Genomic DNA, 276,400 nt, shown 5'->3' with positions numbered 1-276,400 from the left:
AATGATCAAGAAAACCCAGGAAGTCCTGAGCACCTGACCTGAAAACTCGGGGTAGAGCCGGAAGAAGACTGGTGGACCACAGAGGGGCTGGAGATGTGCTTCCTCTGAGTCGTTTGTGTCTGACCTCTGAGGCATCGTGGAGCGGAATGTCTTTGTGTGACGCGTCTTTCTGGATTTGTTATGATATTCCACAGTTAAAACATGTTTTAAATTTAAAAAAGGAAAGAAAAGCAAACTTTGCAGAAGGTTCCCAGGGAGCACAGAGATGGGAGAGGGACAAGGGAGGACTGGATACGAAACAGCGTGGTGTCCCAAAGGGACTGGGCCGCATGGGGATAACCCCCAAAGCCTTGCTGTCCCTGACCGCATCTCTAGACAGGGTGTCCAACCCGAGACCTGCAGGCCGCAGGCAGCCCAGGATGACTATGGATGAGGCCCCAAACAAAATGAAACCTCTTTTTTCTCATCAGTTTTCGTTAGTGTTTGTGTATTTCACGTGTGACCTGAGGTGTTGATTCTTTCAGTGGGGCACAGAGACGCCGAAATGTTGGATGCCCCTGCAGAGGGAGGGGGTTGGGGTGCCAGGAGAACCTAGAGGGAGTCCTGGTTCCCTCCCACATTTAACTGCAGCCTTGGAGAAAGCTGGCGACCACAAGTGAGGCGGGAAGAAAACCAGAACCGGATGTTCCTGGGAAGGGGGGGGGTCCTTGAAGCCGGGGGAGGAGTTCACCATGAATTTGGCTGAGAGTCCAGTGAGCCAGAGGGTATCCTGGCTCTACCTGTGGAAGTCACTGGGACGGCTGTGGTGAGACTGGGAGATGAGGAGGCAACTGCAGGCCAGACTCAAGGCTTTTGGCCATGACGGGAGAACAAGGGGCTCCAGGAGGATGTGGGGAGCCGGAGGAGCTTGGAGTTTCTGGCCCATTGCTTCTATTTTCTCCCTAAAGACCAGGTGAGGGAGGCCATTGTTGAGGGGCACAGGGCTGCAAGGGGTTAGAGGACAGGGCAAGGGCCATGCAGCAAGCCCTGCCAGGGGCCTGAAAATGGAGGGACGTACTGAGTGGAGAGCCAGTGTCGGGGATGTAGGTAACCTGGCCCCAGGCAGAAGTGGGCCCCAGCAAGAGTGGGCATCCCAAGGTGGAGCAAGCAAGAATTGGACCAGGAGGTGGAGGCCCCGGTCATGTCTGTGAGCAGCTGCTGCCCCCTTGTTGCACCTTGTTTCCCCCAGGTGTAGAGCTGGGGGGAGGGGCTGGTGGGGGAGAAGGGTGGGGGCAGGGGGGAGTACAATTGTCTGGATCTGCATCTCTCCCCCTGTATCGCCTCCCCTGCCTGTTCCTTAAATAGAGCTGGCCGTTCTTGCTCAACCCCACCCTCTCTGGCCTGGAGTTCCCCCAGTGCACCCAGTGCCCTGTCCAACGGTTGGACGTGCAGATCCGAATAGAGAACAAGATGTTCCGACCAGGATAGGGGCGGCCCGGATGCCGCCGCAACTCCCGCCATCCACGCCCACAAGGAGGGCTGACTACAAATCATTCCTAAGATTTTTTTTTCTTCCAGAACAAAAGGCAGGAAAATCACCAAGAAAAGGATCCTTAAGTTAGGGCCAGGGTGGAGGCGGTTCAAAGCACACCCTGTTCCTGGCTCTGTCTAGCAGCGAAGAGCTCCAGGGGCACTCTGGGAAGGGAAATCCCCGTGGTGCCCCCTGGCCTCAGGACTCTTCATGTACCTGTGTCTGCACGCGGGAAACCAGGCCCTGGACCTGGGGCCTTGCCCCTGGCTTATAAAACCAGCTCTGCCCACTTTTCAGGAATGAGGGTAACCTACCCCGGTTCTCAGTTGTGAGGCCTTCTCTCTATCTGGGAGTGAGGCTGCTTTTGTTGTGAGCCAGAGATGCCCAGCCTGAAGCCAGCACGAGGGAGACCACACCAGCCACTGGATCTGAGCCCCCTACTATATGTAGTTGGGCCTCAGTCCAGCCCAGGCAGGTGAGGGGCTGGGCTGAAATCCCGCTGGGCCCAATGCCAGCAGGCAAAGCCAAGGGTGGGTGGGGGGCGGTGTGGTACCCTACCATAACCCCAGCTCCTTGTTTACAGGGGAGCAAGCAGAAAATAGGCTCTGGACAAGGCTCCAGCTATGGGACTTAGGAAGGAGGCCCTGTCAGTTGGGTGAAACTATCTTGAATTCTGAGGCAAGACAGATGTGGGTGTTTTGTGTGTTCACCCACCATGGTGGTCTGGAGTTTAAGGTAGGGGTGGGGGGTCACATGCTCTCCACCCACCAGCTCCATCCAGGTTGAGGTGACACCCTGGCTTCCAGAGCTGTTCGAGGGAACGACCCCTTGTCTGGGATCCAGGCTGGTTCCCAGGCACATCTGAGCCTCATTTCTTGCCCTGGGCATGATGCCAGCTGCATAGCTGTAGGACAGGATCCCAGGGTCACTGTGGCTCCTGAGCTATTTTGACCTGCCAGGGATTGATGCACATCTGCCCCAAAGGCCTCTTCCGTACTGCCCTGCAGGCCCCACACTCCACTTCAGGTTCCCTGCTCCTCCCTCTTCCCAGACTGGGGTCATGGCAGGCATGGGGGTGTGTGCTGTACATGCTGCATCTTTGTGCTTGGGCCTTTCATTTTCTGAATGAAAATGTCCAGTTTAGAGCCCTGACTAGTGTAGCTCAGTGGATTGAGCACAGGCCTGTGAACCAGAGGATCGAGGTTAGATTCTCAGTCAGGGAACATGCCTGGGTTGCAGGCTGGTTCCCTGCAGGTGAGCCTCCAGCAGGGGATGCATGAAAGGCAACCATACATTGATGTTTCTCTCCCTCTCCTTACCCTCTAAAGATAAATAAATAAAAATCTTAAATATATATATATTTAAAGATTTTATTTATTTATCTATTTATTTATTTATATCTATCTATCTATCTATAAAGGAAATGTCCAGTTTAACTATGCTTGGATGTTATGCTGGAAAGTGCTGGTTTGCTTATCTGGTGGGTCTGGACTTCAGCTTTTCCTTTTTTACCTATTTACTAGGGGGGAAAAAACCAATTGCACACCCCTGCTTCCTCATTCTGGGCATTGGAGGATCTGGCCAGAAAGGAGACTGCTGGATCTTGGCTTCCAGCAGGATACACAGTGACTTTTGACTCTTGGCTCAGTGCAATTCTACAGAGAAGGGGTTGGCCCATGCCCAAGAAGGCCATGGGCATTTTAGCTGGTACTGTTTTGAATGCCCATTCATTTATTTATTTATTTACATCTTCACTCTTGGACTGGATATTGATTTTAGACAGAGAGGAAGGGAGAGACAGAGAAACATCCATTGGTAGCCTCCCATATGTACCCTGACTGGGGATCGAACTCACAACCAAGGTATATGCCCTGACCGGGGATCGAACCTGCAACCTTTTGGTGTACGGGATGACACCCCAACCTAGCCACCTGACCGAACTCATTCTTGTAACCTGTCAGGATGGACTGACTGATGAGGACCAGTCAAGTCCTGCTGGCTTTCCTGGTGTCCCAGCCCCTTTGGCTTCACTCTTTAGCCTGGCCAACCTCCCTTACAGCCCCTGTAGCCCTGAAGTCCACAAATGGGCTGGCCCGGCTTCAGTCTTGTACTTAAAGACAGTCCAGATGGTCTTTTAGAACTGGTTTTGTAGAGCAGAAAGAACTGCCCACAGGATCAATGATTCTGGTTGGAAAGAAGTCAGAGAGGAAGGAGTAGAAATGTCACCTGAAAAAAAGACACTTTAAGACAATTTTGATTCTTTGCACACATCATCAAAGAAGGCAACCTAGTACAGGAAGGCATCTCTGGCCAAACTTCGTCACGATGTTTAGAATGGCTCGCGTGAAGATGACGATTTCTGAGGAGCCCTTACCTGGAGGGGGAGGTTCCTTCAATTCTTAACTCTATCTGAGTCTTTCTGCCACAGCTCTTTGGAGGCTTCTATAACCTGAATTGCGTGATGCCAGCTACAGCAGCGTGGGACACTGCACGCTTGTGTGATCAAGACACTCACTTTAAGCAGCCCCATGCAAAGCATTCGGGCTGGAGAAACATACCCTAGGTCCTGCCAGCTGCAGCCATGACCACAGCAATGGAGTTGGAGGAAGCGGAGAAAGCAGGTGAAAGGGGACATGTAGTTTGCTGCCTTGTTTTGGGTAGGGGTTGCCGGAACGATACACTCCAATTACCAGCAGACTTCAATCTGCCGAAGATTTGGTTGATCGGATGGCAGAATACACAACCTGCATGCTTTTAAAGGCCTGTTATCACCCCAGCTGGTGTGGTTCAGTGGATTGAGTGCCAGCCTACGACCCCTCATGGCGGGGGGGGGGGGGGTCTCCCTGTCTTTCTCTCTCCCTTCCTCCTAAGAATAAATAAAATCTTTTTAAAAAATGGGGCTGTTATCAAAGCTGGAGTAACTCAGGACTGTCAGTGAAGTGCTCATGTCAATCACAAAGGCAAACACTGCTTTTTCAAGCTGGTTGCACTTAATCCTCATGATGGGGACTTCGAGTCTCTACAGGGCAGACATGAACAAAGGGTTCACAGGCCACGCAGCCTCTATCACAAACTGTGTATGAGGCACAACCCCCCAAAACCCAGGAATTTATGTATTAAAGGGTATTTATTCTTACATATTTAAAGTTCAGTCACTGCCAAAGTACTCTCCGTTTGATGCAATACACCTATAGAGACTTCTTTCCACTGCTCAGAAGTTTTTGAGCTCGTCAATTGTGATGCCTTCTAGTGCTTCTGCTGTTTTCTGAGATCAGAACAGGGAGGGTAGGGCACAGGGGTCATGCTGTTTTTGGTCAAAAACTGAACACTCAGTGCGGTGTGGGCAGGTGCACTCGTAAATCACCCGTCATGAAATGGGCAAATGCATTGAAAGAGTCTTAAAAAAAATCCACTGAAGCCAAACGCAGCCTCTCACAGCAATGCCAGCTGGTGCACTGATCCAGACAGCTTCCTAGAACACTCTCCTAGCTGGGCAAGCCTGTACTACAAGGGGCCAGCCCTCTAGAAGATAATTACATTTTTTGGAGGGGTCCCCCCTTGTATAAATAATTGAGTACATGGCTGTGTTTCAATAAACCTTTATAACAACAACAATAAAAGCCAATCACTTTACCAAGAGGCAATGGCAGCCCACATAGAGAAGAGCAGCATGACCAAGGGCAACAGCCATTGCGTGCATGACCATCCTTAAAGTAGCAGGCTGGGGCTGTGGCCTTCATCACTGGGGGCCAGGTTCAGGACAGGCCCAGACGGGCCCAGCGGACCTCAGTACCGCTAGTCCTGCTAATGCCTGGGGTTTGAACACAGCTTTGGGAAAGTCTACAGCCGGTCACCAAGTTTTGTCCACTAGACAAATGAGCTGAGTCAGACCCACTTTCTGACATTCTAATTCAGAACTTGGATAACACTTACCTGAGTTCACAACTGATTACTCGGTATGTTCCTGGTTAACAGTCTAAAATCAGGGGTGTCCAACCTGTGACGTGCAGCCCAACACAAAATTGTTAAGTTTACATTAAACATTGAGATTGATTTATTTTCGTTAATGTTTGTGTATTTAATGTGTAGCCCAGAGATGCCAAAATGTTGGACACCCCTGGTTATCTGCATATCTCAAAATCAGGTAACTACGTATCACTGGCCATCATCTGTGATGGGGAGGGTGGGTAAAGGAAGCAAAATTTATACTTAACATGATGTCTTGTGAAACGACCTCCGTTTCCTTAACCATATTAAAACAGAACTTTTAATTCTGTTCTTATAAAATTGATGCACTAAGACTGCTAAGGATATGGAGGAAACATTCAGGTAGCTTTGACAGGGCAAGTATCTAGCTTCCTGTTACAATGTACACAGAAGCAACGTCCTCGTGTGGCACTCGCTCTTCAGGGATGAGACTGTGGCCAGTATGGTCTTGATGCTGTCCTGGTATTTCTTAACTGTTTATAGCAATACCACCACCAAAACTACAAAGGTTTACTGTATTTAATTTTTTTTAAAGACTATTTCTTTTTAGAGGAGGGAAGGGAGGGAGAAAGAGAGGGAGAGAAACATCAGTGTGTGGTTGCTTCTTACATGCTCCCTACTGGGGACCTGGCCTGCAACCCAGGTATGTGCCCTGACTGGGAACCGAACCGCAATCCTTTGGTTTGCAGGGCAGCACTCAGTCCACTGAGCTACACCAGCCAGAGCCGGTGGAATATTTTTTAAAAATTAAAAAAATTAATTTTTAAATTCTTTTAAAAATATTTTATTTATATATTTTTAGAGAGAGGGGAAGGAAGGGAGATAGAGAGTGGAACATCAATGTGCGGTTGCCGCTCGCATGCCCTCTACTGGGGACCTGGCCTGCAACCCAGGCATGTGCCCTGACTGGGAATCAAACTGGCGACCCTTTGGTTCACAGGCCAGTGCTCAATCCACTGAGGCACTCCAGCCAGGGCTAATTTTTAAATTCTTGAAACAATGCTGATTTGGGTCTGAGGGTTCAATGACCAGTTCCTTGGGCCCCATGTGCCTATTTTGTATGTTCACTCATTACTTGACTGTTTGTAACTGCCAGGGGAAGGCAAGATCAAACTGGAACCCGGTTTTATTGTAGAATGACCTCCCTGTGGTCACTTGAAACTGTAGGTACAGTAGGCTGTCATAGAGTCATTGCTATTTCTGGTGGCCGTGTTACAGAGAAGGAAATGACAAGTGATATTGTCAGAGAGCAGACGATTTCTGTTGGGCTTCATTGGTAAGTGTATCTTTCCTGGCGAGGGATATATTGTATGCCCTTGCACACCATCTCCCAACAACTTAAAGCTGTGGTTAATTTCTTGTTGTTTTTTTTAAAGATTTTATTTATTTATCTTTAGAGGGGAAGGGAAGGAGAGAGGGAAACATCAATGTATGGTTGCCTCTCGTGTGTCCCCTGCTGGGAACTGGCCCACAACCCAGGCATGTGCCCTGACTGGGAATCGAACCATGATCCTTTGGTCTACAGGCCCATGCTCAATCCACTGAGCTACACCAGCCAGGGCTGTGGTTAATTTCATGTGTCAACCTGACTAGGCCATGGGGTACCCAGATATTTGGTCAAGCATTATTTTGGGAGTTTCCGTAAGCCTGATATTAACATTTGAATCAATAGACCTAGGTACAGCAGATTGCCCTCCTAATGCCATCCCATCAGCTGAAGGCCTGAAGAGAACAGAAACCGACTCTCCCCCAGGTAAGAGGGAATTTTCTTGTCTGACTGCCTTGAACTAAGACATCGGCTCTTCCTGGACCTTGAGCCTGCCAGCCTTCGGACAGGAACTGCACTATTGGCTCTTTTGGGTCTTAGGCCTTCAGACCTGGACAAGAATGAAACCATTAGCTCTCCTGGGTCTGCAGACCGCCAAATCACTCAGAAGCCAATTCTTTAGTAAATGTCTTTACACATACTGTACCACCCCCCGCCCTGCGTTGGTTCTGTTCCTTTGGAGAACCCTAACTAATACATATGCTCAGGCCTCCTCTCTGATTTCGAAGAACTCACACCCCAATTCCAACCATGTGTCTGCCAAATGAGTGATACGATGGCCTGGAGTCCTGCCGTGAGAGTAATCACGACACAAGGCTGCACCACAAAGTCCGATGTGATTTGTCAGCCTTTATTAACCAAAAGCGAAGCCAAACCCTAGAGTTTCCTTTTAAAAAACCCAACCTTGTTTATGGCAAACAATGACATCATCATACGTTCAATACTACAGAGCAAGGATTAATCACTTATTCTTCTGAGATTAAAACACAAGTGTAACACAGGTTAAAATAAGATTCTTCCCAGTGACTTAAAAATAACTCCAATTGAAAGACATTTCAAACACTATGTATAGAACTCAGGACCAAAACAAGACCTTAAAACATTTTTACCTTTGAGGTAGCACAATAATGCTGGATTAGATTTTTTATTACAACGAGCTGAAGAAAACAATGAGAAATCTACCTTTTGCTCAAGGTGGGTTAAATGGTTTTCTGCAAATCTCCCATGAGGTTAGTGACAATATTCTTTAAAAAAAATTTTTTTAAGTATAAAGATAGCCCTGCAGTGTGTAAAAGGAAACCCATGGGAAGGCTGCTTCCCATAAAATAGACATTAGAATCACCGAGGAACGTCAGCAGTCAAGACAGGAAGGACAAGAGGTAATTACAGTGAAAATTCGAAATGACTTGTGTCTTGGCAAGATTGGTTTACAGGTGCATGTCAAGAACAAAAATTCCATCATCAGCCAACTGAAAACAAAAGATAAAAGATGACATTCATGGGTCTCTTTTCTTCTTCTCTGTGCAAAAATGCCCTTTTGATTTTTCTAAGTGTGAGAGGGTGGTTTGTACACTTGACACGACGTGGAAATGCTGCGTGCCCGAGGGCACTCAGGGTACTCACTGACTACTCTGTCACTGTGAGCAGAGAGTCTGGGCGGTAAGAGGGCGAGCATGAACTCTCCTGGCTGGAGAACCATTTCTTGGCCACTTTGCTGCCGAGTTCACACATTAAACTGCTAAAAGAAAACCTCCACCTGGATTTCTGAGAGTCTATAACAATTATACATAAGGACTATTGACTAAGAGGTCAGAATATATGAATCCTTCCTTCAGAGAATATAACCCAAAGAGAGTGGATGTGATATACTGGGGTCAGAAGGAAGGGTAACACTGCAACTTGGACCTCACAGCTCTCAGAACATTCTCCACCATCCAAATCAATGAACGAAGAGTCACTTTCCAACACAAGCTCCACCCCGTGAGGCGCAACCATTAGTGCAGGGCTTCCATGGCACAGCACAGACACCACCGCCCCGAGTTGGACGTGGCCGCCACCTGTGACTCCCCACGCTGCACTCCGACTCGGAACACTGTCAGACTCCTGGCACTTCGGAAATGGCTATGTCCTATTTCTCTCACGCTGGTCCCTTTAGAGTCTCCCTCCTCCAAGCCAGACCCCCAAGGGGCCCTGTATGCAGTGAGAGACTAGGCCGATCATCACACATCAACCTGTAACTAGAGCGGGAGAACTTAAATCTGATGAATTCCACTCTGTAAAACACCAACCAGCAGTGAGTTGGGGGTGTCAGAGAGGGCTCTGTGAGGAGGAGGGCTGACCTGGGATGTGTGGGAGGGCAGCCTGCAGGAGTGACTCTGGCATGGAGTCCACAGCCAGCCCCGACTGATGCTGGCGCGACGGGGCACAGGTGCAAAAGGCACCTCTGCTGGGTGTACACAGAGTCCTCACATAGTCAGGGCTGGGCTTCTGTGTCACTCCTGAAGCCCAGTGTGTCCTTGTGATGTTGGCAAGGAAGCGGTGTGGTGGTTGTCAGCTCATGTGCGAGGTCTCCTTCCTTAACTTATCTGATTATAAAACACCACCACAGAAAATAATCATCTTGAATTAGCATGGGAAAAAACCCGCGGACTTTCGCAGGGCCAGAGGCCTGTTTTGGAGAACTGGTTACAACCTTTCCCAACCCCGAGAGCTGCAGTGCAGGCCGCAGAGGGCAGCCAGTCTGAGGAGTCCGTCCGCTTCACTTCACGGACGCAGAAACAAGGGAGGACTGACCGCGGCTTTGGCGAGTCGCTGCTCTGGAAATCTCTGGGCCACAGTGTCTGTGGCAAAACCAGAGGGCCTGGCTTATGTGGACTTCGGAAGGTGACCATGTGGGGTCCCATCATTATCCACCATAGGAACCGCTCAAGCCCCAGCAGGTGGTATTTTAGGGATCTATTACTCCCTAAATTTGAAAGAAATCAAATTGGAAAGGGCCTCTTGATTTAATAAAACAACTACAACATTCAAATTTATCTTTATGCAAATTTCACACTGTTCTTTGCATCACTTGTAACATCTGATTTTAAGTAATTCTGAAGAAACATAGCTAGTTAATTAAAATAATCAAAATTTTACCTGATATAATTAATAGGTTAAAAAAGTGTAAAAAGAGAAGCTAAATTACTTTCTTCTGGGATTAGCAATTGGAACCCCAAATATCCTAACATTTTAATTAGAAAGGTTTTGGTAGTAATTCTATAAAATTGTAAATGCTGCCAATTTTTGAAAACCAACCAAGAGTTAATCATTAGGATAAATGCCTGAGTCAGCTAACAAACTGATATACGTGAATATATCCAAGGGGAGTTCCTAGAGAAATATTTTTTTAATTTCAAAAAATAGCTGCTTCTTTAAAGAGTTTAAAAACTGGTGGTTCATCAGCACGGCTATGCGGTAACTCTAGGGTAGAAGAAAAGGGCCCTTTGTAGTACAGCTCTTGCCAGCGCACTGCCATCAGCCAGCAGAGGCCCTGGACACAAGGGACGGCAGGAATTCCCCGGAAAAGCACTTGGGTCAGATAAAGTGATGACACCCCCAAACCCTGGCTCCCTATAAATGGACAGCAATCCATTCCGGCAACTGCACAGAGATTAAACAAAACAGAATCTACTGAAACAAAACAAAAACCCCAAACCTCCAACCCAGAAAACCTTCCGTCTCTCTGCCACCTGAATGATGCACCAAACCCAAATTTTCTGCTCCCACGTGGGTCCCAACGATCGATCAGTGTGCTCTGGGGGTGCCGACCTGCTGGGCCCTGAGCAGGGCCATCCCTTAAGCATCACTGAGAATTTGGAGATAGCTGTCATGTGTGCTGCTTTCAGCAGACAGTGCAATGCCACAGGACCACAGACCAAGTATTTGCCACTACTTTCCAACGTAAAACTGAAGGCTACAATTGTGAACAAATGTGGACTTTCTCAAAGGACACAATTAGAGGTGATCAAAGGCTATGACGTTTCCTCCCTTGAGAAAGGTTGGGGGAGGGCATCTACAGTTACACAATAGGTTTGTGCAGACCTGTGGTGACTTCCAAAAGCAATAGTAGCAGCAAGAGAGGAAAGGAAGATGTTTACACTTTGGACTTAGTATCAGGCACTTAAATTGTTGGAGAGACATGCCATTTTGAACCAAAGATGTGAGACTGGGTTGGAATAATCATTAGAAGTAGTCTAACAATGGGCTTTCAGAAGCAAAGTGGAGGTGCGGGTTGAACCTCTACCCATCTTTTAGTGCTGACTTTCAAGTTTTCTAAATGCCCATGGCCACAACAATGGCAGCTGCGGTGGCAACGGAAGAAACAGTTCTATCCTATCTGCTTTCTGTGTGTGTTCTGTGGCTGACCGGAAGGTTCTGGTGTCACACTGAGAAGACTCTGAGGTGTGGCGCACCTACAGCCCAGGCTCGATCAGATCCATGCTGGAGCCGAACATCTTCACCAGCTGGTCCTGGTAGTGTGAGATGTTCCTCTTCATGATGTCCATGCAGGGCCCCAGAAGCCTCTCAAAGGCTTGTACATCCATAACTGCATTGTTAAAAAGACATAAGGGAGAGAATGAATTCTATATCAACAATTCAAAGTCATTCCCCTCATGCAAACCTTTTCTTAAATGTACACACTCACATTACAGGACCTTAGACTTCGGGACACTGGGAACTGGGGAAACGGAGGGACGTTTTTATGTGAACACAGCAGGACAACGTCATCTCAGTTTGAGACATTTCTGAGTCAAGCAGCACCTATCTCTCTGTCCCCAGACAACCCTGGACGCTTGCCTCCTCTCTTGACAATGCCAGGGTGCCCGTATGCCCACCTTGTTCACAGGCTAGTCAATACTCAGAAATATTTGTGAAAAGAAAATATTCACCCATTTCTGACTGCTCACACAAACTGCCCAAGCCTAAATGTAAGACTTGGTGAAATAAGCCAAGGCTTGCTGATGAGCAAAAAAATACTGAATGTTAGAAAAAAAAGTATTCAGACATAAAGAACTTTTTAAAAAAAAAGACTTTATCTATTTATTTTTTTAGAGAGAGGGGAAGGAAAAGAGAAAGGGAGGGAGAGAAACATCAATGTGTGGTTGCCTCTCACGCGCCCCCTACTGGGGACCTGGCCTGCAACCCAGGCATGTGCCCTGACTGGGAATTGAACCAGCAATCCCTCGGTTCTCAGGCCAGCACTCAATCCATTGAGCCACACCAGCCAGGGCAAGAATTTTTCTTACCTAAGCATTTGACATCTCCCACGGCATAGGCCGAAGCAGCTCTGGGTTTGTTGGTCACCAGTGCAAGCTCTCCAAAGTACTGCCCCTTATGGCAGCGGGCAATCTCGACCTCCTGGTTCGCACCGTCCTTGTTTGTTTTAGTCTAGAGCAGGGTAAGAAGATGACCCCGGCTGACTCCAGAATCACAGTTGGGCATGTCCAGCTACACACACTTAGATTCCCTTCTTAGTACACTCAACACAGTTACTTACAAAATTTACTTTGGCTAATCTCAGTGACATGGTTTAATCAGAGGAGCTGGCTTCCACTGACACTTCATCTGAGTCCTAACACCTTTCGGATAATAGCTAAATATCAAAAGGTAAGGGGCAGACCATTTTCTTTTGAAGATTATATATATTATAATATCCTTTATAGTAATACATTATAAATAATAACACAATTAACATATAACATATCACTATAAGTATCATACCATACACAACATAGTCATTGATATATAACATAATAGAATGTTATGTAATTAATAATTATTAACATATTATATATTGACATATAATACTACATATACTATATATATATATATGAGTATTCTCAGTTTGTTAGATGCTGACCTCTGTGGCATAGGGGAAATAAACATCTTTTGTTAATTCTTTCTAAATAATGTCAATGCTTTTCTTAGGTAAAGAGTAAAAATCTTGGGCTGCTACTTTCTGATCTGAGACCACGCCTTTCTTGGATAAAACTTTACAGTGGTAAGTTTTCTTTTTAGGTATTGGCTACTTCTTAAGTTAGTGGTCCCCCCACACATTTAAAAAATTTTTTTAAAGATTTTATTTATTTATCTTTAGAGGAGAAGGGAGGGAGAGAAGGAGAGAAATATCAATGTATGGTTGCCTCTCGTGAGTCCCCTGCTGGGAACTGGCCTGCAACCCAGGCATGTGCACCGACTGGGAATCAAACCGCAATTCTTTGGTTTGCAGGCCCGCACTCAATCCAATGAACTACACCAGCCAGGGCCTCCCACATATTTTTTAAAAGAAGAACTAAGTGTCTGTCCATCCCTGAAATTTGGAGGTTTAACTCTGTATTAAGAAATCAAGTAGGGTGTAACTTGTGCTTATCAGATCACTGAAAATGGTGAATAAAGTACTATATTGTATTTAATATCTAGACTTTCCTTTTTTTAAAACCAAATCCCTCTACTAAACTAAGCAGTAACTTAAGTAAAAAGTTATTTAGAGTTTATTAGTAAGAATTAGTCTGAAATCTCTAAGAGGCGCTTTATATTATGCACCTCCACTTTGCTTCTGAAAGCCCATTATCAGACTACTTCTAATGATTATTCCAACCCAGTCTCACATCTTTGGTTCAAAATGGCATGTCTCTCCAACAATTTAAGTGCCTGATACTAAGTCCAAAGTGTAAACATCTTCCTTTCCTCTCTTGCTGCTACTATTGCTTTTGGAAGTCACCACAGGTCTGCACAAACCTATTGTGTAACTGTAGATGCCCTCCCCCAACCTTTCTCAAGGGAGGAAACGTCATAGCCTTTGATCTCCTCATTTGTCCTTTGATAGATTAATTTACTGAAGACTTATTTAGAAAAATAAACAGAAGTGCCACATTAGCTTACGTGGCTTGATTCTTCCTCTGTCCACACTTCCACCCTGGCCTGTTTGCTCTTAAACCAACCTGCCCGGCTCAAGCCGAGGTGCTCGCCTCTCCCCGCAGCGCTCGCCTCTCCCCGCAGCGCTCGCCTCTCCCCGCAGCGCTCGCCTCTCCCCGCAGCGCTCGCCTCTCCCCGCAGCGCTCGCCTCTCCCCGCAGCGCTCTCTGAGACTATGGACATGCCTGTGCCTCCCTAGTCCCTTTGCTAGAACAACACCTACCGCCCTGCCACACCAACACCGAACTCCAGGGCTCCTGTAACAGTGCAAATTCTGGCTCAGCAGGTCTGGGGCAGAGCCCGAGGCTGCATTTCAGACAAACTCACCCACTCCCCCAGCGTCACGGTGCTGCTGTCCTACACACCCAACCCCATGCTGTGTGGAAATGAATACCTAAAAAATGTACAAACACGTATCAATAGTTCAGACACTGTATGTGAAAAGACACAGAAGTCTCAAACTATTGTTTTATGTGAAACAGATCTATTTTTAATTAGAAATCAAGCCGTCTTATAAGCAGTTCCTTTCTTTCCCTATTCTCAACTTTGAACCAAGATATCTTATAGAGGGTTCCGTACCAAGTTAATTTAGTTTTAGGTATAAGTATTTTAACAAATTCTGTGTTCTTTAAAAAGCTGCAGCAGAGAATTCTGGTTATGATGTATTTATGATGCATTTATGTATTTACGGCCCACTCCTGCCTCCTAGAGTCATCCGTTTTCGAGATCTCCCAATCCATCAAATGCTTAGCCACGGCGGACTCTCCCGCAGACCTCCCCTGCCGGTGCTCCACAGAGGAAGCTGCTTTCATATTCAACACCTACATGTATTGTTAATGATGTAATTACCCTATTTTTCTACTAGGGTGTTTATCTTTTTATTGATTTGTAGGCCGATATCTCTCACATCATTAATTACACAACAGAGGCAAATGCAACAGGGACAAACATAAGTGTGCTACAGTAAATCCCTGTCCGTGGACGGGCTTAAACGTGGGTCTCTGTCTCACCTACCGGTGGGGGTTGGGTACACTAAACACACCCACGTTGCTGAAAACAGTGACTTTCTGTGCATACACATGGAATAACTTGCATGATCACACACAAACTCACCTTGCTTCTAATCAAGATCTTCACTTCACCGGACTCTATAATGTAAAAGCTATCAGCTTTTTCGCCCTGAAAAGGGAAAGGAGGTCAGGTACATGTGTATTGAAGACAGACGCAGAAATAGATCATTTTGTCATTGCCTGAGCTCTGATTTGCATTTATTTTCCAACTCTACAGATCAGTCAATGGCTAACAAATTCAGAACAAAATGAGAAGATCCTGATCACAGGGGATGTCAGTCCCATACGGCCGATACATCTCTCTCCTTTCTTAACAGGGAACATCCACATTTTCTTCCATGAATACGCCCAGGCTGTGAACTCCACAGAGCACTGCTCTTCTCGCTGCTCACGTTGGAACACTGCTGAAACCTATGTCAAGGGGCCAGTAGCCAAGGCTGTTACAGACACTATCAAGGTGGCTCCTGGCTACCCCTGGGGAGTGGGGCCCAGGGGTCATCTTGATCATTAAATGCAGCCATCTGGGGGACAGCAGCGGGGTGGGGGAGCCCTGCCTGGTGAGAAAGGTGCTTTGATGTGGGTTGATGTCATCTTATGAGCCTCAGGCTTTTCTTTCGCTTGTTTAGATTTTACACCACTTAGCTGAACTAGTCATTCAGGTAATTCAACAAATAATTAAGTACTTACTCTTTACCAGCACTGTTCTACTCTAGGCACGTGATACAGGCAGTGGACAAAACAAATATCCCTACCCTTGTGAAATCTATAGTCTGGTAGCACGAACAAACTGTAAACAATCAGCATAATAATCAGTAAGTTATTTCTGTGTTGGAAGGCAGTAAGCGCTACAGGAAAAAAAGTGAGCAGACAATGTGAGATGTGGAAGGCTAGGGGAGGAGAGAGTGACAGTACCTGACAGAGAGGTGAGATTTCAGCAGAGGCTGGAAGGAGGTGCAAGTTAGGCAAGCAGAGGAGAAGCAGCTTTCAGGCGTACTTCAGACTCTGAGTCTCGCTTGTAAGCTCTGAAGCAATGACCATCTACACTGCATAATTCAATATTAATCATATGCTCTCATTCCTTCTGGGTCTTATATCTTCCGTGAGAATCTATACTTCTGAGCATTCATAAGGCCTCATACCCTCAACACCATACAGTACTCCAAGTGGGCACCATACACAGCTGAGGTTGACGTTCCTGTTGTCTAGTGCCGGGTCACCACATAATAATGACAGTTCCATGTGAGTGAGAGCCACAGCTTTATAAAGGGGTGTCTGTGGGTTTCGGTGCTGCTATGCTGGGTAGCTACCCTACACTCAGCAGAGCCAAATTACCATGAAGTTCTAGCATTACACAAATAGCTGCATGATAGGAGTTAATGAAAGATGGGGAGCCATGAAAGAAACTAAAAAATCAACACAAACGTAAAAATTTGTATTGAGCCCTGGCTGGTGTAGCTCATTGGATAGAGGACTGTGAACCAAAGGATCATGGTTGGATTCCCAGTCAGGGCATATGCTTGGGTTGTGGGCCAGTTCCCAGAAGGGGATGCATGAGAGGCAACCATACATTGATGTTTCTCTCCCTGTCTCCTTCCCTTCCCCTCTAAAGATAAATAAAATAAAATCTTTAAAAATAAAAATTTTTTAAAAATGTAATAATAAAATACTCTGAAGGGACAGCTGCTGGCCAGGGGCTGCCCAGACAGCATGTGTAGTGTGGAGGACATGCAGAAACAGGCTGAGGCGCATGCTAGGATCCCCCCGCCCCCCCTGCCATAGGCAGTGGCTTCTATTCTTTCTGCTGCATCTGGGCCCCAGCTAGACATCAGTATTATGCAAAGGCACCCGCCCTCAGGCATAATGCACATGTAAAGAACAACGGGGCTGCAGAAACAAGCTCGTGGCATGTTGGTGCTAAAAAGTAACAAGTCAGAGCACAGATGTCCAAGGGGACTTACAGTAGAAATCTCTTAAGTGCTGAGGATCATCATTGATCTTCAGAGACGTAGGGAAATTTCTAGTTTTCAAATGCCCATAATGTAAAAGAAAGGCTGAAAAGTAAAGAGCTAAGCATCTAACTCAAGAGAATAGAAAAAACATTATAAAAAGTAGCAGAGAGGAAATAAGGTAAAGACAGAAAGTAATAAAACAGAAAACAAATATCCAATAGAATTAAAAAGAAGAAGTTGGTTCTTCAAAAAAACCTCAAAGAATCACCCAGACTGGTGTGGCTAAGTGGGTTGGGCATCAGCCCACAAAGCAAAAGGTTAGCGGCTCAATTCCCGGTCAGGGCACATGCCTGGGTTGCAGGCCAGGTCCCTGGCTGGGGGCGTGTGAGAGGCAACCAATCTGTATCTCTCATACATCAATGTTTCTCTCCCTCTCTTTCTCCCCTCTAAAAATAAATAAATAAAATCTCAAATAAAAAATGATAAGACAATAGGAACATCATTCTAGATGCTGTATATATTTAAAAGACATTAATAGGAACACTATGACAAAATTTATGTCAATAACACTGCATGTTAGGAGATGAATAAATCCCTAAAAAAGACATCTTACCAAAACACTCCAAAGATGAAATATATTATAGAATTATATACCTGAAAGCTATATAATTTTATTAACCAACATCACCCTGATATATTCAATTAAAAAATGAAATAAAAAATCTAAATAGTTTAACAATTCAAATAATCTGTAGTCAAAATCTTCCCACAAAGGAAAAACTGGTTCCATTAAATATCCAAAAAAACTCTAAATTTTTAAAAAGATTTTATTTATTTATTTTTTAGAGAGGGGCTGGGAGAAAGAGAGGGAGAGAAACATGAATGTGTGGTTGCCTCTCACACGCCCCCTGCTGGGCACCTGGCCCATAACCCAGGCATGTGCCCTGACTGGCAATCAAACCACTGACCTTGGATCCACTGGCTGGCACTCAATGCATCGTGCCACACCATCCAGGGGGGGAATCTCTGATCTTATACAAACTCTTCAGTTACTAGAAAGAGGAGTGAATTCCAACTTACATGATGAATTAACATTATCTTGATATCAAAATCTGACAAAGCTACTTATAAAATGGAAAAGTATATATAAGCCTCACTTGGGAACATAGATATAAAATCTTTTTTAATAAAGATTTTACTTATTTATTTTTTAGAGAGAGTAAGGGAGAGAGAAAGAAAGGGAAAGAAACATAAATGTGTGTTTGCCTATCATGTAGTCCCCAGTGGGGAACTGGACCACAACCCAGGCGTGTGCCCTGACTGGGAATCGAACTGGTGACTCTTTGATTCACAGGCTGGTACTCAACCACTTAGTCACACCAGTCAGGGCATGTGACTGGTGTGTTTGTTTGTTTTTAAAGAAACCTTTAACTCATAGTGTATACATTTCTGCATTGCTCAAATATTACTTTTTTAGTTTTTAAAAAAGATTTTATTTATTTTTAGAGAGGAGAAGGGACAGAGAAAGAGAGGCAGAGAAACATCAATGTGTGGTTGCTCCTTGTGTGCCCCCTACTGGGGACTTGGCCTGTAACGCAGGCAGGTGCCCTAGACTGGGAATCGAACTGGTGACCCTCTGGTTCACAGACCAGCACTCAATCCACTGAGCCACACCAGCCAGGGGTAGATATAAAATCTTAAACAAAATACTAGCAAACTGAATTTACCAATATATAAAAAGGATACTATATAATAGCCAAGTTGGTTTATCTTATGTCAGCAACAAAAGGTAGTTTTAACATTTGAAAACCAAATCAACGTAATCACTTATGTGTTGCTTGTAATAGCTAAAAACTAGAAATATCCTAAATATCTATCAGCGGTGCAAAGGCAAAGAATTTGTTTATATTCATATACTAGAATACTACATAGCAACACCCGCCCCAATAAACTACAGTTGCATACAATGTGAATGAACATTGAGCAATAAAAGCAAGATGTAAATAAAACATATACTTTCTAATTCCAGTGAAAGAAATTTAAAAAAAGTAAACCTTGGCCATATTGTTTAAGGTTACAAACAAGCGGTAAGAACTATAAAGAGAAGCAAGCGTGTGACTGCCATGCAAGTCGGGGCAGGCCAGCAGGAGGCCTGTGGCTGAGAAGGAACTTGTGAGGGTTGGGCCACTTCTGAGGTGCGAGAGCATTTCTCTGAAAATATCAAGGAAAGAAACTTCTAGATTAAGAATAAATTGAACTTTATAGGCTAAGATTAAATTTCTCTCCAGAGGGGTTCAACTAAGTTATTCTCCTATTAACAGTGAATAAAAGTTCTTGCTGCATCACTTAAAATTGTCAGATTGCAAAAAAAAAACAAACAGGTCATGCCCTGGCTGGTATGACTTGGTGGATTGAGTGCCAGCCTGTGAACCAAAGGGTTGCCAGTTCAATTCCCGGTCAGGGCACATGCCTGGGTTGTGGGCCAGGTCCCCAGTGGGGGATGCTAGAGAGGCAACCACACACTGATGTTTCTCTCCTTCCCTTTTTCCCTCCCTTCTCCTCTCTTTAAAAATAAATAAAATGTGCCCTGGCTGGTGTAGCTCAGTAGATTGAGCGCGGGCCTGTGAACCACACGATCACAGTTCGATTCCCAGTTAGGGCACATGCCTGGGTTGCAGGCCAGTTCCCTGCAGGGGACACATGGGAGGCAACCATACATTGATGTTTCTCTCTCTTTCTCCTTCTCTTCCCCTCTAAAGATAAATAAATAAAATCTTAAAAATTAAAAAAAAATCTTAAAAAAAAAAAAGGTCACATTCCTACTTTTGAACAAAGTAATATGTATGAAAATGGTTCCTAAATGTGGTTTTTAATTTACATTTCCTTTTTTTAAAAAAAGATTTTATTTATTCATTTTTAGAGAGTGGGGAAGAGAAGGAGAGAAATATCAATGTGTAGTCACCCCTCACACACCCTGTACTGGGAATCTGGCCACGACCCAGGCATGTGCCCTGACTGGGGATTGAACTGGCGACCCTTTGATTCGCAGCCCACACTCACTGCATTTCCTTGATTACTCAATGAAGCTGAAGCCAACTTCATTAAAAAATTTTTTTTTAATTTATTTTTAGAGAGAGAGGAAGGTAGAGAGAAAGAGAGGGAAAGAAACATCGATCGGATGCCTCTCATATATATGTGCCCCAATGTGGGACCAAACCTGCGACCCAGGCACATGTCCTGACCAGGAATCCAACAGACAACCTTTAGCTTTGTGGGATGATGCCTAACTCACTAAGCTACACCAGTCAGGGCACCAATTAATTTTTCATTGATGCCAGAACTATGCTTTGGAAATAGAACACTCATGTCATTGTTCCTCTCAAAACCATTTGGAATTGCTTGAGAACCCTGGTCTAGAGATACCATCAAAAGGCATCTATAATAAGTATATTAATTTGTATCCATTTTGTACCACTAGCCAGAACTCCTGTCTTCAAGAGCAGACACACTGGAAAACACTGTGGCTTCTCATACCTCTTTACAAACCTCCTGAAGGCCTGGGGCTTTCAGGATACAGTTGCTTTGGAGACTGAAGATTCTGGTTTGTGTTAGATTAGCCAAGAATCTACCTCTGTGCCAAACACAGAGAGAAGGTAAGAGGCACAACTGTTTGACCTTCCCCAGGTTTAAACAGCCACGAATGAAGCTTGCTCAGGGTCAAAAGAAAATGACACCCAAAAGAACAAGCACTAGGAACCACGGAAAGGGGCATGAAGGCAACAGATCGGCACGTCAGGGAGACGAACATCAGAGAGCTCCAGGAAACCCTGCAGGAAGTGTGTCCTAGTGTCTGCAAACACGAGCTCCTCAGAGTGAGAGGACAAATGACGCATGAGTCCTTCAGGAGGTGACTCCCCACCCCTCACCTGAGTGATTATGCGATCTCCATCCTTATAGATCTTCTCTCCAATTACATCCACAATCTTCATTCGTTCTGACACCTGAAACAATAGACACACTCACAAATGATAAGGAAAACACTGCAACCAGAAGTTACAAATAACATCTATACAACAAAGAACTAGATTAGAATACTCTGATTTGAAAACCTAACAATAGAATTGTTTTTAATTAAAGTTTTTTAAATTTATTGATCATGGGGGGAGAGAGAGACACTGATTTCTTTTTCTACATATTTATACATTCAATGGTTGCTTCTTGTATGTGCCCTGACTGGAGATCGAACCTGTAACCCTGGACTATCAGGATGATGCTCTAACCAACTGAGCTACCAGCCAGGGCAAAAGGATAGTTTTAATAGCTTTCCTACTCTTTTTTTTTAATCCTCACCCAAGGGCATGTTTACTGATTTTAGACAGACAGGAAGAAGAGGGGGGAGAGAGAAATACTGATATGAGAAAGACACATTGATCGGTTGCCTGTGTATGTGCCTCAAACCCGAAACCTAGGTGTATATGCCTGATCGGGGATCAAACCCACAACCTTTGGTGTACGGCACAACACTCCAATGGACTGAGCCACCCTACCAGGGCTTAAGAGCTTTCCTTAAATCTGCGTAAACAGAGTCTTATTTAAATAGACTTTACCTCTAGTGATTTAAGAAGGGGCACAGATTCGATAAATGATTCAAACATCTTCCGCTTTTTTGCATTGTTTTTCACTATGATTCTTCTAAAAGTCACACGGTCCTACAAGAAAGAACATGAAAACCCTGGTAAATGTGTATGTACAAGAATACCTATGGTTTAACTAATTGGACACAGTATTAGAGGGCTATGAAAGGTACTAAGTCAGATATTTCAATCTAAGCCTTCACTTGGAGGAAAGGACTACAGCCTGGGCCAGACAGATGTCTACAAATTGTGGCTTGCTAAGTAGTACTCAATGGGTGCCACTTATGGGCCATAAACAGAATATAAAATGAAAAACTTCCAATTAAACATGTGTGAGCTTACAATCACTGTTCAATGTAAAAAGATGCACCCTCAGAAAAAGAACATAAAACAATTCGATTTTTTTGCCCTCAAGGACATCACAATCTCAATGAGGAGACAATACAAGATATATGGAAATAAAAACATTTCTAATTCAAGGTGGCATCTGCAATGTACTAGATGAACCACAGAGACAGAATAAGTGCCACAAGAATTCCAAGGAGGGAGAGAGATTTCACAGTAGGTTGGAATGACCCAGGCTAAGGTTTTTTTTTTAAAAAACATACAAGATTTAATTTTTTTAGATTTTATTTGTTTTTAGACAGAGGGGAAGGGAGGGAGAAAGAGAGGGAGAGAAACATCCAATATGTGGTTGCCTCTTCCTTGCTCCGGACTGGGGACCTGGCCTGCAACCCAGGCCTGGGCCCTGACTGGGAATCGAACCAGGGACCCTTTGCTTCATAGTCCAGCACTCAAACAGAAAAACATCCACCTGTCTCATAAAAACATCAAACAGAAAATGTAATAAGAGCTGACATGACTGCAGGGTCACAAGACCCAGTTGTCCTGTAACTTAGAATAAACGGTACTGACAAATCATCTTATTTATTTAAAGATTTTACTTATTTATTATTAGAGAGAGGGGAAGACAGAAAGACAGGGAGGGAAACACCAATGTGAGAGATAAACGTCAGTCAGTCGCCTCTCGCACGTCTCCAACCAGGCACCTGGCCCTGCAACCCAGGCAAGTGCCCTGATGGGAATGGATCCGGTGACCTTTCCGTTTGTGGGACGGTGCCCAACCCACTGAGCCACACCAGCCAGGGCCCTCCACCACGTCTTTCAAATAACTGTCTATAAAATAGTGTTAATCAGTAGCCAAAGGACAGAGACTCAGGAGTAAAGGGAATGAATACTGTGCCATGCGAGGGGAACCGTTTCCCCAACTCACCAGTCCCCAGAGGGAGCCTTCCGAAGTGGCAATAATGGTGGCAGCTCTCGGGGTGTTGTACATCAGAGCGAGTTCTCCAAAACTTCCACGGTTGTCGTACTGACCAACAGAGCGAGTCTGATTATCTTTTGTTACTAAAATATCGTAAGTTCCCCTGAAAGTGTAACAATAAACAATTTCATTTATTAATTGCAGCAGTAAAGTTAAGAACTGGCAAGTGGTATATAAATAGAAAGTATACAGGATAGAAAACACTGTTATATGGTATTCCCAACAGATTTATGCATTTGGACTTTGTATTCTGTGACACTGCTACATCCAATTATTAGTTCTAGTAGCTTTTTTTAGCACTGTTAGGATTTTCTAAAGCAGGGGAGTCAAACTCATTTTCACCGGGTGCCACATCAGCCTTGTGGTTGCCTTCAAAGGGCTGAAATAATTTTAGGACTGTATAAATGTAACTACTCTACTTCACTGTTAAGGAGTTGAAATTACATTTGGCCTTTGAAGGCAACCTCGAGGCTGACGTGGCCCTTGGTGAAAATGAGTGTGACACCCCTGCTCTAGAGGGTCATGAGATCTGCAAAGAGAGTTTTACTTCTTACTTTCCGATCTGTATGCCCTCCTGCCCACCTTCCCTTCTTCTTTTCCTTGTCCTTCTTTGCCCTACTGCACTGGCTAGGAACCTACACACAATGTTAAACAGAAGTAGTGAGAGCAGACATCCTTGTCTTATTCCTGATCTTAAAGGGAAAACATTCAATTTTTCACCATAACTATGATGTTAGCTGTAGGTTTTTAAAAATGCCTTTAATTAGTTTGGAGAAAAGTCCCTCTGTCCCTAGTTTGTGGAGAGTTTTTATGAAGAAAAGGTGCTGAATTCTGTCAAATGCTTTTCCTGCAGTTATTTAAATGAGTGTAAAGTTTTGTTGTGTAGTCTGCTGAAAACTAGGATGCAGACTTGATTAAAATAAAAAAGTAACATTTGTACCTACTGATTGATAATGAAATTCAGAACTGACGAGCAGTTGGAGAAACAGGCGCTCTCCATACACCACTTGAGGCAAATGTAAACCCTTCCAAGTTTCTCCAAGATAATTAACATACAGCAAATTCCTTAAAGAGGCCCTCTGACACAGCGATTGCATTTCTAATTGGCATTCTAAAGGAGATAATCAAAGATACTGAAAATGATTTAACTATAAGGATGCTCACCAGGTAATATCTATAATAGCACAGATTACAATTTAACAAGAAGGAATAGGTCAAATGCGTATCTATATCCACATTATACAGTCAACATAAGACAGAAAACGCTGCATCTCATGGCAAACTACTTAAAATGGATTTTGAAATCAGGCCACATAACAATGTATGACACAACGTAAAAAAGTACAGACATGTAAAGGTAATAAGCAGTCAACTCCATTTTTGATGTTTGACTGTAACAGTTTTCCAAGCCACCTTCCTCTTCCATCTCTCATCCAGGAAACCTGATAAGCAAGCCTCTTGCCCCCACGATGGTGCTGATGGGACATTCAGACAACACAAGTACCAGCCCGAATGTACCCCAGTCCCACCTTCTAAACACCGTGAAGTTCCAGGTCAGTCACCCCTCCCTACCGTCATTTACTGGGAGCTTGACTTGCTCTCCCTAAAAAGCCTCATTATGTGAGTACGAAACCTTTTTATTCCCTTAGTGAGTTTGGTATCATCAGTCAAAGCATCTGAACCAAATTTGGGGTAATAGATTTAACCTCAATAGTAAAACATAGGGGGAAAATTGATACACTCTGGTAATGAAATTATGGCCAGATCACTATCTTTCCAGTTTTCTTTTTTAAAAAAGATTTTATTTATTTATTTTTAGAAAGGGGAAGGGAGGGAGAACAGGAGACAAAACATCAATCAGTTGCCTCTCACCGCCCCCCCCCCCCAACTGGGGACCTGGCTTGAAACCCAGGCAGGCGCCCTGAGCAGCAATCAAACTGGTGACCTTTCATTTCACAGGAATCAGCTTGGGCCACTGAGCCGCACCAGCCAGGGCTCCTGTTTTTATTTTAATTCTCTATATTTCCTATTAAGAGCCTCTGCTTGTCTGATAAAATCACTAAGTACGGTATGTTACACAGGAAGCAGTAATTAAAATAAACCTCTAAAGTATCAGGTTATGTTGCACCAACTCTGCTCTTAAAAGAGCTCACCACTCAACAGGAAGCGGACCTGTACTAGACCTGGTAGACAAGGCAAAAGTAATGAGGCCATGACTGAGAAACGGAATTCAGAGTCAGTCCTCCTGGAGACACTAGTTACTGAATTTGGGGAACGACATGAGCCATTTCAGGTCAAAGGTCAGCTGCAAAGCAGTCTTTCTTAACCCCTCCCACTCAAGTCCTCTTCCAAATAACAGGACATATTTTATCATTGTTGTCCCCACCACATCCATTTATAATTAACAATTACAGTTATTGGATTACTTATCCTTAAATGGATAAGTAATAATTATTTATTGAAGGGACTGTCTCTAGAACAGATGAACTTTTTGAGGTCAGGAACCATATCTTTTTACTTAAATGATAGTCTTTCCAATGTGTTAATTACTTTCACAGCGTACAAAAGATAATCCCTCTCACTCACACATGTAACACATCATCCCCTTTGTAGACAGGCATTTCAACCTTTAAGCTACGGATATGTGCAGGTGGACGCTTAGTTCCCAAACTGCAGGCCCACTGGGACTCCTGAGTCAGTGGGCGAGCACATGGCAGAGCAAGGGGGAAAGGCGGCTGCTGGACGTGGGAATGTAGCTTAGAAGATTATTATTTGTACTGTCTTTACTCCTTAAATAAAACATTTCTTCTAGCTGCAACACTGTCACAGATATCAAGAGTCCAAAGGTTATTCAAGGAGTGAGAACATTTTTTGTGCAAGAATCTGAACAAGCAAAGGCCTGACAAGAAAGGGAACCACATGAATCTGTTATAGTTATTTGGCAGAGATTAAAAGAATCTTGAAAATTAGGGAAGCAATTGGAAAAATTTGAATAAGTCTGTAGAGGAGATGACAGTACAGTATAAATGTTAATTTCTGATTTTTAAAATTGTTCTGTGCTTATGTAAAAGAATGTCCTATTTTTAGGAAATATACACTGAAGTATTCGGTAGTAAAAGGGCATTGTAATTGCAACGTACCCTCAAACAATAAAGCAATGCGGTAAAATGCTAACCTGGGGAACTAGGTTTATGAGAATTTTTTTGTGTTATCTGTGTAACATTTCTGTAACTCTGAAATACTTCAAAAGAAAAAGTTTCCTTGATGTAAATGCAAAGCACTTTTTCCTGACTAAACTTGTAGATGTAGATTTAACAATATAATTCAACAATAAAAAGTAATTAACCTCTAAAAAAATAAATAAATATGGAAGTTACTGGGTAAGGCAACATCATACTGATCTTAAACTCTGGTTTGGGTACCCCTTTCAGCAGGGGTCATAGGAGGCCCCCAGATGACACTGACAGCTCCAGATGTTAGGGCACATGGAGGCGAGCAGGTCAAACCCACATATTTCGTATTTTCCCACATGGCTTATTCCTGGAACAGAGGCAGAGGTTGAGGCGGTGTCTTCCCATGTAAAATGAGGCTGGGATTGAAAGATTTGTATGGTAACAGAATCACAGCCATTCTTCAGGAATCAATTCCCCTGAACACTGACAACAGCTTTATAACGCACACCTTGCCTAACTGTAAAGGAGACTTCCCACTGGAGATAGTGGCAACCCAAGCGTGGGGAGTACTGAGGACTCAGGCCCGCAGCAGAAAGGGGCAGGCTGTGGAAGGAGACGGGTAAGCTCTGGGAAGCTCGTTCATCTGCCTATGTCCTCTCGGGACTGAACAAAGCAGAGCGTGGAGCACCTGTCCTACACACGAGTCACAGTTCAGTGTGGCTGCCCACCCGCAGAGCTCCATCTCCTACCGTTCAATGACATAAAAGTTGTCTCCATCATCTCCTTGGTCAATAACATGCTCATCCACTTTGACTGCCCTTTCGAACATGGCATCGAGGACTTGAGAAAGCTGTTCCTGCGGAGTAAACAAAGGAGAAAACATGGCTTTCACATCTGCTGGGAAAAAATGACTATACTTATCTCAGTTTGTGACTATACAGCGGAAGCCCCAAATCAGACCATTCCCCATAACCAAGCAGAGACTTAAGGACTACTGAAACAGTGCTTTCCTGTAACAATTCAGCTTTGCACCTCTACGCACACCACTGGGACGCTGAGTTTTTCTGAGGCAGCACTGTTTTGAAAAAGTGTTCCATAATTTAAGCAAACATAGGTATCTAAATCATGGTGCTCATTCTCTCAACCAACCCATGTGCCTGCCACCAGCCCTGATGCTCCACTGTGTCCCGTCTAAACCATACGATGTCACCTTCCTCTAGGTATTAATTTAACAGGATTATCAGATCTAAGGGGCTGGGATAGTATTGGAGGTTACCTTTTGGAGTATTGCAACTGCTCTAACTAGCCAAGCACATCACTTCACCTCTCTCACTTCTTTTCATATGTATAAAGAGGCTTAATAAATAGTGAGGAAAGTATTACATAACAAGTACTCAGTAAATGAGATCTATTATCAGATAGCTAACACTGCTTCAATCATTTCTATACAAACACGTACAATTGCTTACTCACCATTACCTGCCATAACCAGAAGGTAACTATCAATAAGTATAATGAAAACAAAACAATGCTATTCAATTCTAACAAAACATTGGTCTTAGACCAGGGCCTCTGTCAGGCAGTGACCACAAGAATACCAGCTTCGGCCCTGGCTGGTGTGGCTCAGTGGACTGAGTGCCGCCTGTGAACCAAGGTTACTGGTTTGACTCCCAGTCAGGACCCATGCCTGGGTTGCAGGCAAGGTCCCCAGTAGGAGGCACTCAAGAGGCAACCACAAATTGCTGTTTCCCTCCCTTTCTTTCTCCCTCCCTTCCCCTCTCTAAAAATGAATAAATAAAATCTTAAAAAAAAAAACAGCTTCAACTCAAAGAAAGACTTTTTCTTTGGAGGAATGTGGGTTGTAGACTTGGCCAGGACATAATTTTATTGGTGGATAATTTCATGTGATTTAGTGTTCTGTCAGTGTGACTATGCTACCTAAAATAACCGAGTATCACCAAAAAACATCACTTTCGTTCTACAGTTCCACATATGTTGAATACTATACAGGCTGACAAATATAAAAAGGAAGGCTCACTACTCATGCCATCCACATTCATGTGGAATGTTAGCCCAGTGTTGCCATCTCGTGTTAAAATAAAGTCATGCTGCCCTGGCTGGTGTAGCTCAGTGGATTGAGCGCAAGCCTGTGAACCAGACGATTGCGGTTCGATTCCCAGTCAGGGCACATGCCTGCGTTGCAGGCCAGTTCCCAGGAGGGGACTCATGAGAGGCAACCATACATTGATATCTCTCTCCCTCTCTCCTTTCCTTCCCCTCTAAAGATAAAAAAAATAAAAATCTTTAAAAAAAATAAAAATAAAACATAAAATAAAGTCATGCTCTGCATAACAATGTTTTGGTCAGTGACAGTCTGAATACACGATGGTGGGCCAGTAAGACTATAATGGAGCTAGACAGTGCCTATTGCCTAGTGAGGTTGTAGCCATCTTAACACTGCGGCACAACACCTTACATGTTTATGGGGACGTCTGCGGGGACGGTGTGTAAACAAACCAACTGTCAGTTGTGTCGCACATACAATTTGTACAGGACATAATACTTGATGATGATAAACAACTGTGTAACTCGTTCACATATGTACTATACTACACTTTTTATCATTAGAGTGTGCGCCTTCCATTTATTAAAAAAATGTTTGTTGTGACACAATACGCTGTGTTAGTCAGCAGCAGCCTCGTTTATCTCGTGTTTATGGCACCTCTTGATTGTATCGTTTTTCCCTTGTGCTTGATTTAATCTCCTGTTGTTTAGGTACACAAAATTTACCATTGTTTATAATTGCCTAAAGTATTCAGCATCATAACCCGCTGTATAGGCTGTACTAGGAGCAACAGGCTATATACCACATGCCTTAGGTGTGCAGTGGGCTGTACCACGTCTGTGTAAGTGCGCTCTGATGTTCACATGGTGACAAAATAGCCTAATGATACCATTGTTAGGAGGTATCTCAGGATACCTCCTGAGAACATTTTTTGTGCAAGAATCCGAACAAGCAAAGGCCTGACAAGAAAGGGAACCACTTTCTCAGGAGGCATCCCTGTCGTTAGGCAACGCATGACTTGCACTGGTAACAAATTCAGATTTTCATATACAACAGAGACCAGACACACACACACCTACCCTGGCTGGGTCGGGCCTGGGGGCCGAGCATTGGCAGCCTGTTGTTCTAACTCTCCCTCTACCCTGGACTCTGGAAAACCACCAGTGTCTTGAGATATAGAGTAAGGTGCTGGGGGAGCATTCTAGGTTAGAGGGGACTGAAATGACACCGTGACAACCAAAAGCAACATGGGACTCAGGATTTGAAAAACAAAACCAAAAAGCTGCCGAGAACTTCACTGGGAAAATCTGAATATGGACTGTATGTTAGGTAATATTATCACACCAATATTAAATTTCTTGAGTTTAGTAATAGTGCTGTATTAATGTAGGAAAACATCTTTGTTCTTGGAAAAATACATCTTTAGGAAAAAGCAGTTTATATGTACTTATTACATATATAAGTATATAAGACGTATACATATGCATACGAGAGAAACAGTAAATGTAGAAAATGTTAACTGTCAGTCTAGATAAAAGGCGTAGGTATGGCTGTTCATAGTACTACGCTTTTGACTTTCTGGAAGTTTAAAAATTTAAAAACAGAAACTCTTAAATTTTTAAAAATTGAGATAAATACATTCATCAGAATGGCTAAAATTTATAAAGATAGACAATATTAAATGTTAGTAAGGATAAGGAACAACTACGAATCTCACATATTGTTGGAAGGAATGCAAAATGATACAACTGCTTTCAAAAAGACCTATTTTTATAAAATCAAATACCTATCCTATGATTCAGCAATTTTGCCCTTAGGTAACTTACTGAAGAGAAATGGGGGGAAAAGTTCACAGAAAGACTTGTACAAATTGTCCACAGCATTATTTGTAAGAGCGAAAAAATGAGGAACAGGTGGGCATCCATCAACAGAAAAATGGACGAGCAAACTGGCATTTTATGCAATGGAATGCTACTCGGCAATAAAAAGGAAAGAACTACCATCACCAGCAATGAGACATACTCATTTCACGGACCCCTTAATATGATTCTCTGAGAAGGACACAATATAATTTCTGTGGGAGTCTGGCCAAAAATGTGTAACTGCTTCCCAATCATGAGAAAGTATCAGACTAATTCAAACTGAGGTAGATTCTATGAGATAATTAAGAAGTACTCTTCCGCCCTGGCTGGTGTAGCTCAGTGGATTGAGCGCAGGCCTATGAACCAAAGGATCGCCAGTTCGATTCCCAGGCAGGGCACATGCCTGGGTTGGGGGCCAGTTCCCCGCAGAGGATGCACGAGAGGCAGCCATACATTGATATTTCTCTCCCTCTCTCCTTCCCTTCCCTTCCCTTCTAAAGATAAATAAATAAAATTTTTAAAAAAGTAAGCAGTCTTTCTCAGGGTGGAAAAAAGGGACAATTTATTAAAAAAAAAAAAGAAGTACTCTTCAAAGTGCCAACATCATGAAAGACTTAGAAAGAACTGAGCCCTGTCACAGATTGGTGTAGACTAAGAATAAATAATAACTAAATGCTATGTGAGATTCTGGATTAGATCCTTAACTGGAAAACAGAACAAAACCAAATAAAACAGTGAGAAAAGAAGTGAAATTTGCAGGAGGTACTGAAGGTCTGTAGTTTAAACAGTATTGTAACAACATTAATTTCCTGGTTTTGATCATTGTACTGTGGTATATATAAGATGTTAATATTGGGGGAACTGGTTGAGGAATATATTAGATCTCTGTGCTATTTTTGCAACTTTTTTTTGAGCCTAAAACTGGTCCAAAATACCCCTGGCCAGGTAAGCTCAGTTTGTTAGAGCGTCGGTCCCTACAGAGGGGCAAGAAATGATCATGAAGGTGCATGAGGGAATTTTCTGGAGTAGTGGCAATGTTCCATATCTTTTTTTTTAGATTTATTTTAAATTTTATTTTATTTATTTATTTTTAAATGAGTTCACTTTATTCTATCCAGCATTTTTAAAAATATTTTATTTATTTATCTTTAGAGGGGAAGGGAAGGAGAGAGGAAGGAAACATCAATGTATGGTTGCTTCTCGTGCATTCCCTGCAGGGAACTGGCCCCTGCCGGAAACTGGCCTGCAACCCAGGCATGTGCCCTGACTGGGAATCGAACCGCGATCGTCTGGTTCGCAGGCCCGCGCTCAATCCACTGAGCTACACCAGCCAGGGCTTTTAAATTTTATTTTTTAACAGTTGGCTNACACTGATCAGGGTGACCATATCGTTATAGGGCTTTGGATCACCTAAGTGTATGATTTGGTCGAAGTTCCGTGAATGTATACTTAAAGCATTAAAAAATTATAACCAAGTATTAAGGTCTAGTTCATGACATGCATGCCAAAATATTTAAGGGCAAGAATGAATACCGATGCCTGCAATTACCTGTGAAATGTACTGCCTAAAATAAGATGGGTTAATATAGAAGCTGACAAAGAGCTGCCTATTTTTCTTTTGTTTTTTAAAAAATATATTTTATTAATTATGCCATTACAGTTGTCATATTTCCTCCCCTTCATTCCCCTCCACCCTGCACATCCCTCCCCCACAATCCCCCCCTTTAGTTTATGTCCATGTGTCTAAGTTCTTTAGATTCTATAGTTCCCATAGTATTCTTGCCCTCCCCGTCTATTTTCTACCTACTGTTTATGCTACTTATTCTCTGTTCCTTCTCCCCCCTTCTCCTCCTCCCACTCCCCTGTTGCTAACCCTCCATGTGTTCTTCATTTCTATGGTTCCACTCCTGATCTAGCTGTCCTCTTGGTTTGCTTTTGTTTTAGGTGTAGTTGGTAACAACTGTGAGTTTGCTGTCCTTTCACTGTTCATATTTTTTATCTTCTTTTTCTTAGATAAGTCCCTTTAACATTTCATATAATAAGGGCTTGGTGATGATGAACTCCTTGAACTTGACCTTATATGAGAAGCACTTTATCTGACCTTCCATTCTAAATGAAAGCTTTGCTGGATAAAGCAATCTTGGCTGTAGGTCCTTGCCTTTCATGACTTGGAATACTTCTTTCGAGCCCCTTCTTGCCTGTAAGGTCTCTTTTGAGAAATCCACTGACAGTCTGATGGGAACTCCTTTGTAGGTGACTATCACCTTATCTCTTGCTGCTTCTAGGATTCTCTCCTTCATTGTAATCACGGATAATGTAATTAGGATGTGCCTTGGTGTGTTCCTTCTTGGGTCCAACTTCTTTGGGACCCTCTGAGCTTCCTGGACTTCCTGGAAGTCTATTTCCTTTGCCAGATTGGGGAAGTTCTCCTTTATTATTTGTTCAAATAAGTTTTCCACTCGTGGCTGTTCCTCTTCCCCTTCTGGTACCCCTATAATTTGAATGTTGGAATGTTTAAAGATGTCCTGGAGGTTCCTAAGCCTCTCCTCATTTTTTTTTGAATTCTTGTTTCTTCACTCTTTTCTGTTTGGTTGTTTCTTTCTTCCTTCTGGTCTACTCCCTTAATTTAAGTCTCAGTTTCCTTTCCATCACTATTGGTTTCCTGTGCATTCCCCTTCATTTCAATTAGTTTAGCCTTCATTTGTTCCTCTAATTTGTGACTAAAATCGACCAGTTCTGTGAGCATCCCGATCACCAGTATTTTGAACTGTGCATCTGAGAGGTTGGCTATTTCTTGGTCGCTTAGATTTATTGGCTCTGGGGCTTTGAGTTCTTGAGCCATAATGTTTGGTCTGTTCGCACCTATTATGTATGAGGGGCAGAGCCTTAGGTGTTCACCAGGGCAGGGCAACCCAGTCTCTGGGTTGTGATTCTGTATGTGGGGGCGGGGTCAGAGAGGAAAAAAAATAGCGCTTGCTCCACTCTCTCTCAGATTTCTGTCCCCTCTGCGGCTTCCCACAAGCAAATTGGGCCCCTCTGGTGCTGGTTCCCGGGTGTGTGGGCCCGTGTACTCTCCAGGACCCTGTGGGTCTCTCCAACGAACTCTCTGTGAGCCTGGGAGCCTCTCCCAGCCTCTCGACCCCGAAAGTCTTTCCAGTTGGTGCTTTCAGGCTCTAATTCCTGTCGCTGAGGCCCTAGCCTGAGCTGTCTGTCTCACTGTTCGATCCTTCGCTTGGTTTATCTGCACGTGAATGTGTGACCACAGTCAGCCAGCCACCCCACACCCTTACTGGGTCCGCCGGTTTCCACCCCATGCCTGGGATCCACCAACCGCCTCCACCTTGGCTCCTGGGTGGGTCGGATCTTTCCAGCCCGACCCGCTCCACTGCTGACTCCGCCCCTCTTACCGGTCTGGCTGAGGGGTTCCTTGTTGTTGGACTTCCATACAGTTCAATTTTCACTGTTTTGGCTGCATTTTTGTTACTAAAACTTAGCTGTCTTTAAATTTAGTTGTGGGAGGGGGCACAGTGTTTCCACCTATGCCTCCATCTTGGCCAGAAGTCCAGTTATCATTTTTCAAGCTAAAATGGTATTCTCCAAAACTAACAAGACTCTTACTAAATTGACATAGCGACTTCTCTTAGAACATCTAATGGTATTAAGTTTACAAGAGGTTTTATTCATAGGATACAGAAGCAACTCCCCTTTCCGTTGATACCGATGGGTCGTCTAGAGAAAACAGCTGACAGACCAGTACTTCTCACAACCAGCCTTCCCTTGAGCTCATGGTCCTTGTTTTATTTCATTCAGCCTGAGTCTGATAAAACTCTGGTTAATGTTCTGGGCACTACTAAAACCATAGAGCTAGCAAATAGATTGGTTTACCAGAGATGGTTGGTCCCCTTGACTGTTACATCAGAGATTCATGTATGGCCAGCCAGATTCCCAGGGAGGGCTTGTGGGAATATCATCAGAAGACTTATCTGTAGGAGCTGAGTAGTAGTAGAATTCTAATCCCAGCCTTCCTATCTCTGTACATTTGGAGGTTCCCCAGTAGGTCCAGCATCTCAGCCATTCATGTGGCCCCTCAAAGTAGAGAAGACAGAGGAAGTCTGAAGACTGTCTTCGGGAGGTATGCCCTGCCCTCTGTCTCCGCTGAAGGAGGGAAAACAAGCTTATGCAGAGATCCCTCTGCTGGGCCCTGTATACACAACACTCCATGTGTGCCCCGTGCCTGAGGTTTTCAGTGGGAAGTAATCCCAAGAGGTGCCCCACACCCCCAGGTCTGAGAAGCAGTCACACACTTCCATACGCAGATGAAGAGAACTCCACACTGGCATCTTTGGAGAAATTATTCTGCAGCATGAACTCAGACCCTTCAAACTAATCGAGGGTCACACAAACCTGAGCATTCTCTTTCTAAGTGACCAAAGCGCACGGCCATCACCTGGTACTGTCTGGAGGAAGTGTCAAAGCAGCTCTGCGAAAAGCTTACAGCACAACCCAAACATCTGCAAGTAAGGCGAGTCTCAAGTCTTATGCCGCACAGAGCTGTGGTTAAGACACTAGAATTGTTTAAATGACAAAGGAAAAAAGCTAAAAAATATTTTATTTTTTCAAATTACAAGAGACAATTTAGCTAGAAAATGAAATAGGGAGAAGTGAGCCAGCTGGGCTGGGTAGACTCAGGGAAAAAGTTACAGAAGCAAAACAAAGGGACAAAAATATTTTAAAAATCAGTGTTACCTGATCAAGATTTTTGAAAAGGAGAATATCTTTGCAAGCTTCCTGAAGTCTGCATCTCTGTTCATCAGTTTTAGGATGAATCACCTGGCAATACAAATAAAACCAAGGAAATTTTTAATTCCATTAAAAAATCTTACTTTACATACAAATTGGTATACTTCCCTCTCCCAAAAAGTGGGAAAAATTAAGAGTGTGCTTACTATCATTTCAAATGTGTATAAATTCCAAGCAGTGCCCTGATGGTGAAGGGTAACATCACGGGGATGAAGAGCACCCGCCCTGGGGCCTGAAAGGCACCGACTGTGGCTGCCAGCAGGTCCGCTGCCCTCCCCTGCCCACAGCCTCGGAGTCCCCATTTGTAAAGCAGAAGGCTCTGGATCTGTTCACTCAACAAATCCTAGGTATCTGCTAGGTGCCAGCCACTGTCCTACCTCTGGGGACACAGTAGTGACCATATACACAAACACACCTGTTCTTGTATTCAATAAATACATAAAACTATGTCGAAGAGTTATAAGTCTCAGCAGGAAAATAAGTCAGGGAAGGGCGTCTGTGTGTGTATGTCCAGATGCAGCCTCACTGAGAAGATGACATTTGTGTAAAGACCTCAAGGAAGTGAGGACAACCTGAGGGAGGGAGTCATGTTGGCCATCTCTGTGGGAAGAACACTCTAAGCTAAGGGAACAGCAAGTCAAAACAAGACCTTATGGTAGGTCAACAGCATGTTTGCAAAACAGCCAGGAGACAGATGTGACTAATGCAGAATGAGGGGGAAAACTGGGAAGGGAGCAGGTTGGGGGATTGGGCGTGTGTGATGCCCAAATACAGAGGGCAATTACAGGTCACAGAACTGGAACTTTTCTCCAGTGGCATAGGGGCAACTTAGGGATTGTGACTGAGAAAAGGAAGAGATCTAATGTTTTTAACGGCTCATACTCGCTGCTGAGTAGAGAACAGCCTTGAGAAGAAAGGGTGAAAGCCAGGAAGCGACAGTCACTATCCTATTGCCAAATGGTGAGAGGAACATGGTGGTAGCAACGGAGGTGTTGACAAGTAGTGGAATTTTGACAACAAATCTGCTGAAAAATTAAATATGGGTATGAAAAAAATGAGAGGAACAGAGGGTGACCCTAAAGTTTTGGGCCTGAGCAACTAGAAGAATGGTACTGCCATGAATTGAGCTGGAGAAGACTATGGTGAACAGAATGTTTAAAAGGAGAAATAATCAGGAATTCATGTTAAGTTTGAGTTGTCTGTTGAACTCTAAGCAAACATGGAAAGTAAACAATGGCTACAAAAGCTAGAAATCAAACATCAACAAACAGTAATCATTATTATTAGCAGCAGTAGTAGTAGTGGTGGTATCCATGAAATTAGAAATGCGCCCTAGCTGGTGTGGCTCAGCGGACTGAGCACCAGCCTGCAGACCTAAAGGTCGCTGGTTCAATTCCCAGTCAGGGCACATGCCTGGGTTGTGGACCAGGCCCCCAGCTGGGAGTGCAGAGGCAACCGACTAAGGATGTTTCTCTCCCTCTTTCCCTCTGTCAAAAAATAAATAAATAAAAATCTTTTTTTTAAGGATTCGAAAATAAATAAAATTAGAGTTGTCATAAAGATTAAATAAGTTAATACACGCAGTGTTTAAAACAGTACCTGACATTTAGTAGATGCTCAAAACTATTGCTATTATTATATTCAACAAGCATTTATTGAACTAAAAAATAATTTTCACTAGTACTGCTGTTATTTATAATTGAGAGACCCATCAAGCTCTTTCCTAAGTACTGTCTTCATCCTAAAAATAAAGGTACATCATGTAATCTAACCATAAATAACATATCAAAGGTGTGAAGCATTTTGAATAAAGTTAGTAAAAAAAATCAATTTAACTTTTAAAAGTCATCAGGAATTTTACAATATCCAGAATAAAAATATTTTTAAAAATCTACATGTCTATTATATCCACACAATGGTAGCATTTCATTATTAGAATACTTCAGAAATCTTTAACAGGCTATTCATTTTAAGGAATACTTGAAAGATCATCAAAGTTTCTTTTATAACATCAATCTTTTAAAAATGATGCTTCACATTTGCTTTTATAGAAGTAATTTGTTAACTGTACAAGAATTTTAAAACCTAAGTTTTTTAAAAAGCTCCCAAAAGTCAACCACAGTCTGGCCACAATCACTGTTAACCTCTGAGATACAGCCTTCCAGAAGTAATTGTACAAATAGATCCAACTGTTAAGGAATGAATTCTCCTTCAGGTAACTGCTGAGCCAGCTGTCCTGACTAAGCTTAAGGCTTTGATAGGTATAGCTAGGACTTCTTTTGTAAAATGTTATATATATATATTTTATAAATAAACTTAAAAAAGATTTTATTTATTCATTTTTAGAGAGAGGGGAAGAGAAGGAGAAAGAGAGGGAGAGAAATATCAATGTGTGGTTGCCTCTCATGTGGCCCACAACCCAGGCATGTGCCCTGACTGGGAACTGAACTGGCAACCCTTGGGTTCACAGCTTGCACTCAATCCACTAAGCTACACCAGTCAGGGCTATTTTTATTTTTGTAAAGATTTCATTTATTTATTTTTAGGGCAGGAATGGAGAATAGAGGGAGAGAACCATTGACGTGTAAGAGAAATATTGACTGGTTGCCTCTTGCATGCCCCTTCCCCCACTGGGGACCTGGCCCTCAACCCAGGCATGTACCTGGAGTGGGAATTGAACCAGCGACCCTCTGGTTCACAGGCCAGCACTCAGTCCACTGAGCCACACCAGCCAGGGCTTATTTTTCAATTTCAGTTTACATTCAATATTATTTTGTATTAGTTTCAGGTATATAATTCTTCTTAATATTTGTCAATCTGCTAGATTAAAAAAATGGCATTTTCTTGAGATTTTAATTTGTGTTTAATTATCAGCATGATTTGATTTGGTATGCAGAGGAATAGGGGAGTAAGTGGGTTATAAAACAATTCTACCTAGTACCTTTGCTGTAGTTCTTACCCTTGGATCAGTATCTTCCTCTTCCTCATCAGGGTTATAGGCCTCAGCACAAACTAAATTTGGAGAGAAAAAATAAAGAGAAAAATGAATAAAACAGATGTGTGCTTTTACTAGGAAAATAGGAAGTGAACACAATTTCCTTTTATTCACTCTTTCCTAAAGCTGTAATGATTTTTTAAATCCCTTCTTTCAATTAACAAATATATTAAATACCTACTAATGCCAGGCATTCTGCTGGGTGCTGAGAAGCCAGGTCTCTAGGGATTTGTAGTTCCAAAGAGGAGAGAGACGATAAAATACAGAATGGGTCAAAAGTGGTTTACAGTTATTCGTATGGAAAATAATACAATAATCAATAAATAATAATTTAAGAATAAACTATGTTTCACGTACTGACAACTGTAAATATATATTTTTAAACAGATTTTTATTTATTTTTATTTTTTAGAGAGAGGAGAAGGGAGGGAGAAAGAGAGAGACATCAATGCGTGAGAGATCGTCTTCCACACACTCCCAGGTGGGGACCTAGCCCTTGCGGGACACTTCCCTGCCTGGGAATCAGACTGGTGAATCCCTGGTTCACGGTCTGGGGATCCACCCACAGAGCCAAACCAGCCGAGGAGTGTAAACACACTTCTGACCCATCATGCATGTCATCTACTAACGCCCACTCGAGTGCCAAGGACAAGCAGGGAGGTGCTGTCTCTGCTGAGTCGTGAAGCAGGGGTGGGGAACCGCAAAGGACAGTGCACGCAACCTCTTCACACGGATGTGGAGTACTTATGAACAGAATCAATGAAAATAACTCACCATCATTATGTACATGAATGACTTAAAAATAAGAATGGATTTCAGACAAAATAAATACTTTGCGTCATGCTCTGTTCTAGGTACATTACATAAATCTAAAACCATCTTGATTTGCTTTATAGGTAACCTGTGTTTATGCCAGTTTCCTGTAGGATTTGTCTTTGTCATAATTTAAAAATTTGAAAAATATTCAGTGAGCAATTGTTTATGATAGCAAAAATATTATAAATGATATTAAGTATCCATTTGAACAATACAGCTGAGAAAAAATGAGGAAGATTTCCACAGGCTAACAGACAGTGAGGTCTGAAAACAAAGCCAAGGTGAAAAGCATATGTAATATGCCATCCCTTCAATAAGACAGGACTTCTGTGGGAAAGTAGGAGAGGTAAAAATGGGGGAGGGATGGAATTAACGTAAACATTTCAATATATATACAACTTTTTACCTGTTTATTTTTCCAAAAGAAAAAAAGGGATAAACAATTTTATTACTTTCTGGGTAATAAAATTACTCAGAAACAAAGGGTAGGCAGAAACAAAAAGCAGGTATAGGGAAAGGAATAAAATTTCTCTGAGAAAATTCTTTCATACAGTTTTAACATTTAAGTCATATTGAATATTTTATATATTTAAAAATCAAAATTAAATTGATACAGAAGGAGGAATTCTACAACTGACTACAAAGAGAAACAGTCTGTACAGTTTAAGGGGGACAAATAACATGTACTTGTCTGAGTTTTCAACAGCTGAAGGACTGAATCACTAACAGCCCGAGCAGTATTCACGAACTACCACCAACTGTGCCTCTGGAGATGTCACTATAGTCTCCACCACCCAGATCAGTCCTGCAGATGTCAAGGAATATTACCCATCTTTTACTGGGCAGGTAATGCAGGCAGGGACGAACAGCAAGGGGAGATGATCACTCACCAGTCTTTGCACCAACCTTAGTCTCTACTTCCTCTCTGTAAATAACAGTCTATACATAAGAACACATCCTTCAATCTCCTTGCAACAGACTTTGGTGTACAACGTTACATATGCAAATGACAGAAAGAGTAAATGTGGCAAAATGTTAACTGGTCAGGCTAGGTAAAAGGCTTTCTGAATGATAAGACTTTCCTAAAGAAAAGGACTGAGGGGCAAAAGGGTAAATGTAGGGGTAAGAAACATCCTCAGAACAAGGCGAAATGAAAGAATGTGACACACAGCTTGCATAGCAATCCTGAAACACATGAACAGCCCAACTATATAGAACCAAATTAACTCTAAATGTTATTACAACTTGCTGATAAAGGCTCTTCTTTATAAACAAACGAACAAACTCTGGATGCATCCAAAAGTCAAACATTCTAATTACATGAAAACTTTTAGAAAATACACTCATCTGCTCTATGAAAAAGGAGGACCTCCGCAGCTTAGGGGCAATCTTGAACAAAAAGGAGAGGATGTATATATTCAATAAATATTTGCTGAGTGCCTGATATGCGCCAGGCACCGTATAATAAAGTACTAGTTACATAACGGAAATTTTGAGTAAATAAAAGATAGCAAAATTAAAATAAATAGCACAACCAATATGGAAAACTTTGCATTAAAAATTCAATGGCTAAAAGTAATGACAGAAATTTACTCAAACTTACAAAAATAATCTAGACTATGAGATAAGAGGGTTAAATATTACTAAACTAGCTCCATACAAAAAAATAAAAGAAGACTTCCCATGTTTGGAAAAACACTATTTTTATTAATTATCAATGGAATGCCAAATAAAAACAATCTGAGGTACTATTTTACATGTAAACTAAAGAAGTAGTCCGTAAATATATCAAATCTTTAAAGGAGCAGGCACCATACGTGGCAGTGAGCCGGGTTTTGAAAAGAGGCCTCTGCAGGAGGTCTTTCTCCCTGCAGCCTATTCGATAGACTGTCTCTAGAAAGTAGCCCGCAAAACAGCCAACGCAGTGCTTACTCACTGACTGGGGGAGTATCACTCCCAACGCTGTGGCTGAGGAAGTAACTTAGGTGGCTCAAAAATGTATGCAAGAAGTTAATGGCAGCAAAATCTACAATTTTACAAACCTATTTCTGGTTTTGTAGATTTTGCTGCCATTAACTTCTTGCATACATTTAAAGATTAAATGTAGATTAAATCTTATGCATTGGCAGCATAAGATTAAATGTAGTTTTCTGAAGCCACAATTATAAACATGGAAACATATTAATGACATAATAATTAACTAATCAAGGCAACACAAAACTATATACATATATACTCAGAACTTAATATGAAACAGAATGAAGGAATCAGGTAATTTTAATAATCTGAATGCTAACTTTTTATTAAAAAGATGAGTTTGTTTCTATTTAAGATAATCCTATCTTAAAATAGCATTTTAGCAGCATGTTTTGAAAGAGAACACATACCTGATACTCTCCGGTCAAATCTACTGGGAATTGGAACTGCAAAGGACAGAAGAAACAATATTTAGTAATTATAAAGTCATATGACCCCATTTTTATCCTCCCTTTTTGCAAAGATCTTTGGCAATGGAACTAAGCACCCTAATACCAAAGGATGGGTCATTCTAGCTTGATGGGTATGGGAGAGGTTCCTTTGATCGTTTGAAATACCAATGCTGCCCTGGCTGGTGTAGCTCAGTGGATTGAGCGTGGCCTGCAAACCAAGGGATCGCTGTTCGACTAACAGTCAGGGCACGTGCCTGGGTTGCAGGACAGGTCCCGGCAGGGGATGCACGAGAAGCAACCATACATTGATATTTCTCTCCTTCTCTCCTTCCCTTCCCCTCTGAAGATAAATAAATAAAATCTTAAAAAAAAAAAAGAAATACCAATGCCTGTCATTCTGATAGATATATGAAATGTAAACCAGTTTAAGCCCTCAATGCAGTCAGGTCTCATGGATTTCCATAATTAAAGCCCCGCTAAACATCAGTATACAACCTAAAATTATAAAACACATATTGACACAATTGAGCAAGAGTGATATCAGAGGATATCTCACAGAGTTAGATATCAAGATTATAGAACTATTACAAAATAAGAACACTATATTTATAACAATTAAAGACATAAGAGGAGTCAAATGCATAAAGAAGAATAAGACACAACCAAAACAACCAGGGAGACATGAAATCAACAACGACAACAACTTGAACTTCTAGGGAAAAAAAAAACATAGTCACACATTTAAAAACTATAATGCAAGGTATATTCTCTTGCTATACAATATTTAAAAATGCTGAAAAAATCACTTTAAAACATCACTACCAACAATCACCCACAATGGTATTAATTTAAATGTACAGGTGTAAATCAGAAGGGCAATTAGAAAATAACTTGAGACAAATTAAAACAAAACCACAATATACCAACATTTATGGAATGCCCTGAAAGTAGTGCTAAGAGGGAATTTACAGTTGTAAACGCCTACATTTAAGAAAGATCTCAAATTAATATCCTAATTGTACAACTTAAGGAAGTAGAAAAAAGAGCAACATAAACATAAAATTAGCAAAAGGAAGACGGCTCCTATGGTCGAAGTCCGACTTCTCGGAATATACCTTTTGCCATACATTTGACTTTGTAACCAGATAAATATTTTACAAAAGTGTACAATTAAATTTGAAAAAGCAATCCCCAAAATATAGAGCAAAATTAACTGTATTCAATATATTAAATTGGGAGCAAAAGCACACAAAGAACTAATTCAAGTGACCTGACTGGACATCTTAGTGGGGTATATCCTCAAGATAATCTTAGTTTTCAGAAATCATACTGTTAGGCTTAAGATTCTGAGATTCTGCGAGTGCTATGAGATGAAGAAAGAGAACAACTTTAAAAAAATTATTTATTTTTAGAGAGAGGGGAAGGGAGGAAGACAGAGAGGGAGAGAAACACTGATGTGCAAGAAAAGTCGATCAGTTGCCTCTCACACCCTCCCCAACCAGGGACATCCTCCAACCCAGGCATGTGCCCAGACTGGGAATCAAACTGGCGACCTTTTGCTCTGCAGGATGACGCTCAACCAACTGAGCCATACTGGTCAGGGCAAGAGAGTAATTTTATTGTTAAATACTGAGATTTTCTGGCACTAGAGAAGGGATATACATTAAGTTGAGTAAAAACATTATACTCTTGAATTTAAGTGAAAAATATGACTAACCCCAGTACCAATGAGCATCCCTACCATCTAGGTCGTGGTCTCTACTATTTTTGCCTAAAGAGAAATAGGGCTCCTTGAAGAATTATTAATCCCCAGTAACTAGTCTGGAACTAAAGATGTAACAGTCAGTACTGGAAAATCTACCAGAAATCAAGGATGCACACACACACACACACACACACAAACAAAACCCACAGGTCACGTCTCAAGGGAGTTAGGTGGAAACATGAAGAGGTTCCCACTATACAGATGGGATAACATGAGCATCAAATAAGAGCAATAGATGCCATCAAGTAAAATGGCAATAGATGAAAACATCAGAGCCCTGACTGGTGTAGCTCAGTAGATTAAATGTGGGCTGTGAACCAAAGGATCACCAGTTCAATTCCCAGTCAGGGTACATGCCTGGGTTGCAGGCTAGGTCCCCAATACAGGGTGCATGAGAGGCAACCACTCAGATATTTCTCTCCTTCTCTTTCTCCCTCCCTTACTCTTTCTCTAAAAGTAAATAAATAAAATCTTTTTTTAAAAAAATCAGATAAAGTTAGATCCTTGAGTTTATAAATATTTTTTTTAAAGATTTTATTTATTTATCTTCAGAGAGGAAGGAGAGAGGGAGAGAAATATCAATGTATGGTTGCCTTTCATGTGTCCCCTGCTGGGAGTTGGCCTGCAGGGAACCAGCCTGCAACCCAGGCATGTGCCCTGGCTGGGAATCGAACCGCGATCCTCTGGTTCACAGGCCCGCGCTCAATCCACTGAGCTACACCAGCCAGGAGATCCTTGAGTTTATACTGATATTTTTTCAGACTTCATTGGTCATCTTCAGAGCACGCTAGAGAACCAGCCTATTATTTTGAACCTAGGTTAATTAAAGGAAAAGACTCAAGCATTTACCCTGCTTTTCCTGAACAAACTATACTACAGATAACCTAGGAGTTAATGAGTGGAATTTTTTTACAAAAGTATTCCATTTTATGCATAATAATGCCCATAGTCTAGGCAGTATTGACATGATCATCAGCCTCATAAAGACTGGTCAGCTTCACATGCCTTCTAAGGGAAACACATCAACAGCTACAAAATAGTTGGTGGGGGGAAGAAGAGGAGACAAACCTGAATTTGACTAAGGCTGTATAGCAATGGTTCTCAAACTTTAGGGTGTATCAGAATCATCTGAAGAACTGTATGTTTTAAGAAACATATTGCAGAAAACCATCTTGAGTCTCTGATTCAACAGTCCTATAATGAATCCAAGCAAGAATTTGAATTTCTATCAAATTCCCCAGGTTGATGCTGATGTTTTTGATCCTGGAACCTCTTTTTGAGAATTACTGCTCTAGCACTAATTAGAATTTAGAGGAAAATTACAGGACAGAGGAAATTGATACAAACACCATGGGATGCAATCAGCAAGCTCCAGGTTGTGAAAAAAATCTATAAAAATTTTCTTCCTTAAGTAGATTTCAAAGGAAAAAAAAAGGAGACATACTGAGAAAGATCCTGTAGGCTGAAAGAGACTTAAGAGATACAGCAGCCAAATATAAACTATGGATATTTGAAGATGTATGAAGAAATTTAAACACAGATTGAATATTTGATTAAGGAATTATGGTTAATTATCTTAGATGTAATAAAAAGTTTGTGGGTATATTTTTTAAATGATATTTTATTGGTTTTGCTATTTGTTTTTTTTTATTTTATTTATTAATTTTTAGAGAAAGGGGAAGGGAAGGAGAAAGAGTGGGAAAGAAATATCAATGTGTGCTTGCCTCTCTCATGTCCCCTACTGGTGACCCGGCCTGCAACTCAGGCATGTGCCCTGACTGAGAATTGAACCAGCAACCCTCTGCTTCACAGGCCCACGCTCAATCCACTGAGCTACACCAGCCAGGGCAAATATCAATATGTGGTTGCCTCTCATGTGTCCCCTGCCGGGAACTGGCCTGCAACCCATGGTTTTGCTATTTCAGTTGTCTTGATTCCCCCCCCTTTGCCCCGCTCCCTCACCACTCCCTCAGGTAATCCTCCTACCACTGTTCATGTTCATGGGTCACGAATGTAAGTTCTTTGGCTTCTCCATTTCCCGTACTGTACTTTACATCCCCATGGCTAGTCTGTAACTACCTATTGGTACTTCTTAATTCCCTTAGCTCTCCACCCAGTCACTTATTCACTCATACCCCTCCTATCTGGCAACCATCAAAATGCTCTCCATATCCATGATTCTGTCTCTGTTCTTCTTGTTTGCTTAGTTTGTCTTTTAGATTCGATTGTTGATAGATAAGTATTTGTTGCCATTTTATTGATTATATTTTTGATCTTTTTCTTAAATAAATACCTTTAACATTTCATATAATAATGGTTTGGTGATGATGAACTCCTTTAGTTTTTTTCTTGTATGGGAAGCTCTTTATCATAGGGAACCTATCCGCATGGCATGGCGAATGTAGTCCAGCCCGATTTGGAAAATAAGTGGAGAGTGAGTTGGCACACAGGAACCAAGCCCACGGACCGGTTTCCCCATGGGGAGTCAGACCTGCACTGTACCTAGGCTGCTTTAAGGCTTGCTTTTTGCAAAACTCCCTCACCCTGAATTGAGGCAGCAAATGTTTACTGCATATCTTTGAAGTGACTTCCTAAAATCTGTGCTAAACCTCCCAAGTATGGAGTGTAACTAGTTCAACCACCTTTCCCCTAGCATTTGCAAATACCCTTTTTCTTTGAATTAGCAACATTCTTTCCTTTGTTATCTGTAAAAGATAACCACCTAAAGCAAACCTGTGCATAGTAAATGAGGACCATCCTCAATGTAATGTACCCAGAAAAGCAATAAAAGCTTGTCCAGACAGGAGTTGGGGCCCCCTCTCTCATTCAGAGTGGCCAAGCTGTCCCTTTTCTCCACAGAACTTCTGTAGGCCATGTGAATTTGTTCATAGCAGCCACAACACATGAACCCGGAGGGCCAAAGTCTGCATCAGTTTATCTGCCCTTCAATTCTAAATGATAGCTTTGCTAGGTAGAACAATCTTGGCTGTAGGTTCCTGCTTTTCATGACTTTGAATATTTCTTGTCAATCCCTTCTAGCCTGCAAAGTTTCTTTTGAGAAATCAGCTGAGTCTTATGGGAACTCTCCTGTAGGTAACAAACTTCTTTTATCTTGCTGCTTTTAAGATTCTTTCTTTATCCTTAAACTTTGGCATTCTAATTATGATGTATCTTGGAGTGGGCCTCTTTGCATCCATCTTGTTTGGGGCTCTCTGTGCTTCCTGGACTTGCGTGTTTATTTCCTTCACCAAATTAGGGATGTTTTCTTTCATTATTTTTTTCAAATTGATTTCCAATTCCTTGCTCTTTCTCTTCTCCTTCTGGCACCCCTGTGATGAAAATGTTGGACCTTTGGAAGTTGTCCCAGATGCTACTTATACTATCTTCATTTTTTAATTCTTTTTTCTTGTTGTTCTGATTGGCTGCTTTTTGCTTCCTTATGTTCCAAATCATTGATTTGATGCTCAGCTTCAACCACTGTACTGTTGTTTCCCTCTAAATTTGTTTTTAAAGATTTTATTTATTTATTTTTAGAGAGGGAAAAGAAGGGAGAATGAGAGGGAGAGAAACATCAATGTGTGATTGCCTCTTGTGTACCCCCTACTAGGGACCAGGCCACAACCCAAGCATGTGGTCTGGACTGGAAATTGAACCGGTGACCCTTTGGTTTACAGGCTGGCATTCAATCCACTGTGCCACACCAGACAGGGAAAATTGTTCTTTATTTCAATTAGTGAATCCTTTGTTTCTGACTAGATCTTTTTTATGCTGTTGAGGTCCTCACTAAGTTCACTATAACCAATATTTTGAAGTCTGCATCTGATACATTGCTATCTCCATTTCATTTAGCTCTTTTTCTGGAATTTTGATCTGTTCTTTCATTTGGGCCATGTGTCTTTGTCTCATTTTGTCAGCCTCCCTGTGTTTTTTTCTATGTATTAGGTAGAGCTGCTCTGACTCCGTCCATGTCTGGGTAGTGTGGCCTAATGTAGTAGGTGTCCTAAAGGGTCTGGTGGCAGGCACAACCTCCCCTATCACACAAGCTGGGTACTCGAGGTTCGCCTTCTCTGTGGGCTGAGTACATCCACCTCTTGTAGTTGAGCCTTGGCTGCTGTTGGGCCAGATCAATGGGAAGTATTTACCCAGGCCAGTCAGCGGGAAGCACTGGCCGTGATCACTTCCCACCACCATCCACGCTCCAAGGAGGATCAGCTGTGCAGGGACAGGGACAGACCATGCTCCTACATGGTCTGCTGCTGTCTACTGGGTGCACTGGCCCTGAGTTTTCCTTGGTGGTGCAGGCCAAGGTCAGCCCCCATTTGCATTTTGCCCAGGGCCACCGTGACTGAGCTATAAAGCAATCTGAGATGGCTGCTACGTTGAGCTAGGCGTGGAGACTCGCAGGCAAAGCCAAGCTGTGAATCCAGGCTGGCTGCTGCTGGTGCTGGGCCTGGGGCTCAACGAGGATGGCTATTGCTTGTTCGAGAGGACTCAGGAAGTCATGAAGCCCGAGCCAAGACCAGCCATTCACATGGAAAAGCAGCTTGGGTGGGTCCATACATTGGGTAGAGTCTCTGGGGATCTCCAAGGTGGGTTTAATAGTGTCAGCCAGGTTAATGGAGTCTAAGATATAGCACCAGCTTGCTGGCTCTAGAAAAGGGACAATGGTATCTGCTCACCTTGATGCTACTAGACACTTCGGTTTCTCCCTCTATACCACAAGTGCCTTTCAAGTTGTTACCCTGGTGCTGGAGCTCAGAGGGAATGAGTCTGAGTAGTTGAGTCCACACGTGCGTTCTTTAAGAGGAACTGCTTGGGGCTCCAATAGTTTCTTCCACCAACTCAATCCCCGCTGGTTTTTGCAGCCAGCAGTTATGGGGACTGCTCTTCCTGGCACTGGGACCCTGGGTTGGGGGGCCTGGTGTGGGTCTCCTCACCCCAGAGATATCCCTTCTGAATTTTTACCCACCACACATGGATGAGGAACAGCCCCTTCCACATCTGCACCCCACTACCAGTCTGGATGGATATGGTTTCTTTAATTCCATAGTTGTCAGACTTCCATTCAACTTGATTTCTGAAGGTTCTTAGTGAAGGTTGTTCTATATTTCAGTTGCAATTTCGACGTGGTTGTGCAAAGAGGTGAGCCATGTCTGTCTACATTGCTATCTTTAAATTGGATGTTCCTCTTTCATTATTGTGTATGTTCCAAATTTTCCTCCGAACATGTCAGTATTCCTCCACAATGTTTACTTCTTTGATCCGACAAGCACGGACCCCAGCAGGGGTAAAATAAGAACTGTGGGTATATTTTTAAAAGTAGTCCTTAGAGGTATTATCTTAACTGTTTATGGTAACAATCTGGAAGAAGAGCTTAGTTTGAGTGGGAATGATTGTGAGCTGGGGCCAGCTCCCATGAGATCAGTGAAACTGTTGCGGGTTTGAAATTGGCATGGTAAATGCATGGGTAAATACTCCCCAAGGGAAACTGGCAAACTATAAATTAGAGCCCAATGCCATCCTATCACTGGCCTTAAGTTAATGAAGTTGGGTACTAAGTAGATGGGGTGAATCACACTATTCTCTTACTATTGTCAATAATTAACATTTTCTATCATAAAAAGGTAGAGAAGAGCTCAGTGGGTTGAGCACGGGCCTGCGAACCACACGATCACGGTTCGGTTCCCAGTCAGGGCACATGCCTGGGTTGCAGGCCGGTTCCCTGCAGGCCAACTCCCAGCANAGGGGAACTGGCAAACTATAAATTAGAGCCCAATGCCATCCTATCACTGGCCTTAAGTTAATGAAGTTGGGTACTAAGTAGATGGGGTGAATCACACTATTCTCTTACTATTGTCAATAATTAACATTTTCTATCATAAAAAGGTAGAGAAGAAAACCAGCATTTCTGGGAGAAGAGTGGGGAACGAGTGGAGAGGTGGTTCCTTTACCCACTGTTTGCAAAGTATTGCCCTAACACATACATCCAGCCAGTAAACACAGTCATTTATTCTGAAACAACCATTGCCACCCACACCCCCCTGCCCCTGTGTAACACTTGTAGGTTTGACAGCCCTCTGCTTCTAAAGTACCCGCTGCCTAACAGACCCATCGCCAATCCAGCCCCAACATCCATGACTCAGAGAAGGTAGCTCCATTCCCAAGGCTGAGCACTCCTTTCCTATCAGAGCACACAAATTCCACGCGTCTACTACACAACACTAAAAGCTCTTAAGGAATATGAACGAGGACTTTCCTGCCATTTTTTTAGCACATACCTTGGCACACACAGACACTAAATATAAATGAACTGAGTAAATGATTTCCTATTACTCAGTCTGGAAAGGGACTAAAGGTCATGTCCCCTTTCTGGTGTATATCCTCTTATCAATTCACATCTGGGGCCAATTTAAATCAAAATATAATAGGAATATAAAACTATTATGACACCAACTGATGCTTGTCAATGCAGTTCTGACACTTACCACCCAAAGTAGATATGGTCTCAATAAGACTGACCTCACTTCAGAGTGAGCTGCACTTTGGGGGTTCTCAGGCCACCCACATTTCTAACCAGCTGGCTCCAAATTCAGACGTTCCCACAACTCTTCAGGTTAGATTTGCTGGGACAACTCACAGAACTCTGGAAAGCAGTGTACTTGCACTTACAGTTTTATTCTAAAGGGTACAAAGCAGGACTAGCCAAATGCAGAAGCACATAGGGCGCAGTCTGGAACAGCCTGAACATGCCTTCTCCCCCCGGAGACAGAGTGCGCCACTCTCCCAGCAGATAATAAATGCGTTTGTCGACCCTGATGCTCAAGCTCCACCAAGCTCCAGGGTTCAGTTTTTTTGCTGGGGTTTCATTCCATAGATGTGACTGACTGAATCGTGGGCTGCATGATTAACCTCAAGCTCCAGTCCTGCTCCTTTTTCCGGAGGACTGGCTGCGGTGCCACAGCCCCAACCCGCCACATGGCTGGTCTTCTGGGGACCAGGCCCCATCTTGAATCTTCTCATTAACAAAAGTCAGGTGTGATCCATGAGGCTCCAAAAACACTCCTACACTTGGGAAATTCTAAGAGTTTTAGAAGCTCACTGCCAGGATTCTGGGACACAGGCCAGACACATTCTTTATTGTGCAACAAAAACAAACTGTTAAAACTCCCTAGCCAATTTACAAAAATAAAGAGAAACATTCAAAAAAATACCCAAGACCACTGATGCCCACTCATTTTAGGAGTGCTATATCCCATTCATATTTATTAGCATCTTACTTTATTTTAGAGTTTTATTTATTTATTTTTAGGGAGAGGGGAAGGGAGGGAGAATAAGGGGCAGAGAAATACTGATTGGTCACCTCTCTCACACCTCTGATTACCAGAGACTGAACCCACAACCCAGGCATGTGCCCTGACAGGGTATCGAACCAGCGACCTTTAGCACAGGCCTGGGGCTCAGTCCACCGAGCCACACCAGGGTTATTAGCATTTTAGATACTACTGATATACAAGACTAACAATATTTTAAAAATTTGGTATGCATTAAAATCAACCATAATCTGAGAATTATCCAATGATCCCTAGAAAAAACCCCTGAAGCATCGCCAACCAGATGGGACTTATCTTTTGTGAGTTAAGAAACCAACCCATTCACTGAACATTGGACACTTGGTCTGGTAACAGCAAGACAGATCACCTGCCCTCCTAATGACTGTGGGGCCACCAAACAAAAAACCTCAATAATCTTTCCCCAAAGAGCCATCAAGAACATGACAAAATGATACATCCATGTATAGTAAGAAGAAAATCCTCCCCTAATCATAATTTTACGTTTTAAAAGAAATATTGGGCCCAGGACCTGACTGGTGTGGCTCAGTTGGTTGGGTGCTGAAAGTGAAAGGTCACCAGTTCGATTCCAGGTTAGGCACACACCTGAGATGCAGGTTCAGTCTAGTCAGGGCGCGTGCAGTTTGCAACTGATCGATGTTTCTCTCCTTCTCTCTCTCCCTCCCTTCCCCTCTCTCTGAAAACAAATAAATGAAATCTTTAAAAAAATACTTTGTTTATCCAGTTTTAGAGAGCGGGGGGAGGGAGAAAGAGAAGGAAAGAAACATCAGTGTGTGGTTGTATGTTAAGCAACCCCCACTGGGGACCTGACCCACAACCCAGGCATATGCCCTGATTGGGAACCGAACCAGCAACCCTTTGGTTCACAGGCCAGCACTCAGATCCACTGAGTCATACCAGCCAGGGCTGGGTAAATAAAGTCTTAAAGAAAAATTGGGCCTTGGCCAGTGTGGCTCAGTTGGTTAGAACACTGTTCTGTAACGGAAGGGTTGCAGGTTTGATTCCTGGGCAGTGTGAATGCCTAGGTTGTGGGTTGACCCCTGACCTGGGTGCAGACAATCCTTGGTCTGATCCCCAGTCCAGGCACGTACGGGAGGCAACCAGTTGATGTTTCTCTCTCACATTGATGTTTCTCTTTCTCTCCCTCTCTCTCTAAAAAGCAATAAAAATATGTCCTCAAGTGAGGATGAAAACCTTTTTTAAAATATTGGATGCCTTAAAAAAAGGTGCTTAATTATAACACTGCAAACTGAATAGTAATTCTCCAGCTATTGGTTTATCCAAAAGTCTTTATCCAAATTTCTATGTTATTACTCACTGTCTTCATACATAATATCTTGTGGGTATTATCTTCAAACTGTTGCTGACAAATTCCAGGCAGATATCAAGGCTTAGACTGAGAAAAACTTAAGCCATCTATTTTTAGATTCACTTAAATGGAACCTCAAATGCGAAAGAAATGGTATAAGCTAAAAGTTTTAGTTACCAGTCTCTGAACCCTCCTATTTTCTCTTTTTAATTCCAAAGAGCCATACACTAAAATTTACTCTAAGCAGGAAAAATGACACGAGAAAAACATATTGTGAAAATATACAAAAACAGTCCTAGCAGACCACATGTTTTAAGAGACAAAAAAAGTAGCTGTGCCAACGCCTATTTTCATTTCTGGAGCTACATCATCTAAAATTATAACAAAAGGACTAAATGAGCAAAATATTTTTGCTCAAGTTGCTTTTTATTTGAATAGGAATTCTTGATCCATCATTACTGAGTAAACATTTAATCTTGAAATAATCTCTCATTCTTTCACAGAACTGTAAACTAAGGCTATTCTGAGCCAAAGACAATGAAAACAAGCTCCTCATATAGTTTCCAGAATGGGAAAACATGCCCAACCTGTCTTTGACCAAATATTATGCGCTGACGGCTACAACTGCATTTGGTCTTTCAAATGAGAACATTTCAAAAGCTGCCTTCAGTAACCGTCAGAGGTTACTGAAGATGCATTAGCAAAGCTCAGTTTTTGTTTTAATGCAGAGGGAATCTTTTTTTAAAAATATTTTATTCATTTATCTTTAGAGGGGAAGGGAAGGAGAGAGGGAGAGAAACATCAATGTATGGTTGCCTCTCATGCGTCCCCCACTGGGAACTGGCCTGCAACCCAGGCATGTGCCCTGACTGGGAATCAAACCACAATCCTCTTGTTCGCAGGCCCACGCTCAATTTTTCCCACAGGAAAAATTACAACACAAATCTTTTGTGTTCTGTGAATAAGTGTCCTCTAATTAGTTTTTAATAATCGTATTTCCTTAGGAAGCCCACCTTTTCTCAGGGTTTTGGAAGATCATTTCTTTCCCACAGACCATTCTTACAGCCACTTTCAAAAAGGGCTGTAGGGTTGTAAGTTTTACTGCCACCGAGCAGTAAAAGCTGGAGGGAAAGAATGAGGGAGGAAGGGAGGGAGGAGGGAGGCCATGTAAGATTTTTTAGCTGCATTAAGTGGAGACAAGTATCCCTGAACAGCAGCAGCTCCACCTTCTCACACCCAGGAAGACGACAAGTCCACCCAGGGAAGACAGGCCCCGGGAGCCTCACCGGTCACAGAAATGTTAACTGTGACATGAGAAAAACAGGACTTATGATGATTACCTCTCTCAAAGAGAAAAACGTAGGCAAGGAGAAGCAATGTGTGATTCACAGTACTGCACAACTCACTTTTCTAACTGGAGACTGTCTTGCCCTTTTCTATAATAAAAACAATTTGTGAGCAGATCACGGAGGACGTCACAAAATTGAAAATATTTTGTAAAAATTCCTTTTCACAAAATTGAAAATATTTTATTAACTTATTTTTAGAGAGAGGAGAAGGGAGGGAGAAAGGGAGAGAAACAGCAATGTGTGGTAGCCTCCACATGCTCCCTCCCAGGGACCTGGACCACAACCCAGGCATGTGCCCTGACTGGGAATTGAATTAGTGACCCTTGGGTTCCCAGGCTGGTGCTCAATCCAGTGAGCTCCACCAGCCAGGGCCAAAATGGAAAATATTTTAATAGTAAGTATCAGAAGCAGAACTGAAGAGAAAGTAGGAAATCTGCATTCTCAATGAAGTATCTCCATCAAAGCAACAATCCAAGGATAACCATATCACTTAATTGCTGCTTGTAATTCTCTGGCTATCTCCAGAAACCACAACAAAAGTCAGGGATTATCACAATAGCTTCTGGTGCATTTATCATGATAATGACCTTTTAATTGCTTTCATTTTTTCAAGAAAGTAATAAGAAGTTAATAAGAACAAATGAAAAATTCCAGAAAATAAAATCATCCCAAAATAAGACATCATCTCTCATCAGACACTGAAGAGTTTTGAGACTTGAAATGCCCTTTCCTTCATTCCAGATAAAAGATTTTGTATGGAGTAATTGATATATTTTAAAAAGAATCCCCCCAAAAGGTCTAAATTATAAACCTTTTATAAATGCAATTGCCTTTCTTTCATACATCCATTGCACACAAATGGGCAATAGACAGATAAGCCAGAAAAATCAATAACCAGTAATTTTCCTTTGGCTTAAACATTCACATTTATCAGAATCAAGTAAGTAAAACACAAAACTTTGAATCAAAGGGATAAAAAAGTAAAATCTCAAATGACTCTTTCTCTAAAATAATTTTTTAAAGATTTTATTTAATTTTTTTTAAAGATTTTATTTATTTATCTTAGAGGGGAAGGGAAGGAGAGAGAGAGAGAAATATCAATGTATGGTTGCCTCTCGTTCGTCCCCTGCCAGGAACTGGGAACTGGCCCGCAACCCAGGCATGTGCCCCGACTGGGAATCGAACCGCGATCGTGCGGTTCGCAGGCCTGCACTCAATCCACCAAGCTACACCAGCCAGGGCGATTTTATTTAATTTTTGAGAGAGGAGGTGGGAGGGAGAAAGAGAGGAAGGGAAACATCAGTATGTTAGAGATACACCCATCAGTTGCTTCTTGCGTGCCTCCAACTGGGGATCTGGCCTGCAACCCAGTGCAATCCATGCACTGACTAGGAATTGATCCAGGGACCCTTTGGTTCGCTGGTTGGGACTCAGTCTACCCAGCCATACCAGCCAGGACTCAAATTACCCTTTAAATTAAATAACGCTTTTCCCCTCTGTTCTAATCCACATACCCATTCTAGGACCTTGCTTCATCAGCTGCCCCCTCTCCACTGGCTCCATTACCTAGGCACGTGAACATGCTAAGGGTGAGTCTATCTTTAAAAAAAAACAAAAAATTCCCTAATTTGCGCTTCTCCTTTAAGCTACCACCAAGTGCATTCTTCACGTCCTCAAAATGCGCTCCCCATTCCTTGTCTGAATCTTCTGCAGCCACAAGCCTCTTCTACCACAACCCCAGTGGAGCCTCTATCTCTGAGAATTACCACTGTGTCCAATCACTTCAGCAATGGCCTTACTGGACTTGACCTCTCCATTACTTCCCACACCACTGACCAACCAATCCCTTCCTTAGCTCCCATCTCTGTACTCCCAGGGCACTCTGTGATAGCAGTCTCCCAAATCAGCTCGTTGGTCATTCACTCACCCATTTACTCAATAAGAGATTTTTTAAAAGATTTCATTTATTTATCTTTAGAGGAGAGAAGATATCTTTTATTTTATTATTTTATCTTTAAAAGAAGGAAAGAAATATCATTGTATAGTTGCCTCTCGTGCGTCCCCTGCTGGGAACTGGCCTGCAACCCAGGCACGTGCCCTGACTCGGTATCGAACCACAATCCTTTGGTTCATAGGCCTGCACTCAATCCACTGAGCTACACCAGCCAGGGCCTTTAAAATTTAAAAAAATATTTTATTTATTTATTTTTAGAGGAAAAGGGAAAGAAACATCAAGTGTGGTTGCCCCTAATGTGTCCCCTACTGGGGCCCTGGACTGCAACTCAGGCACGTGCCCTTACTGGGAATTGAACTGGCCACCCTTTGCTTCACAGGCCTGCACTCAATCCACTGAGCTACACCAGCCAGGGCCCTTTTTAAAATTTTTTTTTAAATGTGTTGACTTTAGAAAGAAAAGGGGGATGTGAAAGAGAGAGAGAGAGAGATGGAAACATCTATTTGTTGTTCCACTTATTTATGCATTCATTGGTTGATTCTTGTATGTGCCCTGACTAGGCATCAAACCCACAACCTCCGTATACTGGAGATGACTCTCTAAACAACAAGAGGTTTTTAAGTATCTACTAAGGGTCAGGCTAAATGCTAAGCACTGGAGACAAAACAAAGAACAAAGCAGGGGTCAACTCAATTCTTCAAAAGATATAAAAATAACAAAGAATGAAAACATAACACAAAACTTATAAACTCCATTTTACTCATCTGGGACCGGTTCCTAAAATACTGTCTCACATAAAATAAAAACTGTCATAATTGGTGGTCACCAGATGGGAGAAAAAATCGTGACAGGGATTAAGTATAGATTGCCCATTATAAAATTAGTTATAGAAGAAAAATAGTCATGAGGATGTAAAGTGCAGCACAGGGAATACAGTCAATATTGCAATAACTATGTGTGGTGTCACATCGGTACTAGACTTATCAGGGCGATCACTTTGTAAAACATATAAATGTCTAATCGCTATGTTGTAGCCCTAAAACTAATATAAGATTGCATATCAACTGTAACTGAAAAATAAATTTAGCCCTGGCAGGTGTGGCTCAGTGGACTGAGTACAGGCCTGTGAAGCAAAGAGTCGCTAGTTCAATTCCCAGTCAGGGCACATGCCTGGGTTGGGGGCCAGGTCCCTAGTCGAGGGCACGTAAGAGGCAAGGGGCACACTGATGGGGGGCAGATACGAGGTAAGGGGGAACATTGATGTTTCTCTCCCTCCCTAACAAATAAATAAATAAATATTTTTTTAAAAAGAAAAAAAATTTTTTAAAGAGACCAGAAAAAAAACTGGTTGCAAAGCAGATTACAGCTTTGTGATTTATAGATATGACAGTGACACAAACGTAGGAGTCTATCCTGAAATAAAGCTTTTAAAAACACATTGCTGGGAGATTGTCACCACTCTTACCATTTTAAAGAGAAGTAAATCTGAAATCAAATAGGTTTAACAACTTGTCTTACACCACAAAGTAAATCTGTGGCAGAGATTTTGGGAAATGACAACTGCTGATTTCCAGAGTCAAGGCAAAAACCCATGATTTAATGTGCAATAAGCTAAAAGAAACACAGAAGAGCAATTTCGCTCTTAGCATGAATAAGCTTAGGGAAGCTGTCCAGAACACTGAAGTTTACAACAGCAATGACCAACTAAACTCCTTGCCAGCAGGACTCAATGTGACTAACTCAGAAATAGTATTCTTTTGTGGGTTTTTTTCCCCAGCATTATCTAACAACACTAGGTCTCTAACTTTGCCTCTCAAAGGTTTTCATTGTTGTGTCAAACTCTGACTGTTTAAAAGTAGGATAATGCTATTGTTAAATTGACAAAGTCTATGTTCCAAGTGGTTTTTGACAACCTTACTTAAATCTGATGTAGAATGTTAGCTATCTTCTCTTGCATTCAATGTGCTAAACAAGGCAGTGTTTACCCTCACCAAGTTTGATCCAATCATTTTAACCACATTAAAAGTTGTATATGGTCCTGGCTGGTGTAGCTCAGTGGATTGAGCACAGGCCTGTGAACCAAAGGATCATGGTTCGATTCCCAGTCAGGGCACATGCCTGGGTTGCAGGCCAGTTCCCAGTAGGGGACGAACAAGAGGCAACCATATATTGATGTTTCTCTCCCTCTCTCCTTCCCTTCCCCTCTAAAGATAAATAAATAAAATTTAAAAAACCCCCCCAAAAACTGTATGGCCCTGGCTGGTACAGCTCAGTGGATTGAGCGTCTGCCTATAAACCCAAAGGTTTTGGCGTCAATTCCAAATCAGGGCACAGGTCTGGGTTGCAGGCCAATGTTTCTCTTACTCTCTAAAAATAAATTAAGCCCTGGCTGGTGTGGCCCAGTGGTTTGAGCGCCAGCCTGTGAACCAAAGGGTCTCCAGTTCAATTCCCAGTTAGGGCACATGCCTGGGTTGCAGACCAGGTCTCCAGTGGGGGTGTGGCGTGTGGGGTGTGGGGTGTGGGGGGAGGGGCGGGGCATGCGAGAGGCAACCACATATTGAGGTTTCTCTCCCTCTCTTTCCTCCTTCCCCTCTATCTAAAAATAAATAAATGAAGTTAAAAAGATTATACCAAAATAAGTAAAATCTTTTAAAAATCTGTATCTGTATTCCCAGGCTCCATATTTTAAGAAATGCTTTCTCAAGTATGCAGCTGTGAAATGACCTGACTGGGATTTCCTTTAAAAATGCTTCAGCAGCCCTGGCTGGTGTAGCTCAGTGGATTGAGCTCGGGCCTGCGAACCAGATGATCGAAGTTCAATTCCCAGTCAGGGCACATGCCTGGGTTGCAGGCCAATTCCCGGCAGGGACCAGTTCCCAGCAGGGGATGTATGAGAAGCAACCATACATTGATGTTTCTCTTCCTCTCTCCTTCCCTTCCCCTCTAAAGATAAATAAATAAAAAATATTTTTTAAAAAATGCTTCAGTAAAAGTAAAAGAGTAAAAGAGAAAGAGAGGAAGGAAGTAAAGAAGGAAAGAGGGAAGAGAGGGAGGGAATCATTTTTTTTTGCAAATATCTAAACTGTTGAATGTGAGTGATGGCATCTGGAGGTTTCATCTTTTCTCTCTACTTTGTCTATACTTAAAGTTTTTCCCAGTAACTTTTCACAAAATGATTTCCAAGCTCAGTTACCCTTCTGGTTACTAAACAGGAGTCAAAGGATGTCTATGTTCTTGTCTTGGGAGCGAAACCGGGCGAAGGGTCTCCTCCGGCAGAAGCGAGGGCTCCACCCGCCAGGCGGATGCGGGTTCCGCCCCACCATGCGGGCCGAAAGCGCGCACGTTTCCTTGGAGCCTGAATCTGACAACTCACTCCCTGCGCGCTAGGACTCAGGGCACCACGGAACTCAATTTGGAAGAGGCGCCCGCGGGGCTCCCGCTGGCGGTTCGGGGAGCCCCGACAGACTCCGCTCCAGAGCTCCGAGGTCCTGACCACCCCGGGTCGGCGTGGCCCCCGCAGCCCCTTCTAACCATCTAGAGCCCGCCTGCCCGGCTCCTTCCATCCCCCCACCGCGAACCTCCCTCCAGCCCCGCCGCCTACCGTCCAAGTCCTCGTCCTCATCGGTCTCACTCTCCGGTTTCGCGTCCGCAAGGCCAGGGCCGAGCTCTAGACCCTGGGAGAAGGAAGGAGGGGTGGCGGGCGGGCTGGAGGCTAGGGCGCGAGCCTCGCGCAGGCGGGTAAAGTAGTCTACCGCGAAGTCGACGAGGTCGGCCGGCCGCTGCCGTAGCACCTGCACCGTGTAGCCCTGCAGCAGCTCTGTGAGCCCCGGCGGGATCTGGATGTGGCTCATGCCGGCGGCGGCCGCGAGGGCAGGCGGGTCCTGGCCGCCAGCGGCCACTGCCTCCGCGCTCCCTCACGTGCGACCACGGTCGGGCCTTCCTCGCGGCCTGGTACCACCCTTTGGCCGGTACGCGTTTCTGGGCCGCACGACCCTACCCTGCTTGTACTGCCGGCCTGGTGTGGCAGCTGCTGTCACTGGGCAGCCGCCGCCAGAACCGACCAGCGGGCAGGCGGGACGGGCGGGGCAGGAGCCCGGGTTGTGACGCACGCGACTACCGGCGTGCGCGCCCCCGCCTTCAGTGCGCGTGCGCCGTGGGGCAGCACGCCCTGGCCAGTCCCGTCTTGAGACACTGAACAGTTTTTAGCGCTTTTGACCTAGTCTCAAGACCTCTCTTTTTTTTTTTTTTTTCAGCATGCGCCCAGATCCTCCTGTTTGCCAGCATTTACTAGACGCCAGGGATACAGCCTAGGGGACATGTTACCACATCAATGTGGTTCTGGCTGTGGTGGAGAGTTAGTGGACCCTTTAGGGGGTGACATTCAAGTTGACCTCCAAGCCTGGACAGGATCCAAGTTAGGATCTGTAGGAAGGCCATCTGAGCATAGTGCATAGTGAGAGCAAAGGCCTGGTGGAGTCAGGACCACCCTGGCCAGCAGGTGGAATGGTGGAATGACCACAGGACGCTCAGGCAGGTCCATGAGATGTCAAACAGGGAAGGCTTTGTATATAGTAGGAGTTCCAATGACAAAGTAATTTGGAAGCCACAGGCACACGGCCTGAAAGGCCAAATGTGTACCTTGAAAAACGGGAACAAAGCCATCGCAGGAATGACTTCTGTGCCTCTTTTCCTTGAGTACTCCCACCAAGGACTAAGTCTGCACGTGCCTTTCTCCCCACATTCCACCCTGGGTCCTGTGCTATCAAGCATCATCATCAGATGTTGAGCAGAGGACAAGGCAGTGTTATCCTTTGCCCCTGGGGAAGGGACACAGGCAAACTGGAAGGGCCGGTCTGTTTCCCCAGTTGTCCTCTTTTACCCACACCAGATTGGAAGTGAATAGGGAAAGGTGAAGATCTTCCTGGGATGTCCATGCCACAGCCCAGGCACTGACCAAAGGCCCAGTGGACATAGAATAGAGTTATCCCTCTCTTTGCTGGGTCCACCAGAACGAGACTAGCTGTATGTAGTCTAGGGAACCTGAAAGGCATTTGATTTGGGTTGGTTAAGATCCACCTGGTAATTACCTAGAATCAATTAAAATCCTCACTAGGACCTCTCATGGTCACTGGGCACACAGCCAGAAGCTCAGTGCTGTGGGTGCAGAAGCCACCCAAGCTCTAGGCCAAGCAGGCCTGTGATTACAAAGAGTGGTGTTTCCCTAGCAGTTCCTTGACCCCTTGAAGAAGTCTCGGACCACCAACTCCGTGAGGGGAAGGGCAGTGTCCAACTTGTTGCTTGCTCGGTCCTTACTGTGCACCCTCAGAGAAGGTATACTGGATGAATGAGTGAATGAATGAATAATTTCCACACAGCATGCAGGGCCAATTAAACTGCTCTCCTGACCTCATGGTCTCAGAATTAGGATTCTTTGCTTCAAAGCCATGCTTCTGATCTCAGAATATAAAGACTTCACTAAGGACAGGCAGTGAGGGCTGGAGGGGTATGGTTTCTCAACTCTCCTCTCAACTCTCCAGGGCTCCTGGGTGTGACTCCCATTGCACTGCCACGCCTAAGGACCTGCCCCCACTTCAAACAGTCCTACAACCAACCCTTTGGAAGGGCAAAATCACAACTCCACTCACTCCCTGGTTTGCCTGTTTGTCAGGTTTTATATATTTGAAAGGGGGACAGGCACCTGTACTGTTAGGACTCTGGCCTCAATTACAAGATAGAGTAGAGGGAGGCTAGCTACTCCAAGGCTGATGAGCTGGGTGTGGTGGGTTCTGCCAGTTGCTCTGAGCAACATCCATCAGACTCTCCTAGCAGGCTGCTTTGCCTGGGTTGTTCTCATATGTCCTGCAGCTTGATCAGCCAGCCAGCTAGCAAACGTGGCATTCAGAGGTATCCTTGGACCCAGAGGGAATAAGGCTCCTTACCTGTGTCCACAGACTACCCTCAGAGTAAGAAAAGACAGCCAATTCCCAGGCCCGACTGGAGAGCCACAGGCCTGCATGCTGGCCAGAGCAGAGAGAAAGCAGAAAAGGGAGCCCCATGGGACCACCTGGTCCTGGGGCGTTGCCAGTGGCTATTGGGACTCTGTATGTCACCCCTCGCCTGACTCACAGGCCAGTTGCCTGGGCTTTGACCCAGACTGGCATTTTATAGACAGTCCTCTTGGAGCTTGGGTCAGGTAGCCCCATGTCAGTCTTTGATAGCATCACCCAAGCCCTTCTTCAGGCCTCGGGATACCCAGACATCACTTTTTATAACCACTCTGTTTCCAACTTGCTGATGATCTTGGCAGAGCAGTTTACCCTTTCTGAGCCTTGACTTCCACATCTGAAGGAGGGGGTAAAAATCCCTGGCCATCAAACATTGAGTTACATGGGGATAAGAGATGAAAATGAACCCCTGAAGAGATGAGAAAGGGCATAGGGGGTTCCAGCCTGGAAAGAACTGTGGGTAGACATGGTACGATATTACAGCAGAAATGGTGCTACTGTTGCTTCTAATAGGCAGCTGTCGCAACAACCTGCCCTCTGTCCTTCACATTTCACCCAGTTATACTCTGCGTTGTGCCTGGTGAGGCTAATATCACTGGCTGGACGTTTTAGCAGACACTGTCTGGCTTCTACTTAAGGCTGGCTGTGACAGAGAAATTGCCTCAGAGGGCCCCAATCTCTTCCCCACCCTCACCCCCATCAGGGACAGAGGAGATATTTCAGAACAGGTGGCATTCCAAAGTGCATCATAAAAAGGAAGTGCCAGCTAGGAGGGCGTTTACCGTCCCCTCTGCTCCCTTCATAAACATGCCCCCAGGGGCGTCCCTATTTGACTTAATGTGAGTCTACTGAAGACCCAAAGGAGTAAAAGAATCTACCACCACTAACATCAAGGAACCAAAGACATTCCATTTGAAAATAGAAGCTGTTTCAAAGGGCAAATTATCCAAAAGCACAGACTGTAAAAGTGATCCGGAGCCATGGGAATGGCTGGCATTTCACTGGAATGCAAATGCACTCCCAGGGGCTTCCCAGCCAAGGGCGAGGTCTCAGGAAGGTCTCAAAAACTGGGTCGTGCTGAGAGCAGCTTCAGGAGACAGGTACATGGCCACCTCCAAATCAAAAAGACTAAACAGAGACATCTTGCAGCACGAGGGCAGAGGACACACAACTTTCATCTTAGAATGTTATTTTTTTGACTGGACCATAGTTCCTGTCTGGTCCTCTAGAAATATCTTCCCCAAAATAAAGCCTCCTTCCTTAAACCCCCACATCTTCAGCTTCCCCCCAGGTAGGCCACGCCCACACCCAGATATATGTGGGTCCCTGCCCCACTCATCCATTTACGTGGCGTGGTGGCTGGAAAGCCACAGTTCAAGGGTCTCCCTGCAGCTGCAGCAGCAGGAAGTGTGAGTGCAACAAACTGCGACTGCCAGATGGGGCACTGTCAGAGAAGCTCCGCTCTGGGAGCCTCACCCTCCACCAGGCAAGGACAGACTAGCTTGTGACTCTCTCCTCCAGCTTCCTCACCTCCTCAGGCAGCACCTGGGCATTCTCCTCTGCCTGAGGAGCACAGCCAGGCTGGTGACATCAGTTCGCATAGCCACCCAAAGCTCATGTGCCACCTAAAGCTCACGTGAAAACTCCAGACTGCTTTTGGTCTTCGAGAACAATTGATTCTCCATCTCTTAGCTAAGACATCCATGTGGCTGGGTGCAGGAAGGCTAAGGAATGAGCAGAAAAGCTGAAGGCTGGGTGTGAGGGGCCTCCATGCCAGGTTGCACTGGGGGTTATGAGAACAGTTACCAACTGAGTTGCCCGACCACACCCCACTCCACCTTAAGCAGCTGGGGCTGGAGCAGACAGGGAACTGTGGCCTGCCAAAACTGCCCCTCTTTTCTCCTGATGGAGCCTGAAGCAACCAGGAAAGAATACTGGATCCCTGACAGCCTCTACCAGGGCCACAGGCTGCCTGCTGAAATGATCCAGATTCAAAAGAAAAATTGTACACAATACAAAAATTAAAAACAATACTTATTGTTTCCTGCCAAAACAGGGGGCTCTCATGAGAAAAGAATGTGCAAAGAGAGGCTTCCTACACCTTGGGCTTTCTCATTCATCCCAGCAGGCTGGGTTGCCGATTTAAAACTCTCCTCACTTTGCAGGAGGGAAAGCTCTCCACCTTCTCCCGCGAAACCAGACTACTCTAGATTCAATTTTGATTACTTGCATGCCTTAAAAAAAAACCCCAAAACCCTATGGTTATTAGGCTATCTGCCCCTACACATTTGCTCATCCCACTTGACAGACAGACATGGGCCTCAAGTTCATACCCTGCTGTGCAGGTCAGGATAGGATGATACCATGGACATCCAGCAGGTGTTCCTGCCTAGGCAGGTGTTCCCTGATTTGGGATCAAAGAAGTCCCTGGCTCCGGGTCAGCTGGCCGAACACACGCGTAGCACCTCCAATGAAAGGCTGAGCTTTTCTCTTTTGAGACCAGCATTTGGGGTATACTAGGGCCAGCAGTCAACCAATCCATACACAGTTCTCAGGCCACAGGTGGTATCTGGTCTAGAAGCTACTTACTCCACCTCCAAATCTTCCTGAGATCCCTTAAATGGACAAGAGTGAATTCAAGTTTCAAAATGGCACGCCAGGTTATACCAGGTAGAGGATGTCATTAAGGCAAATGGTCTCAACAAGTCCAGGGACAGAGCTCTGATCTCACCATCCCCCTGCCCTCCCCCTCCAGGAAGGGTAGTCCTGCCCACTGCTCCTCTTTGGTAACAGTTTCCAGCATCCAGAAGCCTTGAGCAGCCTGCAGCCTCAAAAGTTGGGGGCGATCCAATTAAGGAACTTCATGGCAACTTCAAAGCCAAGGAAACAGGCCTGAGGAGGGTTTGGAAGAAGAGAAAAGACAGTAGGAGTTGTCACTACTCAGAGACCCCAGTGCTGCATCTTGCTGGCCCTGTCAGGACCAGAACCCCTCCCTAAACTCACTCCCACCCCACCCAGGCCAGGGAATCGAGCTGTGCTTTCTCATTCCCAAGAGGGAAAGAAAATGCACGTTCCACAGCTGTCCACTTCTGACAGTCAGCTCAGGTCCTCAAAGCCCCTCACCTCAGAGAGTCACAAAGGCAAACCTTCCTGACACCTTCAGGAAAGGGAGCAAATTAGAAGGCTCTGGCTGAGAGTGGGTGTTTTGGGAAAACTGAGCCCTCAATCCAGCCCCAAGAGCAAGCAAAAGTCAGCCCCTGCACCTTGCTCTGAACCCCAAAGGGAAAGCACAGCTCCTGCCAGCCACTCACCGCATTGGCTGGGAAGGCTCGGATCATCACTGCATTGAACCCTTTGTACAAGGATGCGACTCCTTCATTCTGGATCAGCTCCCTCAGTACATCTCTGAAACCATTAGGATATTTTCCAGGAGGTGCTGCGGGCAGAACCCAACTGTTAAGGCTTCGGGAAGCTTGCTGACCTGACCATGGTGACCCACAGGAGAACAATCTTGTAGTCAAAAGTCTTCCTGCAGGGTCACAGCACCAGGGAGAGGACACCTGGCAGGTCATCTGGGACCAGTTCACAGACAACACAGTTCACCTTGCGACAAACAGACACAAATGTCTGGATTACTGGTGCTGAGGGAGTGGAGAAGAGGAATGAACAGTGTAACAGTCCTTCTGCTCATAGCGGGTAAGGAGAATCGATGTGACTTCTTATTTCACTTATTTTGTGTTCAGGTCAACATGAAAACGAGTCTAGGCTTCTAGAACACAATGACTGCAAGGGACAATACTGGTCAGAGAGGTGCTGGGGTGCTCTGGAGAGTGAGTGTCCCTCACAACTTATGAGCTCTGCACCCCAGGGGCAGCCAGTCCCAGGACCCACTACCCCCATCCACCCCACTACCCTCCACTAACCAGTCTGGAAGCGGGACTTCAGCACGTCTGGAGGGATGGCCACGGCCCAGTTGAAGATCCCCGCGATGCCCCCAGCCACCAGGATCCGAGGCACACTGAGCTCACTGACACTGCAGAAGACCAACCACAGTCAGACAAAGGTGTGAGAGTGGCGCTCTGACCATCCCTCCTGCAGCAGACAGTGAGAAGAGAAACCAGCTAGAGCGAGAGGGGCCGAGGCCAGGGCTCCTGTGACATGGCGGCCGCCCCTCCTTGGAGGAAGGATCATGCACTCGTTTCAAATACGTGCCCCCTCGGGTGAGGCACAGGGCAAGAGGTGTTGGCTGGGCCTGGGCAGCAACAAGAGGAAAGAGGACACAGAGCCAGAAGCCAGTCCTGCCTCTGCCTCCAGACCCACTCTCAGGAAAGCGCAACCTACCTGTGGCCAAGCAAAGTGGCTTCTGAGTCCCTCTTTTCTCCTCACCTCTTTCCCTCTGGAGTAAGGCTATTTTTAAGCCATTCATATGTCATGAAATACATCCCACTGGCTGGAACATCTGTTAGTGGCAAGAAAGATGTGCATTAAATGACATAAAATCCTGAACTTAGTAGAGCCAAACTTGGCACTGGACTCCTCAAGGTTTCCTGAGAAGTTCCTCAACAGCACATCCTATTTGCAATAATCACTATGCAGTGACCAGATGCTGCTCTGGGGTGGGTGCTGGTGCAAGTGAGTGTAAACACACGCGGCATCATCTCATCTTCAAATCCCCTTGCACAGTCCCCAGTGACATGCCCACTCCAGGCAGTTATAACCACAGCCAGCATCTGGCCTTCGCCAAGCTGCCGTCTCAGGACCAGGCTGGGCCACCTCGGCCTCTTCTACCTCTACCCCAGCAGAACATGTCTCTTGAAACTAGGGAGAGTCCCACTGTTCTTTCTTCCTATTCATCCCTCTGGCAGTAATTTTTACCCAGGTGCCTTTCCCCTCCAACTGCCATTGTCATGACTTCACCCTTGAGGGCTGGCCTATGAGAAGGATGGAAGATGCCCCCATCTTCATTTGTGTCCGTACCAGCCGGAGGTGAGACTACCGAAAACCAGGACGCTCAGTCTCAGCCTTGTCCAAGCTGTGGCATGTATGGTGCGAAGGCTAAGGTGGTGATCCAGGCCAGACCCTCTGGGGCAAATCCACCTCAGGTGAGCCCCTCCAAGGTGACCCCAGGTCGGGGACTTCCAAGTTTACCTCGCATGAGGGTGAGCACAGTGCCCTTGTAGATGCCTCGGATCCCAGCCTCCTGGTACAGCTTCTTCGCACAGTCCAAGGCACCAGTGTACTTGGTTTCCCCTGAAGAAGCCTGAATCTGCGAGGGAGGGAAGAGTCACTAAGTCAGCAAGAACATCACAGTCAACAGACTCAGCAGGTTACAGATTACAAAGCGAGTAGGGAAGTGGTCGTTATGCATTAGGTCAGAGAAAGATGACTGTCAAAATGGTAGTTATTTGGAATGTACAATACTGGTGCAAGTCACTATGAAATAAAGGTAGGTGAAAATATCACAGAATATGCACACGCTGACTGGAAAAAACAGTCAACAGAGGAGTTGGAAAATAAGTTGAAGAACTCCCCAAAAAGTTAGTCGGGAGGTCTACAAAGGAGGAGACCAATACATCAGTCATTCATTTACTCTATTTTCACAAATATCCACTGAGCACCAACTCCATTCCAAGTCCTAATCAATCATGAAGCGTGGTTAAGAAAAGGAGAACTGGAGCCCTGGCTGGTGTGGCTCAGTGGACTGAGCACCAGCCTGCAAACTGAAAGGTCACCAGTTTGGTTCCCAGTCAGAGCACATGCAGGCCAGGTCCCCTTGGGGGTTTGCGAGAGGCAACGGATGGATGTATTTCACACACTGATAATTCCCTCTCTTCCTTCCTCCCGCTCTCTCTAAAAAAATAAATAAATAAAATCTTTTAAAAAAGAAGGAAAAGAAGAACTAGAAATTAGATTCAGAACTCTGTAAGTATCTGGATAGAGGTCCCATGCAGAGCCAGCGGAGGGCCCAGGAGAGGCCCCCATTTCAGTCTCTGAAATGGGATCCAGGGCCTAAGAGCCAAGAGCCTGAGGACAGGCAGGGATAGCCCCAGCAGTGGCCTGGCAGAAAGAGACCGCCAGGCAGAGTCCACAGGAAACACAGAGCCAAGAGGAATCAGAACACATGGGGCATCAACCAAAGAGTAATTAAAGCTGAGAAGAGAGTTCAGTTTTAACAGTTCCAGGGAGAAACACTTACAAAATAAATAAATAAATAAACCCAATAATTTTTTTTTACAAATATTTTGTTTATTTTAATGAAGCTGGTACAGACAATGTCCATTTAAAACCCATATCCCAGGCCAAAAAGTACAAATTAAAATAAAAAAGAGCAGTGTTCTGTTGTATACACTTCTGCATGAATAACTTTATTAACTGCTAATGAAAATTAGAACTTTTCTGGGATCTTCTGACAAGATTTTTCTTTACTCTTAAAATGCTTTTTCTTCAGGGAAGCCATCTTTGGAGTTAGTCTTTACTTTCGCTTTATCTGTCACCTTGACTCCAACCTGGTATTTCTCTTCTTTTGGTCCAGACCTTCAGATTTTAAAAGTAGCTTCAAGTTAAGGAAAGGTCATTTTCCACAGTTCAGTTCTCCGCAAAACCTCCATCTCCCACTGAAAGTCATAGTCCAGGAGTGAAGCAATCACAAGCTAGAACTTCCCGGCCAATTAGAAATGTCATTATGAACACTTGCATTGGTCGACCTCATTTATCACAAGCCTGAAAATGCACAGTCCTGAAAAAGGTGGCCTCTCTGTGCACACATGTAATATTTAAAAAGGAGAGGGCAGTATGAAGGGGTCTAAGGTTTGATCACCAAAAATCAGCACAATGAAAACAAAACAATAATAAATGGGCACTAGAATTCAAATTACCAGGTGTTTCAAAGACATAGGGGGTAGGGGTCAGTTTTCAATTCAATTCTGAACACCACATTACAAAAGAACTATTTTTAAAAATAAAAAAGGACTGAGGGAAAAGTAAATAAAATAAAAAGAATATCTAAACCGCTGAATGACCCCCTGTTTGTTCCTGATAAACTTCAATCACATCTTCTTCCTCCATTCCCAGTTCTTTTGGAGTGTGATTATCAGCAATTTTCTGACCTTCAAAGAGAAACCTGAGTGAATTCGTTGGAACTCCCTGTCTTTGACAGTATGATTCTTTGAGTTTCTTGAGATGTGTTGTCATTTTCACTTTGAAGTGAATCTCACTGCTATCCTGTCCAATAACTTTGAGTTTAAAGTATTCTCCTTCCTTCTTATTGCCCAAGTCCTCAGTTGAAGGTTTTGCCTCCTGGTCAGACACGGCGATGGTGGCTCACCCGGGGTCTCCGCACAGCAGTGGCCTCGGGAAGGCAGAACCTTGCTCCGGGGTTTACAAATCCGTCTCTCTTCCCCAATAATTTTCTTACATACCAGCACTAACCAGTTGAAAAATAATGGAGCCCTGGCTGGTGTAGCTCAGTGGGTTGAACGCGGGCCTGTGAACCAGACGATCGCAGTTCGATTCCCAGTCAGGGAACATGCCTGGGTTGCAGGCCAGTTCCTGGCGGGGGACCCCCAAGAGGCAACCATACATTGATATTTCTCTCCCTCTCTCCTTCCCTTCCCCTCTAAAGATAAATAAATAAAATCTAGAAAAGAAAAGAAAAATAATGGAAAAGAATCCCATTCAAAAGAGCAATATAATAAAAAATTAAAAAATAAATAAAATATATGTGCACCAAGCAGATTTGCATACATGAAACTTTAAAACAAAACAAAAACCTCTAAAAAATCTCTAAGGGACATAAAAGAAGAGATATATAAAAAGAGTCATAATTCTAGTGACGAAGTTTCTAATCAGAAAGATGTCAAGTTTTCTAAAAATAAAAATTTAAGATAATGTCAATGTAATACCAATGGTGGGTTTTTTTTTGTTTTCTTTTGTTTTGGGTTTAACTTCCCCAAATGATCCAGGCACATGTGAACCTGGTACGTCTGAGGAACAGCAGGGAGGCCCATATGACCAAAGGAAGCTGACTCACAGTGATCTGGAGAACCAAAGAGGACTGGGCATAGAACTAACATACCAACAATCTTCTCACTATTTACAGCACAGAATGGAAGCGGGGAACCAAGTATGGAGGCCCTCACAGTGGTCCTGGCCAGTGATGAAGGTAACCTGGAGCAGTGTAGCTGCAATGGAGATGGTAAGAAGGGATGGGTTTGGGATATGTGGAAAGCCAACTTACCTGTTCAACAGCTGGGATATATCCAGTGAGAGAAAGAGAAAAACCCAGGAGGACTTTTGGGCTGCAGGACTGAACAGCTAAAAGGATGGTGTTGCTACACCTGAGCTGCAGAGGGCGGAAGGTCACGCAGGTTTGGGGGAAGACCAGGTCAGTTTTGCACGAGGTAACTTTGAGGTGTCTATGCGCATCCACAGAAAAAGGTTGGGTAAACTAGTTTGAGGTTCAAGAACAGTCTGATTTGGAAATATAAAGGGAAGACTCTGACTAATTCTTATATATGATGCAAAAATTAACTAATACTGGGGTTACATACTTAGATATAAAATGTAAAATTGTAAATAACACTTTTAGGATTTTATTTATTTATGATTTATTTACTCATTTATTTTAGAGAGGGGGAGGAAGGGAACAGGGAGGGAGAGAAACATCAGTGTGTGAGAGAAAGGAAGGGAGAAAGAGGCAGAGAGAAACACGGATGTGTGAGAGAAGAATAGACTGGTTGCCTCTCACACCCTCCCCCCCCAACTGGGGGACCTGGCCTGGAACCCAAGTAAGTGCCCTGACTGGGATAGGAACTAATGTCGTTTTAGTTCATAGGGCAGCGCTCAATCCACTGAGCCACACCAGCCAGGACTAAACAAAACTTTTAGGAAAAAGTAGAAGAAAATCTTTGGAATGTTGGGCTAGATAAAGGGTTCTTAGACCCAGTACCCTAAATATCCAAAGCCCAATCAATCAAAGAAAAATTAATAAACCGAACTTCATAAAAATTTAAAATGCTCAAAAGATTAAGAGGATGAAAAGAAGCTACATATAGACTGAGAGAAAATATTTGCAAACCACCTATCTAACAAAGCACTAGTATCTAGAATAAAGGACTGTCAAAACGCAACAATTAAAAATTAATCCAATTGGAAAATGAGCAAAAGACATGAACAGACATTTTACCAAGTAAGATACACAGATTGCAAAAAGCACATGAAAACAAGTTCAACACCTTCAGCTATTAGGGAAACACAAATCAAAAGGAGACATCACTACACACCTATCAGAATGGCTAAAATGGAAAACAGTGACACCACCAAACGTTGGTGGGGGCGCAGAGAGACTGGCTCACGCACTCACTGCTGGCGGGAATGCAAACCGGAACAGCCACCCTCAAACCAATTTCTTCGTTTCCTCCAAAACTGAGCATGCAAGGACCATATGATTCAGTAATTATACTCCTGGGCATTTATCCCAGAGAAATGAATACTTATTTTCTCAGAAAAAATCTCTGTACATGACTGTTTATGCATCTTAACTCATAAGAGCCAAAAACTGGAAACAACCCAGATGTCCTTCAATGCGTGGAAAGTCAAACATATTGTGGTTCGTCCATGCCATGTACTCCTTAAAATAAAGTGAGTTATTCAAATATCAACAATATGAATGAATCTCCAGAAAATTATGTCGAGTTTAAAAAGCCAGTATGAAAAGTTTACATACTGTATGATTCCATTTCTATAACATTCTTGAAACTTCAAAACTATAGAAATGAAGTACAGATTAATGGTTGCTGGGGTAGTTCAGGACTGGAGCGGGGAAGGGAAGTGGATGTGGTTATATCAGGGCACTTCAGGGGTCCTTGGTATGCCGGAAGTATCCTGTATTTGAGTGTATCAATGTCAATATCCTGATTGTGATGTTGTACTGCAGCTTTAAGATTGTTACCATTGTGAGAAAACTGGGCAAGGGGGGTACAGGGGATCTCTCTGTACTACTTCTTTCTTTCTTTTTTCTTTGTATTAGTTCTTACAATTGCACATGAATCTATTATATTATCTCAAAATAAAAAGTTTAATTAAAAAATCCACAAAATTGAGTGGCCATGGAAAAAAACACTTGCCACATATGATAAGTAATTAATAACCTTAGTAAGTCCAGATTTTTAAAAATAAATTTAGAAAAAAAAGAAAATGAGCAAAGAACATAAATAGTTACTTCACAAAGGAAAAATAGGAGCAATTAATATTCATTAAAATATCAGGTACATTGTGTAAAATCTTATTTATAGAGATCTTTGCTGCTGGCATATAATTTGTCATACCCCCAGGAAAGAGATTATTGGGTAAATGACAGCCACGTATGTGATGAAATAAGGTGCAAAAAATTATGCTTGAGATAAATAATCACAGAAAAATATTATGGTACATCAAGGGGGAAAAAGTTGGTTATAAAACAATTGTAGTAGGTGATCCTAATTTTATTTCAAAAGACAATATTTCTTTTTTTAAATTTTTTTTTAGATTTTTTATTTATTTATCTTTAGAGGGGAAGGAGAGAGGGAGAGAAACATCAGTGTATGGTTGCCTCTCGTGCATCCCCCACTGGGAACCGGCCCGCAACCCAGGCACGTGCCCTGGCTGGGAATCAAACTGCGATCCTCTGGTTTGCGGGCCTGTGCTCAATCCATTGAGCTACACCAGCCAGGGCAAAAGACAATATTTCTTAATAAATATACATTTTTACCAAAAGACTAGAATTCCCATGCAAGCAGTTGTAACAGTGGTTAGTGGGGTAGTAGCAGGGGTAATAGACACATTTTTTTCTTTGTGCTTCTTTGCATCATTGATATTTTCTAGCCCTGACTGGTGTGGCTCAGTGGGTTGGGCATAGTAATGCTAACCAAAAGGTCACCGGACTGATCCCCAGTCAGGGCACACGCCTGGGGGCATGCGAGAGGCAACCAACTAATCAGTGTTTCTCTCACACATTGATGTTTCTGATGTTTCTCTCCCTCTCTTTCTTCCTTCCTTGCCCTCTCTCTAAAAAAAATAAATAAATAAACACAATCTTTAAAAAATGTTTTTTACAAGAATTGTCTGTTAAATTACTCCAGTCATTCAAAGAAAAAGCATTAACATTTATTTTTTTAAAAGAGTCCTGTGTGCTGAGGCAGACAGCCAGTTCACTGCGCCCGAGAACAAGCCGGGCACGCTGCGGGCACTGGGTCTTAGGGTTATCGGCAGAGACATAAGATGCTGGGCAAGAGCAGCCTCACTCTCTCCTCTGATGAGACATGACTTACCTTTCAGAGTTCCTGAAGTCGGTGCTAATAAGGGGAGATATGTCTGGATTGACACGTCACAGGTGTGGCATGTTGGCTGGTCTGTTACACTGTCCTAGCTCTTGATTCTACTATGAGTGCTTCCATGCTCCTGAAAACCTTGAAATTGTTTTGTACACCTGACCTGAAGCCTTATAAAGGGTGAAAGGACATAAACATCCGCACACAATTGTATACTGAATAGAAGAAGCTAACTACTTCCCCCTACCTCACATTCCCCGACCCAGATCACACCCTTACCTGCAACAGGCATTTGATCCGTTCTCCAGGGGTCATGATTCCAGTGGTGAAGACACCAGATAACATCCCAGCTGCAAACAGCTGGGGGTAGCTGCACCAGAAACAAAACCAGAGGCAAGCACTTGTGAGCATTCAACTGGACAGAGGCAGTCTCAGCCAAAGATGACTTTATAAGAAAAAAAATAAATACTTGGACTGGGCAGAAAGCCCAGCACAAATAAATCAAATTTCACACAAAAGCTGAGTTTCAGATGTATTCTGATGTCAAACTTCCCAGGGCAGGGGCCCCAATGCCAAGAACCACGCAAGACCCACCTATACATGCAGATGGCCTCACCCATGGGAAAGGCTTTACGGTAAGACACGGTTTCAGTCCCTGGGCCTGCCACGCACAATGACAACAAATAAGTTTCAATGACTCTCTGTGCCTTGCTTCCGCATCTATTAAATTCAGGGCTGTTGTTGAAAAAAGCTACTAACCCAGGATCTGGATCTCAGTCGACCCCAGTTCCTCTCCAATGTCATCTCCTCTGGATCACCAAGGGCCTGAGAATATTTGAAGCCAAGATTTAAGCAGGACAGCATCAAGGCCAGGAAGAACAGCTATGGCCACCTCCACAGGCTGAGGGGCAGCCAGGTCAGTCCTAAGGAATGTGCTATAAGATACTGAGAAAGGGGACTTCTAGTCAAGGTGGAGGCATAGCTAAACCTGCTTTGTCTCCTTACACAACCACAGAAAGAATTACAACTAGACCTCAAAACAAGTAACACCCAGAACAGTCAGAAAATCGAGCTGTATGGAAGTCCAACAACCAAGGACTTAAAGAAGCCACATTCATCCTGACAGGTGTCTTTTCTAAAATAAGCCATGCTACTAAGACAGGGAGTCAAAGCACCTTTACATAATATACAGAAACCAACACAGGGTGGCTGCCAAACTGAAGAGACAAGGAAATATGACCCAAACGAAGGAACAAAAGAAAACCCCAGAAAAACAACTAAACGAAACAGAGATTACCAACCTATCAGCTGCAGAGTTCAAAATACTGGTGACCAGGATGCTCAAAGAAGTTACTGAGTATGAAACAGCATAAAAAAGACCCAGGAAGAAATGAAGGTTGCACTTAATGAAAGAAAGAACAATGTATAGGGAACCAACAGTGGAGAGGATGAAGCCAGGATTGAAACCAACAATTTGGAACAAAAAGACTAACTAAGGATTCAACCAAAACAGCAAGTAGAAAAAAAAAGTGAGGACAGTATAGGATGCCTCTGGGACATCTCCAAATGTACCAACATCTGAATCAAAGGTGTGCCAGAAGGAGAACAAGAAGGGCAAGAAATTGAAAACATATTTGAAAAAATAATGAAAGAAAACCTCCCTAATATGGCAGAGGAAATAGACCTATAACTCCAGGAAGCACAGAGTCCCAAACAATTTGGACCCAAAGAGGACCACACCAAGACACATCATAATTAAAGTGCCAAAAGTTAAAGATAAAGAGAGAATCTTAAAAGCAGCGAGTTACCTACGAACGAGTTTCCATAAGACTGTCAGCTGATTTCTCAAAAGAAACTTTGCAGATAAGAAGGGACTGGCAAGAAGTATTCAAAGTGATTAAAAGCAAGGACCTACAACCAAGATTACTCTATACAGCAAAGCTATCATTTAGAATGGAAGGGCAGATAAAGTGCTTCCCAGACAAGGTAAAGCTAACAGAGTTTATCATCACCAAGCCATTACTACATGAAATATTAAAAGGACATTTAAGAAAAAGAAGATCAGACTTCCAGCCAAGATGGAGGCGTAGGTGGAAACACTGTGCCTCCTTACACAACCAAAATTAAGGACAATAAAGATTTAGAAACAAAAACACAACCAGAAGAGACAGAAAATTGAACTGTATGGAAGTCCCACAACCATTCAACCAGACCGGTAAGAGGGGCAGAGTCAGCAGCCAGCGGAGAGGGGTCACAGCAGGAAAAGGCAGTGGCTACCAGACCTGGGAGTGCAGGTGGCACGGGGCTGATCGCAGTCACACATTCACATGTAAGTAAACTAGACAAAAATGGGCAGAAGACAGACCCCACAACCCAGAGCCCCAGCAACAGGAAATAAAGCCTAAGAGTACCGACTGAAAATGTGCTGGCTTGCGGGAAGTCACAGAGGGGACTGAAATGCGGAACAAGTGCCACTGTTCCCTCTCTGACACCACCCCCACATACAGTGTCACAACCTAGGGACTGGGTTGCCCTGCCCTGGTGAACACCTAAGGCTCCTCCACACATGTGCAACAGGTGCGACCTGACTAAAAATGGCTCAAACAGAAGAACAAATCAAAGCCCCAGAGCCAGTACTTTTAAGCGACCAAGAGATAGCCAACCTCTCAGATGCACAGTTCAAAACACTGGTGATCAGGATGCTCACAGAACTGGTTGATTTTGGTCGCAAATTAGATGAAAAAATGAAGGCCACACTAAGTGAAATGAAGGAAAATGCACAGGAAACCAATAGTGATGGAAAGAAAACTGGGACTTAAATCAAGGGAGTGAACCAGAAGGAACAAAGAAACAGTCAAACAGAAAAGAATGAAGAAACAAGAATTCAAAAAATGAGGAGAGGCTTAGGAATCTCCAGGACATCTTTAAACGTTCCAACATCTGAATTATAGGGGTACCAGACGAGGAAGAGGAAGAACAATGAGGGGAAAACTTATTTGAACAAATAATAAAGGAGAACTTCCCCAATCTGGCAAAGGAAATAGACTTCCAGGAAGTCCTGGGAGCTCAGAGGGTCCCAAAGAAGTTGGACCCAAGATGGAACACACCAAAGCACATCATCATTACATTAGTCAACATTAAAATGAAGGAGATAATGCCCCGGCTGGTGTAGCTCAGTGGATTGAGTGCGGGCCTTCGAATCAGACGATCGCGGTTCAATTCCCAGTCAGGGCACATGTCTGGGTTGCAGGCCAGTTCCCTGCAGGCCAACTCCCAGCAGAGAACGCACAAAAGGCAACCATACATTGATGTTTCTCTCCTTCTCTCCTTCCCTTCCCCTCTAAAGATAAATAAATAAATAAAATCTTTTTTAAAAGAAGGAGATAATTCTAGAAGCAGCAAGAGATAAGGGGACAGTCACCTACAAAGGAGTTCCCATCACACATTCCCATTGCCTGTTAGACCTTACAGGCAATAAAGGGCTGGAAAGAAGTATTCCAAGTCATGAAATGCAAGGACCTACATCTAAGATTGCACTGTCCAGCAAAGCTTTCATTTAGAATGGAAGGGCAGATAAAGAGCTTCTCAGAGAAGGTCAAGTTCAAGGAGTTCATCATCACCAAGCCCTTACTGTATGAAATGTTAAAGGGACTTATCTAAGAAAAAGAAGATAAAAAATATGAACAGTGAAAGGACAGCAAACCCACAGTTATTACCAACCACACCTAAAACAAAAGCAAACTAAGTGGACAGCTAAAACAGGAACAGAGCCACAGAAATGGAGATCACATGGAGGGTTAGCAACAGGGGAGTGGGAGGAGGAGAGGTAGGGAGAAGGTACAGAGAATAAGTAGAATAGACGGTGGGGAGAAAATAGGGGGGGGGCAAGAGTAGTATGGGAAATATAGAAGCTAAAGAACTTATGACACATGGACATGAACTAAAGGGGGGGAATGTGGGTGGGAGAGGGTATGCAGGGTGGAGGGAAATGAAGGGGAGGAATGGGATAACTGTAATGGCATAATCAATAAAATACATTAAAAAAGAAAGTAGAAAAAAAGAAAAAGAAGATCAAAACTATGAACATTATAATGGCAACAAATTCATAACTATCAACAACTGAATCTAAAAAAAAACAAACTAAGGAAATAACCAGAACAGCAACAGAATCATAGATATGGAGATCATTTGGAGGGTTATCAGCTGGGAGGGGGAAGGGGAAGAACAGGGGGAAGGTACAGGGATTAAGAAGCATAAGTGGTAGGTACAAAATAGACAGGGGGAGGTTAAGAACAGTATAGAGGCCCTGGGTGGTGTGGCTCAGTGGATTGAACAAGGGCCTGTGAACCGAAAGGTTGCTGATTTGATTCCTGGTCAGGGCATGTGCCTGGGTTGCAGGTCAGGTCCCCAGTTGGGGGTGTGCAAGAGCCAAGCAATTGATGTTTCACTCCCTCTCTTTCTCCTTCCCTTACCCTCTCTCTAAAAATAAATAAATAAAATCTTTTAAAAAGATAAAAGAATAGTATAGGAAATAGAGAAGCCAAAGAACTTATTTGCATGACCCATGGACACGAACTAAGGGGGGAGGATTGCTGGCGGAAATGGGGGTACCAGGCAGACGGTGGCAAAAGCAGGGAAATTGGGACAACTGTGATAGCATAATCAATAAAATGTTAAAAAATACTGAGAAAAGACCAGACCAGGACGGTGCCCAGACAAGCATAATGGGCCCTGGGGCCCTCTGTGCAGGGAATAGTCCCCCAGTGGCCAGATATATGGACCCTCACCCTGACCCCCACAGAATGAGTTACAGTGAGTATTTTGAGGAGTCTGAGGCTCCTAGCATCTCTGGCCACAGCTGTCTGTGCCACCCCTGGCATCTTTTCCTTCTGGGATTAGCAATACCAGGTGGTCTAGAGGCTACGTAGCACAAAGCTACAATTAGTATCTCAACAGATTCCTCACAACTTAGCATATGTTGCTGAAAAACTTCACCTACCTGCCTAAGCCTCAGGCCCCTCCTGACCCCAAACCTCTGACTGCTGAGCCTTCAGGCCAGTTCTACCTAATAAGGAGCCCAAGACCTGAGGAATGGATATCAAGTGGGGTAGAGAAGACATCCACTGAGGGTCCTTCCCTCTAGGCAGGGCACCAGTCTCAATGGCCCTGTTTTGTGCCATGCACTCACTCCAGACAGGGCTCACACATCCACCTCAGACATGCAAGCCTGGCCCAAAGACTGTCTGCTGAACAGTCAAGAGACTTGCTTTCATGCATGGTCTCCATTTACAGTGCTGTTCCCAAGAAGAGACCTCTCAGCAAATAAACTTCCCCTATGAGACCAGCATGCTCCATTCTTCCCAAGATGCCCAGACCCTAGCCAGGCACACCTCCATCTCCTGGAATTGGTGACCCTCCTCTGAACAGGGTTTTTGTGTGTACACAGGGTACCACATAGATACTCTGTCACTGCCTGGCCCATTCTGCCATCCCACTCCCATCCCACCCCAGGGGGGCATGTGTGAGCACTGGCCCTTCCTGAGCGTCCACCCCAAGGCCCTGGTACTGCTCCTTTCCATACTCTTCCCAAACACCACTGCAGGGAGGAGAAAGTGATAGGGCTGACCTTCAGGATTCTGAACATGGCAGGCGTATGGGGGCGGGGCCCCGAGTGTTCCAACTTTTGCTTAAGCAGGAAGAGTGTTTCTCTGATCACATCACATGGGGAACACAACCCACAGGCCAACGTACTGGCAGAGACCCCACTGGGCTTCCAGCGCACGGCCCTGGTATAAGCCGCAGAAGTCTATTCTCATGAACCACTTTGTCATGAGCTATAATTCTGACTCACCTGCCACTTCATACCCAAATCCAACTTTTAAAAGTATGTTAAAAAGAAAAACACTGTCTTATTTCACTTCAACAGAGAAACCAATATCTAAAATGATTATAGTCATGCTATTAAAATGAAGTAAAAGACAGAAGCAGGAGTCTCCCTTTCCCCAGGTGAGCGAAGATGAAGCTGCCACTGTTGTTACTGCTGCACCAGGGACTGCTCAGGGCGCCTGACATACACTTTTATTTTTTTAACCTGACACACATTTTAGTGTGCAGATGTCCCAGCACCCCTCAAGGCTGGTATTACTAACTGCCCCAATAAGCGCGACACTACCCCACAGAAGGAATTACGAAAGCCTGGTGGCGGGATGGAGAAGTAGGTGGGCTTTTTTCTTTTGGTTCATAAGGCCGAGGAAACTCAACTAGCTCCCTCATGCCCCACGTGTGCTCTCAGCAGCCAGTCTCGGGGGCCCAGGAGGACAGCCACTGCCTGTCCGCCAAGGCTCTTTCCTTTAACTCAGGTTACATCACCAGGCAGAACAGCATCAAGAGCTCCAGGCCTGTAGGCACTCACCTGAGCACATCTTCCGGGTGTTTCTGTTGCAGTTTCTTCCCCAAACCAAACCCAAAGAAGCACACGGCGAACATGGGCGTGACGCCGACGAGGGGGGCAGCCATGCCTCGATATAGCCCCGTGATGCCCTGCAAGGAGTCACAGAAGCAGAAGCTGTGTGTAGACACCGCCACCCCTCACACCACTGAAACGGGTGAGGAGTGTGTCTGTCTGCTTATCCGGGGCATCCTCTCTTCACCTCTCCGCGAAGGAGAGCTTTTAAAAGGAAGAACCCCCCCACATTTGTCAGACATAGTTGTCTTCTCATACACTGCTGGAGAAAATGGAAAACAGCTTCCATTCTAGAAAAAATTCTGGCAGAACCTTTCACCAGGAAATCCTTTGTCTAGAGGTGTATTCTGGGGAAATACTCAGAGATGGAAAAAAAGAAAATAACATCAGGCATTTATCAGGTACCGTAACTGTGAATGAATCTAAAAGCTCCCAAATAGGAGATAAATGAGACAAATTATAGGAGTTCCATAAATGGACTATCACACTGTCATAAAATCCCATTGTAACGTGAAGAGACTACTAAGGGAAAACAATGCAGGCTACAAAACAGGGTGTTTTGATCTGACTTCCTTGGGGTGAGATTACAGGTGATTAAGACATTTTTGTATTTTTCAAAACTAAGACATGGGTTTTGTTGTTAAAAACAATAGTAAGTCCTGACCGGAGTGGCTTGTCAGTTGAAAGTTGTCCCACAAAGGGAAAGGTTGCCGGTTTGATTCCCGGCCAGAGTATATGCCTCTGTTGCAGGTTCGGTCCCCTGTCCCCGCTTGGGGCTCATATTAGAGACAACCAGTTGATGTTTCTCCTTCACACTGATGTTTCTCTCCCTCTCTTTCTCCTTCCCTTCCCCTCTCTCTAAAAATAAATAAATAAAACCTTAAAAAATAGTAAGCCCGCATATCAATTTTCACTAGTATAGTCTAGTGAAAATTGTGAAAATTTTCACCAGTATAGTCATAGGGAAAGCAACTATGCAGTAGCAATGAGTGGATGCTAAGACAAGTAGGTATCTCAACCAAACAAGAGTAGTAAAGGGAAAGGAAAGACTGGGACCTGGGAGGGCAAGGTTCAGCCCCAGAGAAGTGAAAGGGACTTCCAGGGTGGCATTGGGCACAGTGGGCCTGGGAAGAAGCCTGTCTACTTGGGAGTACAAGGAGGGAGGACTCCAGGAGGCATGTTTCCAAGAAAAACAAAGCAAAATTACACACACCAAAACAACAGGTTATTGCTGTTCAGGCAGTGTGGAAAGCCAGAGAGGTATGCCACAGGACAGTCAGGGTACACACAGTATGACAGAGACAGCCATGCAAAGAAACACAGTGATTGTAAAACGTTGCCCAATAAATGAAATGTACATCTCAGCATATTACTTAATTAACAGAAAGAAACAGATACATATAGTTGTAATCATAAAAACAGTGAACTGGATTAAATCACAATCTAGGATAAAATTATATGCGCAGGTCAAAAAGAGGGAATACGTAATGTAGGAGTTAAAAGCCTCTACCATAAATAGGGAGATAAAACATAAAAATGTGTGAAATGTAGCAGTAAATGTGTATTATGTAGCTCCAGAGAAACAGCATGAACAACTGCAAGAGCTCAGAGTAGCTGTCCCTGGAGAATGGGGGCGGATGAAGGTGTGCATGTGAGGGGGAGATGGCTGTTTTTGTTACCAGCCTTTCAGCAACAAACTAAGTGCTTGTATCACTTTAACACAAAATAATTTAAAAAAAATAATATTTAAAAACAAATATAAAAACCATAAAAGTTGCTCTTTATGGAGAGTGGCAGGAGTATCAGAGTGGACTGCAGGTGGGAGGGTCCAGACCCAGTGTGGAGAGCCTGCCGGCTGCAGCCCCTGGGCATTCATACCTCGTCCACCTTCCAGCACAGCTGTACCTGTCAGCACACCTCCAGGATCCTGCCAAGGTCAAACACTCCTGCCAGCTGTAAGCTGACTCTCCAGATACAAAGTGCAAAGGCCGTAAACAGAAAGGGGGTGATAAGACAGAGAAGGTTTTCAGGAGGATTTACAAAAGCAGCAGGGGACAAAGTCCTTCCAAAGCCCTTCCCACAGCAGCTCCCCACCTGGCTGAGCAGAATGCTCAGGTCCAGAGGGGCCAAGTCCGGATAGTTCTAGCTTTCCTCCCACCATGCTGGCCCACCCAGATCCATGCAGCACAACCAAGACCTTTGTCTCGCAGAAAGCCACACCTGGCACAACAAACACTAAGGACGCATACCGATATGGTGGGAATAAGGGAGCCTAGTCGACTCTGCAGGGACTTGGGTTCACACAAGCCATTCTCACTGGGCCCCCAGCACCCAGCACGTTGCCCAGCTGCTAAACAAGTGCTCAGCAATGTTTGTTAACCAAAGGGCGTGTAAACCCACCTCTCTTCCATAAGGGCAGAGAGCTCTGAGCAGACCTGAAGCCTAAAGCCTCCATCCTACACTGATCAGACTCTACACAGACAAAAGAAGGAGCACTTTGCCCTGGCTGGGGTGGCTCAGTTGATTGGAGCGCTGTCTCACACACCAGAAGGTTGCAGGTTCCATTCCCAGGCAGGACACACACCTAGGTTGTGAGTTCAGTCCCTGACTGGGGCATGTATGGGAGGCAACCTATTGATGTTTCTCTCATACATTGATGTTTCTTTCTCTCTCCCTCTCCCCTGCTCTGTCTAAAAAACAACAACAAAAAAATCAATAAAAACACATCCTCAGGTGAAGATTTAAAGAGAAGAAAAGATAGCACTAACTCACAAACGTGTGCAAAATCTTCCTCCTATGCCTGGATCCATCAAGGAACCTGGGAACAACTTCTCCCCAAGTCCGAGTCTATTACTTACCAGCAGAATCCCCTCTTTATCTCAGTGACACCTACTTCTCAGTTTCTGTGTATTTAATAAAGACTATGTATTTAATAGGGCATTTATGCATAAGAGTTATATTTTAGGGAGCAAAGGAAGAGAAAAATTCTCAACAAGGTCTTTTTACATATGTGCTAATGAAGCGACTACTAAATATCACTAGTAATTAAAACTTTTTAAAAAATCCCATATTTTGGCCCTGGCCGGGTGGCTCAGTTGGTTGGAGCATCATCCCGAACACCAAAAGGTTACAGGTGTTTGATCCCCAGCCAGGACATATACCTAGGTTTTTGGTTCGATCCTTGGTCGGGGTGTACATGGAAGACAATCGATCAATGTAGTGTCCCTGTCTAGGGCTTTGAAAACTCTGCTGGCCTCTCTTACTGTGCCTCAGACTGATTGACTTTTCCTCCAGACTTTTTGTAAACTTCTGCCACTGATCCTTGTCAAACTGATCGATCCAGATTTGCTTTCTTCTACTTTGAGTCTCCAATGATTCCTCACTAATTTCCTGTGGCCTACATTCTGCCTTCCAAAAAGAGAATCATTTTATTAGCTTTAGTCATTGGCATAAAACTGGAACTGGAACTAGCGGAGACTCCAGAGCGACGACAAATGGAGGGCGCAGGACGGCACGAGGAGAGAGCCATCGCTGTGGGTTAGACCTCCAGCAGAAGTACGCAAGGTCAAGGTCAAGCTAAGCCCCAGGGGGAGTCACACGCCAACCCTGAGAATGTGTTCCTCTGAGTGAAAGGAATGCCCAGCACCGAGGTACAATACCTCTCTAACTAGAGTCTTCTGGAAACAGTCAAACGTCCCAGAATACACGGGAGGCTGTCCAGGCAAACTTGGGGGCTGCGTCTGTAGTCGGACCTGAAATCAGAAGGTAAGATACAGTCATTTCCCAGAATCAGAACTGCCTCACTTAACCATTAGATTCAGGCTTCTCTTTCCTCCAGTTTATTCAAACTCTGCATTCATGAGTCGCATGCTTTTATTTTTTTATATATTTTTAAAGTTTTTATTTATTTATCTTTAGAGGGGAAGGAAAGGAGAGAAGGAGAGAAATATCAATGAATGGTTGCCTCTCATGAGTCCCCTGTTGGGAACTGACCTGCAACCCAGGCATGTGCCCCGACTAGGAATCGAACCGTGATTGTGTGTTTCGCAGGCCTGTGCTCAATCCATTGAGCTACACCAGCCAGGGTACGAGTCGCATGCTTTTAGAGACAGTGACAGTTCCTCTGATTTCCCCATCCACTTACTTTCACCATTCATTTCTCACCTAATGGATCCCACAATGACCCAATGGGATGAACATTCCCAGGTTACAGATGAGGAGACAGGGTTTAGTGAGTTCAGTGACATGCCAGTGACAAGCTGATGCAAAGCTTAGCTCTAGCCACCACCCACTCCGACATGGAACAGCACGCTGGTAGTTAGGTAGGGTGCTCAAATCAACGATGGCATTTTGGAGTGAGGTGGATTTAATGCCGCTTTTCTTGGCCCTTATCCTTCCTGACCTTTTGATGTATCCAATGCTTCAACTGTCTCTCTTAAAACCTCCCTTCTTAGTACTTGCTCCTTTGTCTTCTTTTCTACTCCAGGCATTCTCTGAGGCTCAGCACCATCTGGTCCACTATTCCTTCCAGAAAACTCAGATTCCAGGGCTTCAGCTGCTGCTCAGTGATGACTATCACTGGCCCATCTCCAGACTTGCCCTACCTTTAGGGCTACATTTCCAACTGCTTGGAGAAGCTCTCCCTACTCAAATCACCCCCAGAATCTTACCCTTCTGATAAATAAACCCCTCTGTGGCCTAACTACCTAACTACCCCCTTTCTCAGGATTTGAAACCCTGGCCTCACCTCTGACTACTTCCTGTTGCTCTTCTCGCTCTGTCACACGGGTACCAAGTCTGTAGGGGTAATCCTTCAGGATGCTTCCAGAATCCTCATTTTCCCCCTCTCTGTTTGAGTCTTCCCCCAGGTCAGGTCCTCATCCATCCTTACACAGTGTAGTGGTTTTCAGTTATGTCCACTAATTATCTGACACGTTTCCCCTTCAAAAGGTAAATCCTAGCCCTGGCTGGTGTAGCTCAGTGGACTGAGTGCGGGCCTGCGAACCACACAAGTGCGGTTCGATTCCCAGTCAGGGCACATGCCTAGGTTGCAGGCCAGTTCCCAGCTCCCGGTGGGGGACGCACGAGAGGCAACCATACATTGATATTTCTCTCTCTGTCTCTCTCTCTCTCTCCTTCCCTTCCCCTCTAAGATAAATAAATAAAAATCTTTTTTTAAAAAAAAAGGTAAATCCTAATTCTCTGCCCCTTGAACACAGGCCAGACTCGGTGATTCACTTCCTGAACACAATGTGGTGGTGTTGATGCCACGTGACTTCCAAGGCTAGGCAATCAGAAGGCCAGCTTCCCCCTGTGGCTACCACAGGTTACCTTGCTTGGGAGGAAGGCAGTGACTATGAGGATACTCTTGCAGCCTGGAGAGGCCATGTGCAGAAGAAAGAAGGCCTGCTGGCAACAAGTAGCACCCATTCACCAGCCTATGGGTGAACCACAAGGAAGCCAGTCTTCAGATGAGTGTGGGGCCAGCCAATATCTTTTTTGGGGGGCGTGGAGGGTGAGAGCCGGTATCTTTGGTTCAGTATTATTATTTTCAAACAGCTTTGTTAAGATACAATTCACATATCATAAAATTCACCCATGTAAAGCGTACAATTCAATGATTGTTAGTATATACACAGTTGTGCAACCTTCATTACAATCAATTTGAGAACATTTTCATCGCCCCCAAAAGAAACACCACACTCATTAGTAGTTACTCCCCATTTCACTCTCTTTGTAGGTCCTCACGACCACAAATCTATTTTCTGTCTCTATGGATTTGCCTATTCTGTATATTTCATTTATTTCATATGTGGCCTTTCACACCTGGCTTCTTTTACTTAGTATAATGTTTTGTTTTGTTTAAATTTTTATTTATTTATTTATTTATTTATTTATCTTTAGAGGGGAAGGAGAGAGGGAGAGAGACATCAATGTATGGTTGCCTTTCGCGCGTCCCCTGCTGGGAGTTGGCCTGTGGGGAACTGGCCTGCAACCCAGGCATGTGCCCTGACTGGGAATTGAACCGCGATCCTCTGGTTCGCAGGCCTGTGCTCAATCCACTGAACTATGCCAGCCAGGGCCATGTTTTGTTTTTTTTAAGATTTTATTTATTTATCTTTAGAGGGGAAGGGAAGGAGAGAGGGAGAGAAATATCAATGTATGGTTGCCTCTCATGCATCCCACACTGGGAACTGGCCTGCAACCCAGGCATGTGCCCTGACTGGGAATCAAACCACAATCCTTTGGTTCGCAGGCCCGCGCTCAATCCACTGAGCTACACCAGCCAGGGCTGTAGTATAATGTTTTTAAAGTTCATCTATGTTGTTATATATATGTATATGTGTGTATATATATATATATATATATATATATATATATATCTCCATCCATTCCTTTTTGATGTACTAATATTCCACTTTGATGTAATATTCATTCCACTGTACTAATTTATCTGTTCATTAGATAATGGACATTTGCATTTTTTCATTTTTGGATTATAAGGGGCAAAGGTGCTATAAACATTTGTGCACAGGTTTTTGGTTTTGTATGGATATGTTTTCAATTCGTTAGGTTGTTGTATTGGTCAGGACTCTCCACAGAAATACAACCAACAGGATATGGAGATTCATTTATTTACTAATTCAAAAAAGATACAGGGTGGAGCAAAAGCAGGTTTACAGTTGTGAGTACGTGAAACATACAGCTTAGTCTTATATTATTATTTAGTGATTTTTAAAATATTTTATTTATTTATCTTTTTAGAGGGGAAGGGAAGGAGAGAAATATCAACGTATGGTTCCCTCTCGTGAGTCCCCCGCTGGGAACCGCCCGCAACCCAGGCATGTGCCCTGACTGGGAATCGAACCGCCATTGTATGGTTCGCAGGCCCGCGCTCAACCCACTGAGCTACACCAGCCAGGGCTAGTGATTATTGTATTATTTCCATATGAACAGCTGTAAATCTCCTTTTGCCCCACCCTGTATATGCACCCCAATATTCATTATTTACATGGAGACTTTCGCCTCCATTAAGGCCTGGCTGAAAGTGCTGCAGAGGGAACAGCTGAGGCAGACATGATGTGAGGAAGCTCAGGGAAAAGCCCTGATGCGTTTTCTCCTTCCCAAAGCCTCAGTGTGACCCTGGTTCCTCACCTGGGAGTTGTGAGCATTGGCCTGGCCGGAGACAAAGTTGGTCACAGGCTTCCTTAGCATTATTTACAATGGCCAAGACATAGAAACAACCTAAGTGTCCATGTATGGATGAATGGATAAATAAGATGTCACACACACACACACACACACACACACACATATATATATATATATAATCAGCCAAAAAATGAAATTTTGCCATTTGAAAAAATATGAATGGGCCTTGATGGTATAATGCTAGGTGAAGTAAGTCAGAAACAGACAGTACCATATGACATCACTGACACAGAGAACAGATTGGTGGTTACCAGAGGGAAAGGTGGTTGGGATAGGCAAAAGCAGTAATAGGAGTTAATTGCATGGTGATGGATAGTAACCAGACTTTTGGGGGTGATCACTTTGCAGTGTATACAGAATTCAAATGATGTTGTATACCTGAAAACTAATTTTTAGAAAAACAGGAAGAGGGGCCAGACAATTCTTTTCCTTCCAAAGATTTTATTTACTTATTTATAGAGAGGTGAAGGGAGGAAGAAAGAGACAGAGAGAAACATCAATGTGTGGTTGTCTCTCACACATGGGGACCCAGCCCACAGCCCAGGTATGTGCCCTGACTAGGAATCAAACCAGTGACCCTTTGGTTCATAGGCCTACGCTCAATCTACTAAGCTACATCAGCCAGGGCTCTTTTCTCTTACTAGATAGTGTTGCTTAGAACCATCACTGTCTGGGAAGCAATAAACACACAGAAGTACCATCGGCTAAATGAACATTTGATTTCATGTTTCATTGTCCTAGTCAGGCAGGTTGCTTTAATCCCGGTCTTGCCAAAGAATGGCCCCAGCTCCTCCCCTAGGTAAAAGGTAGCAAATAAGTTGCTGCCCAAATCTCCCAAGAGGACATTTCCTAAAGCTAGTTTCCTGTGTTGGAAATCCAATATAAATTCTAATAAGCCCCCTCCCCAGACCTCCTACTCTATGAGACTCATGTCTGCCCCCCAGCACTCTGGCAGTGATCTGCCAATTTCCTCCCAGTGTGTGTCCAGAAATAAGGTTTAAAAGTAGGATGAAGCCCGAGCTGGTGTAGCTCAGTGGATTGAGTGCGGGCTGTGAACAAAAGGGTCATCAGTTCGATTCTCGGTCAGGGCACATGTCTGGGTTGCAGGCCAGGTCCCCAGTGGGGGCCACATGAGAGACAGCCACATGCTGATGTTTCTCTCTCTCTTTCTCTCTCCCTTCCCCTCTCTCTAAAAGTAAGTAAGTAAATAAATAAGTAGGATGAAGCTTTAAACCCTAGATCATAGTTCATGGACTTTCGCCTCCAATAAGGCCTGGCTGAAAGTGCTGCAGAGGGAACATGATGTGAGGAAGCCCAGGGAAAAGCCCTGATGCGTTTTCTCCTTCCCAAAGCCTCAGTTTGACCCTGGTTCCCCACCTGGGAGTTGTGAGCATTGGCCTGGCCGGAGACAAAGTTGGTCACAGGCTTCCTTAGCAGGGGCTCAGTCCCTGAGGAAATAATCACTTCCCACTGGAGGCCACTTGAGCTAATATGAGGTGACAGGCTGAAGATGGCCAAACCCCATTCTGTAGGGGGGAAGTGGAAGGAGATAGTAATGGGCACTCTGACCCAGGGCAATGCGTCAAAAGACATCTCGAATATCCGTGCCTCTTTCTGAGGTGAGATTTACAAGCGACCTATTTCAGCCCTGCGGATTAGGGTTTGCTGAAGTCAGAGCTCTAGGGGGCGCTTTGTCTTTCCCATCCCCAAAGAAGTGGCGCAAGGTCAGGAGAGGCTACGGGTCGGGGAACTTGAAATCACAGTCCTTGATGGTTGGTTAGAGATTGCTCACTCTGCGCGACCCAGCTCTTTGCGACTCGAGGAACGGCTTCCACGAACCCCTTAGATGGGCGAAAGGGAGATTCCTAGACTTCTCGCGGAAGCTCCCGCAGGCCCCCTTTCTGTCCCGCACCGCGCCTCGCGGGAGACCCTGCTTTCCGCGCCCTGCCAGGGCCTCCGCCCTCTAACCTGAGCCCCAGCCTCCTCGCACCTTAACTGTGTCCAGCGGGTGCCCCACGAACACCAGGCACATGCCTCCAAAGCCGCCGGCCAGGAGATTCTTCAGCGGGCTGATGGGCTTCGCCTGGTCTGTCATGGCCCGTCTGTCAGCTAGCCTTCACGTTCCTTGTCACCTGGCTGCACTGTCCCAGTCACTGCTCTAGCTCCGTCGACCTTTCACCCACTTTCGACTGGGCGGGGCAAGAGCCCGGGGCAGGTTGGGAGGTGGGCCTAGACTGTCCCGCGGAGCTTCCGCCGTGGGGCTACTTCCGGCTTCGGTCCCTCCCTGATGGGCGTGGCCTAGGAAGCTGGGCTGGCCTTGACCAGGTCCGAGCGGTGTTTTGGTGTGCGGTTGGGTACTTTTATCCAGGAAGACTTTCCGTACTTAAATGCGTCCTCCTATGTACTCCCACTCCTTCACTCGCTCGCTCGGCAGAAGTCGATTGCCCTCTGCTGTGTCCCAGGCACCTTTCCAGGTGCTGGAGGCGCAGCTTGTAGTACAGCACACGAGTCGCTGTCTTTGTGGAGTTCACACCATAACAAAGATAAGTGAGTGAAAGACGCAGCATATCAACTGGGGATAACTGCTATGGAGAAAAATAGACCTGGAAAGAGGATTAGGAGCGGGAAAGACAGTAATTTGCAATTTTAATTAGGTAAGATTTCACTAACGTGAATCGATTTAAGACCTGAGAAAGTGAGGAAGTGAGTCCTGTGCATGGGTTTGGAGGTTGAGGGACCTTCCAAGGCAGAGGAAAATAAAATGCAAAAGCCCTGAGATGGTCTGTGTCTGGACTGTTAGAAGTCACAGGGAGACCTTTGTGGCTTCAGCAGAGCGAGGGAGAACAAGAGAAGTAGCTGTTGAAGACATGGAGGTGAAGATAGCATACAAGGCAGACTTTGTCACTGGGAGGACAGCAGCTTGCCTTTTGAAGGAGATGGGAGCCATTCTGGGTTTTTGAGCAAGGAAGTGATATAGTCTGACTTAATAGTTAATAGGACCTGGCTGGCGTAGCTCAGTGGATTGAGCGCGGGCCTGCGAACCAGACGATCGCGGTTCGATTCCCAGTCAGGGCACATGCCTGGGTTGCAGGCCGGTTCCTTGCAGGCTAACTACCAGCAGGGACCCACAAAAGTCAACCATACATTGCTGTTTCTCTCCCTCTCTCCTTCCCCTCTATAGATAAGTAAATAAATAAAATCTTAAAAAAAAAAAGTTAATAGGAGCCCTCTGACTCCTGGGTGAGAATAGACTGTAGGGAGCAAGGAAAAAGCTGGACGTGTTGAGGCTAAAGATCGTGGTCAGAAATCCTGGCTTGGATCAAGGCATAGCAGAGGAGGTGGTGAAGAATATTTGGATTCTGGATATATTCTTAAGGAAGAATCTATTTACAATTGCTTTTATAAATAAAATTGTTTTTATTTTTAATTGATTTTTAGAGATAAATAAAAAAGGTAAGGAGAGCCCTGGCTGGTGTAGCTCAGTGGATTGAGCATGGGCCTGAGAACCACACGATCGCGGTTCGATTCCCAGTCAGGGCACATGCCTGGGTTGTGGGCCAGTTCCCAGCAGGGGACTCAGGAGAGGCAATCCCACATTGATATTTCTCTCCTTCTCTCCTTTCTTTCCCCTCTAAAGATAAATAAATAAAAAATCTTTAAAAAAATGACATGACTCCAACATGACAACATAAAATTTTTAAAAAAAGTAAAGAGAGAAAAACATTAATTTGTCATTCCACCGAAATATGCACTCATTGGTGGCTTTTTTTTAAAAAAGATTTTATTTATTTATTTTTAGAGAGAGGGGACGAGAAAGAGAGGGAGAGAAATATCAATGTGTGGTTGCCTCTTTCATTCCCCTCACTGGGGATGTGGCCTGCAACCCAGGCATGTGCTGACTGGGAATCAAACAGGGCCACTGACCCTTTGGTTCATAGTCCATACTCAATCCACTGAGGTACACCAGCCAGGGCCATTGGTGGCTTTTTATGTGTGCCCTGACAAGGGATTGAAACTGCAACAATGGCATATTGTGGACACACTAACCAACTGAACTACTGGGCCTAGGGCTAGGCTTAATTTTTAAACCTTTATTTTCTGTGGAGAAATTGACATTTATTAAAAATGTCATTATTGCCCTGGCTGGTGTGGCTCAGTGGACTGAGTGCCGGCCTTCAAACCGAAAGGTTGCTGATTCCATTCCCTCGGGGCAAATGTATCGGTTGTTGGCTAGATCCCCAGTTGAAGGTATGTGAGAGGCAATAATCGTTTCTCTTGCACATTGATGTTTTCCTCTCTTTCTCCCTCCTTTCCTCTCTTTCTAAAAAATAAATAAATAAAATCTTTAAAAAATTAGAATTGTTATTATCATCAGCTCAATAATGTTTATTTAATGAAGTAATATTCAAAAACAGGTTGGCTCTGTACTGGGGGAAAGACAAGCAGACAATTAAGTATAATACATAGGATTCCAATATATTGTATGTATACCAGTGTGCTAGATATGTGAGTGACCTCATTTTTCTATTTTGCAAATGGAATAATTCTACAGAAAAACTTATTGTTTCCCCATTATTCACAGGAGAGGATTTATTACCAGTCACTCAAAGTGAGAACCTCTAATTGACATTTTATTTGCAGAAAATATAATTTGGGTCCTTTGCTAGTATTATAATTTAAAGGGATGTTTTCTCAAAACAATCATGTGCCCTGACTGGGAATCAAACCGCGATCATGTGGTTCGCAGGCCGGCGCTCAATCCACTGAGCTACACCAGCCAGGGCGTACAGTGGATTATGATGTACACTTTTATGTAGTAAGTACACTTTTATGAGGCTGATATACAAAATCCATAACCCTACAAAACACTTTAACTTATTATATTAATTTTCACTCCGAATTAATTTGGCTCTTTCTTAGTAGGTATTTGCACCTGATTTAGGCACATGTTCTGAAACTGGAAGCTGAATCTCATGTATGAGAAATACACCAGTACATACAAGAAGCAAGAACTAAATTTTTAAGAGCCCTGGCTGGTGTAGCTCAGTGGATTGAGTGTGGGCCTGTGAACCAAAGGATCGCGATTCCCAGTCAGGGCACATGCCTGGGTTGCAGGCCAGTTCCCAGCAGGGGATGCATGAGAGGCAATCATACATTGATATTTCTCTCCCTCTCTCCTTCCCTTCCCCTCTAAAGATAAATAAAAATCTTTTAAAAAATTTAAAAAAGGATTAGAGAGCCCCATTACGCAAAGATATCTCGAATATCATTACGTATACGACTAGTGCATGGGTGGGAATGGCTTGGGTTATCCATGCACTCGCACAGCCTAGGGCAGTCCCTAACATCACCGGCTTCACAATGGTGTTTCCACTGGTGCAGCAGCAACTTGAGTGGGCCTCCGTGGCTCAATCTATCCTTAACAGTTGACAACAGGTCCTAGAAAGCACAAGTCACAACTGGTACTTCCTATACTGTTTGAAAAAAGATGTGCAGCAAGGAAGTTTAGATTGTCTCGTACGTTGAATGGGAAGAGGAAGAACTAGACAGCGAATCAGGGTGCAGAGAGTTCGGCTGCTCAGGGGACACCCTAAGCGACGGCCTCAAAGTATAGGCGTAATGCGGCCCCGGCACGCTGACCCAAGGGCCCTGCGAAAAGCGATAGTCCTTTATCCACTCCACAGAGGCCAACTTATGACCGTGTCCAGCACTCGAGTACAAACAGCACAGTGAGGAGTCCACCAGAAACTCGCTGGTTAAAAGTACCCCGGCGGGTGGCGCTGATATCCGAAAGCAGGAAGCGATGCTGTGACCACGCTGCAGTAAGCCGAACCCTCTACTTTGCCGCTTTCGCAACCCTCGGAGCCAGGTTGCCCACCAAGGGAGCCTCTGGGACCGAGCGCTGGGTTACAAGCAAGTGTCCACCAAAAGGTAATTATTACCCTGCGCCCGCCACGACCCCGGCGACCGCGGGTCGACCCTGGGCCGGAAGTGACGCAAACACGGCGAGCACTTCCGGAGTTGCGGGGAACGCTCAGGCGGAGGAAGTAGAGCGGGCCCTGACCGGCGTCGGCCGCCGTCGCCGCTGCCGTCCCGCCAGGGTCCGTTCCCTCCGCTCCGGCCTGACCCAGTCCGGCCCGCCCGGACTCAGCGGCCGAGGGATCGCGGCCCCCGGTAAGTGTGAGGACAGAGTTGCGGCCTTGTTTACCCGGCGGGCCGGGGGAGGGGGGTGGGCTCTTAGCGCACCTCCCAAGCCTGGCCGGGGCTCCGCCTTCGTCGTCGCCCGGGAGGCCTCAGCGCCTCCGGCAGCCAGTACTTTATCTTAACTCTTGCCGCCGTCTGCAGAGGGGCGGCTGAACTATGTGGCCGAGGCGAGCGAGCAGGCGAGTGCTCGGCGTCTCCGTTTTTTTCTCCTCCTAACGCCTCAGCTCGCGGAGAGGTCAGAGGCCATCGCCTCTGACCGACTGGCGCCGGCACATCTGGGCCCTGCCCAACGGGCGCGCAGGGAAACGCGCCGCCTCCGGGGCTCCCCACTCGAGTCAGTGTTGGGAAGTCTCGCAGTGCGGCCCGCGCGGTTAGTTAACGTCCGCCTGTGAAGGGTCCCCCAGCGCGTGGGCTCCGTTCCTCACAGACATCTCGTCGCCCGGGAAGGCACCTGCGGCCCAGGAGCTGCGTCGCCGCCTCGCGGGACGCCGCTGTGCCCGCCGCGGGAGAGGCAGTGTTCCTGGAGGACTTCCACTCGCTGCCGATTGTTAGTTGCTCTGCCCCGTGGAACTTTCTGCCCCACTGGACGTATTCTTTACCTTTGCTGTTGAGCAGGGTAGCCACTAGCATCTGACTTGTTGCCACTGCGACTCAAAAGCCAAATTTTAAATTTTATTTAATTTTTAAGTTAGAATTGAAAAAACACATGTGGCTAGCAGCTACTGCATTTGACGGTTTAGACATAGTGTGAGTTTTTGAAACTAAGTTGCTGGTTCATATAATATTTTTGTGTCAAGTAGTTTTCTTCGGAGATGTAGACTTTAAATGACTGTTCAGGGCTAAAAATTGTATCTGGAATAAACATCGCCAGACTCACCGAAAAAGTTCTGTTCAACATCTGCGGAAATTAAAGTGCTGTCATTAGTTCTGTTAATGAGGCAGTGACATACTGGCCCCTTTGAGCGGTGTCAGCACTCTTTCAAGTAGAATAGTAAAAGATTAAAAGTTAAATGTTTATTTAAATGTGAACCTAGAACACCCGGTAAGTTCTAAATGGTGTTCAGTTTTTTCAGGTTCCCTTGTAGGAGGAGAACCTGAAGTTTTCCTCTGCCTCTTGAGTATTTAGTTGGTGAGCATCCTGAGCAACCTGTAAGCCCAAAAATTCTGGAGAGGAATCCAGAGAAAGGGAAAGGCGTGCTCTTTTGTTGTGATTCTGGAGGTAACTGTGGATAGTATTAGGCTCCCCGGAAGGGTGATGGAGAGTTATGAATCACCAAAGGCCATGAATCTGGTGGGTGGATGTCACTGGTGTCTTCTGGTTACCAGCAGTGTGGACGAGTTACTTAACTTTTTTGAACTTGAGCTTCCTCATCTGTGAGAAGTAGGTGACAGCCACTTTGTAGGGTTGTGAAGATTTGCTGAGAATGACTCGGACCTGAAATTGGCTCTCATTACGATAGAGCTATTTATTGGTAGTGATACTTTGTGGATAGGAGCAATATTCACAGAATTTGTTTGCCCGGTACACAGTATCTTACATAAAAATACAAGTAAAAGAAAAAAGATTATTTAAAAAATTGGTTGTTCCTCCATTATTTTGAAAATAATGTGTCACAGTTATTGTTTGGACTGATTTTCATTTAGGTTATAATTTGCTTGTCTTATGTTTAGAAGTTGTAAGCTCTGGTTTTCCAAGAAATCCTAAAGGATTAAGAAATAGCTAATTGAGCCCTGGCTGGTGTAGCTCAGTGGATTGAGCGCGGGCCTGCAAACCACACGATCGCAGTTCGATTCCCAGTCAGGGCACATGCCTGGGTTGCAGGCCAGTTCCCAGCAGGGGACTCATGAAAGGCAACCATACATTGATATTTCTCTCCTTCTCTCCTTCCCTTCCCCTCTAAAGATAAATAAATAAAATCTTAAAAAAAGGAAATAGCTAATTGAATAAGTAGCTAATTGAATAAGCAAGTAGTACTTGCTTAGTCTTGGATGGTAGGATCTGGATCTCTGACAGTTGAGCCTTGAACATGTCGGAAAAGAGGTGGGAAATGGGTGTTAGTATTGCCTAGTGTCATCCTCTAGGGAACATTTTTTATTTGAAAATATTTTTTTGTGTGACTAAAGTGAGATCTGAAATATTGGCAGTATTCAGTAAGTGTTAGATGATCACAGTGGAAGTGAATTTATAGTAAAAATCCAGTTTTAAGTCGGTTGCAATTTATTTTGGCAACATTTAGGATTGTACAACAGGTTGGCTTTTAAATTGAGGGAGGGAATTGGGTACATTTCCATCATCAGTACCCCAAGTTAGATTATTGCCAGCTCTTTACTTGGAATACTTTTTTTTAAAGAGGGCCACATAGTTTGTCAATATAATTATGAGAAATGGATTTCTGTGGGACATACAAGAAAATACAGTTGACCCTTGAACAATATGAGGATTAGAGGTTTGCCCCTTGCACAGTGTATAACTTTTTAAAATTGATTTTCAGAGGGAGAGAGAAACCTTGATTTGTTGTTTCACTCTTGTTAATTCATTGGTTGCTTCTCGTATGTGCCCTGACTGGCCATTGAACCTGCAACCTTGGCATATCTGGATGATGCTCTAACTAACTGGGCTACCCAGCCAGGGCTGTGTATAACTTTTAAGTTCTTAAATACTTCATAGTGTACTATCGACCAATGACATAAATGCTAATGAACACATTTTGTATTTACACGTATTATATGTTATATTGTTACAATAAGGTAAGCTAGAGAAAATAAAATGTTAAGAAAATTATAAAGAAGAGAAATATATAGTATTGATTGAAAAAATTCACATATAAGTGGACTCATGCAGTTCAAGCCTATATCAGTTGTAATTTCATAGTTATTCTGGTCCCTTTTTGCTCGTCTTTTTTTTGTTTTGTTTATTCTTTTTTTTTTTTTTTTAATCTTTAGAGGGGAAGGAGAGAGGGAGAGAAACATCAATGTATGGTTGCCTTTTGTGCGTCCCCTGCTGGTAGTTAGCCTGCAAGGAACCGGCCTGCAACCCAGGCATGTGCCCTGACTGGGAATCGAGCCGCGATCATCTGGTTCGCAGGCCCACGCTCAATCCACTGAGCTACGCCAGCCAGGGCAGTTTTGTTTATTCTTTATTTATTTTTTAAAAATATATTTTATTGATTATACCATTACAGTTGTTCTGTTCCCCCCTTCATTCCCCTCCACCCACACACTCCCTCCCCCACCATTCTCCCCCCCTTAGTTTATAACCACATGTCTCAAGTTCTTTAGATTCTGTATTTCCCCCACTATTCTCGCCCTCCCCCCTATCTATTTTATACCTACCATCTATGCTATTTTCTGTGCCTTCTCCCCCCTTCTCCTCTTCCCACCCCCCTGTTGCTAACCCTCCATGTGTTCTTCATTTCTGTGGTTCCACTCCTGATCTAGCTGTCCTCTTGGTTTGCTTTTGTTTTAGGTGTGGTTGTTAATAACTGTGTGTTTGCTGTCCTTTCACTGTTAATATTTTTCATCTTCTTTTTCTTAGATAAGTCCCTTTAGCATTTCATATAATAAGGGCTTGGTGATGATGAACTCCTTGGACTTGACCTTATCTGAGAAGCACTTCATCTGTCCTTCCATTCTAAATGAAAGTTTTGCTGGATAAAGCAATCTTGGCTGTAGGTCTTTGGATTTCATGACTTGGAATACTTCTTTCCAGCCCCTTCTTGCCTGTAAGGTCTCTTTTGAGAAATCCGCTGACAGTCTGATGGGTACTCCTTTGTAGGTGACTGTCCCCTTATCCCTTGCTGCTTCTAGGATTCTCTCCTTCATTTTAGTCTTGGCTAATGTAATTATGATGTGCCTTGGTGTGTTCCTTCTTGGGTCCAACTTCTTTGGGACTCTCTGAGCTTCCTGGATTTCCTGGAAGTCTATTTCCTTTGCCAGACTGGGGAAGTTCTCCTTTATTATTTGTTCAAATAAGTGTTCCACTCGTGGCTGTTTCTTTCCCCCTTCTGGTACCCCTATAATCCGGATGTTGGATCGTTTAAAGATGTCCTGGAGGTTCCTAAGCCTCTCCTCATTTTTTTTTTAAGATTTTATTTATTTATCTTTACAGGGTAAGGGAAGGAGAGAAGGAGAGAAATATCAATGTATGGTTGCCTCTCATGAGTCCCCTGCTGGGAACTGGCCTGCAACCTAGGCATGTGCCCTGACTGGGAATCGAACCGCGATCGTGTGGTTCGCAGGCTCACGCTCAATCCACTGAGCTACACCAGCCAGGGCTCCTCATTTTTTTGAATTCTCATTTCTTCATTCCTTTCTGGTCGGATGTTTCGTTCTTCCTTCTGGTCCATTCCATTGATTTGAGTCCCAGTTTCCTTTCCATCGCTATTGGTTTCCTGGACATCTCCCTTCATTTCAATTAGTTTAGCCTTCATATATTCCTCTAATTTGTGACTATAATCAACCAGTTCTGTGAGCATCCTGATAAACAGTGTCTTGAATTGTGCTTCTGAGAGGCTGGCAATTTCTCGGTCGCTGAGAGTTATCGGCTCTGGGACTTTGAGTTCTTCTTGCACCATCTTTTGGGCTGTTCGTGCCTGTTCCGTAGCAGGATTGGAGTCCTAAGGTGTTCACTAGAGCAGGGCAACTCAGTCGCTGGGTTGTGACGTTGTATGTGGGGGCAGGGTCAAAGAGGAACTATGGCGTCCCGTGTGCCGCCTGCCGCCTCGGCCCCCACTGGCGCCGCAGCCACCACCGTCACCGGGCCACTCGTTTCGTTCCACTGCACTCGAGTGTGCCACCGCCGTCAGCCCTCCACCACTGGGTTCGCCCCCTGGGGCCTGCGCGGTCCGTCTCACTGTGCGCGAATGTGCGACTGCAGTCAGTCTGCCCCGAACCCCGACAGGTTCCGGGCTGCCTGCTTGCCTAGGTCTGGGGATCTGTCTTGCCCAACCCTGCTCCACTGCTGGCTCCATCCCTCTTACCGTCCCCATTGAATGGTTTTTAGTTGTCGGACTTCTGAATAATTCAATTTTCTGGTCTTTGGGTGTGTCTTTGTTCTCCAAACCTTTGTTGTATTCAAACTTGGCTGTGGGAGAAGGCACAGTGTTTCCACCTATGCCTCCATCTTGGCGGAAGTCTTTGCTAATCTTTTTAATGTCTTTGCTTTTTAAAAAATAAATTTGCAAAAGTAGGGTACCAGTTTAAAAAATATAATTAGAATTTTCTCTTTTCATTTTAGATGGAAATCAAATGACAGAGTATTTGGGCGACATCTTTCTGAAAGATCTTCAAGGATTACAGGTATTTGTAATTTAAAATTTAACTTTTTTCTAAAGGAAAACTACCATAGTTAAGTTCAATTGTGAATTGGTGGTTCTACCATATACAACATCTTATTAAAAGTGAAATTGCAAATAGTACATTACTGTTCTCTAACATGATTTTTAAAAGTTGGGCATTTATAGTTAGCATCAAACCTAGATTCACTGAATTTATTTTAAATTTTATCATTAAAATGTGACTCTACAGTCCTTTGACTGGTTATATATTTAGTATATATGCATTTTTAATCTTTGGCTTAATTTTTTTTTAGAGATTATCTACTTCCAATAGACTTTAGCTTTGTATTTAATTGAGATTATTTTGGTGTAAATTATTTACATACCATTCAGTTTAAATGCTCTTGTATTTTAAGGTTGTTTGTTTTTAGATTTAGGTCACTATTTGATATTATTTCTTGGAAATGACCACTTGAAATAGTCCTTATGCGGAGAAGTTAATGGGTATTTGCCAAATTCTTTTGAGTTGAAGTTAGTACTTGTAATTATTTTGCTTTTTCAACTAGTATTCGTGCATTTATATGTGATTGAGTAATATTTTGAACTGTGAGGATTTCTTTTTCTTTTTTAATGTTTTATTTATTTGTTTTTAGAGAGAGGGTAAGGGAGGGAGAAAGAGAGGGAGAGAAATGTCAGTGTGTGGTTGCCTCTTCTGCAACCCCCACCAGGAACCCGGCATGCAACCCAGGCATGTGCTTTGAACTAGGAATTGAACTGGCAATCTTTTGGTTTGCAGGCCAGTGCTCAATCCACTGAGCCACACCAGCCAGGGCAACTGTGAAGATTTTTCAGTAGCTGTTTTCATTTGATCTTTTCACCCTAAATAGATTCTGGTTTTCCCTAGCTTTGATCATGCTAAGACAAAGAATATCTGTAGTTTTCCTTCATTATTAGGTCAGTTTCTTTGCCCCTAAGTACCCCGTTTAAAGGATGGGTAAAAAAACCATTAAGACTGAGTCAGTTAATTTTGCCGGCTAGAGGAAGATGTTGAAGAGCTATGTGGCTTGTTTTCTTTAGTTACTATGCAACTGCTTTCTAGATTTCTGAGAGTGATGTCTGTGAAATAGTGATTTTTTTCCCTAGCTATTACAGTGGGAGCCGTGTTCCTATTTATGTACTATCTTTGTCACCATCAAGTGGGGTGTGATTAGCAAAGCGATTATAAACTTTGGTAGTTCAGCCTTTACATTGCTTCCCCTGTGGGCAGCTGTAGGGATGTGCTTCTCTATTAAAGATTCTGGCAGGAGGGACTCATTGACAGACAGCAGCCTTACTTTTTCACACTAGGGCCTTCATGTGAAGTTACCGTTGTCAGCCACTTCCTCCCCTCCAGGAAAGAGTTTCCCTCGATGAGGGGAGGTGACCTGTATGAGAGAAGATTTGGGAATAGGCCATAGTGGGAGTAGGACCAGGGCTATGCTGCTTAGATTCTTGAATGACTTCTGTTACAACTTCTCACAGTGAAAGTAACATGCATTTTTTTTCTTTTTCTTCCTTAGAAGACAAAAACACTAATGTATTTGAGAAAGTGGTAAAGATTGGGGGGAGGGGAGAAACTCTGCTTTCCTGATTTGCAACTTGGCTGGATGCTAAGATGTCTGTGGACATGAATAGCCAGGGGTCTGACAGCAATGAAGAGGACTATGACCCAAATTGTGAAGAGGAGGAAGAGGACGAGGACCCAGGGGACATAGAGGACTATTATGTGGGAGTAGCCAGCGATGTGGAGCAGCAGGGGGCTGATGCCTTTGATCCTGAGGAGTACCAGTTTACTTGCCTGACCTACAAAGAGTCCGAGGGTGCTCTCAATGAGCACATGACCAGCTTAGCCTCTGTCCTAAAGGTGAGCAGTGTTGTCAATGCCAAGGGTAATCCCCCCTTACTTAAATCTTAAATCTGAATTTGAGCTGTTGCTAACTAATGTTTCCTCTAGACTGATGGAATGGCCCTATAACTTGAAAACAAATTTGAGTATATGTTGCATCATTTTTACCTTATTTTCTAATATATGCATATCTAAGACCCTCAGTTTCCCAGACTGCTAAGAATTAGAAAGCGGGGTAGATTCAGGAACAGTGGACCAGAAGTATGTAGAAGCAGAATTGCAAATTAACACTTGTTTAGGAATGTGAGTCTTATGAAACTTTTTAAAGATATGGTAAGCATCAGAATCACCATCTTCTACACAGCCATGTTGAGTGACTGATAAATGTCTTGAGAAATGCCTAGGTACTTGGTTTGCCCTAAATAATCAGTGCCTCTGGGCTAATGACCTCATTTGTTTCATATGTTGGTGACTAATCTAATGTTGGAAGAAATCTTACAGCAATAAATATAAGAATAAAATAAGTTCTCATAGCTTGTATTTCACTTATTTGAGGGGGTCGTTAATACGGAAAGTTTAAAGAATTAATAAAGTTGGTTATTCCATCAAGCACTGTATTTTTAACTAAACTGAAACTATTGTGCTTTTCAATGTCTTACACCTCAGGCCAGTTACTGTCCTCACTATGAATGTTTTGTAGTGAGTAATATTGCACTAGTATATAGTATAGTCACATAGGACATTATGTACTATGAATATTTTTACGGTCATGTAGATAATTTCCCAGCATGTTTCTTTCTTCTCTATGTTCGCCATTATGTGAAAATGAGGATATTTTTCTTATTTTACTATTTTCTTTGACCTTCCTGCAGGAAATATTATATGAACTTTGTTTTCTGCTCAAATTGAAGGTCAAGGGTACATTGGTGTGATTTCAATCAAATAATCTTCTTGTTGGTATTTAAATGGAAATAGCTAAAGTGTGTCATATATGATTTCTCTGCTAGTTTAGATTTTTTTCCCTGGTAGTCAGCAAACCTTGGATTTAGATACTCAGGGCTTTTTTAGCAACTATCTAAAAGCTGAATGCTAGAGGGTTTTTGTGACTCACTTCTCGAGGTGATTGTAGACTTTCTTTTTTGTGCTTAACAGAAAAAACTCTGGAGAAAGGAGACCTATTAGAACCTCCAGGTTTGGGATTTCTGCACCATAGCATAGCTATAGCAAAGCTGCTGGGACTTCGGTTTCTAGATGGCGTTGCCCTAATAAAAAGAGACATCAGGTTTCTTTCTTCCCCACCCTGCATGCCTCTCCCCATTTGCTCAATTAGCTTCTTTTGCTTTAATCACACTGCCAGGTTTTATACAATGTTGGTATTTCAAATTAGAAGAAGAATTGTCAAGTGTGTGGCTGTGTGTTGGACAGTCCCCATTGACTAAGTTTCTGTGAGCGTTTCCATCTATTCGTAGGAATTTTCAGTTTGTCAAGCCCTCTGTGCCAACTTTTCCTGCACTGTTAGAGACAGGTGAGGGGCCCAGGCACCTCTTTCCATCTTTTTTTTATTGCGGTAAAATATATGTAACATGAAATCGACCATTTTACATCTGTACTTATTATGCTGACGTATGGTCAGCCCTCTGAAAAGCCTTCTCTCCCTAGGGAGCCCTTTCTTGCCTTTTAGTCCTTTAGGACTCCTTCAGAATCTCGCTCATACTTCCCCTGAGTGAGTCTCCTTAACAACCCCTAGAAAACCGTGATTGTGCCCAGACATTACACCCCACGTGTTTAACCTTTTCCACGTATTGTTGCATGGCTTCTTCAACTAGAACATTACTTATTGGAGGGCAGAAACTGCTTTATACTTTGTATGCCCCATCATTCCTGCCACAGTGTTTCATCCATAGTAGGCATTGAATTATTTCTTGGATACTTGTGGATTTTGCCAACTGTTGAAGACTGTAGCTGGTGCTGTTGGTGTGAGCTAGATCCCCAGTTCCTGGTGTGTATCCTTCTCTACTGACGTGAAAGGGTATTATTCTGGCCCTGAAGGTCTTGAAAAGAAGGAGCAAAAGAACTTAGAACAGAGATGAAGGAATAAAAAGGGATGGAAGAAAGTTGAAATACAAGGAAGATTAATAGAAAATGGGGCAAAAAGGAAAATAATCCATGGAAATTTAGATGACGTTAGAAGATAGATTTTCCCCCCCTCATTGAGGAGCGACTTAGATCATTTTCATTCTGGGCCTGGGCAGCAAGCATCCTGGCTCTTAGGTGGCTTGGCTGCACGTAAAGGGACTCAACAATGTTCTGAGTAGTTTGGGAATTTGACCAGAGAGGCTAGGCAGAAACAGCATGGTTAAGAATGAAGAAGATGCATGGGTTTGGATTTACGGCAGGCACGTCCCTCTGGGTCTCTCTCCTAGTGTCCCACGCCAGAGCAAACTGTGGCCCTCAACCACTGCCTGGCCTCTGCCCGTAGGCTGCAGGCACTGAAGTGGGCTGCACAGTGGGAAATAAATAAAGGAGTCACACACAATCTTCTTATTTTAGACGGGCTAAAAACCAGTGTTTTTATTTTTATAATGAATATTTTTTTAGGTGGAAGGGGATAATTAAGTGCTGAGTTGACAAAATGCAGTTCACAGGTGCTTTGGCTGCAGTAGCTCCTTTTTTTGCGTGTGTCTCTGAGTCAAGATCGGTAGTCGTCTCCCAGATCACTACTGAGTTTCCCCATTGGTCACGGTGCTGTTTGTACAGGCCTGTGACATGCTGAAATAGTTCATTCTTTCATACAATGTAGGTGCTATTCGGCTAGTAGGAAATGTGACATGCATGTTGTTTAAAATTAGTTTTTCCAAAAGTTGTCCATGAACAAAAGCTGTCTTAAGTTTGAGGAATGGCTTGAATTTTTCACTGTTACTCATGTCTGTGTTACTCATTTTGTGTGTGCTGGCAGTTGCTCATTGAGCCATAGGCTAGCATAAAACTAAGCCTTTCATTGCATTTTGGGATTTGATGTCTTTTTTTTTTTTAATTTTTATTTTATTTATTTATTTTTATTTTTTAAAGATTTTATTTATTTATTCCTGGAAAGAAAGGAAAGGAAAGAAATATCAATGTATGGTTGCCTCTCGTGAGTCCCCTGCTGGGAACTGGCCTGCAACCCAGGCATGTGCCCTGACTGGGAATCAAACCGCGATACTCTGGTTTGCAGGCCCGCGCTCAATCCACTGAGCTACACCAGCCAGGGCTTTATTTTATTTATTTTTAGACAGAGGGGAAGAGAGAGAAAGAAAGGGAGAGAAACATCAGTGTCTGGTTGTCTCTCTTGCGCCCCCAACTGGGGACCTGGCTCACAACTCAGGTATGTGCCCTGACTGGGGAATTGAACCAGCAACCTTTTGGTTCCCAGGCCAGTGCTCAGTCCACTGAGTCACACCCGCCAGGGCAGATTTGATGTTTCTTAAGTAGAAAAACCCCAACTCTCTGTGACACGGAGCTTTTGGTTTACTGAGGTCCTCTGGGCTGAGAACAGCTAACAGGATGTGTTCTAGGATTAGTTCATGAGTAAGGGCATTAATTGAGAAAGGAAAATGCCCAGAAAATTGGATCAAAGGCTGAGGATAAACAACAGAGAAAATGTTTGTCTGTTGGTGGTGGGGGGCAGACTGCTGCTGTTCAAATAACGGCAAAACAAGAAGCATTGTTCTACAAAAGAGCTATCATCCTACAGAGGTATAATGAGAGAGAAGATGATCGCCAAGTGAAGTATTGTGTTGTGGGAGGGCGATGACAAATACTTTTAGCAATCACGTATGAATCTTTAAAAAAAACAGTTTCCTTTTTTATACACCGTATTTATATGAAACTTATACTATTTTTATTTTATTTTATTATTATTGTTTATTTTATTTTATTATTGTTATAGGTGAGAGAGGCCCTTTCTAGTAGTAAGAGGCATTTTTAATGCAATGTGTACAATAGCCAAAAAGAATTTTGTTCTTCAGTGAATCCTGTTAATACTGTTCTGTGACACTTATGAGACATTTGCTATCAAACTGCTCAGAAAGGGGCCCAGCTCTGGTAGAGCCCAGGCCTCCTTCCTAGTTGATGGACCAGAAGGGTCTGCTGAACTGTGCACTCAGCAGCCTGTTAGGGGTGTGGGCCGGAGAGTCTCGATGTTGTCCTGGGCCCCAGCCAATTGCTTAAGAAGAGAGAAGAGAGAGTTTACTTTGGGCTGGGTCTAAGGTACAGTGAGCCATCTGAGCTTTGTGGTTGACAAGAGAACCTGGCAGGTGCGGTGGAAGGGCTGTGTAGGAAACAAGTCCAGACCCAGTGGTTTGATAAGCATGAAGATAGGAAGATTCCCTTCTGGGCTGGGGTGGGAGACTAAGGTGTACAAGTGAAAGGAATGAAATATGGAGGACCGTAATGCAATCTGAAGTGTTTTTACTGTTGGAAGGAAGAACAGATTTTTTAAACACTGAACTGCGCTGCTCACTTCTCAAGCCTGGTATTTCCCAGGTAGGGTTGGAGAAATAAACTGGTTATTTTCAGTGTTTTTATTACTGTTCTTCTTGCTCTTTGAATTGCTATGTTAACTGCCATAGTACCGGGAAAATATTCCCTAGAACACTGTTCTGCCCTGCTCTTGCTTGGATTTGTTTTACAATCTGTTATTCAGAATATGGCTGGGAAATGTCGTAAGTTTTTTTGGTAGATGGTTATCATAATGATGAATCATAATGAGTTTTCAGGGCTTCTGATTCTTAAGTGTAAAAGCCTGTAATAGTTCCAGTTTTAAAACAACCTGGTTTCTATGTATTGCCACTTTTAACAAGCAATTGCTGTTCTTAACACAAAGTACCTTATATTTAGTCTTTCTCTAAGTGGCACCAAATTTTTGTATATCTGACAGTGCTTTAAATTTTATTTATTAAATCAACTTTTTAATAAAAAGCTGAATTTTAAGGCTTTTATTTTTATTTATATATTTATGGATTAAATTTTTGTTTTTGTTGTTATTCAGGTTAAAGTGTCTTTAAGCTGGGCATAGTTACACTGTGTACTGAGCAGCCATCTGATTTCTATTTTTATAACCTGATGTCAGGTTTCTTTGCATGCCTGTATCTTAGTAGAATCTAGATTAAATTCCTGTGTTCCAAATAGCTGGTTGTTAGTGGGTGCGTTGCAATACTTTACAATGCTTTAAGTCTAGAAGTCTGATTTGTATTTTACTGGTGATTTAAATTTATATTTAAAAGGGAGATGAGAAATGTCCAGAGTGACATTGAGAATTGCCTGAGTACAACTAGTGCTAGAGTTGCCCCTGTCTTGCCAGTTTACAAAGGTTATTGTCATCATTGACTTTGTGTGCTCACTGTGTACTTGGCACCACACACAACATGGTCGCTGCCTTCCAGAAAAGAAGCTCTTCATCAGAGTCAAGGCCAGCTTTCATTCTAGTCTTTTTGTTGTGCCTTAGGAACCATGTAAACCATGTGTAACCAAGGGGTGACTCTAATCCCATCTGTGTGCCTTAATCCTGAATTTATTTATATTTAATTTTTTTGTTGATGTTACTATAATATTAAAGTAAGAATATCATTCATAATTTCATTAACCTAAAATAAATTTTCTTCCTTCTTTATTATCCTTCAGATATTGTATATAATCATACATAATATTACTGTGCTGTGGTTCATTCATTCATTCATTCATTCAACCAATATTGTCGAACCTACTATTTGTGCCAGGCACTGTGAAAAATAGCTGTGAACAAAGTAAACAAAAATCCCAACTCTGGTCAGTGTTACATTCTAGTAATCAGTATGTACATGTATTTTCATGTATATTTCAAACATTTCCCCATTTTTACTTCATTGTCAGATTACTTTAAATGGCTGTGTACTACACCATCTTGTTCTTGAACAGTAATTTGCTCAAGCTTTCCCTCTTGAGCATTTAGGTGAATTCTTATGTGTTACAGGAGTTTTATTGGAATGGTTATATTGCTGTGAGCGTTTTCGTGGAATGTGGCCTTGTGTGTGTTGGAACTTAGCCAGAGCCTTGGCTAGTACTCAGCTGATTGCGCTTCAGTCCCTTTACTACCATTTAATATAATGTGACCTTGGGAAACTTTCTCAGTATCTCTGTATTGTATTTTTGATCTTTTTAAGGACTTTGTTTTTAGAGAGGGGAAGAAAGGGAGAAAGAGAGAGAAATATCAATGTGTGGTTGCCTCTTACATGGCCTCCACTGGGGGACCTGGCCTGCAATCTAGGCATGTGCCCTGACTGGGACAAGCAACCCTTTGGTTTTCAGTCTGCACTCAATCCACTGAGCCACACCAGCCAGGTCAATATCTCTGTATTTTAGTTTTCTCATCTACAGAATAGTAATAACAATATCTCCTTTAGAGCATTAAATGAGGTGGTGCATGTCAAGTACCTGGCACACGAGTATTCAGATAAATGCTTAGGGTTTAGCAGAAGCAGGGCAAGAGCAGAACAGTGGGAATATTGTTTTCCCGTGTCTGCTGGGGTTCTTTAAAACACTTCATTAGGATTGTGCCGTTTGAGTCATGGAGTAGGAGCCCCATGGAGGAAGGCTGTAGATAACATATTGCTGACTCATGCCTCCTAGTGTGCATGTGGTATTTGGGTCGTGTACACGGGATTCTTTTGCCTTCATCTGGAACTTCTGGTGCCCTTCTCCTGGGGCTCACTAATAAGAAAAGTAAAAATTATGCAAACTGAATTTTGAATTGGGACCAGGTAAAGGGTACAGGGATATATGTAGCCTATCTGTTGTTCCTACATTTCTGGTTTGCTGTGGTGTTTGATCTTGTTCTTTGCATTGACAGCACTACATTAGTGAAATGTTTAGTTGGTTTGGGGATCCTTGTTACTGAGGCGTTTCCCCCCCCCCCACACTTACTTTAACTTTTTCTCCGTCCCTAGCTCTGTTTCCCTGGTGTGCACACGTGCATTTGCTCTCCCTCTTTCTCTTTCCTCTCTTGTTTTTACTTTGTCCTTGCCCCTACTACTCTAGGAAAAATTTAAAGGATTAGCTTTCTCTGCCCAAAAGAGAGAAGAGTTGTAGGAAAGGTTGGAGAAATGCAAAGTGAGATAGCAAGAAATTTCTTGTGTTGCTCTTTTTGAAATGACTTGGTAAACTGACATGAATTCTAAGAATTTATAAGCTTTTCTTTGAACTATCACAAACCTTTATGGACATGAAATGGTTTTACTGTGATAACTACAAGTTATCAACCATAAATAGAGAAAAATACAGGCAGAATGAGTGAGAGGTTTGTTTGAAGATTTTAATAGGAGAACAAAGCTGTTCTTACAACCCTGAATAAAGGGGGGTCCCTGTATTTGGGGAAGTCATTCTCTTTGACTAGCAGTTTCTTTTCTGGCCAGTACTTGCTCTACCCATTTTCATTTATCCTTTGCTGTAGGATTTTACCAGTCTCTTCAATGCTCTCAACATCTCTATGTAGCCTTGCCTCCTTTTATGAGTAATTAAATGCCATTAAACTTTGCTTCCTGGATTCTCTATCTTAATTGTTGATACCATCATTCACCAAGCTGGAAACTGAAGATTTACCCTTGACTCCCTTCTCCCATGAAGCCCTCCTTTGATCCTGAGGCAGAGTTGAACACTCTTGTCTTGGTACCACTGTGTGCATGTTTCTTGGTATGTACTTGGACTTACTGCACATTAGTAGTTTGTAAACCGGGGCTTGAACTCTGAGATGCAGGTCAAGGTTTTTTCCTTTGTGTAATAGCGCCTACGAAAATGCTTGGTTATGTTTTGTTCTCAGTAAGTGTTGCTTATTGTTGATCTGATTGTGTAAGCCCAGTCAATAAATGCAGAAGTTGACAATTAACCCAGAGCTCTATTTCTGTATGCTCCCATTTATAAATAGAGGACGTACTTGTCAAAGGGCTTCCATGAAGCCCGCTGATTTCTATGTAGAGATGGGATGTACCTAATGGATGTGTGGGGTGCATGTCAGAATTTGTTTTGGCAATTCTGATACAGGAGCCTGAACTTCATGCAGCTGTAATGAAACATACTCTTCAGAGGTGAGATGGGGTACTTAACATTATATTCACATGGAAGTGCAAAAAAATATTGTGTAAGCCCTGGCTGGTATAGCTCAGTGGATTGAGCGTGGGCCTGCGAACCAGACGATCGCAGTTCGATTCTCAGTCAGGGCACATTCCTGGGTTGCAGGCCAGTTCCTGGCAGGGCCCATTTCCCAGCAGGGGATGCAGGAGAAGCAACCATACATTGATGTTTCTCTTCCTCTTCTTCCCTTCCCCTCTAAAAATAAATAAATAAATATTTTAAAAAAATATATAGTCCCATCGTGCAAGTGTATAGAATGCTAAAAAAATATATTGTGTGATGATCAGGGTTATCAAAGTGAGGAGAGAGGAGTGTGCCCTTCCTTTGGCTGTTGAAAGGATGAGTCCAGCATTCAGAGTACTGGTTTTGTAACCAAAGTGGGAATAGATATCTACTACCAACTACTATAGAGTTGGTTAGGTTTCCTGTAGTATTTTTTTTATTTTACCAATTTTTTAAAAGACTTTATTTATTTATCTTTAGAGGGGAAGGGAAGGAGAGAAATATCAATGTGTTTGCCTTTCGTGCATACCCTGCTGGGAACTGGCCTGCAACCCAGGCATGTGCCCTGACTGGGAATCGAACCGCTATCCTTTGGTTCGCAGGTCCGCGCTCAATCCACTGAGCTACACCAGCCAGGCGGTTTCCTGTAGTATTTTTTGACGACCAAATGTACTTTCATAGTTCAATGATTATCAAGGTAGAAGTGAGTTCTTATGTTCATGTTGATAATGAGTAACTGTAAAAATGACTAATAGTGTCTGTATCATAAATACAATGTGAATGTTTTGAAAGTTATGAATTTAATGGCACTGTAATAGAGCACAGTCAAACCTTTTTGCTAGCTTATCGACATTGGTTTCTGCTTCAAAATGGTTGGCCGCCCTCATATGCCTTTGTCCTCTGTTCATTTGTTGCTGTTGTTTTAAAGATTTTATTTATTTATTTCTAGAGAGAGGGGAAGGGAGGGAGAGAAACAATGATCGGTTGCCTCTTGTACCTGCCCCAACTGGGGACCAAACCTGCAACTGAAGCATGTGCCCTGACCAGGAATAGAACCAGTGACCTTTTGGTTTGCGGAATGACGCCCAACAGTCAGAGCCACACCCATCAGGGCCCCCTCCATTGGTTTTTATTTGTCTGGTATTTAGATGTCTGTAGCAGTTTTATTGATATGAGAGCCAAAAACTGGAAACAGCCCAAATATTTACAGGTGAATAAATAAAGAGTGGCATGCCCGTAGAACAACATATTCTCAGCAGAATAGAAAGAGTGAACTGCTTACGTAGCCTCATAGATGAATCTCAGAATAACTGTGTTACATGAGGGAGCGAAGAGTAAACACTTTGTGATTTCAATTAGATAAGATTCTAGAAAATGCCAACTAATCTGTTGTAAAGGAAAGTAAATCAGTGGTTACCTGGAGAGTTGCAGAAGGCAGGGAAAGAGAAATGATTAGAGAGCATTAGGTAAATATGGGGTGCTCCTCCATTTTTCAATATTATGAAAATGAAAGAAAAGGCATATACCTGTTATCAACTCATAATAACAAAGAGAACAGGTTGTGGGGACATGGTACATGGAAAATAGTTTGTCCAGCAGATCTTCTGGACAAAGGGCTCTGGTATGACTGACAGGCTAGAAGGGATACGTGTGCTGCACATGGGGGGTGTTAATTAAATGTATGTATGTAGAACAGTCAGCCCAGCCCCTCCCTTGTCTGTGGGCAAAACCACCTCCTTATTTTTACGGAATAGAATAACATTGGGAGAAATAGGGCTTTTAGAGCAGGTAAGACTGGGCTGACCTCATCAGTGATTTTGGAGGCCCTTGAGTCCAATGGATCACCCTAAAGAAAAACTTGCCAGTTCTAGGTTCTGTTCACATACAGAGTTAGGATTTGTTTCCCTGATATACACACACAATCTCCCCCACCTTTTAAAACTATAATATTCACCTAAAATTATTCATTTTAAAGTATACAATTCAGTGACATTTGGTACCTTTACAGTATACCCGTCATCTTCATCTAGTTCTAATATCCCAAAAGGAAACCTGGTACCCATTAAGCGTTTACTCTCCACTTTTCCCAGGCATTGGCAGTCACTAATCTGCTTTCTGTTTCTATGGATTTACTCATTTTATATGTGTCATATAAATCATGCAGTGTATGACCTTTTGTTTCTGGTTGCTATCACTTAGCATAATGTTTTTGAGGTTTATCCAAGTTGTAGCATGTATCAGTATTTTGTTCTTTTTTTGGTGGCCCTTAGTTTTTCTAGTGTGAATGGCTAAACCAAGAATCCCCAGACATTGAGGAACACATGCAAAATGAGAGAAAAACAGAAAATGACCTCCTGGGAAACAGACCATTAGATAAGTTTGGTCATTTTTAAAAGCACATTAATTAGTATTCTCCAAGATATTCAAGAAGATGTGGCATCTATAAAACACAGGCCATCAGGAAAAAACAATCAGAAAGAACTTGTGAAAATGAATTATAGATTTGCCAAATTCAAAAAGATTCTTTAGGTAGATAAGATAAAATCAAGAAAATCTCTCAATATAAAGCCACAAATAGAGGCAAAAAAAAAAGTGAAAAAAGAGACAGAGGATTGATCTAGAGATCCAGTATCTACTAGAATTTCTGGCAAATGAGAACAAAAGATTGCAAGAAGGAAAATGGTAAGAACTATAAGAAAAAGAAAACTTCCAGGAGCTAGAGAGGAGTCGTCTTCATATTGAAAGGGTCTACCCATTGCCCAGAAGAGTAAAGAAAGACCCACCGCCAGAATTGTCGCTGTGCTGTTTCAGAAAAAAGAAGGATAGACAGAAAACCCTAAAAGTCTCCATAAAGATATACCAGTCTTCTAAGAGAAATGGGAACCAGATGTCTCGTCAGCAATGGTCTTCAAAGTCCTGAGGGAAATGGTTTTGAACCTAGAATTCTGTCCTTCCGAAGTAAACTCATTTTCAGACATTGAGGACTTCCTGTATTTACTTCCCTTGTAAGTTTTCTCACATATTTACTTGCAGATGAAAATCAAAAAAAGAGGGGAATAAATATTCAAGAAATGATTGAACTAATCTGGTAGTCCACTGAAAAGTCTCATGTTGTCACCTGTACAACAGGTGTGCAAAGCAGTCAGCCCACATTTGAACAGAATTTGGGTGGGATACAAGAAAAACTTCTTCAGGAACAGGAATGGGGTAGATTCCAAGCAGCAGGCAGAATGAAATGGGAAATGGTTGGGATGCAGTGAAGAAACCATAGAACTCTTTACAAGGGATGAAGGAATTAGAATTCCCATACAAAGCAAAAAAATTGCACAAAACCATGAGCCAAATATAAAGCAAACTCTCATGTGGCAGAAGTATGAATAGTTGGCGGTGACTGATAGAATGTATGGAGATTCTCTTTTGATTGGCCCAGTGGTTATAAACATTTAAAGCATGAGAAAGAAAATTGCAATTCTGGTCCTGTAAACAAGGCCTTAAAGTTACAAAGGTAATTGATAGAGGAACTGATAATAGTGATTTAAACATTAAAAGTTGGGCTTGGAAGGGGGAGGTAGTGAGTGGTACAGGTACACTATATCTGATAGAGAATGATGGGCATGCTCGGTGATATTGGTAACAACCAGAGGAACCTAGAAAAATGACTGGTAGAGATTTCTTCTGGATAGGAAGACTGGGAGGATGGGGTTCGGGGGAAAGAATGGTGTGACAGTGTTGTTTTTTCATCAAAGTGCTTTTTGTGAACCATTTGGTTTTCTTTGTTTATTGGTAATTGGAATAGGTTAAGAAGTTGTTGGTTCCCAATAAACAAGTGTTTTCTGACTGTCTTCTGTTGTTTTAACTCTTAGATAGGTGCTAAAAATTATGGGGGGAAATAGTTTAATCTCTGGCATAAAATAACTTAAACATCACTTTGCCTTTAGTTTCTGCCCCCTTCTTTTTTTAGAATGGTGAAAGTGGAGGTGTAAATAAGTAAAATTTTTTCTACTTCTGTTTCATATTTTCTTATATGCACTGAAAGCACCACTTTATCTTGCTGTGTTGAAAAACTTAAAAGTGGCTTCTATAGCCTGAACGCCTCCTTGACTCAGGTTCGATTTTGGCCTCCTCACACCTGTCAGCATCTCTCCCTCCTGCAACCCCACAAGACCTCTTGGCCCTGCATCCATTTTCTGTTTAAACTTTCCTCATAAGAGCTGAATCTGGGCTCTTCCTGCATCCTCTGAGGGCTTGGAAGACCTTGGTGTCTGCCTGGGGAAGGAGGAGGGTATGGATGTGTAGTGACTTCAGACTAGACGCAGGAGACTGGCAGCACAGGCATTGTTCCCGGTGGTTGGATATGGCAGACGAGGAAATTGTTTTTAAAAATCTACATTCTCAAGGAGGTTCCATTCTAATGGAGCTTTCTGTGAACAGAACGGTTATAAAAATAGCAGCATTTGTTCTGAGTGCTAAGGCCAGCAGTCAGTAGCTGTGTTTTGACACAGGCCATCGGAGTCTGTGGCTTTGTCATTTAAGGTGTGCTAGCTAGCTTCTGGAGGTGGGGCTGGATGATACTGCCCAGAGAGTGTTTGGTATTCTCTCTCCTTTGCCTCTCTTCGTAGTAGCAGTAGCTGGAATAGACAGAGCATTGTCTAACATCATTTTTGGACAAGATGGGCTTGTGGCTGCAGAAGCATGATAGGAGACTTGGCTTTTAGTCCTACTATGTGCACCTCATTAAATAGCAACTCCTTGGTTTGCAGAACTGATGGTTATCTTGCCTGTATGGTATCCCTCTGGAAAACTGTTAGAATTCTAGAAGGGGCTGTAACCAGCAGTTTGTACTAATGAAATTCCCAGAGGATTTTCACTGAAATGCACCCTAAAAGATCAGCTGGCTGGGATTTACTTCACGATAATTTAGAGGGTAGGAAATAGGTGAGGTACAGATACAGTGGGCCTGGCCATGAGTTGATGTTGGAGTTGGGTAATGGGTACATGGGTTTCATTACACTCTTCACCGTTATATATGCTTGGAATTTTTCATAATTAAAAAAAAAGTATCCTCATGGTTAAGGAATGCTGACTTTTATATTCTTGCTTTGTTGTGCTTTGCATAAAAAACGAGGTCTAGGTTTTTTTGTTATGATTTTACTCATCAGAGATCATAACAGGACTGAAGGTTAAACTGGAGAGAAAATTTCAAATTTGTATTTATTAATCATATTTTTAAAGCATGTATACCCTGTGGCTGCCTCAGTTACATGTCAGCCCTTCCTATACGGAGACCTTTAAATAAAAAGTGAAAGGACGCAGAGTTATGATCAGATGCCAGAGAGCTGACCTTTTAGAGACTTGAGAGTATGCAGGTGTGGAGTAGGAGAGCCAAAGGCCCACCACTTAATTTTATTTTAGAGATAAGTCTTGCCTAAGGTCGGAGGCCCTCTGGGAGCCACTACCAACACCATTGCTGTTGATTTTGCCCCATTCCAGTAGGTGTTCACTTACTCCTTTGTCTTCCACCTTAACCTTGTTTCTTCCTTTTATCCCTTTAGTTCCTTCTTGCCTCACTCACCCTTGATCCCTTAAGACTTGAATTCATCCATCTTGATTTCGATAGGCTGGTTATCTGTATGACCTCCCTTTCTACCCCAGGCCCTGAAGCTGGCCCGTAGCAATTCACTCCTTTCCTTCATCTCTGCTGTGAAGTGAGTGACTACTAGTGTTAACAAATGTCATTGGACCACAAAGTGACTTAACACAGGCTGAGGCATGGAGACTCATTCGTGTAGCCTTAAAAGATTTCAGGCAGTTGGCAAGTAAGAATTCTAAATAAAAATTGAAACTACCACCTGTATTTTTTCAGGCCGTTGATGCTCACTGCCATCAGCTGCATCCTCCCTATGGCACTGGTAAGTGTGGGAAGGGCTGGTGACAGTCTTGGTGGGCTGCTGGATTTCTTTTTTCTGGGGGAGAAATCTGTTTGCAAGCTGTGTTGTTAACTTGTTCCTGAGGGCTGGGCAGAGTGACCCAGCTATAGGAGACTAAAAAGAGGAAGAAGCAACTGATCATGTTCATGCATTTCCTTGGAGAACTGTTGTCAGAAGCAGAGGCTATTCAGTAGGTGCCTTGATCCTTACATAAATTTAGCCAGTTCTTTGTATTGTTTTGAATAATAAACATATACTATTCAAGTGCTCTGGGATGTCATGTAGCAACTTAAATTTCCTGAAATTCTTAAAACGTTTTCCCTCAAAGATGGATGTTGGCTATGCAGTAGACAGGGTCCGGAGTATTGTATATACTGTTTCCTTCAGTAGCAGAGTTTATCTTCCTCTGGCATTTTGAGTTCTTTGTGGTCAGGGGGTCAAGAAATGTTTGTTCCAGTGATTAATATAAATTCTGATAGAAACTTGACTTTTGGAGGGGGAGGTGATGGAGGTGGGGTTGGTAGAAACCAGAGAAGAAATTTGTGGATCGTTTACTAACAGTCTTCAGGTGGACTTGGGAACCTATGATTTGAAAAACTATTTTACCACAGTGCTTTTTGCTTATGGACCTCATGGAGAAGAGACATACAATAAAGTTGAAAGAGATCAGGGCAGCAAGTCACAGAATTGCTAAAATAGGAGCTCATAACCAAATTGTGCTGAAACCCGAATTGCTTCTGGAGTTACCTTATACAAGCTTCTGAAATCCTTCAGCCGTCTCCTGCCAATGAGTGGCTCAGAGGCCACACAAATTCAGGAGTTTTATCTTACCAAGGTGGTTTCCCTGCTAAGCTAGCAGTTTAATGTTTGTATGATTTCATTTCTTTAGTCCCTGAAGCACTTAGATTGTAGGAAAAATACCTCCAAAACAGCTAATGAAATGCTGTGGACTTGCGCACTTTTAACCTTGTTGTGAGGAGCTGCTTGCTGGTAACAGCCACTAGAGCATTCATAAACAGTATCATTGGCCCATATCCTGGATATCCTGGATTTCTCCTGGTCCCCATCCCTAATCTGTCCTCCCACCCCCCAGCCCTACTTAGGAAACAGGGATAGAATTGTGTGGCACACGCCCTGGCCAGTGTGGGTCAGTGGATTGAGTTCAGGCCTGTTGATCCAAAAGAGCTTGGTTCGATTCCCCGTCGGGGCCCATGCCTGGGTTGTGGGCCAGTTCCCAGGGTGAGACACATGAGAGGCAACCATGCACTGATGTTTCTCTCCATCTCTCCTTCCCTTCCCCTCTAAAGATCAATAAATAAAATCTTAAAAAGAATTGTGTGGCACATTTACATTCTTTATTTAAATTTTTAAAAATTTATTTTAGAGCGAGAGAAACATCAATTTGTTGTTTTACTTATTTAAGCATTCATTGGTTGACTTTTTATGTGCCCTGACTGGGGTTGAACCCACAACTTTGGCATATGGGGGTGATGCTGTAACCGACTGAGCTACTTGGCCAGGGCCACCTTATTCTTTATTTTTTAAAAAACAAACAGGAGAACCTGACTCCCTAGCATCAATCTGCCCCTTTAGGTATCTGTGTACAGGTGGTCACTACCGAACATGTTTGGGAGCCTTTATCAGGGAAGTATCTGTTGTGTGTCCTGAACTCGGGATATAGAAGCTGCCATAAAATGTTTGCCTGCAGCCTTTGGGAAATACCACTGACCAGCAGCAGTGTGCTTTGCGACATGCATGTAGCTACGTGCTGCTCTCTGAAGTAAAGATCTGGAACTGTCTGAGGGTATTGAGATTGTAAGTGCTGTGGCAAAACAAAGCTAGATTGGAGTGGTAGTGCAGAGCAGCGTCTGGGGTAAGTGACAACGGGTGACACTTGCCCAGAAGTTTCTGGCCCATGGAGGGTCAGGTTTAAGGGCACAAGGAGAGAGAAAATGGGTGTGGTAGATGAGCCTCAGTTGGCCTCTGACCCCATCTTGGACTCTGTGAAAGCCTTCTCTGGACCTCTCAGAGACTGGGGGCACCCTTCAGTCTTCAATGAACTGGATGCCACACCACATCTTTCCTTTCCCACCTATTCCAGCTCTCAGGAAAAATGAGAGAGTTCTTTGGGGCTCACACTGACACTGACCAAGGCTTCGAAGGAATGTGATTAACTCAGAGACAGGCCAGGGAGTTAGGGGCAGGCCTGAGAGCTCTCCCTTTCGGACAGCAATATTTAAGAAGCTGACAGGGTGAGAGCAGAGCATCCAATTGAACACTAAGAAGGCTTAGTCTGGGAGGTCAAGAGAGAGTCTTGTGAAGTGATCAGCATTACAGACTTATGTGGAAGTTTTTATCTATTCTAAAACTCACGTTGTATAATCAGCTAACCTTTGATCAAAACTATGTTAAAGCTCTTGAAGGATTTTTGAGGAGTAAGTAGAAGGTCACAGTAGGGTCAGTCTTCTCTTTACTGTGGTACTTGTTTGTGCAAGTGATTGCCACTGAATTAAATTTGGCACACTTTCCCCCTGACATCGATTGTGAAAAGTTTAAAGCATACAAAGAAGTTTAAAAAATTGTACAGTGGTCATCTATATACCTGTTATGTAGATTATGTAATTGCTAAGCTTTAGCTACATTTGCTTTAACATATACTATCCATCAATCAATTTTATTTTTATATGGCTTTATTGAAATATTACTTACATTTTATTAAATTCATTCGTTTTAGAGTGTGAGGTGAGTTTCAGTACGTTTGTGCAGCTGTGCTGCTAACATGACAGTTTGAGTTGCAGAACATTCTCATCACCTAAAAATGTTTCCTTGTGTCCATTTGTAGTCAGTCCCTGCTCCCAGCCCCAGGGAACAAGACCATTTTTCTGTCTAGTTTTTACCTTCTCTAGAAGTTTCATATAAGTGAAATCATACAATATGTAGTTTTTTTGTCTTTGGCTTCTTTTGGTTGCTATAATGTTTTTAAAATTCATCCATATTGTGTTAGGTTGGTAGTGCTTCACTTGTTATTGTTGAATAATGATTTTCCGTCATATGGATATATACCGCATTTTGTTTATCTGTTACTCATTAGTTGATAGATATTTGGGTTGTTCCCAGTTTGGGGCTATTATAAAATGTGTTGCCATGACTATTCTTGCCCAGGGCTTTATGTGGACATATATTTTTGTTTCTTTTGTATAGATATCTAGGAATGGGATTGCTAGGTCAGATGGTAAGTATATGTTCAGCATTTTAAGAACGTGCCAAATGGTTCTCCAGGGCCAGTCTGCCATTTCACATCCCCACCAGCATTGAAGAAGGGTTCCTTACATCCTTGCGTCACTTGCATTGTCGGTCTTTTGGATTATAATCATTCTAGTGAATGTGAAGTGGTATCTGGTGGTTTTAATTTTGCATTTCCTTAAAGACTTATGATGTTGAGGATCTTTTCTTTTGCTTATTTGCTATTCATACTTCTATTTGGTGACCTGTCCAAATCTTCTGCCCACTTAAAAAAATTAGGTTTATCTTACTAAGTTGGTTGAATTCTTCATACAGTTTGAATTAAGTCATTTATCAGATAAACAGTTTGCAGTTATTTTCTCCCAGTCTCTGGCTTTTCTCTTCTATTTCTTAATGTTTTTGAAGAGTAAAAGTTATTTTGATGAAGTCCAATTTATCAATTTTTTTCTTTTAAGGATTGTGTTCTCATTATTATAGCTAAGAAATATTTGCCTAAACCAAGGTCACAAAGATTTTCCTCCAGAAGTTTTACACTTTTCAGTTTTACGTTTAAACCCATGGACTATTTTAAGTTAATTTTTGTGTGGTATGAAGTAAGCATCTGTGCTCTTTGTATTATGTAATGATGTTCAGTTATTCCAGAACCATTTTTTGAAAAGGCCGTCCTTTTCTCCTTTGAATTACCTTGGCACCTTTGCTGAAAGTTAACATAAATGTGTGAGTTTACTTCGGGACTTCCTTCTCTTGTGTCGATCTGTATGTTTGTCCTTAAGCCCCACTATCTTGATTACTTGATCACTAGCTTTATAGCAAATCTTAGAGTCAAGGTGGTGGTAAGTCCTCCAACTCTGTTCTTCAAGATTGCTTTGGATATTGTGGGTTCTCTAGAGCACCCCAGATTTTAGGATCAACTATTAATTTGTACCAAACTAATTTTAATTGCTGCATTCAGTCTGTTAGCATTGTTATCCAGTGTGGTAGATACGACCACATGTAGCCACTGGTCATTTGAAACGTGACCTTTTAAAACTGGTATGCATTGGACTTTGAAGACTTAAATTTAAAAATGGTGTAACATAATTCATTTTGGGGGGAGTATGTGTTGAAATAATATTTCAGATATTCTGGGTACATAAAATGTATTAAAATACAGTTTGCTTGCTTAACATGGTAGTTTTCATTTGATGCTGTATAGAAATACACTTGATTTTTGTCTGTTGACCTTATATTTTGTTATCTTATTCAATTTATTAGTTCTGGAAGTCACATTATAGATTTTTAAAAGCATTTTCTGCAGGAGTACTGGCTGATGTGGTTCAGTAGATCGAGTGCTGGCCCTGTGAACTAAAGAGTTACTGGTTCGATTCCCAGCTTTAGAGCACGTGCCTGGGTTGCGGGCCAGGTCCCTAGTGGAGCGGGGTGGGGGGGCAGGGGGGGCTGCTGCTCAAGAGGCAATGACTCATTGATGCTTCTCTCTCTGTCTTCTCCCTTCCCCTTTCTAAAAATAAAGAAATCTTTTAAAAAGTAAAGATTTTCCCCCTGGCTGGCATAGCTCAGTGGATTGAGCGTGGGCCTGTGAACCATAGGATCGCAGTTGGATTCCCAGTGAGGGCACATGCCTGGGTTGCAGGCCAGTTCCCAGCAGGGAATGCACAGGAGGCAACCATACACTGATGTTTCTCTCCCTCTTTCCTTCCCTTCCCCTCTAAAGATAAATAAATAAAATATTAAAAAAAATAAAAAGTAAGGATTTTCTGTATGAACAATCATTTTATCTAGGAGTAGAGACAGGTTTGCTTCTTCATTTCCAATCTTTTATTCTTTTATGTCTTTTTTCCCCTTGTTTTTATTTCCCTGGCTAGGGTCTACAGTATAATGTTAATGAGATGGTGAGTGGTTATCCATGCCATTTTTCTATCTCAGCATCCACCATTTCATCATTGAGTGTAATAGCTTTCATGAATGGCCTGTATTAGATTCAGGCAGTTCACTTTTGTTTCTGATTTGGTGAGAATTTGAATATTGGATTTTGTCCTTGGGTTTTCTGCATCTACTGAAATGATTATTTGTGTTTCTTCCCTTTATTTTGTTAATTTCAGTTAATTACATTAAGAGTTTTCAAATGGTAAATCAGCCTTCCATTCCAGGGATTAAACCTCACTTGATTATGATACATTGTACTTCTTCCATATTGTTGGATTTAATTTACTAAAATATTTGGATTGATTTTTGTGTCTGTGTTCACAGGAGATACTGGTGTAAGTTTTGTTTTGTTTTGCTTTTTGTTTTTCTTGTTATATTTTTTTATATTAGGGTTCTGTTAACTTCATAAAATGACTTTGTAAATACTGTTTCTTCTTACTGTAGTTTCCAAATGTGTTTATGTAAGGTTGTTGTTGATCTTACACAAGTAAAATTCACAGTGAAAACATCAGGGTATGGAAATTTGGTGAGAAATTTTTTAAAAAGATCTTATTTATTTATCTGTAGAGGGGAAGGGAAGGAGAGAAATATCAATGCATGGTTGCCTCTCGTGAGTCCCCAGCTGGGAACTGGTCTGCAACCCAGGCATGTGCCCTGACTGGGAATCGAACCACGATTGTGTGTTTCGCAGGCCCGTGCTCAATCCACTGAGCTACACCAGCCAGGGCAGAAATTTTTTTTATCACAAGTTCAATATCTTTAATGGATAAGGAGTTGTTCAGTTTTTCTTTTTAATTTTGTGTCAGTTTTGTTAAGTATTTTTTCAGGGAACTTGTTAATGTCATCTAAGATACCAAATTTATTAGATTATTCATAATATTACCTTATTTTTCTTTTTTCTAAGAATTTTATGTATTTTACTTTTTAGAGAGAGGGCATGGAAGGGAGAAAGAGAGAAGAGAAACATTAATGTGCAAGAGATACGCTGATTGGTTGCCTCTTGCATGCCCCCAACCAGGGACCCAGCCCACAACCCAGGCATGCGCCCTGGCTGGCAGTCAAACCTGTGACGCTTTGGTTGATAGTCTAGCACTCAATGCACTGAGCTCCACAGCCAGGGCAAGGAGGCTTCCTCCCACCCAAGTACTAACCAGACCAACCCTGCTTAGCTTCCGAGATCAGAGGAGATGGGGCGTGTTCGGGGTGGCTTGGCCTAAGCCTAGACACAGCGAGGCGTTCCTGATGGGCGTGCTCAGAGAGTCAGGACTGAGATCGGGCAGTAGAGTAGTGCTGATGGGAGAGGGGGAAGTGGCGAGGAAGAGCATGGCAGAGCAAAAGGCCAAGGGTTCTAGTTCGGAAGGTTGTCGGAGTATGGTTCTCCCTGGGCCCAGATGGGTATATCGAGGGAAGAGCACATTTTGAGTACAGCTGTACCTCGAAGACTTTGCAGGTTTGCTTCCAGATAGCTCAATAAATTGAGTATTTCAATACAGTGAGTCACACACATTTTTTTATCTCCCGGTGCCTGTAAAAGTTATTATACAATACTGTAGTTGGTTAAGGGTACAAAAGCATTGTCTTTTAAAAAGTGTAAATATTTTATTTCTAAAAAAATGCTAACCATCATCTGAAAAATGGCACCAATAGATTGCTTGATGCAGGTTGCCACAAACCTTTAGTTTGTAAAATAAAAAATGTAGTGTCTGCACAGTGCAGTAAAATGAGGTATGCCTGTACCTGAACAGATGCTGCAAGAGACTAATCACAGAGACCAAAGGCTGTTTCGGCAGAGGGAATGTAGGTGTCAGATTCCACCAGCAGGATAACGCATGAGAAATGCTTGTTGAATTTGGCAAAAGGGAGTTTGCGTTGCCTGGTGTATGTATACAAAGAATACCTTCGTGTATCCACTGTTGGCAGCTCCAAAGAGATTGAAATTCAGTAGTTGAATCTACGTCTTCTTAAATTATGAACCAAATTGAACTAAAATCTTTTATTTCTGCTTTTGGCAGATGCGCTAAACTTTCTAAAGTAGTATATTCAAACTATCAAACACGATTCTTGAGAATAGCTTTACATGTACTTTAACATGATTTTTTTTTGCGGGGTAGGGATAGGAAAACAGCTTGTCTTTGTTTTAAGCTTATTGTAGCTGTCTTTGACTCAACATTTTGTGAAAGTCAAAGTGGCGGATCTCACCAACCTAGGCTTTACGGTGTAAACAGGGATGAGACTCACATGCTGGAAGTCGTGACCCACACCCGTTTAGAGAGGGGCCCCTCTGGCCCCAGAGATGGAGAGAATGGTGGACTCTTACGATTCTGTCTCTTTGAGTAAAGGCTCAGATTAATCTGTGAGTAATTACCTCGGGGCTGCAAATTGTTATGTAAGAAATTTCTTGGCCCTGGCTGGTGTAGCTCAGTGGATTGAGCATGGGCCTGCGAACCAGACGATCGCGGTTCGATTCCCAGTCAGGGCACATTCCTGGGTTGCAGGCCAGCTCCCGGCAGGGGCCAGTTCCCAGCAGGGCATGCACAAGAAGCAACCATACATTGATGTTTCTCTTCCTCTCTCTTTCCCTTCCCCTCTAAAGATAAATAAATAAAATATTTTTTAAAAAAAGAAATTTCTTAGTTCTTGGTTTTTAGTCTTTCCTTCAATTAGTGTTTTTCGGAAGTAGAAAAAGGACTCGAATAAGACTTGTAATCTTATTACATGTTGATACTATAGAACTGCACACTTATCTTGAATGTGTCATGGTCATATGTGTTTCTTCCTAAGTCATTAGCCTTTTTTAGCTTTGAGTGATTACCATCCTGGACCCATTTTCCTTTTGGAAAAGGTTTGACTTTTTCATTATAACTCCTTGATAATACAGTTGACCCTTGAACAAGGAAGTTGGGGGCACTAACCTCTGCACAGTCAAAAATTACTATGGTTTTTCTTAAGATTTTATTTATTTCCTTTTTTAGAGCGAGGGGAAGGGAGGGAGAAAGAGAGGGAGAGAAACATCAGTGTGTGAGAGATACGTGGTTGCCTCTCATACCCCCCCACACCTGAGGACCTGGCTCGCAACCCAGGCATGTGCCCTGACTGGGAATCGAACCAGTGACCTTTCGATTCCCAGACTGACATGCAATTCACTGAGCCACACCAGCCAGCACTGTACTTACATTGGTTTGAATTGCAGAGGTCAGTTGAATGCCCCACATATAAGTGGACCTGTGCAGTTCAAATCCATGTTTCTCAAGGGTCACTGTACATAGCCCTAACTACTAACAGGTGAGTTTCTCGATCAAAACAGATCAGCAAGAGTTCATTTTGATTTGGCCGAAAGATTATTTTTTCCACAATTGAACACATATCACAGAAGAGTGGAAGACTTTTACCGGTTGTGAAGTGTTGACTAATAGATTCAGAATGGATTGCTGAGCTCTTTGAACAGAAATGGTGTGAGGTATTTATTTCCTGAGAGCCCAGCTGTTTACACTCTGAGAAAGACAGATTATTTTAATGTTTGAATATCATTCACAATGTGTGTCCTGGCCCACCTGCTAAAAGTGACTTAAAGATTGCCCCCAAATCATCGGAGGTCATTTCCTCTACAGTTGCTGTGGGGTGTGCGTGCGGTCAATTCTCTTTAAGACCCAAACCAGGGAGGTGCGGCCTCCCTTACTTGGAGCACAGGTTATTCTAGGTACTCTCCTCCACTCGTGCGCTGCTGTTGCTCAGACAGCCTTTTGGAACCCGGCTTCCTTACAGATTTCTGGTGTATTTGTTACTGGGCAAGGGGCAGGGACACTGTATTTTGCTTAATTAATGGTCTCAGGATCCCTTTAGGGTTCTGTGACACACAGTGGATGTTATAATGGGCGTGCTCACATCCCTCTGTGACACGTGGACCACAGTAGTGCCTCCTGCAGAAGGCTGCTGACGTGTGTGCTTAGTATCTTGTTTGTGTTGGTGTGTTCTGGTTGGCTGTTGGCTCTAAAAGAATAGATTCATATCACTCCATCGTCAGTTTTATAAAGTGCTAGATGCATCCTCTCTTAACATTATCCGTTCTCAGCCAAACTCAGCCCCACTGGGATATTCTGAGTTGGTCGTTAGTGGACTTAGTCATCAGTAAAATTCCCAGTTTCAGCAGAGGACCATGTTGTTTTCCATGGCTGAGTTGCACCCAGTGTGCAAATTTTGAGGCTCTGTTGCTGCTAAGTACTCAGACCAGGTATAGTATTACAATTCTGTTTCTTCAGGAAGGTTGAGAAATCCCATTTTGAAAATACGCAGATTAAAGGCACGATGGAATTTAATTGTCAGCACGTATTGAGTGGCCACCCTGTGGCCAGTCCAGTTCTGGATTCTGTGGATCTGTGAGAGCAGTGTGAGCCCTGTTCTTTCTTACTTCAAGGCTTCACCTAAGCCTTCAGTGGTGCTGAAGGGAGGTGGCTGCCATATATGGCCAGGAATCCTCTGGGTTTCCTCTGTGGCTCCATACCTTTGCTGGGACCTGGTGGCTACTGCATGGCGAGACATTCAGGGGTCAGAACAGAGAGCCATGGGAATAGGGCTCACAGAGCCCCACTGGGAAAGAGGTGGCAGAAAAGGTTCCAGTGAGGAGCTCATCCTAAACAGTATTACCGTCAGGTTTTGAAAGACATATTTGTAGTAAAAGCTCCATTCTAGCAGTCATTAAAGTTTAAACCAAATGTTTTCTCCTTTCATTTTGTGATAGGGTGTGTCGTGGCGGGATCGTTTTGTTACAGCCATGGTTATAAGAAATGTTAACTATAAGTCATGAGTTATTAACTATAATTCAAAGTCTCTTTGAGCCTCAACAAGAAAATACTACACCAACATGCATGGGTCACGTGCCGCTTGCCTTGCATGGAAGGGAAGTGAGATCCCCCATCCTTAGTGGAATAAGCTGTCTTGAGGCCTTGGTTTTTGTCCAGATGTGCCTGGGCTTTGGGACAGGCAGGCAGTCCCTTACTGAACAGCCGTCGACACTGTGCACTGAAACATGCCATTGTTTAGTAGGGGCGCGCCCTGTGTCCTTTCAGGGGTGGCTTGACCTCTAGGAGTAGGGACCACTGTTGGTCATGTGTGTCTCCCCCTGCAGTTCTTTCCTGTGGAGCAGTGTGCCCTGCCTTACAGATCCTCCGAGTTCCTCTGAAGTGCAGTCCACTGAGCCAGGGTACCAAGGTTCTGTGTGTTCTCTTGGCTCCTTAGCCTGAAGTGTGCTCCTCGAATCGGTAGCACCCTCGGGCTGTATCGTGCTCTTCCTGGGAAGTCTGGTCCAGGCATCCAGACACCTCCTGATTTTCTGTGGCCCCTACCCGCTGTCCTGACACATAGGGTTAGTTTGTTTTATAACTGGCTTGCTTCCCCTGTTAACAGGATGTGGTGGCTGTAACTCGAACATGCATCTCACTACTGGCTTCTTCAGTTGTGACATTAAAACGTGAGCCTCTTTCCATATTCACACACTTACTTCCACAACATCCTTTTCAATGACTCTGTAGTAGTCCTTTGCATGAATCCGTCATATATTATTTATCTGTTTCCTTTTTGTTGGGCATTTAGGTTATTTTTAATTTTTGCTGACTGTGGTACACATAGCTTCTATTATTTCCTTAGGAAAATTTACTGAAGTAGAATAGCTACCTTGAAGCACCTTCTGGGGCTCTTTGGCCGTAACCACTGTGCTAAGAGAGTGTAGGAGCCAGAGAGGCTGCCTTCAGACTTTCAAATTATCCTTGCCGTCAGGGCTCACCAGATCCCAGGCACTTGAGGTTTTAAACAGGAGTGTGTTTTGTTTTGTTTTGTTTTGCTGTATTTTTACAAGAATTCCAAGCCTGAAGATTTTCTGCAAGTAACAGGCCTAACAAGGAATATACTTCCCATGTGTGGCCTCCTGTAGCAACTTGAGGAAACGTATGACATTAGGGAGCTCATAGCTGTTTTGCTTAAATTGGATGCTTAGACTAATTTATTGGACAGTCACCGATGAAAACAAAGATAGAAAAATTAAAGAGATCTAGGAAATCTCTAAGATTGTGAGAGTCTGAACTCAAAAGTCAAAGCAGAGCACCAAGATGAAGAATTCAAAACCAGGCCTGGGCGTGCTATAGATGTGAATGTATGCATTTCTCCAAAGTTGGAGCTCTCTGAAAGGAACTGCAGTTACAATTTGATTTTTTTCTTTCTTTCTAGGTGTCTCATTCAGTTGCTAAACTTATATTAGTTAATTTCCACTGGCAAGTTGCAGAGATACTGGACAGGTAAGGTGTTTGGGGGAGGAGAGATCCTCTCTATGCCCACCCACCCAGTGATGGTGATGATGATTTACGTTTTGGAGTATATCCTTACAGTGTTCATATTTTTAAAACAGTGGATCATATTGCACACCCTTTTTTTCTCAGTATGTGGGGAATGAACACTTTCCCATGTTTTCAGCTTGTTCTTTCTATCCTACTCTTATTGTTGGCACAGTATTTCCTTTTTTGTCATACCCTGTTGGACAGTGAAGTTCAAGTTTTTTGTGTCCTTTTTTACTTTGTAATGAGCACCCTGTTAGATCACACTTGCCAACATCTCTAGTTATTTCTTTTGGATACATCGAGTGAGGGATACGTCACAACATACCACTATTCCCTTGAGAAAAGGATGGCTGGTGAACCCCCCATCTCCACAACCAGAGCTCTTGAGTCACGACTCTGCAGTCTCAGGATGCCCTGGAAGTGGTCAGGAAAAGGGGCTTTTCCTTCCCCTGGTCCTGTGGAGAGGTTTCCTAGGCGACCACTCTCCCCAAAGGCATGTGCTTCTGTCTAGCTCAGGGTTTCTCATCCTCAGTACTGTTGACATTTTGGGCTAGGTAACTCTTTGTTGTGGGGAGATATTCTGCAAATTATAGGTGGTTTGGCAGAAGCCCTAGGTTCTACCTACTACAAGCCAGTAGCAGTGGTATCCCCAGTTCTTGAAATAAAAAATGTTTCAAGCCTTGGCTGGTGTGGCTCAGTGGATTGAGTTCCACCTGCAAACCAGAAAGTTGGCTGGTTGGAGTCCTAGTCGGGGTACATGTCTAGGTTGCAGGCCATGCCCACCAGGTCCTCGGTGGTAGGTGCGTGAGAGGCAACCACACATTGATGTTTCCCTCTCTTTCTCCTTCCCTTCTCCTCTCTCGAAAAATAAATAAATAAAATCTTTTAAAAAAATAGTATGTTTCCAGAAAGTGCCCAATAGCACCTGAAGAACTAGATTCCCCTGGTGAGAAATGCCACCATCCTGCACTTCGACACTCCAGTGGGACTCTCTGTGTGGTGTGATTCCACTGTGATGGCAGAGCAAGGTCATGCCTTTCCTTCTCCAGAATAAATAGCACTGGGATGGCTAAACCGGCCAGAGCAGTTGTTCCACCTAGAAAGGAGCGAGCCAACGCGTTCCTCCTTCACTAATTGCACTCTCACTCCACCCAGGAGCCGTGCACTGGACCCAGATAGACTTCCACATGAACTCCCTCTGCACCCGTTACTGCTGCCCTTACTCCGGGACCACCTAGCTTCCAGCAGTGCGGTGTCTCTCACTGTCCAAACTCTTTGGTGTAATTGGGGAATGGAGACGGTGGCTAAAGATACTAAGAACACTAATGTGAGAAGTAGGAATGAAAATAGTTGGACAAGGCATTCTGAGCAGGTGGAATAAGGACCACACATTTGAGACTTAATTCCTCCCTACTCATGTTCTTGTTATCTTGGTAATGCGTTTTGCTGGGCTTCATATAGCACTTCTGTGGCCTCATGATAACTGGTTATGTTTCTAAGTGTATTTTGCCATTTCAGAAGGGATTAAATTTTTATTATGAAATAGGGGTTTTTTCAAAAATTTGTGTTTGCTCACATGCCTGTGCAGTGTGTGTAGGTATTAAAGAAGGTTAAAGCAGATGCTCTTAAACAGCCACTCAAATAAGAAACGCTCTGACCTCTGGCAGCAGTTTCTGTCTGGCTACGCCCCTTCCTTCCTCTCCAAGGCAGTCAGTGAGTTTAATTCAGTATTGATCATTTTCTTATGTTTTCATAAATTATGTATCTTTTAGTTTTGTGTGTTTTTAGAACTCTACAGACATATACTCATGCTGTATGTATTTTCAGTTTTAAGTCACCAACAAGTTTCATTTTATGACATCCTCTTCATTTTCTTATCAAAAAGCCATTTGTGAGCCCTGGCTGGTATGGCTCAGTGGATTGAGCGCCCGCCTACGAACTAGGGTCACCAATTCGATTCCCAGTTAGGTCACATTCCTGGGTTGCAGGCCAGGTCCCCAGTCGGGCTGCTCAGGAGGCAACCACATGTTAATGCTTCTCTCCCTCTCCTTCGCCCTCCCTTCCCCTGTGTCAAAAAATGAAATAAATAAAATCTTTAAAAAACACATTTGTGAATTCAGGGTTTGTGTGTTTTTTGTGGTTTTTTATTTTCTCTGTTACAATTGATGCAGCTTTGAAATCTCTTGTACATGACTTCCAGTATTACATACTTTTTGTAGGGTTAAGAATAGAAAGTGTCCCTTGGCTGGTGTGGCCCAGTGGATTGAATGCTGGCCTGTGAGGTGAATGGCCACTTGTTCGCTTCTCTGTTGGGGCAGCTTCCTGGGTTGCGGGCCAGGTCCTCAGTTGGGGGCGTGGTAGAGACCACCAGTCGGTATCATGCATCAATATTTCTCTCCCTCTTTCTATTTTTCTCTCTGGCTAAAAATAAAAAATTTTTTTTAAATAGTAGAAAGTAAGTTCATGGGCTATCTTAAAACTTTACTAAATAATACCAAAATATTTTCTGAAGTGATTGTTCAATGTTACATGCTCACCAGTGGTGTATGGATGTGCCTGATATTTCCTTCTAAACTTGAAGTTTTACAATCTGGTGGGTGTGAATGGCATCTAACTTTCTGATTGGATGCTTTGGATGGTGGAGCACCTTTTCATGTGTTTAGTGGCCATTTGTGCTCCCTCTTCTGTGAAATGCCTATTCTCTCCTTTGCCCATTTTTATTGTTATTTTGTCTTTTGAAGTGAACTTTTAGGAGTTTTTGTTTTGTTTATTCTGAATATCAGTCCTTTGCCACTATAGGGGTTGAGTTAGCTCCCAGTTCATAGCTTGGCTTTTCACTTTATGGTGTATCCTGGTGAACTGTAGTTCTTAAATATGGCATGGCTCTTCAGTTTTTCTGTATGCAGGGCATTTTCTATCTTAAGCTNAATAATACCAAAATATTTTCTGAAGTGATTGTTCAATGTTACATGCTCACCAGTGGTGTATGGATGTGCCTGATATTTCCTTCTAAACTTGAAGTTTTACAATCTGGTGGGTGTGAATGGCATCTAACTTTCTGATTGGATGCTTTGGATGGTGGAGCACCTTTTCATGTGTTTAGTGGCCATTTGTGCTCCCTCTTCTGTGAAATACCTATTCTCTCCTTTGCCCATTTTTATTGTTATTTCGTCTTTTGAAGTGAACTTTTAGGAGTTTTTGTTTTGTTTATTCTGAATATCAGTCCTTTGCCACTATCGGGGTTGAGTTAGCTCCCAGTTCATAGCTTGGCTTTTCACTTTATGGTGTATCCTGGTGAACTGTAGTTCTTAAATATGGCGTGGCTCTTCAGTTTTTCTGTGTGCAGGGTCTTTTCTGTCTTAAGCTATCTATCATTCCTTATTCTGAAGCCATAGACATATTTGCCTCTGTTTTCAGAAAGGAATTTAAAGCAGAAATGATCCTTCATGAGTATTTTTCTTATAGTTCAGTGACTTTGAAGCAGGTTTATAATTCTCATATCAGTTGAGACCCTAAAAATTGAAAGAAAAAAATACTTGCACTAGAGCAAAAAAAAAGCTTGGTTATGTGAGGTGGAATTAAGAGACAAAGACATTTTAGAGCGACTGCCACACTTGCTGGTCTTTTGTGTCTTTGTTCAGAGGTAAAAATGTTTGCCTTTGGCCTTGACCCTTCATTTCTGCCTTTTGTTTTGTAGATACAAGTCTAACTCTGCTCAGTTGCTGGTGGAGGCACGTGTTCAGCCCAGTCCTTCAAAGCATGTGAGTGTCTCCTGCTTGAGAAAGGCTTCTCCCAGTGCATGCGGCTGTCTCTGTGGCTTCACAATGTTACTGAAAACCATCTTGCTTTGTTTATAGTGCAACATGCCTAAGGTGTTTGTTCCAGTATAGGCTTAAATCTTTCATTTCCATTATAGTTTCAGAAGCTTCCTCCTAGGGGGAGGGTGGAAGCCAGGGAGGGAGGTGGGTTTGGAGGGGGTGGAGGTGGGAAGAAAATACAGACAACTGTAATTGAATAACAATAAAATAATTTAAATTTAAAGAAAGGAAAGGAAAGGAAAGCTTCCTCCTAGGTGAGGAGTACACCACTGCCAGTCCTGGGGCCCTGCTCAGCCTCACCTCGTCTCCACCCCCCCCACCACCCCCCACCCCCCCGTCTGCATTCCCTTCCAGCAGGGCCTCGTAGCCCAGGCTCACTGCGTGTCTTCCTGACTCCGCTTGCGTCTTCCCTGGCCTGGCGTGTTTACAGCCTGTCCCCATCTTTGCTTGTGGGAGTGAAACTCATTTTAATTTTTTTTTAATTGTATGGAGCTCAGTTTTAAAGACCCAAATCCAAACTGTCTCTCACAAAACCTATTTCCTGTGATCACTGTTATTCAAACTCCTCTGGTTATGTCTTTAAACTGTTACGTGGTTTTGGCCGGGGGTCCCCAGATTGTCTCTGTCTGCCGGCTTGTGTGACGGCATGGATCTCGGAGCTCGGGCTTCACGGGTGTTTGCCCACAGCCTAGAAGAGTTTCTTGCCTAGAAGGAGCCATCCTCATCCCCCTAAATGTAGGTGAGGTCTGTTCCATGTGTTAAGGATGGGTTGTAACTTGGCAGAGGCTATAGTATTTTGTGTTTGGAGCATATTGGCGTGGGAAAACCTACTGTCTTCAATAAGTAGAACTGCATTGTGGGTGTTTGAAGCTGTATACAGCCTGAGACCCTTTATAACTGGGTCCGTAGTGCCTACCGAGGGGCAACTCTGTGCTGTGCTCAGCCGAGCCAGTTAAGAAACCCAGTAGTTTCTCAAAGAAGAAGTTGGACCGAATGACCTCTAAGGACCGTGACAATTCTGAAATCCTGAGCTTTTCAGCCTGACGTTATTAGACTGCTGTAAGTTCTCTCTGCCTCACTGAATTCCAATGGTTCTACAAGCCGGCTTGTGTGCTGCCTTCTTCAGGAAGCCTTGCTGATAGGCGCTTTCTGCTCAGAACTCTTGGTACTCCCCGAGTTCACGCATTGCTGCTGAGTTCTGGCCCTTGTGGCTGGGTCAGGGTTGCCACACTAGGCACCCCTTATGGCTGCCGGGAACCGAAGTCTCCACTTTGACGCGTGTGGATCTGCCTCTTCCCAGGTCCCCGCAGCCCATCCCCCTCACCACTGCGCAGTGTGTATGCAGTTTGTGCGGAAGGAAAACCTCCTCTCTCTGGCCTGCCAGCACCAGTTCTGCCGCAGCTGCTGGGAGCAGCACTGCTCCGTACTTGTCAAAGACGGCGTGGGTGTGGGTGAGTCTGCCATAGAGCTTAGAAAAGGCTGGCACAAAGTATTTCTCTCTCCTCGGCCCTTTCAGACACTCAGGTCAACTTCGTGTCTTCTTCTGAGCCTGATTGCCAGTACCATTGCTTTCCAAACACGTCAGTCCGAACAGTGGCAGAGTTTTCCCCCGTCCTGAGCAAAAGTAGACAATTAGGCTATTGTTTAGGCATATATGTAAATGTTTGTGTGACTTCCAGGCTGCCTCTTGGGAGAACCTTCAGGGGAATTCTTCTTTAAGCTTCCTACTCAATTTCGATTTTCCAAGTGGCAGCCATAACTCAGAGACACCCAGAGAATTTGATATGTAGGTAACTGCATAAATCAAATTTGGTGGTTGGTTATGAGAGTATTTGTTATCGTATAACTTGACATCGAAATGAAATTAGCACCACATGAATTACAGAACTGCATTGTGGGTTGTTTGAAGCTGTATACCCTCTCAAAGTAGAACAAGTACTTCTTGAGGGCCTCCCTGGCTTGGGCCTGCTGGCTCTGGGTGACGATGTCAGGGTTCTCCTTGTACCGACTGCACTCATAGTACTCGCTGCCATGGGTCTGCCAATCCCCCAGACACAGCCAGCAGAAGTCTGCACAGGACGGAGAGAGGGGTTCACACGTGTTGGTGGTAATCAGTTGCACATAATATTAAACATCACAAAACTCAGTGGTTGGTCAGGAACCATGTGGGATTTTTTCTAATGGTATTTTTAGTGGTATTATTTGTAATACACATGTAATTGGGATAATATTTTAGTTGTATCACTGTGCAAATAAATTCATTTCTCTCTTCTTTGAGTAAATTCTGCTGCTTCAGGGGATTCCTATGTGGAGTCTGAATTTTGGGTCGAGCCCAGTGAGCAGATACAGTTGTCCATTCAGTGTCTTTGTTCAACAGGAGTCTCTTGCATGGCTCAGGACTGCCCGCTTCGAACACCAGAGGACTTCGTGTTCCCGCTACTGCCCAGTGAAGAGCTAAGAGACAAATACAGGCGCTACCTCTTCAGGGACTATGTGGAGGTATGACCAGCTCTTGTGGTTGTGCCCTCTGCCCTCCCGGGCCCACTTCCCAGCAGATGCTCACTGTAGTTGCTTTGTGGACAAGGCTGCCATTAGATGCTGGCATTTGAAGAAAGAGTTTCTTGAAATTTAAAAACATTCGAGTCCTGGCTAGTGTGGCTCAGTTGATTGGAGTGTCATCACATAAACTGAAAGGTCACTTACTCCTTTCCCTCTCAGGACACATGCCTAGGTTGCAGTTTGGTGCCTGGTTGGGGTGTGTGGGAAAGGCAACCAATCAATGTTTCTCTCTCTCATGAATATTCTCTCTCTCCCTCCCCCTTCCCCTCTCTCTGAAATCAGTAAGCATTTCCTCAGGTGAGGATTAAAACAAGTTTTTGAAAACCACTAGAATGATAATGAAGAACACAGACCTGAATCAGACAATTATGTGAATTCCAGGTCTGTGACTTCCTCACTGTGTAACCATCGACCCATTATTTTACCTTTCTGAGCCTTGGCTGTCTGTCGTAGAATGGTCAGTCATACCCACACTATACACATTGCTTAAAGAAGCTATTGTAGGCCAAGTTTAAGCACAAGTCAGGCATACCTCAGGAGTTGCTGTTCCATTCACTTCACTGTGATTCAGCCCAGAGAACAGGTATCACTTCTTGTGCAGTTTGAAATGTTGTCCAGGACCCCAGCATGGTCAGTTTTAGGGTCTGTCTGCTCTATTGGGCTACCTGTCTGGGTAGCAGACAGGTTTCATGCAACACAGTTTCCTTCTTTTTCATGCCTAAGCTCCCCGGGTTGTGTGATGGTCCGGGTCTCCTCACGCACACACTGCAGGGTAACAATGCCTTGTTCCTTGTGCTGTTCACTGCCTTTGGTGAAATGCCTGAGGGTCGCTGGGCCCGTCAGCTGATGAGGTTGCTTTGCATTTTCATCTCACAGATGCACTTCTGTATCCATTTCGTACTCTAATCCTCCATCATTCTAATGAGTTGCTGCCTAGTTTAAGCAAAGGTCTTCAGTGTCTGCAATGCCCGGTCTTCATGACATTCATCTTGAATTCCTGTCGCCCTTCGATGTGAATCATCAGCTGGAAGAATAGGTGTTTGAACACCCAGGGAGGTCTAATTTGGAGGCAGCGGTAGGGGATCACCTCATTGTTTCCCCTTCCTGTGTTCACAGAGTCATTATCAGCTTCAGCTGTGCCCTGGTGCAGACTGCCCCATGGTCATCCAGGTACAAGAGCCCAGAGCTCGCCGAGTCCAGTGCAATCGGTGCAACGAGGTCTTCTGGTAAGAGTGAGTGTGGGTGCTGGGCAGCCCTGGGCTCGTGGCTTCTCCTCCTCCAAAGAACCATTGCTGCTGCTCTGTGTGGGGGAGGGACTGGGAGAGACAGGGTCTTTGGACCAGCAGAGCAGCTGTGCTCCAGGTGGGCAGGGTTTGTACACAGCATCTCACATTCTGTGTTATGTTTGCCAACGCTCAGTCTGGAGACCAGAAAGTGGCCCAGACTCTTGGAGGATGTGCTATGGTTTATACTGCTCAGACTCATAGCCCAGAGATTGTATGTGTCTATCTGCCTACACAGGTAATTTATATATTACTGTTTATAGTCTTCAATGTTTTCATCTTTGTAACTCAACCTGTAATTCATAAATGTGGTTTTTACCTACTTGGGGTTTACTCCGTTCAATAAATGATGGGAATAGCTAAAGTGTACTGAAGGTTTACCAGGGAAAAGGAATTATCCTGATCACTGTGCCTTCATTTTCACAGCTGTGTGTGTTTGGTCCTGTTGTTACTCTTGTTGGGGGAACTGACGTGCAGGTTATTGGCAGGAGTCATCACTTAGGTCCAGGTCTGCCCCCCAATCATGCCTCCCTGGGAACTTCATGGGGGGCTTCGGAGAAGCTACATGGAAAATGTGGCATGTGTGTACACGTGCCCATCTTTCAAGACCTCGTTGAGGGTGTCTGGCTCACCGGATGTTAAGACCATTGCAGTCGCTCTTCATCCTTCGTGTCCCCCACAATGAGCTCCTTTGCCTGTGGCATGTGCCCGTACTGCCTGTCGGGTTGTGTTGGCCTGGGTAAAAAGAAAGCTAAAGTCATGGGGGCCGAGCTTGATGAGTGGTTTTTTTATCCCGACCATAAGTTGTCTGCGTTGTTAATGTATCATGCCCCTACAGATTGTACAGCTTCTGGCTTTTGTGCATCCCGTGTGCACAGCCGGCTGAGAGATAAGCCGCTGCTCCCAGGAGTGGCGCCTGGGCCTGCCCCGGTCTGAGCTGAGGTGTCCTCCTCAGAGCACCTCACCGTGCCGGAGGAGAGGCTGACTCTGAATCGGACATCCTTCCGGGAGTGTTGACACCACATAAGACACAACAGAATCTTCATTTGGGTTTATTGAAAGTATGTCTTAGAAGGGCTTCAGTTGAAGAGAAGTGTACGTAACATGTCAGCGTAATCTTAAGGAAATGAAGGTCTGAAAGGCCTTGATAAGTGGCTTTTCCTCAGAAATGCTCTGATTCAGGATCTCTTGGCTTGGACGAAGGAAAATAAAAAACCTGACCTAATGATTATTTGAGTGTTTTTCTTTTCTGGTTTTGAGTTTCAAGTGCCGTCAGATGTATCACGCCCCCACAGACTGCGCCACAATCCGGAAATGGCTCACGAAGTGTGCAGACGACTCTGAAACGGCCAACTACATTAGTGCTCACACTAAAGACGTAAGGACTGTGTCTTACCTGTCATGGACCTGCTCTCCTTAGTGCTGCCCAGGGCCTTGCCCAGCGGGTCTGCCACCTAAGAACAGAATACCCAGGGGCCAGGGCCTCTGCTGGAGGCTGCAGACCCTTGCCCAGACTCCGCCGAGGCAGCAGCTGTTTGTTACAGCACGCATTGGTTGGCGTCTTTATTTTAGTAAAATGCTGAAATGCCTAGAAAAGTTAGGGAACTAATTAGAAAAAAACCTGAAGTTTTATTGAGTGCCTCCTCGTGTTTAGTGTCCCTGGGAGGGAGGTGATTGATAGTCACCCCTAGTAAATAGCAAGACTCTAATGCAGACTCAGGTACTCCCAGTCCTTACTCTGAAACTTTCTGTGGGGAAGCTTGGCCCGCAGACCCTTGAGCCCTGGATGACTCGGCACTCAAGGCCCCACCCAGTGCCAGTCACACTCTGAGCTCATCCACTCACAAGCACAGCTGTGAGTGTGACGTCATTAAACACTGTCTACTTCATGGGACAGTGCCCAGCTGGTTTCTGCAGCATTTCCTAAGGTTGCTATCGTCTCTCAAAGAGAATAAGCAAGTGTTAGAGGCTGTTTCCTTGCCCTCCTCCACAAGCAGAAGTGCAGGCGAGCCACCCAGGACTTGGTCCCCTTTCGTGCTGCTTTGGCATGCCTCCCGAGCAGGCAGGCTTTCTGCTGACTCCGCTTGTGTTTAACTTGAGTGGCCGGTGGCAGGGACAGATGGTGGAAGGCTGAGTGCGGCTCAGCTGGTGCTTGGAGTGTTTCAGAGCCAAACATGCTGACCTCATTTCCTTGGATTGCTGTTCCAGCCTCAGCGACCCGCCACATTTAAGTGAGATGCTCCTCCCCAGAAGTGCTCGCACGATGAGTACTGGGCACGGGTACCAGGAGCTTTGTATAATTTGTGTTAGAACCGACCTGCTGGTACGTGAGCCTAATGGCGCCCTTCTGTCTCCTCAGTGTCCCAAGTGCAACATCTGCATTGAGAAGAATGGAGGCTGCAATCACATGGTGAGCAGAAGCCTGTGCCCTTTGTGTGTGTGACACGGAGCCCTAGGTCAGCATGCCTTTAACACGTTCTCTTCTGCTTCCCTCTGACAGCAATGCTCCAAGTGCAAACACGGTGAGTCCTAGGCTCGGTGCCCAAGGCCCAGCGGCGCGCAGCCTGTGTCCCTCGTGCTTGGGTCTCCGTTGCTTGTTCAGGGAGGACTTCTGTAGTGATGCGGCCACGGTTTTGATTACTGGTTTTCGGTCCCTCTTGTAATACTGCTGCCAAATTGCTGACACACGTGGTCAGAGTAAGTTTGTCCCCTAACTGGCGTGGCTCAGTTGGTTGGGCATCATTCCACAGAGTGAAATGTCACCCATTCAATTCCTAGTCAGGGCACATGGCAGGGTCATGGGTTCAGTCCTTGGTTGGAGCGCATGCAAGAGGCAGCCAGTTGATATTTCTCTTTCACATTGCTGTTTTTCTCCCTTTCTCTCTCCCTTCCCCTCTCTCTAAAAATAAATAAATAAAATCTTACCCAGAAAGTCAGATTTGGGATGACTCTTAGACCCTCATGACCCTCGGTCATCCAAGAAGAAAATTTTCGGGTTCTCTTGATGTTTGCCAAAGCGGATGCGTCGCACAGGGCTTACCTGTGCTACTTTGCGGGTACCCTTTAGAGCAGGCCATACACGGTTTTAGTGGAGACTGTAAAATAACAGTTTCCTTTGGGGTTTTATGAAGTTCCCAGAGGGGATTCGGCCTTTCAGGCCTCTTTTATCTGTCGGGAGTAGGGTGCGTAGAACCTGTTGGTTTTGCCTTCCTACCTGCCAGAGCAAGTAACGAAGTGAAATTCCTTCATGTGGAAAACGTGGTCTCCATGTAGCTGCGTAGACGCCGACCGGGAGGCCCTGAGAGTCTCTGGGAGGGCCCGTCGGTGCGCTTCGTGTGTTCTGCCAGGAGCTCGCTGCAGTCAGAGTGGGCATGGCAAGGTCTTAGAGGACGGGAGTGGTGGCTCTGAAGTGAGGCTGGGCCGAGGGTGGTGGCATGCTTCCTCGGTGGTGTCCCCCTCTGTCTTCCTTTGCGTGTTGGAGTGAGAGGAGCGTGTGTCACCCACTTAGGGCACATGTACAGGCCACAGAGAAACAACAGAGTGAGCACTCCTGTGTCCACCACACTCCTCGTGCCTGTGTGCCCCTCCCTGGTCATCATCTCCTCATCCTTTGCCACCTAGAGCCAACCCTTGTTCCCACGTGGCTGTATAGTTTTACCACTTGTACAGGCCACCCTAAGCAAGTAGCATTTTTAAAAGTAGCAAGCACAACTTAGCTGATGAAGGAGCGCCGTGCTGCTGCTGTCGGAAGAAGACTGCCAATAGGAGGGGCGTGAGTGACCGCTGGGTCTCTGGGCCTGGCTTCAGCTTCCCTGAGTTTCACAGGAGCAACTCGTGGGAAGTCAGTCCCCTTCTGGGGGTGAATCCTGCGAAACAGGGTTCCCCACTGTCGGGTCTGAGGCAGAGACAAAGTAGGCACCGGCCCTGGACGCCCTGGACGCCTGACGCACCCGAGGATGGCCCCCCTCAGTGGGCCCCAGTCATCGTCTGGATGTGTAGCATCCAGAGAGAATCTTTATCCTTCCTTCCCAGCTTACCCAGTGTGGAAGCAGAGTCGTCCTGCTGAGTACGAACTGTTGAGGAGCTGTGGTGCTTACAGAAATGTGCTTTTTAAAAAGGAAGAGCAGGCTAAAGGTTTCATTTCTGCCTTCATGTGCAGAGTCTTCCTAGAGTGGGTATTGTGGTAGAGGGGTGCGGGCAAGAGGGCAAGTGTGTGGCGAGTGAGCCTTGGTTGGACAAGTTCTGTGGGTTCCTGCTTTTCATAGTGGCATTGACACAACAGACTAGTGGTTTTTTAATGCTTTTTTAGAAATCTCACATTTCAGTTAACAGTTTATGTTCAATATTATTTGTGTTTTTAGGGTGTACAGTGTTTCCCCTGGTATTTCCAGTATCACCTGGCTCCGTACCTAGTTATTACAACATTATTGACGGCATTCTCTGTGCTGTACTTTGTAAGGCTAGTGGTCTTGTACAGTCAACATTTGCCTGCGTGGGATTAGAAAGGCACAAAGCATATGCACTCACGGAACTAGGAATATCCACAGGCTGTTGTTTAGGTCAGTAAGGGGGAGCAATAGGGAAAGCGGGACATGAGATGGGAGAGGCACCCCTGGGGAGTTCCGATCAGGTGAACACCCCTGGCAGGGTCTCCGCGTCCCCCTGCTTTGCCTTTGGAGGACTGCGGCTTGTCCTGTGAGTGTGAACCCCTCTCTCCGTCCTGTGCAGACTTCTGCTGGATGTGTCTGGGGGATTGGAAGACCCATGGCAGCGAGTACTATGAGTGCAGTCGGTACAAGGAGAACCCTGACATCGTCAACCAGAGCCAGCAGGCCCAAGCCAGGGAGGCCCTCAAGAAGTACTTGTTCTACTTTGAGAGGGTAGGCATCCCCTTCTGCAGCTGCTCCTAGAGGGTGGGCTTCTTCAGTTGGGGGCCACGGAATTTCTAGCAACCGGTAGCCAGAGCCTGCATGTGCCTGCAGAAGTCAGGGCATGGATCTCCTGCGGTGGCTTTGGGTGATACCTCCAAAGGTACCATGGATGTGGCTTTCCGGCCCCACGAGGCGCCGTGGCTGGCAAGGAAGAGCGTGGGCCGACTGCGTGACTGCTGGACTGGAGGACAGTGAGGGACCATCAGATGGTCTCCCATGAAGTTCCACCTTAATAGGTTTAGCAGGCAGTTCTCCCAGGAAGAGCTTTCAGAAGCCCCCACAGCTTGGCGCCTTTGCTCTCTGAGCACGGTAGATGGCGAACAGCCTGTTAGTCCTCAGGGCTGGAGCCCTTCTGCGCCATAGGGGTGGGGCGGTCTGGCAGGTGGTTGCTGTAGACACGGAGTGGTGTGGACTGAAGAAATCCGCTCCGGTACTCCTGACCGCACTCAGTCCCGTGAGTTGGGTGAGGCTGTGGCCGTGCCCTTCCGGCCAAGGTGTCTATTCCGAACTCCTGTGTGGACCTCTGTACCTTCCCAGGACTCCTACAGCTTTCTTCTTCCTCTGTACACTGTAGTGGGAAAACCACAACAAGAGCTTGCAGCTGGAGGCACAGACGTACCAGCGGATTCATGAGAAGATACAGGAGAGGGTCATGAATAACCTGGGGACGTGGATTGACTGGCAGTACCTACAGAATGCTGCCAAGCTCTTGGCCAAGGTCTGTACCACCTCCCTCTTCTGATTCCTTGTGCGGTGTCTGGCCCTGTCAGGCCCAGACTTCGGGGGGTCGGGGGACACTGAAGGGGGATATGAGCACCCTGTGCAGCCCTGCATACTTATGCTTACACGTTGACAACTCCCTGTGTTGTGTCCACTGAGGACCTAGTCCTCTGCTGGTGTCCAGGGAGGTCCCAAGAAGAGCAGTCCACTGCCTTTGCCTGCGGGGAAGGACCTGCGGGGGAAGGCAGAGCCCTTTTCTTCTTTTGTCCCATGCATGCGTCACTCAAAGGAAAGTAAGAGCTTGTCTTTGGACAGTTGTTGAGATAGGTGTGTGGACTCTGATGTCCGGCTTGAGAGGAAGGAGCCACGAGGCAGCTGCTGGTAAATAAGTCACAGCTTGAAAGGGAGCCATGGGTGTTCTGTGGCCACTTTTGTTTCACCTTTTTCCTTGTTGTCCCCCAGTTCATCCTGTGTTGGGCTTGGTCTCATTTCTTTCAGGTCCATACCTCTAGAGCCAGGCTAATTTGCACGGTGGGGTAGGAAATGTAAAAGCCACCTGAGGCGCTCACAGGTTAGAGTGACTGACACAGGTGCCTTCTCTTCTCCCGTTGCAGTGCCGATACACCCTGCAGTACACGTACCCGTATGCCTACTACATGGAGTCTGGCCCCAGGAAGAAGCTGGTAAGGCAGGCAGGGCAGTCCCTCTACTCTGCCCTCCTAGCTTCAGAGGTGCCTTGGTTGTTGGGGGGAGGGGCAGAATCCAAACAGAACTGTTCATTTTCAAATTCCATTTCTCCTCTAGGCATCTCCAGAATAGGTCTCAGGTGCTGGCACGTGTGGTAGTAAGGCAGCATCCTGAGTGGGGTCGTGGGATAGGCCAGCTGGCTGCAAAGGTCCGTGGCCACTTGGAGGTCTGCTTTGGGAGAGTGTCCAGCACACACGTCCTTAAATGACAGTGGGCTTTTTACATTTATCTTAGTTGTGAGTTGTTCCCTGTCCCCAGCTTGTAAGATAATTCACATTTATTGTTTAAATGTTGAAAACTAGAAAATTTCACATCCAGAAATCCCACCAGAAATGACCATGTGTTAGCATTTCTAGCCTTGTAAAATTAATATCGTTTACCCCTCGGTGGTGTGGCTCAGTGGCTTGAGCACCAGCTTGTGCCTCCACAGGTCACTGATTTGATTCCTGGTCAGGACACGTGCCTGGGTTATGGGCCAGGCTCTCCGTGGGGGCGTGCGAGAGGCAACTGATGGATGTTTCTCTTGCACATCAGTGTTTCTCTTCCTCTTTTCTTTCTCCCGCTCTCTAAAATAAATAAATAAAATTGAAAATTAATATCTATATAGTCAAGGCTGTGTGTGTGTGTGTGTGTGTGTGTGTGTGTGTGGCATTTTACTGTTCTAGCTGTTTATTGTCGCAGCGGTCGTTATTTTTCCAGGCTGGTAAATACCATTTTTTAGCAGTTGCATGAGTGTTCTGTTGTGTGGGTGTACCATAATTTGGGGCATGAATTGTTTGTTTTTTACTATCACAAATTAGACATTAAAGAACATCTTTGTGTATAAAGCTTGGGTGTACAATTACTAAGTCAAATGGTTTGACTGTTTTTAAGACTTGATTTGCCGAAGAGCCAAAGAAACCCCAAATGCAAAGTACTCAGGGAATACGGTGTCTGTGTGTGTCTGCGCCGACATGTTTCTACAGCATCTGCTTCCATGTGTGTTGGGGGTGTTCTCTTCAGCAGCTTACATTCTCGCTCCCCATTCTCGCCCTTTCCTTCGGGGCGGAGAGTTAGCACAGTCTCGCCCGCTGCACTCCCAGGTAGCCTTTGGATTGGGCCCGGCTGGGGCACCGGGGCTAGCGCTGCTCTCGGAGGACGGTGTCAGGGCCGTCCAAGGCTCTGGCGAGTCTGAGTGCTGCGTCTGCCCCTCCGTCTGCAGGCCCTGCCCGGCTGCAGCCCTCTCCTTTGACCCTCCTGCTCTGCCCATACAGTTCGAATACCAGCAGGCTCAACTGGAGGCCGAGATCGAAAACCTGTCGTGGAAAGTGGAGCGTGCGGACAGCTACGACCGAGGGGTAAGAGCCTGCTGTTGCCGGGGGGTGGGGGGTGGGCCTGGCACATCAACAGGGGACAGGGTGGCTTGGTGGGCTGGCAGCGGCTGCTGAGAAGGGTGGGAAGGGCTGTGCTTTTGACTCCTCAGAGCCTCTGTCATGGTGGCCGTGGCTTTGGCTGCCCTGGTGCGGGACTTTCCTGTCCTGCTTGGCCATGCAAGCATTCATTTTGCTTCCCTGGTGCAGGACTTAGAAAACCAGATGCACATAGCAGAGCAGCGGAGGAGAACCCTGCTGAAGGACTTCCACGACACCTAGGCTGGACGCGGGTGTGCCAGTGCCGGCGTGAGGACGGCGTGGCTCCGAGGTCTCCCGCTGCCCCCTGCCCCCCGCTGCCTCTCACAACCCCGGGCAGCAGCCAGGGCCCTGCCTGAGAGACACTGGCCATACTCCTCCTAGTCAACTTCTGTTTGGTTCTCATCTTTCTGCTTTTTGTTTCTTGGCCTCTTCAGGATTTTTAATTCCCCCTGGATGGTTGTTGGGAGGGAGGGAAAGTTTTTCTGAATGACTATTAATAATAGTATTAGATCATTACAACTTATGTAATTTTCAAAGGTTGTACAATTATACGAAAAAAGGCAAACCAACTATAGAATTACACAGAACCCTTTTAAAAAATAAATTGGCATTGGAGTGTTTTACCCTCTAGCTAATTTACTGAGAAGGTGACACACGCTGCCTGCCCACCCTGCCCCCACATGCACTCGGGGGTCCAGGGTGGCCTCTGCTTCCAGACTCACGGGGCTTGGCCGCGGCTGGCATCCCAAGGGAGGAGCCTGGGCGGCAGCAGGGGAACTGAGTTCGCCTGCGTAACAGGCACGGCGTACAGGGAGCCGCACCGCACCTCCTGCCTCTTCCTTCTAGACCCTTTGTGGCGGGGTGCACCTGCCCCTCCTTGGCAGCGAGGGGACAGTACAGAACAGGGTCTTGCCACTCAGTGTCTGAGTGTCTCCGGTGGCGCTGCTTGTCAGTGGGCTCATCTTTATTCTCGAAGGTGAGGCTTCCTGGGCTTGGCTCCTGAGGCCAGAGCCCACAGCGGCACATAGGCGGGCTCGTGGCCCTCCCGACCAGGGCACAGGAGCACGGCACAGCGTTCCCTTTTGTCTCCTAAAGGTAGACGTCCGCTTTCAAAGGGAATTGTTCCCCAAAATAAATTGGTTTAACCACGGCCTCTCCCTTCGAGCCGGTGTTTGAGTGCGTAGCTCTGACCAGGCCGGCTCGCAGCCGCACCTGACGCTGTCCTGCTGCTCTCCTTGGGTGGCTTTGGGGTCAGCGTGCAGTGTGGCCCTCCAGAGGCACTTGTCTTCCTGGCTCAGGAGGCTTGTTTGCACAGGTTGTTTTCGTGTTACCTGGAGTGTGTCCAGTGGCTGCTCTGGGGCTTGGGTGCCCCCCCACGGTCTGACACCAGGTGTTGGAGACTCTGCCCCTGGGGCCTGCTAGTGTGAGGCCAGGACTGTTCTGAGTTTGTGGTCCCGGCACCTGTGGTGGCAGGGTCTGGCCAGGCGAGAGGGCCAGATGTTGCGTTGTTGACCCCAACAAAGAGGATGGTTTGTGTGGTGTCTTACCTTCCCTGCACCCAGCCTGTGAGCCTTTGAAAAGTTCAAAAGTCTGACTCTCGGGGTTTTGTGGCTTTGTCCGGTACCTCCACTCTGAGGCTGGGGGAGCCGCCGTGCTCCGCAGGGCGAGGGGACCTCCTGGAGGAGCTGCTCAGGAGCTGTGAGGGCGCCGTGTGGGCGTTCTCGGATGTTCAGATGGTTTCACCTCAGTTTCCCAAGTACCGTGGTGGTAACCTGAATTACTCTTGAGAAGACACAGGACAGCTGTGACTGGGGGTCATGGGTACATGGCTGGATGCAGGCCCCCTACTCAGGTTTTGTCTCTTCCTGCCATCTCTTACAACAGAGAGCCTGGGGTGGGAAGGGGAGGACAAGATAGAAGCTCAGCCAATGAGCCTGGGATTGGGCGGTGGGGCGCTCACTGCACTAGGAGCGGGCCTGCTGTGGCCAGGGGTGGGGGTGGACGCTGTGTGGGCACGTGGATGACCCTGGTGTCTCAGCTATCCATCTTTCTGTGTCGCCGCGGTGGCGCAGGACCTGAGTCACACAGCTCTGCGCCCATAGTCACCCCCAGGGCGTCTCTGGGCACCGTTTGGACCGCACAGCTGCTGTGTGCCACACTTGCATCCAGCTGTGGACAGTTTCCTTCTGTCCTCTGCCTGCCCCCGTGCCCCCGTGGCTGTCCTAAATGGGAAGCTCAGGCAGAATTTTACCTGCGAAGGGTGGGAGATGAAGAAGGCACTGTGTTTTCATGAATTTACCATATATCTTTGTTTTCTTCAAAGAAAAAGTTGAGGTAATGTCATCTGCTCAGAGTTGAGTAGTTTATTTGAAATAAACTGTTTCTGATTACAAAAGGGTCTGCGGGGTCTTTCTTCAAAGGCTCCACGTAGCCTCCTGAGCCACCATCCCGAGAGGCTGTGGCCTGCACCGAATGGGGGCCTTCCCATGGGCCGGCCGCACCCTGACTCTGCCTGCCTTCCTTCCCTGACTCTCGGGAGAGGGCACCTATGGAGGGATGTAGACTGCTCCCTGGGCACAGGCCGAGCCGCTCCCCACCTGCAGGGGATCTCTGGATTGTGATAGGGTGCTGATTCCGGTGCCCCACAGCACCTGCTGAGGCCCTGGGCCCCTTATTGTGAAGGCCCCCTGGGTTTCTCCAAAGCGGGTGTGGGGACAGAGGGCTGGGGAGTATGGCCAGGGCTTGAGTGTTGTGGCTTCGGAGTGGCCCTGGGTTATGAAGAGAGGACTCTTGAGGAGAAACTAGAAGTGTTTGGAGTTCAATGCCCAAGGTTGAGGACAGAAAATATGGAGTATGGGTTGTCATTGAGAGGGTCCATCTGTGGTGTCAGGAGTGGCAGAAACTCCAGTGATAGTTCAGGTGGGGTTTCCAAAGCTGTGGGCAACACACATGGGGCAGTCAAGGCCAGAGAAACCCCCGATTCTGCCAGCCTGAACTCCACAGTTGCTCCTCTCCAGGCCTCGAGTGTGCCAATGCTTGGCACCTGGGCATACAACTGTGCAATATATGAGCTCTACCGTCTAGGTTCCTGCGGAACGGGAATGGGGGCAGACACAGATGGAACTGGTCCCTAGTGAATGCTTTCTCCGAGACAGCAAGGCCAGGGGCTACTCCTGCAGACCAGTGGGCAGGGTACCATGGCCTTGGCATCTTAAAAAACAAGAGCACATTCGAGCAAAGTCTAAGGGAAGGATTTTTCCACGTGGCCCCAGGGATTCATGCAATAACCAGCATTGCCTATGGACCAGTCTGTTTTGGGCACTGGGGACACAGCCATTGATCCTGGTTTATTAAGCCAATTTCTGTCCCCACAAGACAGTCACACCCACCATGCACTGAGCACCCACCCAGGTAGTCCTCAGCAGCCCTGCTCTCCACGTACACAGCTGTTCAAAATGAGAAGTGTTTACCCAGTGTCACCACTGCTAGTGACATCGGCCGGTTGCCTCTCGTGCACCCCCACACTGGGACCTGCAACCTGGCCTGCAACCCAGGCACATGCCCTGGCCGGGAATTGAACCAGCGACACCCAAACCTTCCTGGTTTGCGGGAAGACACCCAAACCACTGAGCCACAGCAGTCAAGAGATTTGTATTGGCTTTAAAAGCACAAAGAGGAAATGGTTTCCGCATTCCTTCATGAGTACCAGAAAACCATGACATCCTTGGTAAAACTGACTTAGTTGGTATTTCATAATTAAGAACTTTGGAGAGTCATATAACAAGAAAAATTTGTTTCTATTGTACTCAGAACTTGGGAGACTTTGTGGAAAATACATTTTTTTTAAAAAATTGGGAGATTTCTGACAACTAGAGAGGATCAAAGAAAAGCTGCAGGAAATTTGAACACTCCGAAGTTGGTAATAGGATTCCCATCGATTTGAATGAGGAACATTTCTTTTGCAGCCATTCCACTTCTTTTGGAGTTCATTTCAGGGAGAAGGGCCAGACCCTGCCGCATCTGCCTTCGCGTCTGTGGGGGGAAGTCCGGCCCGGTTGGCCGTGGCGCTGTCACTTCCCGCCCCGTCCAAAGCGGGTGCTGGACCGTCCATGTTTGGTTAGCGTTCCAGCTTTGGCTGAGCCACACATTTCCCACTGCCCTCTGTACCCCTCCCCACAAAACATGCAGAACTTCCTTTAGCTGGACAGTTTCTCTGGAGTATTCTAAGGAGATTGAGGGGATGGTCCCTGAAAGTAGCTGGATGAATGGATGCACCCTCGTGCTATGGCGCTGGCGAGCCCACCACTGTGTAGAATCTGCACGAGAAGGTAGGCCTGTCCTTAGAGCCCCTGGCCTCTCCTACCGAGGAAACCAGAAAATGCAGACTCTACTTTTCCGGGAGAGAGTGGGAGGGAAAGGGAGTCTTGACAGGGTAAGGAGAAACCACCGGTGGGGCCTGCCTCCAGGGCGTTAGCCTAGGACAGATGCATCTCTGCCTAAGAATAACCAGGGCCTGGAGAGCAAGGAGCTTGAAAATGTCCGGGCTTTGGCTCTGGGCCACTCGCATGTCCTTCCACTGTAGGTCTGACAACAGTCTCAGTTCAGTTTTCTTCAGAGACGATGGTCACTCAATTATGGGGAAGTCCCTTTCTCCCTCCTCCCAAACGTCAGCTCTGAGGCAAGCAGTGCTGCTGCGCACCTGAGCACATTCCTGCCGCTACTGTGCGGGATCTGACCTTCCTGGTGCCGGCGCTCTTCCAGGAAGCCCTATCTGACAACCCCAGGCAGGGTCCCACCATCTACATGACCCCGCACATCAGACGGCTTCTTCCTGAGGCCTGATTCCTGCAGGCCTTCCCGGGGGGGGCTCCAGACCGAGGCTTCTTCCTGAGGCCTGATTCCTGCAGGCCTTCCGGGGGGGCTCCAGACCGACCCCAGAGCGAAACTCCAAGCATTCTTGGCCTGCACGGACGAGGATTAACCCCGAAAACCAGGGGACCTACGCTATCACATGGGCCGTCTTCTCCGCGGCGCCCCGATCCACCGCGGTTTTGAGTCCTTTTTTGGCACTGCTGCTTCCTTGCTGCCACCCCATTCCCAGGCACGAGAAAATACAGACCCTACTTTTCCGGGAGGAGGGAAGTGCGTCTTAACCACGAAAAGGAGAAACTTCCACCGGGGTTTCGGAGAATGGTGCTGTTCTTGTTTGCATCTACATTGGTGGAGGAGAGGGTCGGTCTCTGGCCTGAAGGGCGTGCATCCCCGCCCTGCAACAACTCAGCTCTAGAAGCGAAATTCCAATGTGGGTCGGGGTCCGCGGCGCGCAGAAATACTGCCTGGCCGGCTCCCGGCAGGCTGGCGCAGCATCCCCAGGCACCGTCTCCCACTGACCGCTGTGCGCGCAGGCTCGGCAGCGGTTGTCCCGGCGACGGCGCGGTGCAGCGCGGGCATCCCCTTGGCCCCTCCCCTGGGCGCGCGCGAGACCTGGGCGCCATGGCGGCCGCAGTGGGCCAGAGGCCTCAGGCCGCGAGACCGCAGTGGGTACCACCTGAGCACGACTCTTCCGAGTCAGCTGCCGGTCTGGGCGACTGCGAGGATGCACCGGTCCGACCGCTGTGCAAACCCCGCGGCATCTGCTCCCGCGCCTACTTCCTCGTGCTGATGGTATTCGTGCACCTGTACCTGGGCAACGTGCTGGCGCTGCTGCTCTTCGTACACTACAGCAACGGCGACGAAAGCAGCGACCCCGGGCCCCAGCGCCGCGCCCCAGAACCTGAGCCCGTGAGAACCTTGGCTCCCCTCACCCGGCTTGAGGGCATCAAGGTGAGGCCCCCCGCCTCGCTGCGCTCCGGGCCCAAGGTGCAGCTCCCTGCCCACACAGGCTGCCGGCCCCACACGCACCCCACTCTCTCCCGTGTCAGGGAGCCTTTTCCTTCGGGCGGCGGGGCCTGGCGCCCAAGCTGTCCACTGTGACCCTTTCCCTTAGGTGGGGCACGAGCAGAAGGTCCAGCTGGTCGCTGACAGGGACCACTTCATCAGAACCCTCAGCCTCAAGCCGCTGCTCTTCGGTAAGTCCGCTGGACCTCCCGGGAGGTGTCAGGGGGCTGCTTTGCGCTAGCCGTCTTGAGGTTCATTTTGACCACGTGACTTTTGTTTTGAAAATGGCTGCTTCCATGTAGCCCCCCTTTTTTCTAGCTAGAGGTTTCCCAAAGTGATGTACCCACCCCCACCTTCATAATAGGGTTGCAGAATGACCTTTCCACACTCCCCTCTCCGAACTCTATTCTCTGCAGCCCATCCTTCCATCACGGGGCTGGGCAGCGTGCCCCCGAGGCGAGTGTCTTGGCACACTCCTTGTCACCTTCAATGCTGTCACATTCTAGAGTGGGGGAAGGGTGAGAGAAACTGGTAACTGGTCCTCGCTGATCTCAGGCCCTGTGGTCTGGTGAGAAACTGGCTGTCCAACTGTGGATCAACTGGTGCCTGGAACCCCGCCCCACGGAGGCATCGGCCTCTGCTACCAGCACTGGGATTCTTCTTAGGCCGGAGTTCTGTGTTCAGCTGTAGTGGTCAAATCCTTGCAAGGTGGCCTCATTTGGAGCCAGCATCTTAGCTCATTTTTTGACCTCTTGCTGTTATCTGTTAGGCTTGGTGTGATCAGTTCATTTGGTTTTTTGTTTGTTTTTAAGATTTTATTTATTTATCTTTAGAGGGGAAGGGAAGGAGAGAGGGAGAGAAACATCAATGTGTGGTTGCCTCTCATGGGTCCCCTGCCGGGAACTGGCCTGCAACCCAGGCATGTGCCCTGACTGGGAATCGAACCGCAATCCTCTGGTTCGCAGGCCCGCACTCAACACCAGCCAAGGCCAGTTCATTTAGTTTTTACAACTCGTCTATGAGGTGGGTGAAAACCCCCTTTACAGGCTAGTGGGTGAGAAGGCGAGAGGCACAGAAAGCTGCCGTTGCTTGGCCGTTGGTTCGTACAGGTAGGGCTGAAGCCAGGATTTGGACCCAGGCAACCTGTTTCTAAAGCAACGAGCTAGCCATGAAGCTCTGAAGTCCTTCAAAGACCACCAGTCCTCAAGGTGGGGGCCCCCTGACCTGTGACCTTGCCCAGGCTAGGTCTGCCCAGCCCAGCCCAGCACTGGGTCCCCAGCCTCAGTGACCCACTTACCCGCAGACGTGGACTCTTCCTGGCTACTGGAGGATGGAGTGGGCTAGCTGGGAGATTTAAGGAGGGAACTGAGGGCCAAGGCAGAGCGTCTGAGCACTCACCATTAGCCCTGGAGCAGAGGGCCCTGCTTGGGGATAATGCCTAGATTCTTGCCAATGACTTCATTTGCATTTGGCCTGAGGGGAAGTAGGCTACTGCCCTTAGCCCTACTGTGGGAGGGGCCCTAGAAGGTGGTGGTGGTGGTTATTACCACTTCCGCATGGTGTTAAGGTGTGTGCCGAGCACTATCTTAGGCACTGGGGACACAGCATTGACCAAAGTAGAAAACAAACAAAAGCACTGGAAGCTGACATTCGGATGAGGGGACAGACAATAAATAAACCAATAAGTGAGTGCACACGGAGTTTCAGGTAACGATATGCGGTCCCAGACAGGTAAGGCAGGATTTCAGGTGGGGTCAAGACTCTCAGTAGGTTAGCTGGGGTTGGCCTCCCCCGACGAAGTATTTGAGCAGAGACCTGTGGGGGCTGCGGAATCAAGCCAGGCGGCTGTTGGGAAAGCGTCGTTTGGGCCGAGAGCACAGCACTCGCCTCATGCTGTCACCTTGACACCGCCGTGACCAGACACACCTGAGGGGGTCGTGCTTCCTCTCCTCGGCCTTCTTGGGATGAGTGTCTGCTCAGTTCAGGTGTGCGATAAATCATGGCTGCCCCTAACCCCCGAACATGCATCTCACGGCTTTAAAGTCCTGCCAAGCAGAGCATGCGAAGCCCAGGCCCAAAGCCACCAAGAGTAAATCACGGGAAGCCGAGGAGGTGTGACAGAGGGTTGAGTGGCCGCGGCTCTGCCATCAGATTGTTTCTAGACATTACAAAGGGCACGATTAGACGAAGTGGGCGGCTGCAGGAAGAACTTCCCTCCAGACTCTTACATCACCTTTGCGTCTATTGGTGAAGGGGCTTGTTGCTTGGGAAATGAGGGAAGACCAGATCACAGACTACGTGACGTCCGGCTGAGAGGGAAGCCGCTGGGGAGGAGTGTCCGGGAGGGGCTGCCCCTGACAGCCATGGCGTTGGGTGGGTCCACAGAAGGAAGCCTGCCCCTGAGAAGGAGCAGCATCTGTCTGTCTTCTGTGCCCACTGTCCGTCTGCCCACTGTTGCCCTAAAGAGTCAGGGAGGCCCAGAGGGGAGTGGGCCTGCTACGGGCTCTGCCACCTCTGCCTGGCTGTTCATGGCTCCAAATCTGTGACCTGCCAGCCTCAGTGGCCCAAGATACCAGGACTCAAAGGGCAGGGGTTCAGGATGTAAGTTGGGATACGGGGGCTGCCTCCATCGCCATGTGAGGGAGCCCCGCCACTGCACAGGGAGGACCCCATGCAGCCTCCCCTTGGGGAACATTTCTTGTTTCCCGACATAGTTCTCAGGGACATTGAGCACATGGGACCCAGGCCACAAAAGGTCCATCCTCATTTCCTGGCAAATGCTGCTTGACTGTGGTAGGCATTTCCCAAGGGTTTGGACCTCCCAGAGTCTGGGGCTTGGAAGCAAGATGCTGCAGTTCTGAGTCATTGTCATCTCTCGGGGAACATGGCTTTCTTTCACATGGCTCACTTCTCCCTCCACCCCACCCCACACTCATGGTATCTAAGTAGATCAGACCTCATCACTCCCTTCCTTAAAAGTCGTCAAGTTTTCCCATTTCACTCCTAAAGTCTCATTTGGTGCCCCAGGCCCTCACCTCTCAGACCTTATCTCCTACTCTCCCCCGACTTACTCCCTGCTGATTCGTGGACACCAAGCTCATTGCTGCCTCAGGGCCTTGGTGTGTGCTCTTCCCTCCACCCGCAGACTCCACCGGGCCACTGCTCACACATCCCCTCAGAGACCGCTCTTGACCTCAGACTTGTCTTAAGGGGTTTGCAGGTGCTTAAGAGGTTGCATCAGCCTGCTTGTTTTCTCTCAGCACTCAGCATCTGTCGAAAACTATCTTCTGTATTTGTTTGTATCGTTTGTGCCTCTGCCTCTAAAGATGAGCTGCAGGCGTAGGAGGCCAGACTTGTTTTGGCTGTGTGTCTGGCAGCCAGAGTCCTGTCTCCCGGTCATTACTGGCCAGCTGGAGGGGTTTCCCCGGCACTCAGGCCAGCGCCTGCCCGCTGGCTCAGAGTGGCCTCCACTACCACCCACCCTCTTCCAGAACAGCAGGGGGTGCTTCCAGTGGGCTAGCAACATTTAACCCTTTTTTCCCTCCAGTATGTAAGATAAATGGGCAGTTGACACCAGTACACAAAACTATTTTAAAACCATCACTAGTTTATCATAGGAGTTCTCCATTTATTCTTTTGCAGCTTAAGAAAACAGGCAGCTACTTTCAGACCACTTTGCTCCTGGTAAACACTGGAGGCCCAGAAGTGGGGGAGGGACATTAGAGTGCCCATTCGTGCAGGTTTCCAAGCAGCCTGAAGCGGTTTTCCTCTTGGACCCCGCCCCCGCCCCACCCGCTGCTCCCCAGGCCTGCTGCTTGGCAGAGCTAGACTGCTGAAGGTCAGGCCGGCACAACTGTCTGACTGGGGCCTGACCTGTAGCATCGGGCCCAGGGTGCGAGTAGCCCAAGGCTTCATGCCTGCCCTGAGACATGGCTTGGGGTGCTGTGGCATTAGCTAGGCTGTCATCCGAGGCCTAGGAAGGACCGAAAGGTCTTGCCTGCCCTGCGCACACTGCCAACAGGGAGCAGGCCCACCTTTGGTCTGGGCAGGGCCCTACCAGCTCGGGAAGGGGCCCCCAGCCGTGGCCATGGGAGTGGGCTCTGGCCCTATTGAGCGGTTTGTGGGCGAGCCTCGGGGCTTCCTGGGACTCTGACCTGCAGATATCCGTGGAGGCAGCACAAAGAGGCTTCGTGTCCAGGAGAGCACACAGCCAGTTTGGCCACCACGGAGGCCGTGGCTCTCAGGTCCCAAGCACTCCCTGCCTGTGTTAGCCCCTGTTCTGGACGCCTGGACACCATCCAGTGAAGGTGCCACCTGTGTAGGGCCAGCTGCAGATGTCAGTGGCCCAGGCTTCAAGTTCAGGCCGTGGTTACCAGCAGCCAGGGGGCCCTGCACCTCCCCACTCAGCACGCAGGTCCCAGCACGTCTTCCGAGCAGGAGACTGCACGCGTGTGGCATCCAGCGGCAGCCAGCGTCGCAGAGTGGGCGCCAGCTCCGAAGGGGGCAGAGGGCCTGCCCTCAGCACCTCTAGCCTGGAGTCCAGGTCCAAGTCTGAGGGGCCGGAGGATGGTGCGTTGCTCCTGGAGAGCCTAACCTTCACTGCGGGATGGGATCAGAGGGGCGGGGCGATGAGGGGCGATGAGGGAGCCTCTGAGAGCTCCCATCCCTTCCACCCTTGAACCCTGTTGTCTGAGGCTCCGCCTGTGGAATCTAGAGAAGGGCTGTTCTAAATGTCACCACACTCCTTAGCAGATTTGCTTTGTTTTAGCAATGTCCCAAGCTTATTAAAGTGATTTATTTTTTTTACCTCTACCCAGGCATAGTGTTTGGGTAGCCCCTCTTTGCTTGGTCTTAGCACCAAGCGAGGGGCTGGGATAAAGGCCCGCCCAAGGTTCGCTGGGCACTAGGGGCTCACCGAGCGCTGCTGCAGAGCACGCCCAGGACCTCCTTGGAGGAGCCGGGCCCCTGCAACTGGCAGTCCCTGCAGCCGGCTCGGGGTACCGGCGAGTGGTTGGGGGGACCGAGTGAGGCTCCCACCAGGCCGCAGGTCCCTCCCTGCCCCCTTCCCCTTTACTCTTTCTGAGAGAGATGGCTGCTGTGGGCAGTCCCTTTACCACCAGAGACCCATTTACCTGATTCCCAGGGGGAGCAACTAGAAAGGGTGGGGTTGAGGTGGGGCAAGAGCAGTGAGAAGCCGTGCAGAGACTCTCGAGTGGCCACGCAGAGGTCCTGGCCTGAGGGGAAGAGTGCGCAGTGCGGGGTGGCCGGCCAGAGGTAGCTGTAGCAGGCCGGGACGGGCGTGCAGCGGGCCTGCACAACCTCACACAGGCTGTGGCACCGGTAGATGGCCCTGCAGGGAGGAGGCCGAGCGCTCAGGACCAGGTGCCCTGGACGGCAGGAGGGGCTGAGGCTTGGCACTTGCTGAGCAGCGACACCTGGTCACCTAGCAAAAGCCCCGCACCCTGTTTTTTCTGCTTACTGGAATCTCCACCCTCAGCTCTGCTTCCCCTGCATCCTTCCCTCCGTTACATGCCCCCCTCCCTGCTGCTTTGCCCTTTCCAGCGTCCCTCATCCTCCAGCAGGGAGGACAGCTAGTGCCTGGGCGGGGCTGTGGGAGGGGTCCTGCACTCCTGATCTTGGACTGGAAGGCCTGCAGGGCCCTGCGGTTTCTGACCAAGGCTAGGGTTGGCGAGTCCAGGGCCCCCATGCTGAGGTTCTGGAAGAGCCTACCCAGTGGAGGTGCTGCTGGCAGGGTCACCCTGAGGCTCTGAGGAGGGCCCTCGCTCTGCCGAAAAGGGACTCGGGGGACTGGTATTCACGGGATAGTTTAGGCTGGTGGACAGGAGTCAGCCCTGCCGCCTATGGGAGAAAAGGCCACCCAGTGAGTCCTGGCTCCGTCTCCCGCCAGGACCCCTTGGGCAGCCAGTTTCCACATCTGCTGGAGAGGGGCTCTGAGCGCCCAGCCTAAAGCAGCCTGCTGCTTGCCCAACCTGGACATTTAAGAACCCTTGATGATTCGTGGGTCCAGACCAAGGCTGCTCACCATTGGTGGTCCCCTGGACACCTGTTCTCTTCTGCCAGGAACACCCTGACAAAAAAAATCCTTCGTCTTCCTCCCCGCCCCCATCAGCACCTGGCACTGAGGGGTGCCCAGTGGTTGGTGAAGAGCTACCAGCACCGGCCTTGGCTGAGAGGCCCCCACCCTCACCTGGGAGCCCCCCCTCCCCCATGCCCTACCTGTCAAGGCACACTGGGACAAAGAAGGAGCAGAGGAAGAGGTGGGCATCAGGGTGGCACTCCCTGGCCAGCAGGGCTGGCTGCTGGGTGGCCTTGGCCACTGTGTCATGGTCCAACAAGCTGGGGAGCTGGGTCTCTGTGTAGCCAATGCTGCGGCACAGTGCCATGGCTTGGGGGATGGGCATACACCGGGTGGGGCCCCACAGAGCCCCTGCCACGCTGTCACCCACCCCACAGCACCGCCAGCGCACCAGAAGCCACAGCCGTCCAGCCATCACCCACTGTCTCTGCCTTGGCCTTAATGGGCTGCGGTTGAGGCTTTAAAGGAAGGGCTGTACCCACACCCCAGGGTCCAGGGTTTGCCCAGCCCCCAAGGGCTTGGATTAGCGCATTGGCCTGGGCTGTCACATTTGATTAGCACATGGAGGGGCCTGTAGAGGCGGGTGGCATCTCCTTTGGGCCTGCGGATCACAGCACCTAATAAACCGAAGAAACCTGGGCCTGTGCTTTCCTTTTCTGGTGTATTTTTTAAGCTACCAGGAGGCGGCTCTGTTCCCTGGCAATTTGCTCTGAGTCCTTGTCCTGCAGTGCTGCCCGCTCCGTGTCTGGCTCAGTCTTTCTGGGTTTGGCGGGCAGTAGGTGCGGGGGGCAGTCTTTGTCCCGTCCCCAGGGCCTTCGCATCTGAGTCACCTACCCACAGAGCTCAGTGTGGTCATGAGCATGGATTCTGAAGTGTGAGCTGTGGTGGCTGCTGTTTCAACACCTCTCCAGTCCTGGCCGAGGGGCCATTTCCCTTCCTCTCAGCAATGGCTGGAACCTCCTGCTGGGGGTGGAGCCCAGAGAAGTAGCAGACCGCTGCGCAGGGGTTCTGAGGGTGGCTGCCAGTGGGTGGTGGTGGTGGTGGTGACTGTGGCTGTGGCGGCGGCATGGCCCTTCCTCCAGTCTGTCGCTTTTGTGGCCTTCCTGTCCCCGGACTAAGGAAGTCCTCTCTCCCAGAAACGAGGGAAGGAACAAGGCCCGAGCTCCTGTTCTGTAAGTGCCTGGGCCACTGTGGTGGGGGCTCCGCAGGTATGAAGCCCCTGTTTCCGCTCTGCCAGGCTGCCTGTGGGCCTGCGGTGGGGTGTCCAGCCCCTGGGGCCGAGCCCCAGCCTGACCTGGGGACTTGGAGGCGTGGAGCAGGCATTCGGTTACATGTATTCCCAAAGCAGAGGACACCTGGGGTATCTTAGAGCATCTGCCCAACACCTGAGTGACCCCCACCGACCTCCCAGCACTGGGCAGCTCGGCCCCAGTCCGAGACCAGCATCCTCTTGTGCAGCGGAATGAGGGCAAGGGTGGGCCTGGAGTCCTCAGTGTTTGAATAATGCTGGAAAGTGAAAATGAACCAGCCACCACCCTGCACTTTTTAAATATATACCAAGTAAGAAGTGGAGGTCAACCCTCTGCTTCTCAGGTTCACCCTCTGGCCTCTGGTCCCCCTGCCTCCACCCAGGTGGGTTAGCCCAGGCCCGGCTTAGCCCCAGCTCGCCCCTCAGGACTCCCCAGAAACCATGTGCCCTCGGCATCAAAGAGAGAAGCCCCATATACCAAATGCTGGCCGGCCTTGCAGGACAGCCTGACCTTGGTGGCACAGTCCAGAGCAGATGGGAAGGGGTGTGTGAAGTTCTCCCGACCTGGTGACCACCAGGGAGTTCTCAGGAACCCTGTAGAGAGGAAGGCACGGGGCCCATCCGTGCCCTGGCTTGGTCCTTGGCCTCACCCACCTCCTCCTCTGGCAGAAGTCCCTGGCTTCCTGAGTGACGAGGAGTGCCGGCTCATCATCCACCTGGCCCAGATGAAGGGGCTACAACGCAGCCAGATCCTGCCCACTGAAGAGTACGAGGAGGCAATGGGCACCATGCAGGTCAGCCAGCTGGACCTCTTCCGGCTGCTGGACCAGAACCATGATGGTCGCCTGCAGCTCCGTGAGGTTGGGACTGAAGTAGGCATGGTGGGGGGTGGGGGACAGAATTGTCTTTCTGGTGGCCAGATCACTTGTCCTGCTCAGCCCTGGCCCCAAGCCAGGGGCCTGCTCACATCGCATGCCCAGGCCCAGGGTTTCCCTTCTCCCCCAGAGAGTCCCTTGTTGCCCTGGGACCCCAGGAGATGGCAGGAGAGTCCACCTGGGGGTGATGGCATGTGTGTGCCACAGTTGCCAGGTGCTGTGGTTCAGATTCCTGGCTGCCGTGGCAAGGAGCTCCATGGAGCCCCATGGAACCCATGGCGGCTCTGGGGGGCCAGGTGTCTGCACCTCTCTGCATGCCCCTTGCCCAGGCTTCCGGGGGAGGCCTCTGTGGGCTGTGGGGTACCTTGCCTATGCAGAGTGCCCCTGGCCCTCGGGGCTCTCGGTTATCTCCCTGGCTTTCCCAGATGCCACTGGACCTCTCTACCTACCCTCACTAGCTTAGGGACTGTAGTCTTGTCCTGTGTCCTCGCCCACACCCTGTCACCTGAACCCTGAGCTCTGCAGCAATAACTGGGCGCTGTCTGCGCCCTGGCGGCTCTGCGTCCCTGGGGCCACCCCATGGCGGGCCACCTTGTGCTTTAGGTCCTGGCCCAGACTCGCCTGGGAAGTGGGCGGTGGATGACTCCAGAGAACATTCAGGAGATGTACTCTGCGATGAAGGCTGACCCTGACGGTGATGGTGAGCTCTTACCTCTCCTCGGTCCTGTCCCTGGGAGCCGCCTGTCCCCACAGCCAGATAGAGCAGCCAGAGGCAAGGAGGTGAGGATCCTGCCTTGCCCTCACCCCTGGGAAGAGGCTGGAGCCAGACCCTCCCATTCCCCCCGGTGACCGTGGAGGGTGGTTCTCGGAGACCCTTTCCACCTGGTTAGTCAGAGCCACCGGAGGTGCGGAAGGTGCCGGAGGTGCGGTCGCTAGCTGGCAGAGGGCACAGTGGGTAGAGCGAGAGCACAGGGACACTGAGGCCAGCTTGAGCCAGGGTGTTCACCCTGCACCATCGGCCTCTCTGCAGCCAGACACAGGGTCCGCCCCAGAAGACCACCTCCTGAGTCTGACCAAGGTCTCCCTTGCCTTCCTCTTGTCCACCTGGAGTCATTCTAGCTGCCCTGCCAGGGGCCTACATGGATAGGGGAGCTGTCATACAAGCACCGCCCCCAAACACATACATTCTGGCACTAACCCCAGGAGGTTTCTGAAGTGTAAGCATCACTCTCAGGCCCAAGTTCATGACCAAGTGAAGAAGAGACAAACAGGACTTGGAAGAATGACCCTGTGGCTGGTGAACCCAGAGTGAAGAATCTGTCCGGGACCTGTGGCTAGAGCGGCGTCCTGCTGCCTCCGCCCCTGTGTGCAGAGCTGGTGACAGGCTCCCAGCCCTGGGATGTGTTCCATTCTCAGAGAATTCTGGGCCAAAGGGTGGAAAGTGTCTCCTTTGGGTCCAACAGAATATATGGACCCAAGAGAGCAGCCAGGGTTCCAGAGCCCCAGGAGGGCGGAGCCCCTGCTCCGTGGTGGGTTGGACAGGAACAGGGGAGCTCGGTCTCACTCGGGGGGGAGCGCTCTGGCTTTCTGTGCCAAGGTCAGCTGGTAACTGGGCAGACAGGGCTAACCAGGCTTAGCCACCCAGGATGGGACCTGAGGTCACAAGGAAACTTCTGGAGCCCGGCCTTACCTTGTATCTTGTGGTGTGGAAGGCCCTGGACAAAGGCCAGCATTGGCTGCTCTCTTCACCCTCCACAGGGCCGAGGACAGTCGGTGCCCTAGGGCCCTGGTCACAGAGTTCAGATTCCCGTGGGAATCCTGCTCTGGCCAGCCTAGTGGGGGTTGGGCCTCTTCCTTCTGGGGCCACATCAGGGCTGAGACTGAGGAAAGGAACTTCTCTAGGTCTTCCTATGACAGAAAGCAGGCTCATTTGGCCCAAGAGTCCAGGTTGGGGACCAGTGCCCATAGTCCCCCAGGGCAGGTAGGAGACTGAAGCCTGCCATGGGGCCTCGCTGCACCCGGGGGCTCCGCAGGCACTGATGGCGGGTGTCCCAAGCAGGAGTGCTGAGCCTTCAGGAATTCTCCAGCATGGACCTTCGGGACTTCCACAAGTACATGCGGAGACACAAGGCGGAGTCCAGCGAGCTGGTGCGCAACAGCCACCACACGTGGCTCTACCAGGGGGAAGGTGCCCACCACGTCATGCGTGCCATCCGACAGAGGTGAGCACCTGAGGCTGCCCTCCCTGGGGCCGGGGTGGAAGGCTGTGCAGGGCCCCACAGAAGCTGGGGCTGAGAGGTCAGAGTCGATAAGCCAACTCAGGATTCAGTTCCACTTGTTAGACTGGCATTGAGATCCATTGAAAGACAGGCAATTAACAAAGGCAAACTAACCCTAACTGTGGGCAAACAATGTACGTATGGGATTAGAAATAGACTGAATGTTTGTTTTCTGCTAATTAGAGAAAGGGCCTCTTATCTCAGCCCACAGGGCCACTTGCTCCTGAGCAGCCAGGGTTTGATAACCTTCCTGGGGGGGTGTACCCCTCAGTGAGTGTCTCTGGCATCCAGGGAGGAGGGCTCATCGTGAGTAACCTCTTCCTGCTCCTAAAGGGCCAGTCAGGTGTGATTTAAGGGGCTTCCAGGGGAGGTGGGCAGGGGCAGAGCTTGTGGCAGCTCCTTCAGGGTGCCACCTTGCAGAAGGCTGACCACCCGAACGCCTGCTGTCCACCAGGGTGCTGCGCCTAACCCGCCTGTCACCCGAGATCGTGGAACTCAGCGAGCCTATGCAGGTTGTGCGGTACCGGGAGGGAGGCCACTACCACGCCCACGTGGACAGCGGGCCTGTGTACCCGGAGACCATCTGCTCACATACCAAGCTGGTAGCCAACGAGTCTGTGCCCTTCGAGACCTCCTGCCGGCAAGTAACCCTCACCTGAGAGCTAATCTCAACTCCCCAGGACATAAGCCCAGCCCTGCCCTGTGGACATATCCTTGGCCTGGGGCCAGCAGAAAACTGGGCCGTCCTTGTCAAGGACACTCCTACCTCTATCCCCGAGGTTGTTTACCAAGTGTCAGGAAAGGGGTGGCCATCTTGTCTCAGTGGCCAGACCAAGGTGCCCACAGACACTGAGACTGGCCCCCAGGGCTCTGTGGCAAGGGGCAGGGCAAGGCTGGAACCCCAGGTCTCTCTGCCCACTCCCTGGGTGTTGACCCTGCCTCCACTGCGGGCCGCCTCAGCTTCTCCCTATAAAGCTGCGTCCTGCTCCTCTGCCAAGGCAGGGAGGCAGGTCTCCCTCTTCCTGTGGCTGCTCTGGCTCAGCCCCTTCTAGTCACAAGCAGTCTCTCTTCACCAGCTTGCTGCTTCTACTAGCCTACCTTTCCCAGCTGGTCCTTGGTTAGGGCCATGTAATTTAAGTGCACCCGTGAACTTGGCCACAAAAAACTTTGTGACACACACGGAGACACTAGGTTTGTGGAAAGAATGGGCTAAGGACAACTTGGTAGTGACCTGCCCTGTTATCACTGATCCTAGCCTGCCCCTCTGGCCCCCCGGGAACCTGGGCAGTTTCTCCTGCCCGCAGGTCGCAGTTAAGTCCCTGGGAGCAACCACAGCTGGGGACATGCTCAATGGCCCCCTTGCCTTACAGCTACATGACAGTGCTGTTTTATTTGAACAACGTCACCGGTGGGGGAGAGACTGTCTTCCCTGTAGCAGACAATAGAACCTATGATGAAATGGTAAGAGCCAACCAGGCTGTTACTTGGGTGGGATGGCAGGACCTTGGGCAAATGTGGTAATTCCCCTCCAGACCTGGGATGAGGGCCCAAGTGGTCCCCTGGGCACATCTCTTTGATTTCCCTCTGGCTACCTGGCCCTGGCTCCTGGCCATGTAGTGGGGGCAGCTGGAAGAGCTCACTGCCCTGCTGCCCACAGAGTCTGATTCAGGACAACGTTGACCTTCGTGACACTCGGAGGCATTGTGACAAGGGGAATCTTCGTGTCAAACCCCAGCAGGGTACAGCAGTGTTCTGGTACAACTATCTACCTGATGGGCAAGGTGAGGGCCTTTGGCTGGGCCAGGAGTGCCTCCTGAGGGAAGCCTGCCTTCATCCAGTCCGGACTGCCCCCTGGTGGGCTGCTTCTGGCCTTCCTACAGATGGTTTTCTGCCCCCAGTGCCTCCCCAAAACCACCCTCAGTGGCTCTGGCAGCCAGCACCTGTGCAGCCTCCTGGGTTATCTCCACCCCAGTGATTCCCTGGTGCCCTAGCCTTCCAGTTGGCTGGGACCAGGGACACATCCCTTACTAATCAAGGCTGGGAACGGCTCTGGGTAGGCTTGGCAACATAAAAGCTGGTTTCAGAGGGCCAGTGGTGTTGAGAAGGCATTAGGTGGTGAGCGGTCCTGAGCCCCTAAGGAGGCCTTGGGGCCAGATGTTTGCCACCGAAACTACGAACAGCTGGGCCACCCTTGCTGTGTCCTTTGGCTGTGAGGCCAAGCTCAGGTCAGCCCAGCCTGGTTTTTCTCAGGTCCCCTCCCTTGCTCACACCATCTTCCTCTTCTAGGTTGGGTAGGCGACGTGGACGACTACTCGCTGCACGGGGGCTGCCTGGTAACTCGTGGTACTAAGTGGATCGCTAACAACTGGATCAATGTGGACCCCAGCCGAGCGCGGCAGGCGCTGTTCCAGCAGGAGATGGCGCGCCTGGCCCGCGAAGGTGACGCCGACTCGCAGCCAGAGTGGGCCCTGGACCGGGCCTACCGCGACGCGCACGTGGAGCTCTGAGGGAAGTGTCGGTCCTGGCTCCCAACCGCAGGTCGCCCACCGCCTAAGGTTGGGGACCCTGTAGCCCTTCTGTCCAGCTTCAGGTCAAAGATCTGGCCGATGTCTTGCCCATCCCCGCCTCCAGTCGCGATTAGGGAACAGCACCAATATTCATGTTATTTATTGTATACAGACTCATGCCGCCCTGTCAAATAAATCCACACGGCTTTGAGCCGCCGGGCCGAAGAGCTCGGGTTGATGGGAGGCGGTGGGGGAAGGGGGAGCCGGAGGCAGCCAGGGGCCCGTGGCGAGCGTCACGTGAGGAGGAGGAGCGAAGGCAGCCCCGCCAATCATGAGCTGGATTGCATGGGGCGGAGGGTCGTCATTGGACAGCGGCAAGGGCGAGCCTGAGCTCAACTACCTGTTGCCAAGGGCGCTTTACTTCGGGGAAGTCTCGTCTCGCGAGATTTCAGCTCCTCTTGGTCGTGGAGGCTGCAGCTGCTCGTGGGTCGACATGGAGGCTTCGGAGGACTACATTTGGCCTCGGGCAACCTCGGAGCTCATACTCCTCCCGGTCACGGGTCTGGAGTGCGTGGGGGAACGGCTGTTGGCGGGTGAGGTTTAGTCTGAGGCGCGCTCTAACGGAGAAGCCGAGCGCCCGCCTGGGCGGAGCCAGAGAACAAAGGGATAGCCGGAGGAGGGGGACGGGCCTCGGAGGGAGGCCGGCCCGGAGGTGGGCGGGAGCCCTGGAGGTGGCGGGAAAGTGGCTCAGCCGGAGGGGGCTCAGGAGACCAAAAAAAAAAAAAAAAAAAGCCTGATGTGGCTACTGAGGCCCTTCAGAGACTGAATCAGAGGTGGAAAGGGCGGGTGGGACTGCGAGAAGGTGCGGGGACACGTGGTCGTTTAGGAGGCGGAGGGGAGGGGAGGAGAGAGGTGCGGTCCTTTTGATGAACTGGGTGGGGGTTTGTCCTCTCCGGAGGAGATGGGGAGGGGAGGTTGGGAATGGGGCACCCTCAGAAAGTGGGCAGGTCTGGAGTGTATCCTTAAGGGGGGCGGGATCTGGGAGGCGGGGGTGTGGCCTCCAGGGCAGGTTGGGCTTTTTCCTGGAAGGTTGCGGGGCCGGGGAGATGATGAGACCCCTAACTGGGATGAGATCTCGGGAAAACCGGGAGGAGACCTTTCTGCGTTGGTCAGTTCTCAGGAAGACAGAGGCTAAGGCCCCCCTGAGATGGTTGAGACCCAAGAAATCCAATACATGCCATGTCCACCCCCCACCTTTTCCCGGGAGCGGGGTTGGAAAGCACAAACCAGCAAAGGTGGAAGCCACGAGTGACTGCTGCTGCAGACGTTTAAAAGGCAAGGGGACTGACTGAAGTCTTGAGTGAGCTGCTACCAATCCCGCGAGAGTAGGGATGGGATGGGGAGGGGTACCCAGTTTTGATCTGGTGTGGGGGCCTTGGGAGGTCATGGGTCCTACCGTGCACTAAACTGAGTCTCCTGGAGGAGGGGGAATAGCTAGACAGAAACCCAGAGAAGCACCAGAGTGAACTAGGGGAAGAGCAGGGGTGAGTTTCTGACAGTGGATAAGCATGCCAAGGCCTTCAGGCTGAGAGAATTTGTCAGGGAAAGGAATTCCTGTGCTCCTGGAATTCCTTTAGGTCTCCGTCTGGTTTTGTTTAAGGGTTGTGGGGAGACCCCATTGAAGTGTTTCAGGCAGGGAAATGACTTGGGGAATTCAGGGTAGAAAACTGAAGTGAATTCACTGCTTCTGTGACTTCTCTCGTCTGGTTGATTAGGACTTCATACATGGGGCATCTGTACCTTTATTGCCATCATTTGAAGCCGTGCAGCCATGTGTCTCCCTGATCCCCTCCGTGGCATTCTCTCTAGCCTGTCCTTTAGCCCTTCATTTTCTATTTCAACCACACCACCCAGAGATCTCACTTTCCTCTGGTCATCAAACTTATTTTTTCCACCAAGGAGTGTTCCCGCCCCCTACCTCCTGCTGTTCCTTTGGCTAATCACTGCTCATCTTTGGTTCCTCAGCCTAATATTCTGCCCTCAAGGTGGCCTTCCCTGACACTTGCCCAGTCCCATTGGGTCAGGGCAGCTTCAGTCTCAGTACTGTTGGCATTTTGGATCAGATCATTCTTTGTGTGAGGGACTGGCTCTGCATTGTGGGGTGCTGAGCAGCATCCCTGGCCTCCCTCCTAGACGTCAGTAACATAGCTCACAGTTGTGACAAAATGTCTCCAGACATTGCCAAATATCTCCTGGAGGGAAAATGTCCCCCCCCCAAAAAAAAAACAAAAACAAAAACTGAGAACCACTGGAGTAGGCTTTCCCATTTTATGTTCTGAGAACAAGCTATATACTCCTTTCCTGGAACTTACCAAAATTACAACAGTGTAGTTTACTCGGGTGCCGTTGTTTATTGTCTGCTTAGTCCATAGAGTAGGGTCTGTGCTTAATCTTACTCACTGCACCAGCATATGGTTCATTGTCTGCTTTATAATCGATATCCACTAAATATTTATTGAATGTCAGTAGATTGAGATTGCAGACTAGGAACGGCATGAGGGACTGTTAGGGTCATGTCTGGTTAAGAAGCGATGTTCTGGGCCAAAGTCACTGTGGTAGGGATTTGCATGCTTTTTAGGAAATGAAATCCATGAACGTAGAGACAGATGTGGGAAGTTAAGAGGACTTAGCTGTGGGCTTCCTGGTGTGGGGCTGGGGAATGGGCGGACGGTGCTGGTGGTGGTTATGAGCACTGAGAGAACTCGAGGATGAGCTGGTAGAATGGGAGGTGCCTGCAGGGCAGCTAGACAGCAGCCCAGGGCCACAGGAGCCCCTGCTGCCAAAGTGTGGGCTGCCCTTCCTATTTCTCCTCATCAATATTGAAGGTGCTCAGGGAAGAAGCTCCTGGAAATCAGGAGGGGATTCTGCTGTAGCCCCAGGGTGAAAAGATTGTTAGTGGGAAGGCCTCTCCCCTGGGGTTGGGAGCTTCAGAGAGACTTCAGTCGCAGGTAGATGAGGCTAAGGATTTTGGGACTGAAGCTGAGAGGGTTCCCATCTGAAGTGTGAATTGTTAGGTGGGGTGAGGAGGAGGCTGTGAGTGTGAGGGTGAGGAGGCTGTGAGGGATTTGTGGGTGGATTAGAATGTCACCACGGAAAGTCCAGCTGAGTCCGAGACCAAGGTGTTCAGACCTGCGGGGTTGTCTGTCCTGGTACACTCCTAGGCTACATGTGGAGAATCCCCCTGCCCTCCCCTCTTCGTGGCTCATCAGTTAGATGGGGGTTCTGATGTGGCTCTTTGCCTCTGTCTAGGTGAGGGGCCGGATGTCCTGGTGTACAGCTTGGATTTTGGTGGGCATCTGCGGATGATGAAGCGAGTGCAGAACCTGCTTGGCCACTATCTTATCCATGGGTTCCGGGTGCGACCAGAACCCAACGGAGACCTTGACTCAGAGGCCATGGTAGCTGTGTTTGGGAGCAAGGGACTCCGAATTGTGAAAATTAGCTGGGGACAGGGCCGCTTCCGGGAGCTCTGGCGCTCTGGCCTGTGGAACATGTCTGACTGGATCTGGGATGCACGTTGGCTCGAGGGGAACATGGCCTTGGCCCTGGGCCACAACTCAGTGGTGTTGTACGACCCTGTGATCGGGTGCCTCCTGCAGGACGTGCCCTGCACAGACAGGTGCACCCTCTCCTCCGCCTGTCTGATCGGAGACACCTGGAAGGAGTTGACCATGCTGGCAGGTGCCGTTTCCAACCAGCTCCTGATCTGGTACCCAGCAGCTGCTTTAATAGACAGTAAGCCTGTGGCCCCCGACCGACGGGTCACTGGGCACGTGGGTGTAATCTTCAGCATGTCGTACCTGGAAAGCAAGGGCTTGTTGGCCATAGCTTCAGAAGACCGAAGTGTTCGCATCTGGAAGGTGGGTGACCTTCGGGTGCCTGGAGGTCGGGTGCAGAATATTGGGCACTGCTTTGGGCACAGCGCCCGTGTGTGGCAGGTCAGGCTGCTAGAGAATTACCTGATTAGTGCGGGAGAGGACTGTGTCTGCTTGGTATGGAGCCATGAAGGTGAGATCCTCCAGGCATTTCGTGGCCACCAGGGCCGTGGGATCCGGGCCATAGCAGCCCATGAGAGGCAGGCCTGGGTGATCACTGGGGGTGATGACTCAGGCATCCGGCTGTGGCACCTGAAAGGACATGGACACCCAGGCTCGGGAGTCTCATCTCTCTGCTTCAAGTCCCATAGAAGGCCAGGTGCCCTCAAGGCTGTGACACTGGCTGGCTCATGGCGAGTGCTGGCAGTGACTGATACAGGGGCCCTGTACCTCTATGACCTCGAGGTCAAGTGCTGGGATCAACTGCTGGAGGACAAGCGCTTCCAGTCCTACTGCCTTCTGGAGGCAGCCCCTGGTCCTGAGGGCTTCGGGCTGTGTGCCATGGCCAGTGGGGAGGGTCACATCAAGGTTGTTCCCATCAACACTCCAACTGCAGCCATGGACCTGACCCTATTCCATGGGAAGGTACACAGTGTGAGCTGGGCCCTGCGTGGCTACGAGGAGCTCCTGCTGTTGGCCTCAGGCCCTGGTGGCGTGGTGGCTTGCCTGGAGATCACAGCCGCTCCCTCTGGCAAGGCCATCTTTGTTAAGGAACGTTGCCGGTACTTGTTGCCTCCCAGCAAGCAGAGATGGCACACGTGCAGTGCCTTCCTGCCCCCAGGTGACTTTCTGGTGTGCGGAGACCGGCGGGGCTCCGTGCTGCTGTTCCCCTCCAGACCAGCTCTGCTCAAGGATCTGGGGGCTCGAGGCGCGGCTGGGGCTGCAGCTGGGGCTGGGGCTGCAGCTGGGGCTGGGGCTGCAGCTGGAGCCCGAGCCCTGGGAGTGGATAGTGACAGAGGGGAGGGTGAGACAGCCTTAGCCGAGTGGGGCCCTGTGTCCATCCTTCCTTTTTTACACGGGAAGCAAGGTGTGACCTCGGTCACCTGTCACGGTGGCTATGTGTATAGCACAGGGCGTGATGGTGCCTACTACCAGCTCTTTGTGCAAGGCAACCAACTGAAACCGGTCCTAAGGCAGAAGTCCTGCCGAGGCATGAACTGGGTGGCTGGGCTCCGCATGATGGCTGACGGGAACATGATCATCCTGGGTTTCCACGCCAACGAGTTCGTGGTATGGAGCCCCCGGTCACACGAGAAGCTGCATATCGTCAACTGTGGTGGAGGGCATCGCTCCTGGGCCTTCTCTGATACTGAGGCAGCAATGGCCTTTGCCTACCTGAAGGATGGGGATGTCATGTTGTATAGGGCTTTGGGTGGCTGTACCCGGCCACATGTGATTCTCCGGGAGAGCCTGCATGGCCGTGAGATCACGTGTGTAAAGCGTGTGGGCACCATCACCCTGGGGCCTGAGTTCGAGGTACCCAGCTTCATGCAGCCTGACGACCTGGAGCCTGGCAGCGAGGGGCCCAGCCTGATTGACATTGTGATCACATGCAGTGAGGACACGACCATCTGTGTCCTGGCACTCCCCACAGCCACAGGCTCGGCCCATGCACTTACTGCTGTTTGTAACCATATCTCCTCGGTGCGTGCAGTGGTTGTGTGGGGTGTTGGCACTCTGGGGGGCCCTCAGGATCCTTGGCCAGGCCTGACTGCCCATGTGGTGTCTGCGGGGGGCCGGGCTGAGATGCACTGCTTCAACATCATGGTCACCCTGGACCCCAGCACCCCGAGCCACCTCTCCTGCCATGTTATGCACCTTTCGTCTCACCGGCTGGATGAGTACTGGGACCGGCAGCGCAATCGGCACCGGATGGTCAAGGTGGACCCGGAGACCAGGTAACGTGCACTGCCCGGCAGGAGCAGGGGGTGGCGTGGTGCAGGGCTGTGCCTGACAGCTGTGTTCTTTCTGCAGGTACATGTGCCTGGCAGTGTGTGAGCTCGACCCACCCAGCCTTGGCCCCCTTGTGGCTGCAGCCTGTAGTGATGGGGCAGTGAGGTAAGAGCATCGGGCTTGGTGGTGGGGGCAGGAGACAGGGTGTAGGATTGTCCAGATGGGTTCTGAGCTGGGCTGCCCTCTGCTCCCCCAGGCTCTTTCTTTTGCAGGACTCTGGGCGGCGGCTGCAGCTCCTGGCTGAAACTTTCCACCACAAACGGTGTGTCCTCAAGGTCCATTCCTTCACACACGAGGCACCCAACCAGCGGAGGTGAGAGGGGTGCATGATGATTCTTTGGGGACCCGTTACTCTCCATCTCCCTGACTAGCCCAGCTCTTTCCTGGCTCCCAGGAGACTGTTCCTGTGCAGTGCAGCTACTGATGGCAGCTTGGCCTTCTGGGACCTCACCACAGTGCTGGGCCCTGGCTCCACTGCCCTAGAGCCTCCAGCAGACCCTGGGCTTCCCCACCGTGAGTACCTTGTGAGCAGCCGTGGTTGTCCCTCCCCGTCTCTCACTTTGCCTTCGCCCCTGTGGTGGGCTGGGCCCTGACAGCCTTCTTCTTCCTCCAGGGCTAGGTAACCCCTGCCTGACCCTCCAGGCTCACAACTCTGGTGTCAACAGCCTGCACACCTTGCCCACACACAAGGGCCATCTCGTGGCGAGTGGCAGCGAAGACGGCTCCCTCCACGTCTTTGTGCTTGCTGTGGAGGTGCCAGAGCTGGAGGAGGTTGGGGGTGCTGCTGAGCCCGTGCCCCAGCTGCGTGTCCTAGAGCAACACTCTGTCCCTTGCGCACATGCTGCCCACGTGACGGGACTCCACATCCTAAGCCCAAGCCTCATGGTCTCTGCCTCCATCGATCAGCGGCTGACCTTCTGGCGTCTAGGGCATGGGGAGCCTACCTTTATTAACAGTACTGTGTACCATGTACCAGATGTGGCCGATATGGACTGCTGGCCTGTAAGCCCTGAGTTCGGTCACCGCTGTGCTCTTGGGGGCCAAGGACTTGAGGTTTACAACTGGTATGACTGAGGTGTCCCGTGGTGGCCGGCATGCTGGGCGTGGGGCCTGCCCACAGATGGAGTGGAACAGGAGTGACTGTCTGTGCCTGTGCCCAGTGTGCTTTGAGGGGAAGAGGCGGTGGCCGCGGGTTCCGGACTTCAGAGCAGGTGTGGCAGGTGAGTAAAGCCTGCCTGGGCAGACCAAGGATGCACCCCCAGTCTTCACAACAGAGCAAAACTTCATAACAATTTATTGCGGCTCCAGGTCTCTTAACAAAAGCTGTGGTGTTTGTTTGTTTTACAGTTGATGACTTTGTGAACATTCCCAGATACTGGAATCTCTGTGGCCTTAGATGTAGCTCAGTGGAGGGAGACCCAGCATGGCCAGGCCAGTGTGCAGCACTTCACACACAGCCCGCAGAAGCTGCAGGCGGGCAAACATTTGACCAAACAGGTGTGGTCGAGGCTCCTGGAGGAGAGAAGGGGCCTGCTGGTCTCATCCTTTGCTTCCTTCCCCTGCACTCCCCCACACCCCACATCGCTGCGTGCTTACCGTTAAGATGTGTACCCGATTGTAGTAGGAGCTAAAATCCATACTCAGCTGCACCAGAAACTTGCACACCTAGACAGAGACTGAGTCACTGGCCTGTCTCTCTGCCCTCGCGCCCCAGACCAGAATAAAGAGAATGCGGTGCCTGTCCCGGTCTTTCCTGCCTCACCATCTCTGTGTGTGCGGCTATGTGGAGTCCCGGGGCTGTGAGGTCCAGGGCTGCTGCCTGGCTCAGCAGGTCTGGGAAGGGGAGCACGCTGTTGAAGAGCAGCAGCCACTCACCCTGTGGGGAGAGGGCTGCTGAGAGGGCAAGTCTGAGCCACCTGCGAGTGTCCACTGCCAAGAGGGGCACTCACCTCTTCACGGAGCAGGGAGAAATCCAGGCTGCTCACAGGTGGGAAAGCAGGGTACAGACCTTGTTCCACACTGTGCTTGTAACCCTCAAAGAGTGTGGCGAGACGGGCACAATTGTACATGACAAAGGTGCCACTCTTGGTCCCCTTGGTGGAAATGCTCTCGGCCAGGGCCACAAGGAGCTAAAGAATGGCACAGCTGCAGAGGGGGGAGGGCAGCGACCACACAGCCTATCATCACCGTGTTCTGCCGCTCCCCCATGGGGCACTCAGGCTCACCTGACTCTGTGGGGTCTTGCTGAGCATCTCAAACTTGATGGTTGCCACAGAGAGAACCCTGAAGGTTTCTGTCCAGGCTGGGTCTGGGGGAGTATATATAGGTCAGTTGGTCTCCATAGGCAAAGGACTTGGGGCAGGGGTGCAAATGACCTGCTGCCACCGCTGCCCCGCAACACAGCCAGTCTCCCAGGCCCACCTTTTGCCAGGTCCCTGCCGTGCTTCAGTGCTGAAGCCTTGCACACCTGTGCATGCCGCAGCCTACATTTCGAAAAAGAGAGGAGGGCCAGTGGGCGGAGTCCCAACCTCAACTGTGGTGGCTTGGCGGCTTTCCTCCCAGGCTCACGCTCACTCACTCATAGTACTCCAGGGCAGTCAGGGTGCTGGGCACACCAGCTACTTTCACGGGACCGCACACCACATGCTTCTGTTAGGAGGAGAGCCGGGGCTCAGGCAGCTGGCCACACCCTCCAGCAGCAAAACCCACAAGGAACTGAAACCTGGTGCCAGGACTCCCCCAGCCTGTTAACCTCCCACCAGGCTTAGCACCTCCCCCTCAAGCCCAGCCCCGCAGGAGACCTACTATTCTCCAAGTTCTCCAGGATGTGCTTCCAGGCCCCGCCTCCTCCCAAGGCTCTGCTCCTGCTGCTTGTTACCATTCACCAAGTTTAATGTCGCTCTCAGGGTCAAGTGTCCCCTTCTGCACCAGTCAGCTTGCAGGCCCCTGGATGGGTTTTCAGGTGCCCTCTGAGGTTGGTAGGGGAGCTCTACCACTAACCTACCTGTCTGAGAGGAGCGCCATCATCCAGCTTCCACCAAAGAAGGTCCAACTTCTGTTGCTGGAACTCCTCTTCATAACTCACCACGTGTACCACCATGCAGCTGTCTACACCAGCATCTGGGGCTGCAGCCTATAAGGAAGAATGACAGTCACTGCAGGGCACAGGAGACCTCAGTTTGCCAGAGGCCGAGAGGGTGGGAAGTCAGCCACTAACCAGGCCTGGGGAGCAGTTGTCAGGCCAATGCTGCACAGCTGCCTGCAGTTCAGCCAGCACGGAGAGCAGATCCTCAGTCACTGCATTGGGAACACAGGCACTGGGGCTAGCCGGGCCTGCAGGAGACCCCTGTTTCTTTCTGGCCCTGCTAGGCTCCAGGTCCTACCCAGACAGTTGTCCAGGTTGGGGTCATAACCAGCTAAGCGTCCCCGTCCTTCCAACAGCTCCTTCAGACACACGCTGCCCAAGACGCCGGGGGGCAGGGCTCCCTTGTCATCGGCAGAGGTAAACTCTGCCAGTGCGCGGCTCCACAGGGCTTCCGTTGAGGCTGGCGCCGAGGCGGAGGGCCAGTCCACCCACAGTTGCTGCAGTAATGTCGACATGTCCGGGTCCCGCACGGCGGGCACTAGGCTCACACTTACCCTGCAAGAGCGAGGGCAACTGTTTTAGCCTAAGCTCCTGGTAAGGCTCACCCCTACTTACCACCCGCAGCGGCCAGTCCCCCCCAAGGGCCGCGCTTTCTCCTCTCTAGCCCCACGCACCCGCTCACCCCTGTATGTGCAAAGCTCGAGCAAGATGATCAGCCACGAGCACAGCCCGCAGCTGGCACAGGCGGAGTGTGCAGGGGGCAGCACGTAGCGATGGGCAGTGCAGGAGGACGCGCGGACCACGAGTGGCGGGCGCGGCGGGCGCGGCGGGCGCGGCGGGCGCGGTATAGGCAGCCACCGAGCTGAGCACGCGCTGGAAGACTGCATTCCGCTGCAGTTGGAGCGCCAGGCCCGAGGGTGTTGCCTCGCATCGCAACACTGGGGCCACACCAGAGCCCTGCAGGCGGAGCACAGCATGGACCACAGCTTCCGGCACCTGTAGGGAAGCAGGCCGATGAGTGGGCTGCGGTGTTCCAAGCCACCCTCGGCCACATGTCCCCTCCCGGCCAGCTCCCACCTGTCCGTCCTTGAAGCGCGCCTGTAGCGCACGCCTTGGCGCCAGGAAGTCTCGGGCACGCAGGTGGCGGGCGCGCGTCTCCTTGAACCACACGGGGCCGCCGGCTCCCAGGGCCAAGTTGAGGGCCCCCAGGGTCTCCTCCACCCCAAGGCGCCCAGTCGCCATAGCGACCGGAACCGGAAGCAAAATTTTGGGAGGCCAAACTTCCGGAAGAGCAACTGACAGGGCGGGGGATCCGGTCCCGAGTAGGCAGGTGCACCAGAGGGAAACAGTGGCGAGCGCTTTCCACAGATGGCCCCACCATGGTCCACCTGTTCTGTTTGGTCCGGGTCCGAAACCTCGGGGTTCTCTTGGGCTTAGGATTGTTTCGCTGTCCACCATCATTAGCAACCAGGAGAAGGATCCTCGTGACCTGGTGGGGCCTCTTTCTCTCCTCATCGAAGGCTTACATCTCTGAATTTGTGATAACGTTTTATTTCCATCATTTTACGCATGAACAAAATGTTAGAAGTTCAAATGAATCGTCACTGGACTAGGGCAGCTTCCATTAATGCCACCTTCATGACCTATTTTTAAGCTCTCATTTAAAAAGGAATTTGTTTCGCGGTTTCAGGTTATTTGCAGGCATTTTCTCCTTTGAGATGTGGGTATTTTATTCCTGATAAACGCCCATTGATAGAATTGCCGGTTTTCTCCTCTTGATTCTTGAGGAAGCAGAGCCACCACGACGGCTCCCAGAATTGCCAGGTTTGAAAGCGTCCTCCTTTCACCTGGTGCATTTGAACTGGGATCCACCCTCCGCTTCCCGGTTTGGGTTCTGATGGAGCACGCTGCACCTCTGCCAGACAGAGAGCTCTTTCTTACTCTGTGTTGACACCCAAATGTTTCCACTTCAGTATAACTTAACTTAAATACTTTTTTCCTCTTTAATGAAACTGAAACTGACGTAGCATAGAGCGCTGGGAAAACCATGATCTCTGCTCTGTAGCAGGGCGAGTACCCAGAACTCAAACGGGAGCCTTAGGGGCATAAAAAGTTCGGCAAGGCCCCTCTCTCGCCAGGGCTTCAAGGACCTCCTGGGAGGCACCTAAAGAGCACTGGGCAGATGTGACATTCCCGATAGCTTTTTGGGTGCCTACTCAATGGGAGTGATCCTATCATTCCAAGGAACTTTCCGTGTCCTGGCAGGCGTGGGCCTCCAGGACAGCTGTTATCTGGGCTGGCTGGAGACCCAGCCGGGGATTTCAGCCACGCTCGGTACTAGAAAAGAGTTGGGGTGGTTTTTTCCCCAGGAAGTGAAGGGCTATCTTTAGCGAGCTGCGGGCTGAGGCGGCCCTGTGGGACTCACCGCCACTGCAGCCCTATCCGGAGGCCCTCGGTCTGCCCTCTCTCTCTCTCTCTCACCAATGCTACCCTGTGTTCCGGATAAGGCCACCAGACTTTCTCTCCTCTAAGACCCCGTCACTTTCAGCCTGAGGGCGCATCTGAGGGACGGAGATTAGTCGACCCAGTGAAACACGTCTGTGGTCAGAGGCGCAGACCCACCCCATCTGGACCAGGACGCTGCTCAGGCAGAAGAGCAGGGAACGAAATCCAAGTGCAGCTGGAATGCTTTGGAGACAACAGCTGCTTTTGGGATTCCGTTGCCCGCTGTCCAGCCGTGGGGGTGTGGGGGAGTGTGGGGCGGTCTCTTGCCCTGGGGCCAGAATAGAACCCCTTCATTTTCAGTCCCAGGAGGCAGACCTAGGAGTAGACGGTGAAACCAAGTCTTGTGGGAATGAGGAGCTCACCTGGGCCCCCAAACAATAGGAGGGACGATGAGGGCCTCCTCCGGGACCGAGTCCCGTTCCAAATTACACCCGCGGGGTAGGTTTAGTCCTGTTGATCTCCTGCAGCCAGAGCCACTGGTGAGGTGACAGTATCGGGGAGGGCTTGGGGATCCGCCAAGAAGGAAGCGCTCCCGTGGGGCCTGGGAGGAAGTAAACCCGCTCGGCCGCCTCCGGGACACCCCCGCACCCAGAGCCCTTTGTCCGGTGACTACTAGCACCCGGAGCTCTAGGGGCCCGAATGGGCTAGCATGGCGGCAATTAGACCCCCGCCCCCCAGGAATTCACTGAGACCACCCTCGTCTGTACCGAGTCTGCCTCCAACCCGCTCAGCCCCGCGGATAGCAGACGGCCACGTCCCCCTGAAGCCACGACACGGTCAGGTGCGCGGAGACTCCCGAACCCCGCGCGGGCTCCAACAACTCTTGCGCCAGTAGGCCAACTGATTCGGTTCAAGTCAGGAGCGGGTGGGCCGCAAGCAGAGAGAGGGAAGACAGGGTGCTGTTCCAGCCGCTGTCTAGTTCAATGTCTAGCCCGGTCCAGTCCAGTAGCTGCCACCCGAACACCTACTAGTATCCTACCACGGTATCCCCCTCCGCTCGCTGTGGACGCAGACTGGAGCCATTTTAAAGAGAAACCACCCGGCCACGCCCCCTCGTGCTCCAAGAAGCCAATCCCAGTTCGGCCACGCCCCTCGGGGCTCGCGTCGGCGACGCCAACGGTCGCGCGGGTGACGGTTGAGAAGGGGCGTGATACCCGGGAAAGCGGGGAAACCTGAGCCTCCTGCCCCGCCCTCGCAACCTGACGCCCCAAAACTGGGGTTAGGGGCTTGGAGGCTGGCACCAGTCCCTCGCCAGGTGTGCGGGAGTCGGCCAGGTGCTCGACGCCCCGCCCCAAGCCCGAGAGACCTTCATAATGGCTGAGAGCCGGGGAGCCTGGCCATGACTGGGACCCAGGCAATGTCCTAAGGCCGGCCCCTCCGCCAGGTGTTTGGCTCCCCCAGGACCATCTGCGGGGACCGGGGGAGGGGCAGGCCGCAGGTGCAGACATCGGAGCCGCTCTGGGGAATGCGGCCTCCCTGGGACAGGTGGCACTAGACAGCTCTCTAGTTCTCCCGCGCTGAGTCGGCCGAGTTGCGCCGCGCCCTCCGGACCGCTGGGGGCGCTGTATCTGCGCTGGGTTGCGCACCCTACCACCCCGCTGACCCTGAGAACCGGTTTGCCATGGCCGCCGCGGTTGTGCTACGGAGCCTGTACCGAGCGCGACCCGAGCTCCACCTTCTGCCCGTGGAGCTGCTGTGGTGAGTCCAGTCCCAGCGTCCCTGTCCGCCCCCTAGCCCGCCCCGCCAACCGCGGCGGCTCTGCACCCCCGGTGCCCCAGACCCTGACCGTGTCCCTCAGCAGGGTGCCACGGCGTGGGCACCGCCTCACGCCGGCAGACGATGAGCTGTATCAGCGGACACGCATCTCTATGCTGCAACGCGAGGCTCCGCACGCCATGTACATCGACAGCTACAGCAGCCGCGGCTTCATGGTCAACGGAAATCGCGTGTTCGGGCCCTGCGCGCTGCTCCCGCGCTCAGTGCTGCAGTGGAACGTGAGCCCTCCCCTGCAGAGAGGAAGCCGAGGGCTGGATGCGGCTTGCCCTCGGCTCTTCCGCGGTCCCGCCGCGGAGCAGGCCTATGGGGAAGGCTGCGTGGATTTGTTGTGTTTAACCTGCCCCCTCCTCACACAGGTAGGATCCCACCAGGACATCACGGAAGAAAGCTTCTCTCTCTTCTGGATGCTGGAGCCCCGAATAGGTATTGGAGAAGGGAAGGGTTGACGTCTTCCGATCACCGCCCCTAAAGCCAGCCCACCCCAGCCTGTCAGCAGACCTGGTTGTGAACTAACCCTGCCCATCCTTCCCTAGAGATCGTCGTGGTGGGCACTGGAGACCGGACTGAGCGGCTGCAGCCCCAGGTGCTGCGAGCCATGAGGCAGCGGGGCATCGCTGTGGAAGTGCAGGATACGGTCAGTCCCGAGGCTGGGGAACGCTGAGGGGAGCCCGGGTCCAGCCCTAGCTCAGCTGGTGCTGGTTTTCTCTTTGCAGCCCAATGCTTGTGCCACATTCAACTTCCTGTGTCATGAAGGCCGGGTGACGGGAGCTGCTCTCATCCCCCCACGTGGAGGGACTGCGCTGACATCTGTGTCCCAAGCTGCAGAGTGAAGCGCCAGAACTGACCTGACTTTCCCAGTAGGGCCCTGGTGCCTTATGCAGCGTGCAGGGGTTCCCTCACGCTTTCACTGGCACCTCCCCTGTGGCACTGTAATGTTTGTCCTGCCTGCCCGCAAATCAATAATTTAATTCACTTCTTACGTTTTGTACTAGGTGCGTTGCTGCTGCGGCCAGGGGCTGCTGACTCAGTGGGCTCTTCATGGGGGTTGTGAAGAAACCAAGGGGTCACTTTTTCATCTAGACTACATGGCCAGGAGCAGGCATGTATACCCATTCCAAATGGCAGGTCTGTCTACTAGCTCACGTGCAGATTTGCGGCGATCTCAGTACTCCTGGAGGTCCTTTAGAAATCCCAGTTAGAGACATGTATGGGGGTCTCAATCTGGTCCCACGTGACCTAGCAGGAAGCCCCATGGATGTCAGTCTAAAGCTCTGTGGACTGTTACCTGACCCTTCCTAAGAAGTTATAGTCTGCTTACAGAATCTAAGACTGCACCCTTGACCCTTGAGAGCCCCAGCTGGTCCGGGCTGACTCGTGAGCTGCCTCAGGAGGGACTTGGAATCCAGAACTACCACCCCTTCCAGGTCCATGGGACACCCTTGCCTCAGGGCCTGAGGCATTCCCTGGAAACAAGGGTGTTGTGTTTGTGTGCATTCGTGATGAGGCGGCTGCCAAGCCCCACCTGCCTATTGACTCAAAGATCAGGCACCACTTTTTTCCAAACTTTTATTGAAAAACCATGGGGTTACGCTATATCCCTTTTCAGAAAAGCCGCTTCTCATACCTGTAGGCAGAAGGACCAGCTGTGAGGTGAGGGCAGCAGAAAAGAGGCATGGTGGAGACTCCACCCCAGGGATGGGGTGGGAAGGAGTTGGAGACTTACGAATGGAGGCTGTGGACACCACCTTCCACCTGAGCTGAGGATGTTCTCTTCTCAAACTTGAGCTCCCCAGAATACATCATGGCTCTGCAGAGGGGCAGACGTCAGACATGGGTAGCTGGCTTTGGATCAGCCTCTCTACCCGCATCCAAGCGCCTCAAGCTTACCTGACTTGGGTCAAACTCTTGGCACCAATGTCCTGACAAGAGTGTTGGATGCCAGCAATCAGGTAGGGGACAAATTTATGGATGGACCCTTTGTCTTGCACAGCCCCAGACACTCCCTGGGCCACCTTGATTTTGTCAGCTTCACTACAGAGACAGGCAAAAGTCAAGGTCAAAGCATGAATAAGACCATCAGTGAAGAGTTGGCATAAGTTAATTGATCTTCCTGTCCCACCTGAAATATCGGTTCTGGCTGCTGAGATGCTTGTCCATGGCATCAAGAGAGCCCATACCTCGGTATTTCTTTAGCCGGATCCCATCGGAAAAGAAGTACTCACCAGGGGCCTCAGTGGTAGCAGCCAGAAGGGAGCCCATCATGACTGTGGACAGATGGAGTGCTGGAGACAGGTGCTGGATGGCAATGGGGAAGGAGTCCCACCAGCCTCCCTAGCTGCTGGGCCTCACCTGTGGAGGCCCCGAGGGCCAAAGCTTTGGCGATATGGCCCACATTTTGGATTCCTCCATCAGCGATGACAGGAACACCGAAGCGCCGTGCATATTCTGACACCTTGTACACTGCTGTTGCTTGGGGCCGCCCACAGGCCAGCACTGTTAAGAGAAGGAGGAACAGATGGGTGAGTGGAGTTGGTGGGGTCAGGCAAGGGAAGCAAGGGGCCCTGTGGTCACAACTCTGCACCCAGGAGCTGTCAGCTACACCTGCACCAGAACTGCAGCCTGGCTGAGGACAAGTCATGTCTGGGATTGCTGCCCCACCTGCCTTGAACAGTACAAACAGCTGTGATGGCCACCACGAAACCCTGCATGTGCGCGTGCTTGTGTGCATGGCCCAGGGCAGCCTCAGGCACGTGCAGTCAGCAGCCGGGAAAGCCCCACCCAACTGCTATCAGGTGGGGTAGGGGTTACTGTGCAGTTAGTACCAGAGGCCCACCCCTTCCTCCCTACATGGTGGGGAGCTCACACAAGATCAGGGAAGTGGTCATGTGAAAGGAAGACTGTGCTCCAGAGTTGGTCCCTGAGCTGTGCCCTACTGCAGGAGATGTGGGCAGAGCAGGACGCACCTGGGGAAGGAGGTCCTGCCTTGTAAGCACCCCAGGAAGAAGGAGCTGTGCCCTGGAGCAGCCCCCAAAACCATGGTCTGTCATTCATTCTGCCCTGCCCACCCATAGGCACCACAAACCCCGGGAGCTACAGCTACAATCAACCAAGCAGCCGGGCAGTGGGCAGCTGGGCCGGGCCAGTGGGCCGGGCCGGACTTACTATAGCAGCCCGTGACAGTAGAAGGGCATTTGGGGCTGTGGGACTTTATGTCTGGAGGGATCTTGGGAGCTGCTAAATAAAACAAACAGACCAGAGTTTAGAGAGGGTGCAGAGCAGGAGCAAGGAGGCCAGGCTAGGCAGGGAGGAGTGGCAAGTGAGTGACAAGAGCTCATCTTGCTTCCAGCGTGTCACCCATCCAAGGGGCCTGTTTGGCCCTGGGGCTGTGCCTATTACAGGACTCTCTGTAGTCCCCATGAGAGCACTGGACTTCGGGGCATGTAGAGCTAAGGGTCCTGGCAAAACATCTTACCTTCCTGGGTGATGCAGATGGAGCCACTGCCCATGCCCACCCTCAGGGCATCTACACCAGCATCAATGAGATTCTTGGCCTGAGCAGCTGTTACCACTGCAACGAAGAACAGAAAAAGGCTCAGGTGAAAGGCTGGGTGGGAACCCATCTTCCCTCCTCCAGCCCACGTCCTCTGTGCCCAGTCTGGCCTCACCATTGCCTCCAATGACTTGGAGGCTGGGGTATTTATCTTTGATGTACTTGATCATGTTTATCTGGAAGATGGAGTTTCCCTGGGAAGAGTCCTGGAACAGGAAGTCCTGGTGAGGTGGGTATGGCAGCACCCTCTACCACCCCACCCTGCTTGTACAGCAGCTCACCAAAACGACTACGTCCACACCAGCCTGGGCTAGCAAGTCCAGGCGGTACTTGTCATCTTCATGAGTGCCAATGGCTGCTCCACACAGCAGCTGCTTCTTGGCATCTTTGGAGGCCAGTGGGTAATCCCGGTTCTTCTTCAGGTCTGTTCGGGCAATGATGGCCACCAGCTCATCGTCTTTATTTACAATGGGCAACTTTCCTGAGGGCAGAGCAGGACATCAATCAACATCCTGGTTTTTGGTTACAGAGCCCTTTCTACGGCCAGGACTCACCCTTTTTGCTGCGCTGCAGAATTTCATTTGCTTCCTTTAATGTGATGCCTGCAGGGGCTACCACCAAGTCATCTCTCTTTGTCATGATCTAAGAGGGAGGGGAACTGTGAGGAAGTGCCAATCAGAGACCAGATCTCCCAACAGGACCTGCCCTTAACTCGGGTGAGTTTCCAAAGACCATCTTGTTCACACACCTGTACCCAAACCACACCCCTCAAGTGAACTCTATAGTCTCTGCAGCAATGTAATGGGAAGTGTGAGAACTGAATAAAAAGGACAATATGGTACAACACATGGAGTAGCCTGTTACATCGTAAGAAGAAAAAGAGGCCACACCAGACCAGTGACAAGAGAATTAAAAGAGGAGGCTGAAGTTGGTCCTTAAGCATTTCCTTCACCGTGGGGGTGGCAAAGAATGTGTGTGTGCTGGCAAACATTTGGGCAGATTGAGAACCTGTGTGTGTGTGTGTTTCTCTCAGATCAGAAACTTGGTTGGGTATTCATTTTTCCTTGACAGTAGAAACCATCAAAGACGCCACTTAGGTAACAGAAGGCTCCTTGTCTTTAGCCCAGTTGCTGAAACGGCTTTGCCAGCATACCTACCTCTTCCAAAAATCGGTCATGCTCCTCCTCTTTGAGAAAATCAATGTCCCTCGAGGAGATGATGCCCACCAGGCGGCTCCCCATCCGTCCTGTATCAGTGATGGGGATACCACAGAAACCATGCCGGGCTTTGGCTTCAAATACATCCCGTACTCGATCCTTGGGGCTGAGTACCACTGGGTCCGTAATGAATCCCTGCTCATATTTCTGGAAGGGATGATAAGAATGGGCTCTTTGATATGAAGACGGGGGTCTGTGTCAACTTCCCTTTTGGCAGTGCCACAGGACCAAATCACACCAACACCTCAAACCCAGGAATACGAGACATGGGTGGGAGGCAAGCACTGTTCAAGCACCTGGTCCTCTTCTGTTGCCTTAAGACCCAGGGTCTCAGGCTCTTCTACTCAGGAACTCAACTCCACAGTGGGGAAAAAAGGGTCCTTAATTAGGAGTAAAATAATCCCCCCCACTCCCACTCCACCTCAGTGCAATCCCTATGAAATCTTGACCATGATCCTTGCTCCCTCTGACCTTCACTTTCCGAACTTCGTTGGCCTGGAATTCAGGTGTACAATTGTGGTGGATGAAGCCAATACCACCTGTAAGCTGTGGAATAAAAGATTAAGATATGACCGTATGCCTCCTGGGAAGAGACTAGGCCCTTGCTTCTGCCCTCATGCCCCATGGTATTCACCGCCATTGCTATGGCCATCCCAGCCTCTGTGACTGTGTCCATGGGTGAGGAAACCAGTGGGGTCTTCAGAGTGATCTTTTTGGTCAGAGCAGAGGTCAAGTCCTAAGGATATAAGGCCAGCTAATGTGAGAAAACTGCATATTACATGATGCCAGGTACCCCACAAAACTGGTGTCCTGTATGACTTGCAAGCTAGTACAACCATTCCATAGAATCCACCCCGAAGCCCACTCTAGTGAGGTACACCAGGGTACAATGGCACCTTGCCCCATCGAAATGCTAAGGACCCATTCACTGGTCATACTCACCACCTGGTCTGCAGTGAAGTCGATGTACCCGGGGAGAATGAGAAAGTCACTACAGGGGTAGGGGAGCAAATTGGGAGTAACGTTCAGGCTTAGTACATCCGGAGACTCCATCCCCGTAGACGGGGATTTGGGCAGATTTTCTGCCCAAATCTCATAAAGCATTTGGGCAGAAAGGGCACTCACTGACCTAACCCATGTGTCACAGGCAAGGCAGAGCACAAGGTGGAGACGGCGACTAGCCCTTTTCTGCCACCTAGCTGTCATCAGCGCCTCTGACACCCTGACAACTCCATGTGCCCAGAGAATGGATCTTCCAGCCTGAAATCCCAAGCACTACCAAAATGCCGCCTCCCTGTTGCCTCGCTTTATCTGTCAAAGTGAGCCCTAGAGATGGTTAGGGAATTTCCGGAACCTGTCCCTCTTGCCCGAGCCCAAGCAGGCTCAACGGAAGCCCCACCAGGCCTCCCAGCCCAGCGCACCGCCCCTCTTCTCGCCCAGGTGAGCCCGATAGGCCCGCACTTGTAGGTGAGACCATCCCCGCAGTTGAACAGCTGCTGTGCCGTAAGCCCGTCGTCCGGCACATAGGACGTGCCCCCACTGATCAGGTAGTCAGCCATGGCCAGTGCGAAGAAAGACGCAAGCCTCAGAGGACCACGCCGCAGAGGCCTCTGGCGTAAGAGGCGCGGCAATATATACCCGCAGCAATCGTCAGCGCTCGTTGAGCGTCTGACGTCAGGACGAACTGCCGGTGGGCGGGCCCAGTGCGTCTGAGGCGGAGTTGAAGGAAGCGCATGCGCAGATCACGGGCTAATCCCATAGCATCCCGCCCCCAAACCGCAGGACCCTGGCCTGCTCAATTAACAGGCACTGCTTTGCTTCCACTGTTCCGCCAGTCTCCGCCCAAATAAAGAGGCTTAGTTCACTAGCATATTGAAAAGACGTGCTTGTCATTCTTAATAAACAACTAGATTAAGAATACATAAGAGAAACAGAGTGGTATCTTTATATGATACACAAGTGTATGTTACAAGAATTCCATCAGGCACAGGAGCCTCAGTTTAAGGCCTCAACGTTAGGCCAAAAAAAAAAAAAAGCCATGGTAAAGTTTTTACTTTAACATCTAAAATGTCACTTGTCATAAAGGAAGGTGTAATAGAAATTGTCTTTAATAAATCATAATTGAAATTCCCCTCATTTTCCTTCCATTAAGATGCTAAGTTTATGTCTGAGCATGAAAGAAAAGACCACTCCCCTGTGATCAGCAGAGTTGGCCAGTCAGAGTGGGAGCCAGCTGGAGATTTCCTGGAGGGTCCATCCACCATTAATTCCATCTTTCTGGAGGAAGGGAATGGGCCACATTTCTCCTAACAGTCCAAGCCCTTTCCCCAGGCCCCAGACAAAAAAAGGGTAAGAAGTCAGCCAGCAACTTTCTAGGACACCTGGCTCTCAGGAAACCCAGAGCCCCCATGGGTTGAGGAGTCTGCCACAGCAGATTGATGAAGATGCACAGGGGCTGGTTTCCTTTTAATATTTTAAACAGAAGCAGTCCGAACGGCTTCATAACTACACCAATATAAAAGGAAAAGAAAAAATGGAGGCCTCTTCTTTAGTGTGAAAGTCTGTCCGTTTTTTCCTGGATGCTCTCCCTTGCACCATGGCTAAGGGATCTCAGTGAATGGTGCTCGCGCTGGCCACTGCAATGGCCTCCTGAATTTCTCGTATCACCAGGATCCGAGTCAGCATCTGTCCCATCTGTTCTCTGCTGATAGGCTGGACCGAGTACCAGATTGGACTGTTGGGGGCCACCACTGGCTCAGGTGTCAGGTAAAAGGTGTCATTCCGGCCTTTCACACTCTGGGGACTGAAGAATGTCAGTAAAAGCTGGTTAAAAGCACAATCTCAATACTCCCACCTGAACTTCCCAGACAGATGCCTGCAAAAGTTGGGAAGGCAACAGCCTTGGAAGTTACGGTGCTGAATTCCATGCAGTCAACACATATATCTCCAATGCCAAGGATAGGCTGCCTCTCTTCTGCACCTCCCGCACACTGCTAGCTGATTCCTCTGACCCAGCTGCCCAGGACTCCGAGGGCCCATCTGCTTTCGTCCAGGCATATCCCCCTTGGAACCAACCTCTGCCCAGGTCTTTGCTCAACTTGTTTCCTTTAACCAATCCATTGATGATTCTTCAATTCTACCCGAGGGACTGGGGCCCTTAACCAGGCTAAGCCCCCAAACTCCTCAATGCTGTGCTGCACCTTTCTTAAATACTTCACATGCCATCTTCTCAAGATTTATCACAGGGCTACCGTGTCCTAGCCCTGCATTAGGTGTTGATGTTAGAGAAATGAGCAAGACCCAACAGTTTCTACCCATTGGAGCTTACAGATAAGGGGAGAGGCAGACAGTAATTAAACAGTTACACAAATACACACAAAATGACCAACAGTTGCAGGTACAACAAAGGGAAACAGCCTGAGGAAATAGGCAGGGAGTATGAACACACTTTCCTGACAAAGCTGTATTTGAGAACACAGATGGGTTGAAGCGAACTGCCAAACGGGTAGGGGTGGGGTGTCATGAGGGTTGCCCAACAGAAAAAAGTCTGCTGAGGCCTTGAGAAAGGAAAAGCATGTGCCCTTAAGTGAAGAGGAGAAAGCATAGAGCAACATGGACACGAGGTTAGCAATGGGGAGTGAAGGAAAGGCAAAACGAGGCCATATTAGGATTATGGTCTTTGCAGAGCAAAAGAAAACCATTGAAGGTTTTAAGTAACACGGTAAGACATGCAACGTAGAATGATCATTCAGGTGCTGTGAAAACGAGAGCCAAACTTCGGGCACAAAGGAGAACAAAAGCCAGGGAAAGGAGCATCCCTAGATTGATGGTGGTAGTGAGCAAAGGTCAAGCCTAAGAAGATGCTCAGTATGTGATGGAGGCAGCCTCTCTGTACCTGCCTCCCTCCACCTTCATCCCGTCTCCAGGAAAGGGGACCACCAGGGAGCAGGGACCCCTTTTACATCACAGGGCCAGGCACCTCAGGTAATTTGGAAAAAGCAGTAAAGTTGCTTATGTACTTAGCTTTTTTTGGAAGGGCGTTTTTACTGTTGGGTACTAGAGAATGCCTGTGCACACGGGTACGCATGCACACATTCACCCACTCAGAATAAAGCCTCCTCACCATTTAAAGAGGTAGAAATCGTAGAGCTTGATGGGACATCTCAGTGGATTCTCTGGATTTTCCGTCTGTTCTGCATACATGTCATCTGTAACTACAAAACAAATCCTCACCACCACAGACATGGCACCAGGCTGCTTTAGCTCAGGCTCAGACCTTGAACCTTAGGCTTCCAGCCATCCCAACGGAAAAATATTGGGAGGGGAAAGGGTGTAAGGCATGGGCTGTGACTATGAGAGGAAAAGGGAGCTATATTTTCCGGGGCATCTCTGCTTCTTGAAGAGTTTGAAGTTTCTGGCTGAAGATAAAGGATAGGAGAATTCCTACCCAGCAAATCCCGATCCCGCACTCGTCACCAGCCCCTCAGGAACAAGGACACAGCAGGACAAACAGTACTGTTTCTGGGTCCCTGCCTCCCGCCCCTACCTTTCTGGCCAGTCTGGTGTATCCCAAGCGCCTTCAGGTACCGAATACTCGTGCTTTTATCTTTAGGATTGGAGGGGTTCTTCTTCGTCTGTCGCAAGACCTTGGAGAAGGCCAGCTTCATGTGCTGGTCAACTGTCTTCAAAAGGAAGTACCTGCACCGCAAGTGAAAGCAAGGCAAAGGGAGGGGTGCCAGAAGGAGACCACGATTTACCTTCTGCCATCAGTGCTTTAGAGCCAATGCCCCCACTCCCAGGATATGGGCAGGCCCACACCCAAACACACTGTCTAGTGAAGCCACATCAAGACTGATGGCAGGGTCTGGCAAGGCTGTCTGCTTCACAGGTCACCACGCAAAATGCAGCCACGTGGGGCTTTCAGTAGCCCAAAGGCTCTCAGATGTGTGCCAAAGGAATTCATAAGTCTGTCTGGATAGTCTCCACTCTCTTCACTGGGCAGATGCCAGCAGTGGCTAAGCATGGAGCCTCTAGAACACTTACTTGGTATTAAAGAACATGAGGGTGGTCAGCAGGGTGGAAGGGGAGTGAGCCCCGAGCTGCTTGCACTCCCACAGCATCTCCTCAGTCACGTGGCTGGGCAGGACATAGCCTAGGAGGAACAGAGTACTGCTGCAACAAGAGGCCGGCAGGCGCTCCCTCAAAGGTGCAGGACGGGAGGTGTGAGGCACAAGCAGGACCGCATAGGACTACATGGTTTACCTAGAGAACTCTTCCAGGTATGGCAGAATCACCTGGGAAGCTTGTTAAAACACAAAAGTCTGGGTCCCAACACAAATTTCTGGGGTGGGACATGATAATGTGCCATTCTAATGAGTTACCTAAGACCATACTTTGAGAACCAATGCCTTACATGGCTGATCTTACCTGATGTCAGTTCTTCCTTTAATCTAAGGTTAACATAAGGCAAAAAGTATAGGCCTCAGGGAAAGTGAACACCCAAAATTATAACCAAACTCAGACTATATGTATACTTCTCTGGAAAGAGGAAACAGACCTCTCATCATATTTTCCAAGGTGCCCGGGGCCCAAACAATTGGTATGCACACCCTTGTTAAATAAGCCTTCGGTCACGCCTTCTACCTCCAGAAAGCAAACCCATTCTCACTCCCTCAGGGTAACGGGGAGACTGCCACTCAGAAAGAACTATTACAGCTGTCCCCCACCGAGCAGGCAGGTTTCCTGTAAGCCCCTGGTCCACAAACAAACTGAGAGCTGGGCAGGGACAAAGGCCAGTAGTTGGATCACCAAACCCCTCTCATGCACTCATTCAACAGTCAACGTGCAAATGTTAGTGCGCCAGGCCCTGTGGGCCTGGTGGGCCAGCAGCAGTGGACACCAGCACTCCTGCAGGAGTCGGAATTCTACAGGCAGGCAGTGACAGTGCCTCTTTTTGAAGCAGAAAGTCCAACACATTCCTCTTCTCTGTTCTTGCCAGAGCTGGCTCAGACTCCAATAGTGCATTTCCATCCCTCTGGGGCCACTGTGCCTCCATTCTTATATTTTGTGGTGCAGTGACAATGAGATAAGCTTTCCTGCTTTTAGCCATGTCTGCAGGAGGTGAGTGGAAGAAGACAGCCTTCCTCAGGGAAGGCGGGGCCTAGGAGTGGTCCCAGGCATACCTTGGCATGCCCTCTTTTCTCCGAATTCACTCTGCCACCTGATGTCACTTTTGCTAACTTTAATCGCTACTTCTTCTTTTTTTAAATCATCACCCAAGGACATTTTTTCCGTTGCTTTTAGAGAGACAGAAAAGGAGAGAAAGAAACATCAGCTGGTTGTCTCCTGCATGCACCTGGACCAGGGATCACACGTGCCCCCAGACTAGGAAGAAAACCGCAACCTTTTGGTTACAGGACAGCATTCCAACCGACTCAGCCACAGTGGCCGGGGCTTTAGTTGCTTCTAAACACTACAAACTTAATGCATGGAAACTAAAACTCCTGGCATGGGAGAAGGGTGATATATATATAGGTATCATGCAAAAGCCTTGTAGTTCTGTTCTGAACTACAGGTATCAAAACAATCTGTTTTTTATATTTTCGGTTCTGCCCACTTTAAGGCCTAGAAACAATGATCAATTCAGGAGAAAGGAGCACACCTAGCACCCAGACTTGGGTTTCATATGGAAATACCACACACACACACACACACACACACACACACACACTCCATGGAGAATGAACTGATTCCACATTGGGACAAAAAATGCCCAAGATGAGCCTGAAACATTTTGAAAAACAGAGATCAAAGAAGGGTTGTGTCAAAAGAATTTAAGGACCAATTAAAGAAGCTTCAAATAATCACAGATGGGACAATTTGAGCATCAGTAAACTAAAATAATAGCAGTAATAATAATAACTGAAACACACTGGAACACATTAAATATGTATAAATTCATTAGCACACGGTAACTGCTAAAGACAGAAAACAAACCCACCTAGCTAACTGGCCACCACCAGGGAAAGGTGGTGAAACAAGTCACACCTGCGACTACAAAAGCTGCTAAGCAAAGGACCAGAAGTGGGCCCTACCCCTCCCTTTTCTACACAATTTGCACTGACGGTAAGTGAATTGACAAGAAGTTTGTCGTTCAGCTAATAATGAAGTAGTAACATTAGAGTACCACTTTTTACAACTAATAAATTAATGGATCCAGACATTATAGGCATCTGATGAAAATAAATAACCCATGTATTATGTAACCTTGCAAAAAAGAAAACACATACACACACACCCCCCCGCCCCTGATCATTTGAGTCTTTATACACAACTCCCAGTGAACTGTAAACACAGAGGACAGAAGAGTATGTCAAACTACACCACGGAGACACAATCACCAAAATGTAGACTCTGACAATTTAAAAAGCTAGTTTCTTCCATAAATAAATTGCAAGAAAAAAATCAAGGAGGAAATTAAAGACTGAAACAAAACATTAAAAGGTTTACCAGCAATTTCACATGTGGAATTGACACCTTGACCCAGACAAACAAAATTATGACATTTATGAGACAATTAGAAATTCAGAGGATAGAGATTTTGATGATGTTATATAATTATCTTTTAAAAAACATTATGATGATGGCATTGTAGTATGTCAATACATATTAAAACATTTATAGTAGAGTGTCTGGGATTTACTATAACACAGGAGGGGAGTAAGTGGTGCATATACAGAATGAGATTTGCCATGAACAAATAGCAGGTACATGGGAGTGTCATTAATCTATTTTTTCTTTCGTATGTGCTTAAAATTCCACAATAAAAAGTTTTTAAAAGCATACTCTGCATGCATCCACTTAGCTGGAAACTTTGCAAATCACGTGGCCAGGCTAACTCCCTCCCTCACTCAAATCTCCATTCTAATGGCGGCCCCTCAGAGACAGAGGCCTCCCTTCCAGTGCCCTTAACATCTCCCATTCCCTTGTCTTCGAAGCACTTCCCTAACCATAAATTATTTTGACTATTAATTTATTTGCTGTATCTGTTAGACTGTAGGCTCATTATCTATACATCTGGTATACTACCTGGCATAAAGCAGGCACTCAAAAATATTTAGCAAGTAATTTTTTGGAGGTGCATTTAAGTGACAAACTACGAGTGGTGACAGATGTTAACTAGACTTTTTTCAATGTAAATACAAAGGAGCATGATTTCTGGATCACAGGTAAGAAAATGTATACTTTTGTACAAAAATGCCTAATTGTCTTACAAAGTGGTACCACTCTGCATTCCCACTAGCAATGAATGAGGGTTACTGTTGCCCCCTATCCAGCATTTGATGATGCCAGTTTGGGATTTTAGCCATTCTAAAATTTGCAATTCCCCGATGACATAAAATAAGCATCTTTTCATATATTTCTCATCCACCTGTGCATCTTTAGTGAGGCATCTGTCCATCTTTTGCCCATTTGTTAACCAGTTTGTTTGCATTCTTACTGCTGAGTGGTAGGTACCAGTCCTTCATCAGATATATGTTTTGCAAAGATTTTCTCCCAGTTTATGGCTCATTTTTTAATTTTCTTAACTGTGTCTTTCAAAGAGCAGAAGTTTTTCATTTTAGTGAAGTCCAGTTACCACTTTTTTCCCCATGCACCAGAGTGCTTCTGGTGCTGCATATAAAAAGTAATCACCAAGCCAAGGTCACCTAGATTTTCTCCTATGTTACCTGGAGGAGGAGTTTTATAATTTTGCATTTTACATTTAGGTCAGTGATTCATCTTGAGTTAGTTTTGTGAAGGGTGTAAGGTCTGTGTCGAGATTTATTTGTTTGCACGTGGATGTCCAGTTGTTCCAACACCATTTGTTGAAAATGTCCTTTCTTCCTTGAACTCCCTTTGCTCCTTTGTCAAAGGTAAGTTGGTTATATTTTTGTGGTTCTATTTCTGGGCTCCCTATTCTGTTCCATTGATCTATCTGCCTCTTCTTTCACCAAAAACCTGCACACAATGTTTATAGCAGCTTTATTCATAATTGCCAAAACTTCGAAGTTCTTCAATAGGTGAATGGATAAACAAATTGTGGTACAACCATACAATGGAATATTATCAGCAATAAGAAATGGCTATCAAGCCACTAAAAGACACGCAGGAACATTAATGCATATTGCTAAGTGAACAAAACCAATATGAAAAGGCCACATACTAAATTATTCCAACTATGTGATATTGTGGAAAAGTCAAAAACAATGGAGACAGTAAAAAGAGCAGTGATTCCCAGGGATTCAGGGGAGGGAGACAGGGATGACCGGTGGAACACACAGATTTGGGGGCAGTGAAGTTTCTGTGTGATATGGTAATTGTTGATACATGCTGTTATACATTTGTCAAAATCCATAAATGTACAACACAAAGAGTGAACCCTAATGTAAACTAGGGTTTACATGTAAACTAGGGTTTACATTAGGGTTTTAATAATGTACTAACATTGATTTATCAATTATAATAAGTATACTACACTAATACAAGATAATAATAGGGAAATACTGTGAGGGGACATGTGGGAATTCTCTGTACCTCTTGCTGTATTTTTCAGTTTATTAAAAAGTAAACACCTCAGACATTCTACTGCAAAACTTGTGTTTTTTCAAACATAACACTCTGCACAGGAAGTTACCTACAGATAAAGCAAAAATTACATTCTATACAGGGTGGGGCAAAATTAGGTTTACAATTATGAGTATGCAAAACAGTTTATTCTTGTATTATTATTAATTATTGAATTATTTTAAATAGGAACAACTGTAAACCTACTTTTGCTCCACCCTGTATACGTAAAACATTTGTTCAAACATAATTAAAAAAAACAACCCTCCAATATGTAATGTGAGTAACCTACAGTTAAATAGTTAATAATTCTTAGCTTTTGAAATTAATCTAATTTTAATTAATAAATTTAAATAGGAAAATAAAAGAGTAACTAACCCATGCCCTGAATGCCCATGTTCTGGCCACACTGGAACCAGCTGGGCCCTGTGTCTGGTGAGCAAGGCCCCTTCCGTATCGGGGCAAAGTCGGTGCCGGTGCCTGGGATTTACAGCACACTCACCCACATGCTGTATCACAGCCAGCCACACAGGCATCCTTTTTAAACCCAGACGGGAAAGACATCCAAGGACAGGAAGACTCTTACCAAGTGGAGTGACTCGGGGCTGAACATCCTTCAGAACTTCATGTAGCCACTCCGTGAATCGAACATAATAAAGATCAGAGAAAATGTCGTCAACCCGTCCATTTTCAAAAAGATACTAAAAGGAAAACAATCAGCAGAAGTTGTTAGTGATCTCCTGAGTAAGACTTTCAGGGAAATAAACATTTTTCTCCAGTTCCATCACCTCTGCTACCCCATTCGGCCCTTATAAACCTTATACCAGGTCAAAGCCATCCAGCATTTGACTGACATTTCCGCAGTACACATCAGATCGTATGAACAAACTCTCACAACTCTCTTAAGAGGTGGGTCAGTGGGGCAGATTTTGTGAATGCTAATGCAGGCAAGGCACTGTCTTAATGGCAGCCAAAAAGAAAAAGAAAGAAAAAAACAAAAAACCACCATGGTGCAGGCTCTGAGGCAAGTGGTGCCGAGTCCTTTAACTCTGGGGGCTCAGTCCCCTGTCTGTAATGAAGACGACTGTGCCCATCTTCCAGGATTGGGAAGTGCAAAGAACACGATGGCATATAAACAACTCATTCAGTGCCCCAAGTGACTGGGAAGAAAGAGGATCAAACAGCGAACTTTTCTCAAGACCAGGCAACAAGGTGAGTGCCAACCAGCATGTGCTTTTTTCCCATCTTACTATGGGATTTTCTTTTTTTAAAAACTTTATTCATTCACGTTAGAGAGGGGAAGGGAGGGAGAAAGAGGGAGAGAAATATCAATGTGTAGTTGCCTCCCGCGTGCCCCCTCATCAGGGACCTGGCCCGCAACCCAGGCATGTGCCCTAGACCAGGAAATCAATCCAGCAACCCCCTGGTTCCCAGGCCGGCGTTCAATGCACTGAGCCACACCAGCCAGGGCTACTGTGGGATGTTTCACAAGAATATGGACACACTAAGAACTCCACCTTGGCTCTCCTAAACGGCCGGTCTAAAACGAAATCCTCTGTGATGCTTCACCTTAGATGCCCTAACACCTAACTACGGTTGTATATTCTCACTCAACTCCTTCAAATAATTATTTTGTTTCAATGTAGGGAAAAAGAAGATAAGCTGTATGTTTGCAGACTTTGGGATAAATTACTTTTATGCAAACCATGTTTACTTTACCTCCCCCCCAAAAGTGTTAATAATGTGTTTCGTAATTTTAAAAAAAGGCTCTCAACAAACAGGCACTGGCAAGGACATGGGGAAAGGGGACCCTCTGCACTGCTGATGGGAGTGCAGATGGGACAGTGGCCACTGTGGGAAGCAACATGGAGATAACTCAAAAAATTAAAAATGGATCTGTCTTTTGATTCAGCGATCCTACTTCTGGGAATATATCTGAAAGAGCTCAAGACACTAACTCAAAAGAACATAACTACCCCTATGTTTACTGCAGTGTTATTTACAATTGCCAAGGTATAGAAGCAGCCCAGGTGTTGATCAAACACCTATGGGACATTTACACAATGGAATTCTGCTTGGCCATAAAAAGGAAGAAAATTTTACTCTTTGCAACAGTATGGATGAACTTAAAAGAACATTATGCTAAGTAAAATAAGCCAGTCAGAGAAAGACAGATTTCACTCATATGCAGAATCTCATATGAAGAATCTAATGAATAAATTGAACTAACAAGCAAAACAGAAACAGACTCAAACAGAGCAGGATGACAGCAAAAGAGCAGGAGGAGGTTCAGGGACGGAGGGACTGAGCAAAAAGGAAAAAGAACTCAAGAATATGGACAACACCTGCGAACCAGAGGATCATGGTTCAATTCCCAGTCAGGGCACATGCCTGGGTTGTAGGCCGGTTCCCTGCAGGCCAACTCCCAGCAGGGGACACACGTAAGGCAACCATACATTGAAGTTTCTCTCCCTCTCTCCTTCCCCTCTAAAGACAAATAAATAAATAAAATCTTAAAAAAAAAAAAAAAAGAATATGGACAACAGTGTGATGCCTGGAGGTGGGGGGAAAGAAGAGGGTTATCAGGGGAATAAATAGTATCAAAAAAAAAAGAACTCTCAGGTAATATACCAAGTATTTTGGGGTGTGTTTTTCTTTGCTCTATTGTTTGTTTCTTCTTACTATACAAAATATTTTAACAGGAGTTCCTCTATAAGGCAAGATTATGGATAATGTTTATTTTCTTATTTTCTGAAGTGAATATATAGGTCTTTCACAATTAAAAAAACAAACAAACCCACATTAGCCCTGGCTGGTGTGGCTCAGTGGATTGAGCACTGGCCTGTAAACCAAAGGGCTGCTGGTTCGATTCCCAGTCAGGGCACGTGCCTGGGTTGTGGGCCGGCTCCCCAGTTGGGGGTGAACAAAAGGCAACCACACACTGATTTTTCTCTCCCTCTCTTTCTCCCTCCATTCCCCTCTCTCTAAACATAAATAATTTTTAAAACCTCATTACACAGTTGAAAGAGAATTTCCTAATTGTAACCCCTTGTTATTTTACTAATTTAAATATCCAGTAAATACCTGATCAGAACACAGCTCAAATATGTTCCTGTGAAGTTGTTTCCTACCTTCTGAATGCACAGGAAAATATAGTAGAGTACATCCGGATCATAGGGTTCACCTTCTCCATTTCGAGCTTCTCGTGTCATTAGACAGAGCCCATAATTCAACTCAGCCACAGCAGAAGAGATGAGATCTTCCTGGAATCGCAGAAGCTGGCGTCCTACAACACAAACCCAAAGGTGAATGGGGGGTTCTCACAAACAGTTACCTCTTTATTGGTCACTCACGTCCCTGAAAGGATGGCTCAGAGCAAACACTGCCCATCGGGGCTGGGCACTGGCATCTGGCCTACTGAGGCAACAACCCTCTATGCTCTAACACACCAAGGGTTTCCTTTCCACAATCCTCCCACCTCACATACTCTGAAAATGTTTATTAGGGCCATGACATGAGAAAAAAAATTCCACCCTCTGTAACGTGAGGAAGATATAATCGTAACACTATGGAAGAAGGGCCTTGAGCACTCACTGGTCTCTATCTTCTCCCTGAAGTTGCTCTGCCCAAATCTAGGTCAACTCCAGAAATGCACATGTATAAAAATGCCCAATCTTGGACAAGTCCCACAGACCCGGCTCATCTGCAGCTGGTCAGGCCTGCTTGTTGAATTCAGCACACTCCTTCAAATGGAGCTCCCAGTTCCCAGAGTCAAGGGATGCCACTCCCATGCCATTCTCCCCTCCTCCTGCTCCAGGGTTACTGTGTTTTAGACAGAGTCCACCCCCCCACAACACTCACTCCCAATGGGCGCCAGTCTGTTCTGAGCATCCTTCTCTAGCTCAGCATTCTTGGTCTGGGCCCAGTTTTTCCACACTTCGAGCCCTTCTTCTGGCTTCAGAGAATTTGGAAGCAGAAGTTCTGGAGAAGGCTGTGGCTGTGACTGTGGTTCAACTTCAGCAACCTGAACAGTTTGAGCCTATGAGAGAGAAACCATCAAAATGTGTCAATATTCTTTTTTTTCAGGCCCTTTGTTTAGCGAAACTGCCAGAAAAACATTACTTGTAGTAGTTCTTTTAATTAAAAAAAAAAAACAAAAAACTATCTTCTCCTTGTTGTCCTATTTTCAAGAATCTTTGAAATTCTACTTCTTATCCCAGGGATACCAAAGACTAGCACAGCAACTCTCAGCAGTGGCTGTACTTCCGAATCTGATTTAAGAACACCGACGCCGGCATTCCACTTTAGAACCTTTTTTAAAGAGGCATGATGAGTCTGTTGAAAACCTGTGCACGCTGCCCTGGCTGGTGTGGCACAGAGGGTTGAGCACTGGCCTGTGAACCAAGGGGTTGCCAGTTTGATTCCTAGTCAAGGCACGTGCCTGGGTTGCGGGCCAGGCCCCCTGGCTGGGGGCATGTGAGAAACAACTGATGAATTTTTTTCTCTTACACATCAATGTTTCTCTCCTTTTCTCCTTCCTTTCCCCTCACTCTAAAAATGAATAAAACCTTTAAAAAATTAACCTTTGCATGTCAAAAGGCAATTTTAATGTTTACTCACTGATCAAATATTACTAGCCCAAACCACTGCGTGTCCAATTATAATAAGCAAACAAATCACTTGGGGATTTTATTAAAGTGTAGACTCTAATTAAAAGGTCTCAGGGGGACTTGAGATTCTGTGTTTCTTTGCTTTTTTTTAAAAGTATATATCCTCACCCAAGGACACTTTTTTCATTGCTTTCAGAGACAGAGGAAGAGGGAGATAGAAACATCAGTGTCAGAGAGAAGCATCAATTGCTGGGGACTGAACCTGCAACCTTCCAAGTTTGCAGGATGATGCTTCAACCAACCGACCCACACCAGCCGGGGCTCTGCACTTCCACTGAAATAAGCTTCCAAGTGAGGGAGCTGGTCTGCAGACCACACTTTGAGTACCAAGTTTCCAGAGCAGTGACCGTTAATCTTGGATGCACCTTAAAATCATCTAGACTGCTTTAAAAAAATACTCACACGTCCAAGCCTTAATCCCGAGATTCTGATTCACTTTGTCTAAGATGAGAGCCTGCTGCTATTAGTATTTTTATTTTTTAGTAACTATTGTTTTTAAAAATAATCTCCCAAGGAAATGTTTATTGATTGTTAGCAAGAGAAGAAGGGGGTAGAAAGAGAGAAACACTCATAGGTTGCCTCCCGTATGCACCCTGGCCAGGAATCAAAACCGCAACCTAGTTATGTGCCCTGATTGGGTATCGAACCCACAACCTTTGGTGCATAGAACGATGCTTTAATCAGCAAAGCCACCCAGCCAGGGCCTATCTGTGTTTTCAGAAGTTTCCCAAGTTATTTTCAGGTCAAACCACAGTTGGGAATCATGTTTAGAGAAAGAAAAGTACAACAAATTCCTGTCCCTCTCCCTGCCACTGTAATATAAGGGAGGAAGACTTAAGGATATATATGGCTTCTCTAGCTATACATAAGGTTCTATTTTTTTCATGTTCCATTTCATTAATAGTGCTCCTAAGGACATTTTCTGAAGACCAGGGGCAATGCTCTGGCTTCCTGCGTCCACAGGAAAAGTGGCCCCATCCTCAGTGGGCTGACATCCAAGCCATGCAGACAAAGGGGAAGAGTATGTCCATGAGTCTCAATCACAATCCTCATCAGGTAGGACAGACACCATCACAAACCAAGCACAGGTTCTTGGGTCTCACACACCTGTCCACATTCTAAACAGATTTCCTTGAGCAATTCTCCCTTTCAGGGCTGAGGAATGTGGAGAGAAAATTTTTTTTGGAAAAAAAATTAAAAATTTTCAAAAAAAATTGAAATTTTTTCAATTTCATTAAAATTGAAAGGAAAATCATTTATCCGTGACACATAAAAATAAAAACTACCACACTAGTTATGACAATACACATTACTAAACAAGCAGGTAAAGCAAATCCCACTGCCAGGCCCTTAAATGTCTGTCAATCCTGGAACTCCACTCGAGACACACTTCTTAGTTCAGCTACTGTTCTCCTTGTTGAGTCTCCACTCACTTTCCCAGTTTGATTTCCATAACTGGGAAAGTGACTGCTAACTCTGTGCCTCCAACTATGCTAACTACACCTCCCCTTAACATACCCGGTAGGTACGTGCATCTCTAATGGAGCATCTCATAGCCACCTCGAACTAACATCTACGGAGAGAATTCATCCCTTCCCCATCCAGAAGTACAGACCTCTTCTTGGAGTACCCTCCCTGCCTTGTTCAATGGCAACACCATCTATGCAAGCTGAAAATCTAGGAGTCTGACTGCATAGGTAGGTGGGGCAGTGCTTCTCTGCTGGCTTTTTTTCTGGGTCAGGCCTCCTTCGGTGTGCACCTCCACCCACTAAATGTAACATCCCCAGGCATCTTGACAACCAAAATTCTTTCACAGGTGTCAAAATGCCTCTCGGTGGGTAGGGGTAGTAATGATCACACCAAGGTTAAAAACTACTGATGTAAGTAGGGCCTTGTACACTGTGGAGTAGTGGGGTTTTTTGTTGTTTTGTTTTGTTCTACTTATAATAGAGCCCTTGGAGAGTTTAAGCTGGAAAGTGACATGATCTTACATTAAAAAAAAAAAGAGAGAGAGGCCCTGGCTGATGTAGCTCAGTGGATTGAGCGCGGGCCTGCGAACCAAAGGATTGCGGTTCAATTCCCAGTCAGGGTACATGCCTGGGTTGCAGGCCAGATCCCAGGCAGGGGACACATGAGAGGCAACCATACATTGATGTTTTTCTCTCTCTCTGTCCTTCCCTTCCCCCTCTAAAGATAAATAAATAAATAATTTTTTTCAAAAAGAGAGAGATTCTTGCTCATCTATGAAGAATGGAATGACTAGCACAGTGGCAGTGAAGATAATTTCAGAGACTCTGAGAAGTTTGGTGGTATAACCAATGCAGCATGCTGAGGAGCTGGCTGTGAAGTTAAGGGAAAGCAGACTCAAGGATGACTCCTGGGCTTCTGGCTTAAACCAACAGGTAGCTGGCTGATGCTACCACTTCCTAAGATGGGGAAGTTTACAGCAGTGGCAGTTGTTGCTAACGAAACACTGAGAGATCTTCAATTAAATTCAAGGAAGTAAGTAGCTGCTGAATGTGTATAAGGGTCTTAAGGGGAAAGGCACGGTCTAGAGATACAAGATGTGTGTGTCAGATCAACTGCAGCACAGAGGTTAAGATGAGCTGCAAACTGTCTGCGGTTGAATCCCAACTCTGCAACTTGCTACTTGCTAATGATGACTTTGGCCTTGCTGTTTTATTTATCTGTGCCTCAGTTTCTTCCTTTGTAAAACGGACACGGCAGCATATACCTCGTAAGGCTGGCGTGAGAAGTAAATGAGTTAAACTATGTAACGTGGAGAGCAATGCTGGCAGAGCACGCCACTGAGTGTCCAGGGCAGCGACCAGAGCAGCATCTCTAGCAGCAGCACCATCACAGGTGTGCCGCCTGTAGCCCAGGATGGCTACGGATGCGGCCCAACACAAAATTGTAAATTTGCTTAAAATCCTTTTTTTGCTCATCAGTTTTCATTAGTGTCTGTGTTACTTAATGTGCGGCCCGGAGACGCCAAAAGGTTGTACACCTATTTTCAGAGGAAAACAGGTTCAAAAACCATGCCAAAGGACAGAAATTCCTGAAGAAAAAAGGGCTAGTACTGTGCTCTGAGCACTACCAAGATGTATGATTCAGAGAGGAGGAGGCACCAGCAGTCTCCCAAGAAGGGCAAGGAATCAATGGGCCCTGACTGGTGTTGCTCAGTTGGTTGGACGTCTTCGCGCAAAGCGAAAAGGTCACTGGTTCAATTCCTAGTCCGGACACATGCTTGGGTTTGGCTCCCCCATCAGAGTGCATGTGAGAGACAACTATTCAATGTTTCTCACACTGATGTTTCTCCCCTTCTCCTCTCTAAAAAAATAAATTAAATAAATAAATAAATAAATTTTAAAAAGAATCAATGGAGAAGGGAAAAATCAGGAGTGTGTAATAATATGAAAACTCAAAGAAGAGTTTCGAGAAAGCTGTGTTGTGTGTTGCTGAGATTGAAAACATATACATTGTTGGACCTGGGCACTGCTGACCTCTGCTCACAAGAGCCGGCTCAGTTGTGTTTTGAAAACGGGTTAGCAAGTGGAGTTAGCTTGTACAGATAATCCCTTTGAGAACTCTGGGAATAAAGTAGAGCAGAAAAATGAGGCAACTAATGGAGGTGGATCAGAGGTCAAGGGAAGGACATTCCCAAAGGACATTAAAGTCTGGCTTTAAAGACAGGGCAATGAGCTCTGACTGGTGTGGCTCAGTGGATTGCACGCCAACCTGTGAACCCAAGGGGTCACCAGTTCGATTCTCAGACAGGGCACTTGCCTGGGTTGTCAGCCAGGTCCCCAGCAGGAGGTGCTCAAGAAGCAACCACACATTGATGTTTCTCTCCCTCTCTTTCTCCCTCCCTTTCCTTCTCTCAAAAAATAAATATAAAATAAAAGACAGGCAATGAGAGCTTTCATAAAGGGTATGCCAGGTTAAGGGGAACAACACTGTCATCGGCTCTCCCTGGGTGAACTCACATCACCGCATAATTATCTTCCATGGGCTGTGAGTGCTCCAAGGGCAGACTGTCTTACTCATCTCTGTTGCCTAGCACAGAACCTGATAAAGGAAGGCAGAGGAATGTTTGTAGGGTGAATGGACAAACTCACCTTTCTTACCTACATGATGGTCATTCTTCCCAATTTTTCTTTTTCTAGTAATATTTGATAAGTCCCTATGAAGATTTTCCCAAAGGAGACACAGCACTGAAGAACATGGGTCCACTAAACAAAACCCCAGAAAAGATCTCCTGCTGAAGGGCCCAAATGTACAACTTATTTAGAGCCCAATGAGCACGAAGAGCTCTGACCTGCAAATTAAACATCAGACCCAGGAGAGCTGAGAAGAGGACTGATGAGTTCCGTGCCTGTGAGCAGAGGCTGAGTACAGAACCCTGTTACAAGTCTCCTGGCAGGTCTCACTTACGTGCAATCAATTCTACACACTGGCTCTTGATTCTTCATCTTATCAGGACTCTTTGGATTCTGGACAAATTGCCCACCATGGATCATTAGATTAAGACCACCTCTTCACTCTGGGAAGACAACCCTGCTGTCCCTGCACTACCTCCTCTCTCACAGGCCCCTCTCCTGTTGCCCTAAGCCCTGTCTCTTCTTTCCATCCCTGGCTCTGTACTCATGCTCCTCCATTCTTTTGTCAATGCAAGCTATAAACAAGAAAGCATACACAACTTTTTCCACGGAGATGCCTCTGCTGACTTTTTAACCTAGAATGATTTCTGAATACCCCACTTTTCCTGGTGTGTGCGGCACACAATGCACCCTGATTGTGCTGCCTTATAACCAGACTATAAGATGCCTGCAACAATCACTCTGTCTTGTTCTACCGCTAGGCCCAACACCCGGACATTCAACAGTTCCTTAACAAAGTCACCTACAATAATGGACTGTTGCCTTTATGAAATAACTTGGTCAGCTTTTGCCTAATCAAAATTGTTTATAGCCCGCGTTTCTGAGTGTGGTTCCTGGTCTGCCACTGCCTTGTTTGTGCCAGCTCCCTTACATGCATTCCTACGAGCCCCTGCCCTCTGAGGACACAGTCTTCAGTATGTCCATGAGACCAGAGGCCTTTTGTAGATGGACTCTAAAGATCTGCTAGACAAGGGACCAGGAAGTTTAATAACAGTCTTAAAAGATAACAGCTTTAAGATTAACAATTAGAAAAGATAGAAGAGCTAAACAATTTTAAAGCTAAATTTCAAGAGTTCTATTTTTGCAACTTTTCTGTAAATCTAAACTATTTCAAAATAAAAGGCTTTAAAAACTTTTTTCAACATAGCTGCCACGACAGATAATTCAATTAACTGAGGCTGATCTGGACTCTTTTTAAGGAACACTGGCTGGGTAGCTCAGCTCGTTAGAGTACCATCCCAATATGCCAAGGGTATGGGTTCGATCCCCAGTCAGGGAACATATAAGAAATCAATCTATGAATGCATAAATAAGTGGAACAACAAATTGATATATTTGTTTTCTCTCCCTTCATCTAAAAATTAATTTTTAAAAAAAAAACAACACTTTGGGAAATCCCACTACATAGGAGGCTTGTGCAAGACTCCTAAACTGATAGGCCAAAGAGGAGGTATTTTAGATCTTCTCATTCACCTCCACTATGTCCACAGATGACAACAAAAGAAGAAACAATTCCAATTCCTCTCTACTGAGCTGAGTTCAGTGTCTATGTGTTAAACTATTACTGGGGTTCTACCAGATCCTTTCATTTGTGATGCAAAAAGTAGCCCCTGGGACTAGGATAACACTAGGAATGTCTCATTAGTCTCTAACCAGAATTTTACCTTTCCTAAAAAGAGGTAACAATGAAGCACCCCAGGCAACCTCCAAAGCAGTTAGTGGTCAATTTTATTTACCTTCACGTACCAGGACAGCACTTCTGCCTGTTGCATAGCTTCACCTGCTGCTTTTGTCTCCCAGCCCCACCCCAACTGAAATATTAAATACTATACAACGGCAAGACTAACATCATTGCATAAACCACCAGGGGTGTCAGAGGTTGCCAGGCAAATTCTGTGCTGCACTGGGTCCTCAGGGAGTGGAGTGCCCTACAGATAAGTCTCACTTACAGAACAAGTAACCTGGAGCTGCTGCTGTTGCTGCTGTTGCTGTGGTGGTGGTGGTGGCGGCGGCGTCTGTTCCTGGGGAGTCTGTTGCTGTGGCTGCTGCTGAGGGTCCCATATATGGACAGTCTGAGCTGTATTCTGGTATGTGCCTGCCACAGCCTGCACAGCCACTGGAATGTGGATGTTGCCATTCATGAACTGTGCTGGAAAGAGAGAGTTTGCAAGGGTCTGTACTACCTCTTCATGGGAGTTTTTCACTACAGATGTGGTGCCCACCATCTTCTCCTTGTCATCCTCCAGCTTTACAGCGGCCAAGGCCGTGGGTGAGCCACTGACGTGAACTGCGTTGTAGGCTTCTTGGGGAATGGCAATGTGGGTAATGCTCTGCTGCTGAGGATCTCCCCGGGGCTGGGCAGAGTAAACAGGGATGGTCCAGGTTTCTCCTGTAGGGCTAGTAATGGTCCCAGTGGCACTGTACAGGTGGGCACTGTCCACTGTCAGTAAGTCTGGCCTTAAAGATACATAACTCTGCTGCTGGCCCTGTGGAATGGCCAGCACAGTGGCCACTGGCTGCCCTGAGATGGCATAGGACACAGTGATAGGCATGTCCACTTTGCGCTTCTTCACTGGCTGGAGAACACTGGCTGTGCCAACCCGTCGCTCTCCTTCCCGAGGTGAGCCCTGCTGGGACGGTGGTGGAGAAAGGGCACCCACAGTCTGAATTTGGATCTGCTGACCCCCAGCAAGAGACTGGCCAGCCACCAACTGAGCCTGGATCTGCTGATGTGGGATGTGCTCTTCTGGAATCTCTGCAGCTTGGATCTGTTGGGCTGCCTGCACGTGCTGCACCTGGATCTGGGCTGCCTGCAGCTGCGAGGGGCTGGGGCTCTGCAGAGATGGGGTCTGGATGGAAGGGGCCGCCGGCTGTGGTGCTTGGCCTTGGATCTGCACCTGGACTTGGAAGGGCTGCTCGGCGGGCTGGTGAACGGTAAGCTGTGGGGAGAGCTGCTGAGCCGAAACCTGCTGCGGAGACTGCTGTACCTGCACCTGTACCTGCAGCAACAAAATTCATCAGTGAGTGAACCAGGCAACATTGACAATCCAGCCCTAAAGGGAAGAAAACAGGGGACCCTCGGTAATGTGAGGGGGAAGGGCTGCCATACCCACAGCTTCTGAGGAAGACACAATCCCCAATACCATGTGCAAAATTTGCATCACATTGCACTAAGAGTGATATGCATCCGCCTAAGAGCAACAACTATCAACTGTGGTCTATGAAGGAAATACCAGAATTCTTGCTCATTTTTTACTCTTCTTAAAAAAGTGACCTCCTTTGGTTTTGCTTATTGGTATAGTAATACAAGTGTATAATTTAGAAATATGTATTTACTTGGATGTTCAAAAAATAGTTTACCCCGCTAAAGCGTGGGGGCCACTGCTCTCAAAGGTCAGAAGGACAAGTACGTTCCTTCCACAGGCACTCGACTGCCACCCTCAGGATCAGAAGCACTCCCACCCAGACAGCTAGTGCAAAACACAGCAGAGAGAAAACTTTTTTTTAATTAATTTTTGTCTATCACTCTTTATCCCCCCCTAATACCCTCTTCCATGCCCATCCATCCCTATCCACCTAGAGACAAAACATTTGAAATCTCTTTTGGATGTATCTCCCCCTTTGCTACTAAAATGGAGGCACTGTTGAATGATTCCCTAGAGTGCCTCCTTACAATAAACCTGAGGTAAAAGTGGTTATAACAAACACTCTGTAAGTTTCCGGTAAACAACACTGTAATACGACATTTGAACACACTACACAGTGACGACCACCCAAGTCTCGTTACCATCTCTCGTGCACCATTGGGACTTTCACCCACTTCGCCCTTCTACCTCCAGTAACAAAAAATCTGTTCTCTGTATAGAGAAATGTGTTTCTGTTTTATATTTGTGTTGCTAGAGTGCGTATTTAAGACATGTTTGTTTTAATAGCGAGGCCATTAAAAAACCCCACAGGACTCCTGATAAGCTAATCTAAGGAAGGTGACTATACCCTGGATCTCACATACCTGATAATGCAACTTACTGCTATCACTTCAGCATACAGAACAGGGTAGGTACTCTCAAAAAAAGGAAGATCTGGCAGCATCTGAGATCCTGATTCCTGTTGTATATCATCATTTGGCTCAAGTAAACTTACAAATTTTTTTTTAATTTCAAAATAAACAAGGAAAGATTTTTTTCTCCATCAGACATACGTATCTAAATTACTCTCAACACAAGGAGGAATTAGGGAAGAGGAAAACAAAACAGCAAATGAGGAATTACATTTATCTAACAACACAAGGAGACATATCACAGAAGCTAACCAAGGATGGTGCTGGGACATGACCGGTGTGGCTCCACTGGTTGGGCGACACCCTGCAAAATGAAAGTTGGGGCACATGCTTAGGGTGCAGGTGCAGTCCTCGGTCAATCTCCCTCCCTTCCTTCCCCCCTCTCTAAAAAATAAATTTGTCTCTTTTAAAAAGAGACAAATAATAAGTGTTGGTAAGGATGTAAATAAATTGGAATTTGCCCTAGCTGGTGTGGCTCAGTGGATTGAGTGCTGGCCTGCAAACCAAAGGGTCGCCCAGTTCAATTCCTGATCAGGGCTCGTGCCTGGTTTGAGGGCTGGGTAACTGGCTGGGGGCATGAAAGAGGCAACTGTTTCTCTCTTGCACAACAATGTTTCTCTCCCTCTCTTTCTCCTTCCCTTCCCCTCTCTCTAAAAATAAGTAAGATATTTTTAAAAAGTTTATCAATCTAAAGTGACAGTCAGGCTGTGAGAGAATAGCTTATTTTAATCCTGTTTTTGGCCACAAACACATGTCTGCACCACACTATGGTGTGCTGCCTCCCCAAGGCAGAATCACTGTAGAGTGCAGGCATGAGACCAAGGATTCTCACATTAGACACACAGAACGAAACTTGGACTCAGAAAAAAAGGAGCAACAGGAACCACAACCTTCATTTCTCTGGTGACTGGAAGAGTGTGGCATAAATGGAGCAGGATGGCAAACATCCCAGCGAAACACTGTGGTAGGGTGAGAACCTGTGCCCAGGGGTGTGGCTAAGATCTCTGCCAGAGCAGGCAAGCAAGCCTCCAAGACCCATTCTCTGGCCCTCCCACAAATTCCCTGAGCTAACCACTATGCTTTAGTCAATCCTTTTTCTGAGTAAATGACTGGAGAGGAGGAAATATGTGGCCTTATATTTTAACTAAAAATTGAAACTCAGATGGATACAGAAAATATTCAATACCATACCAATTTGAAAACTTTAAGATCATATTTAAGGTAGGAGAGGGGGGTATAGAGAGGGGTACCACAGGTTTGAATTGTATCTGTAACATTATACGTCTTTTTAGGAAATTGACTATGGGAGTGGGCGGCAGGAAGGGAGGAGAAGGGCAAAGGGGAAAAATTGGGACAACTGTTAACAGAGTAACAACAATAAAAAATCTTTTAAAAATTAGGTCTTTTTATAAAAGGGCAAAAATAGCAAACTGGGAATACTTATTTATAAATAAATGCTTATCTGGATACTTCCCCGCCCCCCCGCCCCGTGCTCCCCCCCTCCCATTTCCACCCTTTGTCTGGATACTTTTCAAATGTCTAAGAAGCAACCTGGGCCCTAGGTAGGAATGACACTAACGAGGAGAAGAGAAAGGAGGAACCAGCAGCAGCAGTTTTTATTTATTTACTGAGCGCTTACTATGTGCCAGCAGTATGCTTAGGACTTGTAATTCATGTAATCTTCAAAGTAACTATAATACCTAATTTCTTTTTATTTCCATGATGTAGATAATGGACTCAACATCGTGGTTAAGACAGCTGCCTAAGATGACATGTCTAATGCAGCAGAGGCACAAGAAACTCCTGTTTGTCTAAGGGCCAAATCTGGCTCCTGATCACCTCACTTCTCACTCAGCAGTTCTGCACTGCAATGAGGGGTTAGGAACTGTCCCAGCATGGAGGGAATGTGTGACAGCAAGGAAAAGACATGAAGGTTGGGATGACAAGGGAGGAAGAGTTGCACTTTAAGCCACTGAAGCTTTGAGATGTTTACTTCTAGCACCAAAAGAAATGCTAAGAAGTCCCCTTTTCCAAAGCATCCTTAACTTAAATAGCCCAATCTGGCTGGCCACCCTTGAAGCCTTAGTTCCTGTCCTGTGGAAGGGCAGAGAAGAAACAAGCAATTCTATAGGTGCTAATAAGCAAAACCCAATCCCTGGGACCCAGCATCAGAGGGCCTTCCCTCTGGCACACACATTTAACTCCATGTGGATGCTTTAGGAAGTAATCAACGCAGGAGGGCTCTTGAAAAGCAAGCTCCAAATGAACACCCTTCACTTAGCTCAGGCAGACCTGCCAGCAACAGGAAACGGGCTTTTCTCCTAGAATTCTACACACTGTGAGGGCATGAACATGGAGCCTCTTCCTTCTGCCTTCAGAAAGTGCCTCTCTATCTCAAACACACACACACTGTGATTCTGTGATATAACCAATATAAATTTTGGTCACTGTCTCTGATTCTGGGCTAGAGATCCTAAAACCTTTGTAATTTCCTAGTAATAAAGGTGCTAGGAGCATTACATGTTCTAATGAGGCAACTTTCAGTAGACTCCTAGATGGCTGCCAGGCACCAGAAAGATCAAACCATGATTACAAGCTTGGTACTTTAAACCTCCATTACCCATTCTGTGGAGAGGGAAGAGGGGCTAAAAGTTGGGTTATTAATCAGTCATACCTGTGTGATTCAGCCCCCGTAAAAATACTAAAAATATGAGGTTCTGGGAGCTCCTGAGTTGGTGAACATATCTGTGTGCTGGGAAGGTGCTTTAGTCTTCAGAACCTCGCACCATTTAGCTATATCCTTTATTACATAATAAACCAATAAATGTGTTTCCCTGAGTTTACAGCCCAAACCAAAATGTGGGCTGTTCTAGCAAATTACTGAACCCAAGGAAGGGTACTGAGAATTCCAATTTATTATTTTTTTTTAATATTTTTTTTTATTTTTAGAGAGAGAAAAAGGAAAGAGGAGAACATCAATGTGTGGTTGCCTCCCTAGCACCCCCAAATGGGGACCTGGTCCACAACTCAAGCATGTGTGCCCTGACTGAGAATCGAACTGGCGACCCTTTGGTTTATAGGCCTGTGTTCAATCCACTGAACCACACACCAGCCAGGGCTGAGAGCTCCCAATTTATAGCTAGGCAGTGAGAAGCACAGGTGACAACCTGGAACATGCAACTGGTGTCTGAAGTAGGTGACAGTCTCAAGGGACTGATCCTTAACTTGTACAATCTGACATTAACTATAAGTAGATAGTGTCAGAACTTAATTGAATTGTAGGAAAGCCAGCTGGTGCTGGAGAATTGGTCTGTGTAGGAAATAACCCACACCTTTGGTGGTCAGAAGTATGAGTATGACAGTAGAAGGGAGTAAAGGAACACAGTTCAATTTAATTACTCTTCTAATCAACTTCTGACATATACCTTTATTCCCTGGCAAGTTAAAACTGTTCTAAGCACATAATTACTTTGTCAAATTCGAGGTGCTGCTCATAGTCTGGACAGATGAAGTCATGAGAGCAGAGCAAACTCTGGGGTGATGACAAGTGGTTTTTAAAAAGCAATCTAATTTTAATGTTGAACGAAATAAGCCAGGTGGTGAAAAACAAATACCATATGATCTCACCTTTAACAGGAATCTAAACAACAAAACAAACAAGCAAGCAAAATATGACCAATGACACTCAAATACAGAACAGGCTGACAGGGTCCAGAGGGGAGAGAATCATAGGGGAAAAGGGGAGGGACTCACATGAATAAGTATAAAGGACACATGGACAATAATTAAGGTGGGGGGCGGAAATGGAAGGGAGGTGGGGAGCACTGGGGGGAGCAGGGCAGGGAATATAAAACAGAAAACTGTACTTGCAATCTGGAAAAACAGCCTCAGCCCTCAAGATATCAATAGTAGACTTTTGAAGTTTTAAATAATATTAGTATAAGTATATATTTTCATTCTCATCAAGAGTTAGGTTGAAAGACAATACCATGGGGCAGACAGCATTTAACACTAGAATGGAGAAGGCCGTCTGCTCAGCCCTTCACTCCAGTGCATGTACGTCACCTCTCTCATCTCACCCATGTACTCAACTCGGTGAACTGTAGTTACACTAGTCTTTTTGCAATTTTCAAATAAGCAGGCTCCCATTCTAATTCAGAATGTACTTTCCTCAGATAACCAACCACATTTGCCAACTCTCTTTGATCTAAACTCCTATGTCCCCAGCACACTGAGGGTTCCCTACTCTCCACTCAATCCACTGAGCCACAGTGGCCAGGACAAAAAACATTATACTTTTAAAGTAGTATACGTAGACCTATAAAAGAGATGAAGAAACCAATAGGAGTGTACAATAATTCTGTAACTGCTATGCCTATGTTCGAGCCTGGCACTAACAAAATTTTTCCAAAGTTTTATATAAAGTTGTAATTTTAGCCATATTTGAATTAATACTATCCAACATGATTTAGAAGTTTTAGATTTATTAACACTGTCAATTTTTATGTAACATCAGTTAATATAATTTATAATTTTTATTTAAATTAAATCTACAAAGCCAACTTCTATAAAAATTAAATTTCATTTGGCTTAAGCTAGTTATTAAAGAAAATATACTTGTCTTTAACAGTCGTAAAAATTTATAAAAAGGAAAGATTAGTCTCAAGAAAGATAAGCTAAGCTTAACTACCCTTTGGTCCAAGAAAGCATGGCTAAAAGGTCATTTTTAATTTTAAATAGAGGGAGAAAAAAATACTCTTGCACACTGTTGGGAACTGCTCTGCCTGGTTTCAGGAACTGCAGCCATTTAAGGCTGAGTGTGCAACCTCTGGGATGTGAGCCACTGAGGAGACAAGGCTTGTCTCTGGCAGCAGATGCTACCCCTACTTCATCCCCCTGCCCCCAAAGCATGATGGGAAGTCAGTGACAAATAAGACCCCCGGGGGGGGGGGGGCAACCTAAGCCAGGCTCCATCACTTGGGAGGCCATCATGGCAGGACTGGGTGGGGAGGGTGCTGTGACAAGGAGTGATAAGCCCTCCTCCCTCCCCCTTACTCTAATATAGCCCAGTCCCCATGTCCTCTGGGAGAAGCGCATCCTGGCTCTAATCGACTTAAGTCTGAATACCTGTGAGGGTAAGAAGGTGCAACCTTTCACCAGCTAGCCTTTCACCAGCTAGCGGAGGGCCCAGGTAATCTGGTAAGATAAAGAATTCTTAACAAACCTGTGAGATCTGCTCTGCTAAGCATACTTTTAGTTAAATGTTTTTATTTTCCCACAGTTTTATGGTCTTTTAGTTGATAGACCTTCATTTAAGGACAAGCCCCAATGGTTTTTTGTATACTATCTGCTGTTTACCATCTATACATGATTAATAAACTTGTACCTGAATGCCTGCGCAAAAAAATAAATAAATAAAAGCATGTGTAGGCAAAAGGTGTGCGGTACTCTCCCCTAGAGAGAGTATCCTGCCTTTTTTCCCCACAGGATTCAACAGTCCGTGTGAATTTGTCTTGATTGTCCATAACCATGTGGGCACTGCTAGTCAGTGCACGAGTCAGCACACATCATGTAACACAAACCTTATCTTAGCAACTTGTATGGTAAAAATTTGTGATAAGATTTTTATGACTACTTACTTGAAAAAGGCAAAAAAAAAAAAAAAAACCCCACAAAAAAAACCCAAAACAAACAAAAAACACCCAAAGTCCTTATACAGGAAATCTCTTTTATTTATTTTTAAAATCTTATTTATTTTTAAAGAATATATATATATTTTATTTTTAGAGAGAGAGGAAGGGAAGGAGAAAGAGTGGGAGAGAAACATCAATGTGTGGCTGCCTCGCATGTGTCCCCTACTGGGGACCTGGCCTGCAACCCAGGCATGTGCCCTGACTGGGAATAGAACCGGTGACCCTTTGGTTTGCAGGCCGTCACTCAATCCATTGAGCGATACCAGCCAGGGTGGAAATCTTTTTTTTTAAAGAAAAAAAATAAAGTTTCCTCTATACTAGTAACTTGAATTAAAACTGATAACCTGTGTGGGGAAGGGAATCACACAACAGCCTAACTGGCCAAAATGTACGGCCATAGAGAAAAATGATTATAAAAAAAGCACTGACAATTATTACTGAATTATTAAATGTCTAACTTGCTGATTAAGCTAACGTTCCTTGAGCTGTAAATATAATTGTTTATGCAGGGATTCCCTAAGACCTGAAAATTATTTCAAAGTTTCCTCCAAGGTAAAGAAGATAGGAAAAAGCTATCTTAAGAGTTTACAAAAATTTCCTATACTGTCTTTTAATGGTTTGGTTTTGTTTTTAGGTGAACCCTTTAAACCACCTATACATTATTTGTATTCTGAGAGGTATCTGACTTTATGTCCCAAAAGAAGAGCCTTACTACTAAATGGAGTACCTGTATTTTCGGACTATAAGACACACTCCCCCCAAATTTGGGGGGAAAGGGCGTGCATCTTATAGTCAGAATGTAGCATACTTAGCTCGCTGTGGGGGGTGGGGGCAGTAGAGTGGGGCCACAGGAGGTGGGAGCAGGGTCTCTGCTGCATTTTCCTCCCAAATGGGGGTGGGATGTTTGTGTACATGTCTTACAGTCCAAAAAATATGGTATATCCTTTCCATACTCATCAGCAGCGCTGTCTTCATCCCATACCTAATATTGATTCATAATATATATAGACACATTAGTATTTAAAGTCCTTAGTTCCCAAGCCACGGGTCTGAGGCTGCCCCAGAGGACCTCTCTGGCTCTTCCTGTTCTTCACTTTTTGGCTCAGGGCGTCCTGAGGACTGCTCCACCTTCCCTAAAAGTTCACTCCTACAAGAATTCCTCTATCACCCAACTCTGTCTGCTTCCTCTATTTTAGCAATTTCTCACATTTAGTGGGTTTTTTTGTGTTTTGTTTTAATCCTCACTTGAGGATATGTTTATCAATTTTAGAGAGAGGAAAAGGTGGGGGAGAAAGAGAAACATCGACTGGTTTGCCTCTTGTATGCACCCCGACAGGGGACCAAACTGCAGCTTTGGTACATGCCTGATTGGAGTGAATCTGAAACCTTTCTGGTGTGTTGACGATGCTACTGGCTGAGCTACTGGACCCAGGCAAAGATTTAGTAGGTTTTTATGGCATTTGTTTTTTTCCAGCACTACTAGAAAAAAATTTAAAGTATCTTTCCGTCCCTGACCGTGTTGGACATCATCCTGTAGAGCAAAAGGTTGCCAGTTTGATACCTGGTCGACTCCCAGTCAGGGCACATTCCTGGGTTGCAGGCCAGGTCCCCCAGTAGGGGCACACAAGATGCAACCACATACTGATGTTTCTCTCCCTCTCTTTCTCCTTCCCTTCCCCTCCATAAACAAAGAAACAAACTTAAAAAAGAAAAAAAGAACCCCTGTAGAGAAAAACTTTTACCATCTTAGCAAACGTGTTAGATTTTCCTCTTTCAGTAAGTTTGTTATCAATTAGCATTATTTCTTGAAGCTCACACATAGCAACTGCAGAACTAGGAACCCGTGGGTGACCTGAGTCAGGGAACCATACAACTAGATCTCTAAAATACATCAGCCTCCCCATTTCAAAACGAGTTCCAAATGTCATGCTTGTAGTAATGAGCCAAGACTAACCCTCCTATGCTTTTGATCTGCTCAGGGTGACAAACCAAAGAGAAACCTCAGTCACTCTCAGCTATGTAACATCCAAATCCAGCCCCAGACAACCTCTAATTTCTATACTGTTCAATTCACCAACACAAACAGCAAATATCTGTGGTCTTCAGTTTACAGTGGATGCAAACATTTTTAGTATGCATCAACTATGAAATATGAAAGCCTTTGCGTTAAAGAAAATGTTTTAAAAAGTCCAAGTAGGTAGACTTCTGCCAAGATGGAGGCATAGGTGGAAACACTGTGCCTTCTCCCACAACCAGGTTTGAATACAACAAAGGTTTAGTAAACAAAGACACAGCCAAAGAACAGAAAATTGAACTATACCGAAGTCAGACAACAACGAACCAATCAACCAGACCAGTAAGAGGGGTGGAGCCAGCAGTGGAGCAGGATCGGGCAGGAAAGATCCCCCGACACAGGCACATAGGCGGCTGGGGTAGCAGCCGGGTAGCAGCGCGGACCCAGTGAGGGTGCAGGGCAGACTGACTGCGGTCGCACATTCTCGAACAGTGAGACGAAACGCATGGGTCCCAGGTGATGGTGGCAGCTGCGGTGGCAGTGGCAGACGAGACCGCCATTGCTCCTCTCTGACCCCGCCCCCACGTACAGCGTCACAACCCAGCGACTGAGTTGCCCTGCTCTGGTGAACACCTAGGGCTTCAATCCTGATACATAACAGGCACGAACAGGCCAAAAGATGACTCAAGAAGAACTCAAAGCCCCAGAACCAATAACTCTAAGCGACCAAGAAAAAGCCAGCCTCTCAGATGCACAGTTCAAAACACTGGTCATCAGGATGCTCACAGAACTGGTTGATTTTAGCCACAAATTAGAGGAACATATGAAGGCTAAACTAATTGAAATGAAGGGAGATGCACAGGAAACCAGTAGTGATGGAAAGGAAACTGGGACTCAAATCAATGGAATGGACCAGAAGGAAGAATGAAACATCCAACCAGAAAAGAATGAAGAAATGAGAATTCAAAAAATGAGGAGAGGCATTGATGTCCTGAACCTCCAGGACATCTTTAAACGTTCCAACATCTGAATTATAGGGGTACCAGAAGGGGAAGAGGAAGAGCAACAAGTCAAAAACTTATTTGAACAAGTAAGAAAGGAGAACTTCCCCAGTCTGGCAAAGGAAATAGACTTCCAGGAAATCCAGGAAGCTCAGAGAGTCCCAAAGAAGTTGGATCCAAGAAGAAACATACCAAGGCACATCATCATTACATTAGTCAAGACTAAAATGAAGGAGAGAATCCTAGAAGCAGCAAGAGATAAGGGGATAGTCACCTACAAAGGAGTACCCATCAGACTGTCAGCGGATTTCTCAACAGAGACCTTACAGGCAAGAAGGGGCTGGAAAGAAGTATTCCAAGTCATGATCCAAAGACCTACAGCCAAGATTGCTTTATCCAGCAAAGCTTTCATTTAGAATGGAAGGACAGATAAAGCACTTCTCAGATAAGGTCAATTTCAAGGAGTTCACCATCACCAAGCCCTTATTATATGAAATGCTAAAGGGACTTATCTAAGAAAAAGAAGATGAAAAATATTAACAGTGAAAGGTCAGCAAACTCACAGTTATTAACAACCACACCTAAAACAAAAGCAAACCAAGAGGACAGCTAGATCAGGAGTGGAACCATAGAAATGAAGAACACACGGAGGGTTTGGCAACAGGGGAGTGGGGGGGGGGAGAAGGTACAGAAAATAGCATAGACAGTAGATAGAAAAGATAGGGGGGAGGGCAAGAATAGTAGGAGAACTAAAGAACTTGAGACACGTGGTTATAAACTAAGGGGGGAGAATGGTGGGGGAGGGAGTGTGTGGGTGGAGGGGAATGAAGGGGGGGAATAGAACAACTGTAATGGTATAATCAATAAAATATATATTTTTTTTAAAAATAAAGAAAAAAATAAAAAGTCCGAGTAGCCTTGGCTGGTATAGCTCAGTGGATTGAGTGCGAGCCTGCGAATCAGAGGATTGCGGTTTGATCCCCAGTCAGGGCACATGCCTGGGTTGCTGGCCGATTCCTGGCAAGGGGACACAGGAGAGACAACCATACATTGACATTTCTCTCCCTCTCTCTTTCCCTTCCCCTCTAAAGATAAACAAAATTTTTAAATGATAAAAGTTTTTTAAAAAGTCCAAGTATTCCCTTTAGTGAAAATAACCTCTGACACTGTACATAGATGTGATGCTTTTACTAACCCAAACCATGATGGCAAATAAAGTCTATTAAATGGGATGCACCTCAACATTGCCCTTTTACCTGAACCTGCTGTGGCTGTTGAACCTGGATCTGCTGTTCTTGCTGGGTCTGTGGCTGAACACTGGTGGTGACTGGACAGGCAAGTTCAAGCAATGACCCGGCCACTTCGGTGCTGTCTGTATAAATGCAGTTCCCGCCCTGCTGGTAGACCATGGTAGTAGTAGCCGTCTGCTGGAACTCTTGAAGGGCTTCTGGCCCCTTAGAGGCTAGTGAGTCCAGAAATTCCTTCATCCTGTGTTGTGGGACAGACCGCGCCTTTACTCGGATATATTCTTCAAAGGAGATGGTGTTCTCCAGAGAATTATTCATATTGTAGATTCCTTAGGGCTCCTAGTAACAAAATAAGTAGAGAGAAGTCAAAATTATATCACTGTTTTTCTATCTTGAAACGCACAGGCCAATCACACTTGCATCAGAGTGAATAGTCAGGGCAGCTGCATGGACCTGGAATCCAAAGTGAAGTTTTATTATATCACCTTATTTTTCCAATTAATGACATCTGAAAATTGTTTCCATAAATATTTTTTACACTAAACTACCACACTGAAGACAAACAAAAAAGCATGTGTCACAGTACTGGATGAAACAGGCCAAAACCACGCTCTCCACCCAGCGCTAGACCAATACCATCTTTCCTGCAGAGTCACGCATGAGACAGTGAGACACATGCAAAACTGCTCTGCGACCATCACAGAGAGGACTATTAAGGACGCTAGGAGCAAGGATTCCTACTGACATGCTCTATTTCCATTGCCAACTATGTCCTACAGGAAAGGGACAGGTATGCCACCTAGCAATGGCAAGACCCAAGAGACAGGGGATGTGTCCTTTCCCACCTCCCACTGGAACCAACCAAATTCCATTTTGCCATATACTGCTCACATTCTTCTGTAACACAGCTTACAGAAGAACATGAATTTTGGAGCCAGACTGCCTAGGTTCAAACCCTAGCTCGATCTCTCCTTAACTGTGTAATCCTGGACAAGTCAGATAACCTTAGTTTTCTTATGTATCAAATGGGGATAAAATACTATTTACTTCAAAGTTGACATGAGGATTAAATATATGTAAAACTTATTATTTTTAACACTATTAAAATAAGTTGGGGAGGGAGTTGAATGTCTTAAATAACTAGGTCACTACTAAAATTCAGAAATCAATTCTGTAAGTTTTCCATTGGAGTATTTACCTCGAGAACCAATCTGCAGGGGTGGGTAGACTCCCATCATTACCTAGAGGACAACAAAGCAATCTATCTATGGATGGCTGAGTGCTCTGCTGCCTTCACACCATTCTTCCCTGATCAGTACCACCTCCTGAACAAAAGCAGCAGCAAGATTTGAGTAACACAAGTGAACCTTTCTGTCAAAAGGACTCTCAGTCAATCTCAAATGTCTGGAAAAGTGATTTGTTTCCTTAAACCATTATCAGTCTCTCTTTCACTGCCCACAGGTTTTGCTTTATGTTACAGAGATATAAGGTGTTTACCTATCTCATCTCTTCCAACTGGCAGACAAGACTGTGTCCTGGTCCTCTCTGAATGGCTGACACATGGTAGGTGCTTTGTTGCATTTGGAAAAAGGTAACTTACAACCATAAATGTTATACTTTTCCCTAGTAAATGGTTAGTATAAACCTTGGGGAAAAAACCCACAGTAAGAGTATGACCAAAGAAAAAATATGTTACTGCAACTAATTTACTGACACTGGCAACATTTCTGTGGATTGCTGTGTAAGTATAGCATACAAATTATATATGGGTGCTTTCAAACAGAAGAGACCCAGCAATTATTCTTTTATAATGATATACATAATATAATGTAAATATATTTTTCCACAAATAAAAAACAATGCATATCTTACCCTGTCTAAAATCAAAATTCCCAGGAAACCCCAAGCACAACAGAGCACAAAGGGCAAGCACAGGTCAAGAGAGTACAAGGTAAGCCCTGGCTGGCGTAGCTCAGTGGACCTGCGAACCACACAATCGCGGTTCGATTCCCAGTCAGGGCACATGCCTGGGTTGCCAGCCAGTTCCCAGCAGGGGACTCATGAGAGGAAACCATACACTGATATTTCTCTCCTTCTTTCCTTCCCTTCCTATCTAAAGATAAATAAATAAAATCTTAAAAAAAAAAAAAGAGAGTACAAGGTAGAGCAGCTGCTGCTGGCCTCTCGTCTGAAATTTAACTCATTTGTCCCTTTTTCACCTCTCTTCTGACCACCTATTGCCTTGCCCAGCTCTTCCTTCGCTGCTTCAGGGGGCTTCGAGTTACCGTCTCCAAGTAGAAAATGAAAAGGTCTGGTATGAGTCTTCAACATTAAGCTATCAATGATGCCCATGGCACATATGAGGAAGAAGAGCATGTAGTCCAAGCACTCCACCCTTCCGTTACATATTCAGAGCACGCCACTCCCGTGCAGGCGACCCACAAACTCAGCACATCAGCACATGTCAAAGCTCCCCTTTGATAAGAACATCATGACTGGAATTTCCTTCTTAAGAATGTACCTCTCATGACACAGACTCAAAAGCATTATGAAGTTCACAAGTGATTCTAATACCTAATTACATATACCCTCCTGCTCAAAAGGAGAGATTACATGAACAGCAATTAGTAACTGGTTCTTTACCATGCTTATACTTACTTCAGTTTTTTTACTTCCATTACAGAAGGACAGCAGAAGTCAACTGAAATTTATTTCCCCAAATTTATTTTCTTCAACAATTAGTTGCAGTCTTATAAAATACTGAGAGACTGCCTATATTTTGAAGATTGCCTGTGCTGGAATCACAGTTACTGGGTCAAAGCAATTTTTTAAAATATTTTATTTATTTATCTTTAGAGGGGAAGTGAAGGAGAGAGGAAGAGAAACATCAATGTATGGTTGCTTCTTGTGCATCCCCTGCTGGGAATTGGCCCTTGAGGGGAACTCGCCTACAACCCAGGCATGTGCCCTTACTGGGAATTGAACCGCGATCGTCTGGTTTGCAGGCCTGCGCTCAATCCACTGAGCTACGCCAGCCAGGGCAAAGCAATTTTTTTAAAGAAAAAAATATAACGCATGTGGAACTGTCTGCTCCTCATTCCTTTGGGAGTAGGAACACATCCATAACATTAAAAAAATCTCAGGGCTGCCAACCTTACAATAGAGGTTGAGTAGTAGTATATTTCTCCTACATAAAAAAAAAAGAAAAGAAAAAAATATAGAGGATCATGCAGCAAAAACTTGTCTCAAATCTGAGAGAAGATAAGTAAGACAAACACAAAGAAACATTCCATATGAAGTTTATAAAACCAGGAAACCTTCACACAAATATTGCTTGGCAAAGGGCAGTCCCCAGAATCTTCCTGGTGCCCTTATTTCCTTTTACTTTTCCAAGTTTCAGTACTTCTGGAGGCTTAAGCCTCATCTGAAGTCTAGTATTAAGTACGGAGAAGAAGTGACCAACTTTTCTTCCTAGAAACAGGAAGTTTTCAGTGTGGAATTCCACTCTGGTTTTCCGTTTTTGTTTGTTTGGGGTTTTGGTTTGTTTTTTTTTCTAGAGGGGGAGAGGAGTTAACACTAATACATCCATTTTCTAAATAGAATTGTTCAAGTACTATAGGAAGATATAAAACGAAAAGTAAAAACTAGGAAAGCTTTGACCTCTGGTTCTTGGTCTACAGATTTTAAACAAACACTCATCTGCCCTTTAGGAACAGTGAGTTTAGGGCATGAAATCACCTTCCTCTCACCGGCCTCTGCTGGTCACATTTTTGTTTTTGTCACAATCGCTTTCATGGCTTTGAGCCTCTATTTGTGGACTCATTAATCTGAGAATGTCTCTAGACTTCCCACTAGACAACATAAGGAAATTAAAGTTCCATGCCCTCTATTTTTGACAAACATTTAGCTAAGTGAATATAAATTCTGTTCAATTTTCTAGTTTTAGAATGAAACATTTTTTTAAATATTTTTATTTTTAGAGAGAGGGGAAGGGAAGGAGAAAGAGAGGGAGAGAAACATCCATGTATGTATGGTTGCCTCTCACATGGTCCCCACTGGGGACCCGACCTGCAACCCAGGCATATACCCTGACTGGGAATCGAACCTCAATCTTGCGGTTCGCAGGCCCACGCTCAATCTACTGAGCTACACCAGCCAGGGCAAAAAAGGACAATTTCAAAGAAAATTCCAATCTGTCCATTTACACAGACTAAAACACACACAGCTTCATTTCTTGTCCTGTTAACCTGCTCACTTGGCAGTATCCACCCAACTGACACAGCCCAATAATGAAAGTACACCAAGTCAGTATGTGACCTCACACAAAAGTGCTGCTTGGGCGGGGGAGCTCTAGAAATATATTGAAATATTTTACACTAACCAGTGAGTAAAGAAAAACAAAAAATAAATTCTCAACAGCAGTAATGGTTTCTTCCTTTGCTTTTATGTTTGGATAAAGTCTTCCTTCCCGTATTTATCATGTCACTTTCCATACACAATTTTTTTTAAGATTTTATTTTTAGAGAGAGGGGATGGGAGGGAGAAAGAGAGGGAGAGAAACATCAATGAGTGGTTGCCTCTCGCATAGCCCTTGCTGGGGACCTGGCCCACAACCCAGGCATGTGCCCTGACTGGGAATTGAACTGACAACCCTTTGGTTCACAGCCCGTGCTCAATCCACTGAGCTACACCAGCCAGGGCAATCTTTTAAATTTACAGTGTGATTTTTAATATAATGTTTTGAACCTTTAGCATTTTGCATAGTGTAAAGTAAATGTCTAATTTTTCGCCCAAAGCCAAACAACCTGTCCCTTTACCACCTACTGAACTACTGAAATAACTTTGCCACTGACTTGAAATGCCACTGTCATTACCTATCAAATTTGTATAAAGATGTTCTGGCTTTTAAGCTTTTACTGTATGATCCCCTAGATCTTTCTATAACACAGGTTTTTAAAAAAAGGATGTTAGTACCTGGAAAATTCTTGCTGCCCCACCCAACACAAAGTCTGTTTAAAATATATATGTGTACTTTTATTTATGTAAATATATTTCACTCTGCATGAAAAGGGAACAAATACAATTGTATTTGTATATTCCAGTACCATTTAATTATATACATAAGGAAAAAAAGCTGCAAAAAATGCATCTAAATACTAATAGGAGTTTTGCCTGGATGAGAGAATCACAGGACTTAAACTTCTTCTTGTTTAACAAGCTCCTATATTTTCCACAATTTGTAGTAAACAAACAAAAATTAAACAGTAAATTTTTTGCACAATGGTTATATGGCATTAACAGTAACAGACAAACAATTCTGGGTGATCAAAGCATGATTTTTCCTTCAAAATCTCAAAGACAACATCATCAAGTACCAGAAGCCTGCATGATAACAAAGGTTGTTAAGTTCTTCAAGGTGCTGTTTTTAAGACACAGAAGGCTGAGCCTTTTAACAGAAAAAAAGAAGTGGATAAACTCAATGAATCAACTCTCTAAATCCCCAAGAAACAAGGTTCTTTTTTTTAATTATTATTTTAAAGATTGTATTTATTTTTGGAGAGAGAGAAAGGAAGGGAAAAAGAGAGGGATAGATAAACATAGATGTGTGAGAGAAACACCGGGCTCACAACCCAGGCCACTGCCCTGACCAGGAATTGAACTACTGACCCGGGGCTCAATCCACTGAGCCACACCAGTCAGGGAAAGAAACAAAATTCTTAACTAGCTCCAAGTCAAAGACTTGGTGATGGGCAGTAAATATTAATTAAACAAAGCTGGAGGGATAGTTGAGTACTCCCAATAAAGAGAGGAGGAGAACACTCTAGGGCTAGATGGAGTGCGAGGGGTCTGTGAGCAAGCATCAGTTTCTGGGCACTTCCAGAATAGCTACTTTGCAAAACAATAAACAGCTTTCTCACTTCTGGGCTGTCTTGGAGAATGCTCTTGGTTGGGGGCCATCCTACACCTAAGGCAGGAAGATGGTGGCTACAAAAAAGAAAAAAAAATCACTGGAATAGATCTGCTCTAGGCTCCAACTTGTCATGAAAAATAAAAATTATGTGCTGGGGTACAAAAAGACTCCGAACATGATCAGACAAGGCAAAGTGAAACTGGTCATCCTTGCCAACAACTGTCCAGCGTTGAGGAAATCTGAAAAAGAACTATGCCATGTTGGCCAAAACTGGTGTACATCACCACAGTGGCAAATATATTGAATTGGGCACAGTGCATGGAAAATACTACAGAGTGTGCACACTGGCTATCATTGATCCAAGTGACTATGGTATCTTTACAAGCATGCCAGAACAGACTGGTGAAAAGTAATTCATGCAGTTTTTCTTTAATGAAACTGGCCAAAGTCTGGTTGAAAACTGCACAAAACAAAAATAAAAACAAAAACAACCAACAAACAGACAAACCAGTCCCTGAACAACAGACCCAAGAAATCTGCTTTTATGCATACTTTGATCGCTAGTACTTCCCCTGGCCATCTTCTGTTAGAGCTTAGCATAGTGTGTGACACAGCAGGTCCTCAAATACCAATGCTCTCATTATTTTATTACTTTATCACTAGAACACAAGATAGTATCACGAACAAAGGTTACTCCAAAGCAGCAATCTATTACATTTCTATTGGTCTGTTTGCTAATTTTTTTATATTTAGATACTAAGATACTAGATACTTAGTATCCCTTAGATACTAAGATACTAGATACTTAGTATCCCTTAGATACTAAGAGAAGACCTAAGTACTCAGAGGAATCATCCTTTCTTGGGTCCCCTCAAATCTGATACCTCTTCCAGACTCCCCATGAAGCTCTACAGAGTGGTTCTTGAATATGTGATGGACTAGAAGATAATGCGAATTGCCTCAAAGCCCTGCCTCTCCCCAACAGTCATGCTTTTAGGCCCCTCTCACAGCTTACATCTACTTTAGCAATGACTCCTCATAGCTTAGGAAGTCTAGTTTGAAGAACACATTCACTTGGAAAATAAATTAGTTTCCATTTTAAGAGGCTGCAGCCACATTTGTCCTGATTAACATTAGGAGTCATTTCAAGGAAGCAAACTGAGAGACATATTTCTGTTTTTAAAGGTATCAACCTACTACAGGGTTTGTGATAGAAACCATCCATCCCATTGGGCTGTTCATCTGCCCCATACCTATACTAGAGAAGATCCTGATTTAGGGGCATTTTCACTATGGTTCTATTTTTTAACAACACACTTTCAAGTAGGAACTTAAATTACAGTCCTACCAAAGATTAATGGACTGTAAATGGGCACAACCATTTGCAATATCTAGTAAAGTTAAAAAGATCTACTCCATATAATCCAGGAATTCTATCCCTAAGTGTCTAGGACACACACATATACAAAGGTACTTGTACTAGAATAATAGCATTGTTATTAACAATAGCCCCAAACTGGAAGAAATCTAGATGTCTATCAATAGTAGAATGGGCCCTGGCTGGTGTGGCTCAGTGGATTGAGTGCCAGCCTGCAAACCAAAGGGTTGCTGGTTCGATTCTCAGTCAGGGTATATGCCTGGGTTGCCAGGCAAGTCTCCAGCTTGGAGCACATGAGAGGCAACCATGCAGTGATGTTTCTTTCCCTCTCTTTCCCTGAAAATGAATAAATAAAATATTTTTAAAAATAGTAGAATGGATAAATAATGAACCATACCTGCACACAACATGGAAAATTTTCAAAAGCACAATGCTAAAAGAAGGAAGACACAAAATACAGTATGATTCCATTTACATAAAACTCAAAAGTAAACAAAACCACGTAGTTGAGAGATACAAGGTGGTAAAGGTAAAAAGAAAAACAGAGAACACAATTACCACAGAAGTCAGAAAAGTAACTGCCTCTAGGATGTGAGAAGATGTGATCAGAAAGGCACCTATGAAAGGTTCAGTTCAGGGGTGTTGGCACTGTTTTCTATCTTAAAGAGGTGGTAGTGGTTCATTTTTCAATTTTTCACTAAACTGTATACAGATCATCCAAATTTATACAGACAGACATTTCACAAATTCTTAGGGGAAAAAAGAGCTTTCTGACACAACTACAGCCCACCACCTCTACCTACAGTTTTGACCAAAAATGAGACCAAAGGACACTTCTTTCTCCCTTTTGGCAAAGCAAGAGGTTAACCTATGGCATCTTCTTGCAGCCACAATCAGAAATCACCATCCAGTACGACACTCAGGGAAAAATCAAATGAAGCATTTAAGTGAAGGCTGGAGAGGACTTAAAACATCTGAAACAAAATGTGGGGCAACTAAATACAAAGCAAGGGAAAAGAACAGGTGTTCATGCACACCTCATTCTGAGGCTGAGTGAATTTAAAAAATCACCAATACAGGGTGACCATTTAAAAAGTAAACAAGCACGAAGCATGGCATATCAAAGACAGCTCACAACCGAGTCAATTAAATAAAGGCTTGCAAGCTTGAAGAAAGAAACCCCTGATTCTGAAGCTGTCGTGTGAAGGGCAGCCACACCCAGAGCCACTGGTTTTGGTTACCCTTTTTGGAGCAATTCAAATGTACAAGAAAATTCAACTACTATTCCATCTTTTGTTTGAAATGGCAACATAAGCTGGAAAGGGGATGTGGAAAAGCAGAGGTTCATAGAGGGGTAAACAAATTATTCATCAGAGGACCGGAAGCAGGACATCTGATAGATAAATCTTAGCTAATGAGCTTACGACAAATAAGATTATCTAAAAACACCAACTTAAAAGGTGCATCTCAAACTTAATAACTAAAAAACAAAGCTATTTCAGAACAAGCAGGCCTGAGAGACATACTAAAAATTTAAGTGTATCCTACACAAAGCTGACTGATGTAGTCCTTAGGAAGCTGATGCCTCACCATGCTAAAAGCCTGAAAGTTGCACTGACTTACATTTTACCAGGGAAATGTAGCAAACTGCGGTGGATTCAAAGATGCAGTTCTCCCACATTTTCAATTTTCCAGCACCTAATTTCTGACAGAGAGAACCCCGAATGATTGGCAGGATTTGTAATGTTTCAACATTACCAGGAAAAAACTGCACACATATTTCCAGCATATGTATGATTTTAACTCACCAGTCACCATGTTGCATGTATGTCTGCTGCTTGTCCTGAGTTCTTAAGACTTGTAACATTCTGAAGAAGATAGAACAAAAAAGTTCCTTCCATCCTCAGCCTCGTTTTAAATTTTAACTGTTCTTAAAATATTACAGTACATTAGAAAGAACTACCCCCAACATTAGCTTCTTTTTACTCAAACTTAAAATAAACTACAGGATATTCTGCCTTAGAAAAATAAGTGTGATTTCTCTAAGACAAACCTGAAACTTCCCTGGCACCAATACATAGTAGGGTTAAAATTTAAAAAAAAAAAAAAGACTGAAAACCACTAAAATCTGTATCAAAAGTGGATCTTGCAGGGATACCCGGTCAGATTTTATAAATTTCTTCTGATAGACATTTTTGGAACTACAAAAGAAGACAAAGTACTGATTTTCAGGTTGTTCAATTTTGTTCTGGGCAACTTTTGGCCTGACCAATAGTGGGCCCTTAGTCTAAGAGTACAAGTCCCTCCCATCCACAAACATGGGCTGCATTTAAGGATTTGACTGAAGTGAAATGGCAGAGCAGGGGTCTTTTCACTTCGTCCACAAGAGGATTCCCTTCCGGAGCGCACAGAGGTGACGTGTATGAATTGCGCTTACGGAAAAATTACTTTCTGATGACACGAAAGCAGGTAACGCTGAAAGAGAGCCTTCCCGAACTACCTTACCTCTGCAGCACAAAGCAGCAGAGCAAGACAGAAAACTCCAGGGGGCTCGCAGCCCTCAGACCAACATGACTAGGTTTCAGAACCAGGGCCGCACTCTCTCCAAATACCCACACCGCACACAGGGGCCTCCGGTCACCGCATTATTCAAGAAAGGAGCAATTTCGCCCGACTCGCAGCGGAGCAGGGCCGCTAGTCAGACCGCAAAACCGGTTGGTTTTTCACGAGCGGTCGGGGGACGTCACCAGAGCAGGAAGGACCCAACCCGCAACCCTCCTCACACTGCCAGCCTCCTGCCCGCCGCTTCTCCGCACAGCAGGGGTGCTTTGCGCGCTCTCGCGGAGGGGCCGCCACCCAACAGCAGGGCACGCGTCCCGAAACCGGGGGTCGCGGGCGCGCGCGCGCCCGGAAAGCCGTTCTTGCCCCCAGGCCGCAGTTCCAGGAACCAAGAAATCCAGGCGGGGAACGCGCACGTCGGCGGCCACGCGCACCTGGAGAGCCGCACGGCGCGCGCGCGCGCATATAAACAGGCTCAGCCGCGCGCTCGCGCGCCGCGCCCACCCGAGCCTCATCCGCCCCTCCCCCACCCAAGGGGCGGGGGCGCACGAGCCCAGGGACATTCTCCGCTCCGGGGCCGCCCCAAGGTCTCCTGGGCCCAGCAGCAGCAGCAGCAGCCCGCCCGCCCCCGCCCGCCGTTGTGTGGGGTGGGCCCGCTGTCTCAGGCCTTCAGCCTCGCCAAATCCCTGTCCCCACTGGAGCCCTCACCCGGCGACGTCGCCGCCGCCGCCGCCGCCGTTCTACCCGCCGGCCCCGCTGCACTGCTCGGGGGCCCGGTTCTGCCGTCGCCGCTCCAAGACCGACAGGATTTTCCCCTCACAGCTCCCTGGGCGCCATCTTACATTCAACCCTCATAGCCAATGAGTGCCGAGTGCCCCTCTCGCGATAACCTGAGCGTCGGGTCCCGCGAGAGTTGAGGCAACCTCCCGGACAGACTTAAAGGGAACGCTTCTGCCAAAGAGGTAGGCCTGGCCTCTGGCTGCAGTAGCGGCGTGCAAAGTGGTATAGGGCGGAGCACCCCGCCCTCGAACGCCCCTTTGTGCGGGGCGGAGCCACGGACGGAGATCTGCGTAGCCTTTCGGTCTGGGCAGGCTCGGACTCGAAGCTTGTTCCGTAGCCACCTTCTGCTAAAGCCTGCCCGGGCCTCCTTAGGTCGCGCAGCCCCACACGGGGCGGGGCCCGGAGTCTACTTTAAGGTGGCCCCCCACAGCTCCTAAAGTACCCTGACACTCCAGCCGCGTCCCACCTGGGACGTCTCGGGATACTCTCCTCTCTGTGTCCTTAACATCTGGGACCCTCCTTCCCCACCCATTTTCTGCCTTTCTCATCAGGCTTGCACAGCCCAGTCCACCTTAAAGCGGGCTTCTTTCTGGTAGCCCGGTGTTTGTATACAGGGAAAATGTGGAGGGTTGTTAAAGCTGCAGACACACTCAGGACTCAGCAGTAGCCCACAGTACCCCAGAGAGCAATCAGCCTCCCATACGCTCTCTTAAAAAGGCCTCTGGATCTTTGTCCTTATTCCTCCTGCCCTGGCAAACCATCCGTCATCCTTTGGGTTCCCCTCTGGAGTCACTTCCTGAGAGCTGTCTTCTGAAGCCCAGGCTGAGCCAGGAAAGTCCTGGCTTTCCTCAAGGAGGCCACGAGGAAACCTCTCCTGCACACTGCCTGGTCGTTTTGTCTTCCTCTTCTCCCTGAGCCTGGCGCAGAGCAGGCACTCAATCATTAGCTTAATAACTGGACAGGGAGCTTGGCCTCTCCATCTACTTCGGAATCCAGGCAGACACAAGCTTTCCAGAGCCCTCTGGCACAGGGCTCCTAACAGGGGAGCTGCACCCCAGGGCCCACTGCCATTCCCTCAGACCAGATGCAGAGGATACCCACTCAGGCCCAGGCCCTGCCCTTGAGCGCCAGGAAGTGCACCGCGTGGCTGTGTGCAGCACATCGTTTCCCACTCCCACCCCTTGGCGTGTCTCTAAGGCCCTCAGGTGCTGGGGGTGCAAACAGGTAACACAGACTCTGGGGGCAGGGGGGATTTCACTGTTCTTTATTGACATGGAGTGTGGGTACCCCCAGCCTCCAGAAGGATGAGGTGAGTCCATGGGGCTTCCAGCTCACACCTTTCCTGGGTCCTCCTTCAGTGTGACGGTCCGGTTGAAGACAAGCTGGAGAGCAGACAGGGAGGAATGACCACCAAACCAAAACTGGGCCAGAAGGTCCTGAATGGATCTCACTACAGATACCCCACCCCTACCCTCACCTCATTCATCCCAGAGGGGCTGAGGGTCAGGACACTTGGGTTCTCAATAAATTTATGACTCTGGGTGAGCGAATGGATGGCTCTGGGCCTCCATTTTATAAGGATGTATAACAGTCCCCATGTCTGCCCCCTTCTTTGAGGAGTAGGAAAGGCAGAATCCACACAAAATTTTGTGGGTGGACTTAACCTCTAAGTCTGATACCTCATCAGTAGAACTTGAACCCCCACCTCAAGCAGGGAGGATTAACTAGGGGAATGTAGGCAAAGTGCTTAGCACAGTGAATGGAAGCCATCATCATTGTGCAAAAGCCAGGCGGGTAAATTCAGGCACCTGTCCCTGGTGGCTGTCCGGATCCACGGAGAAGTAGCCAAGCCGCTCAAACTGGAACTTGTCGAAGGGCTTTGCCAGAGCCACAGAACAATCCACTAAGGCTGTCTCCACCACTTGCAGTGATGCCTGCGGGCAGGGAACTCAGATGGGCACCCTGTCAGGGAGGCCCCCCACCCTCACCCTGTACCCCATGAGCCTACCAGGTTCAGGTCACTTAAGAATCCACCAGGCACCTCAGCAGGATCCTCAGGGTTCTTGTGCTGGAATCTGCAACCAGAGTGAAGATCAGATTCCAGATGGCAGCCACAGCAGGCAGTGCCCATCTTCTACCTGTCCCCACCCCTACTCTGTTCACTCACAGTCGCTCATAGAGGCGAATCTCACACGTCAGAGGCTGTGACACCCAGTGAATAAAGGCCTTGGGCTTTTCTCCAGCATCTGCCCTTCTGCAGGTCACCTCCAGGCATTCCGCACAGCCACTAGGGCCCTTTTAGTCAAGGGGGAGAGGTCTGCAATCAGACTTTGGGACCACTACCAGGACTGCGGCCTGCACCTACATCTTTGCCCCAGCAGGCACTGCAGTGGGAAGGCTGCAGCGGGCTCTCACCTTGATGACTCGCTGCAGCTCGATGACATAGCCTGTATGCCTCAGGCCCACAGGCTGGCCCCTAGCCAGGCGTTTATAGCCAGGCGCTGGTTCCTAGAGGTAGGAAATAAAGTAGCCACAAGAGGCTGCAAGGGACGGAAAGGTTCAAGAGGTTTCTCCCCCACCCCGATGTTGGGCAGGGGTTGGTTCATCTGAAGCAGGAAGTAGAATTCTTCAGAACCGGGCTAAGCAGCAAACAGGAACCTCCACCCTCCCATTCACCTCCTTGAAGTCAGTCCTCTCAATGAAGACAATGGATCCAAAGGGAACCTCATGGAAGCCCTTGGTCTCATCAGCTGGAAAGTTGGGCACCCGGATGTCCAAAGACTACAACAAGAAATGGGTGTCTGAGTCCCACTAGGCAATGGAGTACCCCCACACCCTGCACCAACACAGACACACACACTGAGGCAGACCAACCTCGGCAGCAGGAAAATTGGTGATGATGACCTGTAACGGCTCCAGCACAGCCATGGCCCGTGGGGCTGTGTCATTCAGAACATCACGCACGCAGGCTTCTAGCAGATGTGGCTCCATTGTGGTCTGTGCCACTGTCACGCCCACCTAAGATGAAAGGGCAGCATCAGTCACAGCTACAACCACAGACTGCCATGCCCAGTCCCGACCTGTCCACCCAGCCCAGTGGGCCATACCCGAGCACAGAAGTTGTTGATGGCCTCAGGTGGGAAGCCCCGCCTTCGTAGGGCTGTGAGCGTGAAGAGCCGTGGGTCATCCCAGTCCCTGTGGGCAAGGAGGTTGTGAGACCTTTGGCAGCACATGCCAGTAATACCCCCAACTTTGAAGAGCCAAACAACTACACCTACCGCACAGCGCCAGCTGCCACGAGCTGGAGAATCTTCCTCTTAGAGACAACTGCATAGTGAAGGTTGAGACGGCCATACTCCCACTGCACGGGGCAATAGACGTCCAGAGCATTGCACAGCCAGAAGTAGGAAGAGCGTCTGCGGTAGGAGGGGGTACAGTCAGGACCTCAGACCAAGAAGAAACCACAGGAAGGGCTGCTGGAACCCCACCAGCCCCACCACCCATGGGCCCAGCTCCCTCACCGGGCCTGGAATTCCTTGGTGCAGAGTGAGTGGGTGATGTGCTCGATGGAGTCACAGAGGCAGTGCGTGTAGTCATAAGTGGGGTAGATGCACCTGCAGGGCATAGGTAGTGGGCCCCACTGTCCAGCCCCACTCCATCTGACCCATGGCCCACCAACCCACCCCATGCTCAAACCCACCAGGTGTCCCCTGTGCGGTGGTGTGGTGTATACTTGACTCGATAGGCCACGGGGTCCATCTTGCCATCCTCCATCACTAGTTTCATCCGCAGCGTGGCCTCACCCTCTGAAAACTTGCCCTTGCGCATCGCCTGAGGGGAGCAAGGGCTCGGGTTGCCTCTTAGCTCGGGGGCAAGAGGCAACCTCTTTCCTGTCCTTGGCATCCTGGCCTACCCGGACCCACCTGCCCCTCCGAAACTCTACCTCGAAGAGTAGCAGTGACTCCTCTATGGGACGGTCTCTCCAGGGTGAGGGTGGAGGGTTGTGGCCTTTGAGCTCCTCTACTCGCTGGTGGCACACATAGGCCTGGCCCCTGTGGGGAAGGGGTGTGAGTGCCGAGTATGACTGTGTCCCGGTCAGCCCTCCTCGCTCCACATCATGGCCCTGGCCTCACCTGCGGATGAGCTCTATAGCCCAGGCATACAGCTGGTCAAAATAGTCAGAGGCATATGTCACCTTGTAAGGTGTGTAACCTGAGGCAGAATGAGATATAGTATGAGCAATCAGTCAAGAACACCCAATTACAGGCTACAGCCCAAGGAGAAGCCCACTGACCACCAGCTCTGTCCAGGCCTCGCTCAGCCCATACCCAGCCAGGCCACCATGTCACAGATGGCAGTGAAGAACTTTGCTTCCTCTTTCTCAGGGTTGGTGTCATCAAAGCGCAGAAAACAGATCCCATTGTTGGCCTACGAGAGTCGCAGTCTGTGAGCTCCCCACGAGCAGCTCATCACACTGGATCATTCTCACACCTCTCCCATGTCAGAACTGGAAGCGTCTTCAAGAGTTTCGCTCATTTTCCTTTATCCCCATGCCCTAAATGAGGCACCTCTTATTCCAATTTTGTATAAGACAGGTTGCACTGGGCATTCTCTCACACTTGAACTCATTGCCTCACCTCAGAGCTTTTTCCCGATGAGCCCAGTGGATTTCTAGGTAACTGACACACACATGGTCCCCCTCCACAGCCTGTCCGCTCTGGGCAGGTTATAGGACAGCAGGGAAGGTTCCCAGTCATGGGAGCAGCAAGTGGTCACCCTGCTTGCCAGACTCCTAGACACACACTCACCTTGGCATAGCCAAAGTTGAAGTTGATGGCTTTGGCATGTCCAATATGCAGGATTCCATTGGGTTCTGGCGGGAACCGAGTACGGACCTGAGATGAGGGAAATGGGAGCAGAGGAATTAGGTCAGAGCTCAGACTACCCTAGAGGAACAGACACTGCTTCTCAGAGAGGCCGGGGACAACATGCAGGCAGCTCCAAGACCCCAGGAAAATGCTGACAGCACTAGCTTGCCTGGTCATACTCCCACACACCTGTCCCCCAGTGATCTCCATGTGCTGCTTCAGTAGATCCATGGTATGTGGAGTGGTTACATAGCCTGGGGTCTTGTAGTTCTCACCTGCCAGGGCCAGAGTGAGCCTGAGAACCAGGATGCAGGCCAAGGTTCCCCACCCTTGGAGCCTGGCTGCAAGAGTTGCTATCAAAATCTAGCCCTCCTCAGTTTTGCCCTGCCTGCTTACCAGGCTTGTGGAACTTCAGCGCCTCCCCTCGGAGCTGTTCCATCAGAGATAGGGTCTGGCCAGCGACCTCACCTGCAGAGAAGAGGCCAAGGAAAACTTATCCTCTGGACACGGCTGCCACATCCAGCGCAGGGAGACAACTGTTGGAATTACCAGGGAGGCCCACAACCAAAACAGAACCTAGCAGGCCCTCTCCCCCCAGCCCCAAAGACGGGATACACAGCCAGACTTCTCAGGCCTCCTCAGGCCAGTCTCTTGATAAAGTAAACAAAGGAAACACCGGGACTGACTTCCAGTCTTACAGCGGAAGACACGGCCTGAGGGGACAAGGCCCCATCAGAGAGACAGCCTGGAAGTCAGAGAGTTGAATACAACAGGAGTCTCAAGCCTCTCACCATTCTCTACTACACCCTTGGTTGTCCTCTGGTCTGTTTCTTCCAGCCGAGCCTTTGCCACCTGAGAAAAGCCCAGAAGTTAGGTCAAGGTCTCTCTTGGGATCACTGGGCTCAGATACTCCCTTCCCCAGCCTCAAGTCTCACCCTGTACCACCTCAACCCCAGGGACCCATGAGATATTCGGCTACCTTGGGCTTTTTCTCCAGATCAGCCTCCGTCTTGGGACCCAGAAGGTGCAGGACCTGAGCAGAGACCTGAGTTAGGGCTGGGACAGGAGTGTTTTCTTTCCAGGATCCTCTAATTGACCCCGCTCATCCACCTAAGAACTTCCTGGCCTGTCTACCAGGACCACCTTGAAAAACCTAGCCCATGCCACCTCTGCTCCTCACATGGTTCTGCTGACCTCAAACGTTCTTTGCCACCTGAGGGTCCATACTGGTCTCAGGTAACAAAAACTGCCATTTAGAGAAGAACTGTGGGCCCAGCATCAAGATATGCAATCTACGTCAGCCTCTCTGGGACTCTATGCCAGCATCCTAAATGAAGATGCTCATCTTCAAATGAGATGAAAGCCCCCCTATTTACAAGGAGAGGAAACTGAGGTTCAGAGTAAAGTGGCCCTCCCCAAATTAGGTTCAACCCAGAGACCCAAGTTGTTCACTGCCCACCCAGGTGCTGCCTCTTCCACCCCAGGATCTACTGTTCATCAGCAGAATAAGGGCAGAGTCTCTTCCCACCCCAGACCCCTGTTTACCGCTCGGTGGACTCTAGACCCTGTCCACCGCAGGATCTTTGCCTGCTTCAGCTCAAGGAGGTGCCCACCTGCATATCCACTTCATGTTTGATCATTTTGCCATCTGCCCACTTGAGCACAGCCCGAGCCTCTCCTAGAAACGTGGGCACAAGGAGCTGCAGAAAGGCAAAAAAGCGCACTTCCCACCCTCTTTCCTAAGAAAAGGTCCAGCTGATCTCAGGGATCAGAGCCTGGGCCCAGCCAGAACACTTCTGAAAGTGCTCCTGCTCTTCCCCAACCTCCCTCTCATGGCACCCAGAAGAAAACAGCACAGCCCCCTCCCCAGGCCCTGCTCACCCATCAGCAGGCCCATGTTGAAATGATAACGCTCCACCAAGAGCTGGGGCCGGTGGCGATTTATGGCACCCTCCACCTGCAGAAAGCGAAACCATATGGTTCAGAAAAGTGTCCTTCAGAACTACACCCTCACCCTGGGTATTCCTGGGTGGAGAGGCTGAGCCAGTCCTTCATAGGGTCACAACTAAGGAAGCAACCCGATGCCTGGGGAAGGACTCACAGCCTCCTCAATTTGCTCTGGAGTCACAGTGATGCCCACACCACATTCCTGCTCAAAGTCCACGGTGTCGATGGGGTCCAGGGGGTGACTTCTCACATACTCAAGGGCAGCTGAGAAAGGACGGCAATGAGTTTGTGGCATCTAAGCTCCAAGAAGTAAATAGATAGGGCCCTAATGCTATGAAGTTCCAATTATAGCTTGGCCTTCTGGAAGTTCAGCTTTGTACCACCTGAGAGCAGTCCTGAGGCCACAGGAAAGAAGCATGTGTTCTGAGGGAGGCTCTCCCACAGACCTACACAGTTCTCCAAACGCACAGGAAGCTGCCCTCTCCATCCCTCAGCGCCCGGCCTGACTTAGAAGTGCAGAAGCAAGCATCTAAAGAGACGCTGGAGGGGCTTGGCGGAAATGGGGGCTTGACCTAGGATTGGAGCTGGAGGTGGAAGTAGTAGGACAGGCGAGGGTCTCACCACTCAGCTGGGACTCGGTGTGGATCTTCTTATTGGCTATGTAGCTCACAAGGAAAGAGAGACGCCGGGGATCCCTGAGTCGGGAGGCCAAGCCATATAGCAGGGTCCCGGTAGCCTTGTCGATGGTGGAGCCCACAGTCTGCTGTGCCTGGGGTCAGAGGGGTCAGGAGAGAAGCCCCGCCGCCAATGAGAAAGGAATACGGGAGACAAGGTGGGTAGATCGGGATCGGGATCGAGACCGGGACCCGCCCGGCGCTGCAGGGGAACACAATCGGCTTCCCGGGCCAAGGGCAGAAGGGTTCGCACCTGGATCGCCGCCTCGCGCAGCTGAGCGCTCAAAGCGGTATTCTTGAGCGTCTCGCGCGCCTTGTGCTCGCTCAGGCCCAGGCCGGTAAAGAGCGACAAGGAGTCCACAGTCGCCATCGTAGAGACTCCGGAAACCGAAGGAAAACTTCTGGGCTAATTTGCACGTTGACGTTAACCCACTGACCAATAGGAGAGCGAAGCCGCCAGGGAGAGCCAATGATGTCCTTCATTGGAGCGAAGGGGCGGGACTCTTCAAGGATGTCGGCGCCATTTAAACAGCAGAGGCGTGCGGCTAAACCGGCCTTTCCGGGAAGTTCATTTCCGTTTGGTCACTGATACTGGTCGCTTGAAGGGGTAGGAGGCTGCTGGGCTTTAGGCAGGAGGCAGACGCAGGTATGGCCCTTTGTTCTTCGGATTTTCTCATTATGCCCTGGAAACCTTGGGACCATCCCAGTCTGTTCTCGGGAGCAAATGTGAGTCCCTATCGCGTTTCTTAAATCTCAGCTTTGGAGTTGTCATGGAAATAATTGAGCAAAAATGAAGCCCTGGAAATCCGGTTAAGATCCAGTATAGAGACCGTGGGGAATGGCGGATCAAAAGGACCCATAAGGGGCCCCGCTCACCTGGGGACACACCTGGCCAAGAGAGAGAGAAAGAAGGGACCTCACAGAAGTTCTGTGATGATTTGTTTAAAATCTCTTGGCACACTTACCCTCTCTTGCCAAAGCATGCAAATGTGAAAGCCACAAACAAATTAGACCTTGAAATCATTCTGCAGGCATTTGACAGAATACTTTATTGAAGTTAGAGTACGGTGGGGAAGAAGAGTGTCTCCATGATGATGGCTGTTGTGCTTGGGGGGGGTCCCACCACACTCTTGACTGTTTTGTGAAACTGGAGCTGCTGGCGAGGGGCGGTAAGGAGATCCCCAAATTTGGAATTGGAACTCAGGTTTTTGGAGGCCTTGGTGTTGCTAATACGCCTGGACCTTCAAGGACTGGGAAGGATCCAGGCTACAGTATGTAACCATATTGTGTCCCACTTTGTGGCCACATACCACTAGTGACCAGGTTCCATTTCCAGGCCTACATCTGGGTCTCACATGATAACCAAAGGCCAGGTTCTGCCCAAGGCGCCACACTGCATCAGTATCCAGGTCCTATGTCTTAGGGCTTCCCTCTGCCCCTGTCCATGGCCCCACGGCCCCTTGGCCCCAGCCTGATGCTCAGCCAAGGTTAGGTTGCAGGCATTGAGCAGGCGATGCACTGTAGTGGTGCCACAAATGGGCACCAAGAAGCAGAGCCACCACCTCACCAGCTCTGTGCTGAGTTCACAGCTGCTGGTGCCTAGCTGACCACAAAGGTGCCTGTGATAAGTAGAATGACTGCCACTGTCACTGCCTCCTCTGTACCTGATACCATCAAAGGATTTATTACAGCACCATCTTGAATCCTATACATCTGGTGACAGCCCCCCACATCCCTCTCCTGGCTTCAGGGAACCTACCCTGTGGTCCCTGTGGCGCCATGTTATCTAATCAGGTGGTAGCCCTACCAGTGCTACCTAGAATGCCACAAGTGGCAATGATAGGCCAGCCAGTTGTCTGGAGCCCTATAACCTGGACAAAGCAGAACCATGAAGGTATTACAGGCATAGCCCAAGGGACTGGCTTGCTTGCATGAGCCCTTGTTGCTACTTCTGGGAAAATCAATGAGATAACTGAGGAGAAAAGCCAGGCAGCAGCCAGTAAGGCCCAGCTGTGGCCTGAAAAGAGGCAGAGTCCAGAAGCCAGGCCTATGAACAGGTCCCTGCAGTGTAGGCTAACTGAACACAGAAGCAGTAGAGGCCACAGCGCTGGTGGCCACAGCAGCCTTCTACAGATGCCACAGAAGGGCAATGTGGCAGGCTTGGCAGCAGCAGGGCTGTGGTCAGACGCATCCAACACATGTAGACCACCACAGCCCAGACACTTGGGGCTGCACACCGTGTTCAGCCAGCACAGCCCTATCACAGCCCATGCTAGTAGGCCCTCCAGCAGTAGGATGGCACCAGCCCCCAGCCTGGCAATTCACCCTTTCTGCAGGGTCCCTCCCTCTCCAAGGCCATCAACCCCACGTGGTGTGTTGTCTCCACAGGAAAACGCCAACACTGGTCACTGAATGGCTTTCTCCAGGAGCTCCCTCTGCTCAACACCACCCTGAACTCCAACCAAGGCTGAGGGGCGCTAACCAGCAGGGCCTACATGATGAACTTTTTCTTTTTTGTAAGACTACCCCACAGGCTTGGAGGTGGGGATGGATCAACAGGACTGCCGGGACCCCATCCCACCTCTGCCTGCCTTACACTTTGCCCAGCACCTCTGAACTCTTGGGACTAGCTTTGATCCTTCCTGCCTGTCCTCCTTTTTTAAAAAATAATTATCAGCTCATGGTCAATCCTTTTTTTAAAAAAAGATTTTATTTATTTATTTATCTTTAGAGGGGAAGGGGAGGGGAAAGGGAGGGAAACATCAATGTATGGTTGCCTCTCATGGGTCCCCTGCTGGGAACTGGCCTGCAACCAGGCATGTGCCCTGACTGGGAATCGAACCGCGATCATCTGGTTCGCAGGCCTGCACTCAATTCACTGAGCTACACCAGCCAGGGCTGCCTGTCCTCCTTTTGGAGCAGTGTCTCCTTCCCCATAGATTTTTCCTGTGTCCTCCCTTGAGGGGTCCGGATGGTACTCACACTAGCAAAGACAGACCTGAGAATGGGAAGGAGGAACAAGATCCCTCCTCCAGCCTTCTGTTCTCCAAGGCCCCCTGACCTGTCTTGCCAGCTTCTGGAGCTTCCTGGAGTACTTAACTCCTCTGCCCCATGAGTGTGAGGTGCCGACAGTGATGCCAGCCACAGTCCCCTCCACATGAGACCCAGGACCAATGGGGTCAAAGGGCAGCAGGCAGGCCCCAGAAATCTGATGGCACAGGGGGCATCACGACCCACAAGGCCCAAGGTGAGGACCTACCATCTCTCCTCAGACCAGACTGCTTGCAGGGTCTTAAACACACACACACACACACACCCCTCCCCTCAGATGGTGGGAAAGGGAGGTGGCCGCAGCACCTGGTGCATCAGTCACTAAGTCTGCGTATTTATCATTTATTTTTAAAATATATTTAAACAGCAGCAATCACTTCCAAAATGCAAAAAAAAATTACAATTTTTAGAATAAAATTATAACGTTTATAATGCGAGTCAGAAAGAATTGAAGGTACAACAGAGAATCAGATCACCCAGCACTGAGGGTGGCTAGAGAAGCCGAGGCCCACTGGTTGGGGGTTCAAGCTGATAAGGGGTCCCAACCTGTAAGGTTTCCACCCTCGAATTGCACCCCCAACTCCCCACTGATGAAGCCAGTGCCTCTGGGGTAGATAAGGAGAAGCGGCAAAGAGCTGGCCCTCTGTGGGGGATCCCCAAGCCCAGTTCCCCCACCAGCCAGGGACCTGCTAATCGACCTCCTCCATGTTGCTGTAGGTGGGGGCTGGGCGGTCCACAGGGGGGACGAAGCGTTCAGGGGCTGTCCGCGTGGGGGCCACCTCGGGGGCCTGGCCAGGGCCTAATCCCTGCAACAGAATATGAGGACAGGGGTTGGGGGCTGCTCAGTATGCTGCCTGGCATCCCAGGGGTGCTGGCTCAGAGCTCCGGCACCCAAGGGAGGACCCCAAGGCAGGCGCAAACAGCAGCGGCATTGAGACAGAGAGACGAGATCAGGCCTGAACAGTCTCGCTTTATTAACACTTTAAATACAGGAAGCTGCTTTGGCAGGGCTAAGCCCCAGGCCAAGGGTCAGAGCAGCAGGATAAATGGACAGACAGCTAGAAGGACACCCACCCTGGGACACTCTGCCCCTGCAGGAGCCACAGCCCCCAATTTCTCCCTCCAGATGCACACACTGAGACCCAAACCCAGAGTTGGTCCCCCACAGAGGCAGGCATGCCTGGTGGGCAGGCAGGCAGGCCAGCTCACAGCAGCTATCTGTAGGCAAGCTCATCTCCAGCGACTCTGGGATACCAGAGGATAGAACACGTTGAGCACGAGGGCCACCAGAGCTGCCACGGTGCCCAGCACAAAGTACCGGAGGCAGCCCTCATCTGGTGTGGTAGGGCCACGTGGCGGGGGGCCCACCCAGTCTTGGGGCCCCCAGGGACCCAGGGGCGCAGGCCCCTCAGGTACTGGCTCCTCCTCGGCCTCCAGCTCCTGCCAAATCCGGGAAGCCTACAGTGTGCGGAAATGGCCATCAGCACCCCGAGTGGCAGGGAGGCACCCACTGTCCCTGAGACCCTGGCCAGGACAGCTCTATTCAAGGTGACTGGTGCTAAACCTCTACATCCCAGGTTAAGCAGCAGGGCGGTAAGCCAAGCGGGCCATTCACAGGGTCAGCTAGACTGAGAGAACCAGAGTAGATGAGCCTGGACAACATTCCAGCCTTAAGAAGATTTCTAATCAACACGTAACTTTCTGTGGCAACCTGGGACTAGCTAGTCAGTTTTTTAGCCCAGGCCTCCCACAGAGTGGACCGGCTCATGGAGGACAGTTGCCCATCAAGTGACCCCCTGGATCCTCCCACCGCTGTCCAGATCCTGACCACTGTGTTCTGTGGGCACTTCTGAGTCTGAGTGCAGAGGGCTCAAGGCAGGAGAGGACAGAGAGGAGACTAGTACAGAAAAGAGGTGCAGCTATGCCCACCAACCAGGCCTGTGGCACCCCATGGGAGTAAAAGGGACAGAAGACCCCAAAGGCTCATTAGGGACAGAGGCTCACCTCAGAGAGGGCGACAGCCACTCTAGGCCATGGCCAGCCTGGATAGGCCTTGTCCTGAATGCACATCAGAACACAGGGACAATCACAAGTGAGGGTTCATGGGCTGGCATGTGGGTAGCATGAAGAAAAAAACTGGGAGGCTGTGAGGTACAGTCCACTCACAGCACTGTATACCCAGTGAGGTTCAGAGCAGATATTCAGCCTGTGCCAAGTGTGTGCCAGTGTTCACGCCAATGGCAGCATGTGGGTGTGTGTGCACCTAAGAGTCTCTACCACAAGGTGATCTTTTTGGCTAAGGCTTTATATACGGGAACTCTGACTGAGACTCACGGATTGCCAGGCTGCAGAGGCCTGTGGCTGGAGAAGAGGAAGCTGTGCCCAACCCCCTCCCAGCTCCAAGTCAGGCCCCACTAGCCTACAGAACCCGACCCCCATGCCTCACCTGGCTGGCAGCAGCCTCAGCTGCAGGGCCTAGGTCGGGGTGGTGCTCAGAGTGACCTCCCCGCGGGGGCCTCTCCACGGGAGAGTTCCGCCGGCGGTAGAAGAGTACATAGGCATAACGTGTCACGACCTGGCTCTCGTCTACCGTTGTCACCGTGCTGTCATCAAATAAGCGCCAGCCTATGGCAAGGTGGAAAGAGTGTGAGCATAACCCACACCACCACCCCACCACCTGTCCTGCTGGCTGCGTGTGGCCTCACCCACGTCGCTGCGCTGGCTGCTGCGGTCACTGGGCAGGCGTGCACATGCAGTGTAGTGGCCGCCGATCATGCCTCCGTAGTGGTTGATGACTGCATACAGGTCATAGCTGGGCAGCTGCTCCTCTTTCTGACCAATACAGAACTTGCTCAGGTCCAGGTTCCTGCAGTCCCAACCAGAGAGTGAGAGGGTCAACAGGTGCCCAAGGTGCCTACCCTTGGCCTCCACGCCCTCTGTCCAGTCACCAGGAGCCTTCACTCACCGCACAGGGAACTCCACCAAGTCGTTGATCTTGTCACGCCAGATGAAACTGCGGAAGGAGAAGCGCTTGAGCTGCACGATGAGCACGTTGGGCAGGCGCCACAACAGCAGCTGCTTGGAGGCCTCGCGGTGTTGCTTGCACTGCGGGCAGTACCTGAGAGGGGAGGAAGCTGGGGTTAGGAACAGCGGGGCTCCACCCCACGCCGTCCCTTCCCTGCCCGCCACCCCATCCTCACCAAGCCTCCTCAGGTGCCAGCACTTCGGGCCGGGTGAAGAGGTTGAGGCACTGGTCCAGAGTGAAGTGGCCAGCGCGGGCGGCCTCGCCGGCAGAGCCGGGGTCCTCGGCACATTCTAGCTCCTTAGAGGCCACCAACACAAACTCCTGCAGGCGCTCATTGTTCCGCCAGACAAGAGCCAGGCTGCAGTCATCTCCCAGCTCCAGCGGGGTGTCTCCTAGAGATGGGTCGGGAGGGGGTCAGCCATGGAGAGCGGCCAGCCCACCCCACCCCACCGGTGGCCCCTACCCCACTTCAGACACCTTTATCCTCTAGCCGCTGCTCTCGGCTGGATGCATCAATTTTATAGATAAAGAACTGGGGTGTGTGGGAATTCATGGCTTCACTTGGGTGTTGGTACCCAGGCACAGCAGCTAGGGGAGAACATGACAGTTAGAGCTCCCCCGCCCAGCAGAACTAAAGCAGCTTGCCCCAACCTGAACCTCCCCAGGAGGCAGAGCCTCTCACCAGACTCTCACCTTCAGGCCGGGACACCCTCTCAGCAGCTGGCAGGGAGCCGACTTCAGTGGGCCCACTGGCCAGCACCTCAGAAGAAACTCCACTGGTGCTGGGCACAGGGCCTCGATCAGGGGCTGCCCATACCCGGGGGACACCTGTGTCCCCCTCAGCCACAGGGGTCACCAACTGGAGCTCAGGCGGCTGAATGGGGTCCCTCTCACTGTCCCCAGCCTCCAGGGAGCTAGTGGAGTGCAACATGGTACAGCCAGGGCCTTGTGACTCCAAGGCCATGCGGCCAGGCTGGAAGGGTGGCTGAAACACGCTCACAGAATACCTGGCAATAGGCAGCAAAGCAAATGAGAACCCTGACAAGCCCACCTGGCACCTCTGCCCCCTACCTACCCCATTCCAAGTCAACCACTGGGCACTTACCGGGCATAGCCCTCTAGCAACTGAGCAAGACGGACATAAGTGAGGCGTGAGGCAGGTACACTGACCAGAAATGGGTAGCCAATGTTCTCAGGGCGGCAGAGGCCCTTGTGGTCAGGCCAGTGGGTTTTCTGGCAGAGCCTAGCAGAAAGGGGAAGGTAAGGACAGGGCCTTAGCCCCGTGGGCCTCCCATGTTGCTGTGCTAGGAGCAAGCCTCTGGCCTTAGAAAATGGGGACCCCAGCCCTGCCTCCCCCAGGTGCCTGGTAGAGTAGGTACTAAGTGGAGAGTTTAACACATGTCTGTGGCTCCCCGTAGGGTGGTGAGTGGCAGGTGGGGAGGAGGGATGGGGCGGACCGAGGGAACCCTCACTGGTTGCAGTAGCCCACGCGGTAGCACCGAGTACAGCGCTTCAGCTTCTCATCCTCGGACTGCTGCTTCCGCTGGCAGGCTGCACACTTGGAGATGGGGACGCTGGGCACCTGGGGGCGCTAGGACAGGTCATCTGGTTCAGCAAGGCCAGGCTGGGCGGGAAGACCCCCCCCAACCAGGGCCCTGTACCAGCAGGTGAAGCCCACTCACCTGCTGCACCTCTAGCACCACCACCCGCTCCTTAGCCAACTCGGGGGACAACAGCTCAAAGCAGAGAAGCGTGTCGGATGGGGACACAGTATCCAGTGAGTGGGAGGGCAGGAACACACGGTGGAAACGATTCTTAATCACCTGAGACAGAGAACACACAGGTCCTGGGTGAGGACAAGCCCTTCCCTTCAGCCCCAGAGTACAGGGAGAAGGCCTGGCTCTGATCCTGGGTCTATGGGGGAAGTGGGGACTGTGGCCCAAAAGCAGCATAGGCCTCTGCTGGCACCAGCCTCAATGGCACTCCTTAGTGCCCTATGGACTAAGGAGCCTGGTACTTCAGAGTCTGAACCACACCACACAAGGGTCTTTACCCCGCTCTCCGTTCCTGGGGCCCTGCTGAGACTGCACCATGGTTTCTGTGGGGGCCACATTCCAGGGGGCTCCTCCCCACCTCTAGCCCTCTGAGGAGAAGAACGCTGCCAGGCTGGAAGCTAAGGACCTTTGGGAAAGACCAGGACATATATCTAGGATAATATGAAGGAGCAGCAGATGGAAGGAGAACCAGAGCTGGTGGAAGGACAGTGCTGCAACTCAAGCCCCTTGTTTGAAAAGGGAAAAGCAGTCGGAGTCACTACCAAAATGGGGAGCAAACCCTGACGATAGGGTGCCTGGGAACTGAGGGTGCCTCTAGCACAGAGCCCAAATGCCTGGAGCCAACCATGCCTCGCCAGTAACACACCACCTGTTCTTACGCAGTCACGTGCACACTCACGTGTCCACATACAGATGCCAATGACGTTCCTGAAGCTCTGCATGCTGTGAGTACACGTGCGTAAGAGTCTGGGGACAGATAAGCAGGCATACCTCCGCCAGACGCAGGTTCTCGGGCTTCACGTGGACACTCTGAGAGAGGGAGTCCAACACCTCACTCGCAGTCGAGTTCTCCTTGCTGACGCTCACCAGGAACTGCGGCAAAAAGGACAGAGTCCATGGGGTAGGCGGCCCAGGGTCGCAAGGTAGCACAGAAGAAGGAACTTACTCCTCACCTTGACGGGCTTGCTGTGGGGCTCCCGGGCAAAATAGAAAACGGGGAGAACCTTTTGCTTCTGTGGCAAGGGGACTGGCAGGTAGAGGAACGGGTCGAAAGTGATGGAGACCTGCAGATGCACAGGTGACACTGGGTAGCTGCACAGGGAGCGGGGAGCAAGCCCTCAGACGGCTCTCAGGGCCTCACAGCCAGCAGCAAAGTCTCAGGACACTGGTCAGACCAGGAGGGCCACCAGGAGAGAACAACCCCTCCTTCTGGCCCTCGAGGCCCTGCCCAGCCCAGTCACTTCATCAGTGTGCCCCTCCCTTGCTCCCCATTTGCCGTTTCAGCCCTACCCCTGCCCCTCCTTACAGCTGTCTTTGAGCCCAAACGTCACTTCTGCCTCAGCCAGGAAACCTACCCTGCCAACCTCAGCAGCCCACACAGGAGCCCAGTGCCTCCCGCCAGCTTCCTCGCCCAAACCTCCCCCTGCAGGCCCTAAAGACACACATGCCTCTGACCTCGATTTGACCAGGCTAGCTAGGCCAAGCAAGGGGGTGTCTTTCTAGGGGCGCCCAGCATACCTTGGCACACACAGGGCACACCAGCTTCGACTTGTACTGGCCCTGAAACAGGTCCACGATGAAAGAGTCATTCCTCAGCTTGTGCCTCTGCCATGCTTCCTCGGCCACCACCTGAGGGGCGGAGTGGTGAGGTCCGAGGGTAGCTGGAGGCCGGGACGTGCATGAGACATGGCCTCCACTGCCCCCATCCCTGACCTCATCAGGCCGCCCATCAGAATCCACGGTCTCCGTGTAGGGCTTATTCTGAATGCGGTTCAGGTCCTCATGCAGTCCATCCAGCAGGAAAGCCATGAACTCCTGGGCGTCGTGCTGTGCATAACCCGTGAACTGGCTGGCCTTGCTCGCCACGATGGCCTGGATGCAGGGGTAAGGTGTGAGCGCGGAGCCCCGGCACCCGCCGTGCACCCAGCTGACAGGGCCGCCCCACCCTCTGCAGCAAAGAGAGGAAGCGGCCACAGATCACCTTCAACTTGGAAGGCTGGAAGGCATGGTGGGTGCCCTTCCACAGTGCCCGGAGCAGCACGGCGAAGCCGATGGCTAGTCGTCCCCCTGTTCCCAGTGGGTTGTTATAGTTGATTTCGGCCTCAAAGGAGCGGTCTAGGGACAGCAGCCAAACGGAGGTATGAGCAGGCGAAGGCACCCCATGCCCAGCCCAGGGCGCCCGGCCCCGCACTCACCATGGAAGAAGTCCCGGAGCTCCCGTGTGTTGGACAGAGATTGGATGACGCTATTCATGAAGCAGGTGTTGCCCAGATTGACGAGGCCAGTGAAGCCCGGCAGACACACCTTCTTCTCTTCCTCCTCTTCTTCCTCCACACTATCTCCACTCACGGGGCTATGGGGCATTGGAGGCACCATACACGTGGGCTTGGGCTGTGGGAGCAAAGGGGGCATGAGACAGCAGCTCTGAGGCTCTCCAGCCTCCACCCCTGGCCCTTCCCACCCCAGGCATTCTCACTGAGGCCAAGTGTGGCTCTGGCTTTGGGGCCACATGCTCCATGGGGGTGCGGGCTGCCACCCCATCCAGCCCTGTGTCCTCAGATCGAGCCTTGGATTTCTCCTTCTCCACACCCCGGGCTTCCTCCTGGCCTGTCAGGGTATGCGGGGCACCTCCTGGTGGGGCTGAATCCAAAGGGGTTGGACCTGTCGGCACGGCAACCTTTGCACCACCCACTGCACCTTAAAAAGGGGGAACGAGGGGGCTGGTGGTTAGCAGCACGTGGCAAGGGGTGGGGATCCTGGTCATGCAGGCTGGTCAGTGAAGGAAGCTCGTGTGCAGACCTCGTGCAGCAGGGGCCTCCAGGCCCCCCCAGCGCTGACTCTGCCGCTTCCGAAGGCAGATGTCGATGCGAGAGGCTGTGAAGCAGAAGGTACACTGCTCTGGCTCAATCAGGTTCCTGCAGGAAAAGACTGAACTCAGGAACTTAGGTGGAGTGGGTGCCTGGCTAGATGGGCCAGGGCGATGGAGCCCAGGGTGCAACAGGCATGGCGGTGAGGGCCGGGCACCACCCACCTGAGCTTCACCTGCCAACGGAAGATGGTGTGGGGCCCACAGCCCGGGTGCAGTCTCAGGAAGTTCCCGTCCCTGTGAAGGCACAGCGAAGCAGGAGGAAGGGCATGAGACACACTGTCCTGCCCCAAGCACACTGTCTGCCCCACTGCTTGAGACCCACCCACCTGGTCTGGAAAATAAGCGTGAAGTCCTGCTCGCGGAAAAGCACTCGAGAGGTGTCCCTGCGGATCTCCTTCACATACACGTGCACCACCACTGAGTCAGGCCCCTTCTCATACGAGTCATTCTTGACAAACGCCAGGTTCACCATGGACTCGGGCTCTACATTGAGACCACAGCTCAGCACCACCCTGGGCAGGTTCCTGCCCATTACTATTCAATTCCCTGCCCACCCACCAACCGCACATCCCAGCCTAGGGCTCTGCCTGCCCACCCCCAGCCCCATCTTTACCATCCACCAAGGACGCAGTGTCTGCTGCCACTGCCATCTCCTCTCTGGAACGGTCACCTTTCTCAGGGTCTCTGCTCCGGGTCATGGCTGGAGGGACTGGGTCATTCCTGGAGGACACTGCCTTCTCTCCTGCCAAAAGTGCTCGATTCTCCTCTGAACCCAGGAGGCAGGTCTGGGAGTTCAGTGGTGGTACCCGGAGCTGTTCCTCAGCCTCAGCCTGTTCATAGCGAGTTTGTGGGCAAGATCAGCCCTGGACCAGCCAGGCAGGCGGCCCCCACAACTGCAGCCCACACCCCTCCCCCAGCTTTCAACTCTCACACGGGCACTCCATGCTTACCTGGGTAGCTGGCTCAGCCAGGAAGGGGGGGGCATCACCCCGGGGTCCAGGGCCATCTCTGGACCCTTCACCCTCTGGACCTCTTCGGAGATGCACAGCCCTCTTGGCACTGGGCCCTGCCTGGGCCCCGGGGCCAGCCCCTGCCCCTACCTCACCACGGCCCTGGGCCCGCTTCTGGTTCCGGGCCTCCTGCTTTGCCCGGCGGGGCTCAGGGCCTGGCTCCAGGGCAAGGGGAGATGACTCCTGCCCATTCTCCTGGCACTGCAGCCCTGGCACCAACTCCTGCGTCCCTAGAGATTTCTTCTGCCAAAAACATAGCAGTCAGGCCCTGTCAACTACATTGGGTATCCCTACCCTACCCTGCTCTGGAACTTACCAAGAGAGAGGGCCATGTGAGCTGAGGCACCTTCTTGGGCAGTGCCAGCTGCAGGAGGCCACCTTTGCGAGCCTGCACTTTGGCACAAGAACTCTCTATCTCAGCACAGAAAACACCACCCCACTGCCGACCACCTGGAGATAGAGTGGGACAGTGAGCTGGGGTGGGGTACATCAGCAGATTCGGGCGTACTGTCGGGCTCAAGCGAGATGGACGCACCTGGAAGCCGCACCACACAGTCCGTGTCTGTGAAAGCAGCATCCACGTCCTCTAGCCGCAGGGAACCCGCTCCCACACGCAGCTTGACAATCACCTCATCTGCGTTCTGCCTCCAATCAAGCAACAGCTCTGTAGGGAGAGTGCCAGTAAGACTGTGAGGGTCTCTGGATGAAAGCTATGCCCCCTGTGCCCCTCTCTTCCCCTAGCATTCTAGCACCCAAAAGCCCACTCACTACTCACCCTCTTTGGTCTGCTCCTCCCGAGGAGTGGATACTGACACTGTCAACAAAGGAAAGAACAGGGAACTGGTGAAGAGAAGGCAGCCCCCAGGTCCACCACCCTACCAAGCACCATTTTTAGGATCTCAGCCAAGTAGCCAGAACTCAAAGCTGAGACTCTACACAGCCCACTACAGGTCCTTCCCTCGGCATAAGACCAACCCCCAGCCCGTATGCTCAACAGGAAGACAGGAGGAGAAGGCCACAAGTGCTCCAGGAGTGCCATTACCACCTCTCCTAGGATCTCCATCCTTGCTTTCCTGGTTTGCTCGATCCTTCTGCTTCTTCTTACTGGTGGCCTCCTCCAGTCCTGGGGGCCCTCTCCTTGGGCCTGCAGCACTGGCCCCACCAGACATCTTGAGCCGCTTGGTCGACAGCCAGAGTGCCCCGGGGTCGGCAACGGCGTCTGGGTCAGGGCTACGGCGCTTTCTTCCTGGCCCAGCTATCTTGGCAATTCTTTGTGACCAAATTCTCCAGCAAGGAAGTGACAGCCTAAGGAGAAGGGACCAGAGATCACTAGCAAGGCCCAACAATTTGCTCCTTGGTTACAGCCAGGGCTCAGCAACCAGGGATATTTCTAATCCTACAGAGCAGTATCTTTCTGCCACCTGATGTGGCTATGGACACTCTCAGACTACTCTGAAGGGGGAATAAATAATGCAAGCAGCCACTTCTGGCTGAACCCCACAGATGCCGGCTATACAGATCTGCAAAGACAGAAGCCTCAATGAGATGCCAGGTCAAGGCAGCCATGGCCTGGGACCAGCCTCCTCTACCAATCTGGAGAGGTGCCAAGGCTCTAGCCCACAGGGCGCTCACTTTTCCTTCACTCTCACTGGCTGCTTAGTCACCACCGGAGAAGTAGAAGGTGGAGGAGGAAGGCAGGGCAGAAAGAGACTACCAGGCAGGAGGACCAGGCTCTGTGGCTGAAAACAGACCCAGCCCAGGTGCTGCCACTGCCCAGGCAAGGTTCTGGCACTAAGGCGCCCCACCTGCCACCTGCCAGCTCCCAGCCTCCTTTGAGCCTGCTCCCATACACTGCTTGGATTTTTCTTCCCTACATCCCAAGAGATTCCTCTCCCCTGCTGCTGTCCCAAGCAAAAGAGCATGCAAAAGCTGCGGTGAAAAGCGTATCCAGATGTCACATTACCCTTTCAGCAGCAATCCTGCCCCAGAGCCACGGCAGGACGGGCACCCAGTTTGAGGCTGAAACGTATCATCCCATTCCTCCTCAGGTCCACTCACTCATCAGTGGAGACAGAGAGACCTTCTACACAGTTTCCCACAGACCCACCAGTGAATTCCGGGCCGTTTCTCCATCCAAAACAATGAAAAAGTGAGGAAGAACTCGGCATCCAGGCTCCCTGGCTGCCTCAAACAGGGCCTGAGACAGCAGAGGGACGGGGACTAGCTCTGTTCCCCAGGGCGAATGTAGGGGCTGATAATCTTCTGTGGGTCAAATGTGTGCCTAGTGGGCTGAATCTTTAATGACGACAAGTCCAGAGCCAGGGAGCGGACACCCTCCGCTTCTATGCACCTAGGCCCTTAGCAGAAGGTCGCCTCCCGCCCCGTGCCGGCCAGTAGGGCTGCGGCGGGTTACTGACGGCAGACCAGCGCCCCAGCCGTACTGCAACCTCCAGTCTCCGAACCCTGGGCCCGCCACCGCCTCCTCCAGGAAGCTGCCCTCGCTCGCCTTTCTGAAGCGGGAGGCCGGCCCCAGGCGTAACGTAACTGCCCCACCGGCATCGGTAGGCCCCGCACTCTGCGAGGCTCCAGGAGCGGGGGCTGGCACAGGCCGTGACCTTGAACAGGCCGCCACGGCCCGCTTCGCGTCCTCCCTGCTCGGGCCAAACACGCCAGTAGCAGCCCGTCCCACTCACCGAGCGAGGCCGCCGTCGCCAGCCCTCTTCGGGCCCTGGCAACCCGCTCTCGGTTCCGGTTCCGGCGTCAGGTCGGTTCCGGTTCCGGCGCGCGCCCTCCCCCGTCCCAGCGTCCGCACCACGGCCTCAGCGGCTTGTTTTGTTGTTTCGACTTCTAGGTACTGCCGCGGGTGGCTGAGCGCAGAGCTGGTGACGCACTTCCGGTGGGAGTAGGCACGTGGCGACAGGCAGCTCCGGGGGCGGCCCCAGCGGAGGAGGAGGGGCTCCGTTGCTTGGGCTTCCCCCGTCTGGGCCGTGCTGGTGGCCGCCTCCGGGTTCCACCCAGAGACCCCGCCCTCCCCAAATCAGAGTCCAGACAACAGAATAGGGATTCACACCGGTTTATTGGGGGACTTTCAGGTTGGGAACTGTTCCATGCATGGAGAGGAACTCATGAGGGCCGGGACCGAGGACTGGGGTAGGCTTGGGCAAGGGTCACTGGCAGGTGTTGTAGATCTGGACCTGCAAGTTGATGTCTTGAAGTACGCTGCGCATCCTGGCCTCCAGCCCATCCAGCTGGGCTGCTTTGCCCTCCAGCGCGCGCTCGTTCTCCTCATAGGTGCCCTCCAGCGCTAAGAGGGGCGCATCTCAGCTAAAGGGTTCTACTCCCACAGTCCCAGAGCTCTGGTGCCCACCCACCCTGATCCTCACCTTGCAGCCGCTTCAGCTTGTCCTGAGCAGCCTGCAACAAGCCCCGAGCCTCATCTCGCAGTTGTTCTGCCCGAGCCTGCGCAGCCAGCACACCTTGGGCCTTGCGCTCAGCCAGGGCCTTCACTGTCTGGTATTGGTCGCCCAATTGGCCCTGAAGCACCTGAGGGTGTAGAGGGCAGGGTCAGTGTGGTGGCCCAGTGGAGGCCCAACCTTACCCTTACCCACTCTAGCTGGCTCTGCTTTAGCATACCTGTTCAGCTTCTCTGGCACGACCCTGGGCACTGCTTGCTGTTTCTTCAGCACTAGAAGCTGCCAGACTATTCCCTGCTCGTTTCAATTTCAGAGCCTCCAGAAGACCATCCAGTTGCTGAGCCCGCTCGCCTGCTGAGCTTAGTGCCTGCTCTGCATCTGTCATCTTCTCCTGTACCTGCCATGGGTGGGGGCCTAGGGTTAAACAGGTCAATAAGGCACACCCATAACCTTGCCCCATTGATGTCCCAGAGAAACCACACCTGGTATAGGGTCTGCTCTGTGTCTCGTGTGTCAACTACTGCCCCCTGGATAGCACCCTGAGCAGCACCCTGTGCTCGCTGGGCCTCCTCCAGAGCCTCCTGTACTGTCTCTGCCTTCTGTTTCTCACCTTCAGCCCGGCTCCTGGGGAAGAGAGGAAATCAGGGCCTGAGAGTATTAGGACCAGGTACCAAGGGTGGGGGTCAGGGTTGGGGTCAGACCGTGCCCTCTGTGCATCCTGTAGTAGCTGTTCCGCCCGATGCACATCTCCCACAGTGCGAGCTAGGATTGTGTCCACGTCTGCCAGGCTCCGGACCCGCTCTGCGATCTCGCCAGCCAGGTGCTGGATCTGCTCAGGTGATGCTGGGATGGAGAGCTCTAGCACCCGTGTAGCCACCATCTCAATGCTATCAGGATCAGCCCCCTCCTCTATGGGGACACAATCAGAGGCTTAGAGACACATTCCCCAGCATGGGTATAGGGACACAATCTTGGGGTATGGACTCAGGACTGCACATGGGATATGGGTTTGATAATAGTCGTAAGGATGTAACCACAAGGGCAGGGACTATATGTGGGGCACAGACTCATGGTCATGGCCTTGAGGACCATGAATGGGCAAGGGCTTAGGGGCCAAACATGGGGTCATAAACACAGGCCAGTATCAGCCCTGACCCAAGTATGAACCCAGGGACACACATATGAACACAGACACAGGGGAAACAACCACACGGCCTGGGCCACATGGGAGGCTCACGGCTCAGGAAGTCCTTCACACTCTGGATAAGTGCCCGCAGTTCCTGGTTGGCCTGCTCCACCTGTCCCCTGGAAGCATTAGCCTTGTCCAGGGCTGCTTGGGCCCGCTGCTGTGCCTCGCCTGCCTGCCGACGGGTCTCTGCCACCTGGCTGAGGATGCCACCACCTTCTGCCAGTGCCCGCTGCAGTTCTGTCTGTGTGTGCCGAGCCCGACCCAGTGCCAGGTCCGCCATGGCTACTGCCCCACTGCAGCCGAGGCCCCCACAGCGGGGCTGCCCATCCTCGTCCCGGCAGCCGGCACCCCCACAAGGGCTCGTAGCACAGGGTGCATCCCCCGGAGCCCCACACACCTGCCAGGCACAGAATGAGTCAGAGCCCCTGTAGAAGGAGCAGCAACCCCCATGTGTTCCACCTTACGCTTGTGTCTTACCAGTTCATTTATGCCCGTCAGGCTCAAGTTGTGGGTATGGGCAGAGAGACCTCCCAGTGCCCGCTGGTTGGCCATATGCTTGCGGTTAAAGTCCTCCCTCTGGGCACCCATCAGCAGTTCTGTCCGGTGCCGGGTGTCTGCCGAGTTGCTCACAGGGCTGGGCACCGCCAGGGCTGACATATTAGCATGACGTTCTGCCTCAGCAGACAGGCTGTGGGCATGGCGGATGCTGTCGTAGGCACCTATGTTGGGCAGAGACAGTCAGCTGAAGATCAACCCTGGTCTCCTTCATAGTTGGCCAACAACTCACCCAGGAAGTTCGAATGCTTCAGCAGGTCCAGATGCTGGTCCAGCTGTCGCAGTGTAAGGTTAAGTGCAAGCCCATCTCGCTCCAGACTGCTTAGCGCGTGGTTGGCATTGTAGTTCTCATCCTGCACATCTGTCAGCTCTGCCTCTAGCCGAGTCAGATGCTCAGTGGCCTCCCCAATTTGATGCCTGTACCAGAAGGAAGGGAGGTGTTTATAGAGGCTTCAGCCCGGGTACTCTGGGCCTCTGACCCTTCCCACCATGTATTTTAGGCCCATCCATACCGCAGCTCCTCTGTAGCCTCCACGAGCTGTGCAGTAGAGGCAGCTGAGGTGTTGCGGGCATGTACAATTCCCTGCACAGTGCCCAGCTTCTCCTGTATGCGCCAGAAGCTGCTTTCAAAGGCACCCAGCACACCCGTCTGCTGCAGCTCCTGTGCTTTCTGCTCCAGGCGCCGTGTACGGGCAGCCAAGTCCTGCACCACACGGTCCCAGTCCCCGAAACATGCATGGCAGGGGTGGCAGGAAGGAAAGACACCTGAGAAGCCCCGGGCACACTGGTCACAGCGCACACCAGATACGCCTTGGCGGCAGCTGCAGTGACCCGTGGCACGATGACACTGAGGCGTGTCTATACCACGAGGGTCACAGTCACAGGCTGCAGAAAAGAGCAGACCACAGAGTTAGGTACCAGTGAAGAATCCTGGGAAGTCCCCCATCCACCCCAACCCCGCTGGCTCCCTCACCACGGCACTGCGACCCAGGGTCTCCCCAGTGAAGCTCCTGGCACTCAGAACAGGTTCGCCCACCGAAGCCCGCATGGCAATGGCACTGCCCCGTGAACTGGAGTGGGAACAGGACAGAAGCCAGAGCCTCAACCAGAGGCTGAGCCCTCAAGACTTGAGGCAGACAGCTAGTCCCATCTACCCAGGGATCCACAGGAGGGTCCAAACCTCATTGCAGGTGGGGCCTCTGGCTCGACTTGGGTGGCAGGCACAGAGCTGGCAGCCATGGCCACTGGTAAGATTCCAGAAGTTGGGGGCACAGCGGTCACAGCTAAGGCCCTGGACATTGGGAAGGCATGGACACTGCCCACTGCCTGGGTCACAGTTGCACTGGTCAGCGGACAGGCACTGCCGGGGATCTGTGCCCAGTAGGTTGCAGGTGCAGCCTGTGCCAGGCACAATGAACACAATGATCAAGGGGAGCCTGAGCAATGGACCCCCACCCCAGCCATCCCCTCCCGTCCCACACTCACGGTGACAGCTCTGTCGGGCAGCCTGCCCGTGGAAGCCAGGCTTGCAGTGGGCACAGTGTGGCCCCTCTGTGTGGTGTAAGCAGCGCAGGCATTGCCCCGTGTGGGGATCACAGGCATCAGGATCCATGGGGTCAATGTTCCCACTGCACTTGCATGGTTGGCACTGGCCACCTGGCCTTGATGGGTCCCCAAAGTGCCCAGGAGCACAAGCTTCACATCGCAACCCTGCCCACAGTCAGGGGAAGGCATGAGTGTTTGGTCCAGCTGCCTCGCCCTGCCCCCACACCTGTACTCCGTCCCTCACCCGTGTAGCCTGCCCTGCAGTGGCACATGATCTGCTGGGAGTACCCATCCCGATGGCAAGAAGTGGCAAAGTGCCGCTGGCTCCCGGGGCCTTCAGGGCAGGGGCAGGGCCGGCACTGGCCCCCGTGTGGCAGCCGAGGGTCCCCGTGGAAGCCTGCAATGCACCTGCACGGAGAGGCAGGAGTACACTCTGTATTATCCCCAAGCAGCCTGCCCCCACCAACCTGCTCAGGGCTGCCTCAGGCTCACCTTTCACAATGCTCACCCCCGGTGTGGTCACGGCAGCCCAGGCAAGCACCAGTGTGGGTGTCACATTCATCTGCATGCCCATTGCAGACACATGGCCGGCAGCTGGGGAATCCCCACTGCCCACGCTGGCAGCGGTCGCAGCGAAGTCCAAAGGCACCAGCTCGGCAGGGGCACTGCCCGCTGATCCCTTCACATAGGCTGCTGAGCGAGCCCTCAGGGCTGCACTGGCAGGCTGGAGACAAGGCAGAGGCTGAGCCAGGGAGGGGTTTCAGGGGACGGGGTGTGTGGGCTCAGGGCGAGAAGGTCAGGGAGTGGCAGAGGATTTCAAGTGACCCAGAGCTGAAAGTATGAGTTCTGATGCAGAGTCAGAGGAAGGAAGAAGGAGAGCCAGAAAGGGGAGGCTGAGCAGTTGTGGGAAGGAGGGAAGAGAGGAGAGGAAGTACCTTGACAGCCCGTGGGGCCAAAGCCATAGTAGCCAGGGGCACAGAGGTCACATCGGCGCCCCACCACTGCAGGTTTGCACAGGCACTGACCCCCATGAGGGCGGCACTCCGAACTCAGCGAGCCCTGGGGGTCACACTGGCAGGCTGTGGGGAGTGGGTGCAGGGCTAAGTCAGGCTGGGCCCCACACGTGTGCCCCACCAACCCTCACCCCGGACACTCACGCAGGGCGCCGTCGTAGACCAGTGCCGACAGGCTGATGAGGAGTGGGGCGCAGGCCTCAGAGGGAGGGGTCTTGCTGGGCACCAGACCCTCCTCGTGGCAGCGGTAGTGTTCAAAAGTGGCCCGGCGCTCCAGGGCAGCAGCGTCACCCCCGCTAAACATCTCCAGCACGAGCGCACGAGGCAGCAGCACCAGCTGATGAGATGAGCACAGAAGAGTGAGGTTCAGACCAGGGGCCACGGTGCTACCACCAGGTTACCTAGCGTAGCACCGCCATTGGCTTCCTCCTTTGTTACAGACTCTTCCTATGCAGCCACCACTGTAGGTCCCATCCCATAGGCCCTGCAATGTAGGTCAGTGTGGGGACAGGGGACTGTTCACCGAGTCGATGAGCAGGCTGGGTCCAGAGTAGGGGCCCTGAGGCTGGGCACTTCCCCCTGTCCTCAATAGCTTCAGATGCAGCTTATAGGAGACACCAGGCTCCAGGCAGATGGGTCTGGGAAGCACCATGTACCTGCATGGAGGGGAAGATAGGCCTAGGAGTTCCAGGATCCCTGGAACCTTCACCCTGGCTTGCCCCACCCCATACATAGCAACCAAACCACTGGCAAGGCCAGCAGATGGCCCCGCAGAGAATCTGTACAGAAGATTCCCACATGTCTCCCTCACTGGGGTCACCCCCTGTGCACACAAGTCTCCCCCTGAAAAGCACTCCACGCAACCTGAGGACCCCACAGACTTCTCAGGTACAAATACTAGCCAATTTTCCCTCAGTGGCCTCTTCGCACTTCCTCTGACCTTGACCTCCAACTGCATCACCTCCCCACTCTCTCCCTCCCTCTCTCCTAGGTCATTCCCATCAGCCTAAAAAGCATGCTGGGGTTCTTTCACACCCCCTGAAAACCGTCTGTGCTCAGTCCCTTGAGTCTCTGCCTTGCTGACCCGGTCTCTGTCCTCCTGCCCACAAGTTTCTGAAACCTGGCTGCACTTGCGGCCTCCCCTTCCTAGCCTTCCACTTCAGTGGGGCTTTGCCCCAACACGCCATGGTAACAGCCTGTGGCAGGGTCACCAGTGACCTCCGTGTCACCAAAGCCGGTGGCCGCTTCTCTATCTTATCTGTTCCAGCACTCAGCAGTGCCTGGTGAGGAGATCAGGGCACCTTCCTTCCCAAGACCCTCTTGTCTTCACTGGGACCCTGTCCACAGTCCCTGTCTTCTTCCTGCTCCCTGGCTTTTCCTTCCCTACAGGCCTGACACCAGAGTACCCCAAAGCCTCACTCTGATCTTCCTTCACCTCTCTGGTTGTTTCATCTAGACTCATCTCTTAGTGAATATGTAAGGTACTCACTGAGATAAGATGACATCTCTGACTTGAGCCCTCCCAGCAGTTTCAGAGGCAGAAATCCAACCACCTCTGGGCCCCGCCCATGTCTGAGGTCTCAGAACTGCTCCTCCCAGCAGAGAACCCCACCCCCATCTGGATGCCGAAACCAAAAACCCCTGGGGTCACTTTCCCACCTCCCATCCCTTCCCCACATGGTTAAGCCCTCAGCTCTGCCACTTGAACCCTCTGGAAACTTCTTCCTGCCACCTCTATGGCTATACCTCTGTTAACTGCTGTCTCTCAGCCAACACAATAGCCTCCAGTCGACCTTCCAGCTTTTGCCGTGACCCCTTTAAGTCTAGTGTCCACTTAACACTATAGGGATCTTTGCTAAACACAAGTCACTGTTGGCAAAATGCCCGTAATGGGCACAGCCAGGTTCGTCATCGTGTTCTCTCTACTCCCACTTGTGCTTGAATATTTACGTGATAAAAAGTTTACAAATAAGTAAAGTGATGAAAAAATACAGGAAGCAAACACTACCCGAAACACACTAAAACAGTAATCAGACCAGTCACATCGCTGCTCAGAGCTCTGATGGCCCCCCTTCCCACCTAGGGCATTCCCTACAGCAATGCTGGATGGCTTCCCATTAATTTCCGCCTTGGCCTCCAGAGCCTAGACCCCCGGAGAGAACAGGCCTCCTTCTCTCCCCTTCCTTCCTCTGCCCAGTGGCATGCCCAGCAATACCTGGCCAACAGCACTCAGGAAGAGGCTCTAGAAGGAAGGGACAAATAAATGAGGGGGCAGTGTCTTCCAAGGACACTTCTGGGGCCTTAGGGCTGGTTTACAACCTCCTACCATTATAGAAACTGCCATTTGGACCCTCACCTAGTGTCTGGTTGCAGAGTCCCCGAGATGCGGTCATCCTTGGGCAACACATGCCCACATGGGCCACGGGCAGACACAGGCCCTGGGCGCTGCACAGTCAGTTCTATCTCTGCCCATTGCTCCGGGACCTGGGGGAGCGAGATGGTGAAGGAAATGCTCCCACACCCAGAGGGTTAACTCTGGCTTAGGTGTCATGGGGACTGACCTGGGGCTCCAAGCGCAGCTGCAGGTCATAGTCCATGGCTCTTGGAACAGAGGTCACCAGGAACTCCAGTGTCTGGCCTTCCCGCAGCCTAACAAAGCCTGGGCCTGTCCAGGATGAAGTTCCCCCGGGGCTTGCCAGGCGCTCCACCACATCAAGCATCTGGGGGGACACATGACTGTGGGGGGGGGCTCAGGCAAGGCACACCCCTTCTGCTGCAGCCTGTCCATAGACCCCAGCTCTGCAGCTGAGGCCGTGACCACGGCTAGCCAAACACCCTCCTCGCACAAGGCAGTGCCCATAACCCCACCTCCCCATGCCCTGTTCTGTAACACTGATTCCCTACTTGGCCTCGGGTGTCCTCAGCCTCAAATGTCTGGTGGTCAAGGAAGGGCCGGAAGTAGCCAGGCTGGACCTGATCACAGCGTCGCCCCACCATGTGCTGGCGGCAGTGGCACTCACCCGTGGCTTCGTTGCATCTGTGGAGTGCAGTTATTAAAACAAGACCCCATCCTGCCCAGGATTTCCCCACCCCTCCTGGAGCCTCGTATACAGCACTCACTGGGGATCCAAGGCACCACCCACGTCGCAGTCACAGGGGCGGCAGCCAAGCAGGTCGTGGCTCAGGCCCCAGTGGCCAGGCTGGGGAAGAAGAAGTTGCTGGGGGCTACAAATGGACCCCCTAGCCACCCAGTGGGGAATCCGATGATGGCTCTCAGCCTCTACCACCCCTGGTCGAAAACTGGACCCCACCCTTGGCCTCCCAGGCCTGCCTCTTGGCCAGGGCTGGACCCTATGCTCTCAGCACCCACCCAGTGGGGCGTGGACCCCATTCCTGGCCTATCCTCTGAGGAGGAGTGCTGGACCCCGAGCCCCACCCCCTCCAGTCGCACCAGGCAGCGGTTGCAGCCAGGTCCCGCCACTAGACGCTTGCAAAAACAGGTTCCACTCTTGGGATCACAAGGGGTGCCCCCAGGCACTGTGCCCCGTGCATCACACTGACACCCTGCAGGGAAAGGAGGCTCATAAGCACTTTGGGGAGCTGCAGGGAGCTCGTTTTCAGTGGGGTCAAGAATAAGAGGTCAAGGGTTAAGGACAGCACAAGTTAGGGCAAGAAATACGTACGCTGGCAGCCTACAGGGTCACTGGCACTGAGCCCAAAGTAGCCATCACGGCATTGCTGGCAGCGAGAGCCCACCACATGTTCTTTGCAGCGACACTGGCCTGAGACCAGCCCTAGTGCAGGGTCATCATGCGTATCACAGCGACCACCATCTTGGGAACCCATGGGGTCACAATCACAAGCTGAGGGCAAAAAAAGTACAAGGTCACCCTATGCCAACTAGCCCCAGCTCCAGTCGTCTTCCAATCCCCCCTCAGATTCCCAGTTTGGCTCACCCTGTGCCCCCCACACAAAATGCCTGCAGCCTGAGCACCAGTCTGGCCCCCCAGCTCCCACCCCAGGCCCAGCCCTCCCTCTCCCATGCCCAATCCCAGCCTCACCGCGGCACACAGCTGGATCCCGCAGGTCTTTGGTTGGGTCTCGGTAGAAAAAGGGCCGGCAGAGCTCACAGCGGCGCCCAGCTGTGTTGTGCTGACACGCATCACACACGCCTCCGCTCACATTCCCAGAAGCCAGATACAGGGCCATGTCAAAGTGGCAGCTGCGGGCGTGCCCATGGCATTCGCACTCTGGGGGAGGAGAGTGCAGGGCAAAGGCTTCTTGAGGAGCCATGTCCCAAGGGTAAGAGGCATAGGGGGCCCTAGTGCCACCTTAGGTCCCTACCACAGGCCAGAATTTGTGAGTGGGAGCTCAGGAACTTTAAGGCTTCAGCACTATACTGGATCCCCACCCAGAGCAGATTGTCAAGGAGGACTTCTGGTGTCCCCAGGGGCATCCAGGCCTGGACAGCCTTTGGACACAGCCTGGGTGTCTGGGGCTCGGCCATCCAGCCCTAGGTTCTACTCAGGGCATAGCCAGGCCACAGAGTTCCAGGGCCCTGGGGCCCAGGGCTTCACTCACTCTTGCAGGCATGACTGTGGCCATCCTCAGCTGGGTGCCAGGGCAGGTCGTGATAGAAATCCCGACACTTCTCACAGTTGAGGCCGTGAGTATTATGTTTGCACACGCAGGCCCCATGAACCTAGGAGGGCAGGCAGGCACGTGGTCAGTGCTGTCCATCCACACCTGCTCCTGCCCCTGCACCCTGCCCTGTGCCAGACACCTGAAGCCCCTCACCATGCCCTCTGCATGGGCTGGTGCGCCTGGGGCGGGTGCGCACTGTGAGGCGTGTCCATAGCAGAAGCAGTTGCCACGCACAACCAGCTCATAGAGGGCATAATAGTACTTCTCTCGGATCTCCTGCCGTGGGTCCAGCAAGTTGTCCCCCAGTGTGTGCAGCCGTGTCAAGTTCACCCGCAGGTTGGTGATCTTCAGCAGGTCTAAGAGGTGGGGGAAAGGCTTGGGGGCCAGCTGACCAGTCAGGCTTTTGCTGCCCTAGACCCACTCAGGGGCTGCAGCTGCCAAGGTCACTTTGGGAGACCTCCTGTCTACTATGTGAGCTAAATTGGACTTGGCACCTGCCCTAGGAAGTACCCAAAATAGCTACCAAGGCCCCAAACAGTCACCCGCTGGACTCTGGGACTGCGCCAGGCCCGAAGGGTGGAGCACTCACTCTGGATCCGTGGGCTATAAGGGTCTGGGATAGGAATGGCAGGGTCCAGCACACGATAGATGACCTGGAAGGGCATGGAGCCATTAGAGACACTGGACCCTGCCCTCAGGCCCATCAACCCCACTTCCTGCTCTAAGCCCAGATCCCAGGCCTCACCTCGCCTTCAGTGGACGGCTCGATCTCTGAGTAGCGTGATTCACAGACTACGTCATCCCAGTGCCGTGGGGGGGCCAGTGGGACTCCTGGGAAGTCAGCCCCACAGTCATAGGAGAAATACCGGTACACGTGCCAGGTGCGTCCAAAGTCTGCTGAGCGCTCCACCAGCATGGCGGCAGGGCGAAACGTCTGGGTAGGGGGCATGGCTGATCAGAGGGCACCTGGACCCAAGTCCAGCCCAGGCCCATCAAGAGCTCCGTCCAGCAGGGGCCTGCCCACAAGCAGCTCACAGACAGGTGGGGATGACCAGTGGAAGCCAAGCAATGACCAGGGAGGGGAGCCACCTCTGGAGGGAGGCTCAGGGATCATGGGGCCCATGGAGGCAGTGCCTGACCCGACCTGGGATGAGGGCAGCATGTGCAAAGGCCTGAAGGCAGAAGGCAATGGAAGATGTGGGAGATGAAGGAGCCTCCCACGCAGCCAGAGAACAGCATATGAACTCAAGGGGGCTGGGCTAAGGGAGCTGGGACTCTGTTCAGGGGCAAGGGGGAGCCAAGCAGGGGGATTCAAGCAGGCTCCCAGACATGCTGGCACCTTGAAGGTCATAATGAGGTGCGTGAAATGGAACTCAGCCTCCAAGTCCAGCTGGATGGTGACCACAGGGACACCTGGGGCAGGAGTCGGAGGTCAGGGACTTGAGGTTATTGGTGGGCAGCCCTGCTCACCCCATGTCTCACCCACAGCCTCACCATTCTCTGACTGCCACCAGGCTGTTCGGCGCTGTGGGGCAAAGCTGGTCACTACATTCTGGATGCGATGGCTGTTTGGATTGTTTCTAGCAGAGAAGGGGCGCCGGGAGTCGCACAGGAAGCACTTCTTCTCATCCTGGGTTGGATCAGGGTCAGGGTCAGAGCCTCAGCCAGTGCCAGTCCCACACTGACTCAGCTCCCCACCCTGCCACCAGCCAGCAGCACCTGCAGGTGACTGACAATGCAGTAGGGCTGGGGGTCATGCAATCCACAGGTAGATGAGGCGGTCAGTCTGTCAGCTCGGCCCACTAGCAGATCACCAGTGGCAGGGTAGCAGCTTCCCTGAGCACAGCCTGGCACATCCGGAGCAGGGGCCTGGGCCAAGGAGGTGGCCAGCACTGGGAACAGTGGGTCAGCCGGTTACACTATGCTCCTCAGTGGGTAGCCCCAGGGCCAGCTATCCCTCCACCCACCATCACATCCCGAAACCCCCAGGCCTTCATCAGGCCCTCTCACCACTCAGCAGCAGGCCCACACGGAGCTCCCAGGGCCGAGGCTGTCCCCTCGGGTCCCTCCCTCGTTCCTCTGCGGCCCAATCCATCCTAAAGAGGAGGGGAATCAGGATGAGAGATCTGGGGGATGTGCCCACCCAGCCCCTCCCTTGAGGTCCCATGCTGACCCTGCTTGTGTGGGTTCTTGGCTGAGTCCCCACTCAGTCCCCTGTCCGGCGGTCCCTCCACTTGGCTGAGAGTCTGGCGACTTTGAGCAAAGTTGGAAACCATGGCAAGAAGGAAAGCATGGAGTGGATCGCAGGCAGGAATGCAACATTGTGCAAAGGTCCCCTCCCGGCTCTGAAAAAGACCCTCAGTCTAGAAACCAGATCCAGGTCATCTCAGCTGCAAATCTTTATTGTGCCCTGATTCCCAGACTTCTGCAGAGCAAGGGAAAGGTGGTGGGTTTGGGGCTTTCGGCCACCATAGTTAGGGGGTGCACCAAGTAGGGGCCATGGCATAAGCAAAAGATTTCAAATGGCCCATGGAACCTAGCCTTTGTCCCAAGGGTCACAGGTGCTGTGGCGGTCCACAGCAACTAGGTGTTCAGACCCAGGGCAGTGCGAGGAGTGGAGGTGGGGAGCTGTTTGTCAAGCCCCCCATTCAGGGATTCAGAAAGCCGTAGGACACCAGCAGGAGGAACAGAAGATGAGGATAGGAGGAGAGACAGAGAAAGGTCACCCCTGGCCCGAGGCACGATTCGAGGGGTCTTTGTCTCCACTAGTCACCAAAGCAAGTAGGCCCGAGAAGTACAGACTCAGTATAAAAACAGGTGCTGGTGGCCGACAACAGACCAAAGGAGAAGCAGGGTGCCAATCCAGATCTCATGGCTCTTTATCCACTCCGGACCTTCTAGTCTTCCGGGAGTGCCGGAGTCCCGGCTGGAATGCGCGCTGCTGCCGGAGCTCTTGCCCCACCCAGGCTCCTGGGACTGAGGCTGGGACCACAGTTCTGCGGGTCTGAGGGCTGGGTCAAGCTGGCTCCGAGGGGTCCGGTGGAGAGTACCTGGGGTCATTGGGCCCAGGGAATAAAGCTGGGGTTCTTTAGGGCAATCACTAGGCTTCACAACAAGAGTCTGGGCAGGAGGTCAGTCAATTTGCTGGACTTTCAGGGTAGCTGGTTATCTGGAATAGGGGGTCTCTGGTCACCCTGGGGGTCATGTAGTTAACCTGAGGGGCTCAGATATACTAAAGGTGACTCAGAATTTCACTTCACTCAGAGATAAGGATCTTATCAGGGTCTAGGATACTGCATAGCCTCAGGGAACTTTATGTGATCTCTCTGGTTTCTCAAGGTCAGAGGGCAACTGGAAGACATCACAGAGTCGTGTGAGGGTCATTCAGGGTTTGCAGGCACTCAATGGGGTCTTCGGTCTCTCAAAGTCGGGAGGTTCCTGGGTCACTCTGAGGTCGCTGAGTCACACAGGCCATCTTGGAGCCCCTCTCTGTGGCATCATGGACACTGTTCAGCAGGTGGCATACGCACTGGGCCACAGCCCCAGGTGCTCAAGCAGCTCTGCTGCCCTGATTCTCCGGGGCCCAGAGCGTAGCCTCCTTCTTGCCCAGTGTCTGCTCACTCTGCACCAGGCGGCGCTCTAACCCTGGAGATAAGTTGTCTGAATCAGGCTCTGACCTCTGGCCCTAGTCCCTGACTCTGGTCCTCTTCTCTGCCACAACCCTGATTCTGACCCCGACCCCATCCCCAAATCAGCTCTAATCCTAATCCACATTTGACCTCCTTTCACTCCAGCCCTGATCCCTGGATGAATGTGGGCCTGACCTGGACCCAGCCCTGGCCCTCCCACACATCCCTGTTCCAACTCTGACCCTCCCATCTGCTCCTGCTGCCACACCACACCCACCCCACTGTGGCCAGCCACACACCCTCCAGACAGCTCCAGCTGTTCTGCACCTGCTTCAGGAGCTCTTGGGCCTCAGCTCAAGTCCGCTGCACCTGCTCTCCTGCGTCCTTCACCATGGCCATCAGGCTGTTTGCACTCTCCTGCAACTCTGCCACGCCTAAGTGGGCCACCTGCAACTCCTGAAGCAGGACTGAATCTGAAACCCCACCCCACCTAGACCCAACACATTGCTTGCTGCCCAAAGTTCCCGGAAAGCAGGAAGTTGTAGAACTGAGACCCTACCTCGGTGCAGCATAGCCCGGGCCCAGCTTTCATCCCACTTCACACTCAGAGGGTTGTAGAGGGTCCCTGAGACCCCAGTGTCCATGGTCCCCATCTCACCTTGCCCAGGCCCTCAGCCAAGCCCATGGCATGTGCTGAATGCTCTTCTGCCTCTTGGGCCTGCCGCTGACTTAGGGCCAAGTGGGTCCTGAGAGCCATAGCTGCACCAGACAGAAGCCCCAGGGTCGGGGTCACATCCACTGCCATCGTTATCCGGGCCAGGCACCCTGCCATCTGGGGCAAAGGTCAGGGGATCACAGGGTGGTCACAGCAGGGCAGCAAGTAGGTAGAGGGTTCACATGGTCAGGGTATTGAGTAGCCTTGTGGTATCACAATGGGTCAAGGACCTCATGGGGAAAATGGGACCACAGAGGCCCCACTGAACAAGAGGTGCGGGGACCTAAGGGTACGGTGAGGTGGCACCTCCTGTACACGGGCCTCCAGGCCTCCGAGTGTCTGCTTTGCTGCCTGCAGCCCTTGCTCTGCAGCCCTTGCATCAGTTCCTGCCTCAGCCAGCACCCCCTGAATATCCAGCGCTTGGTCCTGGGCCCTGGTTGTACCCTCCCTGAAAGGTACAGACAATAAGGAGGCATCCCTTCCTCCCCACCCTCTGGCCTCTGCTTTTGGCCTCCTGGCCCTTCACCTGGTTTGCTGTGCCTGATGGAGGACACCTCCAGCTTTGGGCAGCTCCTGGCCTCCAGTGTCTGGGGAAGGGAAGGCACACTGGACCTGATTCAGCAGGAAGGCGATGCCAGATGCCCCGCCCTGGGTGAGGGGCACAGCTAGCCCACGCCAAGCCACCAGCTCCACACTCACAGCATCTGCACCCTCTTTTGTGGGAGTAGGGATGTTGGATGTGAACTCTGACCCCTGACCCAATGGACTTTGACCCTAACATCTCACTGACCCTGCCTCTGACAGGACTACATAGTATGCTGGAGGCTTACAAAGGACAAATATTACATTTTCAGAAACTTGTGAACCAGTTGTTACATGGTAGGTAGATTGTACTCAGCTATGGTGGGGTTACTTCCACTGCGGAAATGGACACATGCTACAGTCAGGCCCTCAGAGCCCCAGCCAGCTGTCACACATCTACCAGCACACTAGTCCCCCGACCTGAGCCCTGGTCAGCCCTTCTGCGTGGCCCTGTCCTGGGAGGAGTGTCATAGCAGGGGCCTGAATGCCCACCAGCCAGCCCTCAGCTGGAAACAGACACACAAGCAGACACATACCCAAGAGGAAACGCTGGATCCTGTGCACCACTGCTTGCACAGGGGCCATGGAGGCCACACCCCAGGGCCCCTGGCTCGGTGCCACATCTCCCTAGCCTGGATTCCCATGGAGCTTGCTGTGGCCTGGATCTGCTGCAGCTGGGAGGGGTGGGTCAGATGTGAAACATGTCTGCTATAACCCAATGGCCAAGCTGTGACCCCATGTCACCTCCATGGCTCCCATCCATGGCCCCTATAGCTCTGTACCAGTTGCTGATGCTGCTCCAAGGCTGTGATCACTATGTCTAGGCTGTAAGAGGCATTACGGGAGATGACCAGAGCCCACTGGGCAGTGGGCAGGGGCCCAGGGCAAGGGGAAACAGCACAGGGTACAGGAACACAGGCCAGTCCACGGTCCTGACCCCTGCATTCCTGCAAACAAGATAGGGGAACCCAGAATGCACATCTTAAATTCCTCTACTGCTCTACATCCAGGTCACCCCTAGGAGAGAGTCCTTGCCTTGCCAACCCCCACCTCCCGCCCCACCAGTGATCCAAATCTCCACCCACCACTCCAGCTTTGACCAGGAGTCTCAGAAGCTGTGGGTGCAGCATCTGGACCCTGTCCACCATCCCCTTTAGTTTCAGCTTCCACACAGCTGTCCCTGTAGGCTGGCCTATACCCCACAGAAGCTGCTCTGTGCACCGCTGGGCCTCTCGGGCCTGTCCCAGAATGCTGTCTGTTCCTCCAAGTAAGGTCACGGTCTTGGCTCTGAGCACGGCCTCCTGGGAAAGCAGGGTTGCTGAGGAGGCCTGGGCCTCAGCATCTGCAGATGGGAAGGATAGATAAAGAGATGGCTTAGGGCTCACTGGCTGAGACAGTCTCTAGGTCCCCCATATATGTAAGCAATGGCACCTGGTCCCTTCCTCCTGACCGAGTCTATCCCCTGCCCTCATCTACCAGTCCACCCACCTGCCCATCTGGCCTCACCTTGGACTCCTATAGTCCTCTTGGGCCAGGCCAAGCCCTTGAGAGTCTAGCTCCCAGGATAATTCTTCCAGATGTTCACACTGTCCCCTAACCCATGACTCGCTTTCTGCCACAACCTGTCCTGGAGCCCACAGCATCTGGGCCATTTCAGTCATTGCCCTCCTGTGGGGAGATGGCGCATCAGCATGGCTGGAGATGTCTCTCCTCCATGATTTCTCACTTAAGAAAACCCAGACCCAGGACTCAGGCCAACCTGGGGCCCTCTAAACCCCCGACCCTGGGAAGCTAGCTGGAGGCCTCTTCCCCGCAGACCCCAGGCTCCTTGCCTGAGTCCAGCTATCCACTCTGAGTTGCTGCGGGATCCCCACAGTGGATGAAGGAGATTTCAGGAGTGTCTGTGCCTGCTGCAGGGCTGCCTCCAGGGCCTGCTGGCACCCACCCCGACCCCTAACACCCAAGCCAGGTGTCCCCTGGTATAGGGCAGGTGCCTCCTGGGCCACAGCTTCCAGCTGGAGCTGGAGCAAAGCCAGGCGTTGGTCCCAGGAGGTGAAACAGGCAGGGCAGGTCGTGCAGTGTAGGAAGCCGCCTCTGGAGCCACGGACACATGCCTGGCACTTCGGCCCTGAGATGCCCTCTCTGCAGAGGCAGGCACCTGTGTACGGGTCACAGCTGGGGGAGATGGAGCCCCGTGGGTCGCAAGCACAAGCTGTCGGGGAGGGATAGAGTCAGAGCAGGTTGCGGGCAGTGCCCGCCTTTGCCTCACCTCCCAAAGAGGAGGAAAAAGCCCAAGAAAGGAGGGTGGCCCTGTGAGACTGTGAGGGTGCACACCAGCCCTCAACCAAGCCATTGTTCAGAACTGCCATGGCACTGCCACCACCCTGGCCAGAGAGCCCATCTGGGTGGCAGCCTTTGGGGAGGAAAACAGCACGAAGACGCAGGGGCTCTGCAGCCTAGTCAGGGGCCACCTGCAGTCCAGGCCTGGAAGGCTGGTCAGCAGAGAGCCACCCAACCTGTCCTCTCCACACATGTGCCCACTCTGCCTGTTTTGGCCAACAGTGCTCCCCTATAGCTGTCTTCATGAGTACTCCTTGAGGTTTTGGAGCAAACAGCAATAAGCATTCTGTGGTCTCCCTCCGGAAAGCCCCGCTGTCCCCTGCTACTCTACATGGAGTGGCTCCTTCAGGGCAGCCTCACCCCTGGTGGTGGGTCATGTGAGTGCCCCCTCGCCTCTGCACTCCTGCTCCGGGTCACCCCAGAACCCATCCTGACACCAGGAGCACGTGCGGCCCCCAAATCCTGTCCAGCAGGGGCACTGACCTGTGACCTGGGGGGAGAGAGTGCAGACAGGTCAGCAGGAACCAAGAGCCTCCACTGGAAGAGGGAGAGGACTTGAGTGCTCAGAGGCAGCAGCTGCATTCCCGAGCGCATACAAGCACACCCGAGCGTGCCGTGTTCCCTGTCGGCTCTGCCCCTGCTGCAGGCAGCGCCCACACCTGTCTTGGCTGAGGGTGGCCCCCTTCTTGCTTCCCCTGGCCAGACCCCCTTGGCCAACCTCGCCTCCCACAGACCCTCTGGGTTCTCAGCTCCTGACCTGCTGCCCTTTGCTCCTCTGTGTCTTGAGTCGAACTCCCCACTGACTCCAGACCCCTACCCCCTGCCTCCTTCACCTGACTGCCACCTTCCCCTCCCTAAAGGCACAAGGACACACTTCAGGCCTCATATCACCAGTGGCTGACCACTGCCCTCCTGGGAACATGAGCTTCCCATGGCCATCCCTCTCTGCTGCACCAGCTCTCCCCCAGCCCTTTGCCCAGGTCTCGCTCGGCCTCCTTATCAGCCCCCAGGTCCCCCACCACGCTCATTCATCTTGACCCACTCACAGGGGTGACCCATGCGTAAATGCAGGGCCAAGCATGGGGTCAGCACATGCAGGCTCATGTCTGCTCTCCCCGGGCCTATCCACGAGCTCGTCGTCATCATCACCCAAGCACACAGATCCGCACAGCTGCTTGCAGCCACACGTACCCCAGTGCTGGTGGTTCCATGAACACTCACATCAGCCATAAGTTACACCCTGTCACAGGCTCATACACATCCACTCACACCTGGCCACAGCCAAGTGCCACATGGAACACAGGCTCACTCACTGGGTGACACGCTGGATGTAGTGAGTGGTGCACATGGCAGCTGCAGGGCTCACAGCCCCGAGGCCCCCCTAGATTCCAGAAGAGGGGGGCACAGCGGCTACAGTCCTGCCCTAGTGTGTGGGGGTGGCAGGGGCACTGCCCACTGAGCTGGCTGCAGAAGTAGGCTTCAGCCCCAGATTGGCACCTCAAAGGGACAGTGCCCCGGGGTCACAGCTGCAGCCTGATGAGAGGAAAGGCTTGGCAGGGAGCAGGGACAGAGGAAAGAGAGCCCACCTGCCACCTTGGGACACCTCCACCTGCCCCACCACACACTCACGCCGGCAGCCCCCTGGGCGCAAGGCACTGCCGTGGAAGCCAGGCCTGCAGTGGGCACAGCCAGGGCCATGGCTGTGGTGCAGACACCTCTGGCAGTGCCCACTGTGTGGGTCACAGGCAGCGGGGTCCCAGGGGTCAATGTTGTTGTTACACTGGCAGGGCCAACACGGACTCCTTCTGGAGTCCAAGGGTGCCCAAAGTAGCCAGAGGAACAGCAGTCACAGCAGGGCCCTGGAGGGATTAGGGTACATGTAGTTGTCTCAGGTCCCTTGAGGACCACGGGCCCCTCATACCCAGCAGAAAGTCCCCAGCTTAGTCCGGAGGGCCGAAGACATAGTAGTTACATTAAGGCCCATCTCCTGGCTTACAAGCTCCATGTCTGTAATTCCTCCCATTTGACCTCCTTCCTCCACGGGAATCCCTTGAGGAGAGGTGCCTGGCCTGCACCTTGATACACACGTGGCCCTGGCAAAGATCTGCTTTGTGGACAGGTGAGAAGGGCCACGGATTTGCCATTGCCAGCCATGCCTCACCTGCATAGCCAGGTGCACAGAGGCACAGGACACGTCCACTTGTGCTGTCCATGTGGCATGAAGTCCCATGATAGAGGCCAGAGCCAGGGGGCCCAGGACAGAGGCAAGGCCGACACTGCTGGCCTGAGCCCAGAATGGGGTCTCCGCAGTTGCTGTCCAAGCACCCAGAATGGGGCCTGGTTCACGCATCCTAATTCTCACCCAACGCTTCCAGGGCCAGCACTCACCTCTCACAATGCTGGCCTGTCATGGCCCCATGGCAGGCCTGGCAGATGCCTGTGAGCGGGTGGCACAGCTCAGCATGCCCATTGCAGACACAGGGCTGGCAGTGTGGGAAGCCCCACAGGTTGGGGAGGCAGCGGTCACAGCGGCGACCAGCAAGGCCCACCGGGCCTGTGCACTGCCCACTCACAGGGTTACAGATGGCACTGGTGGCACCCTTGGAATGGCAGCGGCACTCTGTGGGGAATGACAGGCCGATCAAGCCATGCAGAGAGAGGAAGCAGCTGGTCTCAGGCCCCACACCCACTGGCCCCAAAGGCTCACCACTGCAGCCAGTGGGGCCGAAGCCCTATGTTCCGGGCACACAGTGGTCACAGGTATGACCACTGACGTTAGGACGGCAGGGGCACTGCCCACCCAGCAGGACACACTCAGTACTCAGCGAACCCTGAGGGTGGCATTCACATGCTGGCAAGAGAAAGGGCAAGATCAGATGAACCTCACGGTGCCTCCTCTGACCCCTCTCCTACAGCTCGAAGAGCCAGGGACACACACTCATGGAGGCCACCCCCATGAAGCAGGGCCAAGATGCTGCAGACCAGGCGGGCACAGGCCTCAGGCATGACGCTGGGCAGGCCCATCCTCACTGCCTCCATGCAGCCCCCCTTGTGGAGCTCCTGCAAGCGCCCTGTGGCCCCAGGGTCCACAGGTCTCAGCCTGGGCAGCTCCTTTACCCGTGGCAGGAGTACAAGCTGGCAGGAAGGTGGAGGGCAGCAGGCAGCAGGCACAAACACAGCCCTGTGCACTAACATCACTGCCCACTGCCCTTCCTTACACTGGCCCTCACAGTCCCCTTCCATGCCTTTTCAGTTTCTCTTTGAGTCTGTTTCTCCTTCCACTCCAGTGGCCCCAATCTAGTCCGGGTCAGGCCCCCTTGCACTCAGAATCTTTGCAGCAGTGTCCCCCTGACAGTCCATTTACCCCACATCTTTTCTCTGCTTGAGTCCTTGCATGGCTCCCCACTATCCCTCTGCTGGTCCGCAAGCTCTAGTGAGGTCTGGTGCCTGCCTGTTCTCATCTCCTGTCATCAGAATGTGACTTCCCCACCTGATCCTCCTTCCTACACTCTCCACCTGTCTCAGTCCTTTTGGTGCAGCTCCAGGCCTCCGTGACCCGCACCCCCCACCCCGCCCCCCGCCTCAGCCCAGATTGTCTGCTGTACCTTGCACCTCCCCCAGAGGTGGGGTGGAGCCACTAGAATCTCACCGAATCCAGAAAGACAATGCCTCCCTCAGGCCTCCAGCTCACTTTGGTCCACCACAGGCGCAGGGTCACAGAGTAGTGTGTGCCCCGTTCAAAGCAAAAAGGTCTGGGTAGAACCACAGCTCTGTAGGGAGGGGGAGAGCAGAAACGGTGGGCTAAGGAGGTCAGGATCAAGTGGTCCCAGTGGTGACCCATTTCTGCTTTAGTGATTGGGTCCAACATTGCATCATCCAACCAATGGAAAAAGAACAGCTTCTTAAATCCTGCTCTATTTTAAATTAAGCCTGTTTCAATCGTTCTAGACATGATGATATTCCATACTGGGAATTTCCCACCTTGGCTGGGTATTGTGTCAAATATTTAGGAGCACGATAGGGCCTTGGTATCAGGGGTCACAGTGTCCTGCCTACCTGTGTGCATGGGTCAAGGTGGCCTGGAAGAGATGCTCCGAGGGCAGCAGGTGAGCACAGCAACTGCTACTGGGTGGAGACTGGGCACGGACACTGACTAATGCCTGTCAGTCTTCAGACGCCTAGGGTCAGGGGTCAGCAGTCATAGAACTGCCCCTCCCCACCACCCAGCACCACCCATCCACCTGCCTGGCACCCATGCCACTGATCTGGGTCTCATAGCGAAGGACAATGTCATACTCCAGGGCACGAGGCACCATGGGAGCCAGCAGAGAGAGGCCAGCCCCATCAACCACATGTGCAAAGTCTAAGCCATTCCACAGTGCAGAGCCAGCTCCCAGATGCCAGGACACAGGCTCCTCTGGGGCCTGGATATGAGACACAGACTCTCAGGCCCAGGCCACTGCGGGACCTAGAACCCTCAGGACTCAGGTTTACTCAGGTTTCCTTCCCCCGAGACTTCAGAGACCCATATCCCCAGGGCTAAGGTCCCTACTAAGACCCTAGCGACTGGTGACTTTACCCTGCTCCTCAGATGCCTCACTGTGGGCTGCTGGTGTCTGCAGCAGCCCGCCTGGCAGGGTAGAGGGCACAGCGAGGGTCACGCTGTCTCCGAAGTCGGGGCCAGAGCCAATGAGAGGAGCTCCCTGGGGCTTGTGTACAGTGGGAAGGAGCAGGCCAGGGGGCTTCCTGGGGGCAAGTCGGGTATCAGTGTCCTCCAACATTCTGGCCCTGTCCTTTCCCACTGTCCTGGAAATGTGGACTCTGTCCAAGACACCAAACCTCTGACCATGCTGATGGTCCCACCCAGACTTCCTCACCTTCCTAACCTCACCCAGCCTTTGCTTCCAACCAGCTCCCTCTGGATATTCCCTCCCTCCTCCAAGCCCCAAGGTCTGAGCCTTGATTTCCTCTTGCCTCTGTCCCTCCTGGACACTAACAGGCAGCCGAGGGTCAGCTGGCTGGAGGCTCTGGCCAAGCTCGGCTTCAGCAATGGCCTGGTTGAGGGCAGCACAGAAGTACCCAGACTGGAGCTCACGGCAGTGGTGACCATGGAGATGGGGACGGCACAGACAGATGCCCTCCCCTGCTGAACACCTGGTTGAGCATGGGGGCAGGGAGGGGACAGAACAACACCCAGTTCTTGCCACTTGAGCCCACTCCCAGGCTCTGCCTTGTACCTGTTGCTGTCGGCGCCCCTGAAGTCGCAGTCACAGAGCCTGCAGCCTGCAGAGTCACTGCTTAGACCCCAGAACTCAGGCTACAAGAGACAGGAGGTGGTGGAAGAAGAACAGTTCATTCAGTCTGGACAGGGTGAGAGTGAGGGTCAGGCGCCTGGGAGGTCATTTACGGAACTGCCTGTTGCCGGAGGAAGGGAGCTGAGGATAGGGCTCGAATGCCCTTCTGCCTGCGGCTGAGAAGGGGAGAGGGGACTCTGGTGAACTCCTACAAGGCCTCATGGAGGGGAGGTAAAAAGAAAGAAGATAAGGACACAGCCCTGGCTGGTGTGGCTCAGTGGATTTCAAACTGAAAATACTGCCAGTTGGATTCCTGGTCAGGGCACATGCCTGGGCTGCAAGCTGGGTACCTAGTTGGGGGCATGTGAGAAGCAACTGATGGATGTTTCTCTCCTTCTCTTTCTCCTTCCCTTTCTCGCTCTCTAAAAATAAATAAATAGAATCTTTAAAAGAAAATATTTAATTTACTTATTTTTAGAGAGAAGGGAAGGGAAGGAGAAAAAGAGGGAGAACGATGTGCGAGAGAGCCATAGATGGTGACCAGGTGACCAGGTCAGGAAGTGGCACCACCCCACGTGCGAGGCTCAGTCTGCAGTCACACTGAATTTAGCCTTATTCTGATCAGCTTCCAGAAGCTCAGTACCCAAAATCAAGGTCAAATCAAAAGGTAGGTCAAGACTCACCAGACAACGGCTGCAGTCCCGTCCAGAGACAAAGAGTTTGCAGTAACAGGCACCGCTGGAGGGGTCACAGGTACAGGTGCCAGGGACCTGGCCCGGGGGGTCACACCTGCAGGCTAAGGGGCAAGGCTCTCAGATGCTAATGGGATGCTGCAGGGGTGTGTGGCTGCGTGTTGTGAGGGCGGTGATTGGGGGCAGAGTGAGGAGGACATAGGGGTGGGGTCCATTCTTAGGGGCACTCATGGTGGCAGCCCTCTGAGTGGGTAAGGCTCAGGCCATAGTGACCTGGCCAGCAGGAGTCACAGCGTTGGCCCCAGACATATACTTTGCAGTGACACTGCCCAGAGAGAAGGCCGTGGGTCTCATCTGTGTGGGCATCACACAATCCCCCTTCCAGGGCACCCGCAGGGTCACAGTCACAGGCTGAATCTGGAGTCAGAGTGAGGACAGTTAGGTTGGAGGTCACCATGGAGGGAAATGACTGGTGGGGTGAGTTGGGATTGGAGGCTCACGTTTGCAGGAGTGAGGGGAACGGGGATCTTCCTGGGGATCTCGGTGGAATAAGGGCCGGCAGAACTCACAGCGGCACCCAGCTGTGTTGTGCTGACACGCATCACACACGCCTCCGCCCACATTGCCAGAAGCCAGATACAGGGCCATGTCAAAGTGGCAGCTGCGGGCGTGCCCATGGTACTGGCACTCTGGGGCAGAACCAGGAAGGAGAGTGTGGGGTTGGGCTCCCCCTTGGCCAGTGTGGCCAGGTTGGGTAGGGCGTGGCACCTACCCCGGCGGGCATGGGGGTGCCCAGGCTCTGCTGGGTGCCATGGGCGGTCCTAGTGCATGTCCTGGCAGTGCTCACAGTGGGCACCCACTGTGTGATGGTGGCAGACACAATGGCCATGCACCTGGCAGGAAGGAGGGCAAGGCGAGTCTGCCCCAGTCCCCCAGCTTGCCCACCCCACGAGCTGCAGGATGCCCCTCCCGCAGCGCTCACCATGCCTTCCACCTTGGCTGGCACCCCAGGTACAGGCCTGCACTCAGAGGAGTGGCCATGGCACAGGCAGCTGCCTCTGGCCATGAGCTCATAGAGGGCATAGTAGTAGAAGGGGTGTTCCTTGAGGCCTCCAAGGGGCCTTCACCCAGGGTGTGCAGTTTGGAGAAGTTCACATGGAGGTCAGTCACACGCAGGAGCTCTAGAGGCAGATTGTGAGGCCTCAGGTGCACATCATTCTGCTATGGCTGGAATCTGGGTGAGGAATGGGGGGCTGCCTGTCCCCTCTCTGCACCATTGCAGCCACCTCCTCCAGCACCCCTGCTGTGTGACTTCCCTGCCCGGTCCCCTAGGAATACCATTTGAGGATGACCGCAGCCCAGTGGTGGTCATCCCCTCCACACTACTCCAGCCCTGGAACCCTTCCTGAGCTGAGACTCACACGCACCCCGCTGCCCCTGGGAGCCCCATTCTGGAGTCTCTAGACATCTGAAACCTGCTTCCCCAGTGCAGTGAAGGGCTCCATTCCCCGGCCCGTCACCCAAACCATACAGGGTATTGGTTTGCTTACTCATCAACTGTCTTTCTCACTTTTATGTCAGCCTCATGAAGAGGGCACCTCTCTGCTCCCTACAGAGAGATGCTCAGAAGAGTCTGACGCAGAGTGGGATGCACATTAAACGTGCGCATGGACAGAGAGAGGGCTCCATGGCTCCTCTTTCTGCTCCACAGCTTAAGCCTAGCTACCTGGCCAAGGCTACCTCCTCTCTCCCCTTGGCCAGGTTTCCCCTTTCTCCTGATCAAAGGAATGGGCAACAGCTGCTCAGACCTAGTGTGGGAGCTCAGGGTGAGTAGCTGGTAATAACCACAGTCAAGGTGGATGGCGAGTGTAGAGAAAAAAGCTAGTTTTGGGTTTGTCCACCTGCTGTGTACTTGCCTGGCCTGGCTCTGGGCCACCCTGTTGGATTATGATTGTCTCTCTTGTCCTTTATTTAACAAGACTTCTGCTTTACAAGGGCACCCCGAGACACCCTGGTGCCACCTAGAGGCAGCTGCAGGGATATAGGGTGCCAATTAAGGCCAGGATGATGAACCAAGGGGGACAGCAAGGAGGAGGGGGGCATGATGGGGGCATGGTAGGGGCAGTGATGAAGGCTCCCAAAGGGAAGAGTTATGAGACAGAGTGATAGGAGCAGAGATGTGGGGCCCGGTTTGGGGAACTGGTGTGGACAGCAGTGCTAGAGACCACAATGGGGCCCCGCACATGAATTCAGTTGGGACAGATAATGGAAACTCCTACCCATGCCAATCCCCACACAGTGGGCACAGGTATGGGGAACAGTGCTGGGATGGGAGTGGGGCCCATAACAGGGACCCCAACAGAGAACTATGATGGGGCAGAGCTGGGATACAAGGCTAGGGGACCGAGCTGCTTACCTAACACCCTGTCTCACTGCCACATACACCCAGGCAGGACCTCGCCTCCCCCCAGCTTCTGGCTGCTCAGATCCACAGGGATACCAGGATTGGCTGGGAGAATAATTACCCTGAATCTTGGGGTCGTTCGGGTTCTCCACCAGGATGGCTGGGTCCAGAACTTTGAAAATCACCTGAAGAAGCCAGCCTGAGCCTCTCCTTCACTCCAGGGCCCAAACCCCTTTCCTCTGAGCCTGACCTTGCCCTCAGTGGGTGGCTCAATGTCCGAGTAACGCTGATCACAGACGAGGTCACTGACTCTGTGGCCAGGAGCGAGAGGGATCCCAGGGAAGAGGCAGGAGCAGTTGTAGGCAAAGTGTCAGTACACATGCCAGGACTGGCCATGGTCCACCGAACACTCGAGGCTCAGAGCTGCTGGGCGGAACATCGGGAACAGTAGGGGGTCCTTGGGTTACCAGGGGCAAGCATCTGCAGTGCCCACCAGGACAGGAGGCGCAGAGCAAGCTTTCAGGCTGGGTCACCTTGAAAGTCATGGTGAGGTGGGTAAAGAAGGCACTCTCTAGGTCTAGCTGGATGGTGACATTCTCAACACCTGTAACCAAGAGGGCTGGTCAGTGACCAGACCCTGACTTCAGACTCCAACCCGCACACAAAGGTACACCAGCACCCTCACCACTCTCAGCTTGCCACCAGGGCTTGTTGCCAGCAGGTCTACTCCAGATCACATTCTCAATGTCACAGCCACTCCGGTTCCGAGAGTCACAAAAGAAGCAATTTTCAGCATCCTAGCAGAGTGCCCAAGGTGACAGACTAGGCAGGAGGTGCACGATTGGCCCCCCAACTCCAAAACTTAACAGCACAGACCTCTCCTCTAGCCCCCAGCAATGACCTGAACTCCCAACTGGGCCCAACCTCCCAGGAAAACCCAGAGACACCGTGGCCAGAGGCCTCACCCTCCTCCCCACCTGGAGGAGACTGACAGCGCAGTAGGGCTCAGGGCTGTGGAGTCCACAGGTAGATGAGGCATGAAGATTCTGGGCACCACCAACAAGCAGGTCACCAGTGGGTGGGCTGCAGCTGCGACCGGAGCAGCCGGGTGGGGTAAGTTTGTCTGGCACCTCCTGCGCAGTTGTTCTGGGAGCCTGGGCTGGGAGTAGGGTCTGAGTAGAGATCCTAGGGCACCCCCTCCAACCTCACCCCACCCCATCGGGAGGCTTGGAGACTTCTCCCCCTCTGGATGGCTCTTGGGAAAAGAGCCAACTTCTCACCCATCAGTTGAGGCAGAAGCAGCAGCAGAACTGAAAGGAAGGGGCCTAGCCTGGCTGGGGGTCCTGTGCAGCAGGAACTAGAACCAGGTCTGGGAGAGAGGATGCAGGGTGGGCCCCAAGCTGGGCCACCCTGAAGGAGCTGAGTGTGGCCCTCAAGTCATTCCCCAGACTCACATGGCAGACGGAAGCAGGGCTGTCAGAGGCAAGATGCACCCGGTGCTGTGGGATCACCATGCAGCTGGGACCCAGGGGGTCTCCAGAGCCAGAAAAACCAAGGGAATCCACACCCAAGGGAATGATATTAGTAACAGCCACCAGATGCAGAAAGGTGTGGAGGGGACACCAAGAAGCACTCAAGAGCTTCTCTGCAGGTTCTCTGTCCGCAGCAACCAGGGCTAGTGGGGCCAGGGTTCAGACTAACCCAGAGAGACAGAAAAGATCTGATTCTCATTCAAATGAGATTTCCACCCCTAGTCCTGAAAGGCTGTGCGTCTCCAGGGGCCTCTGGGGAATGTGTCCCCCTCCCTGCCAGCCCGTCACTGCCTTTCAGGCGGGGTAGCCAGCAAGACTGGCAGATGGGCAAGGAGCTAGTTTTGTTCAGGGCTCAAAGCCTAGCCCCCTCTCCAAAGCAGGAACAGATAATATCTGAAATGTACAGGCCCCCGTGGGAAGCATGGGGCTGGGGATGGGAACAGATGGAACACATGGAACCCAAGCAGAAAGCTCTGTTGATGGATACAACCGGGAGAGGCTCCTGGCTCAACTGCCACAGTATCCCACCCACCAAGGAGAAAATTTCTAGGTCAGTAAGGGCAGATTCTGTGCCCTACAACCCAGGGCTCTCACCTCTGACTCCACCCAACTCCTTGTTAATCGGAAAAGTCAAGGCTAGTCACTCTCTCTTGGAAGGAGCAATGGAGGAGAGGCAGAGGTACATCAGCCACTTTAGGGCAGATGGGTCCAGGCAAAGCACCAAGGCTTCAGCCAAAGCAGGTTGGCAGACAAGGCCAGGCTGTCTGCATCACCCCTGGGGAGCAGTATCACAAAACCCCCTTCCCTGGCCTACAAACCTGCAGTTCCCCACAGTCACCTATTGTCCTATCTGGATAACAAACCAGGGCAGCCCAAAGGAGAGGTGTCCCATCTAAGTGGCTCTGCCCCTGCCCCAGGAGCTGCCTCTTACACATCTAGAGAGGGCAGGACATCTAGAGGGGTCTGGAAGCCCACCCCTTCCCAGACTTCCCACCACTCACATTGATGGTCTGCCCCAGGCTACCAGCACCCTCTCTGGCAGCCCTGTTTCCTGAGGCCCCTCTTCCTATATGCTCACGCTGACTTACCAAAGGCCCGCGTGCGTGCGCACGTACACACACACACACACACACACACACACACACACACACACCATGGACAGCAGGCAAGGAGACTGGCAGGTGGAAAGGTATAAAACGTGATAGATGAAACAGTGAACATACAACCTGTAGAGTAATGAGTCACAGTGCATTGCGCCATGAGAACACCCCCTCCCACCCACCCACCCCAACCCCACATCCTCCAGTCTTTGAAAGGAGGCTGGTGGCTGCCAGGGCCCTGGAGAGGCACCCAGAGTCCATGGGCATTGCACACTGTGCCACTGACAACACAGACAGTTGGGCTCAGTTTCCCAAAACATTGCTATGTGAAGGAATCAGGGTACCGAGTATGGCAGCAACGGCTGTAGCCGTATTACAGGGGATAGATTCACACGGAGGATACGTTGAGCCTGCAGCAGCACCTCATCGTCTGAGAACCGCCTGTCCACCTTGATGGCCTGGAATTTCAGTAGCTTTGTTGTTCCAGGACCTAGACACGCCTTAGGGGATCGGGGCCCAAGCCGTGATCTCTTCTGGGGAACATCTTTAGCCTCTTCGGCCCTTTTCCTCTTCTGCCCCACAGTTTCAGGGCGGCTTTTCTGGCCTGGCCTTGCAGTCCTGGCCTGAACAGACCCCTTCGGCCTGCCCCTGCCCCTGCCCCTGCGCTGGGTCCGAGCCACCTTGGCCCACATTGCCTTAGCCTTGGCCCTGGCCCTCATTTCCTTCGCCTTGGCCCGCACTGCCTTGGCTTTGGCTTTGGCCTTGGCCCGCATTGCCTTAGCCTTGGCCTTGGCCTTGATTCGTGCTGCCTTGGCCTTGGCCCTGGCACGAGCTGCCTTAGCTTTTTCCCGGGCCTTTGCCACTTTGGCCTGTGTTTGAGCCACTTTGGCTAGTGTTTTAGCTGCCTTGGCCTGGGTTGTTTTGATGCTCAAGGCAGAGACACCTTTCACTCGTGGGCCACTAAGGGATCCAGTAGTTTTACAGGTCTTTCTCTGAGGCCCAGTGCCTTGTCGGGGTCCAGCCCTAGGGCCTCTGCGCATCAGACATTTAGGACCCTTGCTTGTGGCTTTTTTTGGAACTTTGGGCTGGGGATTCCCCAGCCCCTTCGCTGAACCTTTCCGCAGCTTCAGGGAAGAGTCCGCAAGAGAGAGCTGTAGGGACTGTGTCTTGTGCTTGGTACCCAAGCAGGGCATGGGAGTCTTGAGTGGAACCAGCGCCTCAAGGACAACGGAGAGCCGCATGGCAGGGTAGACACCTGGGTAGAGGTGGGCGGGGAAACCCATTGCCGTACCCCGGGCACGGCTGGCACTTGACTGCTTTAGTGAGCTCAGTAGCAAATTGGTGGTAGCATGCTTGGCAAGGGCTGGTGTGGATGCTTTGGCCAGCCTGCCAGACAGTGGCATGGGAAGCAGCGTGGCCCGGCCTGCAGGCAGCCGCATAGCAGTTCGGGGAGCACTGGCTGGAAGTGATGTAGTGGCTGGGGTGGGGGCACGAGCCTGCAGCTTCGTCTGGCTTGGGGGTTTGGCTGTGCATGAACTATAGCCGTAGACATCACCACTGCGCAGGATGGTAGGCTGAAAACCATCATCTCGAAGGCCCTGCAAAAAGGCCACAAGTTGAGCCTCTGTGGCACTGAGATCCTGGCTCATGGGGTTAAAGACAAGCAGCGCCTCCTCCAGGGCCTTCTTCCCTGCAGTGGATATCCGCGACCAAGAGTGTACAGCCTTCTCCTCCACATGCTGCACCACCACGCTCATGGCATTAGGTGCTGCAGACCTGCCTGGGCAGCCGCAAACCAGCGCTTGGCACCTCCAAGGCAAGAGAAAAAGAGTCATTAAGAATGGCATCAAGAAGGGGGTCAGGACAGGTAGACAGGTCTTGCACGCTCTGTAGCATCCACCGACAGAGAGGCCTGACCAGAGCAAGCTACTCCCTGAAGCAAAACACTGTTCTGACCTACCATGGTGATGGGGTAGAGGTTGGGGAGAGGACCCATGTGGATCAAAGGCAGTTTCTCCCAAATAGAGGCCCACAAGTTCATCAGAGTCATCCAACCTGCTGTTGTGCACCTAGAAAGATCTGGGCTTGGCTAGGCCGTTTTAATTTGATTCTGTATTCTCTGAGGCCACAACTCTAGTATTAGACTCAACCATGGGAACATAAGCGAGTATCTCGGTCCTCAAGGGGCCCTGTACAGAAGGCAAGAGATACCATCAAAGTTGTTGGGAATACACACTGGCACCCAGCTTAGCTTGCCAGTGAGTCAGGAAAGAATTCTCGGGAGAGGTAACACCTAGCAGGGACTTGAGTGATAACAGGAAAGGATCAGATGGAAATGGAAAAGGGGAACAGCCTATGCGAAGACTCCAAAGTGAGAAAGAGTAAGACATACTTGATGTGACTGGAGTCTGTGGTCAGGGCTGAAAGATCTAGTTGGAAAAAATGGGTGAAAGTAGAGCAACATAAATATTATCTTAACTGCTCTTTGAATGCTGGCTGAAGGGTCCAGACTTAGACCCAATATCCATGCCCATCCCTGTTCCTAAAGATGCTATTCAGGTGCCCAGGGGTGAATCTCCCTGCCCACTAGAAGTTCTGCTTTCAGAGTTCCCAGATAGGCCACCTGGAGGTTCAATTCCTAGCTCTAGAGTCATGGAGACCAACCAGACTCTGCTTCAACAGAACCTAGAAAGATGATGAACAGTAGGTAGTAATGACACAGCTCTAGACAATCAGGCAGCTTTGGGGCCTGGCAGCCAGATCAAGAGCCCAAGGTCTAACAATGAGATCCAAGGGCTCCAAGCACAGTCAATAAGGTGGACAGTAGAAATGTGAGCTGTTCTAACCAGGGCTTGGAGGGCCAACCTTGGTACAGCCCAGATGGAGCTGTCTGGAAACACCCAAGTTGTCCTAGGATTCTCTGAAGAAGCGGTAGGCTGTGGGTCATGTCTAATACCTAATGCCCCACCCAGCAATGAGGGCCCAGAGGCAGCTTCCCATCTGCACGGGGAGCAGTAAAAGATCAGCTGGGATCAGGCTCATCCCTGGGGCCAGAAGGACCGTCTGTGCAGCTACTTCCTACTACTACCCTAATGGAGATCAAGTTTTCAGAATCCCCTAGAGGGAGTGCCCTGGGACTCTTTGTTTGGAAACATCCTCAGATCCTCAGGTGTCTCAGGCACTTTCCCTCTCCAGAGGCCATTCTCCAAGCACAATCCTTGCACGTGGCTTTAGTCATTTTATTTTTCCAGGGGGTGTAGTTCCCAGGGCTTTGAACTGTAGAACAGGTAAGGGTTCAGATACCGGCACAGATACTGGGGATGAACTGAGTGCTCTTTTGCCCAAGTCGGCATGAACCCTTCGGAAGGGTCTTCTGAGCTTTCCAAGAAACTCTGGAAACAGGCAGCAGCCCGGCCCCCCAATTCCCTTCATACGTGCCCCAAGGGCCGGCAGGGAAAGTTGACGACGGGGGACGGGAGAGGCCCCATCCAAGCGGACCCCAGGCAGGGTATTCAGGGCTGGGAATCCAAGTCCCCGAGGCCCGAACCGCTGTTAGGAGCGGGGCGGGTCTCGAGGGAGCAAGATGCACCGGGCGTCTGGACCAACCCGACGAGCCGCGCAGCCCCAGGGTGGGGTCGTTGGGCACGGGGTGGGGGTGGGTTGAGGGTCTCGGCTGAACTGGCTGCCCCGGTCCGTCCGCCCTAACGTCTCGCGGACAGCCCCTCCGCGGCGCGGCTAGGCCCATGGCCCCAACCTACCGGCGCCGCCGCGGGGACCCAGGACGCACCTCTGCGCCGCCTCCGCTGCTCCAACATGGCCGCCCGCTGCGCACCGGAAGTGCGCTGCACTTCCGCTTCCGGGATCTGGCCCGCCCTGGTGACCCTTGACCCCCTAGACCCCGCTTCCCCCAAAGTTGGGGGGCAGAGTAGGTGGGTACCTGGGAGGGCTTCCTGGAGGAAGTAGCAGCAGGGACCATTCTAAACTCATCCGGGCTTGTGCAGGAGTCTGAGGAGCAGAGGCGCTCTTGGACGTTGTCCCCTGCAGGACTGCACTGGAGCCCATCCAGAACTGGATCGTGGGCCTGACTGACATCCTCTATGAGGGGACTGGTGCTGCAGCAACATTTGGGAGGGACTCCTGGCAAGATCCAAGCTATCCTTAACCCTCTAGATCTCCCGCAGGCACTCACAAGGCCTGCCTCGGTCTCAGGTGCCTGACCAGAGAGTAAAAGAGGAGTGCCCTAAGCCTGGGGGTGTTGCAGGGGAGCCTCTTCGTTTTGCATCTCCTCTGTGGGCAGTAGACCCTCTTCTCTTTCTGAGAATGGAGCCCACTGCAAGTGTCATGAAAGGCTGGTGTGCACATTTGTGCTACACACAAACCCAAAGCTGGGCACGTACAATCTGAGAATCCCAGTATGCCAGTGTGCGCAAGAGGGTGCTGGATGCTTCATTTGGGAACTGGTTAATAGCACTCCTTTCTCCCCATCTTATTCCAGGATCCTACGGCTGCTATACATTTCCCTGCCCATATAGAGGGGTCTTGACACCCCTAAAAAGAAATACTCACTCTACCCTAGGCCTCACCTGGTGCTCCCGAGCTTCACAAGGCCTCAGCACTAATGGTGGGGTCCTCAGTGCCTAAAGTGCAGCCAAGGTGTCCAGCAGGAAATGCAAACTCCTCTGCTCATTTGGCGTCAGTGCTTCTAGCCCTTTGTCCTGGTAGAGAGAAGAGAAGGGTGGGGTCCTAAGAGCCAAGGTCTCAGGGGGTGCACTCAGGAAGTCCTACCTTAGTGTTCCTAGTCCTCAACTGTGGGTGAGACCTGTCTCTACCCCATCAGTGGTTGAGGATTCGTTGTTTACTCTTAGGGCCAATCCAGCTTCACCTTCTGCCCTAGTTATGTTCCACAGCTTCTCAAAAGCAGCAGTGTTGGCCCCCTGTGTGCAGGTGGGGCCCAGATTTTATGACCAGAAGCCATTTTCTTAAAGGGGCAGAGCATCCTCCAGGTATAGCAGAGTCCTAGTTGTGTCCTAGAATAGGCACCACTCTCTGGTGATGTCCAGCCTAGAGGTCAGTGTAAAATGAGGGACTGGGCAGGAGTGGAGTAAGTCCATCCTGAGATGGTGTTCCTTCTAGACATGAGAACCAGAGAGGATAATGAAGTTTAGAGGGAAGGGTCATGAGGTACCTAGCTCTAAGAGGAGGCTAATCATTCTGCCTCTTGGTGCCTGATATGTCTCTGATGGAACTCTCTGGGAGCATTCATCAGGGCAAAGTCTGACTTGAACTGCACTTTGGCAGATGTGACCCTATAGGTGTAACTGGGATCAGAAGGGATGAGTTTGGGAGAGACAATAGGGCCATCCCAAAATCCAACCCCTGCTCACCATTTGGCATCTTTTATAGCACTGAGTGACAGACCCTGGACCCCTATCCATCTGGGCAGAGGGATCTGGTGGAGCCATAGCTGTGAGTGAGGGACCACCCCCAGAGGGAGTCTGTATGCCAAGGAGAAAAACCAGGGCCAGATCTTGAGGAGCCACTTCCTGGGGTTAACTCTTGTCTAGGAAGCAGGGCCTGTAAAACTCAGAGGGAGGTAGGACAGCAGCAGAAGGAAGTCAAAGTCACAGGGTTGAAACTTGAAAGATGCCAGCAACATTTCAGTTGAGACAAAGACCCCCTAAGTTTTAGCTAGATGGTGTTCCATGGTGACTGCAGCAAGGGCACTTTCGGGGGAGCCGTGGCAGCAGACATAAGATGGCAGCTATCAAGGCTGCGGAACCCATGAGAATAGATGGCTTCAAGAGTTTGGAGGAGAGGAAGAAGAGTATGGAGGGACCTGGGGTGTGCTGGGACGTATCTAAAGGGGCAGAGTGGGAGAGTGGAAGCTTTCCAGCCAGGATCTGTAACTGACCTTGGCACCACCATTTTCAGGCAAGTTCTCCAACTCCAACTGCCAGCCCCTGAAAGTGGCTGAAGACTTTTTCTGGTCATGGACAAGGCTCTACCCATGCTCCGGGCAGGCCAGAAGTCAGGAAGGCCAGGCAGTTAATGCCCCCAAGTAGCTCTCACCCCATGACTGATGGAGATCTGCGAATGAGGACCTCAGCAACCCTTGCTGGGAGTGGGGGGGGGTGGATAATGTGAGGCCCATGCTCTGCACTGGCTCCCAGAGTCCCCAGAAGGATCTGGTACCAGTTGCTTGCAGTGGTAACTTGCTTAATGGTACACCCTTTATTGGCTGCCTCCCCTCTCCTTGCCACTTCTCTCTGCTGGTGCTTCCTGGCCTCACCTCCCACATTAACTGTATACACTTGCAACTCTGTCTCCAGCCATGCTTCTAGGGAAAGTGAGACAGACACTGTCCACGAAAGAGGGACAGTATAGTAGCAAGCACACACAACCACAGGACCGTTTCTTACCGCTTCTGACCATTGACCTGTAAGAATGGGCTGCTGGTTCCCAGTCTTAGCCAATATTCTTTTTTTTTTTTAAATAAGATTTTATTTATCTTTAGAGGGGAAGGAGAGAAGGAGAGAAACATCAATGTATGGTTGCCTTTTGTGCGTTCC

The 276,400-nt window shown here is 48.6% G+C and overlaps 18 protein-coding genes, 2 non-coding genes and 2 pseudogenes across 57 annotated transcripts; 7 read left to right on the top strand and 15 right to left on the bottom strand.

Annotated features, from left to right (window-relative positions):
* Window positions 1-7,648: 7,648 nt before the first annotated feature.
* On the bottom strand, window positions 7,649-58,720 carry PRKAR2A (protein kinase cAMP-dependent type II regulatory subunit alpha). The gene is made up of 11 exons (XM_037049789.1): window positions 58,225-58,720; window positions 40,856-40,891; window positions 37,617-37,669; window positions 34,604-34,687; window positions 26,680-26,786; window positions 22,707-22,860; window positions 21,407-21,508; window positions 20,726-20,800; window positions 14,894-14,959; window positions 12,113-12,254; window positions 7,649-11,412 (listed from the first exon to the last, which is right to left on the bottom strand). The coding sequence occupies exons 1-11, from the start codon at window positions 58,472-58,474 to the stop codon at window positions 11,279-11,281; spliced, it is 1,203 nt and encodes a 400-aa protein (XP_036905684.1). The 5' UTR covers window positions 58,475-58,720; the 3' UTR covers window positions 7,649-11,278.
* Window positions 58,721-62,644: 3,924 nt separating this feature from the next.
* Window positions 62,645-87,809, bottom strand: SLC25A20 (solute carrier family 25 member 20). Its single transcript, XM_037049788.1, has 9 exons — window positions 87,600-87,809; window positions 82,057-82,149; window positions 78,347-78,474; window positions 72,214-72,304; window positions 65,777-65,894; window positions 65,015-65,087; window positions 64,552-64,661; window positions 63,940-64,064; window positions 62,645-63,520 (listed from the first exon to the last, which is right to left on the bottom strand). The coding sequence occupies exons 1-9, from the start codon at window positions 87,702-87,704 to the stop codon at window positions 63,458-63,460; spliced, it is 906 nt and encodes a 301-aa protein (XP_036905683.1). The 5' UTR covers window positions 87,705-87,809; the 3' UTR covers window positions 62,645-63,457.
* On the bottom strand, window positions 66,857-70,162 carry LOC118989569 (small ubiquitin-related modifier 1-like). The gene is made up of 2 exons (XM_037049910.1): window positions 70,147-70,162; window positions 66,857-67,947 (listed from the first exon to the last, which is right to left on the bottom strand). The coding sequence occupies exons 1-2, from the start codon at window positions 70,160-70,162 to the stop codon at window positions 67,631-67,633; spliced, it is 333 nt and encodes a 110-aa protein (XP_036905805.1). The 3' UTR covers window positions 66,857-67,630.
* A 3,812-nt stretch (window positions 87,810-91,621) lies between the features above and the next one.
* On the top strand, window positions 91,622-141,134 carry ARIH2 (ariadne RBR E3 ubiquitin protein ligase 2). Of its 11 annotated transcripts, none has more exons than XM_037049775.1 (16): window positions 91,623-91,783; window positions 97,050-97,111; window positions 98,649-98,992; window positions 124,429-124,496; window positions 128,233-128,296; window positions 129,654-129,804; window positions 130,731-130,852; window positions 132,029-132,138; window positions 133,456-133,573; window positions 134,555-134,605; window positions 134,696-134,717; window positions 136,924-137,075; window positions 137,701-137,844; window positions 138,461-138,529; window positions 139,847-139,930; window positions 140,153-141,134. In XM_037049775.1, exons 3-16 carry the CDS (start codon window positions 98,744-98,746, stop codon window positions 140,222-140,224), a joined length of 1,476 nt encoding a protein of 491 aa, XP_036905670.1. In that variant the 5' UTR covers window positions 91,623-91,783; window positions 97,050-97,111; window positions 98,649-98,743; the 3' UTR covers window positions 140,225-141,134. The 11 variants fall into 11 exon arrangements, with proteins under 11 accessions (XP_036905673.1, XP_036905670.1, XP_036905676.1 ...); XM_037049781.1 differs by lacking the exon at window positions 98,649-98,992 and adding an exon at window positions 92,887-93,005 and having other exon boundaries at window positions 91,625-91,783; XM_037049780.1 differs by lacking the exon at window positions 98,649-98,992 and adding an exon at window positions 92,887-93,032 and having other exon boundaries at window positions 91,625-91,783.
* Window positions 101,348-101,483, top strand: LOC118989687 (small nucleolar RNA SNORA42/SNORA80 family). The gene has a single exon (XR_005067061.1). It is a non-coding gene; the product is annotated as a small nucleolar RNA SNORA42/SNORA80 family (small nucleolar RNA).
* Window positions 141,135-145,437: 4,303 nt separating the features above from the next.
* P4HTM (prolyl 4-hydroxylase, transmembrane) lies at window positions 145,438-159,079 on the top strand. Its single transcript, XM_037049774.1, has 9 exons — window positions 145,438-145,807; window positions 145,971-146,052; window positions 153,877-154,067; window positions 154,686-154,782; window positions 156,142-156,304; window positions 156,816-157,001; window positions 157,732-157,822; window positions 158,019-158,142; window positions 158,648-159,079. Exons 1-9 carry the CDS (start codon window positions 145,478-145,480, stop codon window positions 158,866-158,868), a joined length of 1,485 nt encoding a protein of 494 aa, XP_036905669.1. The 5' UTR covers window positions 145,438-145,477; the 3' UTR covers window positions 158,869-159,079.
* Window positions 159,080-159,159: 80 nt separating this feature from the next.
* Window positions 159,160-166,517, top strand: WDR6 (WD repeat domain 6). 3 transcript variants are annotated; one of them, XM_037049765.1, is made up of 8 exons: window positions 159,160-159,461; window positions 162,178-163,671; window positions 163,708-164,701; window positions 164,778-164,861; window positions 164,953-165,069; window positions 165,151-165,269; window positions 165,370-165,976; window positions 166,104-166,517. In XM_037049765.1, exons 1-7 carry the CDS (start codon window positions 159,200-159,202, stop codon window positions 165,828-165,830), a joined length of 3,531 nt encoding a protein of 1,176 aa, XP_036905660.1. In that variant the 5' UTR covers window positions 159,160-159,199; the 3' UTR covers window positions 165,831-165,976; window positions 166,104-166,517. The 3 variants fall into 3 exon arrangements, with proteins under 3 accessions (XP_036905660.1, XP_036905659.1, XP_036905658.1); XM_037049764.1 differs by having other exon boundaries at window positions 162,178-163,686; window positions 163,717-164,701; XM_037049763.1 differs by having other exon boundaries at window positions 162,178-164,701.
* On the bottom strand, window positions 166,036-171,341 carry DALRD3 (DALR anticodon binding domain containing 3). Of its 8 annotated transcripts, none has more exons than XM_037049768.1 (13): window positions 170,709-171,338; window positions 168,919-169,756; window positions 168,524-168,837; window positions 168,140-168,396; window positions 167,974-168,053; window positions 167,761-167,889; window positions 167,335-167,405; window positions 167,178-167,239; window positions 166,982-167,064; window positions 166,706-166,789; window positions 166,519-166,632; window positions 166,353-166,421; window positions 166,036-166,268 (listed from the first exon to the last, which is right to left on the bottom strand). In XM_037049768.1, the coding sequence occupies exons 2-13, from the start codon at window positions 169,354-169,356 to the stop codon at window positions 166,149-166,151; spliced, it is 1,821 nt and encodes a 606-aa protein (XP_036905663.1). In that variant the 5' UTR covers window positions 169,357-169,756; window positions 170,709-171,338; the 3' UTR covers window positions 166,036-166,148. The 8 variants fall into 8 exon arrangements, 7 of the variants coding, with proteins under 7 accessions (XP_036905663.1, XP_036905662.1, XP_036905661.1 ...); XM_037049767.1 differs by having other exon boundaries at window positions 166,706-166,885; window positions 168,524-168,798; XM_037049766.1 differs by having other exon boundaries at window positions 166,706-166,885; window positions 170,709-171,337.
* Window positions 171,342-171,489: 148 nt separating this feature from the next.
* NDUFAF3 (NADH:ubiquinone oxidoreductase complex assembly factor 3) lies at window positions 171,490-173,101 on the top strand. Of its 2 annotated transcripts, none has more exons than XM_037049760.1 (5): window positions 171,490-172,044; window positions 172,145-172,340; window positions 172,479-172,545; window positions 172,656-172,756; window positions 172,836-173,101. In XM_037049760.1, exons 1-5 carry the CDS (start codon window positions 171,968-171,970, stop codon window positions 172,950-172,952), a joined length of 558 nt encoding a protein of 185 aa, XP_036905655.1. In that variant the 5' UTR covers window positions 171,490-171,967; the 3' UTR covers window positions 172,953-173,101. The 2 variants fall into 2 exon arrangements, with proteins under 2 accessions (XP_036905655.1, XP_036905656.1); XM_037049761.1 differs by having other exon boundaries at window positions 171,491-172,044; window positions 172,148-172,340.
* A 582-nt stretch (window positions 173,102-173,683) lies between these two features.
* IMPDH2 (inosine monophosphate dehydrogenase 2) lies at window positions 173,684-178,563 on the bottom strand. Of its 2 annotated transcripts, XM_037049758.1 has the most exons (15): window positions 178,351-178,563; window positions 177,832-177,880; window positions 177,524-177,625; window positions 177,361-177,435; window positions 176,830-177,036; window positions 176,227-176,314; window positions 175,954-176,153; window positions 175,788-175,878; window positions 175,595-175,690; window positions 175,285-175,356; window positions 174,472-174,615; window positions 174,242-174,386; window positions 174,010-174,153; window positions 173,846-173,929; window positions 173,684-173,746 (listed from the first exon to the last, which is right to left on the bottom strand). In XM_037049758.1, the coding sequence occupies exons 1-15, from the start codon at window positions 178,446-178,448 to the stop codon at window positions 173,725-173,727; spliced, it is 1,617 nt and encodes a 538-aa protein (XP_036905653.1). In that variant the 5' UTR covers window positions 178,449-178,563; the 3' UTR covers window positions 173,684-173,724. The 2 variants fall into 2 exon arrangements, with proteins under 2 accessions (XP_036905653.1, XP_036905654.1); XM_037049759.1 differs by lacking the exon at window positions 175,285-175,356 and having other exon boundaries at window positions 178,351-178,557.
* A 198-nt stretch (window positions 178,564-178,761) lies between these two features.
* On the bottom strand, window positions 178,762-220,069 carry QRICH1 (glutamine rich 1). 5 transcript variants are annotated; one of them, XM_037049754.1, is made up of 11 exons: window positions 219,894-220,069; window positions 218,435-218,494; window positions 209,347-209,676; window positions 197,275-198,324; window positions 190,357-190,534; window positions 189,627-189,781; window positions 187,082-187,196; window positions 181,933-182,041; window positions 181,436-181,587; window positions 181,013-181,103; window positions 178,762-179,692 (listed from the first exon to the last, which is right to left on the bottom strand). In XM_037049754.1, exons 3-11 carry the CDS (start codon window positions 209,653-209,655, stop codon window positions 179,500-179,502), a joined length of 2,352 nt encoding a protein of 783 aa, XP_036905649.1. In that variant the 5' UTR covers window positions 209,656-209,676; window positions 218,435-218,494; window positions 219,894-220,069; the 3' UTR covers window positions 178,762-179,499. The 5 variants fall into 5 exon arrangements, with proteins under 5 accessions (XP_036905649.1, XP_036905648.1, XP_036905650.1 ...); XM_037049753.1 differs by lacking the exon at window positions 219,894-220,069 and adding an exon at window positions 219,410-219,588; XM_037049755.1 differs by lacking the exon at window positions 219,894-220,069 and adding an exon at window positions 219,132-219,372.
* On the top strand, window positions 212,409-212,532 carry LOC118989660 (small nucleolar RNA U109). Its single transcript, XR_005067042.1, has one exon. It is a non-coding gene; the product is annotated as a small nucleolar RNA U109 (small nucleolar RNA).
* LOC118989497 (60S ribosomal protein L30-like) lies at window positions 215,316-215,664 on the top strand (annotated as a pseudogene).
* A 1,140-nt stretch (window positions 220,070-221,209) lies between the features above and the next one.
* Window positions 221,210-227,857, bottom strand: QARS1 (glutaminyl-tRNA synthetase 1). Its single transcript, XM_037049757.1, has 24 exons — window positions 227,708-227,857; window positions 227,402-227,549; window positions 226,935-227,044; window positions 226,715-226,790; window positions 226,447-226,511; window positions 225,813-225,866; window positions 225,625-225,685; window positions 225,230-225,301; window positions 225,023-225,108; window positions 224,774-224,860; window positions 224,294-224,393; window positions 224,099-224,177; window positions 223,909-224,017; window positions 223,666-223,796; window positions 223,487-223,579; window positions 223,244-223,381; window positions 223,073-223,160; window positions 222,840-222,983; window positions 222,642-222,746; window positions 222,381-222,473; window positions 222,133-222,260; window positions 221,974-222,040; window positions 221,774-221,899; window positions 221,210-221,347 (listed from the first exon to the last, which is right to left on the bottom strand). Exons 1-24 carry the CDS (start codon window positions 227,822-227,824, stop codon window positions 221,297-221,299), a joined length of 2,328 nt encoding a protein of 775 aa, XP_036905652.1. The 5' UTR covers window positions 227,825-227,857; the 3' UTR covers window positions 221,210-221,296.
* A 3,051-nt stretch (window positions 227,858-230,908) lies between these two features.
* Window positions 230,909-242,047, bottom strand: USP19 (ubiquitin specific peptidase 19). 11 transcript variants are annotated; one of them, XM_037049751.1, is made up of 27 exons: window positions 241,878-242,046; window positions 240,227-240,489; window positions 239,960-239,998; window positions 239,720-239,848; window positions 239,501-239,634; window positions 239,125-239,427; window positions 238,788-239,004; window positions 238,501-238,657; window positions 238,337-238,408; window positions 238,105-238,220; window positions 237,782-238,002; window positions 237,501-237,696; window positions 237,287-237,420; window positions 237,019-237,177; window positions 236,824-236,934; window positions 236,259-236,369; window positions 236,077-236,178; window positions 235,213-235,353; window positions 235,003-235,121; window positions 234,636-234,773; window positions 234,224-234,537; window positions 234,008-234,118; window positions 233,706-233,922; window positions 233,471-233,623; window positions 233,211-233,371; window positions 232,952-233,130; window positions 230,909-231,311 (listed from the first exon to the last, which is right to left on the bottom strand). In XM_037049751.1, the coding sequence occupies exons 2-27, from the start codon at window positions 240,351-240,353 to the stop codon at window positions 231,195-231,197; spliced, it is 3,978 nt and encodes a 1,325-aa protein (XP_036905646.1). In that variant the 5' UTR covers window positions 240,354-240,489; window positions 241,878-242,046; the 3' UTR covers window positions 230,909-231,194. The 11 variants fall into 11 exon arrangements, with proteins under 11 accessions (XP_036905646.1, XP_036905640.1, XP_036905641.1 ...); XM_037049745.1 differs by lacking the exon at window positions 241,878-242,046 and adding an exon at window positions 241,691-241,870; XM_037049746.1 differs by lacking the exon at window positions 241,878-242,046 and adding an exon at window positions 241,691-241,870 and having other exon boundaries at window positions 237,782-237,996.
* A 194-nt stretch (window positions 242,048-242,241) lies between these two features.
* LAMB2 (laminin subunit beta 2) lies at window positions 242,242-253,851 on the bottom strand. 2 transcript variants are annotated; one of them, XM_037049736.1, is made up of 33 exons: window positions 253,717-253,851; window positions 253,554-253,639; window positions 253,263-253,435; window positions 253,038-253,173; window positions 252,883-252,956; window positions 252,289-252,477; window positions 252,133-252,196; window positions 251,697-251,899; window positions 251,481-251,601; window positions 250,961-251,149; window positions 250,583-250,762; window positions 250,351-250,463; window positions 250,020-250,099; window positions 249,804-249,936; window positions 249,461-249,619; window positions 249,256-249,383; window positions 247,423-247,555; window positions 247,044-247,236; window positions 246,822-246,965; window positions 246,379-246,610; window positions 246,131-246,294; window positions 245,827-246,051; window positions 245,522-245,739; window positions 245,315-245,411; window positions 244,854-245,226; window positions 244,574-244,758; window positions 244,264-244,505; window positions 243,835-244,183; window positions 243,299-243,506; window positions 243,080-243,221; window positions 242,818-242,994; window positions 242,568-242,727; window positions 242,242-242,488 (listed from the first exon to the last, which is right to left on the bottom strand). In XM_037049736.1, the coding sequence occupies exons 2-33, from the start codon at window positions 253,636-253,638 to the stop codon at window positions 242,352-242,354; spliced, it is 5,406 nt and encodes a 1,801-aa protein (XP_036905631.1). In that variant the 5' UTR covers window position 253,639; window positions 253,717-253,851; the 3' UTR covers window positions 242,242-242,351. The 2 variants fall into 2 exon arrangements, with proteins under 2 accessions (XP_036905631.1, XP_036905632.1); XM_037049737.1 differs by lacking the exon at window positions 246,822-246,965.
* A 6,685-nt stretch (window positions 253,852-260,536) lies between these two features.
* LOC118989612 (laminin subunit beta-1-like) lies at window positions 260,537-261,658 on the bottom strand (annotated as a pseudogene).
* Window positions 261,659-261,682: 24 nt separating this feature from the next.
* Window positions 261,683-263,125, bottom strand: LOC118989611 (laminin subunit beta-2-like). The gene is made up of 4 exons (XM_037049936.1): window positions 263,051-263,125; window positions 262,866-262,969; window positions 262,459-262,579; window positions 261,683-261,944 (listed from the first exon to the last, which is right to left on the bottom strand). The coding sequence occupies exons 1-4, from the start codon at window positions 263,123-263,125 to the stop codon at window positions 261,693-261,695; spliced, it is 552 nt and encodes a 183-aa protein (XP_036905831.1). The 3' UTR covers window positions 261,683-261,692.
* Window positions 263,126-263,405: 280 nt separating this feature from the next.
* LOC118989610 (laminin subunit beta-1-like) lies at window positions 263,406-265,026 on the bottom strand. Its single transcript, XM_037049935.1, has 5 exons — window positions 265,023-265,026; window positions 264,787-264,914; window positions 264,047-264,126; window positions 263,807-263,963; window positions 263,406-263,555 (listed from the first exon to the last, which is right to left on the bottom strand). The coding sequence occupies exons 1-5, from the start codon at window positions 265,024-265,026 to the stop codon at window positions 263,406-263,408; spliced, it is 519 nt and encodes a 172-aa protein (XP_036905830.1).
* Window positions 264,905-267,566, bottom strand: LOC118989609 (laminin subunit beta-1-like; the record flags this gene model as incomplete). The annotated part of the gene is given in 6 exon segments (XM_037049934.1): window positions 264,905-265,484; window positions 265,568-265,688; window positions 265,778-265,905; window positions 265,908-265,976; window positions 267,321-267,384; window positions 267,450-267,566. Coding segments are annotated over 6 exon segments (738 nt in total), but the record flags the coding sequence as incomplete, so codon positions are not given.
* Window positions 267,561-269,820, bottom strand: LOC118989490 (laminin subunit beta-1-like). Its single transcript, XM_037049738.1, has 4 exons — window positions 268,654-269,820; window positions 267,885-267,996; window positions 267,734-267,803; window positions 267,561-267,639 (listed from the first exon to the last, which is right to left on the bottom strand). Exons 1-4 carry the CDS (start codon window positions 268,711-268,713, stop codon window positions 267,570-267,572), a joined length of 312 nt encoding a protein of 103 aa, XP_036905633.1. The 5' UTR covers window positions 268,714-269,820; the 3' UTR covers window positions 267,561-267,569.
* A 93-nt stretch (window positions 269,821-269,913) lies between these two features.
* CCDC71 (coiled-coil domain containing 71) lies at window positions 269,914-273,657 on the bottom strand. Of its 2 annotated transcripts, none has more exons than XM_037049734.1 (2): window positions 273,590-273,657; window positions 269,914-271,640 (listed from the first exon to the last, which is right to left on the bottom strand). In XM_037049734.1, the coding sequence occupies exon 2, from the start codon at window positions 271,586-271,588 to the stop codon at window positions 270,167-270,169; it is 1,422 nt and encodes a 473-aa protein (XP_036905629.1). In that variant the 5' UTR covers window positions 271,589-271,640; window positions 273,590-273,657; the 3' UTR covers window positions 269,914-270,166. The 2 variants fall into 2 exon arrangements, with proteins under 2 accessions (XP_036905629.1, XP_036905630.1); XM_037049735.1 differs by having other exon boundaries at window positions 273,619-273,643.
* Between the last annotated feature and the right edge of the window lie 2,743 nt (window positions 273,658-276,400).

Source organism: Sturnira hondurensis, unplaced genomic scaffold (assembly GCF_014824575.4).
Source record: "Sturnira hondurensis isolate 20B ecotype Veracruz unplaced genomic scaffold, ASM1482457v3 Scaffold0006496, whole genome shotgun sequence".
NCBI classification, from domain to species: domain Eukaryota; kingdom Metazoa; phylum Chordata; class Mammalia; order Chiroptera; family Phyllostomidae; genus Sturnira; species Sturnira hondurensis.
Note: the sequence above shows the minus strand (reverse complement) of the source record. Positions and strands in the feature narration are given on the sequence as shown.

Coding starts and splice junctions, on each gene's coding strand:
- IMPDH2 (XM_037049758.1), bottom strand. CDS start 178,448: ATGGCTGACTACCTGATCAGTGGGGGCACGTCCTATGTGCCGGACGAC. Junction 177,436..177,523: donor GGATGGCCATAGCAATGGCG/GTGAATACCATG, acceptor TTTATTCCACAG/CTTACAGGTGGTATTGGCTT. Junction 174,616..175,284: donor TACTGTCACGGGCTGCTATA/GTAAGTCCGGCC, acceptor TTCTCTTAACAG/TGCTGGCCTGTGGGCGGCCC.
- LOC118989610 (XM_037049935.1), bottom strand. Junction 263,964..264,046: donor AGGGGCGCCGACAGCAACAG/GTACAAGGCAGA, acceptor ATGCTCAACCAG/GTGTTCAGCAGGGGAGGGCA. Junction 263,556..263,806: donor CAGCTGACCCTCGGCTGCCT/GTTAGTGTCCAG, acceptor ACTTGCCCCCAG/GAAGCCCCCTGGCCTGCTCC.
- NDUFAF3 (XM_037049760.1), top strand. CDS start 171,968: ATGGCCGCCGCGGTTGTGCTACGGAGCCTGTACCGAGCGCGACCCGAG. Junction 172,045..172,144: donor CTGCCCGTGGAGCTGCTGTG/GTGAGTCCAGTC, acceptor CGTGTCCCTCAG/CAGGGTGCCACGGCGTGGGC. Junction 172,546..172,655: donor GATGCTGGAGCCCCGAATAG/GTATTGGAGAAG, acceptor ATCCTTCCCTAG/AGATCGTCGTGGTGGGCACT.
- CCDC71 (XM_037049734.1), bottom strand. CDS start 271,588: ATGAGCGTGGTGGTGCAGCATGTGGAGGAGAAGGCTGTACACTCTTGG.
- PRKAR2A (XM_037049789.1), bottom strand. CDS start 58,474: ATGAGCCACATCCAGATCCCGCCGGGGCTCACAGAGCTGCTGCAGGGC. Junction 26,787..34,603: donor TTTTCAAAAATCTTGATCAG/GTAACACTGATT, acceptor TTTACTCCGCAG/GAACAGCTTTCTCAAGTCCT. Junction 12,255..14,893: donor AGATCTTGATTAGAAGCAAG/GTGAGTTTGTGT, acceptor ACCCTGCTCTAG/ACTAAAACAAACAAGGACGG.
- ARIH2 (XM_037049775.1), top strand. CDS start 98,744: ATGTCTGTGGACATGAATAGCCAGGGGTCTGACAGCAATGAAGAGGAC. Junction 124,497..128,232: donor GTTGCAGAGATACTGGACAG/GTAAGGTGTTTG, acceptor TTTGTTTTGTAG/ATACAAGTCTAACTCTGCTC. Junction 132,139..133,455: donor CGGTGCAACGAGGTCTTCTG/GTAAGAGTGAGT, acceptor TCTGGTTTTGAG/TTTCAAGTGCCGTCAGATGT.
- SLC25A20 (XM_037049788.1), bottom strand. CDS start 87,704: ATGACAGACCAGGCGAAGCCCATCAGCCCGCTGAAGAATCTCCTGGCC. Junction 82,150..87,599: donor ACCCGCTGGACACAGTTAAG/GTGCGAGGAGGC, acceptor TTCTGATTTCAG/GTCCGACTACAGACGCAGCC. Junction 64,662..65,014: donor CTTACTCCAGAGGGAAAGAG/GTGAGGAGAAAA, acceptor GGTCTTCTGCAG/TGTCAGTGAGCTCAGTGTGC.
- LOC118989490 (XM_037049738.1), bottom strand. CDS start 268,713: ATGGTGATCCCACAGCACCGGGTGCATCTTGCCTCTGACAGCCCTGCT. Junction 267,997..268,653: donor GCCCTGCTTCCGTCTGCCAT/GTGAGTCTGGGG, acceptor GCACTCTGCTAG/GATGCTGAAAATTGCTTCTT. Junction 267,640..267,733: donor CACCTCACCATGACTTTCAA/GGTGACCCAGCC, acceptor CCTACTGTTCCC/GATGTTCCGCCCAGCAGCTC.
- P4HTM (XM_037049774.1), top strand. CDS start 145,478: ATGGCGGCCGCAGTGGGCCAGAGGCCTCAGGCCGCGAGACCGCAGTGG. Junction 145,808..145,970: donor CCCGGCTTGAGGGCATCAAG/GTGAGGCCCCCC, acceptor CCTTTCCCTTAG/GTGGGGCACGAGCAGAAGGT. Junction 158,143..158,647: donor CTATCTACCTGATGGGCAAG/GTGAGGGCCTTT, acceptor TTCCTCTTCTAG/GTTGGGTAGGCGACGTGGAC.
- USP19 (XM_037049740.1), bottom strand. CDS start 241,743: ATGCCGGTGGGGCAGTTACGTTACGCCTGGGGCCGGCCTCCCGCTTCA. Junction 237,697..237,781: donor CAGAGCCACACTTGGCCTCA/GTGAGAATGCCT, acceptor TTGCTCCCACAG/CCCAAGCCCACGTGTATGGT. Junction 234,538..234,635: donor TTGCTAGAGGGCTATGCCCG/GTAAGTGCCCAG, acceptor GCCTATTGCCAG/GTATTCTGTGAGCGTGTTTC.
- QRICH1 (XM_037049754.1), bottom strand. CDS start 209,655: ATGAATAATTCTCTGGAGAACACCATCTCCTTTGAAGAATATATCCGA. Junction 190,535..197,274: donor AGCTCCAGGTTACTTGTTCT/GTAAGTGAGACT, acceptor TCTCTCTCATAG/GCTCAAACTGTTCAGGTTGC. Junction 181,104..181,435: donor ACACCAGACTGGCCAGAAAG/GTAGGGGCGGGA, acceptor TTTGTTTTGTAG/TTACAGATGACATGTATGCA.
- DALRD3 (XM_037049766.1), bottom strand. CDS start 169,356: ATGAGGAGAGAAAGAGGCCCCACCAGGTCACGAGGATCCTTCTCCTGG. Junction 167,065..167,177: donor CGGCAGGGACCTGGCAAAAG/GTGGGCCTGGGA, acceptor ATACTCCCCCAG/ACCCAGCCTGGACAGAAACC. Junction 166,269..166,352: donor ATCGGGTACACATCTTAACG/GTAAGCACGCAG, acceptor TCTCTCCTCCAG/GAGCCTCGACCACACCTGTT.
- LAMB2 (XM_037049736.1), bottom strand. CDS start 253,638: ATGGATTGGGCCGCAGAGGAACGAGGGAGGGACCCGAGGGGACAGCCT. Junction 246,611..246,821: donor TGGCCCCACGGGCTGTCAAG/GTACTTCCTCTC, acceptor CCTTGTCTCCAG/CCTGCCAGTGCAGCCCTGAG. Junction 244,506..244,573: donor GAAGCATTCGAACTTCCTGG/GTGAGTTGTTGG, acceptor TGCCCAACATAG/GTGCCTACGACAGCATCCGC.
- QARS1 (XM_037049757.1), bottom strand. CDS start 227,824: ATGGCGACTGTGGACTCCTTGTCGCTCTTTACCGGCCTGGGCCTGAGC. Junction 226,512..226,714: donor CAACATGGGCCTGCTGATGG/GTGAGCAGGGCC, acceptor CCACGTTTCTAG/GAGAGGCTCGGGCTGTGCTC. Junction 222,474..222,641: donor AGAGGACTGACTTCAAGGAG/GTGAATGGGAGG, acceptor TCCTACCTCTAG/GAACCAGCGCCTGGCTATAA.
- LOC118989611 (XM_037049936.1), bottom strand. CDS start 263,125: ATGGTGCCTCGTGCCCTGGAGTATGACATTGTCCTTCGCTATGAGACC. Junction 262,970..263,050: donor GTGGCATGGGTGCCAGGCAG/GTGGATGGGTGG, acceptor GAAGACTGACAG/GCATTAGTCAGTGTCCGTGC. Junction 261,945..262,458: donor GCATTGTCTTTCTGGATTCG/GTGAGATTCTAG, acceptor CCTTCCTGCCAG/CTTGTACTCCTGCCACGGGT.
- WDR6 (XM_037049763.1), top strand. CDS start 159,200: ATGAGCTGGATTGCATGGGGCGGAGGGTCGTCATTGGACAGCGGCAAG. Junction 159,462..162,177: donor GGGGGAACGGCTGTTGGCGG/GTGAGGTTTAGT, acceptor GCCTCTGTCTAG/GTGAGGGGCCGGATGTCCTG. Junction 164,702..164,777: donor AAGGTGGACCCGGAGACCAG/GTAACGTGCACT, acceptor TTCTTTCTGCAG/GTACATGTGCCTGGCAGTGT.